Below are 257,136 nucleotides of genomic sequence, written 5' to 3' on the forward strand. Positions count from 1 at the left end.
CTTGCTTGATGATTCTGTGTCCACCCTGAGTTCCTTCAGGGCTCACCTTTGGGGGTGGGAGTACATGTGGCAGCTGTGGTGACTGGGGGCTTGATGGAGCAACAACCTTTGTTGACCGATATGGCAAGTGGCATTCTTCGTCCATAGTTAACAAAAATCATAAAACCAGGTAAGCTACAACCTGCAGAGATGACCAATGAAAGTGAGTGAAAGTTAGAGGAAGTAGTGGAGCAGAGAGAAGATAAGTACCAGTTGTAAACCAGAAATCAGCTCCATGAATGGGGCTGTAGTTGTCAGATAAGCTCCCTCTGTTTCCCCTCAGAAAGAGAGGCCTGAAGGAGCCATGCAGGAGCTGCCCCCTGGACCTCTGGGAAAGCATATTTGTGCAGTGCAAGGAGGTAGACTGAAGCAGCAAGGAGACAGTGCCTCTCAGGTCTCCACCTGCAGGAGTATGTTTGACCATAATGACTTCCCTCAGGCTGTCACAATCAGTGACTAAGCACAACAGGGACCTCCAGGCAGGGCTGTACCCTGGAGACAGGGGACTCTTCTGACGGGCAACTTTGGCTCAAGGACTCCTCAGCAGCAGAGCTAAAACTTTTTTAGAAGTGCACTGCAGTCTAAGACTTCCTGTCTACCCTTCCCTCCCCTTCCCCTCTCCTCCTCAAGGCCTGAGGCTTTCTCAACCTCCTCTGGCTTCCTCACCATTTCCCTCTCAGGTCTTTTCCTGGCAAATCTCTTGGGATCTAACCTCATCTTAGCCTCTACTTGGAAGACCTGAACTAACACAAATGCAATCAGCATTGTGTGTAAAACATTGTTCTGAAAATTCTCTGCAACCAAAGGAAAAAGCCTGTGTTATTGTGCGATAGTCACTAGTGTTTTTCATCAAATAATGTTTTTCATCCACTTCCCCTACCTCAGGGCACATTGGTAAGATTGCTTCCTTGAACTAAGCTGCTCCAAGTCAATAAGGTTCAAGGAATCCTTTTTAGAACCCTAACAATTTCCTGACTAATACACTTTGATTCTTTTACCTAATTCAGTGTTTGCCAATAGCCACACTGTTGCCACTGTGGATCAGATCACTGTCTGCTGTGAGAGACAGAACTTTGCTTACAGGAAGTTTAGCAAGATCACTGGTCTTCACGTATTGGATGTCACAGTTGTAATGACCAAAAATGTTGCCAGCCACTGTCAGAGGTCACCTAGGGAGCAAACTCACCGTCAATTGAGAATCACTAATGGAACTAATAGCAGCAAAGCTTTTCTTCAAAAAGGGATAAAATTTAAAATGGAATTATATAAAATGCTCAGTTAAAACCAGACAGCAGAGACTTCCCTGGTGGTCCGGTGGTTAAGACTCTGACCTGCTACCTGCAGGGGGCATGGGTTTGATCCCTGGTTGGGTACCTAAGATCCCAGATGCCACATGGCAGTTAAGCCCCCATGCTGCAGCTACAAAGCCCGAGTGCCTAAAGCCTGTGCTCTGTAACAAGAGAAGTCACCGCAATGAGAAGCCCTCAGACTGTAAAATGAAGAGTAGCCCCCACTTGCTACAACTAGAGAAAGCCCACACACAGCAAAGAAGACCCAGTGCAGTCATAAATAAAATTAACAAAAAGAAAATCCCAGAACAACTTCTGGAGCTACTAAACAGGTATAGCAAGATGTCAGTTCATACTGATATAGATAAATGATTAAATAAATAAACATGGATGGGCCTAGAGATGATCACACTAAATGAATTAAGTCAAACGTAGAAAGACAAATACCGTTCGATGTTACTTATATGTTAAATCTAAAATATGATGCAAATGAACTTATTTACAAAACAGCAACAGACACACAGACTTAGAAAATAAATTTATGGTTACCAAAGGGGAAAGTTGGGAGTTGGGATAAATTAGGAGTTGGGATTAACATATACACACTACCATACATAAAATGGGGCTTTCCTGATGGCTCAGACACTGAGGAATCCATCTGCGATGCAGGAGACCTGGGTTCAATCCCTGGATTGGGAAGATCCCCTGGAGAAGGGAGTGGCTACCCACTCCAGTATTCTCAGCTGGAGAATCCCATGGACAGAGAAGCCAGGTGGGCTACAGTCATGGGGTCACAAAGAGTTGGACATGACTAAGCGACTAACACTTTCACGTACATAAAATTGATAATCAACAAGGACCTACTATATAGCACAAGAAATCCACTCAATATTCTGTAATAACCTATATGTGAAAATAACCGGAAAAAGAATGAATATATGTATAACTGAATCACTTTGATGTACACCAGAAACTAGCACAACATTGTATTTATAGTCAATAAAATTGAATTTATATTCAATAAAAATAAAATAAATACTTAATAATTAGGAAAGAAGTGATAAATCTTCTATGCAGAAGAATTCCAGATAATTTATATATAATAGATATTCCCCTGTCGTTATGAGTTGAATTCTGTCCCTCAAAAAATTATGTTTAAGTCCTAAAGCCCAGTACTTGTGACTGTGACTATTTGGAAACAGTGTTGCGGATGCAGTCCAGCTAAGATGAGGTCATTAGGGTGGGCCCCCATCCAGTAACTGGTGTTCTTGTAAGAAGAGAGGGACACAAAGACAGCGTGGGTGGGGGAGAGCACCGTGTGCCGATGGAAGAGACGCTGGAGCAATGTGTCTACAAGCCCGGCAGCGTCAAGGCTGCCGGCAGCGCCAGACGCAAGGACAGAAGCTTGAGCAAATTCTCCCTTAGAAGCTTCAAAGAGATCATAGTTTGGCTGACAACTTGATATCAAACTTCTAACCTCCAGAACTGTGGGAGAATAAGTTTCTGTCACTTAAAGCCACCCATTTGTGGTACTTTGTTATACAAATCCAGGAAACTAAGGCATTCCTCAAGGAGCTCCAGCATAATTCCCCAGTCCTTAAGTGTGCTTTAGGCACAGTGATTTCCTTCCAAGGAGCACTGGGGAGAGGTGGGAAAAAGAGTAACTTTCCAATGGAGAAACCTGACAGACACAGCCTCATGATCAAGGTCTTGTCGGTAGAGATCACTCAGGTTGGTAGTGCACACACTGTTATGATACATTGAATATAGGACTTTATGTTTGTGGTCTTCTCAAAAACCTGTAACTCCTGTCTAACCTTGAGAAAAAAGACAGACAAATTCCAATAGAGGAACATTGTATGAAGGGAACAAATGCTCCTCAAAACTGTCAAGGTCGTCAAAACCAAGGAGAGTCTGAGAAACTCACAGCCAACGAGAGCCTTAAGGAGATATGACACCACATTACTCAATGTAATGTGGTGTTTTGAATGGGATCCTGAATCAGAAAAAGGACATTAGGTAAAAATTAAGAAAATCCACCATTAACAGAGGAATCGATAAAGAAGATGTGGTACAAATATATGGTGGATTATCACTCAGCCATTAGAAGGGAAAAAATAGTGTCATTTTCAAAGACACAGATAGACCTAGAGATAGTCATATGGAGTGAAGTAAGTGACAAAAACATATATAATAGTGCTTATATGTGAAATCTAATAAAAGGATACAGATGAACTTATTTGCAAAGCAGAAATAGAATTACAGATGTAGAGAACAAACTTATAGTTATCAAGGGGGAAGGGGGATGGGGTGAACTGGGAGACTAGAATTGACATATACACACTGCTGCTGCTGCTAAGTTGCTTCAGTCATGTCTGACTCTGTGCGACCCCATAGACGGCAGCCTACCAGGCTCCCCCGTCCCTGGGATTCTCCAGGCGAGAACACTGGAGTGGTTGCCATTTGCTTCTCCAATGCATGAAAGTGAAGAGTGAAAGAGAAGTCGCTCAGTCGTGTCCGACTCTTCACGACCCCATGGACTACAGCCCACCAGGCTCCTCCGTCCATGGGATTTCCCAGGCAAGAGTACTGGAGTGGGATGCCATTGCCTTCTCCACATATACACACTACTATGTATAAAATAGATAACTAATAAGAACCTATTGTGTCGCACAGGGAACTCTACTCAGTGATCTATGATAACTGGAATGGGAAGGAAATCTAAAAAAGAGGAGATATAAGTATACATATAATTGATTCATTTTGCTGTACAGCAAAAACTAACCCAACATTATAAAGCAACTAGACTCCAATAAAAAATTTTTAAGAAAATATGAATAAAGCATAGTTAATGATTAATGATTATTTATCAATATTGGTTCATTAATTGGCACAAATGTAGCATATTAATACAAAACGTTAATAATAGAGGAAACTGGGGGTTTGGGCTGTATGGGAACTCTCTATACCATCTCCAATTTTTATATAAATCCACAACTGCTATAAAAAAAAATGTCTTTTTTTTTTTAATTTAATGACAAAAAAGTCAATGCTGCAAATATGTCAGTGTTCTCCAAAATTATAAAAGTTGACAGATTTTTTTTTAAAAAGAGATCAAATTTATTCTGGCGCTTACACCCAAAAAGTTTAGCATTGGCTCTTTATGCCAGTGGTGGTGGATGCTGTAAGAGGCCATTTGTTTCCTATGGAAGTTTTGTGATTTTGGGCACAGGATTGTTCCCTGTGTGACTGCCTCTCTTGATGACTGCAGATGAAAGATAAGGGTCAGAAAACCAGTCTGGACTTGTGATCTCTTAGGACTATACAGAAATAATAAGCAATCCTAGCTAATACATAGCACTTGCTATGTAAGCATTTTGAGGCATCCCTGGTGGCTCAGCAGAAAAGAATCCACCTACAATGCAGGAGACACTGGTTTGATCCCTGGGTAGGGAAGATCCCCTGGATGAGGGAATGGCAAGTCACTCCAGTATTCTTGCCTGGAAAATCTCTTGGACAGAGGAACCTTCCAAGCTACAACTCATGGGGTCACAAAGAGACCTGAAACATGACTCAGACATGACTGAGAGTGTAAACATTTTAATTATAATGACTTTATCCTCACAACATACTTATAGAATAAATATCATTAATTTTCCACATTATATTATGAAAATTAGGGCATAGAGAACTTTAATAATGAGCCCAAATCATGCAGCAAGTAAATGACTTAATCCAGCTAGCTCCAGACTCCATCTAAATAAGCTAGCATACTGTGGGAAGTCAAACTGCAATAGCGAATTTCATGATAACTTATGAAATCAGGGGAAGAGGGTATCTGCAGGGATTGTGCAAGTCATAATAAACTATTCCAAGCCTGTTACTTAGTACATTTGCATAGGAAGTATAATACATAGGGATCAAATTAACTATATTTCAGTAAAAAATAAAAAGCAAAACATACAAATTTAAAATGTAGGCCCTGGAATCAGTCTTCCAGAGTCTAAATCCTATCTCTGCTTCTTGCTAACTGTGTGATGAAAGTTACTCACCTTCTAGGGTAGCAAAAATGAGGGCCTGTCCAAAGGTGTCCATGCCCTAATCTCCAGATACTGTGAGTATATTAGGTTATATAGCAAAGGAGAATTAAGGTTGCAAGTGGAGTTAAGGTGACTAACCAACTGGTGTTGAGACAGGGAGGTTTTCTGGGTTATGCAGGTAGGTCCAATGTAATCCCAAGGGTCCTCAACAATGGATGAAGGAGGGACTTCCCTCGTGGTCCAGTGGCTCTGACTCTGCTCCCAATGCAGGGATCCAGGTTCTATCCCTTGTCAGGGAACTAGATCCCACATGCTGCAATTAAGAGTTTGTGTGCCACAGCTAAAAATCCCCCATACTGCAAGTAAAAAGATCCCATATGCTGCAATGAAGATCAAAGAGTCCAGGTGCTGCTATAAATATATATAATGGATGAGGGAAACTGAAGGAGATTCAGTCAAACTCAGAAAAGATGTGATAATAAAAGCAAGCTCAGAGTGCTACTATATGAGAACTCAACCCATCACTGCTGGCTTTGAAGCTGGAAGGGGACCATAGGCCAAGCATTGTAGACCCTTAGAAGAGAGCCTAGTACATAGTAAGTTGCTCAATAAATACTAAATATAAACAGTTGAGGGAAGGCACTACAATGGATGCTGAAAATATTGGGTGAAATGTTATTCAGGAACAGGATGTCAGGATAGTGACCAAGAGTTACTCCACAGTTTACATACTCATTGTGAAAGCGGGAAGTGCCTTTACAGTGGAGACATCTGCAGCCACCATCTGAGCTCAGTCTTCAAACATAGGACCACGGGAGGTGGGAGCCTGGGCGTTGATGTCCCTCTGATTGGATGCAGTATAAAGTATGACATCATGTTTGAAAAACTGCTTACCAAAAAAGTTAACCTGAATGGAACCACGCTACAGACCTGGGTTTCCATTTGCAAAAAACACAAGGAATCGAGGAGGAAGTTAAACAACATGAAGAAACACTGAGACAAATCCTGAATGTGGTGATATTCTACGACTGTCCTGGTCTCTTCAGAACTGCTGTGTCATGAATTTAAAAAGGTTATGAAGAGGTGGTTCTCTATTCTACTTGTCATGCAGGAACCCAGGCCTCTCTCATTCGTGATGCTGCCATGGTTCACACGCCTCCTATAAGGAAGGGAAAGAGGATATGCAGGATCTTGCGGATTGGCTTTTAATCCATGCCTGACATTGGTATACAGCTTCACCTGGCCCCTACCCAATTGCAAGAGAGTTGGGAGATGAGCCTGGAAGCCTGGGAGGAACAAGAAAGGAGTATGGTGAGCATCCAACTAGGCTTGGCACACACATAACACCCCTTACCCCTCTAATAATGCAAGGCTCAGTGTGGCCTCTGCGAGGCAACCCTAAGCCATGAATACCCCCGGTTTCATGCAGTTCCTCGCTTTGAGACAGACCAGCAATCCAGTGTCCTCCCTTCTCCCCTTATCCCCTGTGTGCATGTTCAATCACTCAGTCATGTACGACTCTTTGCGACCCTTTGGACTGTAGCCTGCTAGGCTCCTCTGTCCATAAGATTTCTCAGACAAGAATACAGTCATGTTCGACTATTGGCAACCCCATGAACTCTAGCCCCCCAGATTCCTCTGTCCATGGGATTCTCTAGGCAAGAATACTGGAGTGGGTTGCCATTTCCTTTTCCAGGGGATTTTCCTGACCCAGGGGTCGAACCCATGTCTCCTGCATTGGCAGGTGGATTTTTTACTGCTGAACCACCAGGGAAGCTCCCTCATCCCCTACATCCTCAATCAAAAATACCAATGTCTTCACCTCTACATATCTTGAAATAGTCTTTACCTCTCCGACTGCATGTGTCAGAGCCTAATGCAACAGCCTCTGGTCTGGCATCCCTTCATGCAAGGATCCTGTTCTTCGGTGGGAGAGGTGGGGGCTATATTCTTGTAATAGGCTGCACATGAGCCAACAATGGGCAAAATAACTTAATGTGCTATGAAGTCACCAGAGACTGCAATGGTAAAGAACGACTATTTGGGGTGAGGAGGAGGAGCTAATTTATATAGGACTGTCAGAGAAGGCTGCACTGAGGAGGTAACAGCAGATAGAATCATCCAGAAAAGCGATATTCCTATTGCTGTGTTCTGTTGCAGAACTCTGCCACTCCCTCTTCAAGTAGTAGAGTCTGTTTTCTCCACTTGAACTTGTACAGATGTTTCAGTTTGCATAACTAATAACCAAGTACAATGTTAGTGATGCTGTGTGACTTCTTAGTCTGTCATAAAAAGACAGCACAGCTTCCACCTGACTTCTTTGGGACCCAACCAAGATGCCTTGCCCTCAACCCTGGTTTAACTAACAGGTGACTGCCAGTCCCAGTGGGCCAGCCATGGAAGTGAGCCACTTTAGAAGCAGTTCCTCGGTTGATTTGCCCCCGCTGATGCTGAGTGGAACAAAAATGCATCTTCCTCCTGAAGCCCTGCCTGAATTACAGAGAGATGGTAAATGAAATAGATAGCTGCTCTTCTGAAGCCATTGAGTTCAGAGGTATTTCATTAGGGATCTCTAGTGCTGAGCTAAGTTCTAAATACTAAGGGGCCACTCAAGAAGAAATCTTCACAAAGCATTTTAAGCATTGCCAGCAACGATGGCAATAGATCCCATGGGTCTAAGCACACTGAAGGAGCAGGCAAGGCCACGAGGCTGAGGAAGGGAGCAGTAAGATGGGTGGCTACAGAGGAAGGCTGGAGACTCATCTTGCAGCTCCTCCTGCACCATGGTAAGAAGTTTGAAATGTGTCAAAAGTTCTGTGGGAGCCTCTGGAGGGTTATGAGCAGAATAGTGGGAGTGGCTTGTCCCTGAGAGATGGCTCTTGCTGCTCTGGAGAGGGTGATCTGGAGCAAGACGTGTAGAAGCAGGAAGACTGGTTAGCACATCACTGCAGCTGTTCAACTTGAATGCGAAGGTCACTAAGTGGTGAGGAGAAGAAAGTAGATTCTGGGCATGTTTTGTAGACAATAGGTCTTGTTTTTTGTTTTTTTTGTTTGTTTGTTTTTAATCAATTTTTTAATGGAAGTATAGTTGATTTACAATGTTACGTTAATTACTGCTATTCAGCAAAGTGATTTAGTTATACATATATATATATACGTTTCTTTTTTATATACTTTTTTCTGTTATTGCGTATCATAGGATACTGAAAGTAGTACTCTGTGTTATACAGTTGAACCTTGTTGTTTCTGCATTCTATATATAACCGCTTACATCTGCTGGCCCCAGCCTCCCACTCCACCCCTCCCCCAGCCCCCTTCCCCTGGGCAATCACCAGTCTGTTCTTTACATTCCTGATTCTGTTTGTTTCATAGACAGGTTCTTTTGTGCACATTTTATTTTATTTTTGGCTGTGCTAGGTCTTTGTTGCTGCACGCAGGCTTTCTCTAGTTGCAGTGAGTGAGGGCTACTCTCGTTGCGGAGCATGGGCTCTAGAGCACACGGGCTTCAGTAGTTGCTCCTCAGCATGTGAGATCTTCTCAGACCAGGGATTGAACTCGTGTTCCCTGAATTAGCAGGTGGATTCTTGACCACTAGACCACTAGGGAAGTCCTGGGCCATATTTTATATTCCACATATAAGTGATATCATATGGTGCTTGTATTTTTCTCTCTGACTTACTCACTTAGTGTGATAATCTCTAGTTGCATACACAATAGGCCTGTTGATAGAGAGGATGAGAGGTGAGGAATAAGGAAGAATGAAAGTAAGCTTTTAGGCTTTTCTCTCAGGCGGGTGAATAATAGTGTTACTGGCTGGGAGGGGAAGGCTTGGGGAGGAGCAGGGTTGGGGTGGGAAACTTCCCTTTCCCTCAGGATATCCTACTTCAATGTGGTTGTAGAAAGAATTTCAAGCTGCTTAAATAAGCCTCACCAAGCAGTTATTGGCAGGTGAGTACAAAGCTTCTGGGTCTGGTGGAGTTGGAGATTCTGACAACTACTTGACTTTCCTTAAGAATTCCTTTCTGGGGACTTTGCTGGTAGTCAAATGGCTTAGACTCCATGCTCCTAAGGCAAGGGGGTCGGGTTTGATCCCTGATCAGGGAACTAGATCCCATATGTCATAATTAAAGATCTCCCATGCCACAACTAAGACCTGATACAGCCAAATAAATAAATATTAAAAAAAAAAAAAAGGATCCCTTTATGTTCGTTTGCCTACATAGCTTTAAGATCCTCTATGCAGAGTGTGGTTGTTATAATTACTATGGCAAAGATCCCAGTTGGAAACTAAAACGCACCCAAGGGAGGAAATGGAACTCACATGTAGGGGACCAAGCCAAGCACTTTCCCTGAAGCATAATCCATTAGCCATTAGTCTGGAGACGAGTCTCTGAGTGACCAAGAGGACAGGACCACACCTTAGCTGCCTACTGGAAGAATGACTAAGAAGAGTTAAGGGAAAGAAGGATGAACTTCTGGAAGGACTCAACATAGGCAGAAGACCTAGACTGCTGGAAGCAGCTGCTGGATCTCCTACAGGAACGGGGAGAAGAAAGGGTCATAGGGCTCCCCAGGAGGAGAGGAAGCAATCCCAGGTGAAGCCATACCAAGATGTCTCCCTTACCTTTCTCTCCAGCCCCAGTTTTGAGATCTTGCTTGATTCACTCAATTCCCTCCCTCTAGAGAATGCGTCTCTGAAGCTCAGACGGAAACTCGCTCTTCACCTGATCTTCAGTGAGAGTCATTCACTTGTCCAGGCTTCATGGAGATCACCTCACAGACCCCAGGTTGGATGGGTCAGCAGGCAGAAACCAGTATCCAGTCAGGCTCTCTATACATGCAAAGAATAGGCAATCACAACAGCAGGGACAGGGACACTCAGTGACCTGGATTGTCTTTGCTGGTTCCCACTCAGACTCCCAATTCCACTGACTCCTCTCTCCTGTATTTTTTTTAATAAATTTATTCATTTTAATTGGATGCTATTTACTTTACAATATTGTAGTGGTTTTGCCATACATTGCCATGAATCAGTCTCCTGTATTTTTCATGCTTGCTTCAACTGTCCTCCCTGTTGTCTCCTCCATGGGCCCACAGTACTCACTGCCCAAATATACTTCTTCCTGTTCTCTCTCCAAAATATGGCAAAGGGTCTCAAAAGTAACCGTGAGCCATCAAACCACCAAAGATAACTCATACCTAGGAATTGTTTCACTTATTCATTTAACAATTATTTGCTCAGGTCCTACCATGGGTGATTGTTAGGGAGGTTATTGCAGTAATCCAAGTAAGGCATGATGGAGGGTTTCCCTGGTGGCTCAGTGGTAAAGCATCTGCCTACCAAGCAGGAGACATGGGTACGAGCCCACTCCAGGAAGACCCCACATGCCTCGGAGCAAGTAAGCCTGTGTGCCACGGCTGTTGAGCCTGTGTTCTAGAGCCCAGGAACTGCAACTGGTGAGCCCACGTGCCCCAAGTACTGAAGCCCATGCACCTAGAGCCCATGCTTCACACCAAGAGAAACCACTGCAGTGAGAAGCCCACACACTGCCACTAGAGAAGAGCCCTTGCTCTCTATAACTAGAGAAGAGCCCTTGCAGCAACCAAGACCCAGCGCAGCCAAAAAAAAAAAAAAAAGACTTGGACGAGTATGATCATAGTGGAGATGATAAGAAGTGGGTGGACTCTGGATGTATTTTGAAAGATAGAGCCAACAGAATTCCCTGAAGCAGTGGACATAAGGTATGAGAGATGAAAGAAGAGAAAACTGCTTCCAAGTTTTGGGCCTCAGTATCTGAAAGGGTGGTGTTGCCATTTTCTGAGAGGAAAAACAGCAAGACAAGCAAGTTGAAAGTGTTAAATCAAGGGCTTGATATTTGGACATATTAAATTTGAGATGCTTCTTTAGACATTCTAATGGAAGTATTCAATTAGCAGTCTGGGGTTTCTGAGAAAAGTCCAAACTGCAGATAAAAAATTTCAAAACCTTATCCTACCTTGCTCTGCTCACAAGCAAAAAGAAATGTTGGAAACATAGGGAATCTGCAAATTTTCAAGCAATACATATCAGATAGTATAGACCAACCAAGATATCTAGAAAGATTGTGGTTGGCATTGTCTGACAGAGTTGGTGAACAACTTCTCTCAGAGATGATCATGTACCTAGAGTTCTAAGCTCCCATAAACAGGCACCATCGTTGTAACTATCTGCAGTGGTCCCCTGCCCCATGGAGGCTGAAGTAGGATGAATTTTACCCCCCTAAATGAAAATAGACCAATGGCCTTTCTGGATCTCTTCTCTCCCAAGGTCAATATCACTATTTAAAACCAAACACCCTTTCCTCCTTGAATAAACTTTCTCCTCTCTTCCTGCACCTTGGCCTATTCCTTCTTCTACTTACAAAATAAAAGCTATCATCCACATTAATGAAGACAAACAGAGGGTAGGAGGAAGGGAATAGGGCATGACCTTACCTAGCAATAACCAATGTTTTTAATGTGTATTAAAATTGTTTTAATTTCTTTTTAATGTGTATTAAAATTTTTTTCACAGCTTTTCAAATTTAGATAATAAACATACTTGCTTCTTCTTTTAATTTATGAAGTAGAGTTGATTTACACTGTTGGGTTAATTTCTGCTTTTCAGCAAAGTGATTCAGTTATACATATATAAATTCTTTTTCTTATTCTTTTCCATTATGGTTTATCACAAGATATTGAATATAGTTCCCTATGCTATACAGTAGGACCTTGTTGTTCATCCATTCCGTATACAATAGTTTGCATCTGCTAGTCCCAAACTCCCAATATATCCCTCTCCCACCCTTCCCCGCCTTGGCAACTTCAAGTCTGTTTATGAGAAAATTTTTTTTTGTCATGTCCTGTACGCAATCTTAGTTCCCCCAGCCAGGGATCAAACATTCGCCCCCTGCAGCAGAAGTGGAAGTGCTGAGTCAACCCCTGGACTTCCAGGGAAGTCTGATAGCTCATTTCTTTGAGCACTAAGTATTTCGTGCACTGATGCACAATGTGCCCATTGTATGATGTGCCGCTGCCCTGTTTACCCGTTTACCTACTGCCCTCGCTAGTTGGTCATTCACCTGGGTAGCTCTCAAGATACTTTCAGTATAGTCTCCCTGACTTCAATATTCTGTAGTTTCCCTATGAGAAGTGTAGATGTAGATTTATTTTGATTCTTGAGATTCATTCTTTTCTAAATCAGAGGATTCATCATCAATTCTGAAAAGTTTCTCAAGCATTTTGTCTTTGAATAATATTTCTTTTTCATTTTCTCTATTCTTTTTGGCTGAAATCCAGTGGTCTATATGTTAGACTTTCTCATTGCATAGTTCATATTCCCTAACATCTGTTCTTCTGTCTTGCATTGGGAATAATTTCAGCAGTTGTATCTTCTAGTTTATTAATTCCTTTTTCAATTACATTTAATTTGCTTTTTGACTTGTTCATTTTGTGTTTTATGTATTTGTTTGGTTTTATTTTGGCCATGCCACATGGCTTGTGGGATCTTAGTTTCCCAGCCGGGGACTGAATCTGGGGCCTTGGCAGTGAAATCATGGAGTCCTAACCACTTGACTGCCAGGGAATTCCGTATATTTCTTAATGGTAAAGAAAAACCACATAATTGAAAATTTACCATCTTATCCATTCTTAAGAGTACATGTCAGTAATGTTAAGCATATTCACATTACTGGTGCAACCAGTCTCCAGAAATTTTTCATTCTGTAAAACTGAAACTCTATACCCATTAAACAACTCCCCATTTTCTTCTTCCCCTGGCAGCCACCTTTCAACTTTCTGAAACTATAAATTTGACTAATTTAAATATCTAATATAGAATCACATATACAGTGTTTGTCTTTTTGTAATTGGTTTATTTCACATAGTATGATGTCCTCAAAGTTCATCCATGTTCTCCTGGGCATATACCTGGAGAAAACCATAATTTGAAAATACACATGCCCTCCAATGTTCATTGCAGCACTATTAACAATAGCCAGGACATGGAAGCAATCTAAATGTCCATCAACAGAGGAATGGATAAAGGTGATGTGGTACCTGTATACAATGGAATAGTCAGTTCAGTTCAGTCGCTCACTCATGTCCAGCTCTTTGCGATCCCATGAATTGCATCATGCCAGGCCTCCCTGTCCATCACCAACTCCCAGAGTTCACTCAAACTCAGGTCCATCGAGTCAGTGATGCAAATCCAGCCATCTCATCCTCTGTCATCCCCTTCTCCTCCTGCCCCCAATCCCTCCCAGCATCAGAGTCTTTTCCAATAAGTCAACTCTTCGAATGAGGTGGCCAAAGTACTGGAGTTTCAGCTTTAGCATCATTCCTTCCAAAGAACACCCAGGACTGATCTCCTTTAGAATGGACTGGTTGGATCTCCTTGCAGTCCAAGGGACTCTCAACAGTCTTCTCCAACACCACACTTCAAAAGCATCAATTCTTCGGCTCTCAGCTTTCTTCACAGTCCAACTCTCGCATCCATACATGACCACTGAAAAAACCATAGCCTTGACTAGACGGACCTTTGTTGGCAAAGTAATGTCTCTGCTTTTTGATATGCTATCTAGGTTGGTCATAACTTTCCTTCCAAGGAGTAAGCGTCTTTTAATTTCATGGCTGCAGCCACCATCTGCAGTGATTTTGGAGCCCCCAAAAATAAAGTCTGACACTTTTCCCACTGTTTCCCCATCTATTTCCCATGAAGTGATGGGACCAGATGCCATGATCTTAGTTTTCTGAACATAAAAAAAGAACAAAATAATGCCATCTGGAGCAACATGAATGGACCTAGAGATCGTCATACTGAGTGAAATAAGTCAGACACAGAAAGACAAACATCATATGCCATCTTTTATGTGTGGAATCTATTTTTTTTTAAAAGGGTACAAATAGCTTATTTACAAAATAAAAGCAGAGCAAAACAAACATTGTTATGGGGGGAGGGGAAGAGGGATAAACTGGGAGATTGGGATTGACATGTACACACTACTATATATAAAATAGGTAATTAATAAGAACCAGCTGTATAGCACAAGGACCTCCACTCAATACTTTGTAATAGCCTATATGGAAAAAGAGTCTAAAAATTAAAAGTGGATTAATATATATGTATAACTGACTCACTTTGCTGTACACCTGAAGCTAACACCACATAGTATATCAACTATACTCCAATAAAATTTTATAAAGAAAAAAATTCACCCATGTTGTAGCATGTGACAGGATTTCTTCCTTTTTAAAGCTGAATAATCTTCCATTGTATGTATATACCACACTTTGTTTATTCATTCATCCATTGGTGGACGCTTGGGTTACTTCCACATTTATCTATTGTGAATAATGCTGCTGTAAACATGGGTATGAAAATATCTCTTTGATACCTTGCTTTCAATTCTTCCAAGTATATACCCAGAATTTTTTTTTTTTCTAGTTTTATTTTTTGAGGAACTATCATACTGTTTTCCACAGAGGCTGGAACATTTTACATTCTTAGCAATAATGCACAAAGCCTCCAATTTCTCCACATCCTCATCAGCACTTGTTATTTGCTGCGTTTGGAGTTATATGAATGAAGTTTGTTTGAGGAAGAATAAAGCACAATTGTCCTGGATCAATAAACAGGACAATTTTGAGATTCCTCGTTTTTTAGGAAAGTCTCCAACTACCTCATTCTGCTTAAGTTTTCATTGGCCAATCTGAGCTCTTGGCTCCTAAAGTGGAGGTTTCCCAGATGTGCGAGAATAACTAGTGGGAGAGTATTTCCCCACAGCTTCTGGAGATCAGTCTCCAGAGAAACTTGAAAGCTTGAAAACTTTTCTCTGGAGAAAAGTTGGGGGAAGAAGGAATTTCTGAGCAGCTAAGGAATATTCAGCCCTGTGAAATACACAACTACTTCCTCGGGATTGAATAACTTTCTGTATTCCCTTCCCTTCAAAAGACAAGAATTCCTCTACCCTTGTCAGAAAAGTGATACCTTCTGTGTTCATCTGGAGGAGGATCCTAATCAGAGAATATTCAGTCTGTAGGAAATGGAGACTTCCTTTGGTGGAAAGAAAGCTGCACTGAGAATCTGCAGCTCAGAACCCTGGATTTCAGTTCTGATGCTTTAGCTCAGAGGTTTGTGATGTGAAGTTCCTCCAGGAATTTCCTTGTTCATGGAATGCGGCTCACTCACCTGCTTTGGATCCAAGGCAGAGACAACAGCTCTCAGAATGCTTTGAATGGCTGTTCTGGTTCAATGATGCCTTCTTGCTCTTTTATCGTTCTTATACGGCACTGAAATGTCCACCTGTATGAAAACTGCCTATTATCGTATGGTTCTTTCCACCACAGCAAGCCAGGCTGTGTGTGATCCCCACTCAGGGAAGTACATAGAAATAAAATGACTTGTGCTAAGGTAGTGAGACCTTTAAAGGTATGCATGGCAGGAGAGTTCCTTTTAAAAAGCTAGTTTAACATCCTTGTTAGATTTTATATTTAATGGTAATATTTAAACACAAAGTAAAAATTATTCAAGTCTTATAAATAAATTATCCCAGTTTAAGTAAGAGAGCAAAATGTGAAAAAAAAAAAAAAAAACCCACCTACCCTCCACCACTCAATAATGTTTTGCCCATTGTTGTAGGCTGAGCATCCCAAGATATAGACTCTCAAGGAAACTTGTGGGCAAGTTATTGGGAAGTACTCTCAGAAACATCTGGGAGGGAAACAGAGGAACCAGATGAAGCCAAGAGAAAACTTAGGTTGCCAAGTAGTTGCAGGTGGCAACAGAGGTTGCAGCAATCTCTGGGGGGAGCTCTGAAGCTAGGATTGCCCTTCATCACTGTGCCAAACTGAAGCAAAGGGCACATGCATTCATACTACATAAGAGCCAGTCATTGGATGCAGTCTGTCCCCAGGGAGGAACTTCGGCTCGGCAAGGTAGCTACGTGCAGCTGAGGGCAGTGTCTGGAGAGGCACTCTGTATGAGCCAGCAGTAGGCAACATTTCTCGCAACTGGGTGAAGTGTGCTGGTCCTAAGAAAGGGCATCCGCAGAACACCATCCCTACCCTCCTAATCTCTCCCCAGAAACAAAAGCCATGACATTTAAACATGTATCCCTCCAGACCTGTGTTTTGGAATTCATATATATTTTCATACACAGGCATATATGTACGTAACTTTTCTTTAATTCAAGAGATTAATAAGATGCATTGTTTTATTGCTTTCTTCACTTGTATTAGAGTTCTTTCTGTTAAGGTACAAAGAGCTCTTTTTCTTGCTCTGTGTCTCTCTTTATCTTAGACAACTGCATATTTCATATTGTAGATTTTCAATTTTATCAAATGCTATTTTGACATCTATTGGAATGACCATAAGGTCATCCTCAAGCTTTGAGTCTCAAAGGTTGTTCAGATTGAAAATCAAGAGTACAGAAAAGAACATTAAAAAAAAAAGATCAATAATGAGGAGAGCTGCCTTATCAAATAGCAAATCGCAGTAAAAAACTGATGTTGGAGGGGCTTCCTTGGTGGTTAAGAATCTCCCTTGCAACACCAGGGACACTGGTTCAATCCCTCGTCCTGGAAGATCCCAGGTGCCATGGAGCAACTAAACCTGTCTGACGCAACTGCTGAGCCCACGCATTGCAATTTCTGAAGCCCATGCGCTTAGAGCCTGTGCTTCTCAACAGAAGAATCCACCACAATGAGAAGCCCGCACACCACAACAAAGAGTAGCCCCCATTTGCCATAACTAGACACAACTAGAAAAAGTCTACTTGAAGCAATGAAGACCCACCACAGCCAATAAATAAATAAATCTTAAAAAAAAAAAACTGGTGTTAGAAAATGGAATATTTAGAAATTATGTTCTACCTCACACTACATGTCAATAAAAATTCTAGACAGATTTAAAAAAGTGCAATATAAAAACCCCAGAAAGTATTAAAGGGACTTCCCTGCCAGTCTGGTAATTGAGACTCCATGCTTCCACTTGAGGGGTGCAGGTTTCATCCCTCCTTGAGAAACTGAGATCCCATATGCCTTGTGGCCAAAATATCAAAACTTAAAACAGAAGGAAGGACTTCCCAGGTGGTGCAGGGCATAAGAATTGTGCCAATGGAGAGGATATTGGTTTGATTCCTGGTCTAGGAAGATTCCACATGCCACAGAGCAACTGAGCCTATGTGCTACAACTTTTTAGTCAGCCCTCTAGAGTGTGGGACTTCCCTAGTAGCTCAGCTGGTAAAGAATCCACCTGCAATTCAGAAAAGCCCAGTTTGATACCTGGGTCAGGAAGATCCCCTGGAGAAGGGATAGATTACCCACTCCAATATTCTTGGGTTTCCCTGGTGGCTCAGAAGGTAAAGAATCCACCTGTCAAGGCTATATATTGTTATCCTGCTTATTTAAGTTACATGCAGAGTACATCATATGAAATGTCAGGCTGGATGAATCACAAGCTGCAATAAGGATTGCCGGGAGAAATATCAACATCTCTGATATGTATATGAAACCACTCTAATGGAAGAAAGTGAAGAGGAACCAAAGAGCCTCTTGATGAAGGTGAAAGAGAAGAGTGAAAAAGCTGGCTTAAAACTCAAGAAACTAAGATCATGGCATCCAGTCCCATCACTTCATGGCAAATAGATGGGGAAATGTGGAAACAGTGGCAGATCTTATGTTCTTGGGCTCTAAAATCACTGTGAAAAGTGAATGACTGCAGCCATAAAATTAAAAGATGCTTGCTCCTTGGAAGGGAAGTTATGACAAACCTAAATGGCAGAGACATCATTTTGCCAACAAAAGTCCATATAGTCAAAATTATGGTTTTTTTCCAGTAGTCATGTGTAGATCTGAGAACTGGACTATAAAGAAGACCCGAGAATTGATGCTTTCAAATTGTGGTGCTGGAGAAGATTCTTGAGAGTCCCTTGGACAGCAAGGAAATCAAATCAGTCAATCCTAAAGGAAATCAGCCCTGAATATTCATTGGAAGGACTGATGCTGAAGCTGAAGCTCCACTACTTTGGCCACCTGACGTGAAGAGCTGATTAATTGGAAAAGATCCTGATGCTGGGAAAGATTGAGGGCAGGAGGAGAATGAGCAGCAGAGGATGAGATGATTATATAGCATCACCAACTCAGTGGACAGGAATCTGAACTCCTGGAGATAGTGGAGGACAGAGAAGCCTGATGTGCTGCAGTCCATGGGGTTGCAGAGTTGGACACAACTTAGCAACTGAATAACAACAACACAATCTGTAGGAGAGATATAAACATCCAATAAAGATATGAAAATTTACTCAACCTTCTTAGGAATCAGAGAAATGTGAATTAAAACAGTGTAAAATGATTTGGGGGGAGGAGGACAGAATTAGCAACAATTTAAAAATCCAATAATGTCCATTATTGGCAAAGCTACGGAAAAATGGGTGCTCTGTTTTATTGTTGAGCAGAAAATATATTGTTAAGTCTTTTGGAAGGCAGTTTAGCAAGTTCTATCCAGAATTTAAGTGGATAGATCTTTAGCCCATAAGTTCTTTGTCCCTAAATTGATCTTAAAGATACCTAGATGTACACAGGTTCAGTTCAGTTCAGTTCAGTCGCTCAGTCGTGTCCGACTCTTTGAGACCCCATGAATTGCAGCACACCAGGCCTCCCTGTCCATCACCATCTCCGGGAGTTCACTCAAACTCACGTCCATCGAGTTGGTGATGCCATCCAGCCATCTCATCCTCTGTCGTCCCCTTCTCCTCCTGCCCCCAATCCCTCCCAACATCAGAGTCTTTTCCAATGAGTCAACTCTTTGCATGAGGTGGCCAAAGTACTGGAGTTTCAGCTTTAGCATCATTCCTTCCAAAGAAATCCCAGGACTGATCTCCTTCAGAATGGACTGGTTGGATCTCCTTGCAGTTCAAGGGTTAATCTGTTCACAGGTTAGTACATGCAATAATATTGAATGCAATAGAATTTGTAATTGAAAAATATTTTTGAAATAAACTAAATGAGAATATTTAGTCAAATTACAATATTCATTTACAAAATAACTTTACAGCAATTTAAAAGTGATAGACCTAACATTGAGAAGTCTTCAATACTCACTGTTAAGAGAAAAAACTTTGAACATACATTTAAAAATATATGCCTATGAGTGAGTGCCAAGTAGCTTCAGTCGTGTCCAACTCTTTGCGACTCTATGGACTTTAGCGCACCAGGGTCCTTTGTCTGTGGAATTCTCCAGGCAAGAATACTGGAGTCGGTTGCCATTACTCCAGGGGATCTTCCCGACCCAGAGAGCAAACCTGCGTCTAGTACAACTCCTGCATTTTGCAGGCGGGTTCTTTACCATTAGCACCGACTGGGAAAGGCCCAGATATACCCATGCATGTATACAGTTACAATAAAATTTTATCAGTGGTTATAAATTTTGAGGGGGGGGGACTGGTATTGATTGGGTGAAGTGATCCTTTCCTTTTTTATATGCAGTTATCTGTGTGATCTGAACACTCTACAATGATCCTCCAATACTTTCGTGATTTAAAAAACAACTTAAGGGAATTTCCTGGAGGTCCGGTGGTTAGAAATCGGTGCTCTCACGGTCAATCCCTAGTCATGAACTAAAACGCCATAAACAGAGCAACAGAATAAAAAAACTTTATAAAAGGAAAAGCTAACACCTACTGATAGAAAGGATATAAAGAAAAAAGTGAATCACTGCTGTACAGCAGAAATTAGCATAACATTCTAAATCAAGGACATTTCAATAAAAATAATTAAAAAAAAGAAAAATTAGCTGTAATCGCATTTTAAAAGATCAATCTGTTAACATGCTAATGTTAATCTTTTCAGCTCCTTCTCTTTATAACTAATTTTTTAACCTAGAAGACTGAGTGGTATTTAAATTTTGTTTACCATTCTTGCTTTAACTTTCTCTAGAGTTTATCTCTAGTGTGGAATTCTCCCTCTTCCTTTGAAGTCACTATCTTTATTCAGGCTCTCCCAGGACTCTGTCCTGCTGACAGCTTGAAACTCCAGATCCAGCCCCAGGGCACAGGAATGGCCCAGCAGGAGCCACAGTCTTCATACTCTTCTGAGGCCCCTGGGAAGTAAAGGCATTCCAAGGTGCAGGACGGTTTAGGGATCAGAATACAGAACTGAGGACACCATGGGTGTGGCTAACTTTGATTACTGAAAAGAACTACTCAAAAGACAACAACTGGTAAAAGAAATATCCCCAAGAGAGACTGGGCACCGCTTCTGCCAGGATCAGGACCCCACACAAACTGAACTTTGCTTCCTCTATTCAGGTTGCAAGGCGATGAGAACCAGGATAAAGGTGTTGACTGCATCACATGCTCTGGCAGTCAATGATTGCTTAACGCTGAGCTTAATTCGGGGGGCGGGGGGCGGGGGGAGTGTTTATTTAGACCACAAGGGCAAATCTATATTTCTGATTTAAAAAAGACCCTTGGAAAACACCCTGTTAGACTTAACTACAGGAAGCAGACCAAGCGTGGCCAGTCTTAGCCAGAAGGTTAGTCCTTCAGGGTCCCAGCTGCACCTGCCCAGGATCGTATCAGTTAGAGATGAGCAAAATCTGTGTCCGTGTGAGCCTGTCCCGGCATCCAGGGAAGGAGTTATGTTAGTATCTGAACTTTATCTAATTGTGATCCTGTACACTGTGGGATAAGAATCCACAGACAGGCCATCCCTCGCGGTCCACTGGGTAGGACTTCGTGCTTCTATGCAGCGTGCCCGGGTTTCAACCCTGGTCAGGGAACTAGATGCCAATGCCAAAATGAAGATCGAAGATCCCTCCTGCCTCAACTAAGACCTGGCATAGCCAAATAAATAAATATTAAAATAGAAAAAAATAGAAAAGACAGAGTTTGGAGCTCTTAAAAAGAAATCCATGGATAAAGTTATAATCAGAGAAAATTTAGTGTACAAGAGTCAATAAGGAGATGAAAATCAATTACAGATCCAAAAATGAAAGTTATCCAGATTAGGTGTTTCAAATCCACTTAACAGTAATCATTTTGCAATAGCTACATATATCAAATCATTATGTTGTACACCTTAATGTAATATAATGTCAGTTATAGCACAAGACTGGGGGAAAAGTAAAAAATAAAATCTCTTTAGGAATTCCCTGATGGTTCACTGGTTAGGACTCAGCACTTTCACTGCTGAGGGTGCAGGTCCAATCTCTGGTCAGCCTGCAAGCTGCCTGGTGTGGCCAAAAAAAAAAAAAAATCTAATCTTCTGCTGTCTCAATCTAGACCCTAGAAGATTTTAGATGTTCCTTTAGCAAACATACTTCCTGATTTACAAATGAACACTACTGCAGAAATATTGTCTTTGGAATGGGCAAGGTCTTCATGATTAAACTTTGGACCTGCCACCTCTTTACATCCCCTGCTCTTCTACCACAGTGAGAAGCTTCATATTAATAAATGTTTTTGGCTGATGGCAAAGCTGTTGACTTTCTGTATTCAAATCTGATTATTCTCTTAGAGGAATGGGGAAAAGGCACAAATAATTGACTCTGTGAATATATTTGATTTGGTAGTGTGATAATTTTATGGTAAGTTCACCCTGGTATTCTGAGCATGAATTAATTAGCAGGAAGTGGCAAGTGTCTGGAGGAGATACTTTCAATAGGGAATTCCCCTCACTGTCCCCTTGGGGCATGTGACAGAAGCTCTGCCAATCAAATGCTCTCTCACAGGGCATTGCTATTTGAACAAACAGGAGAGAAGGGGTATAACCTTTTGTCTCAGTGAACTAAGAGAGGGGTAGAGCTCTAAAGACCAAAAGGAATTTACTGTCCATATAGTAAACTCAAAAGGGGACACTAGGATTCAATTCCCTCGTTAAAATTATTCATTTCACAAACATTTACTGAGCATGTGATTGCCACCAGGCAGGGATCTGTGAGGCTCCTGGGCACAAGGCTTTTCTGTTCTCCCTCCTCCGATTTTACTACCTTCCCCAAGTTGAGACACATGGTTTAAAGGTCATAAGCCTGCTGTCTCCCTCTTTGCCTGGCAAAGCACGGTAAAGCGTCTGCCTGCAGTATGGGAGACCTGGGTTCAATCCCTGGGTCGGGAAGATCCCCTGGAGAAGGGAATGGCAACCTACTCCAGTACCCTTGCTTGGAAAATCCCATGGATGGAGGAGCCTGGTATGCTACAGTCCATGGGGCCCCAAAGAGTCGGACACGACTGAGAGACTTCATTTGCCTTTCTTTCCTTTTCCTACAGAGAAGCTGAACTTTCATCATCACAGTGTGCACCAGGCTCTGTACTAGATGTTTGCACATACTCATTTCATTTCACAGATGGGGACAGATTCAAAAACCTTTAAGACTGTTGTTCAAGATCACATAGGGGGACTTCCCTGGTTGTCCAGTGGCTAAGACTCCAGGCGCCCAATGCAGGGGGCCTGGGTTTGATCCCCGTTCAGGGAACTAGATCCCCTGTGCTGCAACTGAAGATCCCATACGCCTCAACTAACACCTGGCACAACCAAATAAATAAATAAATATTAAAAAATATATATATATATATCACAGGGTTCTGGCCCCGAGTTCTGACTCTAGTGCTTTATCTACTATACCACACAGTTTAGGCCAAGGCTTGCCCACACCCAGTTGTAGGGATAAAATGAAAGAAAAACACCAACAGATTATTTTTAAATAGATGAGGCTGACTCAAAAAGTAGAATCAATTTTATTTCAAGTAAATGAGTATTAAAGCTTATGTATAGTCCCTGAAAACACATTGCTGGAAGGGGAAGAGCCTAGAAGGGAGATTTCCCAAGAGAGAACAGTAGGGCCTCATGAACACACACACAGAACAGAATTCTCCCCCATCAGAGAGGATGAACCTCAAACAGTCAATAGAAAGCTGATGGCTGAGGTGTTTGGAATGAAAAAGTAAATAGCCTCTTGGCTGCAAGTGAAAGAAACCCAGTTCTACTAGCTTAGATAACCACAGAAAGAGCCTCAAGGGCAATGATAACTAAGACTGACTCTCTCTCTCTTTCTCCCCTTCCTTTTCTTGTCTGTGCATCTCTCTGTCTGTCAACCATTCTCTCGCAGACAAGTTACTACAAGTGAATGTATAATAGCTGTTGGCAGTTTTCAGACTACACCTTCCAGCTACCCCACCCAAGAACATTACTCCTTCCCCTAGTGCCAATTCAAACATCCTGGTGTAGAACTAGAGTGAGTGGGGCAGGTGAGGTTGGCGGGGGGGAGCTAGTTTAGTTCAGTTCATTTCAGTCACTCAGTCGTTTCCGACCCTTTGCGACTCCATGGACTGTAGCACGCCAGGCCCCCCTGTCCATTACCAAGTCCCGGAGTTTACTCAAACTCATGTCCATTGAATTGGTGATGCCATCCAACCATTTCATCCCTTGTCCTCTTCCCTCCCGCCTTCAATCTCTCCCAGAATCAGGGTCTTTTCAAATAGGGGGTGAGTTAGCAGAGGGCAAGAGGAGGCAACCAGTGGCAATGATAATACAAAAGAAATGGGGACATATGATTCTGTGATGAAAACATTTAGTGTCCTCAGCATGGAGTTATAGTTCTAATCTGCCTCATTTCTTTCTGGTTATAAATGGCTCATTGACCCTACAAATTCAGAAAAGATTTGGCTGAAACAAGAGGTAAATGGGCTCAAATGTTATCCCTCATCTACATTAGCAGCATCATTATTTTTATTTATGGGTATATTCTTTTGATTGCTTTTATGGCTATTGGCTTTGATGGACTGTGACATTTGGAAATTTGAGTGTGTTGATCATCTTTAATAACTATTCTAGACTTTTCTGTAGATTTTCTTGACTCTTAACTTCTATTTTAGTATTTGGCCCATTAATAAGAATAATTCCAAAGACTTAAATATACATTTCAGAATTAAGCATTTTTAAGTAGGTAGATTCAAACCAATATTTACTTGCAAAAGAATTCATTAGACTGTATAGCCCAGGGTAGTATATCCAATCTCCTGGGATGAACCATAATGGAAAAGAATATTTTAAGATATATATGTGTGTGTATGGGCTTCCCTTGTGGCTCAGCTGGTAAATAATCCACCTGCAATGCGGGAGACCTGAGTTGGGAAGATCCCCTGGAGAAGGGAAAGGCTAGCCACTCCAGTATTCTGGCCTAGAGAATTCCATGAACTGTATATATATATAGTCCATGGGGTTGGAAATAGTCAGATACAACTGAGCAACTTTCACTTTCACTTTCATGGATTCCCAGGTGGTGCTAATGGTAAAGAACCCGCCTACTAATACTGGAGGAGACACTGGTTTGATCCCTGGTTCGGGAAGATCCCCCGGAGGAGGGCATGGCAACCCATTCCAGTATTCTTGCCTGGAGAATCCCATGGATAGAGAAGCCTGGTGGACGCAATCCATAAGGTCACAAAGAGTTAGACACAAGTGAAGCAACGCAGCAGCAGCAGGTGTGTGTATAACTGAGTCTATATGGCAGAAATTAGCATGACATTGTAAATCAACCATACTTTAATTAAAAAATACATTAGAGGACTTCCCTGGTTAAAACTCCACACTTCCTCTGCAGGGGGTGTGGGTTAGATTCCTGGTCAGGGAACTAATATCCCACATACTGCACATTGCTGCCAGAAAGAAAAAAAAAAATTAGAGCCCTATGTTTGCATTTTCCATCTCATTTAATATAGAAAAAAAATGGGGGGAGCAAATTGGAGTGGGGGTGTGGGCTGGATTCCCTCCCTGCCTTTTCATGCACCCAGTGACCTAGTTAGGTCCTTTAGTCATTTAAAATTCTATTTCATTCTCTCTGAAATAGTTAACATCACCTACTTAAGGATTAGAAGCAGAAGTAGAGATAACAGATGCTTAATACAGGGTATGGGAAGCTTAATAAGTGGTGCTTATCAATTTTAACTGAAGCCATTCCCCCTCAACACCCTGAGAGATCTTTATCCCAGGCTGGGAGGACTCAGCAGTGCTCCACTACATACTCACCTGCCCAAGGTACAGAGAAAGCCATCAATCACCAGTTTACTGGGATCCTCTCTCTCTGAGCCCAAATTGCCCTGCATGGCTTATAGTCTCTTTGATCTTTCTATTGCACTGCTGTGCATCTCTTGCATTGTTAACTCAGACTATTAGCTCTCACATTGTTCAGTGTTTCACTACCAGTTGCCAAACTGACCTCATTTCCTGCCAAGTTAACCTCATTTCCGTTTTTGATAAGGTTACTAAATGAATAGATTCTAAGAATACTGCCAGCATAGTATTATCTGGGTTCTGCAAGGGGGACGATAAGTTCCTGTGGTGTCTCTGTGGCCAAGATGGCCAAAAAATGAAACAGAGTGTAGATAGCAAGAATCATAAATAGCTAGACAAATACCTCCAACAGCCCTTTGATCAAACCGAGGAGAGGTTGGTTGTGGGAAGTAGATGGATACAGAGGGGTCAACCTGGGAATAAGAACTAATGTGGTCATAAAAAATATCCTCCAAGATCTAGAGTAGGAAGCCCACTCCCTCATTCCTATACCAAATATTTATTGAGTGCATGGGCAGGGCACTGAGTATGACCCTGGCGATAGAAGAGAACAAAACAGATCTGACTTCTGCCTTTTTGGAACTTACATTCTAGTGGTAGGGAGAAAGACAACAAACACACATATCATCTGAGAGTTTCTAAAACAGATGTGATACCAAGAAAGCAGCATGACTTGGGGCAGGAGAGGGGTGGTCCTTTAGGCAAGATCATCAAGTGAGCTAGAGAATGAGTAGCCAGCTGTGTGAACTTCTGGGGCCACAGCTAGCTAGGCAGAGGGAAGAGCAAATGCAAAGGTCCTAAAAAGAGAATATGGGACCTCCCTGGTTGTCCAGTGGTTAAAAATCTGCCTGCTAATGCAGGGGACAAGTGTTTGATCCCTGGTCAGGGAAGATCCCACATGGGGAGGGGCAACTAAGCCTGTGGGCCACAGCTCCTGAGCCCACAAGCCCTAGAGCTGGTGCACTGAAACCAGAGAGTAGACCCCACTTGCTGCAATAAGAGAAAGCCTGCTCACAGCAACAAAGACCCAGCTCAGCCACACACAAAAAAGAAAGAAAGAAAGAGAATGTGCTTGGTATATTTAGGTCTAGAAAGAAAAGCAAATCTGGGGAGCAGAAATGAAGTGAGAAGTGGAGAGAGAAAAGGAGTGGACCTTCTAGTGAAGAGCTTCCCAGATAATGTGCCCCAGTGGGGGTTCACTGTGTCCCAGCTGTGGCTCCCTCAGCCCCATATCAGAAGTAGGGCCTGGAGTAGCCTGATTTGCTCCCTACCACCGTCATCACCTTGGACTGAAAAAGCTTCATCTACTTACCCAGTGTTCCATTCACATATTATGAATTCCTTTTGATGCTGAAAGCTTAGCTTCTCTGTTGGAGTTCAGTGGGCCAGTTGTGTCCGACTCTTGGTGACCTCATGGCCTGTAGCATGCCAGGACTCCCTGTCCCTCCCCATCTCCTGGAGTTTGCCCAAGTCCATGTTCACTATATTGGTGATACCATCTAGCCATCTCTTCCTCTGATGCCCTCTTCTCCTTCTACCCTCACTATCTTTCCCAGCATCAGGGACTTTTCCAATGAGTTTGCTGTTCTCATCAGGTGACCAAAATACTGGAGCTTCAACTTTATCATCAGTCCTTCCAATGAGTATTCAGGGTTGATTTCCTTTAAGATTGACTGGTTTGGTCTCTAAGGAGTCTCAGGAGTCTTCTCTGACACCACAGTTAGAAGACATCAATACTTTGGCGCTCTGTCTTCTTTAAGGTCCAGCTCTCACAACCATCTGTGACCACTTGGAAGACCATAGCCTTGACTAGCTGGACCTTTGTCAGCAGAGTGATGCCTCTGCTTTTCAACACACTGTCTAGGTTTGTCATAACTTTCCTGCCAAGAAGCAATCGTTTTCTGATTTTGTGGCTGCAGTCACTATTCACAGTGATTTTAGAGCCCAAGAAGAGGAAATCTGTCACCACTTCCACCTTTCTCCTTCTATTTGCCATAAAGTAATGGGGCCGGATGCCATGATCTTAGTGTTCTTAATATTTAGTTTTATGCTGACTTTTCCACTCTCCTCCTTCACCCTCATCAAGAGATTCTTCAGTTCCTCTTTGCTTTCTCCCATTAGAGTTGTATATCCACGTATCTGAGGTTGATGTTTCTCCCACCTATCTTGATTCCAACTTATAATTCATCCAGCCCAGCATTTCTCATGATGTGCTTGGCATATAAATTACATCTATGTCAAATAAAATCTCGGAGACAGACTTTTGGGGAGAGTAGAAAAAGATAGCTTCGTTGCTATGCCAGGCAAAGGGGGACACAGCAGGCTAATGCCTTTAAAACCATGTGTCCCAATTTGGGGAAGATAGTGACAAGTTTTATAGTGAAAGAGGGCATGATCAGCTAGTGGACATTCTTCTGATGGGTTGGTGGTGAGGTTAGTAGGAATCAACATTGTCAACCTTCAGGTTTAACTGGTCTAGGGTCTACATGCTTGTGGGCAGCATGCCATAACTTCTCTCACCTGGAGGCAATTTCAGTATCCACAAAATAGCTCAAAACTATTGTGCTAAAAAATAGCTCAAAGCTATTGTGCTAAAAAAAATAGCACAAAGTCCACAAAATTGCTGGGTAAAAAAGATGACCATATCTTCTCGGAATTAAACATGTTAAGTGTAGAATAACAAAAACAGTATGGTAAGTGACATGAGGAAAGTTAAAAGAAAAATCATAGTCCTAAAAATGGCATCACTGCTCTTAAAAGTCCATGATACAAAGCCTAGATTTAATACCTGATTTGATGTTCCTGCTAGTCAGGGCCTGACAAAATGTGGTCCAATAGAGAAGGGAATGGCAAATCACTTCCATATTCTTGCCTTAAGAACCCTATGAACACAAAGAAAAGAAAAAGATATGACACTGGAAGATGAGCCGACCATGTCGGTACGTGTCCAATATGCTACTGAGGAAGAATGGAGAAACAGCTCCATGAAGAATAAAGGGGCTAGGCTAAAGAGGAAACCTTGCTGAGCTCTGGATGTGTCTGGTGCCCAGGTGGCAACAGTGGTAAAGAACCCACCTGCCAATGCAGGAGACTGTGAGAGATGTCAGTTCAATCCCTAGGTTGGGAAGATACCTGGAGGAGGGCATGACAACCCACTCCAGTATTCTTACCAAGAGAGCCTGGCAGGCTGCAGTCCATGGGGTCACAAAGAGTCAGACACCACTGAAGCGACTTAGCATGAACGCTAATGGTGAAAGTAGAGTCCGGTGCTGTACAATATTGCATAGGAACCGGGAATGTTAGGTCTATGAGTCAAGGTAAATTAGATATGGTCAAGCAGGAGATGGCAAGAGTGAACACGGACAGTTTAGGAATCAGTGAACTAAAATGAACAGGAATGGGCAAATTTAATTCAAATGACCAATATATCTACTACTGTGGGCAAGAATTAGAAATGGAGTAGCCCTCATAGTCAACAAAAGAGTCCAAAATGCGGTATTTGCATGCAATCTCAAAAACGATATAATGATCTTGGTTCATTTCCAAGGCAAACCATTCAGCATCACAGTAATGCAAATCTATCCTCCAACCATTAATGCCAAAGAAGCTGAAGATGAACAGTTCTATGAAGACCTACAAGACCTAGAACTAAAACCAAAAACAGATGTCATTTTCATCATAGGGTATTAGAATGAAAAAATAGGATGCGAAGAGATACATGGAATAACAGGCAAATTTAGCTTTGGGCTACAAAATGAAACAGGGCAAAGGCTAACTTTTGTCAAGAGAACATGCTGGTCATAGCAAACAGCCTCTTCCAACAACACATGAGAGAACTCTACACATGGACATCACCCAATGGTCAATACTGAAATCAGATTGATTATATTCTTTGTAGCTGAAGATCGAGAAGCACTAAACATTCGGCAAAAAGAAGACCAGGAGCTGATTGTGGCTCATGATGAGCTCCTTATTGCCTAATTCAGCCTTAAATTGAAGAAAGTAGGGAAAACCACTAAACCATTCAGGAAGTGAAGTCGCTCAGTCATGTCCAACCCTCAGCGACTCCATGGACTGCAGCCCACCAGGCTCCTCTGTCCATGGGATTCTCCAGGCAAGAGTACTGGAGTGGGGTGCCATGGCCTTCTCCAAATGAAACCAGGAAGGGGCTAAACCAAATCCTTTGTGATTATACAGTGGAAGTGACAAATAGATTCAAAGGATTAGATCTGTTAGACAGGCTGCTTGAAGAACTATGGACAGAGGTTCATGACATTGTATAGGAGGTGGTGACCAAAACCATCCCAAAGGAAAAAAAAATGCAAGAAGGCAAAGTGGTTGTCTGAGGAGGCCTTACAAATAGCTGAGAAAAGACAAAGGAGAAAGGGAAAGATATACCAACTGAAGGCAGAGTTCCAGAGAATAGCAAAAAGAGATTAAAAAAAAAACTTTCTTAAGTGAACAATGCAAAGAAACAGAGGAAAACAATAGAATAAGAAACACTAGAGATCTCTTTAAGAAAACTAGAGATACCAAGGGAACATTATGTGCAAAGATGGGCATAGTAAAGGACAGAAACAGCAAGGACCTAACAGAAGCAGAAGAGATTAAGAAGAGGTAGCAAGAATACACAGAAGAACTATACAAAAAACGATCTTAATGACCTGGATAATCACTGTGGTGTGGTCACTCGCCTAGAGCCAGATATCCTCCAGTGTGAAGTCAAGCGGACCTTAGGAAGTATTACTAGAAACAAAGCTAGTGGAGGTGATGGAATTCCAGCTGAGCTATTTCAAATCCTAAAAGATGATGCTGTGAAAGTGCTGCACGCAATATACCAGCAAATTTGAAAGACTCTGCAGTGGCCACAGGACTGGAAATGGTCAGTTTTCATTCCAATCCCAAAGAAAGGCAATACCAAAGAATGTTCAAATTACCATACGATTGGACTTATTTCAAATACTAGAAAGATTATACTCAAAATCCTTCAACCTAAGCTTCAACAGTATGTGAACTGAGAACTTCCAGATATACAAGCTGGGTTTAGAAAAGGCAGAGAAACCAGAGATCAAATTGCCAACATCCATTGGATCATAGAGAAAGCAAGGGAATTCCAGAAAAGCATCTACTTTTGCTTCATTAACTACACTAAAGCCTTTGACTGTGTTGATGACAACAAACTGTGGAAAATTCTTAAAAAGAGATGGAAATACCAGACTACCTTACTTGTCTCCTGAGAAACCTGTATGTAGGACAAGAATTAACAGTTATAACCTTATATGGAACAACAGATTGGTTCAAAATTGGGAAAGGAGTACATCAAGTCTATATATTATCACCCCGTTTATTTAACTTTTATGAAGAGCACATCATGTGAAATGTCGGGCTGAATGACTCACAAGCTAGAATCAAGATTATCAGGAGAAATATCAATAACCACAGATAAGCAGATAATATACCACTTTAATGGCAGAAAGGGAAGAGGAACTAGAGAGCCTTTTGATGAGGGTGAAAGAAGAGAGTGAAAAAGATGGCTTAAAAGTCAAAACACTAAGGTCATGGCATCTGGTCTCGTCACTTCATGCAAATAGGTGGGGGAAAAGTGAAAACAGTGACAGACTTTATTTTTTGGGGCTCCAAAATCACTGCAGATGGTGACTGCAGTCATGAAATTAAAAGACGCTTGCTCCTTGGAAGAAAAGCTATGACAAACCTAGACAGTGTATTAAAAAGCAGAGACATCACTTTGCCTACAAAGTTCTGTCTACTTAAAGCTGTGGATTTTTCAGTAGTCATGCGAAGATGTGAGAGTTAGACCATAAAGAAGGCTGTGCGCTAAAGATTTGATGCTTTCAAATTGTGGTGCTGGAAACTCTTGAGAGTCCCTTGGACAGCAAGGAAATCAAACCAGTCAATCCTAAAGGAAATTAATTCTGAATATTCTTTGGAAGGACTGATGCTGAAGCTGAAGCTCCAATGCTTTGGCACCTGATGTGAAGAACCGACTTACTGGATAAAGATCCTGACACTAGCAATGACTGAGAGCAAAAGGAGAAGAGGTCGACAGAGGATGAGATGGTTGTATAGCATCACTGACTCAGTGGACATGAATTTGAGCAAACTCTAGGTGATAGTGAAGGACAGGGAAGCCTGGCTTGATGCAGTTCATTGGGTTGCAAAGAGTTGGATATGTCTTAGTGACTGGACAACAAAAACAAAACTGCAGTTTCACCCTCTTCCAGAAATGTAATCTGAACCAACCAGCCTGGAATTTTCAGATCCAGCACCACTAAAGTAATCTGTCACATTGGCCCTCTCCCTTTCCACCCCTCTTCCTCCATTCAAGAAGTGCCAGTCTGCGTGATAAAACCTTTGCCATTCATTTTCTTCTAAAATAGATGCCCTGGCCTAAAAATAATCCTTTCTTTTCTTTTGCTAATAGCTCTCTTTCCCCAGCATGGGGCTTCCAGGTGGTGCTAGAGATAGAGAACCTGCCTACCAAAGCAGGAGACTTAAGAGCACAGGGTCTAATCCCTGGGTTGAGAAGTACCCCTGGAGTAGGAAATGGCAACCCACTCCAGTATTCTTGCCTTGAGAATCCATCCCATGGACAGAGGAGTCTGGTGGACTACAGTCCATGGGGTCTCAAAGAGTCGGACACCACTGAAGTGACTTAGCACTTAACCCTTTTCCCACCCTTCTTTCTATAAAAACCTTCCATTTTGTACAAATCCTTGGAGGTTCTTTTAGTTGCTAGATGAGGTTCTACCAAAATCATGAAGTGCCCAATGAAGCCAATTGTAATTCTTCAAATTCACTTGGTTGAATTTTGCTTTTAAACACTAGGCAGATAGATTAACGAAACAAAATTAGGAGCCCAGAAACTTATATATGTGAAAATTTATATATAATATATATATATATATTTATAGTTTATTATTGAGATGGTATTCTAAAAATGGATTATTCAGGGAATTCCCTGTAGGTCCAGTGATTACCACTTGGCACTTCTAAAACAGGAGGGAAGGGGGCAGGGCACAACCTTTAAAAGAATAACATAGCCTGAGGACATGACATAAACTGATTAGAACAAAGCAAGTCCTGTTGAGGTCCTTTAATAGACAGGAACCTGGTGGTCTGGAGTCAATGATAAGAAAGTAAAGGAGAGAGAAAGAGGCTGATATTCCTTGGTTAACGCAGAAAACCAGTTAAGTCCCTGACTCTGGGTTTGCTCTGTTCACGAAGGCCTCGGGTGCCCTCTCAATGGGGTGAAGGCGCAGAGCACCTTCTCAAGAGGGTCTTAAAAGCCCGGGCAGGAAAGTGAACCCAGAGGGCCTCTGCGCTCCAAAGACATAGCCTGAGAGAGAGAGAAAGTAAGACAAGGGGACCAAAGCTCTGATGGATCAAAGGTGTTTTAATCAACATGGTGTGGGCATATATACTGTAGTTATTCTCAGCAAAGATAAAGATTAAAATTCCAGACTTACAAAACATAGGCGATCCATATTAAAGAGAGAGAGAGTTGTAAACAATCACTTTTACCATATGGTTCACAAAAAAGGAAGAGGGTACTTATCACTGTATTGAAAAACTAAGGAAGCAAATGCCTGGATCCCTCAGCCCCAGGAGAGGCTTGCCTCTCCTCTTAATTCCTGAATATTCAGGAATTAATAAGGAACAGAGGATTCCTGACAGATCCAAAACAGCACACAGGAAGCCTTCTGTTACATGCTTCCTGACAAAATCCAAGATGGCAGATAAGTGGACTTCCACTAGACCTTGAGCCTCAGCTTATCCTTATTGTAACACATCAACAAGCTAAATGACACACCTGCATGTGTCAAGACAATTCAAAGGTCAATCAAAAAGTTCAGAAAGTAGGCAGTGGTCCAATTCCTGGGCACCTCCCCCAGTTAGCTGGAATACTTTCCCCACTCATTAGCCTATGAAATTACCCACTCCAGGAGGAAAAGGGGAAGACAGAGGATGAGATGGCTGGATGGCATCACTGACTCGATGGACGTGAGTCTCAGTGAACTCCAGGAGTTGGTGATGGACAGGGAGGCCTGGCGTGCTGCGATTCATGGGGTCGCAGAGTCAGACACGACTGAGCGACTGATCTGATCTGATCTGATCTGATGAAAACTGACAGGCTTCCCAGGTGGCGAAGTGGTAAAGATTCTGCCTGCCAATGTAGGACACACAAGAGATGTGGGTTTGATCCCGGAGTCAGGAAGATCCTCTGGAGAAGGAAATGGCAATCCACTCCAGTATTTTTGCCTAGAGAATCCCATGGACAGATTCTGGGGACTACAATTCATGGGGTTGCCAATAGTCAAACATGACTGAGCACGTCCACACACATAAAAAAGACAACCTCATACCTTGGTGCTGTTCTCACATTCTGACATGGCCCACACTTTGAAGTGTGTTTTTCTATAAATAAATCTACCTATTGCTTTGTCTCTCACTGAATGCCTTTGGTGATGAGACATCAAGAACCTAAGCCTTGGGCTTCCCTGATGGCTCAGTGGTAAAGAATCTCCTGACAATGCTGGAGATACAGGTTCGAGCCCTGGTCTGGGAAGATCCCGCATGCTACAGGGCAACTAAGCCTGTGTGCCACAGCTACTGAGCCTGTGCTCTAGAGCTCATGCTCTGTAACAAAAGTCATAGCAATGAGAAGCCCAAGAACCTCAACTAGAGAGTAGCTTCTGCTCAAAGCAATAAAGGACCAGCACACCCAAAAATAAATAAATAAAAGTATTTTTTAAAAAAGAGAGAGAGAACCTGAGCTTTTTTTTTTTTCACTTTGTTTATTTTTTTTAATTGAAGGATAATTGCCTTACAGAATTTTGTGGTTTTCTGTCATATATCAAGAATCAGTCATAGGTTCACTGATGTCCCCACCCTCCCAAACCTCTCTCCCATCTCCTGCCCTATCCCATCCTTCTAGATTGTCACAGAGCCCTTGTTTGAGTTCCCTAAGTCATATAGCAAATTCCCATTGGCTATCTACTTTAGGGGACTGGAATGCAAAAGTAGGAGGTCAAGAGAAACCTGGAGTAACAGGCAAGTTTGGCCTTGGAGTACAAAATGAAGCAGGGCAAAGGCTAACAGAGTTTTGCCAAGAAAACACACTGGTCAGGGCAAATATTCTCTTCCAACAACATATGAGAGAACTCTACACATGGACATCACCAGATGGTCAATACCAAAATCAGATTCTTTGCAGCTAGAGATGGAAAAGCTCTATATAGTTAGCAAAAATAAGACCAGGAGCTGACTGTAGCTCAGATCATGAACTCATTATTGCAAAATTCAGACTTAAATTGAAGAAAGTAGGAAAAACCACTAGACCATTCAGGTATGACCTAAATCAAATCCCTTATGATTATACAGTTAAAGTGACAAATAGATTCAAGGGATTAGATCTGATAGAGTACCTGAAGAACTATGGATGGACGTTTGTGACATTGTACAGGAGACAGTGATCAAGACCACCCCAAGAAAAAGAAATGCAAAAAGGCAAAATGGTTGTCTGAGGAGGCCTTACAAATAGCTGAGAAAAGAAGAGAAGCAAAAGGCAAAGGAGAAAAGGAAAGACATACCCATCTGAATGCAGAGTTCCAAAGAACACCAAGGAGAGATAAGAATGCCTTCCTAAGAGATTAATGGTAAAAAAATAGAGAAAAATAACATAATGGGAAAAACTAGAGATTTCTTCAAGAAAATTAGAGATACCAAGGAAACACTTCATGCAAAGATGGGCTCAATAAAGGACAGAAAGAGCAAGGACCTAACAGAAGCAGATGTTAAGAAGAGGTGGCAAGAATACACAAAAGAACTATACAAAAAAGATCTTAATGACCCAAATAAACATGAGGGTGTGATCACTCATGTAGAGCCAGACATCCTGGAATGTGAAGTCAAGGGGGCCTTAGGAAGCATGACTACGAACAAAGCGAGTGGAGGTGATGGCATTCCAGCTGAGCTATTTCAAACACTGTGAAAGTGCTGCACTCAATATGCCAGCAAATATGGAAAACTCAGCAGTGGCCACAGGACTGGAAAAGGTCAGTTTTCATTCCAATCCTAAAGAAAGGCAATGCCTAAGAATGTTCAAACTACCGTACAATTGTACTCATCTCACAATCTAGCAAAGTAATAATTAAAATTCTCCAAGCCAGGCTTCAACAGTACATGAACTGAGAACAACTTCCAGATGTTCAAGCTGGATTTAGAAAAGGCAGAGGAACCAGAGATCAAATTGCCAACATCTGTTGGATCATAGAAAGAGCAAGAGGGTTTCCAAAAAACATCTGCTTTATTGACTATGCCAAAGCCTTTGACTATGTGGATCATGACAAACTGTGGAAAATTCTGAAAGAGATGGGAATACCAGACCACCTTACCTACCTCCTGAGAAGTCTGTATGCAGGTCAAGAAGCAATAGTTAGAACTGGACATGGAACAATGGACTGGTTTCAAAATGGAAAAGGAGTATGTCAAGGCTGTATATTGTCATCCCGTTCATTTAACTTACATGCAGAGTACACCATGCAAAATGCTGGGCTGGATGATATACAAACTGGAATCAAGATTGCCAGGAGAAATATCAATAACCTCTTTTGTGCAGATGATACCCTTATGATACCACCCTTACAGCAGAAAGCGAAAAAGAACTAAAGAGCCTCTTGATGACAGTGAAAGAGGAGAGTGAAACTCAACATTCAAAAGACTAAGATCATGGCATCCAGTCCCATCGCTTCATGGCAAATAGATGGGGGGAAAGTGAAAACAGTGACATACTTTATTTTCTTGGGCTCCAAAATCACTGCAGATGGTGACTGCAGCCATGAAATTAAAAGACAGTTGCTCCTTGGAAGAAAAGCTATGACCAACCTGCTGCTGCTGCTAAGTCACTTCAGTCATGTCTGACTCTGTGCGACCCCATAGACAGCAGCCTACCAGGCTCCCCCATCCCTAGGATTCTCCAGGCAAGAACACTGGAGTAGGTTGCCATTTCCTTCTCCAATGCATGAAAGTGAAAAGTGAAAGTGAAGTCGCTCAGTCGTGTCCGACTTTTAGCGACCCCATGGACTGCAGCCCACCAGGCTCCTCCGTCCATGGGATTTTCCAGACCAACCAAGACAGTATATTAAAAAAACAGAGACATTACTTTGATGACGAAGGTCAGTCTAGTCAAAGCTATGGTTTTTCCAGTAGTCATATATGGATGTGAGAGTTGGAGCATAAAGAAAGCTGAGCGCCAAAGAATTTATGCTTTTGAACTGTGGTGTTGGAGAAGACTCTTGAGAGTCCCTTGGTTGCAAGGAGATCAACCCAGTCAATCTGAAGGGAAATCAGTCCTGAATATTCATTGGAAAGACTGATACTGAAGCTGAAGCTCCAATACTTTGGCCACCTGATTGGAAGAACTGACTCATTGGAAAGGACCCTGAGGCAAGGAAAGATTGAAGGCAGGAGGAGAAGGGAACCACAGAGGATGAGATGGTTAGATGGCGTCACTGACTCGATGGACATGAGTTTGAGCAAGCTTTGGGAGTTGGTGATGGACTGGGAGGCCTGGTGTGCTGTAGTCCATGGGGTCACAAAGAGTCGGACATGACTGAGGAACTGAACTAACTGACCCCCTTCCTATCTCAGTACTAGAAGAGAATATGGTAGGATTTTTGTATTTTGCTGTGGACAAGCCTTACTCAATATGGTGAAACAAATGCAAAAATAAATAGATAAAAGCAAAACACTATAAAAGAAAATGATAAGAAATTCCAGAGGAGCCTGGCAGGCTAGAGTCCATAGGGTCTCAAGGAACCCGACACGATTGAGGGCAGGAGGAATGGGGCAAAAGAGGATTAGATAGTTGGATGGCATTACTGACTCAATGGACATGAGTTTGAGCAAACTCCAAGAGATAATGAAAGACAGGAAGGTACGGCATGCTGCAGTCCATGGGGTGGCAAAGAGTTGGACACAACTTAGCACCTAAAAAACAATACAAAACGGTACATCTATTGAGAGGAACTGGCAATGTCTATCAAAACAACAAGTACATCTGCCCTTTGATCCAGCAATTCTGCTTTTAAATATTTATACAGCAACCTTGCATGAAAAAAAAAATGTAATGCAGCCAAAGTTATTCATTGCAGCCTTGTTTCTAACAGCAAAAGGGCAGGAACACCAAAATATTCATAATAAATTGATTTGTTAAATTATGACTTATCTTTAAAATGAAATGCTATGTACCTGTTAGAAGGAATGAAGGAGCTCACTCCAAGTTATAATATGGAATTATTTCTAAGATATGTTATTAAGGGGAAAATAATGTATTTAAGCTGCTAACATTTGTGCCTTTTTTTTTTAAAAAAAAGAATAACATATATGTTTGGAAAGTACACAGACTATTTCTGGAAGGATGTATGTAAAGATAGTAAGAGTGGCTGCCTCTGTGGATCAGAACTGAGGTGCTAGAGGGAAAGGGATAGAAGAGATTTTGTTTTCACTGTATATTCTTTTTCTGTTTGATTGTTTTTGTCTTTTTCTTTTTCAGTTTTTCTTGTTTTTTTTTTCTTTTCCTGTTTTCCTTTTTCTAAAATTTTTTTTCATTTTTTTCCTTTGAAAATTTTCTTTTTTTTCTTTTTACTGTATTCTTTTATACTCTTTCAGTTTTTATATTGTACATGTTATTTTAAAAATAGATTATAATTGAAAGCATGGGATGGAATTTTTATATATATGCTTGTGCAAGTATAGAAAATAGCCATTCTCACCATCTGGTAACAAATGGTGGGGGAGGGGATTTGAGCTGAGGCTTTACTTTTTACTGTGATACTCTGCCATATTGTTTCAATGTGCTACATTAAGCATATACAGTTTTTCTAATTAAAAAAATTAATAATAGTTTCCTCACAGAAAAATGTTGGTACAAAGCTGAAAAGACTATCTGCGGAATCCAGAGTAATTTGTCAAGGGAGTTCCACCTTGGTAGGGAATTTCAGACCAGATGGGTCTTTAGACAGCTTTCAACATAACGCATTCCTTAGATCTATGATCTGTAACTCTTGGTCAGATCAGTCGCTCAGTCGTGTCCGACTCTTTGCGACCCCATGAATCGCAGCACGCCAGGCCTCCCTGTCCATCACCAACTCCCGGAGTTCACTCAGACTCACGTCCATTGAGTCAGTGATGCCATCCAGCCATCTCATCCTCTGTCATCCCTTTCTCCTCCTGCCCCCAATCCCTCCCAGCATCAGAGTCTTTTCCAATGAGTCAACTCTTCGCATGAGGTGGCCAAAGTACTGGAGTTTCAGCTTTAGCATCATTCCTTCCAAAGAAATCCCAGGGCTGATCTTCAGAATGGACTGGTTGGATCTCCTTGCAGTCCAAGGGACTCTCAAGAGTCTTCTCCAACACCACACTTCAAAAGCATCAATTCTTCGGCGCTCAGACTGGCCTTAATTTCTCACCTGGATTATAAGCTCCTTAAGGTCAGAGAGTCTCAGTTTTGCTTTAAAACAAACAAACATTTTCCTCATCTTTTAATACAAAGTTACATAAACTTGCCAAATAGTCTCACTTGAATGTTGGGATGTCTATTTTTTCACAGCTGACACAGTGCAGATTCAGTGCCGGGAGCTGTTAAGGTCACATACTGTTGTTCTAACCTTTGCTATTACGAAGAGAAGTATAATACAATTATCCTGGTAAAGAAGGCTTAGTCAGCACATCTTGCTTTGGGTGTGGTAAAACAAGAATTTATTTGTTCAAAGTCAGTGGACCAAGAAGGGTTGGCCAGCACATTGTCATGATCTCAATTTACACAACACCAACAATGGGACTGTAGGTCTGGAGCCTGGGGCTTTTCCCTGGGCACCCATTTGGGTCCCTAATTATCATTGATTCTTCTGGTACCAAAGTAAAAAGTTGTAACTTTTTTGGGGCTGTGCTACGTGGCACTCAGGACCTTAGTTCCCAGTTATTATTGTTGGTCAGTCACTAAGTCGTGTCCAACTCTTTGTCACTCCATGGACTGCAGCATGCCAGGCTTCCCTGTCCTCCACTGTCTCCTGAAGTTTGTTCAAACTCATGTCCATTGAGTCAGTGATGCTATCTAACCTCTGCTACCCCCTTCTCGTTTTGCCTTCAATCATTACCCAGCATCAGGCTCTTTTCCAATGAGTTGGCTCTTCACATCAAGTGGCCAAAGTATTGGAGCTTCAGCTTCAGCATCAGTCCTTCCAATGAATATTCAAGGTTGATTTCCTTTAAGATTGACTGGTTTGATCTCCTTGCTGTCCAAGAGACTCTCAAGAATCTTTTCTAGCACCGCAATTTGAAGGCATCAGTTCTTCAGCACTCAACCTTTTTTATGGTCCAACTCTCACATCGGTAGTTCCCAGACTAAGGATCAAACTCACACTAACTGCAGTGGAAGTGCAGAATTAACCCACTGGACTGCCAGGGAATTCCCACAGAACTTACACTTAATATGTACTGAATGAATGACTGCAGTAGTGTATGAATACATGCTCAAATGAATAGATGGGTAAATAAATGCATAAATACATGCATTAATTAATGAAACACCTTCTCATGGGAGCAGACAGACATACTATGTATGGGTCATGGACACGGACAGACTGAGAAAGTAGAGAGAGGATGTATCAAGTGACAGGCATTCAGAGCAGTTCTAATGATTGTCCACAACCTGCACCTATTTGACCAGAATGGAGTGTGTCTGCATTACAGCAAGTGGACTGAAGAAGCAAGCGGGGATCCCCAAGAAGGCGGCCTACAAGCTGACGTGTGGGATGCTCTTCTTTACCTACTCCTTTGTTTGCAAGATGTCCCCGCCAGACATGAAGGACAGCTTTCTGGACTTCCAAACTAGTCGTTACAAGTTCCACTACTACAAGACACTCACTGGGATCGAGGGTGGTCATGAATACTGATTGGGTGTGGGGCCCAGCTGAGAGGTGCCTCACTGCACCCACAGTGTGCTGTAAGTTCAGCTGGTGGTGAAGAATCCCCTGTGCCCTCTGGGCCAAACTGTGCCAGGTGATCGCTTCCTCTTCTGACTGGTCTCCCACGTCCATCCGTTCTGTGCCCTTCTTCTCTGCCTGGTTGGGTGAAGGCAGCACTCTATATCACCCTTCAGAAGAATTCCTGTCCATTCCCAGCCCTTTCTAACCTGTTTTGTCTAGGGCCCCCTACTGAAAGCCTGCCCCACCTCAGACCCCTCTAGCCGTCCAGGAAAACAGCCTTAGGCCCTCCATGGTACCCTCCGGCACAGAAAGGAAGCCTACTGGGGTCCCTATACCTCCAAACCAGGCTCTCTCTCCAGATTTATTCCCTACCTGATGCTGCGCAAAGCACCAAATAAAGTTTTCATCACCCTAAAAAAAAAAAAAAGCAGAGGTAGACACAATGAGCACAATGAGCCCAAAACTGGGGCGCTTCCTGTTAGGACCAAAAATGGCCCCACCTCCTGGTCCCCACATAGCACAGGGTCACAGCCTTAAGTGGGTGCTTACCACATATGGGTCCCTACAAAAGAAGCTTTTATCCTTCCTAAGGGCTACTACTTCAAAAAATACCTACCTAAGCCTCCTGATTCTCAAAGAGATAAAAATTGATGCTGAAAGTTCAGCTTCTCTGTACACCAGTACCAAATCAAATCTCAGAGACAGAGTTTGAGGGGAAGTAGAAAAGAGTCGCTTTATTGCTTTGCCAGGCAAAAGTGGAGATAGCAGCCTAACGCCCTCAAAACAATGTGTCTTAACTTGGGGAAGATAGTGACAGGTTTTATAGTAAAAGAGGGAGTAATCGGCTTGTGGACATTCTTCTGATGGATTTGTGGTGAGGTAAGTAGGAGTCAACAATGTCAGCCTTCAGGTTTAAATGACCTGGGGTCTTCCTGCTTGCAGGCAGCATACCGTAACTTTTCCCACCTGGAGGGGGTTTCAGTATCCACAAAATAGCTCAAAGGTGTTGTTGTGGGTTTCGTTGATGGGGAAATGATACCTTGTCCCAAGGCTGCTCATGACTGTTTCTTTCTCCCTGGTCTCACGTCCCCTCCAGTCCCTAAATGACAACTGCTTAAATCTGCCCATTGAAACTCAGGGAAGGTCCTGGAGGCTGAATGAAGGTTGTTTCCTATTATCAAAAAAATGGGTGAAATGAAAAGGCTTTGTGCTCAGGAGCCCCACAGGGCCCTGCAGGGTATGAAATATATTTGCATAACAGTGCAAACAAGTAAAACGTTGCATTAAACGGTTGCTTCATTTGTTCAACCAATATTAACTGTGAAACTCTTAGGAACTCCAGGGAAACAAAAATAAATTACACATTCTTTGCCATCTAGGAACTCTACATTTCATTTTCTGGACAGTTTCCCAATTTTAGCATAAAATGATATATTTTAGACCTGTGGTAATCTTTTTATCTTCATATATTTCCCTTTACCAAATGTATGTAAATTTGGGGATGTTAAGGAATTATTTCAGGGCTTCCCTGGATACTCACATAGGAAAGAACTTGCCTGCAATGCGGGAGACCAGGGTTCAATTCCTGGGTTGGGAAAATCCCCTGGAAAAGGGAATGGCTACCCACTGCAGTATTTTTGCTGGAAAATCCCATGGACAGAGGAGCCTAGTGGGCTACAGTCCATGGGGTCACAAAGAGTACAACACGACTGAGTGACTGACACTTTCTTTAAGGAATTATTTAATTCCAAGGTCTGAATTGACAATAAATTGCCTAATTCTACAGAAAAAAAAAAATTGTTTTCTCCATATTTGACTCTTTATGATTCAATATTCTATCCCCAATTTTTTTTTCTCCACAGCAGGAAACATGTCCAAGTGTCATCATATCCAAAAAAAATTTTAATCTCTGTTTCATTCTCTCCTTCTCTTTCTCTTCCTCTCATACAAATGTATACACTCACACACATACACACCATACCAACAGCAAATGGCAATTACAGTCCAAAAGCTTACAAAGTCCAAAATGTGGTCAAGATAAATAATTATATGAAATGCTCCTTTGGGCTTCCCTAGTGGTCCAGTGTTAAGAATCCCCCTTGCAATGCGGGGTACGCTGGTTTGATCCCTGGTCTGGGAGATCCCTCATGCCATGGAGCAACTAAGTCTGTGTGCCACTACTACTGAGCCCAGGAACTGCAGCCACTGAAGTCCTTGTGGCTAGAGCCCAGGCTCCACGACAAGAGAAGCCACCACAATGAGAAGCTTGTGTCCCACAAGGAAGAGCAGCCTCCACTCACGGCAACCAGAGAAAGCCCAAGTGCAGCAGCAAAGACCCACTACAGCCAAAAAATAAAAACTAAAATCTTTTTTAAAAAAGAAAGAAAAGTTAAACTAAAAAAAAAATGCCACTTTGACAAAAGGTATCCAGAATCACCTATTAAATTGGCAAAGTTTTCTTTTTTTAATATGAATGCTCAGTGTTACTGTTGTCCAAGATGCTCATTTGGCAAATTCCTACTGGTGGCAATATAAATTGGGAAAACTCTTGGAAGAGTACTGGGCCATCCATCTTGAAAGCCTTAGCAATATTCCCGCCCTATGTCCTTGTGATCTCACTTCTCACAACAAGGAGGTGAATCAAAAGAAATTATCCTTTATTCCTAGACTATAATCCCAAAACATTTAAAAAAATATTTTAAAACAGCAAACCCATCCCTTCTCCACATCCTGTAGGCTTTAATCTCTTTTCTTGCTTTTCTCCATATTGCATATTATATACTCATGTGTTTGTCTGTGTTTCCTCCCCACTGCTCACAAAGAATCAAAGCAAATGGTGTCCTTAATGCCCTTGAATAATTCCTTACACATAGTAGGTACTCATATATATCCTTTTAACTAATAAATTATTTATAATAGTGAAAATTAAAACAAATGCAAAAACTAGAGTAATAATGATTAAGTACATTTTGGCAGTCCTTTGGTTATTTTAAAGTTATTACAAATGTAATTATAAGAACTATATCCTTCCTATCCCCTCAACCTCTTCAGAGCAGTTCTTCAGAGCTGTCTAAAACATTGTCTCCCAGGCTATAGTCCTCGTTTTGCCCCAAATAAAACTTGACTCACAGCACTAAAAAAAAAAAAAAGAATTGTATAACTTGGAAAATAGATATATTACTTTTTTTCTTTTTAAAAGTTTTTTACTGGAGTATAGTTGATTTACAATGTTGTGTTAGTTTCAGGTATACAGCAAAGTGATTCTATTATACATATATCTACTCTTTTTTAGATTGTTTTCCTATATAGGCCTTTATAGAGTATTGAGTTCCCTGTGCTATACAGCAGGTCCTTATTAGTTATCTATTTTATATATAGTAATATGTATATGTCAAACCCAATCTTCCAATTTATCCCTGCCTCCTTACACCCTGGTAACCATAAGTTTGTTTTCCACATCTGTAACTCTTGAAAATAGATATACTGTTAAGGAGGAAATGAAAATGCATAATAGTATGTAGGTGTGGTAGATTGTTACAGTAATGATCCCAATGAGCCATACCTGCCTATATCTGGATTTTCATTAAATCCCCTCTCACACTGACTCTGGGTTTTCCCATATGACTTGTTTTGTATGATGGGACATCAGCTAAGATGATCCAACAGCAGCTTAAAAACTGTTTGTGCACTGGGTCTTGACCTCTCTCTCTTGTTGCTTCTGGAACCCTGCTACCTAGGTAGCATGCTGGAAATAAACGACCCAGCCCATAGCCAGTGCCAGACACTGAATGTCTTATTCATAAAATAAGGTCATATTATATAGCATCCAGCTCCAGTTGGGCCACCAGAAGATTTCAGTGGCATGTATGATCCTAGTTGATAATACCAGAAGAAATGCCCAGTTGAGCTCTGCTCAAACTGATGACTCACAGTATTGTGAGCCAGTGAAAGGGTTGTAGTATTAAGCACTAAGTTTTGAGGTAGTGTAATCAAATACGTGCTTTGTTGAAATAGGTGTGCATATGTAGGACAAAAGTATCAGTACTGTTTACACAGAAAGAACTCATGGCAATCCTGTGATGAAATAAACTCAGGTGAGGAGAACGTAGGTGTGACTGACCAGGCAAGACTCTGCCAGTACAGGGATCACCATATTCTAGAGAAAAAAACAGCCACAGAAACAAGCACACAAAGGAGTACAAAGGTTCTGTTTAGAGTGGTGGAAAAGTTTTGGAGCGACTTTTGGTGGTCCAGTGGTTAAGTATCCACCTCGCATTGCAGGGGACATGGATATAAGGTCCCACATGCCCTGTTGCAACCGAGTCCTTGGCTGCAACTACTGAACCCTTGAATTTTGGAGCCTGCACACCACAACTGGAGAACTAGAGAGTTCACAACTAAAGAGTCTGTGTGCCACAGAGAAATATCTCTCATGCTGCAACTACCACCTAACATAGCCAAATTAAAAAAAAAGTTTTGGAGTTAGTAGTGACAGTTCTACAGCATTGTGAATGTAATTAATTATTGTATAATTTAAAAATGGTTAGTTAAAATGGCACATTTAGAGGAGTTCCCTGGCAGTCCAGTGGTTAGGATCCCATGATCCCACTGAAGGGGGCACTGGTTCAATCCCTGGTCATTAAACTAAGATCCCACAAGACCCCAGGTTCGGTCAGAAAACCCCACAAAATAGCAAAATAAAAAAAAGTGAAGTGAAAGTCACTCAGTTGTGCCCAACTGTTTGCAGCCCCATGGAATTCTCCAAACCAGAATACTGGAGTGGGTAGTCTTTCTGTTTTCCAGGGGATCTCCCCAACCCAGAGATCAAACCCAGGTCTCCTGCACTGCAGGCAGATTCTTTACCAGGTGAGGCACTAGGGAAGCCCAAGAATACTGGAGTGGATCCCCTTCTCCAGGGGATCCTCCCAACTGTAACAGGAGGGAAAGGGGCAGGGCACAACTTTTGAAAGAATGACATAGCCCAAGGACACAGCATAAAGCGATTAGACCTAGATTCTCAATCAGCAAATGAAACGACACACCCAAAGGTGCCAAGACAATTTCAAGGCACTGTTAAAAGACGAAGGCATGGGCAGTGGCCTAAATCCTGGAAATCTCTGCCCCTTCCCAAAAATAGTTGGAATAATCCTTCCACTCATTAGCATATGAAATTATCCAGCCTATAAAAACTAACCACACCAAATTTCAGGGTTGCACTTCCCTCTGCAACAGCGCACACTCTGTCTGTGGAGTGTGCTTCTCTCTGACTCTGAAAGAATCCATTTACCTATCACTTTGTCTCTCACTGAATTCTTTCTGCAATGAAACTTCAAGAACCTGAGCTTCATTAGGTCCTGAAACCAGGTACCATGGGTTTGACTGGGTTTGAGTCCCAGCCACATGGGTTCAAGTCCCAAGCAGGGTTTTGGCTGGGTTCGAGTCCCTGCACATAGGTTCAAGTCCCAATCTGTGGTAAATGGTTTCACAACCCAGGGATTGAACCCAGGTCTCCCACATTGCAGGCAGATTCTTTACCAGCTGAACTATCAGGGAAGCCCAAGAATACTGGAGTGGGTAGCCTATTCCTTCTCCAGTGGATCTTCCCAACCCAGGAATCAAACCAGGTCTCCTGCATTGCAGGTGGATTCTTTGCCAGCCGAGTTACCAGGGAAGTCCCTAAAAAAAAAAAAAAAAAAAAAAAAAACCCACAAAACCATATAAGCAAAGTCACCTATCTCAAACTTCCTCCAAAGATGGCAATCTTTCCTTTACACACAATATAATCATCGGTTCCTTAGCCACTGTGAACCGCTCTCACAGGCTAAGTGCTGAGCTCTCAGGCTGAGTGATGCAACCGGTCCTGCCATCCTTTCAACAATCCTGAATGCTGTGATGGGGTGGTGGAACTTACCTTCTTCAAAGGAACCACATGCCAGTTGGCCAGATCGCCACACCATTAATCAGTCTCCTCCATGAGGCACCCAGGCACTCTGTGCACTTATAGCCACGCCCGAGACCAAGAATATTCTTGTTTCCAGGTTTCCTTGCCTCCTGCAGCAAGGTGTGACAGTCACAGCCATCAGCTAGTACTCACCCCTTTGCCCTTTGTGCTATGCCAACCTTGGCTTTAGATAGCTTTATGAAATCAATGGGCAACATGTCTGGCTGAAACCTTCTGCAGAGGAAAGAAGGTAATTACCCAGGCACTTCACTCTCATTCTCTTAAAGAAGGAGCTCTTCTGCAGGGTCCAGGGACCCCCTAGTTTCCTGCATAGGGCCAGGGTTTGGGTGATAAGAGAGCCCTCTCACGGGAAATGTGTTTGCCCAGTGGCTTTTATCCTAAAGTCGGATCTGTTGGCACTGACTCATCCTTCCCTTGAGGCACCGATACTGAGTATTAGGCCAAGGCAGCCGCCGAGAAATCCTGGCGGGGCTTGGAGCTTTCTCTCTTCCTCTGGGGATCCTGCCCCAGCCCAGACCTGCCTGCCAATCTCAGCTTTCCTCAGTGCCTGTGCAGCTCAGCTCTGGGTTTTTGACCTTTTTGCTTCTGGACACAAGTGAATATCTTACTGATTTCCCCACTCCTCATCTTTGTGTGCTGTCTTCAGCCCTTCTTTCTGGGAGCTGCTTCACCTCTGCTCCAGGGTCTGGGTAATTCCCCTTCTAATTCAATTAGATGACCTGATTCTTTCCCACTTCCTCTTTCCTTCCATTGTTATGCAGGCATGGAGAGCTGGATTAGGTAGCAGGGTGACTCCACAGCTCTCTTCCGGGTTCTGCCTCTGCCCTTGAGGTCTCACTTCCAACAAGCCCCACACCCCCTCCACACTAACTTCCCACCTGCAAAATCTGGAACAAAGGAGCTGAGAGTGGGAGGACATGAACAAGGAGGCTTTGGCTGAGGCAGGGGAGAGGAGGAAAAAGTTGCCCTCTTAGGACCCCTGGCTGGGTATGAAAATGAAACTGGCAAAGACAGGTTAACAAGAAAACTGCATACAACTTTTAATACATTTTTATTTAATTCATCAAGTGAAAGAAGACGTGATCAGAGCAGGAAGCTTTTCCATCTTTTAGGCAAATAATGAATGTGTGAAGAATTGACAAGACAGAGGGTTTGGGCTAGGAGTAGTAAATGGCCAAGAAGTAACTAGGAAGATACGGGGTTAGCTTAACACAGTTTGTTTATATAGCCTCTGCCCCAAATTCACTGTTCATGGCAACAAGAAAGTTCTCCTTCCTCCTGGTTTAGGGAGGGTACTTTCACAAGGGAGTTTTATGACCTGTTTCAGGGAAGAAGGGCAGGGAGGTTAGAATGACCATCCTGCTTCTGCCACTTTTTAGTATTATTTTATTTTTAAAAATTTTATTGTCTTTTAAAATTATTATTATTTTTTTTAAACTTTTGGCTGCATCAAGGAGTATGAGGGCTTTTAGTTCTCTAACCAGGGATCAAACCCAAGCCCCCTACAGTGGAAGCACAGAGTCTTAACCACTGGACGGTCAGGGAAGTTCCGCTGCCGCTTTTTAAAATTCCTCCCGATTAAGGTATTTAATATGCCAAGGTGTCATATTTTGGGGTAGCATGTCTTGAACCTCATTGGCATCTCGTTATCATTTCCTCAGATGAACGGGAGATTCTGACATTACAAAGTAACACACCCCAAGAGATTATATATAGGAAGAAAATAGTAGTGTTGGGAAGAAAAAATAGTTCGGTTCAGGAAAATGAATTGGAAGACAATTTATATAAAACATCCATCTTGGACTATGTTCTTAAGTGATTATCCTTCTGGGGGACACACACCCTTTTGAAAATCCAATGAATGATTCAGAATCCTATCCTTAGGAAAACACATATAAACACGGAAACCAAACCTTTAGGGGCTCATTGCCTTCTTGAATCCTGGAGGCACAGGATAAGTGGGTAATCAGGCCTTTCCTTTGTAAATCCCATCCAGAGTTCAGTGTAGTTTGGAGAAAGCATTCATTTGTTCATTCATTCAACAAGTAACTCTTTGAGAAACTTCCAAGTGTCAGGCCCCATGCTGGGCCACATTGTGAGGCAGAAAGAGGTGAATCGGACACAGTGCCTGCTCCTGGGACGTTCATGGTCTGGCGGGGGAGACCTACAGAGAGCAGACAATGAGGGTACAGTGGTGGAAGAGGCAGCCCAGTTTACGGTGGGAGCAGAGAGGGAGGGGGCAGAACTGCTTCCCACACTTCCCTCTTTCCACAGCAGTCAGTTCCTACACCTCTGACTACAAAGCAAAGCGGTTTTAGAAAGCCCAAGTGTAGCCTGAGGGGTTAACTGAGCTTTTACCCCCACCCCCACCCCTCACCCCAGCCAGCATTCACACCTCCACTGCAATGGACCCCTTTTCCTCTCTCCTCACAGACCCCCTGGGTGCTGTCCATTCACAGCCACCCCACCCCCACCTACCCCATCTGGGGATGTTCTCAGCTCCCCAGGCCGGTTTTTAAGTAAGTAGCCAGCCCCACATTGCACTTCCTCCTTTCTTTGCTTAAAGCCTATTCATTTTACTAGTTGAGCTGCAGGGAAACGAGGAATAACAAAAATAACCTACTTTAAGGAAGTTACAGATTTGCAAGAAACCTGGGGAGTCCTGGTATGAGCTGGTCTTTATTCATATGACTGAGGGCTGGGCAGGGCTGGGCTGGACCTAGCCCGGCTTCCTCTCACGTCTTCCCTTAAGTCTCCATTCTTGGAATCCTAGGGAAAAGCCACTTGCTACAACTTTGGGTGTCAACCATCCTACCTGTCTCGGTTGGATGCTAGGCTGCTCTGCTTATTCCGGTTGCTTCCCTATCACACCTCTGGCTACTGTCCCCCAAGCACCCCTTGAAAGGCTCTGGTTGCCCCTCTTCCCTTCCTGCTTTCAGCTCTTGACTCTGGAAGGAGAAGGTCCCCTTCCTCTTTGGTATCTGAAGAGCCTTTGCCAGGGCTTCAGGCCCTCTTGGCTGGAGTAGTTTTTACCACTTGTGGAAGCTCCTCCAACTTGGAGACCTGGAAGTCTTACTGTATTGTGCATTTGTTTCTAGAATATTTGAGTCTATTTTAGAAAAAGAACAAGTTTATAGTTTTGTAAGATGAAGGCAAAACGCTATATAGATTTGTGAAGTAAAGATAGTAAGTACAGGGACTTCCCTGGTAGTCCAGTAGTTAAGACTCTGTACCTCCAATGCAGGGGACACAGGTTTATACCTAGTGGGGAACAAAGATCCCACATGCTGAGTGGCACGACCTAAAAAACAAAACAAACCGCATGACAAGCCTACACCAATTTTTAAAAAAAGATAGTAAGTACAGGGTATGTGAGTTTAAACACAGAGAGGAAAGATGGAGGGACCAAGCGATACTTAGTGTTCTATGCATGTGTGCTAAGTTGTTTCCGTCGTGTCTGACTCTCTGCAACCCCTATGGACTGTAGCCTGCCAGGCTCCTCTGACCATGGGATTCTCCAGGCAAGAATACTGGAGTAGGTTGCCATGTCCTCCTCCAGGGGATCTTCTTGATTCAGGGATCGAACCTGCGTCTCTTACGTCTCCTGCATTGGCAAGGGGATTCTTTACCACTAGCCACCTGGGAAGCCTACCTAATATTTTTGAGGTACTAAATATATGTAAGGTACGGGAATTCTAAGTATTCATGATACCCTAAATACACTAAATATTCATGCATGAAATCTTAATGAAGAAGATAGCAACCACTGTGGCTCCATTCTCTCCAAAATATATAAATAAAACTCATAACCGCTCAGCTGACTAATTGGTGAGCAAAATCCGTGGCCAAGTGTATTGTTGTGGGCATTTCTTTGGCATTTGTTTATTGATGAGGAAATTTCCATCCATAAGCATAACTTTGCTCAAACCTCAAAACTCTGGTCTGTAACTCACCATTAGCAGGGAAGGCTGATGCAACCAAGGGACAATATACAAGCCCTGTGTTCCCCCAAGATTCAAATTCTCCCATGTTTCTACCTCTGCTTCCTATCTTAAATGTGACAACTGACTCTCTTTCCTCTTGCTTTTCCCTATGTATTTTTCCTTGGTTCAATAAAGCATGCAATCCAAGCATTTAGTCACATGGCCTCTGAGATAACTGGCCTGATACTGTCCTTAGAGGTTCCCGTTCAATCATCATGAAGCAGCTACCCTCATACCCCTTGTTTCTCCAAATCCTATGTAGCTGGAAACTCAGCAATTCCACCCTGCACACAGTTTTGCCCCCTCTCTTTCTTCCTTCCCCTCAAACACTGTCCTCTCAATGCCATTCCAAGTCCTTCCGCTGACCCCTACAACAGCCTGAGGAATCTGTAGACCAGGTTACACACCAACACAAGTCCTGTCTTCCAAAGGCAAGGCTAAGGCCCCACATCTGGGACCACAAAGCTCATTCTCTCAACTCCAGGTGAGCCCTTCACTACTCCTGGTTTGGTTTGTTGTTTTTGTTCATTTTTTGTTTCTTTTCTGAATGTTAAGGGCTCCTCTTTTGTAAAATCCTTGAAGGCAAGGACTGCTTTCATCTCTGCTGTCCTAGCTCCTACTACAGGGTCTAAGACATTTCAGCTACTCTGTGACTGTTTAACTTAGCATTTGTTAATTAGCCATTTTATCCATTCATCTGGACAGTTCAGTCCCTTGTATCTAATCCATGACCAAGTCCTAGCAACTCGACCAAAGTCGTTCTTAAATTTGCTTCTCTTGATCTCTATTGTTGGCACCACACCTTCATTTAAGCCACATTATCTAGTTATTTTTTCTAGCTGGGAATATATTGTAGCTTCCCAGCTTTCTCTAAAAACTCCCCTAACATTTCTACACTCAGCTGATACAATAATGAGAGAGAAAGAAGGAAGGAAGGAAGGAAGGAAGGGAGAAAATGACCAATCTCATAAATCTGGAAATCTTGAAACTTGGCATATTCCAAGCAAATTTCCCATTCATGGAAGAAGTGTGACTGTGACCCCACAAACATATTTCTTATTTTAAAAAAGACATTAATTGGCTTTCTACCCTTCCTTTCACACTTGCAGTCATTTGCAAATAGCTGAGAGCCAACTAAAACCAGTAATAGGGAAAAATAGAGCTATTTAGCTCAAACAATTATGAAGTATTGCTGGTCCTGGCTTGAGGTCAATCTGGACCCACAGGGATTTTGTTGTTTTTGTTTCTGTTTTTTTCTCTTTTGTTGGCCTCATGGCATATAGAACCTTTGTTCCTAGACCAGGGATTGAACCCATGCCCCCTGCAGTGGAAGTGTGGTGTCTTAACCACTGGACCACCAGGGAAGTCCTGGACCCAGAGTTTCAACCGATGTTCTTTCTCCTTCTATTCCTCCTGCTCTTAGCACTCTTTTCCTCTGCATTTGGTTGCATTTTCTAACCTACTCCTTCACACAATGGAAGAGAGCTCTGGCTTTACTTATTTTATAGAGTTCCAGAGGAAAAAAGACCCTTTCCACATACAAATTATAAAGGTGACGTCGGTCCAGTTAAAGTCACCTGCTCTTCCCTGAATGAATCACATTTATCACTGTGGTCAGGGAGGTGCAGAGCTCTGATTGGCTGGGCCCCAACTCATGCCTGTGAGATAAGAGCAAAGCTCCCCCAAAGCGGTCCCACTAGGCCCTTGTAGAATAAGGGGCCGGGGCTTCTAAAAGAAAAGTGGGGACAGATCCAGTAGAGGTCCAGGCTTCTTTCTGCAGACTCTGTGTGGGGAGAGATTTCATGTGTGCCAATCTCCTTCTTGCCTCTGTTTGCTGAAATGGGTGCTCTTTCCTCTGCCTTGAATGCTTTCCCACCTCTTTGCCACTCACATCCTATATGACTAACTTCCTTTTTTTTTTTTTTTACTTGAAGTATAGTTGATTTACAATGTTATGCCAATCTCTGCTGTATAGCAAAGGGACTCAATTATACACATGTAGACATTCTTTTTTAAATATTCTTTTTCATAATGGTCTATCACAGGGTATTGAATATAGTTCCCTGTGCTATACATTAGGACCTTTTGTTTATTTGTTTTGTTTTCTGCACTGAAAGGTATGTGGAACTTCCCCAACCAGGGATCAAACTCCTGCCCCTGCAGTGGAAGCAGGGAGTCTCAACCATTGAACCACCAGGGAAGTCCCAGGACCTTGTTGTTTATCTGTTCTAAAGGTGATAGTTTGCATCTACCAGCTCTAAACTGGAAGGCCATTGCTCCCCCTGCCTCCACCCTTGGCAACCTCAAGTATGTTCTGTATGTCTATGAGTCCGTTTTGTGGATAGGTTCATTTGCTAGACTATACATGTAAGTGATATCATATGGTATTTGTCTTTCTCTTTCTGACTTGCTTCACTTAGTATGATAATCTCTAGCTGCATCCCATGAGGTTAACTTCTATTTGGATGTTAGGTCTCAGCTTAAACGTCTCTCTGAGAGATGCCACCCCCGACCCCACACGTTGTTACATATATCTGCTGACATTCTCATAGCAATTTTGTAATTCAAAAATAGTTTTTTATTTAATTTCGTACTGGTTGAAAGTCTGTCTCCCTCAGTAGGCTGTAAACTCCACCAGGGCAAGGATTCCCTCAGCTTTAGCTCTTAGTTTTGCTCTTGGTTGCATACTTAGCTCCTAGTTTGGTTGCCTATGGTAGGTATTCACTCCCTTATTTATCCAGAAAAATAAATAAATAAAAGGAGGTGATAGGTGCTAAAGATTCAGGTAAATATGATATGTATCCCTGGATTCAGGGCTTCCCAGATGGCTCAGTGGTAAAGAATCTGCCTGACAATGCAGGAGGCACAGGAGACTTGGATTCGATCCATGGTTTGGGAAGATTCCCTGGAGGAGGAAATGGCAACCTACTCCAGTACTCTTGCCTGGGAAATCCTGTGCACAGAGGAGCCTGTCTGGCAGTCCACGGGGTCACAAACAGTGAGATACAACTTAGCGACTGAACACACACATATTCCTGCATTCAAGGAGTGTTGCTTGTTGTTTAGTCACCCAGTCGTGTTTGACTCTTTGCAACGCCATGGACTGCAGCACACCAGGCCTCCCTGTTCCTCATCATCACTTCTATATTTGCATTAGACCAGTAATTTTCAAACTGCAAGACTCAATGGATAGTAAAATTAACTCGGTGGATTGCAACTACAATTCTTAAAACATGAACTAGTATAACATAGAAAATAGAAACAGCCTAGAAAACACCAGACATGATGTTGCCTCTCACATGATGTGTGTTATTCCATCACGTTCTTAGTTCATTATATAATATTATAAATACACATATACACACATCCCTCTTAATGTACTGACTGGGTTGGAGTAAAATGCATCTTTTACTGTAGGTTGGGTCAAAAAGTTTTGGAAGTTCTGAATGAAGCTGCTTGGACTAAAGTATGATAAGATACTATCTTTCCAGTTCAGAGCAATCCAGACCTCCAGATATTAAGTTATGTCATCTTTGGAAAATAACACCTGCGAAGCTCATTCTCATTCAAAAATCCAGAGTGGAAGTAGAGACACAATTTCAGGATGCTCTTGCAGGGTGAACTCTGGGTTTCTGTGCTTTGATTGGCTTGTGTTACATCCTCAAGCCATTTAATCATATGTACAATTAAGTGTTTTCTCTATTCTTTCTTTTTCAAATAACAGATGACTTAATGTTTTTCAAAGCTGAATACAAAATTAAAAAAAAAACTTTTTCCCATTGCCATGTATGGTTGAGTCATAAATTGCATATTCCTAGAATTCACCAAATTAATTAAGAACCTGGAGGAATAGAACTCAGGGAGGCTAGAGTGGTGTGAGTATGGTGTGGAAGGAACTGGGGCTATTGTCCTGAACAGATGGGGTTTGAATCCCTGTTTCATGACTTGCTATGTGGATTCAGGTGAAGGGATCTAATACATATTTGCTGAAGACTCACTGAGAGGGAGGCCCTGTGTCAACTGTGGGGAGTATAGAAATAAACACCACGGGCTTTCTAGGTAGCTCAGTGGTAAAGAATCCACCTGCCAATGCAGGAGACACAGGTTTGATCCCTGATCTGGGAAGATCCCACGTACCACAGGGCAACCAAGCCTGTGGGCCACAATTATTGAACCTGTGCTCTATAGCCCGGGAGCCACAGCTACTGAGCCCATGTACTGCAATTACTGAAACACGTGTGACCTAGAGCTAGTGCTCCGCAATAAGAGAAGCCACTGTAAGAAGAAGCCTGCACACGGCAACAAAGGGTAGCTCCCATTCACCGCAACTAGAGAAAGCCTGCATGCATCAACAAAGATCCAGTGCAACCAAAAATAAATAACTCTTAAACAAATAAAACAAAACACTTATGCTGAAGCTGAAGTTCCAATACTTTGGCCACCTGATATGAAGAGCTGACTCACTGGAAGACTCTGATGCTGGGAAAGATTGAGGGTAGGAGAAGAAGGGGGCAACAGAAGATGAGATGGTTGGATGGCATCACTGACTCAGTGGATGTGAGTTTGAGCAAAGTCCAGGAGATAGTGAAAGACAGGGAAGCTTGGTGTGCTGCAGTCCACGGGATCACAAAGAGTCAGACATGACTTAGCGACTGAACAATAATACCATATCCTGTCTCCAAGGAATTTACAATCTGGTAGGAGATACAAGTAGAGCCTCAGTTTCCTCATCTGGAAAATGTACACAATAATAGGCCTTCATTTCCTCTGTTAGGAACATTAAATGAGTGAATTCAGATACTTAGTTTGGTGCTAATAGAGTGGCACTTGATAAATGTTTTCTATTCAATTTATAAAATGAAAAAAAAAGACACTCTTCTTCAGTGTTTAAGACTGAAAATCAGAAGCTGCAAGTCAGATGCAGTTCTGAAAAGCTAGATATGGAAATTTATAACTGAATAAAGGTCTGTGAATGTGGATGAGATATAGATATAGTTGTAGATGAAAGAAAGTCTGTGTAAATTCTGAATTATTTTAGTGTTTTTCCTTTGGGTTATATGTTTCTTCTGAGGAGTTTTTCAAATCTGGGATTGTATCAGTAAGGTATAGGTTTGCTAGGTTTTCTGCAATTACAAACAACTTCTAAATCACAGTGTCGAACATGGCGAAGGTTCACACCCAGTCTGCTCCTGTCAGCTTTGCAGGGTAGTCATCCTTCAAGTGTTAGCTCCAAGATCCACAGCACTGATCCTTTCTTGTGGTACCTTTACATCTGCATGTGGAAAGGAGAGGATCTGGAGAAAAACACACTCTGTGTCTTAAATGCTTCTACTGAGAGGCAGCAGATGCCACTTCTCATATTTCATTGGCCAAAGCAAGCCTCATGTCTCCATTCAGCTGTAAGGATTCCATCTAACTTCAAGGGAGAGAGGAAGTATAGTCCTCTCAAGGGCTCTGCAGGAGAAGAGAACTGGAAATATTAGCAAGTGGTGGTAATCTCTACCAAGGGTCTCATATTGTTACCAAGGCTGTTGCCCCAGAATCATACACTTGCCCCTCTCTCAAACGGAAACCAATTGTTCTTATTAAGCTTCAGGGAAAGAAAAAAACAAAACAGCCAAGGCAAGGGTCTTGTGGGAGGAGGGAGCATGGCTATTTGAAAAATCAAAAGGATTGGCAGGAGTGCAGGAAGCATGATATTGTTACCAAATTGGTGGACTAGACCAGTGCCAAGTTCCTAGCCCCTGCTGAGACCCCTTGTCTCAGATAGGGAAGTTCTTTTTCTGATCAGATTCACACATCCAACAAGGAAACCTATGTTGAGAAAGGATATGTGCTGTGGATCTTGGAGACCAGCATCCAGGCCTCCTCCTTCAGAGTCTGGGGATGATAAGTAACTTGTTTTAGGGCTTTGTGTAAGGCTTTTCACCTTTAAGGGCTCAGATTTCTTCCTGTGTAAGATGAGTGGGGTACATAATGTAAGTCTCCAGGCTCCAAGCTCTAATAAAATTCTAAGAGCCGCAGAGAGAAAAAAATAACTGTTTAAGCCTAATATGGCGGAAGAATTGACTTGCAATATATCTTGAGGCTCATTATATGCTCACTAGAATGCATTAGCATGCTCAGTGAAATAGCCATCATGCCTTGACAGTTGACAATCACCATGACAACCACCAGAAAAGGCTCTAGCAGGACTGAAAATGAGGGTTGCATCAATGCTAGGTCCCAACCACACCCCTGTTCTCCAATAACTCATGAATATTCCTCCCACTCTTCCCAAATCCCTCCCTTTTACTTTGACTGTTCAGTATGCATGGTGTCTCCATCAGAATTGGGTTGAGAAGTTGATTTGCCAACTAGAATCCTGCTTCTCCACTCTCCATTGAGAGTAAAGATCCTGCTGTTCTAGTCTCACCATAGGTTTCCTCATTGGATAAATGAATCTGATTGGAAAAAGAACTGCCCTAAGACATGGGGTCTTGGCTGGGGCTAGAACCCTGGAGCTCGCCTAGTCAACCAATTCAATAACAATATCAGGCTTCCAGCACTCCAGCCCATCTTTTTGATTTTTTAAATAGCCATGCTCCCTCCTGCCACAGGACCCTTGCCTTGGCTGTTTTTTTCCTTTCCCTAATTGTGACCTTTTGACTTTGCCAGGTCTTAGTTGTGGCACTCAGGATCTTCAGCTGCGGCATCTGGGCATCTAGTTCCCTGACCAGGGATTGAACCCAGCCCCTGACATCGGGAACATGAAGTTTTAGCCACTGGACCACCAGGGAAGTCCCTGATTATGACAATTTTTACTCCCACTCTTTGCTTAGTCTAATTTTCCTTCAGACTGAAGCAAGTTTGCCTTTCCTTAGGGAAAGTTTTGCTTTCTCTTCTCAGTCAATTCCTCTGGTATTGCTTTCAAAGCGTCAGGTGCCCCTACCTTACGGCATTTTGCTGTAATGTGCAGTTAATCATGTGATGATTTCATTAAAGACTGTTTCTTTCTCTGCTGCAGATGCTATAGGAATCATGTTGTTTTGTCCACCCCCATATCTCCATCATTTATCCAGTGCCTGGGGCTATTGCTGGTGAATGAAGAATATTCTCAAGAATCAGAGATTTTATTTACTATTTTCCCCTCCAAAGAGTTGTGTATTATTGGAATTTGACATGACAAATACTTGCCGATCTCATTCTGGAAGTTCTATCCAGATGGAACATCCCTGAACCCTCTGAATGTGTAAGTCTTGATTCTTGTACATTTATCCACCTCTTGACCAATCTGGGGGATTGAGGACTCAAGGAGCCATTTCACATTCTGCTTTGGTCCCCACCCTTTCAGATTGAGCAATCCAGGTTTCTGTTTTCCAGACCCATCCTGTACCTGCTAGCTTCCCCATTCATTTGCATAAGTATTTCCAGACTACTCTAGACCTGTGAGCTGGGCTTGACTGAAGTATCGAAAGTTGCTGCAAAAAGTCAAACCATCTCCTCTACCTACATTTTGAAATAAAGACTTGATTAAGAAGCAGAAAGTAAAGTCAACTCTTTGGTTTGGAGTTTACTTGAAAAAAAGTCTCTGATGAAGCTCATTTTTTAGCTAAAGTAATTCCCTTTGAAATTTGGGCTTTGTTGTGCAGATACTAGGCCCTGAGTGCTGTTAATGGACCTTAATATAGGTTCTTCAATAAAATTTCAGTAATGGATTTATCAGGGTGAAAATGTAAGCAGGCCCCTAGCCTGTTTGAGGCATTTCTGCTTCTGACTCCTCTTTAATGGGCCAGAAAATTCTGGATTCCAGTTGTTTAAGTTAGCAGATTATTTAAAACATTAATTACATTACATCCTTATTTATAAAAACAGGTTAAACTGCAGTTTCAAGTGGCTTGTCCACAACAAAAAACAGGGTAGAGCCTTTGTTGATAAATAACTCACATTCCACAAGGCAGAGTCACACCCAAACCTCTTGGGAATCAGGGCTACAATCTTTGATCTAGTTAACTCTGCATACCAGAGCTAATTGGTTTTAGAAGTACCTGATTTATTTTTTTTCAACATTCAACTTATGCTTCTTTAGTGAATGGCACCATTCTAGACTTGCAAGTTAATAGATGATGAAAGTCGCTCTGTCCGACTCTTTGCGACACCCTGGGTTTTACAGTCCATGGAATTCTCCAGGCCACAATATTGGAGTGGGTAGCCTTTTCCTCCTCCAGGGGATCTTTCCAACCCAGGGATTGAACCCAGGTCTCCTGCATTGCAGGCAGATTCTTTACCAGCTGAGCACAAGGGAAGCAAGTTAATAGAGTTGAAGACAAATTGCACTTAAAATACACTGTGATCAGACTTCTCGATTTGTGAGGCTGGTCCCTGAGTCTACTTCCTGTCCTTCTAGTGCCCTCATTGCCTCACAGGCTCCCTTGCTAGGGTCCACCCCTTCCTTTCTTGTTTTTTTGTCTGTTCTTCCTCAGTGATAATCATATCCCTGGCTAAATTATATCCCTTTTACATGATTTCTTTATCTATATATTTATATGTCTATTTCTAACTATATAATAGGTTATATATGAGCATGATAAAAATTTCAAAGAGCATAAAAGACAATAACCATAAAAACTAATTCTCCCTTCCACTCTGGTTTCCCAATCTCTAGTTCTCCTTTTCCAAGGCAACCACTGTTAGTCTCTTGTGTCTTTCTGATAATAATCTATGCATATACAAATAGTTGCAGACTTTACTGTTCTGCATCTTGCCTACTTCATAAAATAGTATTTTAGAGATTGTTCTTGATCAGTTCATATAGAAATGCTTCATTATTTTTGCAGTTGTATACTATCACATAATTCAGTTATGACCTGTGTATGTGTATGAATGTGCTCACAGGTGTAACTGTTTTATTGAATTTCTGTTCAAAGGCTTATTTAGCTCTTACTTTGCTTTCTGGAAGCATGTGGGGTCTGGTTCCCCCTGAGTCCTCTCTGTCTTCCACTGTCACTTTCTGTCCCCTTCCTCCCATGGCTGGTGGCCCTGGTGAGTGTGTGTGTATTTGTGGGGGGAGATTAGGTCTTTTTGAAGTGGTCTTTGAAGGCAGTTGGGGAAGAGGAGGGGAGAGAGAGGCAGCATGCCAGGCGCTGTGGGCAGGACAGGATGCTTGCGGCTTTGCCGGCTCTCTCTGATATGCGAGACCAGCATCCATGCCTCCTCCTTCAGAATTTGGGGATGATAAGTAACTTATTATAGGGCTTTGTGTAAGTCTTTTCACCTCTAAGGGCTTAGATTTCTCTCTGTGTAAGATGAGTATGGTATACAATGTAATTTCTGAGTCTCCCAAGCTCCAAACTCTAAAATTCTAAGAAAATTAACTCTCAAATATTCTGCTGGTGGGAGTGTAAAGGGTACATTTCACAGAGAGGGTAATTTAGCAATATCCTTCAAAATTACAAATACCGATACCTATGGACCCAATATTTCTATTTCTAGGGATTTATTCTGTAGTTACACTTGCATATGCTCAAAATAATATAGATTCAAGGTTGTTCATTACAGCATTATTTGTACATCAAAAGACTGGAAGTAGTCTAAAAATATCTATCAATAAGGGGCCAGATAAATATAGAGTATATCCTTACAATGGAACATTATATAACAAGAAAATAGAATGCAGATACAATGAAATATTGTATTACAACGAGAATGAGCGAAATACAGTTACATGCAGTAGTGTGTGAATATCAAAACAATGTAGAGGAAATGTAGAGCAGAAGAAGCCAAATTTAAAAGAAGCACACACTGTGTGAGTCTATTTAATTAAAGTTCAAAAACAGGAAATAGGAATCTCTAGTGATAGAAACTGGGACTGTAGTTAGCCCGAGAGAAGCGCAGTGACTGAAAAGGATCACAAGTGTGTTCTGAGATATTTTGTCATGTTCTCTATTGATTTGAGAAATTGTTACACAGGTCTGTTCTTTTTTTTTTTTCAGGTGTGTTCTCTTTGTGAAAATTTTATGATGTGGGCAGTTTGTTTTGTATTTTATGTAGCAGTAAAATTGTAAAAGAATACATAAACTCTATAAGCACTGATATGAAACAACCTGCTAGATATTACATGAAAAAAAAAAAAAAAAGCATGAATCAAACACTTCCATAGGTGTGAAAAAATGGGGAATTATACCTGTACTTGGTTATATATTCATACAATATTTTCAGAAAGATGCTCAAGAAACCGACAACTTTGGTTGTGTGTGAAGAGAGATTCATAGCCGAAAGAGACTTCTGTGTGTTCTGTTGTACATTATAAAATGTATAAAGTTCCGTTGTATTATAAAATGAAAAGCACTCAAATTCTAAAAAGAAAAATAAATTTTTGTGAGCCTAAGAAATACTCAGAAGGCAGGCAGTACTCATAAGCAAGAAGAAGGAAAATACGGGTGAAATACGTCCCAAAACACCAGAAGATCATATACTGAACATATAACTCAATACTCAGGAGTGGGGGAGTGGGGGGTCATGTAGAACATTTGAATCTTCCAAAATCTGGAGAGAACCTTTTCTTTAGATTCACAACTTTAATCATGATTTAAAAACTAGTCACAAGTTGCTTTTTTCCTTTAAAGCTCTACTTATTAAAGGAATAAGATAAAACATACAATGGTTTTAACAGTAAGATATCAAATATCTTTAAAGGAAAAGATAACTCCCTCCCACCTAACCCCTCTTCTTCAGTCCTCTGAACTATCCAGTGATCAGCTTAGTCTAAAGTTTTCCACCCCTTTCTCTATGGCCACAGGAATATATCTATAAATGGTCAGCAATATACTAATAGGATCATAGCATTCTTTATCACTCTTCAGTTTGCATTTTCCACTTTAGCAATGTATCATGGGCATCCCTCTGGGTCAATACAGATAGGTGTAACCCATTTTCAATGCTGTAAAATATTGCATAGAAGGGAGACAGTACAATTGGTACTGTGTATTCCACTACCTATGGACAATCACATTGTTCCTAGTTTGTGTTTCTTTTGCACTTCAAGTAACACAATAAGCATCTGTATTAATTTCCTTTGGCAACTTTAACAATTACCACAAACTGGGTGGCTTAAAACAACAGAAATTTATTCTCTCCAGTTTCTGGAGTTCCAAAGTCTGAAGTCAAGGTGTTAGCTCTGAGGATCTGTTCTGTGGTCTTCGCCTAGCTTATGGAAACTGCCAGCAATACTTGGCATTCTTTAGCTTCTATGTGCATTACTCCAATTCTGCCTCATTCTTTACATCCCCTTTATCTCCCTGTCTCTATCTCAAATCTTTCTCTTTCTCCTGAAAGGATGACTGTCATTGAATTTAGGACCCACCCCCAAATGTGGATGATCTCATTTCGAGAACCTTAACTCCTTAATTGGAGAAGGCAGTGGCACCCCACTCCAGTACTCTTGCCTGGAAAATCCCATGGATGGAGGAGCCTGGAAGGCTGCAGTCTATGGGGTCGCTGAGGGTCAGACATGACTGAGCGACTTCACTTTCACTTTTCACTTTCATGCATTGGAGAAGGAAATGGCAACCCACTCCAGTGTTCTTGCCTGGAGAATCCCAGGGACGGGGGAGCCTGGTGGGCTGCCGTCTATGGGGTCGCACAGAGTCAGACACGACTGAAGTGACTTAGCAGCAGCAGCAGCAGCAACTCCTTAATTACATCTGTAAAGACCCTTTCTCCAGAAAGGCTATGTTCCCAGGTTCCTGCAGACAAATCTTTTAGAGGGCCAACATTTAACCTGCCACAGCATCCTTGGATCCATCCTTGCAACTAGTATTTTCTTTAATTTTTCAATAGTGAAGTTGCTCAGTTGTGTCCGACTCTTTGCGACCCCACGGACTGTAGCCTACCAGGCTCCTCGGTCCACGGGATTTTCCAGGCCATAGTACTGGAGTGGATTGCCATTTCCTTCTCCAGGGGATCGTCCCAACCAATAGGGTGGAGTTAATGTATTTCTTGGTTCTTGAATAAGTATATGTATTTAAATTTCAATAGATTACTCCTAGAAAGTTTGTGGCAATTTACACTCCCATCAGAGCTTGTTTCCCCAAGTAGTATTGATTGGTCTTGTTAATGTTGGCCAATCTAATGAGTGAAAAATGGATTACTGTTTTGTTTTACCATGAAAATTAGTGAAACAAGCATCTTTTTAATGAATCATTTGGATCTTCTCATTCATTAATTGCCTGCTTATACCTGTTGCCTGTATTATAAAAACATTTCCCTGATAGCTCAGTTGGTAAAGAATCTGCCTAAGATACAGGAGACCCTGGTTTGATCCCTTGGTTGGGAAGATCCCCTGGAGAAGCGAAAGGCTACCCACTCCAGTATTCTGGCCTAGAGAATTCCATGGGCTGTATAGCAGATGGGGTCGCAAAGAGTCCCAAAGACAGGACTGAGCAACTTTCACTTCACTTCAAGTGGACTTTTAAAAAGCCAAATTTTCTTTTATTAAAGTCACTCAGTCGTGTCCAACTCTTTGTGACTCCATGGACTATACAGCCCATGGAATTCTCTAGGCCAGAATACTGGAGTGGGTAGCTTTTCCCTCCTCCAGGGGATCTTCCCAATCAAGGGATCGAACCCAGGTCTCCAGCATTGCAGGCAGATTCTTGACCAGCAGAGCCACAAAAGAAGTCCAAGAACACTGGAATGGGTAGCCTATCCACTTAGAGTGACTCACCTGTGTTAGAGATGAAGTGTGTTTGCCATGTTTGGTGCAGTTCTACTCCATCTGTTTATTTCTTTTATAAAGAACTTGTCTTAGTGTGATGTCATGCAAAACTTGCAAAGTATTTAGGTATTTTTTTGGGGGGGGGGATGAGTCTGGGCTTCCTGTCTTAATGTTTCACCTCACTAAAGTTATATTAGTATTCTTTAAAAAAATTTCTTGTCTGTTTTGTATATTTTTATGTCTGTCTTTTCTGGAACCTAATTTTTGAATATGGCATGGCTCTAGATTTGACTACTTATGAAGGAATTAAATCAGGATCACTGATCAAATAAACTATTCTTTTATCACTGGCTTGTATGTCACCTTTGCTTTAATTACTAGATTTACTAGAGATTTCATCCCAGACTACTGGACTGTTTACCTGAGCTATTACACAACTTTACAACAGAGTACCTTTACAGTAAGTTAAAATTTTGGTTTTCAGTAAGAGAAATTCAAGTGAACCACTAAGAAAGAGAACCATGAAATTTCCCAGTTGAGGTCAAAAGATAACAGGAGATAAGGTATGCGAACAGAGCTGGGTAAACTGTAAGGCTTTGCAGATAAATGCTGGTTGTTATCGCAAAAAATGAGCACACAGAAAAAGAATCTTGGGCTTGAAAGGCTGAACTTTTGCTTTGATGGCCAATGCAGGGATTGAAGGGTCAGCGGCTGGGAGGCCGACCTAACTAACATCCCCACCCATAGAACAGGACTGACAGAGCCGGAGAGGGAAAAGCAAAGTGCGTACCCAGGAACCTAGCAATCGGTTCAAAGTCGCAGAACTGAGGCCAGCGATTGACAAGAGAAAGCCGGCAAGTAAACGTAGGAACAGAGGAATCTCTCGGAGATGGCTTCGAAGGTTGAGGCAGGTGCTGGGTCTCTCCTGAAAGTAGCTTGCTGGGAATTCCCGATCCCAAGTCCTCCCAGAGCCGCAAAGAGAACTGCCTCAGAGCACCACCGGCACAGGGCAGGCAGCCGTGGAGAAAGAGGCGAGGGTTCCGCCTAACTCTCCTCCCAGCTGGGACCGGCGCGGCCCGGCCCGGCCCGCAGATCGGGGATTGGCCGGAGCGGCGCACGGGGCGGGGCGTGGGCTGCTGGGAGGTGGGGCGGGAAGGCGAGCGCGCGCGCGCGCGGGCACGGCGGCGGCGCGCGCGTGCTCCGTCGGTCGGTACGGCGGCGGCGGAGCTTGCCATGGCAGTGGGCGGTGGGCTGGTGTAGCGCCGCGCGGGGCAGGCGGTCGGCGATTGAGAGAGACGGGAATGGGGGCGCCGTAGCTGGAAGGTTGCGGCGGCCTGGTCTGCTGAACGCGCACCAGGAGCTGAGAGCGGGCGGCCGCGGCGGCGGCGGAGCGCTGAGCAGGTGAGTGCAGCGGCGCGGGACCCGGATGCGGCACGGCTGAGGCGCGGCGCGGTCGCGGCGGGCCTCTGAGGTGCCCCGGCGCGGGCCGCGGGCGCGCTCTTACCCGCCACAGCCTGCAGCGCCGGCGACTGGGGTGCCCGCGCCACGCTTCCTGCTGGCGCCGAGGACACCCGCCCGCCGGCCCGTGGGGGCGTTTGGCTCGCCTGCGGCCTCCCGGGCTCTCCAAGGTGAGCGGCGCTCCCCGGCCTCCGGGCGGCAGGGATGGGGCCGGGCGCCCTGGTCTGCCGGCGGTTTGAGTCGCTTTGATGAGGGGCGTCTGCGGAGAGGCGGCGTCCTCTTTTCCTGAGTCTCAGCGGCCACCAGCGAGCTGCCGACTCTCAGATACCTTTTTGCGCAGTGTATTTTAGGGCCGGGGATCCTGGACTGTTGGGATAGGGTCGTGTTTTCAGATCCCAGAGCCTCTGGTGACCAGTCCTGGGGCCTTGAATCTGAGTATCCGGATTTGTTAGTGGGAACAATTACACGTACTTCACCCGGGTTGTTGTGAAGCTAGCACAGGGTGATGTGCGTGACCGAACAGCGAGTGCTGGATCAGGTGGCTATCAGGAGTAACTCTGCTGAAGCATCTTACCTTGTTAACTGTCCCTGATACCTGGTTGCTGGTGTACTTTTGGGGGGCACGCTTATTTCCGAAGTGCTTTGATGTTGCAGTAACCTCTACTGAAGTTGCTTAATATTAGAGCCTGTTATCTTAACAGTATCCAAGATCGTGGAGTCGCTCTCTTTTATTTTTTTGCGAAGGCTTTCTTGGAATACCTGTCTCGGGTACTGAATGGGAATTGCTGCTGAAATAAAACTGAGCGAATTTACCATTCTCTTCGGATGCAAGACGGTGGGACGCATTAAACTTGAAGTGCTTTGCTGTTTAAAATCTTAAGTGCCACTTAAACTCTGTCACTTGTTACAGAGTATAAACAGAAGAATATGGAAACAGACTCCTTTTTCTGCATTGCTACATGCACGAAGGGAGTGACAAGTGGTTTTGTAAACATCATTGTGGGCAGTGTTACTGTCTGGTGAAGTCATCATAATTAAATTAGATGAGTACTTATTTTGAAGCCCTGAATGGATGTTTGAAAATATGAGTCCTAATAAAATCATCGCCAACGAGTCAGAATTCTCAGCAGTTCATTAATCATTTGGGGATTTTTAGGTTACACTGTTAAGATTTTTATGGTAAAAGCAGAACTGCTTAAGTCATGATAATGTAGAATCGGAGAGGGTGGTCAGGATAAAGATCTTAACTTAGTTTCAGAAGGCAAGTGTGGAGCAAAGTTAAAATCTTAAACTTTAGAACTGAAATTGTATTCACCAAAGCAAAAACGGTTGAAACCGAAAACTTTGTTGTACAATCTCTGATTCCCATCCTGAGGGTCTTCTGCCTTCAGAGAGTTTTTTAGAGGTGGGGAAAATTGAGTTGGGTTTTGATTTATTTCCATTTTGCCCCTCTTGTCTGTATTTCCTACTTTTCTTAGAGACTGTCCGGAAAGGTTTTTGATCCAACTTGCTTTGTGACTGTAAACAAAATATATAGAAAAAATTAAAATTAACCTTGTAATCTAAATTATGTACTTCCTTGTAATCTAATTGTTGTTCTTCCTAAGTTAAGACCTTCCCTATTTCACTGGTGAAACGAACAGTAAAAGCGCTACTAGTCACTGCGAAAAGGTCGAAAGTCACATCTTGGTTCTTAGAGCTGATTATTGTTTAGTCGCTAAGTTGACTTTTTGTGACCCCTTGGACTGTAGCCCGCCAGACTCCTCTATCCCTGGGATTTTCCGGGTAAAAATACTAGAGTAGGTTGCCATTTCTTTCTCCGGGGTATCTTCCCAACCCAGGGATTGAACCGGCGTCTCCTGCATTGGCAGAGGTTGACAGGAGAATTCTTTACCACTGAGCCACCAGGGAAGACTGGTTTTGGGTTCCACATAGCTGGGACTTTGGGAAGCCACCTGTCTTCTTGGGCCTCAGTTTTTGTTTACAGAATTTGAGAGTCTCTGTGGCCAGGAGTTGGGAGGTTGTGGTTCATTAGAGAATTATTATATAAAGTGTCCTTCCAGGACACTACATTTTTATGGTTTTCTTTCTCTTTATCTCTTCTGTTGACTTTTTCTTCTCTTACTGAATTCTGAACATCCTAATGCCTCAGGGCATCCAAGCCCGTCTCTCTCCTTTTTTTCCACCTGTATTCTTTCTGCGTGATCTCATCCTGTCTGGTGGTTTAAATACTACCACTGTGCTGTGGACTCTTCAGATTTTTATCTCCAGCCCTGACCTTCAGATTTCTTCTACCTGCCTATATATCTTCACTCCATTTGTGTTCAAAGTGGAGCTCTTGATTTTCATTCTTCAATCTATTCCTTCTCCAGCAGTCTGGATTTCATAAGAGCACCCATCTGCCCCCTCTTCCTTCTACTTAAGTGAAAAATCTGGTGGTCATTCTTTCTTTTCTTTCTTAAATTTTGGCTGCCCTGAGTCTTTGTTGTGGCTCAAAGCCTTCTCTAATTGCAGCTCTCTAGTTGCCGCATGCTGATTTAGTTGCCCTGAAACATGTGGAATCTTTGTTCCCTGACCAGGGATTGAACCTGCATCCCCTGAATTGGAAAGCGGATTCTTAACCACTGGACCACCCTGGTGATCATCCTTTTTTGTGTTTTTAAATTAAAAAAAAAAAAATTTTTTTTAAATTGAATTGTGATCATCCTTAATTCATCACTTTGCCTTACTGCTCCTCCACCACCCAGAGCAGACCCTGTTGATTTTGCCTCCAAGATATATTTATTTTATTTTTATTTATTTTTAAAAAATGAAGCCAACTCTGTTTATTTTTATTAATTTATTTTTGGCTGCACTGGATCTTCATTGCTTTGCTTGGGCTTGCTCTAGTTGTGGTGAGCAGGGGCTTGTCTTTGTTGTGGTGCTTGGCCTTATTACGGTGGCTTCTCTCGTTGTGGAGCATGGGCTCTAGGTACATGGGCTTAAGTAGTTGCTGCACGCAGACTCCAGAGCTTGGGCTCAGTAGTTGTAGCTCAGACCCAGTTGCTCCATGGCATGTGGAATCCTCCCAGACCAGAAATCGAACCCATGTCCTCTGTATTGGCAGGCAGACTGTCATCCACTGGGCCACCAGGGAAGTCCATGTTTGTTTTTATTGCCACCACTCCAGTTCTTCCTGGTTAGTAGCTTCCTAACGGGTCTCCTTGCCCCTGACCTTGTTCTCCTACAGTCCATTTGCAGACAGCAGTCAGAGTGAACTTTACTTACTTTCCTGCTCCAGTGACTTACTACACTAAAAAGTAAACCCAAACTCTTTTCCTGCGTTATCAACTAATTATCTTGTTTATTTCTTTGTTCATTTGTTTGTGGCCTTTTCTCTCCAACATATTATACGCTCTCTGATGGAAGGAACTTTTTCTTCCCTGAGGTTTTCTCAGTGAGCAGAACAGTATCTGGAAAAGTTAACTATTATTGAATGGATGAATGCATGAATGAAATACATTATAAAATCTTCTAATTCCAAGTATAACATGTATTGAACACATGATCTTTTTTTTTTTTTTGTCCCAGGTTTGTGCAAATGAGGAAGTAATCACAGGGCCTGGAATTATTCTATTAGGTATCCTTCCTCTCTCAGTCTTCATTAAGATACTGCACCTCCTGAAAAGACTAAGCATTTAGACGTTAAGCCATTGACAGCAAGAACAAATGTGGATTTTGTCCATTGTATACTGGATCATTAGTATTTTTGTGAATAAGAAACCAAGCAAGCTTTTCAGCCTTGTTTTGTTCTTTAGAAGCATTAAATTTTGGTCCTGACTGGAGGGAACTGGTTCTGTAGAATGTGGTACTTTAATCCAGTATTGCATACCAAATTGTATAGGGTAGCAGTTGAAATTTTTAGAGAACAGGCATTTTTGTTTCAGTTGCATTATATATATATATTTTTTGAATGTGAGACTCCCCCTACCCTGCCTATGTGCATTTATGTGTTTCCTCTGAACCATTTGATTCAGTTGTATCCTAGCATATCTTGGAGATAAATCTCTATCATTTGTCTTCTGTTAACTGCTCACTTGCAAGCTTTGTCATGTTGTAGAAAGAGGCAAATATTAATAATTCAGGATTTTCCCCCTGCCTGAGACTGAAGCCCTTAAAACTGTCTAGCAGGTTTGTGAAGAAAGAAGGGTATGGAAAAATCAAAGTGTAGAATTCCATTGTCAGAGTAGATAATAGGAAAAAGATACGTTGGATAAGGAAATCCTAGACAAGAGGAATAATACTGAACGTTTAGTAGAAGAGAAAAAGAAAAGGAAGATAGAGGAGAGCATTATAGATATTCAGGCTTGGGTGGGACAAATTCTCTTCTTACTTCTTTTACCTTCTCACCTACATCTCCAAACTTTGACACTTTGGATTATTTTTCCCTCTGCCTTCTCTGCATTCCCTGATTTGTATGGGCTATTCTTCTAAGGAATGTCTATGTATCTTTGGTAGTCTGGGACACTTTTTGTGAGAGGATACTAATTCTTTCTTGAAGAGGTCTTTCTACTTCTCATAATCAAGGTCTGACTCTCTTGATTTTCCAGCCACTTGGTCCAGCTTTACCTTTTGGAGTGACTCTAAACTGGTGTACTTCCTTTTTTTATTTTTTTTTTCCTTTTTTAAAAAAAATTAATTATATTTTTATTTGGCTGTGCTGGTTCTTAGTTGTGACATGTGGGACCTTTAACTGAAGCATGCAAACTTAGTTGAGGCATGTGGGATCTAATTCCCTGACCAGGGATTGAACCCGGGCCCCCTGCGTTGGGAGCACGGAATGTTAGCCACTGGACCAACAGGGAAGTGCCTGTACTTCCTTTTAAAGTTGTTCTCTCATGTATCATGGTAACCTTTCTGTTATCATCCCCAGGTTAAATAATCCTGAGTCACAAGCTTCTAGTTGAGAGAGGAAAAATGAAAGGAATTAGATGTATGGTCGGGTGTGTATAGTGTGTTACCTACCAGTTACTCTGATACTGCAGATTGCATATGTCTAATTTAGACCTTTCTTTTTCTGAGTTACTAGATTTTTTTAAAGTAAGAGGACATTTTTAAAAGGAGAGTGACATTGAACTTTAAAAATTTTGCAAAAACATTTTCATGTACAGTCCTATGAGTTTTAACACGTACCTAGATTGTTTTTACTTTCTTTACTTTTTTTCAATCTTCTTTTTTTAAAATCTTTTTCTGCCTAGATTTCTGTAACAGTATACAGAATAATTTCAACACCCCAAAGAATTCTGTCATGTTACCCCTGTGCAGTCAACTCCCCTTCATTAAAAAAAAATTAATTTATTTTTTGGCTGTGCTGGGTCTTCATTGCTGCACAGGCTTTTCTCTAGTTGCAAGGGAGGGCTGCTTTCTAGTTGTGGGCTTCTCATTGCTGTGATTGTCTTGTTGTGGAGCACAGGCTTGAGGGCATGTAGTTGCAGCATGTGGGCTCAGTGGTCTCAGCTCCTGGGCTCTAGAGCACAGGCTTAACAGTTGTGGCACATGGGCTCAGCTGCACCATGGCATATGAGATCTCCCTCAATTAGGGATCGAATCAGTCTCTCCTGCATCAGCAGGTAGATTCTTTACCTTTGAACCACCAGGGAAGCCCACTGTTTTCCTTTTTAACACTTGGACTTACTGTTCTTTTTTTCTAAACAGAATATTCCTCATAGCAAGAAATATTTCTCAAGCAAAAAAAAAAACTTGGAATAAGTGGATAATTGATCAATGTAATTGTTGGTATTCTTTTAGAAAAAAGTACTATGTAGATGGAGGAATGTTGTATTGTTGTTCAGTCTGTAAGTCATGTGTGACTCTTTGCGACTTCATGAACTGTAGCACGCCAGGCTTCCTTGACTTTCACTGTGTCGCTGAGTTTGCTCAAACTCACGTCCATTAAGTCTGTGATGCCAGCCAACCATCTCATCCTCTGTCATCCCCTTCTCTTCTTGCCCTCAATCTTTCTTAGCATCAGGGTCTTCTCCAATTAGCTGGCTCTTTGCATCAGATGGCCAAAGTATTGGAGCTTCAGCTCTAACATCAGTCCTTCCAATGAATATTCAGGACTGATTTCCTTTAGGATTGACTGGTTTGAACTCCTTGTAGTCCAAAGGGACTCTCAAGAGGCTTCTCCAGCACTACAGTTTGGAAGCATCAATTCTTCGGCTCTCAGCTTTCTTTATGGTCCAACTCTCACATCCCTACGTGACTACTGAAAAAACTGTAGCTTTGACTATACGGACTTTTGTTGGTAAAGTGATGTCTCCACTTTTTAATATGCTGTCTAGGTTGGTCAGAGCTTTTCTTCCAAGGAGCAAGCATCTTTTCATTTCTGCAGTGATTTTGGAGCCCACGAAAATAAAATGTGTCACTGTTGCCACTTTTTCACATCTATTTGTCATGAAGCTGTGGGACCGGATACCATGATCTTAGTTTTTTGAATGTTTTAAGCCAGTTTTTTCACTCTTTCACCTTCATCAAGAGGCTGTTTAGTTTGTCTTCTCTTCTATCCAAGGTTGTCTATACTTCTGGCAATCTTGATTCCAGCTTGTGCTTCACCCAGCCTGTCATTTCGCACGGTGTACTCTGCATATAAATTAAAGAAGCAGAGGGGCAACATACAGCCTTGATGTACTCCTTTCCCAAAAGGCTTTAAATTTTAAAAAAATTATTGTAAAACTTCTGGAACCTGTCAAATGAGGCAAATCCCATAATGTCAAGTTACAATAGGGAACATCTAACAAAGAAATTTGGCGGCTAAGTCTGTGATAATATCATAATGGATGACATCACATATCTTTTCATCTCCCTTCGATAAATCCAGAATTCCCACTTACTGCAATTGCAGGGTAGGCTAGGGTAAACTAGAGATTAATTTTGCGAAGGGTTATGTTATGAAGTCCCAGCTTTTCTCCCTTTTCTCTAACATTGTCACTTTTTGCTAGCTTATCTATTTTATTCTGCATTTAGTTATTTTAGGTATTCCACTTTTCTAGGATTGGAGGGAAAAGTGTGCTATCTTTATAGCTTTAGTGTTTTGCAAAGGTAGCTTTCTTGTTTCCAGCCTAAAATAGTCAGTAATCTAGAAATTCCCTCATTTCCTCAAAAAAATTTACAAATCCTTCCCCTAAGTCCTGCCTCTAGATCTTTCCCGGACTTCTTCATCAAGAATGTATAGTTCCTCATTTTCTTAAGTATTTAAAGTAGGTCACCTGAGGTTATTAGCAGTTGCCTCTTTAATTGGGAGTATCTATTGCCAAAACAAAGGATGTTAATCTGGCAGTCCCCTGTGTTGTGGTATTGTTAAAGCCCAGGCCAGCAGTTCACAAGGCCCTGCTGCAAACCCAGGAGGACTGGCGCATCCTGGACCCTGTAGCTTGTCTTCTGCTGCTCTGGCTGCTTGGGAGACCACCAGACAAATGCTCATTTGCCTTCAGTGGAAATGCGATCCTGATTATCCATGCCTTCAGGAGGAGGATTATGTGGATTAAAAGAAATCCATGGATAATCCAGAAGCTTTATTTAAACTGCAGTTTAACCACATTCCTGACCATAGTTTTTCCTTGCATTTCTAATAACTAATTTATAATATTTACCAATTTCATGTTTATCTTCTTGTACCATTTAGAAGTAATGGTAGTTACAAAGTAAAGAAGATATGGGAGGGGACAAAGGAGTTGGATAATCTATAGGCTTTGCCCCACATGACTCCGTGTTGACTGGATGGTTTAACCACAGTGCTTACTAGACCTTGAAGACCAGAATTCCATGAATTCCTCACCTGCTGAGCCACTGGAAGAAATTTGAGGTGATTGTCAATAAGAGGCCAAACTCCATTTTGAGACATTTGTACTTTACTAGCTTAAATGATTGAGCTTTTGTGATTTAAATGAGTACTGGAGATTGTCAGAATTATAAATTTACTGCAATTTGAAGTTCTCCTTAATGTTTATTTAATCGCTTAAACTGCTAACCATTTTCATAGGAACTAAACTGAAGATTTGCTATTTGAAATATAAGTGTTTGTCGCCAGGCAGCTATCCTACTGCCTCTGACATGTTACTTACATGTAGTTACACAGTAGTTAATTTCTATTAAATAGTTGAAATACAGTTATTTAAAAGTGCTTATCCCTGATGCTGGAAAAGATTGAAGGCAGGAGGAGAAGGGGACGATAGAGGTTGAGATAGTTGGATGGCGTCAACTAGATGGACATGAGTTTGAGTAAGCTCTCGGAGTTGGTGATGGACAGGGAAGCCTGGTGTGCTGCAATTCATGGAGTCGCAAAGAGTCAGACACAGCTGAGCGACTGGTCTGAACTGAACTGATTCTTGAGGTACTGATTTAGTGTGGGTCTTGTATTTAGATATTATGCTGTTAAAATGGGTGTTTTCCTCTGGCTTTATAAATCATTACAAATTTCTGCCTTTATGTTAACTGAACAAAAATTTATTTAAAACTTATTTCTGTACTTGTAATATATTTTCAAAAGTTGTTGTTCAGTCTCTAAGTCGTGTCCGACTCTTTGTGACCCCATGAACTGCAGCACATCAGGCTTCCCTGTCCTTTACTGTCTCTCAGAGTTTGCTTAAACTCATGCCCCTTGAGTCGCTGATGCTATGCCTTCTCTTGCCCTCAGTCTTTCCCAGTATCCGTCTTTTCCAGTGAGTCAGCTCTTTGCATCAGGTGGCCAAAGTATTAGAGCTTTAGCGTCAGTCCTTCTAATGAATATTCAGGGTTGATTTCCTTTAGGATTGACTGGTTTGATCTCCTTGCTATGGAGGGGATTCTCAAGAGTCTTCTCCAGCACCACAGTTTGAAAGCATCAGTTCTTCTGTGCTCAGCCTTCTTTACAGTTCCATATTCATTAGCTATGTGGATATCATTCCTGCAATTGAGATTCATTGTAGTTAATCACTGGAGGCATGTCCGGGGGGAATACCAACTGGAGTTCTCTTAATGTGCTTGTTTTTTGCTCTATGAGCCTAGGGAAACATCCACAGAAGAAGGTAGTTGGTTTTGGACAACGTTGTGATCAATTATAATTCTTTAATTTTTGTTCTCTTGATAGCAGTGGAAATTTCACATTTTCATTGGAAATCATTAGTTGTCTGAAAATGATGTACTTCACCTACCATTCCATTATTAAATTATATTATTAAAATATCCCCTAACTAACTGAGAGGCTTCTGAGTTTAGATTCTTATTCTACCTACAAGAAAGGAATATGTCTGTGTGTGTGTGTGTGTATGTGTGTTACGAGAACTGTATATACCATACCAACCAGCATCAATTATTTTATCTTTAATTTGTGAAGAGGTCACTATCTTCTCATTGAGGTATAGGCAGTTACTTTTTAGTCAGTGATTTCTGTAAATCCATGTAGTCTGTCTATTTTTACTTGTTTTCTTTTATGTTCTTTTGCCATTCAAAACTGTGGCTGTCAATGTAGTATATTAGAGAAACTGATTTACTATATAGAATTAAACTATAACCATAGTTAACGTTGTAAAATGTGCACCTGTGTGTCAGATTATGCTAAGTGCTCTTTGTGTATTATTCAGTTTATCTTCATAACAAACTTGTAGAGAAGGTACTAATAATATTCTTATTTAAGAGATGAGGAAACTGAAGCTTTGGGAAATTAACATGCCAGGTGGCACACAGATTTTAAGTGGGAAACTCAGGTTTCAAATCTGAATCTGTATGACTCTGGAATTTATGTTCTTGTTTATTTTAAAGTTTATTTTTTTATTGAGGAATAGTTGATTTATAATGTTATATAAGTTTCAGGTATACAACATAGTGATGAAAATTTTTTGAAGATTATATGGCATTTATAGTTATTACAAAATATTCCGTCTTGTACAATATACCCTTCTAGATTATTTATCTTATGTGTAGTAGTTTGTACCTCTTAATCCCCTCCCCACCTTGCTTCTCCCCATTTCCCACTCCCTACTGGTAACCACTAGTTTGTTCTCTATATCTGTCAGTCTTTTTTCTTTTTTATATTCATTAGTTTAATTTTTATATTCCACGTGTAAGTATTATCATACAGTATTTTTCTTTCTCTGTCTGACTTATTTCACTTAGCACAATACCCCCTGAATCCATCCATGTTGTTACAAATGGTAAAACTTCATTCTTGTTTTTAACGGCAGAGCAGTCATCCATTGTATGTATACCATTCTTCTTTATCCATTCATCTGTTGATGGACACTTAGGTTGTGTCCATATCTTAGCTATTGTAAACAGTGCTGCAGTGAAAACTGGGATAGAATTTATGCTTATAACTGATCACCTTAATAATTTTTTTATTTTTTGTTTTTTTCAGCGGAAGGTTGAAAGAGACTAAAAGTTTGAAGTATTGTTTTTTAGCATGATAATCACCACTTTGATCTGACAGTACCTGTGTATTTGGAAACAGGAATCAGTTTTTTAGTTTTAGCCACTAACTTTCTTTCATTCAGTACTCTTTTTTTTCCTCCTTTGTCTGCTCTGAATGGCATATAGGATCTTAGTTCCTCAGACCAGGGATTGAACCTGTGCCCCCTGCATTGGAAGCATGGAGCCTTATCCACTGGCCACCCAGAGTTCTTCACTCACTACTCTTAAACAAGTTTTTATGTGTATAGTCCTTTTTTATGGATAAGAGTTAAACAATAAATTAGTTATGTGATATGGTATACTTTTGTTTTGAATGTAAGATAAGCTTTCCTTTTCCCTTGGCTTTACAATTGGAGTGTGGTTTTGTGGTTTGTCATACATATGTAGGTAATGAACATACTTAATGTATAACCTCATGTAGTTAGAGGTCCTAGTCTTCTTGTGTAGATAATCTTTACAGAGTTTTAAAATAAGAAAATACAGGGACTTCCCTGGTGGTCCAGTGGTTGGGACTTCGCCTTCCAATGCAGAGGGTGTGGGTTCGATCCCTGATCCAGGAACTAGGATCCCACATACCTCATGGTCAAAAACCAAAACATAAAATGAAAATAATATTATAACAAATTCAGTAAAGAGTTTAAAAATGATCTACATTTAAAAAAAAAGATATAAAGTATTTTTTTCCCTCTCTTCTTTTTAGGTTATTTGTTTCGGTGGTTCATTAAAACATATTACTAAGCTTGATCCTAAATTAATGGGAATAGAGGAAGGTAGACATAAATTTATTTTAAAATAAATGAACCAGTAGACAATTTTTAATCCCTTAACATTAAAAAAAAATGGTTTGAGAAGAATTAGTACTATTTGGCCTTTTTTTTCCTCTTCATATTCACATGAGAAAGGAATGTAAGCATTAACATTACATTTGCCATTAGCAGTACCTGGACACATGGAAGGAGATGCATAGAACAGAATGGATTTTCTGTCTAACCCTGGAGTCCAGGTAACTTGCTTCAGCCAAGGTTCTGGTTGTGATTCCATTACAAGCCATTATGACAGCATATCCGATCTGCAAATGGGAGATTTGTGGGTGATTTTCTTTTTATTTCTTTACTTCTTTTTGGCTACGCTGAGTTGCTGCATGGTCTTTCTCTAGTTGCAGTGAGCAGGGCTACTCTAGCTGTGGACACAGGCTTCTCATTGTGCTGCCTTTTTTTGTTGCTGAACACAGGCTCTAGGGCTCAGTGGCTTCAGTAGTTTCCATGCATGGACTTAGTTGCCATGTGGCATGCAGAATCCTCCGGGACCCGGGATCAAACCCGTGTCCCCTTCATTAGCAGACAAACTGTCATCCACTGTGCCACCAGGGAAATCTGTGTGATTATTTTCTTTACTACTGAAGAGTTGAGATCTTACTGAATATGCTTCTTCCTATAGACAAGCTCTGCTGCTGCTGCTGCTAAGTCGCTTCAGTCGTGTCCAACTCTGTGCGACCCCATAGACGGCAGCCCACCAGGCTCCCTGTCCCTGGGATTCTCCAGGCGAGAATACTGGAGTGGGTTGCCATTTCCTTCTCCAATGCATGAAAGTGAAAAGTGAAAGTGAAGTCGGTCACTCGTGTCCGACTCTTAGTGAACTCATGGACTGCAGCCCACCAGGCTGCTCCGTCCATGGGATTTTCCAGGCAAGAGTACTGGAGCGGGGTGCCATTGCCTTCTCTGTTGTTTTCTCTATGACCCAACAAATGTTGGCAATTTGATCTCTGGTTCCTCAGCCGTTTCTATACCCAGCTTGTACACCTGTAAGTTCTTGGTTCACGTACTGTTGAAGCCTAGTTTGAAGGATTTTGAGCATTATTTTGCTAGCCTGTGAGATGAGCACAATTGTCCGGTAGTTGGAACATTCTGTGGCATTGTCCTTCTTTGGGATTGGAATGAAAACTGACCTTTTCCAGTCCTGTGGCCACTGCTGAGCTTTCCAAATTTGATGACATATAGAGTGCAGCACTTGAAAGCATCATTTTTTCCGATTTGAAATAGCTCACCTGGAATTCCATCATCTCTACTAACTTCATTCGTACTAATGCTTCCTGAGGCCCATTTGACTTCACACTGCAGGACGTCTGGCTCTTGGTGAATGACCGCAGCATTGTGGATGATTCAGATCATTAAGACTTTTCTCGTATAGTTCTTCTCTGTACTCTTGCTACCTTCTCTAAATCTCTTCTACTTCTGTTAGGTCCTTACCATTTCTGTCCATTTTTGTGTTCAATGCTATTATGAAATGTTCTCTTGACATCTCCAGTTTTCTTGACGAGATCCCTAGTCATTCCCATTTTATTGTTTTCCTCTATTTCTTTGCATAGTTCATTTAAGAAGGGCTTCTTATTTCTCCTTGTTACTCTTTGGAACTCTGCATACAGTTGGGTGTATCTTTCCCTTTCTCCTTTGCCTTTTGCTTCTCTTCTTTCCTCAGCTATTTGTGAAGTCTCCTCTTAAAACCACTGTGCCTTCTTGTGTTTCTTTTTGTTTTGGATGGTTTTGGTCATTGCTTCTTGTACAGTGTTATGAACCTCTATCCATAGTTCTTCGAGTACTCTGTCTACAAGATCTAATCTCTTGAATCTCTTCTTCACCTCCCTTGTCTAATCATAAGGAATTTGATTTAGGTCATACCTGAATGGCCTGGTGGTCTTCCCTAGTTGCTTCAATTGAAATCTGAATTTTACAATAAGAAGCTTATGATTTCAGCTACCATCAGCTTCAGGTGTTGTATAGAGCTTGTGTAGAGTCTCCAGCTGACTGTATAGAGCTTCTCCATCTTTGGCTGCCAAGAATATAATCAGTCTGATTTTAATATTGACCCTGGTGATGTCCACGTGTAGAGTCTTTGTCTCTTGTGTTGTTGGAAAAGGATGTTTGCTGTGAGCATCGTGTTCTCTTAAGAAAACTCTGTTAGCCTTTGCCCTGCTTCATTTTGTACTCCAAGGTCAAATTCACCTGTTATTCTGAGTATCTCTTCACTTCCTATTTCTGCATTCCAATCTTCTGTGATGAAAAGGACATCTCTTTTTGGTGTTAGTTCTAGAACATTTTGTAAGTCTTCCTAGAACTGGTCAATTTCAACTTCTTCAGCACCAGTGGTTTGGGTATAGATTTGGATTACTGTGATGTTTGCCTTGGAGATGAACCGAGATTATTCTGTCATTTTTGAGGTTGCACCCAAGTACTGCATTTCAGACTCTTTTGTTGACTATTAGGGCTACTTCATTTCTTCTAAGGGATTCTTACTCATGGTGGTAGATAGAATAGTCATCTGAGTTAAATTTGCCCGTTCTTGTCCATTTTAGTTCACTGATTTCTAAATTAGCAGTATTCACTCTTGCCATCTCCTGCTTGACCATATCCAGTTGACCTTGATTCATGGGCCTAAGTTCCAGATTCCTATGTAATACTGTTCTTTATAACACTGGACATTACTTTCACTATCAGACACATCCATAACTGAGCATCATTTCTGCTTTTGCCAAGCAGCTACATTCTTTCTGGAGCTATTCATAATTGCACTCTGCTCTTCCCCAGTAGCATAATGAACATCTACCAACCTACAAGGGGCTCATTTTCTGGTGTCTTATCTTTTTGCTTTTTTTATACGGTCCATGGGGTTCTACAGGCAAGAATACTGGAGTGGGTTGCCATCTCCTCCTCCAGTTCACCACATTTTCTCACAACTCTCCACTATGACCTGTCCATCTTGAGTGGCCCTTCAAGGCATGGCTCATAGGTTCATTGAGCTACACAAGTCCCTTTGCCGGGACAAGGCTGTGAGCCATGATTTTATCCTCTGGTTAAATAGAATCACTGAATACAAGTTATGATCTTAACTTATGCTCAGTTAATTAGTCGTTTTTTGTGTTAGCATGTTTATCTACCCTATTGATAGACAGTATGCCTTTTACTTTTTACTTCCTGTACATGCGGGCTTAACACTTTATCTATTTTATTTTTTGGCTGTGCTAGTCTTTGTTGCTCCAAGCAGACTTTCTCTAGTGGTGGTGATTGGGGGCTGTTCTTCATTGCGGTGCACAGTCTTCTCATTGGAGTGGCTTTCCTTGTTGTGGAGTACCTGCTCTTGGTGCGCAGGTTTCTGTAGTTGTGGCGTGTGGCCTCAGTTGTTGAGTCATGCAGGCCCTTGAGCACATGGGCTGCAGTAGTTGTGGTGCATGGACTTAGTTGTTCTGCACCATGTGGTATCTTGCCAGACCAAGGATTGTACCCATGTCTCCTGCATTGGCAGGTGGATTCCTTACCACTGAGCCACCAGGAAGCCCCCTGCATTGACCTTTTACCTGGGTGTCTATTTTGGTTAAGTAGACTAATGGTTGCCTGCAGAGATTTGTTTATACTCTCTGTAGCAAAGGTCTTCTCCACCAAGGATACTTTACAATAATACTGAAAATCAGGAAATAGTAACTCTGTGTGGTTGAGATCTTGTTCAGAGGATTATTTTTACTTATTTATATACTTACTTACTTATTTGGCTTCATCATACAGCACATCTTTTGAGATCTTAGTTCTCTGACAAGGGGTTGAACCCAGCCCCTTGGCAGTGAAAGCTTAGAGTCTTAACCACTGGGCCACCAGGGATTTCCCCAGAAGATTAATTTTGTAGAGAACTTTATGTGTACTTAATTCTCTATAGTAATAACCATGTTTTGGTTGTATACTGGTACATTATCTACTCAGTTCAATTCAGTCCAGTCGCTCAGTCGTATCTGACTCTGCGACCCCATGGACTGCAGCAAGTCAGGCCTACCTATCCATAATCAACTCCCGGAGTTTACTCAAACTCATGTCAGGTAGGGTGAATAAGCTCAGGAATGCTTGGTACTGTTTCATGACTCAGTGAAGAAAGGCCCATTGTTACTAAGGAAGTAAATAGTAATCTCCAAGGAGACTACCGCCTTCTGGTTTTTAACATTTATTTAATTTTTAAAAAATGAAATATTTTTCTTGAAGGATAGTTGTACAACATTTTAGGTATACAACATAGTGACTCATAAGTTTTAAAGATTATACTCCATTGATAGTTATTATAAAGTATTGATATATTCCCTGTGTTGTACAATACTTTTTTTTTCTAGTTTTTTTTTTTTTTTTTTTTATTGAAGGGTAATTGCTTTACAGAACCCTGTTGTTTTCTGTCAAACCTCAACATGAATCAGCCATAGGTATACTTATATCCCATCCCTTTCTAACCTTCCTCCCGTCTCCCTCCCCATCCCACCCTTCTTGGTTGATACAGAGCTCCTGTTTCAGTTTCCTGAGCCATACAGCAAATTCCCGTTGGCTATCTATTTTACATATGGTAATGTAAGTTTCCGTGTTACTCTTTCCATACATCTCACCCTCTCCTCTCTTCTCCCCACGTCCATAAGTCTATTTTCTATGTTTGTTCCTCCATTGCTGCTCTGTAAATCAATTCTTCAGAAGCATTTTTCTAGATTCTGTATATATGTGTTAGAATACGATATTTCTCTTTCTGACTCACTTCACACTGTATCATAGATTCTAGATTCATCCACCTCATCAGAACTGACTCAAATGTGTTCCTTTTCATGGCTGAAACCTATATGCAGGTCAGGAAGCAACAGTTAGAACTGGACATGAAACAACAGACTGGTTCCAAATAGGAAAAGGAGTACGTCAAGGCTGTATATTGTCACCCTGCTTATTTAACTTCTATGCAGAGTACATCATGAGAAACGCTGGGGTGGAAGAAGCACAAGCTGGAATCAAGATTGCCGGGAGAAATATCAATAACCTCAGATACGCAGATGACACCACTCTAATGGCAGAAAGCGAAAAGGGACTAAAAAGCCTCTTGATGAAAGCAAGAGAGGAGAGTGAAAAGGCTGGCTTAAAACTCAACATTCAGAAAACTAAGATCATGGCATCTGGTCCCATCACTTCATGGGAAATAGACGGGGAAACAGTGGAAACAGTGTCAGACTTTATTTTTTGGGGCTCCAAAATCACTGCAGATGGTGACTGCAGCCATGAAATTAAAAGAGCTTACTCCTTGGAAGGAAAGTTATGACCAACCTAGATAGCATATTGAAAAGCAGAGACGTTACTTTGCCAACAAAAGTCCGTCTAGTCAAGGCTATGGTTTTTCCAGTGGTCATGTATGGATGTGAGAGTTGGACTGTGAAGAAAGCTGAGCACCAAAGAATTGATACTTTTGACCTGTGGGTGTTGGAGAAGACTGTTGAGAGTCCCTTGGACTGCAAGGAGATCCAACCAGTCCATCTTAAAGGAGATCAGTCCTGGGTGTTCATTGGAAGGACTGATGCTAAAGCTGAAATTCCAGTACTTTGGCCACGTTATGCGAAGAGTTGACTCATTGGAAAAGACCGTGATGCTGGGAGCGATTGGGGGCAGGAGAAGGGGACGACAGAGGATGAGATGGCTGGATGGCATCACCGACTTGATGGACATAAGTTTGAGTAAACTCCAGGAGTTAGTGATGGACAGGGAGGCCTGGCGTGCTGCGATTCATGGGGTCGCAGAGAGTCGGACATGACTGAGAGACTGAACTGAACTGAATATTCCATTGTGTATATGTACCACAACTTCTTTATCCATTCATCTGTTGATGGGCATCTAAGCTGCTTCCATGTTCTAGCTATTATAAATTGTGCTGCAGTGAACAATGGGATACATGTGTCTTTTTCAATTTTGGTTTCCTCAGGGTATATGCCTAGAAGTGGGATTGCTGGATCATATGGCGGTTTTATTCCTAGTTTTTAAAGGAATCTTCATACTGTCTTCAATAGTGGCTGTATCAATTTGCATTCCCATCAACAGTCCAAGAGCGTTCCCTTTTCTCCACACCCTCTCCTCTATTATTTGTAGACTTTTTTATGATGCCCATTCTGACCGGTGTGTGGTGATATATCTCATTGTGGTTTTGATTTGCATTTCTCTAATAATAAGCAATGTCGAGCATCTTTTCATGTGTTTGTTAGCTATCTGTATGTCTTCTTTGGAGAAATGTCTGTTTAGGTCTTTTTCCCACTTTTTGATTGGGTTGTTTGTTTTCCTAGTATTGAGTTGTATGAGCTGCTTGTATATTTTGGAAACTAATCCTTTGTCAGTTGTTTCATTTGCTATTATTTTCTCCCATTCTGAGGGTCTTTTCACCTTGCTTAGAGTTTCCTTTGCTGTGCAAAAGCCTTTAAGTTTAATCAGGTCCCACTTGTATACTTTGTTTTTATTTACATTACTGTAGGAGGTGGGTCACGGAGAAGGCAATGGCACCCCACTCCAGTACTCTTGCCTGGAAAATCCCATGGATGGAGGAGCCTGGTAGGCTGTAGTCCATGGGGTCGCTAAGAGTTGGACACGACTGAGCAACTTCACTTTCACTTTTCGCTTTCATGCATTGGAGAAGGAAATGGCAACCCACTCCAGTATTCTTGCCTGGAGAATCCCAGGGACGGGGGAGCCTGGTGGGCTGCTGTCTATGGGGTCGCACAGAGTCGGACACGACTGAAGTGACTTAGCAGCAGCAGCAGGAGGAGGTGGGTCATAGAGAATCTTGCTTTAATGTATGTCATCTAGTGTGCTGCCTGTGTTTTCCTCTAATAGTTTCTGGTCTTACATTCAGGTCTTTAATCCATTTTGAGTTGATCTTTGTGTATGGTGTTTGGAAGTGTTCTAATTTCATTGTTTTGCTTATAGCTGTCCAGTTTTCCTGGCACCATTTACTGAAGAGGCTGTTTTTACCCCGTTGTATGTTCTTTGCTCCTTTGTCAAAAATAAGGTACCCATAGGTGCATGGATTTATTTCTGGGCTTTCTATCTTGTTCCATTCGTCTATATTTCTGTTTTTGTGCCCGTACCATACTGTCTTGATGACTGTAGCTTTGTAGTATAATCTGAAGTCAGGAAGCTTGATTCCTCCAGCTCCATTGTTCTTTCTCAAGACTGCTTTGGCTTTTCGGGGCCTTTTGTGTTTCCATATGAATTGTGAAATTTTTTGATAGTTCTGTAAAAGATGCCATTGGTAATTTTATAGGGATCACATTGAATCTGTAGATTGCATTTGGTAGTATAGTCATTTTCACGATGTTGATTCTTCCTACTTAGGAACATGGGCTGTCTCTTCATCTGTTTATGTCATCTTTGATTTCTTTCATCAGTGTCTTATAATTTTCTGTGGACAGTTCTTTTGTCTCCTTAAGTAAGTTTATTCCTATATACTTAATCTTTTTGTTGCAATGGTGAATGGGATCGATTCCTTAATTGCTCTTTCTGATTTTTCATTGTTAGTTTATAGAAATGCAAGTGATTTCTGTGTATGGATTTTATATCCTGCAACTTTGCTAAATTCACTGATTAGCTCTAGTAATTTTCTGATACTATCTTTAGGGTTTTCTATGTACAGTATCATGTCATCTGCAAACAGAGAGAACTTAAATTTTCTGATCTGGATTCCTTCTATTTCTTTTTCTTCTCTGATTGCTGTAGCTAGGACTTCCAGAAGTTTGTTGAATAATGGTGGTGAAAGTGGACACCCTTGTCTTGTTCCTAATCTTAGGGGAAATGCTTTCAGTTTCCCACCATTGAGAATAATGTTTACTGTAGGCTTATCATATATGGCCTTTCCTATGTTGAGGTAGGTTCCTTCTATGCCCATATTTTGAAGAGTTTTAATCATAAATGGTTGCTGAATTTTGTCAAAGGCTTTTTCTGCATCTATTGAGATGATCATATGGTTTTTATCTTTGTTAATATGGTGTATCATATTGATTGATTTGCTTATATTAGAGAATTCTTGCATTCTTGGAATAAACCCAACTTGATCATGGTGTATGAGGTTTTTGATGTGTTGCTGAATTCTGTTTGCTAAAATTTTGTTGAGGATTTTTGCATCTGTGTTCATCAATGATATTGTCCTGTAGTTTTGTTTTTTTGTGTTGTCTTTCTCTGGTTTTGGTATCAGGGTGACAGTGGCCTCGTAGAATGAGTTTGGAAGTGTTCCTTCCTCTGTAATTTTTTGAAAGCATTTTAGAAGGATAGGCATTAGCTCTTCTCTAAATATTTGATAGAATTCTCCTGTGAAGCCATCTGGTCCTGGGCTTTTGAATTTTTGGGAGATTTTTGACCACAGCTTCAATTTCAGTGCTTGTAATTGGATTGTGCATAATTTCTATTTCTTCCTGGTTCAGTCTTGAAAGATTGAACTTTTCTAAGAATCTGTCCATTCCTTCCAGGTTTTCCATTTTGTTGCCATATAGTTCATAATAGTCTTTTATAATCCTTTGTATTTCTGCATTGTCTGTTGTGACCTCTTTTTCATTTCTAATTTTGTTGATTTGATTCTACAATATACTCTTGTAGCTTATTTTTTACATGGTAGTTTGTACTTCTTAATGCCTTACCCCTGTTTGCCCCTTCCCTTCCCCTCTCACTGGTAACCAGTAGTTTTTTCTCTGTATCTGAATTGTTTCTTTAATTTTGTTTTGGCTGCACTAGATCTTTGTTTCTTTGAATGGGCTTTCTCTAGTTGTGGAAAGGGGGCTTATTCTCTGGTTGTGGTGCTTGGGTTTCTCATTGTAGTGGCTTCTCTTGTAGCACACAGGCTCTAAAGGGTGGGCTTCAGTCATTTGGTACATTGCTTTAGTTGCCCCAAGGCATGTGAAATCTTCCTGGACTTGGAATGGAACCTGTGTCCCCTGCTGTGGCAGATGGATTCTTAATCACTCGACCACCAGGGTAGTTCTTAGGTATATTTATTTCCAATAGTAGGTACATGCCTATCATTTAAAATTTAAAAAGAATACAGTGAAATGTAAGTCTTGTGCCTCTCCTAATTCTCTGTGAGGAGATAATTATTCTCTTAAGTTTTTTTTTGTTCTTAGATAACCCATGTATTTATTTATTTTATTTATTTTTTTGGCTGTGCCACTCGGCCTGTGCGGTCTTAGTTCCCCTACTAGGAATTGAACCTGGGCCCTTGGCAGTGAAAGCATGTAGTCCTAACCACTGGACTACCTGGGAATTCCCAACCTGTGTATTAATGAATATGTTGTTGTTTAGTAGGTGAGTTGTGCCTGACTTTTTTGTGACCCCATGGACTGTAGCCTGCCAGACTTCTCTGTCCATGGGATTTCCCTTGCAAGAATACGGTAGTTGGCTGCCATTTCTTCTCCAGGGGATCTTATGTCTTCTGCATTGGGAGGTGGGTTGTTTACCACTGAACTGCCTGGGAAGCCACTTTTAATGAATATACACACAGGTAAAAGCCCACCCTCAGAAATGGTAGCTGGCATGCACATTTTTCTTTGTGTCTTTTCTTATTACTTAGCAAGATATTTGATATTATGTATCTATCATCACAGAACTGCTTTATTCTTTTTCATGGTTTCTAAGTATTCTGTTGTGTCAATGTAACATAAATTTTCTCTATTTGTATATGAATTAACATTTAAATTGTTTCTAATCTTTTGCTATAGTTTTGATGTGGCCAGGTTTGAATTCAAGATTTGCAGGCTATGTGTGGAGACTGAGAAAGAGGAAAAGGCCATTCTGATGTTTGAGACAAGGGAGGAGGATAGCAGGAGAAAATCTGGAAAGGTAGGAGAATGAAGGGAGAGAACAAACAATTGAAGGAGGCAGGATTAAAGGATAGGGGTGAAATAGGCCGGATGTGTCCAAGGCAGGTACTAAAACTGCTGTCTTGGTACCAGACTGTTGGAAGTTATTAACCATATAATCTTGGGCAAGTTGCCTGTTCTCTCTATGCCTTCATTTCCTCATCTGCGAAATGGGATAATAACACCTCATTGTATGTTGCTGTAGAGCTGTTGGTACAGCATTCCTCCACATTGAGAAAGCTTTCTGTTCCCTGACCCCGCCCCCCCACTTTGCTATTTTTCAGCCTTTACAGCTCAAGTGTATTTCTCCCCCAAACCATCTTGATTGCACCAAGAGCCCCACTTCTGTATCCTATACCTTTGTCTTAGATGTCACCTCATTCCTTTGAAATTCTCATATCTAATTATTTACCCCATCTGATGGTGGAGGACCATCTTTTGTATTGTTTTGTGTAATTTAGTTTTACCTGCAACCACCACTAAAATACTTGTTAGCACAGTGTCTAGCATATAGTATGGAGAAGGAAGTGGCAGCCCACTCCAGTCTTTCCTGGAGAATTCCATAGACAGAGGAGCCTGCTAGGCTACAGTCCATGGGGTCTCAAAAAGTCAGACACAACTGAGTGACCATTACTCACCCACTCACTAGCATATAGTAGGCACTTCATAATATTTGTCTTAAGCTGAAGAAAGCCATGGGCCTTAGGAACATTGAACCTAGAAAAATGCTAATCTTTCCACCCTTTCCCCAGTCACCCAGTTTTCAATCCTGAAGCAACTAGTGGTTGAAGATGTGTTTTTCTTCAGTTTATATAAACAAATACATATATATGTACATACTTATATATCTCTCCCTCTTTAAAACTAAAACAATATCATACTCTAAACATTGTTATGCACATTGTAGTCATCCCCAAAAAGAATGATGTTCGATTCTGTGCACACTTGACCCATATAAAATTGTAAGCATTGTTAGGTTTTCACTTAAGACTCATGCTGTAGTATCAGTAGCTGTGACTGGTGAGTCAACTGTCTAATTACAGTGAGATTATAAGAGCATGTTTTTCTGTCCAACAAAGAAGCTTTGTAAATAAAATTTTAACATCTTGAAAAAAATGAGAGGCACCATTTTTTTTTTAATTTTGATAATTGTAGATTCACATGTAGCTATAAGAATAATACAGAAGAATCCTGGCTACCCTTTACTCATATTTCCCTAGTAGTAACACCTTGCATAACTATAGAAAAAATATCCGAACCAGGAAATTGATACAATCCATCTACCTTATTCAAAAGCCACCAGTTTTTCGTGTAATTTTTGTATTTATTTCTGTACATTTTCATCACATGTATAGATTTGTGTGATTACTACAGTCAAGATAACAACAGTTACATCACAATCTTGCATGCTACCTCTTTCCCTCCCATCCTTTTAACCTCTGACAACTACTCTGTGTTCTCCTTCTCAATGATTTTTGTCACTTTAAGAGTTTTGTTTTTTTTTTAAATGGATGACTTTAATTTTAATAAGGGATTACTTTCACTGCATTAAATTCTCAAAGCCTTTAAGGTGAGAACCGTGTTTATATCGTGTGCTCAGTCATTCAGTGGTGTCTGACTTTGCGACCCCATGGATTGTAGCCCATCAGGCTCGTCTGACTGGAGTTTTCCAGGCAGGGATACTGGAGTGGGTTGCCATTTCCCACTCCAGGAATGCTGCTTCTTAAAGTGACTTCTGTGGACTTAGGGGACAGGGATTTGAACCCTGGTTGGAGAAGATTCCACATGCCTTGGGGCAACCAAGCCCCTGTGTCACAACTACTGATTCCAAGCTCTATAGCCCATGCTCTGCAAACAAGAGAAGCCACCACAGTGAGAAGCCTGAGCACTACAACTAGAGAGTAAACCTCTGTTTGCCACAACTAGAGAAAGCCTGAGAGCAGCAGCAGAGACCCAGTGCAGCCAAAAATTAAAAATAAGTAAATGTTAAAAAAAGAATGCTGTATAGGGAAGTCCCTGGCATCCAGTGGTTAGGACATAGCACTGTCACTGCTGGGAGCCCAATTTAGATTCCTAGTCAGGGAACTAGGATCCCACAAGCTGTGTGACATGCCCCTCCCCGCCTCAAACACACAAAAGAATGCTGTGTAAATTCTCTAGTTTGTAACCCTTGAGTTTGGTTTTTTTCATTTAGCATAATTCCTTGAAGATCCATCCAAGGTATTGCACATATCAGTAGACATTCTCTTGCATAGCCGTAGTATAGTTATCAGAGTTAGGAATTTAACATTGGTAAAATATTATTATCTATAATCCATATTCCAGTTACACCAGTTGTATTAAGTATATTTTTTCCCTAGTGGCTCAGACGGTAAAGAATCTGCCTGCAATGAGTGAGACCTGGGTTTGGTCCCTGGGTTAGGAAGATCCCCTGGAGAAGGGAATGACTGACTACCTACTCCCAGTATTGTTGCCTAGAGAATTCCGTCGACAGAGGAGCCTGGCAAGCTACTGTCCATGGGGTTGCAAAGATCAGATAGGACTAACTGACTGACATGTTCACTTCTTTCACTTTATATTGTCTCTTCCGTTGCCAAAGCCACTGTCACATTATGGTTGTCAGGTCTCAGTAGTTCCCTCAAATATGGAGCTTTTTTTTTTCTCCTTTAATAACTGATATATTTGGAAAGTATAGGTCAGTTTATATTGTAGAATGTTGCTCATTTGGGTTGGTTGTTCATCATGATTAGATCCATATTATGGATTATGGGTTTTTGGCAGGAGCACCATGTTTGATTACTTGATTAAAGTGATGTTGGCCTGATTTCTCCATATAAAGTTGTTAATTTTTGCTTTGGTTGTTAATAAATATTTTTGTGGGAGTCTAAGTAACGATTGTGTTTCTTATCAAACTGTCACCAATTTTAGCATCCCTTGAGGGTTTTTTTTCCCCCTGAATTATTATTATCAAGGTTACAAAATGGTGATAAACTTAAAGGTCAGCAAAAAGGCAAAGCTGACTTATACTTCAGCATCCAGTTAAGAAGTAGAAAAAACAATTCTTATATATATGTTAATAATATAAAGGCAAGCCTAAAAAGGCAAGGGTTAAATTGTATAGAAAAGGATAATAAATTTAGGCCCTCTCCAAAAGTGTAATTTATAAGAGAAAAATGTTGCAGTAAGGAATAATTCTTGAGAAGTTAAGATTTGATGGTGAATTACAAAATTATAAAAGCTTGTTTGAATATCTGAAGGTAGAGGTGGTTTAATAAAATTTCTTAGGACAGTGTTGCTGCTGCTGCTAAGTCGCTTCAGTCATGTCCGACTCTGTGCGACCCCATAGACGGCAGCTCACCAGGCCCCGCCGTCCCTGGGATTCTCCAGGCAAGAACACTGGAGTGGGTTGCCATTTCCTCCTCCAATACATGAAAGTGAAAAGTGAAAGTGAAGTCGCTCAGTCGTGTCAGACTCTTAGCGACCCCATGGACTGCAGCCTACCAGGCTCCTCCGTCCATGGGATTTTCCAGGCAAGAGTACTGAGTGGGGTGCCATTGCCTTCTCCAAGACAGTGTTAGATTTCCAAAAATTTACAAAGATTGCCCAGAGTTCCTATATACTCTGCATCCAGTTTCTCTTATTAACATTACCGTGGTACATTTGTTACATTGATAAACCAGTGTTGATAAATTGTTATTAATTGAAGTCCATGTTTTATTTGGATTTCTTTGGACTTTAATGTAGTTTTTCTGTTTTTGAATTCCACCCAAAATACCACATTGCATTTAGTTGCTGTATTTCCTGAAAGGTCCTTTTGCTTCCCTGGTGGCTCAGACAGTAAAGCGTCTGCCTGTAATGTGGGAGACCTGGGTTCGATCCATGGGTCAGGAAGATCCCCTGGAGAAGGAAATGGCACCCCACTCCAGTGCTCTTGCCTAGAAAATCCCATGGACAGAGGAGCCTGGTAGGCTACAGTCCATGGGGGTCGCAAAGAGTCAGACATGACTGAATGACTTAACTTTCCTTTTCCTTTCCTTTCTTTTAGCTGACAGTTTCTCAGATGTTCTTTATATTTGAAAACGTTGATAGTTCTGAGGAATACGGATCAGGTATTTTTGCCATGGTATCCTTTAATTGGATTTCTCTGATTTTTTTATGATTAGACTAGTGTTATGAAATTTTGGGAGGAAGACTTCAGAGATACAGTGCCATTTTCATCACATACTGTCAACATGCATTGTTTGGATTTTTTTTTTTTTTGATTGGGCGAAGTGGCTTTATTAGAGAAAGCCAAGATTACAGAGGACTTAAGAGTTGGCACTGGGGCTCTTCTTGCCAAAGGTGGGCACAACTTTGACAAAGCATGGGTTGTAGTAAGTACCCCTCTTGGCCTGGCCCCATCTTCTTTTTCTCTCATTTGTCCACCTTGGGAGTCTGACCTCTTACTTTGCCAGCACAGTCCAAGGAACCATGGACTTTACCTCCAAGCATGCGGCCAACTACTTCCAGAGTGCTCAGAGCCTCCACCTCACACTGGCCCAGGGTAACCTCATCCTCTAGGGGTGTGCCTGCCAGGAGCAGGACTTGATCTTCTGGAGGGAGCAATGCCCTCCAACGAGGCTACATGAGCCTTGATCTGAGCGACCATCTCCTGGCCGGTCACCTTGAGAGTGTGTAGCTCCTGGCTCTGAGCATGTTGGTGACTAGATTGTGGACAGCACTGCCAGTACCCCGAAGATGGAGTCAAGAAAGGAAAGAGAGAGGGCGCGCACGTGCTCTCCGCCTGCTATGTGCTGTGTCACTCAACATGACTTGTTGATGTGGCTGGTGATCACCTGGCTGAGAAGGTGCTTGTCAGGTTTCTCCCTTGTAAAGTTGTTTTCTTCCTCTTTTCATGTTATACTCTTTGAATGAACGAGTATACGCTTTGAATGAAAGATTATACGCTTTGAATGAAAGAACTGGGTGTGGCCCACTCTTAAGGAGAGGGGAGCTGTGCTCCATGTCTTTGAGGAGTGGGCTGATTGTACATAAATTCTTCCTCATGGTATATATGTCTCCTTCCCCACCCCCATTTATTAGCTTATTTGGTCATTTATATTATTATGGATTTGTGGATATTTATTTTATAGTTTAGGTTATAATCCAGTACTACTTGCTTTATTGTGTTGTTCAAAATGTTCCAGCTTGGCTACTGGGAATTTTTTGGTTGACTCCTATTTCCTTTTGACATTGTTGTTGTTTTAGCACTTTCTTACTTTCTTGTACCACAAGATGCTCAGGGCTTATCGTGTTTATTTTCTGCTACACTCCTAGGACCAGTCCTTTCTCCAAGGGACCTTGGTTCCTTTTTTTGGAGGCTGGTATTTAGAAACTAAGATGTGTCTCAAACTACTGCACAATTGCACTCATCTCACACGCTAGTAAAGTAATGCTCAAAATTCTCCAAGCCAGGCTTCAGCAATATGTGAACCGTGAACTGACTGATGTTCAAGCTGGTTTTAGAAAAGGCAGAGGAACCAGAGATCAAATTGCCAACATCCGCTGGATCATGGAAAAAGCAAGAGAGTTCCAGAAAAGCATTTATTTCTGCTTTATTGACTATGCCAAAGCCTTTGACTGTGTGCATCACAATAAACTGGAAAATTCTGAAAGAGCTGGGAATACCAGAACACCTGATCTGCCTCTTGAGAAATTTGTATGCAGGTCAGGAAGCAACAGTTAGAACTGGACATGGAACAACAGACTGGTTCCAAATAGGAAAAGGAGTTCGTCAAGGCTGTATATTGTCACCCTGTTTATTTAACTTATATGCAGAGTACATCATGAGAAACGCTGGACTGGAAGAAACACAAGTTGGAATCAAGATTGCCGGTAGAAATATCAATAACCTCAGATATGCAGATGACACCACCCTTATGGCAGAAAGTGAAGAGGAACTAAAAAGTCTCTTGATGAAAGTGAAAGTGGAGAGTGAAAAAGTTGGCTTAAAGCTCAACATTCAGAAAACGAAGATCATGGCATCTGGTCCCACCACTTCATGGGAAATAGAGGGGGAAACAGTGTCAGGCTTTATTTTTGGGGGCTCCAAAATCACTGCAGATGGTGACTGCAGCCATGAAATTAAAAGAGCTTACTCCTTGGAAGGAAAGTTATGACCAACCTAGATAGCATATTGAAAAGCAGAGACGTTACTTTGCCAACAAAAGTCCGTCTAGTCAAGGCTATGGTTTTTCCTGTGGTCATGTATGGATGTGAGAGTTGGACTGTGAAGAAGGCTGAGCGCCGAAGAATTGATGCTTTTGAAGTGTGGTGTTGGAGAAGACTGTTGAGAGTCCCTTGGACTGCAAGGAGATCCAACCAGTCCATTCTGAAGGAGATCAGTCCTGGGATTTCTTTGGAAGGAATGATGCTAAAGCTGAAACTCCAGTACTTGGCCACCTCATGCGAAGAGTTGACTCATTGGAAAAGACCCTGATGCTGGGAGGGATTGGGGGCAAGAGGAGAAGGGGATGACGGAGGATGAGATGGCTGGATGGCATCACTGACTCGATGGACATGAGTCTGAGTGAACTCCGGGAGTTGGTGATGGACAGGGAGGCCTGGCGTGCTGCGATTCATGGGGTCGCAAAGAGTCAGACATGACTGAGCGACTGATCTGATCTGATCTGATTAAGTGTACTTATTATTACTGGTTATCACTGCCCCTAGGCCTTCTTGGCTGACAAAGCAAGAAAATACTCAAGTATATGAACCTGTGAATAAATAATTTCTAAATAGATATTTCTGTTATTTTGTTCTTGAGTTTTAAAATTTTTTGGTTGTGCTGTGAAGCATGCAGGATATTTATTAGTTTCCCAACTAGGGATCAAACCCTTGCCTCCTGCATTGGAAGTGTGGAGTCTTAACCACTGCACCACCAGGGAAGTCCTGTATTTTTTATTTATTTCTTTATTTAAAAATTAAAAAATTTAATAAGGGTTTCTTATTTTAACCATCTCAACCCATTATTAAATTAAACATGAGTTTTTACTGATGTTTCCAACTCTAAATCATTCTAGCGTCTTGTTGCTTAGCTGCCCCACTGCGATGGTTAGAAATCTGGCTTTTGGTTTTCTTAGCAGTCTTTCAGTATCATATCTTTTTGCCTTTTTATGCTGTTCATGGATTTCTCACGGCAAGAATACCGAAGTGGTTTGCCATTCCCTTCTCCAGTGGAGTGCATTTCATCAGAGCTCCACTGTGACCTGTCCGTCTTGGGTGGCCCTGCATGGCATGGCACACTGTTTCATTGAGTTAGACAAGGAGGTGATCCATGTGATCAGTTTGGAGAGTTTTCTGTGATTGTGGTTTTCATTCTGTCTGTCCTCTGATAGATAAGGATAAGAGGCTTCCGGAAGCTCCTAATGGGAGGGACTGGCTGTGAGGGAATCTGGGTCTTGCTTTGATGGTCAGGGTTCAGTAATCTTTAATCCAATTTTCTGTTGATGGGTGGGGCTGTGTTCCCTCCTTGTAGTTTGGCCTGGCCAAACTATGATAGGGTAATGGTGACAATGGCTGCCTCCTTCAAAAGGGCTTATGTCACATACCACACCTCCCAGGTCTGCTGTAGCCAGAGCCCCTGTCCGTGCATCCGCAGGAGACACTCAGACACTCAAAGGCAGATCTGCCTCAGTGTCTTGTGGGGTCCCTTGGTCCTCGTGCAGACAAGGCTTTGTTTGAACCCTCCGAGTGTCTGGTGGGTTTGGGGTTTGATTGTAAACGTGATTTCACCTCTCCTGCCATCTTGTTGGGGCTTCTCTTTTGCCCTTGGACCTGGGGCATCTTTTTTTGATGGGAATCCAATGTTTTCCTGTATATGGTTGTTCAGTGGTTAGTTGCAATTTTGGAGTTCTTGCAGGAGAAGATGAGTGCACATCCTTCTACTCCACCATTCAGTACCTAAATTATGATGGTGATTAGACAGTGTAAAGGACAAACAGGTTCAAGGGATTAGATTTGATAGAGAGAGTGCCTGAAGAACTATGTAACACTGTACAGGAGGCAGTGATCAAAACCATCCCCAATAAAAAGAAATGCAAAAAGGCAAAATGGTTGTCTGAGGAGGCCTTGCAAATAGCTGAGAAAAGAAGAGAAGCGAAAGGCAAAGGGAAATATATCCATAAGAAAAGGAGAAATATATCCATCTGAATGCAAAGTTCCAAAGAATAGCAAGGAGAGATAAGAAAGCCTTCTTAAGTGCTCAATGCAAAAAAATAGAGGAAAGCAATAGAAAGGGAAAGACTAGAGATCTCTTCAAGAAAATTAGAGATACCAAGGGAACATTTCATGCAAAAATGGGCACAATAAAGGACAGAAATGGTATGGACCTAACAGAAGCAGAAGATACGAGGAAGAGGTGGCAGGAATACAGAGAAGAACTTACAAAAAAGATCTTAATGACCCAGATAACCACCCATCACACTAGATGGTGTGATCACTCTCCTAGAGCCAGGCATCCTGGAGTGTGAACTCAAGGGGGCCTTAGGAAGGATGACTATGAACAAAGCTGGTGGAGGTGATGGAATTCCAGCTGAGCTATTTCAAGTCCTAAAAGATGATGCCATTAAAGGGCTACACTCAATATGCCAGCAATGTACAGTGTAATGTATGTAATTGTGTTTTAAAAAACCCTAAAATTCTAAGGAGTCAGAAGTCAGTGTGAGCTGGACTAGTAAGGGACTGCGTCCTGGAAGTCAGACTTGAATTAAGTCTTGAAGGATTTGGTGATTAAATTTTCTTAATTGAGGGATGGGACAAAATCTAGATTGTTAGGCAGAAAGGGAGCTAGTGCCAGAGACAAGTGGAGATAATCTTATCTGATAAGGGAAGGAGGAAAAGGATTTAAGGAATGCCACCCCCCTCTGCCCCCCCCAACCCCTGCCAGTGTACCTCTACTTAATGTAATATGTCAACTCAGTCATTCCTGGGATGCTTCATTCTGGTGACCACATAACATAAGGTATCATGTGACTGACTTAGTGAATGTGATAGTGATGTTTCTTCTGAATGTTTTTTTTCAAGTCTCAAAAATAACTGAAGATTTTATAAGCAAACCATTGATGTGCTTATAATTGTGTTTTAACATACCTGTCTGTTAGTCTATATAGAAACTATTGCCCTGCCTATGTTAAGGAAATTCTGGTTCTGTTTATAAGGGGAAGAATCCTTTTGAAATGGAAAGTTGACTTCATAATGCTGATTTTAATACTTACTGAGTTTTCTAAAGGCTGATGCTTAAAGTATGCTGGGAAAGAAATTACAGAACTTAAGAATTCTTAAGGAATTGTATATCATGCATTCAATGACCAGACTTTAGCTGATTTTATAGAGATGTTCTTAAAAGTTCGTGAGAGTAATAAACACTTAAAGACCATATAAGGCTTTTTGAATAGTTGACATAAAAAACAAAAGTGAGAATGTAGTAAAATTTTAGTGAACATTATGGATAATTTTTGTGAACATCTCTACCCTTTAGAAGAAAAGCCTGTTTTTTTTTTTTTTTAAATCACAACCCATGGCTTTCAGGATCCTGGTTCCCAGACCAGGGATTGAACTTTGGCCCTGGGAGTGAATATGCTGAGTCCTAACCACTGGACGGCCAGGGAATTCCCAGAAAAGCCTGTTTTTTAAACTATGCCATTAATATAGTTCTGTGAACCTTGTTCTAAGGGTATGCCAAAGTGAATGTCTTTGTGTGGTGGCCATATTTACAGGTTGTGGTGCCAATGAAAAATATGTTGTGATTTTAACTACTGAAAGTTTAAGTAATCTACTTTTATAAAACATAATAGGAACTGGGAAATTATTTTAATGGCTGTTTTCTAAAATATTCACAGGGCTTTTTCTTTTCAAGAGGTCAAATAATTTGTCAGGTTATTTCTGTTATTTCTTTATCTAGAAAATGATAACAGTGTTAACCCATTTGTTGTTAAGTGATCTAACAGTAATTGAATGCTTTGCTAATACGATGTGGAATACTAATGAGCTGACTCTGGTTAAAATTCAGACCTTGGGAATGCCAGATTGTTCTTCAGAGAGGTTCGGGATTTCCTAGGCACACAAGTTAGAGATTTCATGAAAACTGTGGCAGGGAACCTCTGCATTTTAGAGCTTTATTTTAGTTGAGTAATAGGGACCTAGAGAAGGAGGCTACCAGCTCTAGGGTGTGCAGGCTGCAATGGATTCCCTAGGGCACATAGGGAAGCTCTTCATTGAATTTACCCTTCTCACGCCTGAGAATTGTTGCAAGAGCTTTTCTAATTACTTGGTTAGCCTGACATCCACCCTAACCCTGTTCCAGGCTTTACTGCAAAAGAATTTCTCTCTGGCACAGGTACTTCTTCAGATATCAGATATTGGAAGCTATTTTACTGTAGATATATTTTTAAATCTAAGGAGGTTAGAAAGATTGTGTTTTTGATTTTGTGTTGTTCAGTTCAGTTCACTCACTTAGTCGTGTCTGACTCTTTGCGACCCCATGAATCGCAGCACGCCAGGCCTCCCTGTCCATCACCATCTCCTGGAGTTTACCCAAACTCATGTCCATCGAGTTGGTGATGCCATCCAGCCATCTCATCTTCTCTCGTCCCCTTCTTTTCCTGCCCTCAATCCCTCCCAGCATCAGGGTCTTTTCCAATGAGTCAGCTCTTAGCATGAGGTGGCCAAAGTATTGGAGTTTCAGCTTTAGCATCAGTCCTTCCAATGAACACTCAGGACTGATCTCCTTTTGGATGTACTGGTTGGATCTCCTTGCAGTCCAAGGGACTCTCAAGAGTCTTCTCCAACACCACAGGTCAAAAGCATCAATTCTTCGGCGCTCAGCTTTCTTTACAGTCCAACTCTCACATCCATACATGACCACAGGAAAAACCATAGCCTTGACTAGACGGACCTTTGTTGGCAAAGTAATGTCTCTGCTTTTGAATATGCTGTCTAGGTTGGTCATAACTTTCCTTCCAAGGAGTAAGCGTCTTTTAATTTCATGGCTGCAGTCACCATCTGCAGTGATTTTGGAGCCCCCCAAAATAAAGTCTGATACTGTTTCCACTGTTTCCCCATCTATTTCCCATGAAGTGATGGGACCAGATGCCGTGATCTTCGTTTTCTGAATGTTGAGCTTTAAGCCAACTTTTTCACTCTCCTCTTTCACTTTCATCAAGAGGCTTTTTAGTTCCTCTTCACTTTCTGCCAGAAGGGTGGTGTCATCTGCGTATCTGAGGTTATTGATGTATCTCTAAGCAATCTTGATTCCAGCTTGTGCTTCTTCCAGCCCAGCGTTTCTCATGATGTACTCTGCATAGAAGTTAAATAAATGAAAATATGTAGCCTTGACATACTCCTTTTCCTATTTGGAACCAGTATGTTGTTCCATGTCCAGTTTTAACTCTTGCTTTCTGACCTGCATATAGGTTTCCCAAGAGGCAGGTCAGGTGGTCTGGTATTCCCATCTCTTTCAGAATTTTCCACTGTTCGTTGTGATCCACACAGTCAAGGGCTTTGGCATAGTCAATAAAGCAGAAATAGATGTTTTTCTGGAACTCTCTTGCTTTTTCCATGATCCAGTGGATTTTGCCAATTTGATCTCTGGTTCCTCTGCCTTTTCTAAAACCAACTTGAACATCTGGAAGTTCACGGTTCACATATTGCTGAAGCCTGGCTTGAAGAATTTTGAGCATTACTTTACTAGCATATGAGTGAGTGCAATTGTGCGGTAATTTGAGCTTTCTTTGGCATTGCCTTTCTTTGGTATTGGAATGGAAACTGACCTTTTCCAGTCCTGTGGCCACTGCTGAGTTTTCCAAATTTGCTGGCATATTGAGTGCAGCACTTTCACAGCATCATCTTTCAGGATTTGAAATAGCTCCACTGGAATTCCATCACCTCCACTAGCTTTGTTCATAGTGATGCTTTCTAAGGCCCACTTGACTTCACATTCCAGGATGTCTGGCTCTAGGTCAGTGATCACACCATTGTGATCATCTGGGTTGTGGAGATCTTTTTTGTACAGTTCTTCTGTGTATTTTTGCCACCTCTTCTTAATATCTTCTGCTTCTGTTAGGTCCATACCATTTCTGTCCATTATCGAGCCCGTTTTTGCATGAAATGTTCCCTTGGTATCTCTGATTTTCTTGAAGAGCTCTCTAGTCTTTCCCATTCTGTTGTTTTCCTCTATTTCCTTGCATTGATCGCTGAGGAAGGCTTTCTTATCTCTTCTTGCTATTCTTTGGAACTCTGCATTCAGATGTTGATATCTTTCCTTTTCTCCTTTGCTTTTCACTTCTCTTCTTTTCACAGCTATTTGTAAGGCCTCCCCAGACAGCCATTTTGCTTTTTTGAATTTCTTTTCCATTGGGATGGTCTTGATCCTTGTCTCCTGTAGGATGTCATGAACCTCCGTCCATAGTTCATCTGGCACTCTGTCTATCAGATCTAGTCCCTTAAATCTATTTCTCACTTCCAGTGTATAGTCATAAGGGATTTGATTTAGGTCATACCTGAATGGTCTAGTGGTTTTCCCTAACTTTCTTCAATTTAAGTCTGAATTGGGCAATAAGGAGTTCCTGATCTGAGCCATAGTCAGCTCCCGGTTTTGTTTTTGCTGACTGTATAGAGCTTCTCCATCTTTGGCTGCAAAGAATTATAATAATCAGTCTGATTTTGGTGTCGACCATCTGGTGATGTCCATGTGTAGAGTCTTCTCTTGTGTTGTTGGAAGAGGGTTTTTGCTATGACCAGTGTGTTCTCTTGGCAGAACTCTATTAGCCTTTGCTGTTCTTCATTCTGTACTCCAAGGCCAAATTTGCCTGTTACTCCAGGTGTTTCTTGACTTCCTACTTTTGCATTCCAGTCCCCTGTAATGAAAAGGACATCTTTTTTGGGTGTTAGTTCTAGAAGGTCTTGTAGGTCTTCATAGAACTGTTCAACTTCAGCTTCTTCAGCATTACTGGTCGGGACATAGACTTGGATTACTGTGATATTGAATGGTTTGCCTTGGAAACAAACAGAGATCATTGTGTTGTTTTTGAGATTGCATCCAAGTACTGCATTTTGGACTCTCTTGTCGACTATGATGGCTACTCCATTTCTTTTAAGAGATTCCTGATCACAGTAGTAGATATAATGATCATCTGAATTAAATTCACCAATTCTCATCCATCTTAGTTTGCTGATTCCTTGAATGTCGATGTTCACTCTTGTCATTTCCTGTTTGACCACTTCCAATTTGCCTTGATTCATGGACCTGACATTCCAGGTTCCTATGCAATATTGCTCTTTACAGCATCGGACCTTGCTTCTATCACCAGTCCCATCCACAACTGGGTGGTGTTTTTGCTTTGACTCCATCCCTTCATTCTTTCTGTAGTTATTTCTCCACTGATCTCCAGTAGCATATTGGGTACCTACTGACCTGGGGAGTTCCTCTTTCAGTATCCTATCTTTTTGCCTTTTCATACTGTTCATGGGGTTCTCAAGGCAAGAATACTGAAATGATTTGCCATTCCCTTCTCCAGTGGACCACATTCTGTCAGACCTCTCCACCATGACCCATCTGTCTTGGGTGGCCCCCTACCCCATGATTTAGCTTCACTGAGTTAGACAAGGCTGTGGTCCGTGTGATCAGATTGGCCTGTTGTCTGTTATTGTAGTTTCAGTCTGTCTGCCCTCTGATGCCCTCTCTCAGTGCCTGCCGTCTTACTTGGGTTTCTCTTACCTTGGATGTGGGGTATCTCTTCATGGCTGCTCCAGCAAAGCAGAATAGCCCATAAATGCTGATAATGGCTTAGACTGAGGCTGGGCCAGGGACAGTGGGAGTGTTGGTTGAATTTGGTATGTTTTGAGCTCAAAGCCCCTTTTTTTTGTTGTCCTTTCCTCTGAGATGTTGTTTGACAGGGGAGCAGACAGGAGGATATCAGTAGTTTACATTGTAAAAATATTGGAAACAATCTGTTGTTGTTTAGTGGCTAAGTCATGTCCAACTGTTTTGTGACCCCATAGACTGAAGCCCACCAGGCTCCCCTGCCCATGGAATTCTCCAGGCAAGAATACTCGAGTGGATTGCCATTCCTACACCAGGAGATCTCCCGACCCATGGATTAATCCCGTGTCTACTCCATTGGTAGGCAGATTCTTTACCACTGAGCCGCCTAACAGTGGTATATCCACAGAATGTTTATACCATTGGTATATCCAGATGTTGAAAAAAAGAATGAGGAATATGCCCATGAACTGATATAATGTGATTTACAGGATCTATTGCTAAAGGAAAAAAAGCCTAAAATCCAAGTACAGAGAAATGACTATTTTTATGTTAATTTGGTTAACTAAGATATATTTAAAAGGCATCTTTCAAGTTTGCATTTCTCCTTGTTTCCCAGTTTTTACCAGTGTTTGATAAAATTTGAAATCTCATCTTGAATTGTAAACACTTGTCACACAGTTCTTTGGTGTATGTGAGTAGTTAATTGTTCTCTTCTCTGTCCTTTTCCTTGGGTCACATGGAATAGCCCATGTGGGAATGCTTGTATAAGTTAGTGTTTGAGACTCTGGGAGAAATGCTTGGTTCCTATAACCCTCTCTACCTTCTTGCAAAATGTTGTATGTACTTATTTTTTGTTATCATTATATATTATAATTTCTTTAAAATAAGAGAAGAACAAAAGGTTGTGAAAATTTAGCACTGTACCATCAGCTATTTTTTACTTCATTATATTTTTTTGCCACTCTGCAGAGCATTTGGGATACTAATAATGATAATAATTACTTTTATTATTTTGGCCATGGGGCAAGCAGGATCTTAGTTCTCTGACCAGGAATCAAATGAACACACTCTCCCCTGCCCCCCAGTAATGGAAGCTCAGATTATTAACCACTGGACTGCTGGGGAAGTCACTTTATTTTATTACTGTTTAATAGACATACTTAATTTTTACATAGTTTTATGTAACACTTCTGAAGTGAGTGACATGTTTTCTAAATATTTTCATCAGCTTTATGTCTATAGAAGCCTTATATCTAAGATACTGATGATATTTCAGTAAGAAAAAGTGTTATTGGAGTTGTTGTTTTCTTCAAAACAGGGATGGAATGAAGTAAAATGCCTTTGGAGTGAAGCAGAACATTAAATGGGAGTTTAGCTACATGTGCAGTTTAATTCACTAAGTGAACATTTTTTTATTACCTGATGTAATTAGTCATTTTGCAGGTACTTGGATTGTAAATTTGAATGTTACTCTCTACTTGTCCTGCAAGGGATATAAGCAAAGTAGTTATTTGTAATGCACTGTGATAAATGAAATAGAAGCCACAGCAGGATCCCATGGGAGTGAGCCTTGGGGGCTCAGAAAGGGCTCTAGAGAGAATGTCACTGACCTGGGGCGGGTGTATAGGATCTGGCCTGCTGGACAGGGTGATGGAATGGGCACCATCTGCACCAGCACCAGAGGTTTATACTCCAAACTCTCATACTTAATCTTGTTGTTACCAGAATTTAGTCAAATTATGTCTTGTATTTTAGGTAAATGAGAGATGCACTGTGGAGGACAGTTCAAAATAGGGGTTATCTCATTGTTTTAGTTTAAGGAGGAGATACTATTCGTGTCCCTTAGTTCTGAGATAAGAATACTTACAGCTCAAACAGGCAGGATTTTATTAAGCAGGCAGTTTTTGTAACGACAGACTAGTTACAGCTCTGTTACAGCTCAAGCAGGGTGCAGGCAGTGAACCCTAGAAATGTGAGCGCAGGCAGACCTCTGAAGGAGTGCCCCAATCCCTCCTGGCTTTCCTTTCTATACTGTCTCCTCCCCCTGGAGCCTGATTGCTCAGCCCTATGCAAAATAAGGCTTGTACTTGCCAACAAAATGGGCATACACTCAAGGCCAATCAGGGAAGGGGGCATGTTTTCCTGCCAGAGGTTCTCATTCTGGTCCTCAGCCTCCTCTTTCCTGGGCTTTTTTTTTTTTTTTTCTTTTCTTTTGCGTGCCCTCTCAGTGGTTCTTCTAGCCATGCCCATCTTGGACTTCTTTTTATATTCCAGCTACCTAACATTGGTGTGTTTGTGTGTGTGTGTGTGTTCAGTCATGTTTGACTCTGCAACCCCAGGAACTGTAGCCCACCAGGCTTCTCTCTCCATGGAATTTTCCAAGCAAGAATACCCAAGGAGTGGGTTGCCATTTCTGACTCCAGTGAATCTTCCTGACTCGGGGATTGAACCTGAGTCTCTTGAGTTGACTGCATGGGCAGGTGGATTGTTAACCACTCTACCATCTGGGAAATAGAACTCTAAATGCTCCCTTTTGTATGTCCCTTTATTTATTAGACCATAATTTAGTTGTTAGGGTGAATTAATGGTGAGTAGAAATGACTAGCCCTTGGGCCTATAAGTGGGAGTGCAAGACCGTTTCAGTGAGTCTTTTGTTCAGAAGAGTCTTGAGGTTTTATGTAACTAGAGGAGAGGAGGTTGACCCGACTCCGAGAGAAGCAAAGTGGAATTTTGGGAGAAAATGTACTTTCTTAAGGAGGCTAGTGTTAGAGATGATGACAAGCCAGGTAGATGTGCTCACACTACAAGACTTCAGTGAGATGGATACTGCTGTTGCCTCAGTTACAGATACTGTAAAAGAATAGTTTCTGTCATCATATGTGTATGGTGGTAGTATTTGGACCCTAATTTGGTTTATTAATTTACTAATCTGCAGTCTATGGGATCGCGAAGAGTCGGACAGGACAGAGCGACTTCACTTTCACTTTTCACTTTCATGCATTGGAGAAGGAAATGGCAACCCACTCCAGTGCTCTTACATGGAGAATCCCAGGGACGGGGGAGCCTGGTGGGCTGCCATCTATGGGGTTGCACAGAGTTGGACACGACTGAAGCGACTTAGTATATATAGTATGTATAATCTATGTATAGACTGGGCCCCCAGGCGAAGAATTGCCTGCCAGTGCAGGAGATACATGAGACTCAGTTTCTATCACTGAGTCACGAAGATGCCCTGGAGAAGGAAATAGAAACCCACCCCAGTATTCTTGCCTGGAAATTCGCATGGACAGAGGAGCCTGGCGGGCTGTGGTCCATGGGGTCACAGAGTTGGACATAGCTTATTGACCACACCACCACCACCACCAATCTATATATATTGGTTTTCCCATGATCTTAAAAAACATTTCCAATATACAAACTATTCCGCCGCTAGCCCTCAGCCACCCTGTTCCTATTTATGACATTCCTCCAAAACTCCCTCTTTCCAGGAAAACTTGTTTATTAGCCTTTAATGTGGTCTTCTTGGAGAAGGCAATGGCACCCCACTCCAGTACTCTTGCCTGGAAAATCCCATGGATGGAGGAGCCTGGTAGGCTGCAGTCCATGGGGTCGCTAAGAGTCAGACACGACTGAGCAACTTCCCTTTCACTTTTCACTTTCATGCATTGGAGAAGGAAATGGCAACCCACTCCAGTGTTCTTGCCTGGAGAATCCCAGGGCGGGGGAGCCTGGTGGGCTGCCGTCTGTGGGGTCGCACAGAGTCGGATACGACTGAAGTGACTTAATCAGTTAGCAGTGTAGTCTTCTAGAATTTCTATATATAAATAAAGGCAATAAAAATAGAGACACTTTTTCCTGTCTACCCAAAAAGGTCACCGATTCCAAAAGTACGGTGTTACACCTATTGATCTGCAGATTGGTCTTCTTACCCTTCCCTTTGTATGTTGTGTTTTTTACTTAACAATGGAGATCTTTACAGAAGATCTTCCTGTAGAGTAGTTTTGTTTCATTTTCCAGTATATAGTTTTTGTTTTGTATGATTTCCCTTTGATAATTTATTTAACCAGTTCTCTGTTGACTTGTTTCTGTTTTTTCATTTTTGTAACAGTGTTACAATGAAGTACCTTGTACATCTGGCATTTTGCCTGTATGCAAGTAAATAATTATGGAATGAATTCAGATGTGGTATTACTAATAAACGGCCATATACCTTTGTAATTTTTATAGATATTGCTAGGTTGCCCTTATGTTTGCACCCTGACTCTCCCACCAGTGAAAAGGGATAATTTGTGTTTCTTTCCTCCTTCCCCAGCTTTATTGAGATTTAATTGACATAAAACATGTTTGAATTCAAGGTGTGCAGTGTGATAATTTGATATAGGTATATATTGCAAAAGATTTACCACAATAAGGTTCTTTAAAATATCCATCACATAATTTACATACTTACTGTTCTGTTCTTAAGGTGGGTGATGTGTATTTACTCACAGCCTTGCCATCAATGTACCATGACAAAGAGGTTGAAAATTGGGTCTAAGTATAGTCTTAATTTGCATTTTTCTAATGAGTGAGGTTAAGAGTCTGTCCATAGTTTCAAGACTCCTCCCCTTTCCCCCTGCTTTTTTCTGTGACTTTAACTATTTTACGGGTTTTGAAGCAGAAATTGTTTTATACATTTATACATTTTTTTTCCTCATTCAAGTTTAACAGGTACAGCAGAGTGTATAAATCTTAAGCATGTAGTAAGGTTTGATTTTTATAAGCCTCTGACACTCAATCTGGATTTTTTTTGGTGATTTTTTTACCAGAAGATGTCAACAAAAGTTTCAGACAACAGCCAAGATGGTTTTTTTTCCTTTTCGGATGGTCTTTCCGTGATTTGTGCACTGAAATGTTAAACGGTTGTAGTTGTCTCATTGGGCTATCAGGAAGAAGAACCAGGTTCACAGGAGGCATTCCTGCTACCTGGTAGTGACTGTAAGATGCATTCTGTGTCAGAGGTGTTCAAATGCAGAAAACACTTCATCTTAAAAATGATGAAATACATTAGATAATGTCAGATTGTTTTCCTTAGAGTTCATACTAATTTACACTGTCAACAGGAAGGTAAAATGTTTTGGTTGTTTCACATAATCTCAAATAAGTTGATACTGTCAGATCTTTTTTCTGTCTAACATGTAATATAGTGGTTCACTGTTTTTTTCCTCCTTTTAATTTTTTTTTCAGTGAAGTCTAACTCATACAGTAAATGGCAAAAAATCATCAATGTATAATATCATGATTTTATCTCAAAGTAAATAGATCCATGTAACCACCACCAAGAAGTAGAACATTGCCAAGAGCCTACTTGTGTGCCACCTCCCAGCCCACTTACTTCTGCTTGTTTCTTTCCCAAAGAAGTCACTATTCTGAAAGCTAACACCCTAGAATCAGTTTTGCCCATTTTTTCAATGTTTTGTACATGAATCATGCAGTAGGGGTACCTTTGTATCTGATGTCTTTTATTTAACAATATGCTGGTGACACCCGAAACTAATACTGTAAACAAACAAAACAAACCAATATGTCAGTGCCACCAGGGAAGGGAAAACGGAAATACTTTACATTTGAGAATGGCATTATTTTCAAAAGGAACCACTTTTTTCATGATCGAGGCCATAATGATGGGGAGGGGAATGGTCAGAAACCAGGAGCCCAAATTAGGATTCTCATACTGCCTTGCCCCAGCTGGATGACTTTGAGATCACATGAACTCAGTGACTATAATGATCCCTACTCCAGTTACATGAGAGGCTTTCTATGAGGATTCTCTGAAATAGTACATGTGAAAATGCTCAGCATTGAAACAATGGTGATGTTGTTACTTTAATTCCGATTGTGATGGTATTAAAAGGTGGGGGCCTTTAGAAGATAATCAGATCATAAGTTAAGAGCTCTCATTATGGCATTAAAAGTGTGTGTTAGTCTGTCAATCAGATCTGACTCTCTATGGACCCCATGGACTATATAGCCTGCGAGGCTCCTCTGTCCATGGAATTCTCCAGGCAAGAATACTAGAGTGGGTTGCCATTTCCATCTCCAGGGGATCTTCCTGATGCAGGGATTGAACCCGGGTCTCCCGTGTTGCAGGCAGATTCGTGACCATCTGAGCTACCGGGAAGCTCCATTACGGCATTAGTGTCCTTATAAAAAGAGTTGAGAGAGCTTGCCGCTTCTCTTCTGTTGTGGGCCATATGAAGATACAATGAGAAGATGGTGATCTGTAAACCATGAATAGGTCCCTCAGCTAGAACCTGACCATGATGGCAGCCTAATTTCAGACTTCCAGCTTCTGGAACTGATATTTTTTGTTTAAGTTGATCTCCCTCTTCTAAAAAAGAGAAAACTCCAATATATTTGTAACATTTATCCTTGTTAAGTGTCATTGTGAGTTGTTCCATGTGGCTTAGTAAAATGAACAAAAATATGTTCTCATTCCTACAGTGTCTAAGAGTGATTCCCACTATTTGTGTATGTTTGAATCACTTATGATTTTTATTTTATTGAGGAGTTTGCAAATCATTTTTATTGCTGAAATATCTTTTTGTAATTCAGATACTCATATCTGAATAGATTTAAAACATATACATCTGTGGTCTTTGAATCCTTTTTCTGAATTATTTATATTTGTAATATGTAATAGATTCCTGTGGTTCAAAGATTAAAAGTATAAAAAAAGTAAAGTCTCCCACTTCTACATGAACTGTCCAGTTCATGTCTACCCCAATTGCCTAACATCTGACTCTACCTAGGAAACTAATATTACTAGTTTCTGTATAATCTTCCATTGTCTTTTACTGTGGTGGTAGTGGTAATTGCTCAGTCGTGACACTCAGTCATGTCTAACTCTTTGGAGTTCCATGGAGTTTGGGCTGCCAGGCTCCTCTGTACTGGAGTGGGTTGTCATTCCCTTCTCTAGGGGGTCTTCCTGACCCAGGGATTGAACGCAGGTCTTCTGCACTGCAGGCAGATTCTTCACCATCTGAGCCACCAGGGAAGCCCAAAGAGAATATGAATATAGATTACATCTTTATCCCTCTGCCCAAAACACATTACAGCAACTATCTGTACATTTTTTTTTGCTTAGCATCTTGCATATTTTTCATGTGTCAGACCATATTTAATTATCTCTAAGGTACTTAATTCATTTTCATTGCAACATAGTATTATACTATGCTAATATATCATTTATCCATTCTGTTTTACATTTGTACTTTTTGGGTAGTCTGAAATAATGCTGCAGTGAGCATTCTAGTAAATATCTTTTGATGAAATGTATACACATTTCTTTTGGATTTATATCTAGGGTGGAATTTCTATGTCATAAAGTAATGTAGATTTCCGTTGCTGTACACTTTCAACAAGCCTGGGTATTATTATTTTCTTTAATTTTTACCCATTCTGATGGGTACACACATGGTATCTTATTGTGGTTTTAATTTTTATTTTCCAGAGTACTAATAAAATTGCCAATTTCCCCCTTTATATTTACTGACTGTATTGGTCCATTCAGAAACTGTATTTTTTAAAAAGCCAGAATATATAATCTCCATCTGTAAAAAGAAAGACTAACAAACTCATACACTAATAGTCTTAATCTGATTATTTCTTGGATAATCAAGAAGTATTCGATTTCATGGGTATCAAAGAAACTTTTTTTGGGAGGAGAGCTGGACCACTCAGCATGTGGGATACCAGCTCCCACGTGATCTCTCACTAGAATTGATTCTGTGCCTTCTGCAGTGGAAATGCAGAGTCCTAAGTTCTTGCCTGGAGAATCCCAGGGATGGGGGAGCCTCGTGGGCTGCTGTCTATGGGGTCGCACAGAGTCGGACACGACTGAAGTAACTTAGCAGCAGCAGCAACCACTGGACCACCAGGGAATTCCCTCAAAGAATATTCTGAGTGTTCTAATTGCATTTTATAAAAATAAGTGTTAGAATAGAGATTACATTCCTTTGATGTAGGGCTAGGACTTTTTGGTAGTATGTGAGGAATGCTCTTGGTCCAGTAGGGAAAGGAGAGAGATGAGCACCTCCACCATGAAGTGATTTTTAGAATTTAATTTTTAATTTTATCATTTTTATGGACTTCCCTGGTGATCTTGTGGTTAAGAATCCCCCTGCTAATGTGGGGGACATAGGTTTGATCACGGGTCCAGGAAGATTACCCATGTCAAAAAGCAACTAAGCCAAACTACTGAAGCCTGAGTGCCTAGAGCCTCTGCTCCTCAACAAGAGAAGCCAATGCAATGAGGAGCCTGTGCATTGCAGCAAAGAGTAGTCCCAGCTCTCCACAACTAGAGAAAGCCTGCACACAGCAATGAAGATCCAACGCAGCCAAAAATAAGTATTTTAAGAATTGTTATTTTTATTTTTTTCCAAAGTTAATAACTAACTTTATTTATTTTTTAAAATTTATTTATTTATTTTTTTACTTTACAATATTGTATTGGTTTTGCCATACATCAACATGCATCTGCCACGGGTGTACACGTGTTCCCCATCCTGAACCCCCCTACCAGCTCCCTCCCCATACCATCCCTCTGGGTCATCCCAGTGTACCAGCCCCAAGCTTCCTGTATCCTGCATCGAACCTGGACTGGTGATTCATTTCTTATATGATATTATACATGTTTTAATGCCATTCTCTCAAATCATCCCCCCCTCCCTCTCCCACAGAGTTATTTTTAAAATATCAACATTGTTTATTGGTTTATTTTATTGAGATAGTCAGTCTAAAATATTAGTTTGTATTAGTTTGCAGGTATATGTACAACATAATGATTCAAATATTTTATCATTTATACTCCATTTATAGTTCTTGTAAAATATTGACTAAACTCCCTGTGCTGTACAGTATATCCTTGTAGCTTATTTATTTTATGTATAATAGCAACGGTGAAGATCGCTCAGTCGTGTCCGACTCTTTGTGACCCCATGGACTGTAGCCTACCAGGCTCCTCTGTCCATGGGATTTTCCAGGCAATAGTACTGGAGTGGATTGCGATGTCCTTCTCCAGGGAACTTCCGACCCAGGGATTGAACCCAGGTCTCCCATATTGTAGACAGACGCTTAGTCTGAGCAACAGGTCAGTTTATTTCTCTCCCTGAGTTTTTGTGTCGTCATAACAAAGATTTTGCATCAAAGACTAATTATAATTACTATAGCTCAAGCAAGCAGGATTTCTCAGCTCTTGTCTTATTGTAGCAAGAATTTGAAACAACAGACTGGTTACAGCTCAGGCAGACAGAATTTTATTAAGGAGACAGTGGATAGTAAACACCGGAGACTTGGGAGACCTGAAACCCTGAAGGAGAAGCAGCAATCCCTCTTGGCTTTCTTTTTGTACTTCTTCTTGGTTCTACCCTGTGCAAAATAGGGCTTGTACCCGCCACCAGTCAGGAAAGGGAATGCAAATTGGGTGTACGTTCAAGGCCAGTCAGGGAAGGGGTTATGTCTGGGACCCAGCCAAATTGGGCTGTTACATGTTCATCTAGTTGGGCGTGGACTGTTTTGATTGACAGTTGCATGTGACATAACAACAAGCTCTACTATGTCTTTCCGATAATTCAGTCTGTTATAATCAGTTGTATGTATGTGTAGAATATTTATGAACCCATAATGGGTTCCTGGCTGCGTAAGGTTACTTGAGGACACAGCTTTGCATCAGTGGCTCTTGTGTCGGAGTTGGAGAAGCCCCTTTGGCTAGTTTGTATCCACATTGTGCCTGGGGCGCATGGGCGGACTTGGAATGATCTCTGTGGTTATTTTTTGTAGCATATCTGTGAGCTCTCCTGGGCGTGTCTTAGGTGGGGTTTAGAGATCAGCTTGCATCCTTTTCAATAGGCTACTTCTCTGTTGTTCATGCCTAACTTCCTGTGTGTGTTCAGTTCAGTTCAGTCTCTCAGTCGTGTCGGACTCTGCGACCCATGAATCGCAGCACGCCAGGCCTCCCTGTCCATTACCATCTCCCGGAGTTCACTCAAACTCACGTCCATCGAGTCGGTGATGCCATCTCATCCTCTGTCGTCCCCTTTTCCTCCTGCCCCCAATCCCTCCCAGCATCAGAGTCTTTTCCAGTGAGTTACCTCTTCGCATGAGGTGGCCAAAGTACTGGAGTTTCAGCTTTAGCATCATTCCTTCCAAAGAAATCCCAGGGCTGATCTCCTTCAGAATGGACTGGTGGGATCTCCTTGCAGTCCAAGGGACTCTCAAGAGTCTTCTCCAACACCACAGTTCAGAAGCATCAATTCTTCGGCACTCAGCCTTCTTCACAGTCCAACTCTCGCATCCATACATGACCACTGGAAAAACCACAGCCTTGACGAAACTCCGAAATCAGATTGATTATATTCTTTGCAGCCATCCATAGTTCATCAGGCACTCGATCTATTAGATCTAGTCCCTTAAATCTATTTCTCATTTCCACTGTATAATCATAAGGGATTTGATTTAGGTCATACCTGAATGGTCTCGTGGTTTTCCCTACTTTCTTCAATTTAAGTCTGAATTTGGCAATAAGGAGTTCATGATCTGAGCCACAGTCAGCTCCTGGTCTTGTTTTTGCTGACTGTATAGAGCTTCTCCATCTTTGGCTGCAAAGAATATAATCAATCTGATTTCGGTGTTGACCATCTGGTGATGTCCATGTATAGAGTCTTCTCTTGTGTTGTTGGAAGAGAGTGTTTGCTATGACCAGTGCATTCTCTTGGGAAAATTCTATTAGCCTTTGCCCTGCTTCATTCTTTATTCCAAGGCCAAATTTGCCTGTTATTCCAGGTGTTTCTTGACTTCCTACTTTTGCATTCCAGTCCCCTGTAATGAAAAGGACATCTTTTTTGGGTGTTAGTTCTAGAAGGTCTTGTAGGTCTTCATAGAACTGTTCAACTTCAGCTTCTTCAGCATTACTGGTTGGGAAATAGACTTGGATTACTGTGATATTGAATGGTTTGCCTTGGAAACAGAGATCATTCTGTCGTTTTTGAGATTGCATCCAAGTACTACATTTTGGACTCTCTTGTTGACCATGATGGCTACTCCATTTCTTCTGAGGGATTCCTGCCCGCAGTAGTAGATAATAATGGTCATCTGAGTTAAATTCACCCGTTCCAGTCCATTTTAGTTCTCTGATTCCTAGAATGTCGATGTTCACTCTTGCCATCTCCTGTTTGACCACTTCCAATTTGCCTTGATTCATGGACTTAACATTCCAGGTTCCTATGCATCAAACCTTGCTTCTATCACCAGTCACATCCACAACTGGGTATTGTTTTTGTTTTGGCTCCATCCTTTCGTTCTTTCTGGAGTTATTTCTCCACTGATCTCCAGTTGCATATTGGGCACTCACTGACCTGAGGAGTTCCTCTTTCAGTATCCTATCATTTTGCCTTTTCATATGTTCATGGGGTTCTCAAGGCAAGAATACGGAAGTGGTTTGCCATTCCCTTCTCCAGTGGACCACATTCTGTCAGACCTCTCCACCATGACCCGCCCATCTTGGGTGGCTCCACGGGCATGGCTTAGTTTCATTGAGTTAGACAAGGCTGTGGTCCTAGTGTTATTAGATTGACTAGTTTTCTGTGAGTATGGTTTCAGTGTGTCTGCCCTCTGATGCCCTCTTGCAACACCTACCATCTTACTTGAGTTTCTCTTACCTTGGACGTGGAGTATCTCTTCATGGCTGCTCCAGCAAAGCGCAGCTGCTGCTCCTTACCTTGGACGAGGGGTATCTCCTCACTGCCGTCCCTCCTGACCTTGAACGTAGAGTAGCTCCTATTGGTGTGTATTAGATGTTTCCAACTCTTTGCGTGTGTGTGTGTGTGTGTGTGTGTGTGTGTTACTCAATTGTGTCCGATTCTTTGCAACCCTATGGACTAGAGATCTCCATGCTCCTCTGTTCATGGAATTCTCCAGGCAAGAATATGGGGGAGTGGGTTGCCATTACCTTCTCTTGGGGATCTTCCCCCTTCTGGGGGCCTTCCACATAACAATAGTTTGTATTTCTTTATCCCTTGCGGCAGTCACCACCCCCCCATCGTTAGTTTGTATATGTGAGTTTGTTTCTTTTTTATGTTGGAATGTAGATTTTTTTTTTTTTTTTTTTAATTTTGACTGTGCTGGGTGTCATTGGGTCTTGCAGGCTTCTCTAGTTGTGGTGCTCTGTGTGGGGGTTTTGGTATCATCATGTGCCGTTCTCAGTGCTTTTGGATGAGCTTTTGAAATTCTCCCCCCCACCCCCACCCCTTTAAAATTTAGGGTTAGGGTTATAGTTAGGGTTAAAGGTTAGAAGTTCTCTTAGTAAGTTCTGTTTTGACAATAAAGTTTTGAGTGGATCTTCATGTGTTAGGTTATTAATAACATTGTTTAAATCTAAAGGATACTAGGAACTTTAAGAATAAATTGTATTTAATTCTGTGTTTGAGTAAGTCAGAGTAATTGACTGTTGAACAAGAGTAAGCAGTATACTTACATTCATTTATAGCCTGTATTAAATTATTTATTACTTTTTGCTTTCCTTTTCTCTTTTCCCTTTTAAATAGACTTTTTTTTTTTTTTTGGTTTGTGTTAAAGAGCAGTTTTAGTTTTACAGTAAAATTGAATGGGAAGTGCATAGTTCCCATATATGCAACCTTCCCCCACCCCCCTCCCCCTCACCCGGCCACATAGCCTCCCTCACTGTCAACATCCTGCACCAGCATGTTGGTAATTTTTGAGTTGACTAATTCCCTTACTTTTGGGAAAGTAAGCAGTTTGATATATGTTGACATTACTCTAAAATTATAACATTCCTTTCCTTTTAGAAAGCATATCATTGACCTTATTTCAAAAGCAAAGAAACCAAGACTGGAATTAAATTATTTGCTTCCTAGCCAAATTTTGTTTTGAAGTTTTCAAATGAAGATTTTCAAGTTTAATAGCAACAGTTATGCTCTCCTTTGATTCCTGCTAACATTCAGAAAACGAAGATCATGGCCTCTGGTCCCATCACTTCATGGCAGATAGATGGGGAAACAGTGGAAACAATGGCTGACTTTATTTTTCTGGGCTCCAAAATTACTGTAGATGGTGATTGTAGCCATGAAATTAAAAGACGATTGCTCCTTGGAAGGAGAGTTATTTATGACCAACCTAGACAGCATATTAAAAAGCAGAGACATTACTTTGTCAACAAAGGTCCGTCTAGTCAAGGCTATAGTTTTTCCAGTGGTCATGCATGGATGCGAGAGTTGGACTGTGAAGAAAGCTGAGTGCCAAAGAATTGATGCTTTTGAACTGTGGTGTTGGAGAAGACTCTTGAGAGTCCCTTGGACTGCAAGGAGATCCAACGAGTCCATCCTAACGGAGATCAGTCCTGCATGTTCATTGGAAGGACTGATGTTGAAGGTGAAACTCCAATACTTTGGCCACCTGATTCGAAGAGCTGACACATTCGAAAAGACCCTGATGCTGGGAAAGATTGAGGGCAGGAGGATAAGGGGACAACAGAGGATGAGACTGTTGGATTGTATCACTGACCTGATGGACATGGGTTTGGGTGGACTCTGGGAGTTGGTGATGGACAAGAAGGCGTGGCGTGCTGCGGTTTATGGGGTGCAAAGAGTTGGACATGACTGAGCAACTGAACTGACTGACTGGACTGACTGCTACAAATTATAAAATTTGATTTTACCTAGTATTGGAGAGGACATCTTCATATGCTGCTGGTGAATTGGTAAGGTGATCCAGTTGAAGGCACTTGGGCATTTTTGATAGATGAGAATTTGGATGCCCTGTGACCCACCAGTTTCCCACTTTGCATATCCCAAAGACAGTCTTGTAAAAATATACCTGGCGACTTGAATAGTAATGTTGATAAAAGCAAAAAAGTAAGGCATACATATATTTGTCAACAGAATACATAAATAGATTGTGGCATATTTATATTATGGAATACCATATAAGGCAGTGAAAATGTAACATGGATAAAACATAGAAAAATATTACGTGAAAAAATTCACATCCCCAAATATTTCATTCAGCATACCAGTTTATCAAGCTGAAAAAATGATGATGGGTTGGGGGAGGACACATACCTAAACAAAATACTATTTAAGGACATATGCATATGTGACAGTGTTATATTTTAAAAAATGATGGGATAATACATAATTAGGATGAAGGTTAGGAGGACAGAAGCACTTAGATTATGTTATTGGTGTTCTTATGTGACGTGGTGATTTACAATTTACTGTGTTCATTTTATGCTTGCTTACATTCATCTTTCCATATATTTTGTGTGTGTCAAAGATTACATTAAAGAAGTAAGGGGAAAGCTACTCGTGGTTAGCCACTTATGACGTAGATGGAGGGGTGGCTTGGGAAGTAGAAAGATAACTAGTATATTACAGAAAAGAGGTTTCAAGAAGTAGGAGGTGATCTACATAAGAGATCAGATAGGTGAATAGGATATGAACTTAATTCCCTTTCAGCTCTAACATTTTGTTAAATATTGTGGTTTATGTGTTTTCTTTGTTTTTCCCATATTTAAAATTACGGAGTTATAAGCAATTACGGAGTTATAAGCAATTATGTTATATAAGTGATATTATTATTTTTAATTTAGTCCATTTAGGTATTAATATTTTTTATCTTTACCCTTTTTTCTGTAGTGTATCTTCTAATCTGAAAAAGTCTTCCATGAAAACTTCACTTTCAAAAAAACAAGTAATACCGTCTATTTTTCTAAAACACTGAAATGGGAGCTCTTATTTCAAGGTAAGTATGAGTTTTACATCTTTATCAATTATTTTTTCAGTAGTTAAATATAGAAGGAAGATCTGAATATTGGTTACATTTTAAAATCATTTAGTTCTTCTAGGGTGGACATAGGAAGGAAATTGTAAGCTTTGTTTTAAGATTGATACTTAGGATTATGTTTACCACATATTTTAACACAGCTTCATGAAGGAGAGAGGAGGGGTCAGTGGTATTTAAAGATTTTTAGAGAGGTTAATTAAAAACTGAGAGCTTTTCGAATTTAGCAGTTAAGAGGTCATTGCTGGATGGTTAGAGGCCATTTTCCGTCTATGATTGTTGCTAAAAGTAAGTTTGCAGTAAATAGTGAAGAGAAGTTGAAAAAGTGAACATTTTACCTCTTAAGTGATTTATTAAACCAATATATGGTATGTACTTAGTATGTAGCAATCATTTCTCTAAGCACTGTAGTTATAGTGTATAACTATTAACATACATATATTATATATATGTATGTATAAACCAATATATATCTTGGTTCAAGCTTCTTATAAAGAATTTAATGCCCAAATATTTCCCTCCAGCTTTATTTAGATATAATTGACAGACAACATTGTGTATTTGCTGAACTATTTTTATGCCTTTTTTTTTTACTGTTTTGTGTGTTGATTTACATGGTCTACCCTAGTTATACCATTAACAGGGTCCAGATATTCCGTGCCTGGGTATAACTTGTTTGTTATACGGGGCTCGTAGTCTAGCAGGCAAGTTAGGTGTTTAACAGCACTCATCACTGTGATAAGTGCTGCTAAGTCACTTCAGTCGTGTCCGACTCTGTGCGACCCCATAGACAGCAGCCCACCAGGCTCCCCCGTCCCCGGGATTCTCCAGGCAAGAGCACTGGAGTGGGTTGCCATTGCCTTCTCTGTGATAAGTGCTACAAAAGTGAAATAATGATTACCTGAGTTGGGGGTGGGAGTGGATGTTGGTGGTTTGTGAGTTCATTGAGCAGTATAGATTTAAAAGGCAAGTTTGACAGGGCATATGGAAGAGAGAAATCATGTATATGAATGTAGGATTTTGAGTAGCATAAGAAAAGTAAGGAAACCAGAAAGAAAGACTGGTTATTATGGGGCAAGCAGATGGGACTGTAACATGAATTCTGTTAGACCTATTTTGATTTTGGAAGTACAGGTAGAACTTTCAGTGTTTCTCCCTAAATGTGGAAATACGAGACTAAAATTTAGAAAAATGATAATTTAGGGCCCAAAGATACAAACTTTGGAGTAATTCACATGGAGCTTAAGCTGTGGAAGTAGATAACATTTCTAGTATCCTAGCAGAGAGAAAAAGGTAAAGCACAGAACTTTTAGAAATGCTTATTGTAAATATTGGTGTTAAAAAGAATCAATAAAGGAAGAATAAGAAAAGTATGAAGAAGGATGAGATACTTAGAAAGATTATGGATTTTAATACCCTAGAAGGGCATTAAGATTAATTAAATTCAATAACCTATCTAAGGTATAAACATAACCTAATAATTAATAATTATTAGGTTAATTATATAATAAAGTAACATAGTAATTAGTATGAGATTCTTGATCTGCGAGAACAGATTGAATAGACCAAGATGAGTTATAAGAGGTTAAGCAAATGGTTTTACAAAATACAAAGAAGCATGAAGAATAAAATAGAATGTTTTTCAAGAAGTTTGTGCAGGAAATAAGACAGCAATCATTGGGAAAGTTAGCCACGTGGAAGATATTTTAGCATTTTGTGTGTGTGTGTGCACGCGCATGTTCAGTCATGTCCAACTCTCTGACCCCATGGACTGTACAGGCTCCTCTGTCCATTTTCCAGGTAGAATTTTCCAGGTAGAAACACTGGAGTGAGTTGCTATTTTCTACTCCAGGAGATAAGTTTAATACAATAACACAGATTTTTTTAATACCACAGGAAAGAAGGAAGTATAGAAAAAGGTGAATTGGATACATGGAGGGCTTGTAATTCCTGATGGATAAATTTATTTGGATTTTATTTTATTTTAAAAATATTTATTTATTTGGCTATGTTGAGTCCTAGGTGTGGCACACAAGGCCTTTCGTTGTGGCACACAGACATTCTCTACTTGGGGAGCGTGGGCCCCAGAGCATGGGGGTTTCAGTAGAGGCGCACACGGTTCTCAAGTTGTGGTATGGGCTCTGGAGTGTATAGACACAGTAGTTGTGGCTCACAGATTCAGCTGCTCCCTGAACAGGAATTGAACCTGTGTCCCTTGCATTGCAAGATAGATTCTTAACCACCGGACCACCAGGGAAGTCTCTGTTTAAATTGTAAAATGTGCATAACAAAATTGATCATTTGACTATTATTATTTTCATTTGGTATGGTAAGTTAAAATTTGCTATATATGAATTAGGTATGCTTCTTCATGTGTACAAAGCATCTGAATGTTCAGTTTCATCTGTACAGTCATTGCTCGCTTTTCTTTACTTAGAGCAGATACAGAGACTGAGAAATATTGAAAGAATTAATTGTTTCATTTCATATTGTCAAGGGTCCCTTCTCTTGCTGTTGCTTCTATCTATAAATTGAGAAAGAGTACTCCCTTTTTAAAAACTTTAATAAAAAGGAGATTTCCAAACCACATTGTGATTGACTAAGAGATGGTGTCAGAGTACAGAAGTAACAAAAAGGTCTTAAAGACCTTTTCCTGGGAATTTCCTGGCAGTCCAGCGGTTAGGACTCTGAGCTTTCATTTCTACGGGCCCATTTCTAGTTGGAAGTCCTAGTCATAGTAATTGGTCTTTCACTCAGGTATGTCTAGCTGTTTGTGACTCCGTGGACTATAGCCTGTCAGGCTCCTTTGTCCATGGGATTTTCCAGGCAAGAATACTGGAGTGGGTTGCCATTCCTTCTCCAGGGGAACTTCCTGACACAGGGATCGAACCTGGGCCTCCCACATTATAGGCAGATGCTTTACTGTCTGAGCCACAAGGGAAGCCCATTCCTATTTTTACCTTTTTACACTGTTCATGGGGTCCTCAAGGCAGGAATGTTGTAGTGGTTTGCCATTCCCTTCTCCAGTGGGGCAAGTTTTCAGATAAATGAGCTTAAATAAATGTTAAGCCATCCACAGCTCTATATGACTTTATTGTTCTTACTTTATCATCATATTTCATCCTATCAACACCTTCTCTCTAAAATGGAAGTTATCCACATTTTATAGATGAAGGGATCCTTAAACTTGGGATATGTACAAATATGGGCATTTGGAAAGAGCTCAACATGTTCTTCCTAAACATTGGCCATTTTAACTGTTTTTAAGTGTACAATTTCATGACATAAATATAGTCATGGTATTGTGCACCCATCAGCACTATCCATCTCCACAACTTATTGTATCACCCCCAAACCCAGATAACTCTTATTCTGTGAAGTTGTCTGTCTCTGAGAATTTGCCTGTTCTGTTTAGGGCTTGTAAGTGCAATCATACAGTGTTTGTCCTTTCATGGTTGGTTTATTTCACTTAGCATAGGTGTCCTCAAGGTTCTTCTGTTTAGCATGTATCACAATGTCTCTTTTAAGGCTGAATAAATATTCCATTGTATGTATTAATATGTACCACATTTTGTTTTTCCACCCATCTATTGAGTCAAATTTGACTTGTTTCCACCTTTGGCTATTGTTAATAATACTGCTGTAAACAATGGTAGGAGGCCGTCTATGGGGTTGCACAGAGTCGGACACGACTGAAGTGACTTAGCAGCAGCAAATATGAGTATACAGATATCCATGTGACTGCTTGCATTTCATTCTTTTGGGTTATATACCAAGAAAAGTAGAATTGCTGGATTATATGGTGAAGTGAGGAGAAGGCAATGGCACCCCACTCCAGTACTCTTGGCCGGAAAATCCCATGGACGGAGGAGCCTGGTGGGCTGCAGTCCATGGGGTTGCTAGGAGTCGGACACGACTGAGCGACTTCACTTTCATTTTTCACTTTCATGCATTGGAGAAGGAAATGGCAACCCACTCCAGTGTTCTTGCCTGGAGAATCCTAGGAACGGGGGAGCCTGGTGGGCTGCCGTCTATAGGGTCGCGCAGAGTCGGACACGACTGAAGCGACTTAGCAGCAGCAGCGTGGTGAAGTGAAGTGAAAGTTGCTCAGTTGTGTTCGACTCTTTGTGACCCCATGGACTATACAGTCCATGGAATTGTCCAGGCCAGAATACTAAGAGTGGGTAGTCTTTCCTTTCTCCAGGTGATTTTCCCAACCCAGGAATCGAGCCTAGGTCTCTTGCATTGGGGTCAAATTCTTTACCAGCTAAGCCACAAGGGAAGCCCTGGATCATATGGTAATTCTATTTAAATATTTTAGGAACTACCATATTCTTTCAGTGTTTGTACCATTTTTCATTCCCACCTGAAATATACAAGGGTTTACAGTTTCTTCACATCTTTGTCTGGTTTATAGTGTGTTTTTGATTTTGAGCAGTAGAACATTTTAAGTATATTTCCTTAAAAGAAGGTTTATCATAGATTGTTTTCTAGTAGTCTTAGAAGGAACACAAATCTTCATGCTCTGTTGCCAGGTCAGAACTGGTAAAGAAAGTTGTCACCTGCTGCTGCTGCTGCTGCTGAGTCGCTTCAGTCGTGTCAGACTCTCTGCGACCTCATAGATGGCAGCCCACCAGGCTCCCCTGTCCCTGGGATTCTCCAGGCAAGAACACCTAGTTATTAATAAATTTTAGTGAGAGATCCTCACAAAAATGAAAATTATGGGGCTTTGAAAAGAATGCATTGCCCAAAACTTATTCTGTGTAATCTGACTGTGATGTTTACTGTACTAAGGACCTTTACTTGGCTTAAGAGAAAGCTATGTGTTTTAATTTCTGAGTAGGAATAACTATGATCTCCAAGGATTGGACAGGATGATTAAATGAGTTAGAATGCTTCCCCTCCCCCAACAGATGTATTTGGAAATTGGAAATTTTATAAGGAGGTGGAGAGATTTTCATTGTGTTGTTGACTGACACATTGTCTGTTTAATAGTTGGGAAAGACATTCTTTGTTTAGATGGATAGAAGACCAATCAAAGTTATTAATAAGCAAAAAAAAGTGCTGATGGGATTATAGTTTCTGCAGAGAGGTTTTCAAAACTTTGTACCTTGTTTGCGGTTGTCATTAAGATTTGGAAATATTGAAATAGATCATATTCATTGGCTTCAATATTGTTATAATTTTGCATTTCCTAGGTAAATCTTATGTTTTAACTGCATCATATGGTAATAATAAACTTCAAAAAGTTTATTTTAGAAACTGCTTATCATGTTTTGTGAACATTATGAATAAACTGAATGGTTTAAACTTGTATTCTACTTTTTACTAGTTCCTCTTCTCCCAGTTCATTGCCTCAGGATTCTTTTTGTTTAACATGCACTGGATGTTTATGCATTAGAAAAATGTTCATAAAGATTATATTGTTGAGTGTCTACTGTTTCTGGTTCTTTGATAACATGCTTTTTGCTTTAACTCAGAAAATAACTGTGGTTAGATTGTCATATAGTCTGCCACAGACAGTAAGGATATTGTGATAGAAATTCTGCTCTCTGCGTAGCATGACCTTTCAAAACTGTTTTCTTTGCTGCAAGCATCTCACTTAGCCTTTTGACTGCCACATGACAGAGGAAGTAGTATATATAAAGCGATATAAATGACTGCCTTGTTCTTGTTTATGTTGAGGATGAACTAGTTTTATGCATTATACATAGAGTACATTTTAAGTGTAAGTTTAAAAAAAAATTCTTATTAGAGTATACTTGATTTGCAATACAGTGTTGTGTTAGTTTCAGGTGTACAATAAAATGAATCAATTATACATATATCCACTCTTGTTGTTGTTTTTTTTTTAAACATTCTTTTCCCATATGGGCCATCACATACTACTGAGTAGATAGGTTTTTATTAGTTACCTATTTTACGTAAAATATTTTATATAGGTATACAGGTAACTAATGAAGTAGTATGTATATGTCAATCTTAATCTCCCAATTTATCCCTCCCTCTTAAGTGTAAGTTTTAAAAGAAAATAATAGTAAATTATAATAGTAAAAATTGAAATGGGAAATCATTTATGTTACTTTGAAGAAAGGGTCTAACTTTTGTTTTCAGAGTTTTAAGAATTATTAATTAATGGAGGTTATAATATACAGGTGATGACTACAGATCTACTCTTTTTTGTGGCAAAGATTTTAAAGCAGCTTTGGAATTGTCTTTCTCTTGTTCTTGAAGATTCTGTTTTAGAATGTGAAAGGGTCTAGGGAACCTGAGAAAGCACCAAATTGATTTTAAACTTTAATCTTATTTTCCACTAGTAGCTTAGCTCTGTAATATAAGTATTTATTTATTCATCATTTAGGAAATAGTTACTGAGGTCCTGTATCAGACATGGTGGACAAAGAACTGCAAAGATGACAGAACATGTCTCTGTCATTCAGGAATTCACTGTTTAGATTTCAGCAAAAGAGTAGAGCTGAGCAGGATCACAACTCCTTGCTGCAGATGCTAATGTCACTTCCCTCCTGGAATCTAGAGATAAAGACAAAGCTGGTGAGGAGTAGTAGTTAGGGCCATGATGATAGTTAGGATTCTTAGGTAGGAATAATGCTGGAAAGGAAGCAACTGCTGGAGATAGAAAAAATCTAGAGCTTGGGTTTGATTATCATTAACCCTGAGGTCATAGGCACAGTAAAATGGGGAATGGGTTCCCATCAAATGGATTCTTCAGGGTAGGTGCTGCTGAGGAGCTTTACATCTGTTATTGCTGTTAATCCGTAAAAAGAGTGTGAAATTTAGCATCTATGCGGAATAGCACATGAGAACCTAAATTTATAATTTAAAGAATGATGAAAAGTGAACAACTCTGCATAACAGCCAGATGAATCATAGGTGTTTTCTTCTATCAGTCTCCCTTCCTCTCCCCAAGCTCTTCTTTACTGAATTTTTGTTATTTTCTTTCTTTTCTTTATAACCTTACTACCTCTGTTCATCTCTATCTCTGAATGATATAAGGCTTTGAGTAAATGGAATCATATTGTATATATTCTTTTTTATTTCTCTGAATATTATTTATACGATTCATTTATGGTACTATGTATAGCTTTAGTAATTTCCTATATTTTAAAATGTATAATTTATTGAACCATTCTGTTCTTTGAAATTTTAGTTGGTTTGGTTGCTCTAGGTGTTTATTGTTGCGCGTGGGCTTTCTCTAGCTGCAGTGAGTAGGGGCAGCTCTTCACTGCAGCATGAAGGCTTCTCATTGGGGCAGCTTCTCTAGTTGAGGACCACAGGCTGTAGGTGTGCAGGCTTTAGTAGTTGTGGCCTACGGGCTCTAGAGCACATGTTCAGTAGTTGTGGCAAACAGGCTTGGGTACTACGCAGCATGTGGAATCTTCCTGGGGCAAGGATCAAACCTGTGTCCCCTGCATTGGCAGGTGGACCCTCATCCACTGTGCCACCAGGGAAGTCCTGATCCATTCTATCAATGCACATTTAGTTTGTGTCTGCTGCTGCCGCTAAGTCACTTCAGTCGTGTCCGACTCTGTGTGACCCCAGAGACGGCAGCCCACCAGGCTCCCCCATACCTGGGATTCTCCAGGCAAGAACACTGGAGTGGGTTGCCATTTCCTTCTCCAGTGCAGGAAAGTGCAAAGTGAAAGTGAAGTCACTCAGTTGTGTTCGACTCTAGTTTTTGGATATTATGAAAAATTTTGCATTCCACACCCGTGTACATGTGACAACTTGGATAAGAGGTTTCCTGGCATGGATGCCTAGTAAAGGAATTTTTGATGCCAAAATTCTTGGAAGAGGTTGAATCAGTTTACTGTCCCTCCAGATCTATGAAATGGTATCTCATTGTGGTTTAATTCACTTTCCTTGGTGACTAATGATATTTATGGTACATACTCCTGATATGCTAATGGGACTTTTGGCTCCTGTGAAAATTTCTGTTTAATTATTTTGCCCATTTTTCTATTGGGTTTGTGTTATTTGTATATTCATTTTCTCACTGTGATGTATAAAAATTGTTTATTTGATCAATTTTTATTCACTTGCTTAACATTCATCATTGAGTCTCCTGTTGTTTTTTGCATAAAAATAGTACCTTAATGTGGCCTATCGGAACGTGGATTTGGCCAGCCGCTCCACTACCATTCTGAGTTTCCCTGGTGGCTCAGATGGTAAAGCGTCTGCCTGCAATGCAGGAGACCGGGGTTCGATCCCTGGGTTGGGAAGATCTCCTGGAGAAGGACATGGCAACCCACTCCAGTATTGTTGCCTGGAGAATCCCAGGGATGGGGGAGCCTGGTGGGCTGCCATCTATGGGGTCGCACACAGTCGGACACGACTGATGTGACTTAGCAGTAGCAGCAGGCCTTTACATATGTTCTTTTTCATTTTGGCTAGCCAATTTCCTCTCTTCAAGACTGTTCAAATATGCCTTTCTCTTGGAAACTACTCTTGGCTCTACCTGCCTCAAATTCATGTACTTTGTGTCTGTATACTTAGGAAAAATATGGTCATTTTAATCAGATGATTAGTCAAGAGGAGAAAGAAAGCTGTCAACATGTCCATTTTTACCAGGGGATTAAAAAGTGTATGTGCAGAGTGATAAACAAGGATGAAAGCTAAATGATGAATGATTTTGGAACATCACAATGGTAGCCTCATCGGTGTCCCCCACTCCTCTTCATAGTTCTGTTTTCTATTTGAATGAAGAAGGGTGATTCAAAAAACACAGTGGTAGAGTACACAGCATTGGACTGAATGTAACTGAGAGAGCACATGTGGGTTTTTTTTTTTTTTTAATAAATTGAAACAGTTGATGTACAATATTATGTTAGTTTCAGGTGGACTGCATATGATTTGATACATGCATACATTAGGAAAAGGGCTTCCCTGGTGGCTTAGATGGTAAGGAATCCACCTGCTATACAGGAGACTAGGTTTGACCCGTGGCTTGGGAAAGATCCCTCAGAGAAGGGAATGGCTACCCATTCCACTATTCTTGCTTGGAGAATCACATGAACAGAGGAACCTGGCAGGCTACAGTGTATAGGGTTGGACAGAGTTGGACATGCCTGAAGTGACTTAGCACACACACATATATTATGAAATGATCACCACGATTGGTCTAGTGCCCATCTATCCCTATACAAAGCTATTACAACTTATTATTGACCCTATTCCTTATGCTGTGTATTAGATACTTGTGGCTATTTTTTTAAAAATTATATAACTGGAGCTTTGCATGTTTTACTTCCCTTCACCTGTTTTGCTCACTCCTCACCCCTCTGTCTTGTGGCAAGAGCCTGTTTGTTCTCTACCTGTGAATCTGTTTTCATTTTGTTTATTTAATTTTTACACTCCACATGTGAGTGAGATGATGCATTTGTCTTTTTCTGTCTGACTTATTTTATTTAGCATAATACCCTCTAGATCCATCTGTGTTGTAAAAAATGGCAAGATCGCCTTCCCCCTTTATGGCTAAGTAATATTCCATTATAGATACAGATATTACATCTTTATCCAGTTGTCTATTGATGGACGCTTAGGTTGTTTCCATATCTTGACTGTTGTAAGTAATGCTGCAGTGGACATTGGAGTGCATATATGTTTCTGAATTCGAGTTTTGGTTTGTTCTAGGCAAATGCCCAGAAGTGAAATTGCTGGAAGTTCTATTTTTAACTTTTTGAGGAACCTCTGTACTGTTTTTCAATAATGGCTGCTCCAGTATAGTCCCACCAACAGTGCACAAGGGTTTCCTTTTTTCCACGTCCTTGCAACACTTGTTACTTGGTTTTTTGACAGCAGCCATTCTGACAGGTGGAGGTGGTATCTCATTGTTGTTTTGGTGTACATTTCTCTGATGGTTAGTGATGTTGAGCATCTTTTCAGTGTATCTGTTGGCCATCAGAATGTCTTTGGAAAAATGTCTATTCAGGTTCTCTGCCCATTTTGTAATTGGGCTGTTTGTTTTTTGATGTTAAGTTGTATGAGTTTATGGTTTGGATGTTAACCCCTTAATGGATATTGTTTTCAGATATTTTTTCTGACTCAGTGGGTTGCCTTTTCATTTTGTTGATACTTTGCTTTGCTGTGCAGGAAAAGTTTGATGTAATCCCACTTGTTTATTTTTGGTTTTGCTCCCTTTGTTTGAGGAGACATACCCCGCAAATATTGCTAAGGCCAATGTCAAAGAGTGTGCATCCTGTGTTTTCTTGTACAAGTTTTATGGTTTCAGACATTTAAGTCTTTAATCAACATTATGAATTAATTTTTGTATTCTGTGTGAGAAAGTAATTCAGTTTGATTCTTTTTCATGTAGCTGTCCAGTTTTTTGAACACCATCTATTGAAGAGGCTGTCTTTTCTTCATTGTTTGTTCTTACCTCCGCCTCCTTTGTCATAGATAAGTTGACATATAAGTGTGAATTCATTTCTGAGTTCTCTATTAGGTTCCTTTGATCTGTGTGTCTATTTTTGTGCTAGTACCATACTGTTTTGTTCTGTGTTTTGGCCACGTGGCATGGCTAGTGGGATCTTAATTCCCTGACTAGGGTTTGAATCTGGAACCTTGGCAGTAAAAGCACAGAGTCCTAACCACTTTTTCAAAAATATGTGTTTATTTGGCTGCACTGGGTCTTAGTTGCAGCATCCAAGATCTTTAGTTGTAGCATGAAGGGGCTATGAAAACTATACACAGAAGCATTTTGTTATTCATTGTTGGATAGGTTATGAGGAAAATTGGTTGACAGGGAAGTTTTATTTATTTTTGTTTGTTTTAATTAAGAACTTCTTTTGGTAGTTTAATTAATTCGTTTTTGACTTTCCTGGCTCTTTGTTGCTGTGTGGGCTTTTCTCTAGTTGTGATGAGCAGGGGCATCTCTAGTTGCAGTGTGTGGGCTTCTTAATTTGGTGGCTTCCCTTGTTGGAGAGCACAGGCTCTGGGGTGCGCGGGCTTCAGTAGTTGGGGCTCTTGGGCTCTAGAGCACAGGCTTAATAGTTGTGGTGCATAGGCTTAGTTCCTCTGCAGCATGTGCTATCTTCCCGGACCAGGGATCAAACCCATATCTCTTGCACTGGCAGGTGGATTCTTTACCACTGAGCCACCAGGGAAGCCCAAGGAAAAGTTTTAAAACAGACAAATTCTTGCATAGACCAAACTTAGACCAGTGTGGAGAAGGGTAATCCTGAAATGGTTTGGGAGAAATGCTAGCTTTTTAGGATTCTCATTTAATTTTTACATCCTACAATTTAATGTTGAAAATGACAGCAGATGGAAATAACTAAAAGGTTTGGCGCCTGTAACAGCGCTTTTTTCTACAGCTGTAAGCTATTTAAAATTCTTCTCGTGTTACTGTTTGCCATTCAGATGGCTTTCTGGCACTGAATCAGTTCCTAGATGCGAGGGCTGTTGGGTAGTTACTCACCGGCCTCCCTACACACTTGTACACTCTGGTTCATGACTCACCCTCACAGCACTTATATGTGGGTACCCTTTGCTATACAGTAATTTTTAATTGTTTGATGTCACTTGTTATAAACAAGTACTGTACTTGATTATGATTTCTCAAATCAAGATTTGTTGTCATGTAAAAGAAAAGAAAACCCACCCTAGTTAATCTGTTGGTTCCATTGCTACAGGACTGAAAAACAGAAGCAGTAGTTGTCCAGACTGTGAAACTTTTGTCTGAAGTATGTATCCCATAATAGGTACAAAGTATATCCACTAAGCCAGGATTATAATATTTGCTTCACTTTGCAGTTTGTACTATTATGTAAACTGAGTAAAATGCAAAGAAAGGGTTACCACAGAGTTGTGCTGAGAGATGAGGGAGGCAGTTGCTATTTGGACGGAATATCTATGGAGTCTCTGGGATGCTGGCAGTGTTCTAATTCTTGATATAGATGGTGTTTTTTAAATAGTTATTTGTAAAGTACTTTTCTGTTTATGTATTATTTTAAGCAAAAAAATATTTTGAAATAGAAAGTACTTGTACATCATGTTGGAGAATTCCATTAGCTGTATCTTTAATGGTTGGAGAAGATCCCCATATATTAGCAATTGGTAATGAGTCTTTGTCCGATTGATTTGATATATTTAGAAAAATAATCATATGTACTCTGAATCATGGTAATGGTCCACCAGTGACTGAAGCAAGGTTAATGGTTAGTTCTTGTGCCACTGGGCTTCCCTGGTGGCTCAGACGGTAAAGCGTCTGCCTGCAGTGCAGGAGACCTGGGTTCAATCCCTGGGTCACGAAGATCCCCTGGAGAAGGAAATGGCAACCCACTCCAGTATTCTTGCCGGGAGAATCCCATGGACAAAGGAGCCTGGTGGGCTACAGTCCACCGGGTCACAAAGAGTCGGACACAACTGAGCGACTTCACTTTCTTTCACTTTCTTGTGCCCCTAATACTATTCATTGGAAGTAGAAGAGAAGGGACAGGGTGAAGGGAGAACACTGTGAGGATGAAATACATCTTCTTGGTAATAAATATCCAATTAAAATAATTTTTTTCTTATTGGTAAGTATAATTGAACATTTAGATTAAAAGCCAGGAGAGCAGACTGAAATTAGGAACACTGGAAAAAATAAATAGCATTATTTAATAAAAAATGGAAATATTTCAGGACATCTCCTGCCTGGCAATTTCGGGGAATGCAGGTTTGATTCTTGTTCCAGGAACTGGGATCTTGCATGAGCCCTCGAGCTCTCCACAGCTGAAAAATCTGTGTACCACCAGTAAAGATCCCCAGTGCTGTGACTAACACCCAACACAGCCAAAATAAATTTAAAAGTATTTAAAACAAAACAAAAAATTAAATATTTGAATGAAAAATGTTTAAATAATTTTAAATTGAGTATCCTAAGAAGCTAACAGTTTGCAATGTTTTGGAAGAATGGAATGATGTGATTTTTATTTTTTTAAATTTTTGTAAGAAGATTAACATACTTTAGACCTGGTAATGTGCTGAACTAAATTTTTCATTAGCCCATTGAGTGTGAAGAAATAATACCAATAATGTACTGTCCCCACTCCCCATGGGAGTACCATTGTATTGGATTAGGTTTCTAAATTTCTGTTGATACTTTTATCTGACAGAGTTGTTGGGAATGTGGGAGTTATTTAAAATTTTCTACTGCTGTTTAAATAAAGAGTGCTAATTTATATGGCTTGTTTCAAACCTTATTCAAATGTTCAGAGAATGTCAGTGGAAGGAGCAAATAAAAGTTAAGGTGAAAGTATGAATTGTGGAGCTACCCTGTGGTTTGATGATCCCCAGGCTTTTGAGATGCTTTGCATTGCTGTATGTGTATGCTTGGTCTTTGCAACCCATGGACTGTAGCCTGCCAGGCTCCTCTGTCCATGGAGTTTTCCAGGCAAGAATACTGGAGTGGGTTGCCATTTCTTTCTTCAGGGGGATCGTCCCAACCTAGGGATCTAAACTGTGTCTCTTGCATCTCTGACACTGGCAGGTGAATTCTATACCACTATGCTATACCCTGTGTCCTAAAGCATAGAATACTGCTTAGATTCTGCTGCTCTATGTGATCTTCAAGATTGTACTTCTCAGACCTTAGGCCTCTGGGATTAGCTTTGACTATTTCTGATTTTGGAGAGGCCCAAATTCTTACCACATAAAAATTCTCAATAGAGAAAGATACCATACTAGTTAGAAATGAAGAACACTGACACTCCAAAATGGGCAGTGGATGACAACAGTTGGTTTAATTTGATTTATTTTAAAAACAGAACATCTTTTATTTGAATGCTGAATATATTATATTAGTACACAGAGTATGCTGAAAATAGAATTTTTTAAAAAAACTTAATTTTGGTTGCGTTGGGTCTTAGTCACGGCACATAAGCTCAACTCAATAGTTGCATTGCACAGGTTTATCTCTAGTTGAGGCGCACAAACTCAGTAGCTCTGTACCACGTGGGATCTTAGTTCTCAGACCAGGGATTGAACCCACGTCTCCTCTTCTGTAAGACAGATTCTTAATTACTGGACCACCAAGGAAGTCCCAAGAATGGAATTTTTTAAAGAAAAATTAACTTCAGTGATTCAATTAAAACAGACAAATATAATTCCTAATAATTTTTAATATAACATGAATGATAAGTAGATATGTCAGTATTTTGTGAAGTTCGCTTAGAGTGTTACAGTATTCGATAAATTGTTGTTGTTCAGCCGTTCTTTGAGACCCCGTAGACTGCAGCATGCCAGATTTCCCTGTGCACCACCATCTCCTAGAGTTTGCTCAAACTCATGTTCAGTGAGTTGGTGATGCCATCCCACCATTTCATCCTCTGGGTCTTAGTTGTGGCCTGCGAGATCTTTATCTTTATCGTCACATGTGGCATCTAGTTCCAGGACAGGGGATCGAATCCTGGTCCATTGTATTGGCAGTGTGAAGTCTTTGCCTCTAGACTACCGTGGAAGTCCCAAATCCTTTCTTGAAAGTACCTTTCTAGTTTGTTTTGCAATATATATAAAGAATCTTAAAGAAGTTTATAATAAAGATTCTAAACCCTGTCAGAGCCAACCCCCCTTTTGGTAGCATGTTTTATTTATTAAAAAAAAAAATGTATTTGGCTGCATCAGGTCTTGATTGCATCATGTGAGATCTTTCATTGAAGTCCGTGGGCTTAGCAGTTGTGGCACTCGGGCCTTCTAGTCATGGCACATGGGCTTATGCTCTGAGGCATGTGGGATCTTAGTTCCTCAACAGGGGATCAAAACTGTGTCCCCTGCATTGCAAGGTGAATTCTTAACCATTGAACCATCAGGGAAGGCACTGTGGTATGTTTTATAATACTTATTTTCCTATATTAAAAAAGAAATTTATAGGTAATATCTGCTTACATACATTAAGAAAAATGTGATTTAATTAAAAGAAAGGTCATTTGTGATAAAAAATATTGTGCTATTTATGTGCTAAAAAACAGTGTGCTATTTACATGCTAAAGACACTCAGGTACAATTGTAGTAGACCACAGTGTTAGTTGCTCATCTTATACCCCCTTCCTCTCTCTTCCCCTCCCAGACTCTGGTTTTCCAGCCTAAATTTCTGTGCATTAGGTTGTACTCATGATTTTTTCCTTTTTGCAGTTAAACAGAATTCTAATTGTACTTACTGTACTCCTTTATATTTTACTCTATATATATCCATAAAGATTTCTAATATACACATTTGACAAATAGCTGCTTAATATACCATCAGATAGGGGTATAACCATTGGTTTATTTGCAAGTTTGTCACTTGTGTATTTTGCTTTGTGTATGAAAATTCTTCTGAATTCAGGTTTTAAAACATAATTAATGAGTTAGTAGGTTTAAAAAATTTTCAAGACTCAATGCATATTTGCACATATTTCCTAAAAACTCTTTAGAATGCCTTTTTTTTTTTTTTTCTTCCCCAACCAAATGGAATTCAGGAGCTTGGTTTCCGACCAGGGTGGAACCTACGTCCTCTGCAGTGGAAGCTCAGATTCTTAGCTGCTGGACCTCCAGGGAAGCCCCCCAGCTTCTGTTTTTAGATGATAAATTTGAATATTTTATTTCAATACAAATGATAAGATTCAGTTCAGTTCAGTTCAGTCACTCAGTCGTGTCCGACTCTTTGCCACCCCATGAATCGCAGCACGCCAGGCCTCCCTGTCCATCACCAACTCCCAGAGTTCACTCAGACTCTCACGTCCATTGAGTCAGTGATGCCATCCAGCCATCTCATCCTCTGTCGTCCCCTTCTCCTCCTGCCCCCAATCCCTCCCAGCATCAGAGTCTTTTCCAATGAATCAACTCTTTGCATGAGGTGGCCAAAGTACTGGAGTTTTAGCTTTAGCATCATTTATTGAAATAACTGCTAAATGATTTAGCAATTATTCTTTAGTACTTTTTAGAACTACTTTAGAGAGATCTTTTACATGAAATGATAATGATTCAGATAAAATAACCGTCTTTAACAAATGGAGTGCTATACTGTTCAGTTTTTCAGTGTTCAGTATAATGGATACTTTATTGTAAGTCAGTCAATAAATAAGGCTGATAGACATGGGGGTACAGAAACCCAGATAAATCAAAATCCCGTCACTTGTCTGTGATTAGAACCTGCAGGTTTAGATAGTAAATGTGGTGTTATGGTAAGTGCACTGCCACTTCCAGTTTTTTTTTTTTAATGATCATTAAATAAACTTGTCTTCTAGCTATATCCTATAATAGTAAAGAAATAAATATTAAGTAAATGCTATTCCATTTAATATTTTTTAAAATTCCCTTTCAGTCACTACCAAATTTTTTCCCCATGATTTTCTAAGAAGTTTTTGTCTGAACTTCTTGTTCATCTGTATGAGGTCTTGTTCATCTGTATGTTGGTTTCTGCTTATCACTTTATTGAAAGAAGTAAAATCCAGTAGTTTTGCTGGCACATTGCTAGGGAAACTGAGAATGTTTAAACCCCTTCCTCTCTTTCTGCCAGTGAACAATTGACAGGATATGGGTTTGTAATTATAGTCTTAAGGGCTTCAGTTCAGTTCAGTCACTCAGTTGTGTCTGACTCTTTGCGACCTCATGGATTGCAGCACGCCAGGCCTCCCTGTCCATCACCAACTCCCGGAGTTCACTCAGACTCACGTCCATTGAGTCAGTGATGCCATCCAGCCATCTCATCCTCTGTCATCCCCTTTTCCTCCTGCCCCCAATCCCTCCCAGCATCAGAGTCTTTTCCAATGAATCAACTCTTCGCATGAGGTGGCCAAAGTACTGGAGTTTCAGCTTTAGCATCATTCCTTCCAAAGAAATCCCAGGGCTGATCATAAAGGACATACTATTTTTAATTTCAGCTCAGCACATTTTGAGAGTATACCCCCTCTCTCAGTACTTAGCTTAAAAGTATTGTGAAAGAAGCTCCTAAGTGCTGCAAGTTACCCTGTGATTTTAGGTAGACTACCCCATCAGTATGTTTACTAAGCGTCTTGAAAACTAAGAGCCACTTATACTCACCTTATATTCTTCTCATCAGATAAGGGGCTAAAGTCTTCTTGACTTAAGAGCTTCTTTTGCCTTCAAGAATTAGCTGAAAACAAAATAGAGAAGTATAAGATACACTATTGATTGACAAGTAGAAATGTATGAGAAATTTTATTCATTACTGTTCATTCAGTTCAGTTCAGTTCAGTTCAATCACTCAGTTGTGTCCGACTCTTTGTGACCCCATGGACCACAGCACGCCAGGCCTCCTTGTCCATCACCAACTCCTGGAGTTTACCCAAACTCATGTCCATCGGGTTGGTGATGCCATCCAACCATCTCATCCTCTGTTGTCCCCTTTTTCTCCTGCCCTCAATCTTTCCCAGCATCAGAGGTGTTTTAAATGAGTCAGGTCTTCGCATCAGGTGGCCACAGTATTGGAGTTTCAGCTTCAGCATCAGTCCTTCCAATGAGCACCTGGGACTGATCTCCTTTAGGATGGACTGGTTGGATCTCCTTGCAGTCCAAGGGACTCTCAAGAGTCTTCTCCAGTACCACACTTCAAAAGCATCAATTCTTTGGCATTCAGCTTTCTTTATAGTTCAACTCTCACATCCATACATGACTACTGGAAAAACCATATCCTTGACTAGATGAAGCTTTGCTGATAAAGTAATGTCTCTGCTTTTGAATATGCTATCTAGGTTGGTCATAACTTTCCTTCCAAAGGGTAAGCGTCTTTTAATTTCATTGCTGCAGTCACCACCTGCAGTGATTTTGGAGCCCGAAAAAGTAAAGTCAGCCTCGGTTTCCACTGTTTCCCCATCTATTTGCCATGAAGTGATGGGACCAGATGCCATGATCTTAGTTTTCTTTTTTTTTTTTTAATATTTATTTACGTGGCTGCACTGGGTCTTAGCGGCAGCATATGGGATCTAGTTTCCTGACCAGGAAATGAACCTGGACCCCCTGCACTGAGAGCACAGAGTCCTAGCCACTGGACCACCAGGGAAGTCCCTGATCTTAGTTTTCTGAATGTTGAGCTTTAAGCCAACTTTTTCACTCTCCTCTTTCACTTTCATCAAGAGGCTTTTTAGTTCCTCTTCACTTTCTGCCATAAGGGTGGTGTCATCTGCATTTCTGGGGTTATTGATATTTCTCCCGGCAGACTTGATTCCAGCTTTTGCTTCTTCCAGCCCAGTGTTTCTCATGATGTACTCTGCATAGAAGTTAAATAAGCAGGGTGACAATATACAGCCTTGACGTACTCCTTTTCTTATTTGGAACCAGTCTGTTGTTCCATGTCCAATTCTAACTGTTGCTTCATGACCTGAATACAGGTTTCTCAAGAGGCAGGTCAGGTGGTCTGGTATTCCCATCTCTTTCAGAAGTTTCCACAGTTTATTGTGATGCACACAGTCAAAGGCTTTGGCATATTCAATAAAGTAGAAATAGATGGTTTTCTGGAACTCTATTGCTTTTTCGACCATCCAGCGGATGTTGGCAATTTGACCTCTGGTTCCTCTGGCTTTTTAAAAACCAGCTTGAACATCTGGAAGTTCACGGTTCATGTATTGCTGAAGGCTGGCTTGGAGAATTTTGAGCATTACTTTACTAGCGTGTGAGATGAGTGCAATTGTGCAGTAGTTTGAGCATTCTTTGGCATTGCCTTTCTTTGGTATTGGAATGAAAACTGACCTTCTCCAGTCCTGTGGCCAGTTTTGAGTTTTCCAAATTTGCTGACATTTTGAGTGCAGCACTTCACAGCATTTTCTTTTAGGATTTGAAATAGCTCAACTGGGATTCCATCACCTCCACTAGCTTTGTTTGTAGTGATGCTTCCTAAAGCTCACTTGGCTTCACATTCCAGGATGTCTGGCTCTAGGTGAGTGATCAGAGCATCGTGATTTACTGGGTTGTGAAGATCTTTTTTGTATAGTTCTTTTGTACAGACTAGATAAATTGTGGAGATCCCATTAATCCTTTGAGAAATAGTAGGAATTATTGTAGAGCAGTGATTCTCAAACTGGGCAGTGTGAAATGCCCCCTATAAGATGCTTCTGAAATTTGTGGACATTGATTTTGTTGTTTTAGTGATTGGGGGAGGTACTACTATTATGTAATGGTTAAAAGTCTTATTATTATCTGATCCTAGATCTGAACTTTATTTACATAAAGAAATAATACAAAGTATTTTTGCATGATTTTAGTACATTAATTTTGGAAAATAGAGATTTTAAAAATCTCTGGCATCATTGGCTTTTGTGGCATTTAATTAGTCTGCATTTGTAGTTGTCACATCCATGGTGATTGTATGTAGAGATTCAAACCTCTGACTACTCTATTGTGCACATAATGGTTATATCCAGTTTTCACATACTGAAATATAGATTTTTATTTTGTTTTATTTATTCTTTGTATTATAATTAGAAGATTAAATGAGTTTATTTTGAAATCAAGTATATATGCAGCCATGAAATTAAAAGACACTTACTCCTTGGAAGGAAAGTTATGACCAACCTAGATAGCATATTCAAAAGCAGAGACATTACTTTGCCAACAAAGGTCCGTCTAGTCAGGGCTGTGGTTTTCCTGTGGTCATGTATGGATGTGAGAGTTGGACTGTGAAGAAGGCTGAGCGCCGAGGAATTGATGCTTTTGAAGTGTGGTGTTGGAGAAGACTCTTGAGAGTCCCTTGGACTGCAAGGAGATCCAACCAGTCCATTCTGAAGGAGATCAGCCCTGGGATTTCTTTGGAAGGAATGATGCTGAAGCTGAAACTCCAGTACTTTGGCCACCTCATGCTAAGGGTTGAATCATTGGAAAAGACTCTGATGCTGGGAGGGATTGGGGGCAGGAGGAGAAGGGGACGACAGAGGATGAGATGGCTGGATGGCATCACTGACTCAATGGACGTGAGAGTCTGAGTGAACTCTGGGAGTTGGTGATGGACAGGGAGGCCTGGTGTGCTGCGATTCCTGGGGTTGCAAAGAGTCGCACACGACTGAGCAACTGAACTGACCTGAACTGAAATTATATTAATAATTTCATTTCAGGTTTTTAAAATATTTGTAAATTATTTAAAAAGTTCTGAACATGAGGACCGAAAACCATTCTCTTAGGTAGTATTCAGCTTGAAGTACTTTGAAAACCTTGAGAACTGGTTTAATAAAAGTACTTTTATTAAAATGACACACAAGTACAGTGTTAGGCTGTAATTACATAGTGTCTTTATCTGGAATATTTACAAAGCGTGACAAGCATTCTAGCTCAGTTATTAGTAAATGATTAATATGAAAATATCAAGGTAGGAATTTATATACCTGAACGTAACTTTTCACTAGGGTTCACCTTCAGTGTCTGCAGAGGTTTGATTCCAGGAGCCTCACAAGTACCAAAATCTGCCAATGTTCAAGGCCCTCATACTATATTCAATATTGTATGGTAAACCATAAAGGCAAAGCATATGTAAAAGAATGTGTGTGTATATATATATTTATATGTATAACTGAATCATTTTGTTGAATGGTAGAATTTTGCACAACACTATAAATCAACTATACTTCAATAAGATATATTTTTAGAATAAGAAATTGAAGGTAGGGGAATTGATTTTGGAGACTGGTGTGATGTTGCTTTAGTAAGCAAGGACCATGGTGAACTGTAAAGCTAAAGGATTAAACTTTATAATGCATTTTGAGATGGCAGGAAAAAATATTTCATCATTGCAATTTATAATATTTTGCCAGTTTTTAAATATTTAAGGCATTATGATTGTTAAATATAGCATATTCTGAAGTAAAATTCTACTTTCTTTTCCTTTATATTAAAAATAGTGGTTGTCAGTTGACACCAGTTTGGGAGTTCCCCAATCTAAATTTAATAGAAGATGCCATTTTATGGAATAAACAGTTCTATAGTCAAACATTAGTTGAAAATACATCATTTTTGGTAATGGCTGTAACATTATTGGAAGTGCGGCACAGAGGGAATACAGTATTTGGTAAGACCTATTTCATGTTTCTCTTCACACGACAGGCATTTATGGACTGGAGACAAGATGGTATTAAGCAATCGGAATTCTGTATGTTGGGACTTCCCAGATGGTCTGGTGGTTGAGAATCTACCTTGTAATGCATGACACCCAGGTTTGATTCCTGGTTGGGGAACTAAGATCTCACATGTGGTAGAGCAAATAAGCCCACAGGCCACAAGTTACTGAGCCCATGTGCTCTAGAGCCTGTGCTTCACAACAAGATAAGCCTGTGTGCCTCAACAAAGAGCATATGTACTGCATGAAAGACCCAGGAAATACCTGCCCCCCCCCCCCCCCCCCCCCGGCCTGGTGAAAAAAGTTATATCTATTTGGAAACTGTTTTTGATATTCATTATACTAGGCACTGAAAGACCACACTGATGGCCACATAGTTCCTTTTTTCCTGTCAAGTATGATATAAATCACATTTTTAACGGGACTTCCCTGGCAGTTCACTGAGTAAGAGTCAGTGCTTCCACTGCAGGGGGAGCAGGTTCCATCCCTGCTCAGGGAACTAAGTTTCTGTATGCTGTGCTTTGGGGCAAAGAAAAACCAAAAAATATCACATTTTTAATGATAAAATATAATTGGTCTAGTAGTGATTTCCATAGAATTTGAATTCATTAATTCATTCAGCCAAAAGTAAGTGTTTATTGAACTGGAAATAGCAAGAGACTGGGAAACTATCCCATAGCAATGAATTTTAGTATAGTGTACTCCTTCGTTGACATGTATATGCCCTGGTACTTGGGTGCACAGAGGAGTATTAGGGACAGATTCTAATTCACAGCCTAGAAGTGTGAGAGTTGGTCAGGATGACATGCTAGGGAGAGGAATGACAGATTTAAGGTAGAAGGCAGGAAAGAGTATGAGACATGGTGATAAGTGTCAGCAGGATTAAGGATAGTACGTGTGGGAGTGTTGAATGACAGATCTAGAAGGAAGGGAAGGCAGGGGCCCATGAATTCATTCCTGTAATTCATTTTAGATATGACTTCATCATCAAGAAATTCTTAAATCTACCATGGTGATTTTCCCTTTAATACCTGAGAAGTTTAGAATTTTGAATCTGGGGAGTTGATGCTGTTGGGTAGTGAGGTACGGTTTCTTTGAAAAGATTACTACTCTAGACTCCAGAGGCTCAGAAATCCTCATCATTTCTAGTTGCTGGTAAGGGTGAGGTTTCAGAGTTTTTATTTTTATAGTTTTTTGCTCTTATATTACTGTTGATATTTATCAGGTGATTTGGTTTCAATTGTGAGAATCTTGCCAAAAATCTATGCTAAAGCAACCAGGGGACTGTACAGGTTTATCTTGATTATAATTCTGATGTTTCATAAACCCATCTCAATTTTAAATGCTAACTTGAGTTTGTCCTCTCAGTTTTTGTTGACAGCTCCTGACTCTCATATGTCTCCTGACTTTTGGTGTTCAGGAGACAGCTTTTTCCTGTTTGTCTTTGCATGGTGTTATTTGAATATAAGCAAAGCATGGTCTTTAAAATTTGATGTAGAATGTTTTTATTATGCAGATGTTTCTTGAATATCTAATACTTGCAAAGTTGAGAAGCTCCTCTACTGAAAATAGTTTCTAAGGCTGTTCTGCAGTGATTTGCGTAAAGCATTTCCAGGATCAGTGTCTGTTAATGACATCTTGTAGTAACTTTGTGTGGTTTTGTTCTTGTCTATGAAAGTTATCAGTTTAAAATTACTAAATATAGTGATTTCACTATATGCTGTGGTGAGAGACAAGTCTTTTAAAAAGCTTGGCACAAGATTTCAAGGAGCTTACAGTCAGGTAATGTGGTTTAATATGGTGAAATGTCTCACACTTCCTGGTGCTTTAGCAGTTATTATGGTATATTATAGTATCGTAGCTCAGTCGGTGAAGAATCTGCCTGCAATGCAGGAGACCCAGGTTCGATTCCTGAGTCAGGAAGATCTCCTGGAGAAGGAAACGACAACCCACTCAGTATTCTTACCTGGGGAATCCCTTGGACAGAGGAGCTTGGCAGGCCTGGAGAATCCCATAGACAGAGGAGCCTGGCAGGCTGCAGTCATTCCTTGGGGTCACTAAGGGTCGGACACGACTGAGCGACTTCACTTTCACTTTCATGCATTGGAGAAGGAAATGGCAACCCACTCCAGTGTTCTTGCTTGGAGAATCCCAGGGACGGAGGAGCCCGGTGGGCTGCCCTCTGTGGGGTCGCACAGAATCAGACAGGACTGAAATGACTTAGCAGCAGCAGCAGTTATTATGTAGAGTGTAGAGTTGGGCTCACTCTCCAGAGTTAGACCCAAGTTGATATCCCAAGACTGCTACTTTTTATCCATGAATGAGATCTCAAAGTATCTAAGTCTTAGGTACTTCCTTAAGGAGTAGTAATATTACCACAGGGTAGTAGTCAGGATAAGATATAGTAATGCATGTAAAGATTTTAGTAGATTCCTGATACATAGTAAGTACTTATCTTTAGTGTTATAAATTCCATTATCCCTTGAGCTTTTTAAAAAATTATTGTAGGAGTAGCAGCGTTTGGTCTTGAGTTCATTAAACAATTGCAAATGGCTACTATGTGTAATCACTTTTGGAGAAACAAAGTAGTTGAATATATATAACTCACAGCTCAAAAGAACTTTTGGTTTTTGAATAAAAATAAAAAATTGTAAGTAGCAGCAAACCTTGGGCCTATTATGGTTGGGCATTCTTTACTCAGTTTTCATAACCATGATATGATGTAGTTACTGTTGTTTTCATCATTTCATAGGTAAGGGAACTTAATTAGGAGGAAGATAATGTGATTTGCCCAAGACATCTTCATTAGTGAGTGATGGAGCCAGGTTTACAACTCAGGTGTTAGACTCTGAGAACACAATCTTTAATCATTGTCTGTTCTGTCTACAGAAATAAGGCTGGCATGTCTGAAAGATTCAAAACCTTTATCACAGTGGCAGTGTGCTGGACCTAGGCTATGAGGTGTAAGAGTTAAGGAGGGGTCAGTAATGACCAGGATGTTGAGGGGAGGCAGAAAGCTGTCATTGCAGTGTGTTAGCCACTCCATTTTAGCTCCTTCATTGTTACAGTGTTCCCAGGAGAAATACTTTAGTATGATTTTTTTTTAAAGCTATTGAAGTCTCAAGAAGTTTCATATCACATAACTGATAAATGGCGTAGGTGGAATTTAACAAAACCTTTTTGTTGTGAAAAATAGCAAACATACACAAAATCAGAGAAGTAGTGCAGTGTACTCCTCATGTCCCAACCTCAGTCAGTAACAATGTTTTGCCTCTCATTTTATCTATTTCTCTCATTTTTAAAAACGTGTTTATTGAGGTATGGGCTTCTCTGATGGCTCAGATGATAAAGAATCTGCCTGCACAATTCAGGAGACCCGGGTTCAATCCATGTGTCAGGAAGATCCTTTAGAGGAGGAAATTTGAACCCACTCCAGTATTCTTGCCTGGAGAATTCCATGGACAGAGGAGCCTGGTGAACTACAGTCCACGAGAGCACAGAGTTGGACATAGGACTAACACTTACTGAGGGATAATTGACTTAAACTACACATATTGAAAATGTGTAATTTGATATATTTTGACATATGTACATATCCCTGAAACCATCATCTGACAAGATAATGAACATATCCGTTACTCCCAAGAGTTTCCTTGTGTTCCTTGGTAATCCTCTTCTTTTACCTCTTCCTGCTTCCTGCCACCTCGTGCAAATAGTTGACTCATTGGAAAAGACTCTGATGCTGGGAGGGATTGGGGGCAGGAGGAGAAGGGGACGACAGAGGATGAGATGGCTGGATGGCATCACTGACTCAATGGACATGAGTCTCAGTGAACTCCGGGAGTTGGTGATGGCCAGGGAGGCCTGGCGTGCTGCAATTCATGGGGTTGCAATGAATCGGACACGGCTGAGCCACTGAACTGAACTGAACTGATACCTTCATATCATTTAGGTGCATATTTAGAAGTGGGATGACTGGATCATATGGTAAATATATGTTAAGAAACTGCCAAACTATTTTCCAAAGTAGCTCTGTTGTTTAACATTCCCATCAGCAGTGTAGAAAGTTCCAGCTCCTCTCCCTGTCTGCACTTGGTATGGTTGGTGTTTTTAATTTTACCCTGTAAGAGGTGTGTATCGCATTGTAATTTTAGTTTATGTAACTAATGTTATTAAGCCTTTTTGCCATCTCCTTTGATAGTTTCTGTTCAAATCTTTTGCCAATTCAAGTAAGCTGAGTTTTTTTCTTATGATTGTATATGGAGAGTTCTTTATGTATTCTGGATACCAGATCTTTATATGGTTTGCAAGCATTGTCTCCCTTCTGTGGCTCATCTTTTTATATTATAAACAGTATACTTACGGGCAGAAGGTTTTAGTTTTGGTGGTGTGCATTTTATCAGTTTTTTATTTTGTGAATTGCCTATGGTGTCATATTTAAGAACTGTTTGCCTAATCCAAGAGCACAATATTTTCTCTATGTTTTCTTCTAGAGGTTTTACCGTTTCAGTTTTTACATAACTATAATCCATTATTAGTGGTATGAGGTATGAATTGAGCTTCATTTTCTTAGCTTATGGATGTCTAAGTATTCCAAACTAGAATAACTAGTTGAAGCACCATTTGTTCAAGTGACTGTCCTTTTTCTCATGAAATTACCTTTATGTCTTTGTTGAAATCAGCTACCCTTTCACTTTTTAAAAAATGGACTAACCTAAAGCACATGCCAAGGATAATTTCATTTTATCCCGATGTATATTTATTATGCATCTGACTGATAAAGACTGATTTTTAGAAACATAACAAACATTCTATTATTATACCTCACACAATGAAGTTTCTTTAAAATCCTCTAATACTTAATTCATATTTTAATTTCCCAGACTGTTTCAAAGCAGGCTTTAAAGTTGACCAGTAAAGGGCCTTTCTCTATTATTATTGTCTCATATTTGATGTGTTTCAATCCGCGGATGTCATTATTGTTTTTGATGCCCCAAATGCTTTAAATTGGCTCTTGTCTCTTTTGACACAAGATTTAGATTTTTTGAATAAATGAGATTTGAGACTTTTTTTTTTCTTTTTTAACTTTATTGCCCATGTTCTTCTTAGGATTATTGTTGTGCTTTCTTGAAGAAAGCGCTTAAAACAGATGAGACTTAAATGGCCCACTTGGAGGGTGCATTTGTTGGAAAACTGGTTTGGTAAGGGGAGTGTCAACATATCTGTGAACACAAGTCTAGCAGCATGAGGCAAAACTTGTGGCATAAGAGCCTGGACTGTGAAATTGTTGGAGAAGCAAAGGAAAACAGGCCAGAGTCATAGGGCAAAAGGCCTTGCCAGCTGGTTTGTGGGATTTGATTTTTTTAATACTTTGATGATGGGTCATGGATCGAAGTTCATGACATTTCTTTCTCACATTGATTGATAGAAAATTATTTTTGAAAGAAAGCTCTCTTGATTCCCACTTTTCATGGAGTTTGCCAGGAAAAACTTGGCTGAAGAATCCAATATCAATCCTCTAGGATTCTCTGGAGAGAATCCTGTGTTGAGTGGTCATTAACTGAATTTCTCAGAACCCTGTGCTTCTTAAACCTTTCATCTTTTACATGTCATATAGTTATGTTGAATTTGAGTCAGTATGGTGTATATACATAATTCATGTAGTGATATCCAAAAGTATTTTAAGTAATGTGGCTGAGTCTTGCTTAATTTAATTGGCCTCCTGTTACAATGTTGGCTGTTTTGAAATCCAAGGACTAATTATGGATTGGTGGGCTTCATCACGTTTTAGTATAAAATCTGGCTTATTAATTCACTGAGTTTTACCTACTGATTTCTAGAGCCCCGTGGTTATGAATGTGCTTCTACTTCATGATGCCTCCTGCTATGGCAGACGTCCTTGACATCTGGGCAGTGGACTCACAGATAGCGTCTGATGGCTCCATACCCGTGGATTTTCTTTTGCCCACTGGGATTTATATCCAGTTGGAGGTGCCTCGTGAAGCTACCATTTCCTGTATTAAGCAGGTATGTTACTAGGTGAGCTTTCTATAAACCTAGCTTACTTACTTTATTACTTGGAGGATATATTCCTCCATTTTAGAATGGTATTAATGTAAATCATATGGCGAATTTATGAGAAGTTTATAAGTTACTATATTTTACAGATTTCAATTCATATTTTGTCTTGGATCTTCTTTTTGGTTTGTATGTATTTAGACACACACACACACACGTATGTGTATAGACACACACACACACACACACACACACACACATACACGGCTTCCCTGATAGCTCAGTTGGTAAAAAATCCAATGTAGGAGACCCTGGTTTGATTCCTGGGTTGGGAACATCCACTGGAGAAGGGATAGGCTACCCACTCCAGTATTCTTGGGCTTTCTTTGTGGCTTAGTGAGTAAAGAATCCACCTGCAATGCGGAAGGGTTCAATCCCTAGGTTGGAAAGATTGCTTGGAGAAGGGAAAGGCTTCACACTCCAGTATTCTGGCCTAGAGAATTCCATGGACAGTATAGTCCATGGGGTCTCAAAGAGTCGGACACAGCTGAGCCACTTTCAATTTCGTGTGTGTATGTGTGTATGTGTATGTATGTATATATATATACATACATACTCATTCTCACTCCTACTCACTTTTAATTAAAAAAAAATTCATGTGTGATACCTGAATTAAGACACACTAACTTATGTCAGCTAGTTTGAAAGATTTGTTCAGGTTATCAAAAGGAATTTGACATTGTCAGAGAAAGTTTTAAGGTAAGGTCTTTGTACTTACTGTCTTTGAATTTGTCACTTTTTTTTTTTTTTTTTAAATAAATATGACATGGTTCATCGTTTCTTTTCTCCTTTTCCTTCCCTTTCTGTTCCCCTTCTTCTGTCCCCATCCTCACTAGTTTTCATGGTCACTCTGGGGGAAGAAAAGGTTTTCTGCTGTTTACTAGATTCTGCCTCCCCACCCCCATAATGAATGGTATGTCCTCACTTGAAAGCAAATTCTTTCATATAACAAGGCTTGCCTGTTTGTTGGCTGATTTTTTTCAAGTGAACTGATGAGTGCTGTTTGATTTGTAAAGACTGTGACTTATAAATGAAATTATTTTTCTAGAACCCAATATGGAACCCCAGTATAGGATTGTGATCTTTTTAAGAAAAAAATATTTATGACAGAGTGCTAGAGTTGGAACAGCCTCTCAACTGTTTTCCAAGCTTCTTCACTGGGGAGCCATAAAAATTCTAGAACTGTATGATCCCTGAAGTGAAAAAAAAAATTAAAAATTGTTTTAGGCACCTTACAGGTGCAGAGAGTACATTTATTTTTCTAGTCACCAGTGACAGGTACGGATGACTGTGGCTATAGCTGAAGCTTAATTAACTATTGAAACCCATTTTAAAAAATTTAAAAAATGTATTGTTGTAAAATAAAATTCATCAGAGTCATTTTTAGGCACATAATTTCTTGGTATTAAGTATATTCACAGTGTTGTCCAATCCATTACCACTGTCCATTTCTAACACTTCTCATCATCCTAAACACAGACTGTGTACTTACTAAATAATAAACTTCTGCTTCCCTAACCCCTGGTAATCTCCATTGTAGTATTTATTCTAGCTACCTTGTGTAAGTAGAATCACACAACAGTCAGCCTGTGTCTTGCTTTTTTCACTTAGCCATAGTATTTTTCATTTCATTCATGTTGTCATATGTATTCAAATTTCTTTCCTTTTTAAGACTGAATATCATTGTTTTGTATGGATGTACCACATTTTGTTTATTCATTCATCTTTTGTTGGACATTTTTGGTTATAATCAACTTTTAGCTGTTGAGAATAATGCTGTTCTGAACATTGATGTTTAAGTTTCAACGTGAATCCTTGTTCTCCATGTGTTGGATCATATGGTAATTCTGTTTTAACTTTTTAAGAAACTGCCAAACTTATTTTTATAGTGGCTGTACCATTTTACATTCCCATCAGCAATGCTCAAGGGTTCCAGTTTCTCAAAATGCTGGCCAGAACTTGTTATTTTCCTTTTTTACAAAATAATAACCATTCTTCTGGTTGTGAAGTGGTACCTCATTTTTATTTTTATTTGCATTTCCCTGATGGCTAATAATGTCACGTTCTCTTCATGTTCTTGTGGACTTTTGTTTAGAATTTTTTGTTCAAGACCATTGCCCATTTTCCAATTCAGTTGTTTTTTTTGTTGTTGTCATAAGAGTTCTTTATGTATTCTGGATGGTAATCTCTTATGAAATATATATTTGAAAATATTTTCTCTATTCTGTGGGTTGCCTTTCTACTCTCAAAATAGTGTCCTTTGATACAGAAAAGTTTTAAATTTTGATGAAATCCAATTTACCTATTTTTTCTTTCTTTCTTTTTTGCCTAGCATTGATTTTTTCTGTTTTATGTAACTGAATTTGAGGTTTGGCCATGATTTTCATTTTTCAGCTGTAGGCTTTTGTCCTGGTTGCAGTTAAAATATGTAATCCACCTTGTATTTGTATAGTGACCTTTTTTATAGGATCTCATTTAGGAGAATTCAGGGGAGATGATGAGAGATTGATTGTGCTTGTCCTGACAGGGCAATCCTAGTTAATGGAGATAACTCTGGTGAATAGAAAAGAATTCAGGACAGAAACAATGTAAATTTTGTGTGAAGGTGATAGATGATACATACTTTAAATGTTCTTTTTTTATTAGAAGTTACTTATGTTTACAAGAATGCTAAATATGAAAGTCTTCATTGATTCTTGCTCTTCATAGATACTTACTTTTAATACCTTTGTTTTTATAAATGTATTTTTAAAATTATACCATTCTGTTATTTTACAAGAGGGGGTTAATACTATTCGTATTCTCTTCCAATTTGCTGTTTTAAAAGAAGCCAACTGTGATATACCTTGTACACTTTATGCATTACCATGTTTGTCTATCTTATTTTCATAGTTCTGTAATATTCTGTAATTCATTTAACCAAACCCGTATTGCTAAACATTTGGCTTGTCCTCAATTTCTGAGTTTTCCAACAAGTGCTACAGTGAGCATCTTTGTAGACATGTCTTTGTACATTTGAGCAAGTATTTCCATTTCATAAAATGTCTTATTGTTTTTTTCTGCAGATGTTATGGAAACAAGTTACCAATTACCCAATGTTTAACCTCCTTATGGAAATCGACTCCTATATGTTTGCATGTGTGAATCAAACTGCTGTATATGAGGAACTCGAAGATGAAACAAGAAGACTCTGTGATGTCAGACCTTTTCTTCCAGTTCTCAAATTAGTGACAAGAAGTTGTGACCCAGGGGAAAAATTAGACTCAAAAATTGGAGTCCTTATAGGAAGAGGTAATTTAAACAATTCTTAGTATGAATTTAACGTTTGTTGCCAGATATATCTATAAACATGTAGTAAGTGCGCTCTATAACATTGCTTTGCAAGGAGTGGTCTATAGTGTCTATGTTACCAGTTTTAGATAAAGTAAAAACAGAAATCAAAAATAAATCTTTAGAAACTTCTCTAACAATGTGATATTGCCATAACAAGGGCTTATAAATTTTTTATCTTTTTCTTTTCCAGTGACGTATTTTTTTAATTTATTTTATTGAAGTATAGTTGATTTACAATGTTGCATTAATTTCTGCTATACAAAGAATGACTCAGTTTTATATACACACATATATAATACATACATTCATTTGCATATTCTTTTCCATTATGATTTATCATAGGATATTTTATATAGTTCCCTGTGCTACACAGTAAGTAGGCTTTGTTGTGTATTCATTCTATATATAATAGTTTGCATTTGCTAACCCCAACCTTCCAATTCACCTGTCCTCCACCCCCATCCTCCTTGGCAACCATAAGTGTCTTCTCTATGAATCTATTTCTTTTTTGTATATAAGTTCATTTGTGTAAAATTTTAGATTCCACATATAAATGATAACATATGGTACTTGTCTTTTTCTTTCTACTTCACTTAGTATGATAGCCTTTAGGTCCATCCATGTTCTTGCAAATGGCATTATTCTTTTTTATGGCTGAGTGTTCCACTGTGTATATATACCTAATTTTCTTTATCCATTTATTGTTGATGGGCATTTAGGCTGTTTCTGTGTGAATAGTGCTGCTCTGAATACATAGGAAACCATCTATACTTTTGAATTACAGCTTTGTCTGGGTACATGCCCAGGTGTGGGATTGCTGCATCATGTGGCAACTCTGTTTTTATTGTTCTGAGGAACGTCTATACTATTTTTTTCATGGTAGCTACACCAGTTTACATTGCCACCAACAATGTAGGAGGGGTCCATTTTCTCCACATCTTCTCCAGCATTTATTATTTGTAGACTTCTTAATGAAGCCCATTCTGACTGATGTGAGGTGATACCTCATTGTACTTTTCATTTGTTTTTCTCTAATAATTAGAGATGTTGAGCATCTTTTCATGTGCCTTTGGCCATCTATATGTCTTTGACTTCTTTTTATTTTATAAAAGTATTGGTTTTTGTCAGATTGGAAATCAAAAAGTTGTTCCTTTGCCTCAGTTAGTTTGAGAAGCCCTTTTCTAAGAGATGCATCCTCAGTTTCTTGTGAACTACCCCTGAAGTATGAACATAATTTATACACAACTCTCTGTGATAATCGAGACTTTAAGGTAATTGATAAGTTTCCATAAATTTGACTTCATAAGTAAAATTCTCTTTTAAGTAGAAGTTATTTTTATAGCAAGTCAGGTCCATATTCTTTGCATATTAATTCCAGGGAAAATTGTGAATAACACAATTAATGTGGCGCAGTCACTCTTGCTTTAGTAATCTTAGGTGTTTACTGGACCAGTGGTATTCTGCCTTAGACAAGATATTAACTTGAATTACATACTACCAGGGATTACTGAGGTAATTTTGTTGGATAATCCAATTTGTTGGGTCTGGATTGGCTACCTATATTGATCAAATTCAGGGTTAGTTCAATTTAGTTGCTCAGTCGTGTCCAATTCTTTGCAACTTCATGGACTGCAGCACGCCAGGCCTCCCTGTCCATCACTAACTCCCGGAGTTCACCCAAACTCATGTGCATCGAGTCGGTAATGCCATCCAGCCATCTCATCCTTTGTCGTCCCCTTCTCCTCCTGCCCCCAATCCCTCCCAGCATCAGGGTCTTTTCCAGTGAGTCAGCTGTTCGCATGAGGTGGCCAAAGTGTTGGAGTTTCAGCTTTAGCATCAGTCCTTCCAGTGAACACCCAGGACTGGTCTCCTTTAGGATGGGTTGGTTGGATCTCCTTGCAGTCCAAGGGACTCTCAAGAGTCTTCTCCAACACCACACTTGAAAAGCATCAATTCTTCAGCGCTCAGCATTCTTCACAGTCCAACTCTCACATCCATACATGACCACTGGAAAAACCATAACCTTGACTAGACAGACCTTTGTTGGCAAAGTAATGTCTCTGCTTTTGAATATGCTATCTAGGTTGGTCATAACTTTTCTTCCAAGGAGTAAGCGTCTTTTAATTTCATGGCTGCAGTCACCATCTGCAGTGATTTTGGAGCCCCCCAAAATAAAGTCTGACACTGTTCCCACTGTTTCCCTATCTATTTCCCATGAAGTGATGGGACCAGATGCCATGATCTTAGTCCAAATTCAGGATACTATAGTACAATTCTCTGTAAGATACTTTTCTTTGATCTCACCCTGTAGTTAAAATTCTAATGATTACATTGGGGGACTAAATTCTCTGAGTGCTTAGAACAGAAGCTTATTGATTTATATGTGACACTCTGGTATTTAAAAACATTTGATTATTTCAGATGATAACTAGTTTGCTTTGGCAGTAACTTTTCCCCCCATTAAGTAGCTTTGTAATTGTATACCTTACAGATCTTTTAAAAATATATTAATAGCTTCAGTAGAAAGCATTCCTATTTTCTAGAGCTTCAAAGATTTTTTAAAAACTGCAGTCTCCATTAGTAGAAGTTTTTCCTTTGTTTGAGTTGAAGAGTATGTATAAAAGTAGAAAGAATAAAAAATCACTTACCAGAATAGGAATATCCCCTGATAATATTTTGATACAGTTATTTTTAAGGGTTTTATAGTTTATGAAAATACTGTTTTTCTGTATTTTTCTGCTGATTTTTAGACAAGCTGAAATATTTGATAATTCAAAAGGTTCACGTCACAGATAGACTTAACATTTATCAGTTAACGTATAGGTGTCTTTTTGAGACTAACCATCTTTTCAAAACTTAGATCATTGTGTTCTCTTTGGATTTTGATCTCCAAAGCATATGGATTCATGAGCCACCATTATGTTGATCTATGCTTGTCAGATTTACTGTATAAAAATACAGGAGATTCATGTTTTACTCTTACTGCTAAAAAGTCATTCACTATCTAAAATTCAAATCGAATGGACATAGTTTTTTTTTTTTTAATTTGAAAATTCTAACTTTAGCACAGGGATCTAATATATATTAGAATTGAATTTTTCTTTCTTTAAACAATGCACCATATTTTATCTGGTATAAAGCGTATTGTACAAAGGTTTTATTCAGTGTGTTCTGCAACTTGAATGACAAAGAAAATGTCAGGAGTGTTTTATTGCAATTAGTAGTTTATAAGCTTTTAAAATTTATAAATTTTATATACTTTAGATCCTCAGTAGTTTAGGATAGCTAGCATTATGATCGTATACACAAATTCAAATATTAACGTTCATTTATGAAGTTGAGTAAGTCTGTTTTGATGTTTTAGAGTGAATTTCCACATTAAATACCCAATAAGTCAAGTTTTGCAGTTGCTGATTTGTATGTGATGACTACAACCAGGACTTGGTGAGGTCATGCCTCCTGGGAAAACAATAAACAATTATTTCAGTTTAACTTGAGGAACAAGAGTTTGCTGCCTTCTCCTCCTCAAAGAAAAGAATAGACCCTTTACAGACATAACTGCCCTGTCGGGTCTAAAAATACCTTTTCCTGAAAAATGATATGACTAATCATTTTATTTTCTCTGTATTCTAAATAATTATTTATAGCATTGCTGCTGGGGCTGCTCTGATTATTCTCTGTAGTGAAGGTACTTGTCACTCTTTCCTTAATTTCTTCAAACACCCAGCAGTAAATCTTGATCAGAGAATTTTGTCAGCATTCTGATAAAAGTATTTGAACACTTCCCTTTTCCCCTTAATATTCCTTAAAATGATGGAAATATATAGTCCAAGGATTTTAAAGGTATCTGTAGTATGTAGAAATTGTTCATTCAGTACTTTTTAATATAAAAAATTCTATTTGATTGTAAACTATACAGTACTCTTAAGATTTAAGCTTTGCTATCAAATTTTCATACACAAGACACATAGGGAATTAACTAGGTTTGAAATTACTCAGCCTAACTTATTTTTGTCAAAGATTCTATTTTTAAGAAATCTTTGTAGGAGTTCCCAAATTCAGGCTTCTACAGTTTCTTCTTTTTTAAAAAAAGTTTATTAGAGCATAGTTGATTTATAATGTTGTGTTAGTTTCAGGTGTACAGTAAAGTGACTCAATTATACATCCACATATAGCCACTCTGTTTTAGATTCTTTTCCCATATAGGCCATTACACATTACTGAGTAGTGTTTCCTGTGTTATATAGCAGGTTCTAGTTACTTATATATTTTATATGTAGCAGTGTGTATATGTCAATCTTAACCTCTCAATTCCTACCCCCCTGCCCATCCCCTGGTGACCATTACCATAAACTTGTTTTCTACATCTCTAATTTTATTCCTTTACATACAGCTGTCTAGTTTTCCCACTTATTAAAGAGTCTGTCTTTTCTCCATTGAATATTCTCATCTCCTTTGTCATAGATTAGGTGACCAGTCATCAATTTCTTAAAATACGAATTCTCAGAGATTGGGATTTAGTGAGTCTGAAAGAAATGTGAACTTTTCAGTTGACTCTCATTATAGTTTTATGAAAACAGTCCCGCATTTGTAATAATGAAAAAAATGACCAAAATGATAGCAGTTGCAATTCAGCAGTTTATTTTCAGTGTTTTTACTTGAGAACCATAGCAGTGAACTTAGGTGATGTGGTCTTTCCTGCTCTGAGTCAAGGAGGGTCACTTCTCTCAGCTAGGTAAGACAGGAAGATCCTCTTAACCTGAGATTTCAGTGCTCATTAGGAGTTGAGCAGATGAATGGGGTTAGAAGAAGGAAAAGCAAATGAGAATGGCATATGTGAAAGATAGTCTATTCAAGGAATAAAAGAAATTGACTATGATTTGTTGACGGGGACAGCCAGGATAAGCAGGAAGTTCGGAAAGGCAACCAGCTTCAGAGTATGCTGGCCTATCCAAGTCATATAAAAAGTAGAGAACTCATAAGAGCAGTTGGGAAGCTATTGAAGGGATTTAAATAGGGGCATAACAGCATTACATTTTCAGTTTAGACACATTGGGGAATGGAAATGGATTGTGAGAAGATCTGACAAAAATCAAATGATCTACCCTTTATCTACTAAAAAAAAAAAAAAAAACCTCATGTCAAATCTACTTTATAAATGTCTCTACCTACTTCTTGTACATCCTGTAGCCATTAACTTAAATTATGGTTCCTTCATATCTGATTTAGAGTAATTTGTTTTATTCCAGATCTAAAGTATCCACAAAATTACATTTTACCCTCAGGATTTTACCTTTGTTGTATTATGCAACTTAAAACATTTTTTATATTTAATATCACAAATCAGTGCTAATATTTTAAAAATGATAACTTTTAATGTAAGTAGACAATGCTGATAAGTCTGCTATCGAGGTAATACTCATTGACATATGTATATTCAAATGATACAATATTTTTTTAAATATAATATTGGTTGTGTCTTGTGGAATCAAAAGTAACAACTTGCTTTACTGTGCTTCCCTCTCCAAAACTATAAAATGCTATTAATATTATCTCAAGTTTCTTTCCAAGGCAAAAATGTATACAAATTCTATATTCTTTCTTTTGAATTTGCATAAAAGGAATCTTGTGAGACCTATTTTGTCCCTGCTTTGTAAATTTAATATATCTGTGACCTTTCCCCCGAATAACAGAGAACATTTTATTCATTTTATCACTTGTACCATTCTGGCATGCTGTATGGGTATCAGTTCAGTTCAGTTCAGTTGCTCATTTCATGTCTGACTCTTTGCGACCCCATGAGTCGCAGCATGCCAGGCCTCCCTGTCCATCACCATCTCCCAGAGTTCATTCAAACTCACGTCCATCGAGTCGGTTATGCCATCCAGCCATCTCATCCTCTGTCATCCCCTTCTCCTCCTGCCCCCAATCCCTCCCAGCATCAGAATCTTTTCCAGTGAGTCAATTCTTCGCATGAGGCGGCCAAAGTACTGGAGTTTCAGCATTAGCATCACTCCTTCCAAAGAACACCCAGGACTGGTCTCCTTTAGGATGGGCTGGTTGGATCACCTTGTAGTCCAAGAGACTCTCAAGAGTCTTCTCCAACACCACAGTTCAAAAGCATCAATTCTTCGGCGCTCAGCTTTTTTCACAGTCCAAGTTTCGCATCCATACATGACCACTGGAAAAACCATAGCCTTGACTAAACGGACCTTTGTTGGCAAAGTAACGTCTCTGCTTTTCAATATGCTATCTAGGTTGGTCATAACTTTTCTTCCAAGGAGTAAGCGTCTTTTAATTTCATGGCTGCAGTCTCCATCTGCAGTGATTTTGGAGCCCCCAAAAATAAAGTCTGACACTGTTTCCCCATCTATTTCCCATGAAGTGAAGGGACTAGATGCCATGATCTTTGTTTTCTGAATGTTAGGTTTAAGCCAACTTTTTCACTCTCCTCTTTTACTTTCACCAAGAGGCTTTTTAGTTCCTCTTCACTTTCTGCTATAAGGGTGGTGTCATCTGAATATCTGAGGTTATTGATATTTCTCCCAGCAATCTTGATTCCAGCTTGTGCTTCTTCCAGCCCAGTGTTTCTCATGATGTACTCTGCATATAAGTTAAATAAGCAGGGTGACAATATACAGCCTTGACACACTCCTTTTCCTATTTGGAACCAATCTGTTGTTCCATGTCCAGTTCTAACTGTTGCTTCCTGACCTGCATACAGGTTTCTCAAGAAGCAGGTCAGGTGGTCTGGTAACTTTTTAAACCACGTCTTAATGATTATCTTTAGGTTATTTCCAATTTTTTATTTATAATAAAGAAAGCAACAGTGAACATTCTTGTACTTCTATCATGTTATTTGTACAATTATTTCCTTCAGTTCAGTTCAGTTGCTCAGTCATGTCCAACTCTTGGCTACCCCGTGGACTGCAGCACACCAGGCTTCCCTGTCCATCACCAAGTTCCAGAGCTTGCTCAAACTCATGTCCATCAAGTTGGTGATGCCATCCAACCATCTCATTCTCTGTCATCCCCTTCTCCTCCCACCTTCAATCTTTCCCAGCATCAGGGTCTTTTCAAGTGAGTCAGCTCTTCACATCAGGTGGCCAGAGTATTGGAGTTTCAACTTCAGCGTCAGTCCTTCCAATGAATATTTAGGATTGATTTCCTTTAGGATGGACGGGTTGGATCTCCTTGCAGTCCAAGTGACTCTCAAGAGTCTTCTCCAACACCACAGTTCAAAAGCATCAATTCTTCGATGCTTAGCTTTCTTTAAAGTCCAACTCTCACATCCATACATGACTACTGGAAAAACCATACATGACTATGGAAAAATTATTTCCATAGGTGTGTGGAAAGTAACCACTCAAATTTGAGAACATAATGTTTAATCACAGTTTGCCAAAATAAAGAAACTTTGTGTTTGGCAGTAACTCAAAGTCAGGCAGTGGAGTCATTAAGTTTCATTCTGGAGAAAGTGGTTGACTTTCTCTTTTGCCTGATTAGAAGTTGTTGGCAGGCGGAAGCTGGAGGTAGGCCCAGAAGAAGCTGGGCATCTTCCGTGATTGGTTTTGGGAGCATATTTGACTTTCAGTGGTTTGTCCTAAGTCTCCTGTTGGAATTCCAGGGTCAAAATGTGTGTTTGTATGTGTGTAATTTTTAATAAATTATTAAATATGCTAATGTCTTTTCTAACCCTTACAGCTCAAGGTTTTATCAAAGTGTTTGCCATTCTGATGTAAAAATTAATGTACATATAAAAATGTGTACATGTTCAATTTATTTTAAATTTCTAGAATTATTTATTAGAATAAGTATAAGCTTATGAAAAAGCTGTTATATGTCACTTCATGGCAGAAGTGAATCATAATTAAGTACAACAAAGAATAATTTCATATTTATGAGATTTTTGACTAATTGATATATACTGTAACCATTGTTGGAAAATCACAGTAAACTAAAAGTTTATAAAATTTAAGTTTACTGAGTTTTCAGTAATAGCTTGACTTTTAGGCTTATTTGTAGCATTTTCAGATTCTTAGCCTTTGTTAGATATTTTAAATGTATTTTGATTTGTAAAGAAAACATGTAGCTCTTTCAGGTGTAGTTTTAAAATGGTAGTGTGAGTTTCAGCGATCATCTTTTTTTCATTGGTAACCAACTATATTTCTTTTGTGGTTTCCAGTTTGTACTCTTTTGAAATCTAATTGTATGTTCATCTTCTATACCTGAAATTCATTATTTTATCTTCAGTATTCTTTTTTATCTTTCATAATATTTTCCTGCCCAGTTTTTTTTTTTTAATTTCATGAAAATCAAGCATCCAAATTAGCTTTCCTTAAGTATATTTTGTATTCTGTTTATTATTAGGTACTCAAAATGACACCTTTAAAATTTTTGTTTAGGTCTGCATGAATTTGATGCCTTGAAGGATCCTGAAGTGAATGAATTCCGAATAAAAATGCGCAGATTCAGTGAGGAAAAGATTCAGTCGCTTGTGGGATTATCTTGGATGGATTGGCTAAAGCATACCTATCCACCTGAGCTTGAACCATCCATCCCTGAAAATTTAGAAGATAAACTTTATGGAGGAAAGCTCATTGTGGCTGTTCATTTTGAAAATTGTCAGGTAGTATTATATTAAGAAATGCTTTATAATAAACTTGTGAATTTTCCCAGAATGCAGCACCAATCTTAGAGGAGGCTGTTGCTCACCTAGTAAACACTGATGAAGATCATTTTAGATTCAAGATGGAAATATATTTTAGGATTAGCTATGACATCTAAAGTGACATATCCTTTGCACACATACAGTTTTTTGATGCATTTTTGTCTATATCAGGTTCCAAAAACTACAGTGTTTTTGAATGGTTTTTGTATTTTTAAGGTTATGTAAAAAACTGAAAACAATTTTGAAGGGATGTTAAAAAGAAAGGAAAGGAAGAATATGCAATAGAGACTCATTTTTTGTCAGTTCTTTAGAGAAAAAGTTTGCCAAACCTGGTTGTAAATAATGTAGATATAATTTATTTTCTCATGTTGTTTATAAAATGAAAGATTTGATCAAAAGAGCTCTTTTTTCTGTTTCTTAATTTTGCATTCTATGAATACGTGATCTAAGTGCTGATATGGAATTGGGCATTATAACAGAGAGTATATACAGTTAATCTGTATCTGAATGTTCATAGCATTTTACAAGCTAAATTCTGCTTCTCCTTTTGTTTCAAGTATACTCATTTTATCATTTAGGCTCTGGCCTTAGAATTAGGGTATGAAAGTAGGGATACTTTGTTTTGTCCTTCAGTTACTATGATAAAAATGACGAAACCTTTATCAGTAACCATTCTATATTGGGGTTTTAAATTTTTTAAATACAATATTTAAATGTGTTCTTGCTCCCAATGTGACTCAGTGGTAAAGAATCGTGCATTGTTGAACGAGCTGAAATAGGAATTTCACTGTTAAAGGTGATTAGAATCCAGCTTTAAAATATTGACTGTGGGCAATTTGTGAAATCTCAGTCAGTCTGAATTTCATCACATATGCGTCAAATCTCTACTAGATATATAAATTTGAATGTGATTGTTATTATGCACGTGTGTGTTAGTCACTCAGTGGTGTCTGAATGCGATGCTGTGAACTAACTGTAGCCTTGCAGGCTCCTCTGTCTGTGGAATTCTTCAGGCAAGATTACTGGAGTGGGTAGCCATTGCATTCTCCAGGGGAATCTTCCTAACCCAGGGATCGAATCTCCTACATTGCAGGCAGATTCTTTACTGTCTGAGGTACCAGGGAAACCCTGTGATCCATCATTGTAACAGATTACATGTGAAAAGAAGTGTTTTAAAGTCAGAAAAATATTGACATTGTGAAATGTTACTGGATTCCAAGCAGTCATAGAATTTAATGGTAAAAGGAGTTTGGAGATCATCTTGGCAGGCTCTTTATATAATATAATAATTCTTTTCACCATTCTTTATAGCCTGTGTCCCTAACCCGATGTATCCATTAGCTATGGGGAGTGTCCAGCTTACTAAAATATTGATAGCATATTTTCATTGGGAGCAAGAACACATTTAAATATTGTATTTAAAAAATTAAAAAAAATTCAAACTGGCTTTCTGTGATTTCTGGTATTTTGGTTATACTTTCTTATTTGAATAAGTATCCATTCAGTCTCCCTTTATTCTACATGCTATATATTCAGCTAATTGAAATATATCTATATCTCTCCTTAGTCTCCTTTTCTTCTGGCTACCTATTTCCCAGAGATTAAACCAAAAGAGTTTTGGATCATATAGAATAGTAAATTTTAAAGTTTTTAAATCAATTTGGCAGGTCACATAGAGTTTATAGCTTTTTATTTAGGCTGTTATTCCTTTAAAAATACCCTATACCATGATTTATTACCAACACTATTTCATAATTGAATAAACATTTCATGTTACCATCAAAAAATAGGAATGGCAAAATTTCAGAGTAAGGTATGTTTGGTAACCATCACGCATGTATTCCCTCCCTGCCCAGTTCTGTAAAATCCTTATTTGGCCATTTCAGCATCACTGCTGATGACCAGCATTGGGAACCAGCATGTGGGGACACTATAGTAAACATGAGATGAATTGTAACAAAGTCTTCATTTAGGTTAAAAAATGATTTTCCAAGATTGGTAGGAGTGAAGAAAATGTACTGAAACACTAAATGTAAAGGATGTATATGTGTAAGCATTGTGTCTTGTTGGATACAATGTGGTATATAAATAATACTACTAATAAGTACAAATGTAAAGAGTGATATTTTCACTGTAAATATAAAATTGCTTTCTTTTTTTTACCCTCCTTTTTAGGATGTGTTTAGTTTTCAGGTATCTCCTAATATGAATCCTATCAAAATAAATGAATTGGCAATCCAAAAACGTCTGACTATTCATGGGAAAGAAGATGAAGTTAGCCCTTATGACTATGTGTTGCAAGTCAGTGGGAGAGTAGAATATGTGTTTGGTGATCACTCACTAATTCAGTTCCAGGTATGTGTTTTAACTGTCAATTTACCATTTATGAATTCTTTGAGTAGATGTCTTATGCAGAGTATTCAAGTGCCTCAGATTATTTTTGGAGTATAGTGGAGTTTAAGATACAATGTAGTGACACATCCCTCCCCCAATCATAAGGTACGCTATTTAAAGAGGAGAATCCTGATTTTGCCTTCAAGGAACTTGAAGATATTTTTGTTGAAATTACATTTGGAGACTGAAAATAGTTGTTACATAAAGAATAATAGACTAAGTGACAAGTTAGAGGTAAATAGTAATTGAATTTTAGAAAAGTATTTGATTACTCTTATTTGTGATTTTTGGTGTTTGTATGAAGAAAGAGGGATAATGGCCTGCTAATTATGAAGTGATGTCTCTTTTGAGAAGGAGCTCTGATTTATTAGCCAGGTACCAGGGGATTTTATATCTCCCTTCTCTTTTTTTCAGATATTTAGTGTAGCCTTTAGTTCTTGGTTTAGTAGGTATAACCTTCATGCACAGCTTTGGGATCTGTGGCATTCTGACAGTTTGAACTCGAACCCTGAGAGGAAGAAGATGAAAAGTGCTTGGTGGTAACATAAAAGTATTGACTTCTTCCCTTCATGTTCTGCCATCTTTAAAGTAGCCTTCTGCTTCTTTAATACTTTTTTTAAAAAACCTTAGCAAGGGGAAAGTATATTGTTTTGCCCAAACTGGAATTTGTTATTACAAAGAAAACTAAAAGCATGTATGCGTTTTGTGTGTGTGTGTGTGTGCGCGCGCAAGTTTGTGTGAGAAATAAAATATAGAATGTAGGTGAAGGACTTTGAAAGAAATGGAATGATACATCTTTCATAGTGAAAAGTTTTTGAATGAATATATTTATCATAGTATCATGTTAACTCCCACTTGTAGGCCATTCTTGACATTTTTTTTTAATATCAGAAATGTATTTTCAGTGGTTCTGAATTGAATGCAGTATACTGTATACCTTATACTATCTAAACTGAATCACACTTTATATCTGTATAGGAAAGTTATTCTGGTGAGGAATGCATTGTATTTTTATTCATTTTGTTAGAATCATTGGTATTGTAAACAATCACCCTTTTCCTTATATGCCTCTGGAGAGTTATTTTGGTTTCATGGAAATAAAACAGAGCATCACACTTGGATAGCCAGTAGGTTTTTGATATAAAGACAGTAATGGTTGACTTGAGGCCTGTGCTAATAAGGTACCATGATCTACCTCAGGACTTTAAAAAAATGGCTACTCATGTACTGCATATTCACCTTTTTTGACTTACTGGACAGAGCTGGCACTGTAGCATCACAGTCTATGATCAAGTTCTACCCCTGGAAAAGTGTGCCAGTTGGTCATCCTGTCAAGTATGGAGTGCAGAAAAGAGGAAAAAAAACAAAACAACATATATACTATGACACATATTTCTCTAAGGTTTAGCAAACAAAAAAATTCAGTCAGGTGGATTTAATTCCACGTCTTAGAGATACTAAATGTGTAACTTAGCCTTTGGGTTTTCAGTTCTTTAATCTATTAAAGGGGGAGAATCTGTCTTTTAGAGTTAAGAAGATTAGCTCTGACCTTGAAGAAGGTGTTCACTTAATGATAGCTATTTTATGTTCTGATTTTATATGTTTTTTTTCCTCCACCTGGGCCTGCCCTATGCAAATTGGGCTTAGCCAGGAGTGCTGTTTGTTCTGCCTGAAGTCTTAACTCTGGCCCTTGGACCTTCCTTGTCTTTTAGCCACTGCCATTTTGGACTCCTTTTCCCTATTCTACCTACCTAACATTCCCCCCTCAAGAGATGGGAGGCCCAATTCTTTGGGAATAGGGGCGTCGAGGTCTTTCTGGCTACTCCCTGCTGAACTGGGGTGGCGAGGGGTATTGGGCCTCCCCCTCTTGCTAGTCTCAAGCCTCAGAGTCCTTATAGCGGTGTCCAAGGGTGTGTGATATTTTTCGTGGTCAGCTGTAGTTTTATATCTTTGTTAAACTGGCACTGCATGTTGTAGCTGGTTGACAGGTGTGTTGAGTGTCCTCTTCTGTTTTCTTCCATGGCTTGACTCGTGAGTAGTGAATCTAGGAGTCATGTCCTGGTACCTTGACTGCCGGCTCTTCTTTTTCCATCCAAGACAAAGCTGCTTCCATCAGTGTACCAGATTTCCTCAGGATTGGTCAGAGTATCTTCTGAAAACCCCTCTCGGGGTTTTGTCCAGTGGTCCAAGGTTTCTTAACCGGAGGTCTTCTGGAATCTGAGACTGGGCCGCGTGAGCTTTCTGTTGAGTTCGTTTTTCGCTGTCCCGGTTTCCAGCACGATGGGCCTTCCCCGGCTCTGGGTTTCTTCGCCTTCCGCTTCTAGCCCGGGAGCTTCGCTGAGTTGGGCTCCTGTTGTGCTTGGCCTCTTCTACGTAGAGGTTGTTTCAGCCAGGTTAAATCCGAGTCACGGCACCATAAATGTCACGCGAGTGTATGTCCCTCGGTTCTTTGTCTCGTCACAACAAAGATTTGGAGCAACGGACATTAAAGCTCTCGGTGCATCACAGCTCTCAGGTCTTGGACAAACCGTGCTACAGCTCTTATGTTCTGATTTTAATTTCTCATATTTTTGACATTGAATTGTTAATATAGACTTTAAATATTGTTTTAATGTTGTTTAGCTTAATTTTATTTTTCTCTTGATTTAAGTTTTGTTTGAAAATCCTTGCCTTACTCTCCCTTGCCACTGTAGTATATCCGGAACTGTGTAATGAACAGAACATTGCCCCATTTTATACTTGTGGAATGTTGCAAGATCAAGAAGCTGTATGAACAGGAGATGGTTGCCATAGAGGCTGCCATAAATCGAAATTCATCTAACCTTCCTCTTCCTTTACCACCAAAGAAAACTCGAATTATTTCTGTAAGTTTCACATAAGAACTTCTGGTGACCTTAAAAGCCATGTGATTTTTTTATTGTTGCTATTGTTAGGTTGTATGTTTGAGCCTCCCACACATATTCTTTGCTCAGTTCTCCTATGGAAGCTAATTCATGTTTTCTAAAGATGCATCACCATTTATTAATAGTAACCTTTTAAGCTACTATTATTTTTCCATACCCAAGCTACATATGATTCTAAATAGGTCATTTATGTTTTTGTTTATCTTTAGGTGCTAAAGAAAAATGCCCTCAAATTGAGTATATTTTGAGACTAGAGCTAAATGTGAGACTTCAGAGAGCAAGTTGAGGTATACCAGTAGAAAAGTTAGGTGTGCTGAGATAGTTGATTTTCTGGTATATCTCATTTGTATTAGCTTATAATAGTGTTTTGGTGTAATTTGTCTGTTTTCTTCTTATTGAACTTTTAGACTTTAAATGTAACAAAGACATTTCTTCTAGCATATACTATTTTTATAAAGCAGACCTTTAGATTTGGGTTCATTTAACTATTTAACAGTTTTTAAATAGTTCTTCCATCTTAAGAAAAACTATGCCTTGATAATTAAGATATTACCTGTATATTAACTTATATAGCCAATTCTTTATTTATCCAAAGCTTTTAATACCATTTGTTTATGGTGTCTAGTGAATTTTGTAGCAGTATTGTTTTGCCTTGAGAACTAAGGGCTAGTGGTTGTGATGCTTAATGTAATATATGTGGTTTTCAGTTGTTAGTTCAGAGTTGTATTTTCATTATTTTACCAATGCACATGCAAACTGATAAGACAGTTTCATTGTTAGCCTCAAATATTCATTTCTTAATTAAATATTAAAAAATGAGTAATTAAATGAATTCTTAATTAAAATTAAACATTAATACCCTCTATTTTTTCATTTTTTACCAGCATGTTTGGGAAAATAACAATCCTTTCCAAATTGTCTTGGTTAAAGGAAATAAACTTAACACAGAAGAAACTGTAAAAGTGAGTACTTGTTTAGATTTGAATTTGTCTTCTGCTCTGTTATTTGAATTCACTAATATGCTCAGTTAATGACAGATTGGAGACTACATTTTATCCATTTTGGTCTGTTATAGGATATAGAATATGGCAGTTATTATAGAACAATTATAAATTTTTGTTTTAAAATATTCTTTGAAAAAAAAAATATTCTTTGCATAGTTGGAGATGTACTGGATAGATTGACATTTCCCCAGTGTATGTTATGGAAAAGAAATTGGTTTAGATCAAGAATTCAGCAAGTGAAATTTAAGCCAAAACTGTAGGTCACATGTTTCTGTGCAGGCTTATTCTTCTTTCTCAGCTTTGGTCAGAGCTTCCCTCAGCCTCTTTTAGGCGCCGCCCCCTCCTTTTTTTTCCCTTTTAAACTTGCTGAACAGACAGAAAATGTAATGCCATTCCTGAAATAAAATAGATGACTACATTGTAGACCACAACTTGTTAACACATGGGGATTTATTGCACCACCCCTACAATTAAGTAAAGACTTAACAAGGCATTTTGCTTCAAAGTGTAAAGCATGCATTTTCCTCTATTTTGCTTGGCAGGAAATGAAGTGAATAGTTTTTTGATCCAAGAAAGAGATTCAGTTAGTTTGAGATGTTTGCTGGCATGAGGATATATTCAGGAGTACCTTGCCAAAGATTACCAATTGCTTGTTTTTCTGTGTGGACATTAAAGATTCTTTGGGTAGCTGTCATTAAAATAAGGGTATTTTCTCTTATATTCTTAGCTAGATTTTAATTTTTAATGAGTATGCTTAAGACCAACTAGCCTTGTTTTCTATTTTAATGGTAATTTAATTTTCCTCTTGAATTTAAACTTTCTTTCTTAATCTTTTCCAGTTGTAAAAGTATAACATGATTGTTGCAGCAGTTAAAAAAAGTCCAAATATGATTTAAGAAAGAAGTTGCTGATCTCTCCTCCTCATCTCTTTACCATCACATGGGATTCAAGGTCAATAAGCCTTGAGTGACCTCCATGTTTATACAAATATATATAAACTTATGGTTGTGTTTATTTTATTGATCGGTTGGTTTGTTAAAGAAAAGGGATGATGTTATATATATTAATCTATGATTTGTTCATTTTATATCTTGGATGATTCTCTGGATTATTAAATATTCAGTAGAGTTCCTTGAATATTATGTTTCTAAAGGCAGAAGTCATATATTGGCAAATATACCCTCAATATACCTACCTATACATATGGAGTGTTTTTTTTAAACATATATGTATCATTTTGCTCAGTGGTTTGTATGAATCCATGGATAATTTGCATTCTAAAAATGGGAATTACTATTCTTCCCATTTGTTAGGTTATTGTTATTAGCTATTGAATTCTTTTTGAATAGTTATTGAATTAGCTATTGTTTCTCTGAAGCCTTTCATCCGTACTCAGTTTCTTCCTAAAGAAGACCAAAGAAGCGTTTACTATATGCCTTTATTTTTCTTGGGCATTATGCTTTATTTTTGTCTTTGACAGATTACTTGTGAGTAACATTTTATTTCTATAGGTTTTACCAACTTCCATCAGATATTCCAAGCTGGATTGATTTTATTGTTTGTGGTCATACATTTTTAGGACTAGTGGGTTTAATATAGTATTTAAAGTACCCTCTCCCTCCCCACTCCATCTGCTTCTCTGATTCTCCCTCCTCTACCCTTTTTCTCTTTTCAGAGAGGTTACATAGATGAATTGAAGTACGTTAATGCAATTATGGCATCACTTTCTTCTACGTACATCTCATTTTTTTTTTTTTTAATTGCTATTCAGATTAGCAGTTCCAGTATAATGTTGAAGAGAAATCTGGAGGGGAAAAAAAAGATTAGGGATAGATGGGGAGCAGGGAACTTTACTTCTTTCCTTCCAAACTTTTCTTGATGTACTGAGTAGGACCTTCGGTGTGGTACTGAATAAAAATGATGAGAGCAAACATATCACTCAGGTTTCTCCCAAGAAAAATAATAATAGGGTGTTTGTGTATGTGTGTGTGTGTATATATATGCATACACACAGAGATTTATTTAATTTTTGTCTGTGCTTGGTCTTTGTTGCTGCATGGGCTTTCTCTAGTTGCTTCGAGCAGGGGCTGTTCTCTAGTTATGCTTTGCAGGCTTAGCAGTGCACAGATTCTAGAGCCTGCGGGCTTCTGTAATAGTGGCACATGTGGAATCTTCCTGGGCCACGGATAGAACCCATGTCCCCTGAATTTTCAGGCAGATTCTTAACCACTGAATCACCAAGAAAGTCCACCACACATAGATTTATTTAAGGAATCAGCTCATATAATTATGGAGTTGTTTAAGTTCCACAGTCTGTGAAGTTTGTTTGCGAACTGGGAAACCAGAAGACCCCATAGTTTAGTTCCAGTCTGAGTCTGTTTGTATGTAGTCGCTCAGTTGTGTCTGACTCTATAGCCTGCCAGGCTCTTCTGTCAATGGGATTTCCCAAGCCACAGTACTGGAGCACATTGCCATTTCCTACTCTAGCGGATCTTCCAGGCCAAGGGATTGAACTGGCATTTCTTGCATCCTCTCATTGGCAGGCTAGTGCCACCTGGAATGCCTGAGAAACAGGAGGCACCTATGGTGTAGTTCCTGTGGAAGTTCTATATGCTCAAGACCCAGGAAGAGCTGATGTTAGTCAGGCAAGAATTCTGTCTCAGGAGGGCCAAGCTTTTTGTTCTGTTCATTTCTTCCACTGAGTGGATTGGAGCCACCTACTCTAAGGAAGGTAATCTGCTTTAGTCAGTCTACCATTTAAATGTTAATCTTATCAAAAAGAAAACACTGTCACAGAAATAACCAGAATATCTGGACACCCCAAGATCCAGTCAATGGATTAATGAAATTAACCATCACAGTAGATGTTTCTGTTTTGTTCTTTATTGTAAAGAAAAGCATTTAGTCTTTCAGCTTTAAGTATAATATTACCTGTAGGTTTTTCACACATGCCCTTTATTCAAGAATTTTTCTTCTCTTTTTACTTAGCTGAGAGTTTTTATACTAAAAGGGATAGAAAAAGTTTCACTTTGTCCAGTGCTTTTTCTGTATTTATTGAGGTGATTTTGTAGCTTTTATATTTTAGTCTGTTAATTGGATTTCCTTTTCTTTTTTTTTAAATTAATCACTTTTTTTGACTGTGTGCAGTCTTCGTTGCTGCATGGGCTTTTCTTTAATTGTGCGTGGGGGCTTCCAATTGCGGTGTGCTGGCTTCTCATTGCCTTGACTTCTCTTGTTGCAGAGCACTGGCTCTAGGGCACGCAGGCTTCTGTAGTAGCGGCATGTGGACTCAGTAGTGGCTCTCCGGCTCTAGAGTACAGGCTGAATAGTTGTGGCACAAGGGCTTTGTTGCTCCCTGGCAAGTGGGATCTTTACAGATCATGGATCAAACCTGCGTCTCCTGCATTGGCAGGCAGATTCTTTACCACTGAGCTACCAGGGAAGCCCCAGTTTGATTGATTTTCAAAAGTTTTATGCGCTACACGTTGAGGATGTACTAGCCTTTTTATATATTGCTGATATTGACTTATTAATATTTTGGTATACATTTTTATGTCTGTGCTCATGGGGAATACTGGTCTGTATTTTCCATATAATATCTTTCTCTGATTTTAGAATTGGGATAGTGTTGACCTTATAAATTGAGGTAAGAAGCCTTTCTGTCCTCAGTTTTCTGAATAAGTTTAAGTAGGATTGGTGTTGTTTCTTCCGTAAATGTTTGGTAGAATTTACTCCAAGCACCTGAAAGTAGGGTTTTTTTAGTGGGAATGTTTTTAATTAGAAATTTAATTTCTTTACTGGATAGATAGATAGTCATAATTTCTATTTCTTTTGTGTCAGCTCTGATTATTTTTGTCTTTTGAAGAATTTAAAATTTATTTAAATCTATTGGCATTAAGTTCATTACAGCCCCTTAAATTAGTTTTTTTCTTGCACAAACCTAGCAGCTTAAAACAACACATATTTGTTAGTTCATATTTCTGTTGTTCAGAAGTCTGGGCATGGTGTGGCTGGGTTTTCTGCTTATAATCTTACAGGGATGAAATCCAGATGTTAATTGGGCTACATTACTTACTGAAGCTCTTGGGAAGAATCTGCTTCCAAGATGATTCAAGTTATTGGCCAAACTCAGTTCCTTGCAGTTATATAGGACTGAAGTTCTCATTTCCTTGATGGCTTTTGCCTGAGAATTGCTCTCAGAATCTTTCAGGTTCTTGTTCTTGGCTCTATTTTCAATTCTTGAAACAGAGTATTTCTCAAGCATTAAATCCTTTTCTGGCTTTGAATCTCCTGCCAGAAGAAGCTGGTCCCTTTAAGGGCTCACCAATGGGTCAGGCCCATGAGGGATAATCTCCCGCCCTTTTGTTTCGTTTGGGCATGCTATGTGGGATGCGCAGCCTTGGTTCCCCAGCCAGGGATTGAATCTGCACTCCCTGCAGTGGAAGCACAGACCTTAACCATACCATTGCCAGAGAAGCTCCTCCCTTTCTTAAGTAACTTTCTTAAGTTTCTTAAGTACTTTCTTAAAGTAACTTTCTTAAGTTTCTTAAGTACTTTCTTAAAGTAACTTTCTTAAGTTTCTTAAGTACTTTCTTAAAGTAACCTGTGTTTTATAGTAAAACCTAATCATGGGAGTGAAATCCATTGTAATCACAGTCCCAGAGATCTTACTGGAGTAAGATCACATGATTCTATGGAGTCTATAATGAAATCCTAGGTGTTCAGTGAAGATTCATTATTCTGCCTGTTTGGCACTTGAATGGCTTTCACTGTGAAAGCACTTAGAATTCTGTATCATAGAGCTTTCTGGTGGATCTTTTACCAGCCTTGTGGCATTTCCCTTTTCATGTCCATCTTAATATTCAGCAGAATCCTGAAATCAATGCTGCTTAAAATCTAGAAGATGGTATTTGTGTAGACAGAGAGCTCAGATTGCCCTCTAGTTATACCACTATTTGAAATGGTTTCTTCTGACTCTTGGAAAAGACAGTAGGGATCTCCCCATTTTTGGCCTCTCTAATTTGTTTTCTATTCTCATTTGCCCCAGTCTCCCTAGAAGTCCTGAGGCAGCAGTAGCAGAGCGCTAGTGGTAGCAGAACAGCAGTGGTTGCTAAAAATGCAGAGTTGAACATCCCTGTTTGATTAGAGGAGTTGTCGTTCGTCCTAAGGGAAATGTGAATATCCTGATACCCACTCGCCCACCCCCCCCACACCCCGCCCCCAACCGCCTTCTCTGTTCAGCATTGTTTTAGGAAATATGGGTGAATGAAGCCTTAGTTTTCTCTCTGGGTGACAATAAAACAGGGGCCCTAGGCAGCCACAAAATATACTTGGATGATTTCAGAGTGGGATGAGCTCAGAAAACTTCTAGGTTTATTCCTGAGCTGTACGTATATGGATCAGAATCACAACTGCGTATATACTTTGAGAACTGTGGCATAAACCATCACCAGCATCTCAGACTAGTCACTGTATTTTGTTGCACACACTGGACAGTTCCAAATAGCCCTACAAAGAATTTGAAAACTGAACTGGTATTGGAACCACACCTCACAGAAGTTTTGTTGAAACTTGCAGTTTGAAACTAACTATTATCTCCTAAAACAAATCATCAGCAGTCTCTATAGAATATAAATAAAACCCAGAGACTTATAATAGTCAAAATGTATAGGATAGGACTTCCTATGTGGTGCAATGGATAAGAATTTGCCTGCCAAAGCAGGGACATGGGTTCATTCCCTGGTCTGGGAAAATTCCACAGACAGCTAAGCCGGTGCACCACAACTACTGAGCCCAGCCCCCTAGAGCCTGTGCGCCACAACGAGAGAAGCCACCATAATGAGAAGCTCCTGCGCCACAACTACAGAAAGTCCCTGAGCAGCAACGAAGACCCAGTGCTGCCAAAAATAAATAAATATAAAAAATGTGCAGGGTACGATTCAGAATTACTTGGCATAAAAAGAACGAGGAAAATCTTAAGCCCTATGGACTATGAGAATTAACAGACAGCAATGCTGAGATGACATGAATGTTGGAAGTCTTCACAAAGATGTTAAAGAAATTGTTATAAAAATGCTCCAGCAACTAAGGGCAAAACAAACACAGTGGAAAATAATGGGAAAAAATGAGAAAGTCTTAGCCACAATATACAGTTGTACTTTAGTATCTGCAGGGGTTTGCTTCCAGGATTCTCAGAGGAAGTTCAAATTACTATATAAAATGATATGGTAGTTTTATAAAACCTATGCACAACCTATACTTTAAACCATGCTTTAATTACTTATTGCAACCCCATGGACTGTAGCCTAATAGGCTCCTCCGTCCATGGAATTTTCCAGGCAAGAATACTGGAGTGGGTTGCCATGTCCTTCTCCAGGAGATCTTCCCAACCCAGGGATTGAACCCAGGTCTCCCTCATTGTAGGCAGACGCTTTACCATCTGAGCCACCAGGGAACTCTTGATTACTTATAATACCTAATAAAATGTAAATGCTATATAAATTGTTACTGGAATGCAGCAAATTCAAATATGCTTATTATAACTTTTTGGAATTTTTTTCCAAAACAGTTTTCATATTTGATAGGTTTAATCTGAGGATGTGTTACCTGTGAATATGGAGGGAGAATAAAGGACGAACTAAGTGAAAAACAAATAATGAATTAAAAAACTCTGAATGGCCTCAATAATGGAAATAGTGTGAAAAGAAAGAGTGAACTTGAAGATTAATCAATAAAATTTTCCATTTTGAACAATAGTTTGAAAGAAAATGGAGAAAAAACTCTACAGAGCCTCAGATACCTGAGTAACAATATCAGAAGCTCTAACACTTGTCTAATCTGAGTCTCTGAAAGAAAAGAGAAAGAGTGTGGCTGAGAAAAACTAAAGTAAATATTACTGGAAACTTTCCAAAGTTGGCAAAAGACATAAATATAACAGATTTAAGAAACTCAGTGAACCCTAAACATGATAAACTCAGACAATTCCAAGCCCAGATACTTTCTCTTTCAAAATCATAATTTGATTCTTATTAGTCAAAAATCTTAACACCTTATAAGCCTAATTTTGTGGCTGTTAGCACTCCTATCATGTTAAAATAGATAGAAGCTCAGGAAAGAAAAAACTATCTTAATCCTTTTATCTTCTTATTTCAGTACCTGTAACACTAGATAAATATTTGTGCAATGAATTAATACATCTTAATGTAACTGCCTCTGACATCTGTAAATCCTTAGTTAAGTGTAAGACAGGGCTTCTCCCACTAAGTCAGAGCAAACATGCCTTTTTATTAAGTGGTTCTCCAGTGGCTGAGTGGTAAAGAATCCTCTGCATTGTAGGAGATGAGGGTTTGATCCTTAAGTTGGGATGATCCCTTGGAGGAGGAAATGGCCACCCACTCCAGAATTCTTGCCTGGAAAATTCCATGGACAGAGGAGCCTGGCAGTCTACAAGTCCGTGGGGTCACAAAGAGTTGGACATGACTAAAGTGACTGAACACACACCCATACTTCTCGAAGATTTCCCAGCTGCGTTAGTGGTAAAAAATCCACCAGACAATGCAAGAGACACAGGAGACGTGGGTTTGACTCCTGGGTCAGAAAGATACACTGGAGAAGGAAATGGCAACCCATTCCAGTATTCTTGCCTAGAAAATTCCATGGACACAGGAACCTGGTGGGCAGCAGTCCCTGGGGTCGCAAAGAGTCAGACACAACTGCGCATGCATGCGCACACTCGTATTTCATGATACTGTGGGAATTTCAGCCTGTTTGGACTCAGTTCAGTTCAGTTCACTTCAGTCGCTCAGTCGTGTCTGACTCTCTGCGACCCCATGGACCGCAGCGCGCCAGGCCTCCCTGTCCATCACCAACTCCCGGAGTCCACCCAAACCCATGTTCATCCAGTAGGTGATGCCATCCAACCATCTCATCCTCCATCGTCCCCTTCTCCTCTTGCCCTCAATCTTTCCCAGCATTAGGGTCTTTTCAAATGAGTCAGCTCTTCACATCAGGTGGCCTAAGTATTGGGGTTTCAGCTTCAACATCAGTCCTTCCAACGAACACCCAGGACTGATCTGCTTTAGGATGGACTCGTTGGATCTCCTTGCAGTCCAAGAGACTCTCAAGAGTCTGCTCCAACACCACAGTTCAAAAGCATCAATTCTTCTCCGCTCAGCTTTCTTTATAGTCCAACTTTCACATCCATACATGACCACGGGAAGAACCATAGCCTTGACTAGTTCTTTGTTGGCAAAGTAATGTCTCTGCTTTTTAATATGCTGTCTAGGTTGGTCATAACTTTCTTCTAAGGAGTAAGTGTCTTTTAATTTCATGGCTGCAATCACCATCTGCAGTGATTTTGGAGCCCCCAAAAATCACTGCAGATGGTGATTCCCCATCTATTGATTCCCCAGCTATTTGCATAAAGTGATGGGACCAGATGCCATGATACTAGTTTTCTGAATGTTGAGCTTTAAGCCAACTTTTTCACTCTCCTCTTTCAATTTCATCAAGAGGCTCTTTAGTTCTTCTTCACTTTCTGCCATAAGGGTGGTGTCATCTGCATATCTGAGGTTATTGATATTTATCCTGGCAATCTTGATGGCAGCTTGTGGTTCTTCCAGCCCAGCGTTTCCTCATGATGTACTCTGTATATAAGTTAAATAAGCAGAGTGACAATATACAGCCTTGACATACTCCTTTTCCTATTTGGAACCAGTCTGTTGTTCCATGTCCAGTTTTAACTCTTGCTTCCTGACCTGCATACAGGTTTCTCAAGAGGCAGGTCAGGTGGTCTGTATTCCCATCTCTCAGAATTTTCCACAGTTAATTGTGATCCACACAGTCAAACGCTTTGGCTCTGTTCGGACTACTGATCATTTTTCAGTTGTCTTAAATAAAAAGGGAACATATAGTGGAACAAAAACGAAGTTAGGTGTTGATATTGGGAAAAAGTTTGATTTCTTCCCCAACACAGTATTCTTAATTGGTGAGTTCAGAAATGTAGGCTATGTGTAGGCTTGACGCATCCTGGCTGTACCACAGTGGAAAGTCATTTCCATGACCAAGCCTGCCTTCTCTTGATCTCCAGATATTCTGCGATTTGTGAAAATGTGTCTAGAAGTTTACTGAGTTGGCCAATAAAATGTGTGATTGTAATTAAACAAGATGGTGCTTTAAAATCCTCAACTTTTCAGAGCCTGATGGTGATTCAGACAAAGCATCAGGAAATGTGGCGATTTTGACAAAATTTCACATGATGTAAACTTAGAGAATAATTTTTAACTGCTTTTTCTGAAAACAAAAACCATCAGGAGATTCTAAGTTCAGAAAGCACAAAGTTTTTCATTTCAAATGTAGATAAGTTTTTCTCCTCTTGTTTATTTTTAACCATGTATGAACTTCAGTTATATTAGTGGATTACTAGGAGATTTCTCAGTCAGACTTAGTTCTAATGATTTGGTCTTAAATGATCACAGTTTGACTATTAGACAGTGATTGGTATTTCAGCAGTTTTCTTCAGAATGTGCTGGGTCTCTTTTTGTTTATTGTTACCACACCCAAGTTAGAGTCATTCTTTATAGTTACTCTTTTACACACAGCAGACTTGGCTGTTGCTGTTTACAGCTAGGGTAACTGAATGAACTTTTCTAGTTCATTCTACTTGAGTTCTTTTTTGAGTTTTTATATTCACCTGACCTAGGCATTCCTCTCCAGTATTCTATCCTGTATTCTGTCTGAAGTCCATGGACAGAGGAGCCCATGGAGCTACAGTCCACAGGGTGGCAAAGAGTTGGACTCTACTGAGAGAGTAACACTTTCACTTTTTCCATATATCTGCATTTTGCCAATAGTTGGTTGATTCAGTGATAGCCACATTTTTTTTTTTGTTTTTGTTTTTAAAGTATTAAATAACATTTATTGAGTACTTTTTATATAGTGGGCTCATTTATTTTTATTTCTCAAAAATTGTCAAAAACCAAGAGATGCAAATGTTTTTAAGCATAGCAGTTTATTTTTAGTATCTTGTCTTTATCAAAAAAACATTGAAGAATATTTATTTTTAAACTTATGATTTTTCTGAATAAACTATATATTCTGTATACAAAAGGTGATAGTTTCATAAGCCTTTAATGTCACTGAGAGTAAGAACTGAATATCATTTTTTTCCTGAAATTCCTATCTTCCATTCTATCATACAAAGGATGCAAAATATGGTTTATTTATATTTTGTTTTATTTATAATTTCCCTAATCTCATTTCACAAATGGTTTGAGGTAAGCATGCCTCGCCCTACCCACACATGCCCTTGTACTCACACACAGTCTCATATATACACAAAGAATATATAAAATATGACTTCTTAAAAAATAATTGAGATGTTTAATAGTTTAAAAAGCCAGGAGCAAGATTTGCAGTAGATATTTATATAGTAAAATCCTATGTAACTACTTGATGTGTACTACAGGATTTACTCTCTCCTTGCAATATGGACAGCATCCAAAGCAAGGCAAACATGCTCAGTTATAATACCCAGAATCTCTTAAGGTAAAAACAGTCTAGTTAGTCGTGTGTTTGTAGTTCATCCTTTTATTTTAATGGAGAGATGTTTAGCAGTTTCTTCTGAAGGAGACACCGTGGGTGATGCACACCAAAACCCCTGCCACCATCACTGTAGTAGGTAGAATAATGTTACACATATATATTCTTTATCATGTCTTTCATTGGATAGATTTACAGTGTTGACAGTGCAATTCAGAAAAAGTCATTCTGTATATTTCAGTCTGTACTATACTTGGCCATGTGAGTATTTAATTGAATAGTAATATTTGGACTTTCCAAAGTCAAAGACTTTCTGAAAGTTCCATATGTGTGTTTTTACTCAAAGCTGAGTTTTGTATAAATTCTTCTTTTGGCTGTGCTGTGTGACATGTTGGACCTTAGTTCCCCAACCAGGAATTGAACCCTTATTCCCTACAGTAGAGGTAAAGAATGCTAATCACTAGACCATCAGGAAAGTCCTAGGCTCTGTGTTTTAGTACTCATTCTACTTTTACCACTCACTTTTAAATTGGAGATAATCATGTCATGTTGTTTTATAAAACAATGTAAATGACTAAGTAAAATTTCCTGGGACATGTTGCACATGTCCTACATCACTCTGAACCCGAGTCTTTCACAAATGAAAGACAGTGGTGTGTAGGATAATCGTAAATATGGATAGAATATCTTTAAGTTGACTTTTATAATGACTGATTCATAAATTATTTGTAAGTAGAGATTTTGGAGACATTTTATCCACCCTTTCCTTCCCAGCTGTACAGAAGACTAAGACAAGGCCCTTAGTAAATGAATTCATTGGAAATAAGCATATAGTAGTAGTTGGCACCCCACTCCAGTACTCTTGCCTGGAAAATCCCATGGATGGAGGAGCCTGGTAGGCTGCAGTCCATGGGGTCGCTAAGAGTCAGACACGACTGAGCAACTTCACTTTCCCTTTTCACTTTCATGCATTGGAGAAGGAAATGGCAACCCACTCCAGTGTTCTTGCCTGGAGAATCCCAGGGACGGCGGGGCCTGTTGGGCTGCCATCTATGGGGTCGCATAGAGTCAGACATGACTGAAGCGACTTAGCAGCAGCAGCAGTAGGTTTTATACTTATGGTCTTGGTTTCTTTAGATCCATTTACACCATTGAGACATGTTTTAGCTAGTCTGCTTAGTACGTGAAAAATAGGTTTTAGCTAACAGTTTTGTGAATTACATGTGGTTCTGTGGACTAATAGACTTTCCTAGAGTTTGTCTGCTTCTTCTGCCAGTATGTGTTTCTCCATTCTTCAAATATGTTTTACTGGTGCAGTATTCATGACTCTCTGTTTGTTTTTGTCTCCGTCATTACAGGTTCATGTCAGGGCCGGCCTTTTTCATGGTACCGAACTCCTGTGTAAAACTGTCGTAAGCTCAGAGATATCAGGGAAGAATGATCATATTTGGAATGAACCACTGGAATTTGATATCAACACTTGTGACCTGCCACGAATGACTCGATTATGTTTTGCTGTTTATGCAGTTTTGGATAAAGTGAAAACTAAGAAATCAACTAAAACCATGAATCCCTCTAAGTATCAGACCATCAGGAAATCTGGAAAAGTGGTAGTTATATACTCATTTCTGAAAAAGTTTTATAATGGAATAATAATAACATAATGGGATAATTTTAAACTTTAAAATAATGGATTAATATAAATGAAATTATATCATATAATTTTTGTCCCTAAGAATTGATTTTTGAAAAGACAGTAAGTCTCCCTTATGTCGTTTTCATTTTTGTTTTGGCAAATTTAGTAAATATCATAAATATAAGTGTTCTATTATAAATGTTTGCTTTTTAGAAAATATAGTTAAGAATGAAGAGAGTTAAAATATTACAGGTTAACTAAAACTTCAGATGTCAAATATATTTAAGAATTCAAACTTTTATGTATTTTAGAAAGATAGTAGATCACTCAACACCCCATGTAGGGTCTGGGACAACTCAGTAATCAAACACATCAGTTCTAGAAGTGAAATATATGAATATTCACACTAAATGAGACAAATGAAGGCTGTCAGTTAGCTTCATGTCATTTCTGGTCATGTTTTATTGTCAAATGAGTTATAAATGAACCTTTGCTTTTTAAGAGTTTCTTAGACTTTGAAATTGTGGATAAAGGATGGTGAACCTGATCTCATCTTCCATTTCACATTTTCAAGTCTTTTTTGTTTTCTTCTTACTTTATGGAAAGGGTTTTTTTTTTTTTTGAAGATGGGTATATGAATTTTATATATTAAAAAATGTGGTTACTATATTTATCTATAAGAATTTGTATCCTTTTATTCTTAACATGAAAATGTAAGCATTTCCTGTAGTTATTATCATGTAGTTTTTTTTGTTTGATTCTTTTGTTTTTTTTTTTTCCAAGTTTTTTGTTGATATTCTTTTTTTTTTTTTTAATTTTATTTTGTTTCTTAACTTTACAATATTGTATTGGTTTTGCCATATATCAACATGAATCCGCCACAGGTATACATGTGTTCCCCATCCTAAACCCTCCTCCCTCCTGCCTTATCATATAGTTTTTAAAAATGAATATTATTGTTTAAAAGTCAGATAAGAGTTATTTCCTTAGTATTTTTTTCCTCCACAGATACATATTTTTTGTCAAAGTGTTCAAGCTTTTATAGCCTTTCTGTTCTGTACTGTGCTGCACTGTATGTGCTTAGTCGTGTCCGACTCTTGCGACCCCATAGACTGTGGCCCTCCAGGCTTCTCTGTCCATGGGATTCTCCAGGCAAGAGTACTGCAGTGGGTATCCATTTCCTGGGACTAGGTTAATTAGTCTAATTGTCTACATAAAAGTTCTGTTAGCTTGATGTTTCCTTTTTAGAAATGTAAATAAATTCTACAATACCTAGAGACATTGCCTTTTGCCAAATTAAGATTTATGTAGACTGAAAGCTCTTAAGACACATAATCTGACATTATATCAGACATATTTTCTTGAATTATTAAAAATTCCTCATCACTTGCAACAGATGCAGAATAAATGTTCTATTTTTTGCATATTCTATTGTGAGAGACATTAATTAGCTTTTAGAATTTTCGTAAACCATTATAAAGATGTTGAGCATCTTTCCATGTACATCTTGTTTTTATATTGGGTGATTTGTGGGGAAATCATCTAGAACTCTAGAAACAATATTGAAGCAAAAGGCATGTGCCTGTTCATACATTAAAGTTCATTCTTAGCATATTTATGCAATGGTATCTTTCTCAACAGCATTATCCTGTAGCCTGGGTAAATACGATGGTTTTTGACTTTAAAGGACAGTTGAGATCTGGAGATATAATATTACACAGCTGGTCTTCATTTCCTGGTAAGATTTACATTCTAATCCTTAGTGTTAAAGAGTAATTTTTGGCATGTGGGGACTAGTTAACATGTTTTTATCACTCACTCTCTTTTCAGTCCAGTAAAGAAACCATCTTTTCATATTTTTATTATTTATTCTAAAATAGATTTTCCCAAAGATTATATTGGGAAATATTATATATTATATAAATATAAATATATTTACAAGTGGTTTGTATCTGAATATATTTACTTTGATGAGTATACTCACATTAACTATTTTATTTTTTATAGGTTTCTGAGAAATTCTTAAAAACAATGTCTTTTTATAACAACCTCTGTTGTTGCTAGTTGTTCTAAACTTCTAGACTAGAAGAAACATTAACTAACATTGGAAGGATAGTAAAAACACTTATTCCTTAGTTAGCTTTAGCCTGAAACTTGAGCTAGGAGAGGAGCATCTTCCATACGCCTGTATTTCTTAAATAGTACTCCTGTGAGATGGCTTAAATAGTACTCCTAAAATTATGTGTCAGTGGAGGAAAAAAATACTAAGGAAATAACTCTTATCTGACTTTTAAACAATAATATTCATTTTTAAAAACTGCATGATAATAACTAGAGGAAATGCTTACATTCTCATGTTAAGAGATGAGATGGCTTTTTATGGATGAAAAAGGGAAGTCAGTCTTAACATAATTGGTTCAAACCTAGGATTTGTGCAAAAGATTACTTGACTCTTTCCATTCTTCTTATATCTTTTCCAAATGTTGGAGATTTTATTTTGTGTTAAAATACTGGCTTTTTCCCCCCGTCTTCATCATTGGTTAATCTGTTTCATAAAATTGTGAACCTTCTTGCTTTTAAAAATTATTTTGTGGGTGACAAACATTTTTAAATGTTCTATCTTAGTAGTTGCTACCCTTGAAACTGTATTTGAATAATCAGTTATCCACAGACATATTTATAAACTGCTCACATTCTAGTATTTTATTTGTGTATGTTCTTTTATTCCTACCCTTTCCTGCATACACCTCCATTAATTTTCACTTACCACGTTATTCCCTAAATATAGGCGAGTGGTATGCATTTACACATTTCTTAAGAGGTGCTGTAGTTTCAGAGTAAATATTATTCCATTCAGTGGTATACTTTTCTGAAAATTTTAATTTAGACTCACACACATTCTCCAAAATCAGTAAGTAACTTGACTGATATTTTTAGAAAAATTGACAAGTTTTGCAATTAACTTGTCATCCCATGGACCTGAATTTATCTCTAACAAAATGTTGGAGATATTTGTTCTGCTTGTTGTGTTTCTAGAATTCACATTTATGCCAGTAGGTACAAGCTAGAAACACAGGATCTATAAATACTCTAATATCTAGAGTTCATAGTTTCTCATTAGAAGGTTTATAATCACGTTAACTCCTTATGCATATAGCAGGAAATACAAACACCAATTTCTAGTTTTCTCCCTATTTTAAGGCAAAATAGCATATTTTGTGCAGTGTTCTCTTCATATGTTTGGGGCTGATAATACTAAATTGCTACACTGGACTTTAGATAGGTTGCAATTGATAGGACAAAATAACACTATTATGTAGATAACACAAATAGAGGATATTATTAATTTGCTGAGAAGTCAGTTTTAGAAGTATGGAAATTATGAGAATTCCTTCAATCTAGGTCAAAATGGAATCTGTGAGATTTGAGAGTATTAAACTTGATAAGCAAAGGACTGATTAAAGAGCTGAAACTTTTAAGTATTTTGGAAAGATTTTCTAGCTTTGAGAGACAATTCTGGGTTTGCATACTACCTGGACATCAGGACTGGACAGAATATAGTTTTATCTTTTATTTCCTTACTAAAGTACAAAAGAATGTGCGAAAAATCTGTTATGAGAGAAATAGTTTGGAGAGGGGAGACTTTAGTTTGTACTGCTAACTCTGTTTCCTCAGAGTTTAATGTCTCTTCAACAGTTTACTTCTCTGTGAAGTGAGAAAGTTATATGATCTCCAGAGTTTAAGATAATGTTGACTTTTGATTACCATGCATTATCTGTGAATGGACTATACTTAGAGTGATAGAGAACATGAAGGAGTGTCTTGAAGAAGAACCACTTGGATGGAATGTTTCAGAAGCTACCAAAGAAGGTGTTTATATCAGCAGCTTTGAGATTACAGAGAAATATTACCAACATTAGGTTTGTTAAAAGGAATGTCATTGATGACACTCAAATTACCAGTTTGGGTACTGTGATGACTATGAAAATCAGAGCATATGTGACTAAGAAATTAATTTTGTTGAAATAATAAAAATTCCTATGGACCACCTAATTTTGAGCAAGTGAAAGTAGTTCCACCTTTTTTTATTTGTTGATTGAGAATGCTTGAACAAATTTGAAGAAAGTTGTGAGGTAGCTATTAATTTTTATTAATTTTTTTCATTTTAAAGATGTTTTTAAATAAACATTCAAATTTTGTGCCAAGTATGAAGAAGATTAGAGGCTTAGTGATATCATCTATCAAACTTCCATAGGTGACACAGTTGTTGTCCTCCAGCCCCCACCCCTCTAACCCCTCCAAATATTTATTTATTTGACTGTGCTGGGTCTTAATTGTGGCGTGAAGGATCTTTAGTTGCAGCATGCGGCATCTAGTTCCCTGACCAGGGATCAGACTGGGGCCCTCTGCATTGGTAGCAGGGAGTCTTAGCCACTGGACCACCAGAGTGGTCTTGATGACACACTTTTAAGGTAATTTTCATGATAGGAATCCATTAAGGTTTTGTTTTAGTTTTCAAAACATTTTCCTAAGAATCAAAATTATTTGCATATTTTAGATGAACTTGAAGAAATGTTGAATCCAATGGGAACTGTTCAAACAAATCCATATACAGAAAATGCAACAGCTTTGCACATAAAATTCCCAGAGAATAAAAAACAACCTTATTACTATCCTCCCTTCGATAAGGTAAGCTAATTATTTAACGTGGCACTGTGTATGAAATAATTCAGTTATTAGTTCTTGGCTCTGTATCTTTATCACTTAAGCTAGATATGTTTGCTTCTCTTTGAAGATGTTATATACATTTATAACTTGGTTCAGTGGAAAGACCACTGAGCCGGATGCCAGCTCTGTTTAGTACTGGCTTTATCAGTGAGCAAGTGAGACATGGCATCTCTGGAGTTCAGATTGCTTATTTATAAAATGAGGAAATCATAATTGTTCTCTGAGGTTCTTTCCAATTTAAAAGGGCTATAAGTGCATTCATGTATAGCTCTACACATGTGAAATATTCAGTGAAACATGCCGGTGTGTCAGTTCAGTTTAAAGATAATCACTAGCATGATTAGAGTTGGTATGCAAAGAACAGATTATTTATGTTGAATATGGTGTTAGTAGGACTTATTTTGTAAAAGCTACAGCAAGGGCTTCTGTTTCTTAACATAACTTTTTAGTGTAAAAGCTGCATGTCTTCGGGATATGGAGAGTGTCTGGTGGAGGTTGAAAATTAGGCTGTGAGCATTTACATGCTAAGAGAGTTAAGCTGTCATAGGTTTTATCTTCAGGTTTGGCATCTTTGTTTCAGGTATGATTGATGCTGATCTTTGTGAGGAAATCTTTGAGCAAATTCTCAGATAATAAATAAGAAGTTTATTGTATTTACTTAAGTCATTTGAGTCCAAGCTGTCTTTAAACATTTATGCTATAGTACAGTTTCAATTAATATATTATACACTTAATTGTATTTTAACATTCTGTACCAACAAATATTTCTTCCTTTACTTTCATTTTAATTGAATTTTATCCACATAGACATAATTTTTCATTTTCTTCTTGAATCTTTTTCTGTTCAGTAATATACAACCAAATTAAAATTTGTGATTATTACAGTAGAAATCTCAAATATGTCAAGAACCATATACTTTAGTGTACACTGGGTAGAAGGTATGTTTTGATGCATTTATTTTGTGGCTTTATTCTTTAGATTAGGAATTTATACATAAGCTATAGCTACTTGTGATACAGTTAATAGTCCAAGCTCAGACTTTTTTTGTCTTCAGTTATTGTATGTGTTCAGCAGTCACTTATAATTTCTTTTGGATCAAAAGAAATGCTTTTTGAAGTGGTTTTACAAATCTAACATCTTGTGTAATTTTAAGTATTTTTAATCTAATATTTTAAGAGAAGTCCAGTTTTTTTAAATGTTCTATTTCAGCATTGTTGTCAACAGAATTGTCTGCACCTGGTTATTAAACTGTACTTTTGCCTTTTTGATCCCTTTGAGAGTCTGTCTTTGAAGATCTACGTAGGATGGAAAGTTTAGTCTTTAAATGTGTATAATATATTTATATTTTTTAGTTTTCTTTTAATTGTACAATTGCATATATGATCATTTAAAAAACATAATGCAGATATAAAAAGTGAAAATTTCTTACGTTTTTATTTAATGTTTTCTGCTTTACCCACTTGTATACATTTTATGTTTCAACTTACTTTTATGATTATTGCTTAATATTAATAACTGATATAACTTTATCACATAACAACCTTATGAAATAGGATGGAAATTACCAGTGTACTTTATACATATGGATGCAATTAAATTATTTGCAGAGAATTAGTTAACTCAGTAACTAGATATGGGTTTTCAGGTTTTTTTTACCTGCTGAGCCTTTCCAGTAGAACAGTGGGTTCCCCATCTTTTCAAGAATCAGAGCCTCTTTTGAACTTACTAAATTCAGAAAATATTTTTATGTTTTCTCTTGACATTACTTCTGCTTTTGTTATCTGCTAATTCAGAAGAAAACGAGAGAAATGATAAAAACTTATTCTGTGTTTGGTAAATATTACATCATTTAGTTGCTAAATCGTTCCCAACTCTTTGAGACACCATGGACTGTAGCCCACCAGGGTCCTGCATTCATGGAAATCTCCAGGCAAGAATACTGGAGTGGGTTGCCATTTCCCAACTATTACATACTTTTGCATTTTCTTAACCAGAAAATATTTACTTATATTAAAAATTTGTTCGTATATGCTAGGCACTGCTTATTTTATCTATAGAGAATCCTAGTATACTCTGGGAGTCAATAGTCCTTTATAGTAAAGAGTTTGTCAAGTGTTTCAAGATAATACCACTTTGCATTTAAAATTCATGCTTAGGTTATAAACCATAGAAATTCCATATCATATGTAGCCTCTGTACATGTGGATGTATAAGTCTATGTACAAGTCTAGATATTTACACTTATAATTTTACAAATACAAGAGCCAAATTTTAATTTTTTCAATTTTTTTTGACAGATTATTGAAAAAGCAGCTGAGATTGCAAGCAGTGATAGTGCTAATGTATCAGTAAGTATCAAGGTTTTAAAGTAGCCTATGTTACAAAGTTGTGCTTATTATTATTCACTTTCATGTCATTTATGGTAATGTGCTTATGGAAGACCATACTCATATGGAAGAATAGTCTGAGTGTACATGAGTATGTACATGCTAATATTTTGTTAAATGGCTGCTGTTTCAGGTTGGTCTGTGTTTCGTTAGTAAGCACTTTGCTGGTTCAAGCACAGGTTCAGCAGCTGGTCTGTGATGGATGCTCTGACACTTCATAAATTAACAATACCATCTTTTGAATGTTATTCAGTTGAATGAGGAGGTTATATTTTCTTAACTTCTCTGACATAATAGAGCAGATATATTTAAGGCAGGTTTTGCACTGCTGGAGACCCAGGTTTCTTGCATTTTGGTGATCTTTTATGTTAATATGTAGTTTTATCTCGTTTATTATTGGTGCTTCAACTTTCTACATTACTACCTTCCGGACCGCAGGAACAGGAAAAGTTAGACTAGAGGCCGTACCTAACGATAAGTGAGACTGAGAAATGTAGTCTTTGGCAGACAGTCATGTACTTGGCTAAGAATAAGAGATTATAGTTAATAAAGCTAGAAGGGGACAGTGCATATTGACAGATAAATAGCAGTCTCTGCTACGCACAACATTCCCATTGTTTCTGCCCAAAGACTTCAAAATAGATTATTTTGTTTACAATATGTGTAATATTTCTACCATCTATATTTTTTAATAATAATTTTTTCTGCTTTAACCTTAAGACTTTTCTGAGTTTTAATCTGATATTTTCTTTTCATGTCATCAGTTTATAGTTTTCAAGTGACTATAGTAATGCCACTTTATATAGAATGGTCATTAGTTAGAAGCCAGGAGGCAAATGGAGATAATGTATATGCTTTTATTATTTGTACAGAATGAATGCAATATTTAATGTTGTAGTTAGAGAAACGTCTGGCCCAGGGTGTCTTCTTCATTTCTCTTTCTTCTTCTTTTTTTCTTTAATTAAAAAATTTTTTTTAATTGTTTTTAAAATTTTGGTTGCCTTGGTCTTCCTTGCTGTGCACTGCCTTTCTCTAGTTGCAATGAGCAGGGTCTACTCTGTACTTGCAGCGCATGGGTTTCTCATTGTTGCAGAACAGGGGCTATAGGGCGTATGGGTTTCAACAGTTCTACTTGTGGGCTCTAGAGCCTAGGCTCAGTAGTGGTGATGTATGGGCTTAGTTGCTCTGTGCCATGTGGAATCTACCTAGACCAGGGATTGGAACACGTATTGCCTGTATGGGCAGGCATATTCTTAACCACTGGACTACCAAGGAAGCCCTTTTTAAATTGAGGTACAATTGCTTTACAGTGTTTCAGATGTCAGCAGAGTGATTCAGTTTATATATATGTTTCAGATTCTTTTCCATTATTGATTATTATAAGATACTGCATATAGTTCCCTTTGCTATACAATAGATCTTTATTATGTTTTATATATAGTTGTGTGTATCTGTTAATTCCAAACTCCCAATTTATTCCCCTTAACTTTCTTCTGTGGTAACTGTAAAGTTTGTTTTTTGGTGTTTGTATCTATTTCTGTTTTGTAGATAAAACTTCACTTAGTGTGATAATCTAAGTGAATTATACTTCAGTTAGTGTGATAAGCTCTAGGTCCATTCCTTTTCCTGTAAGTGGCAATGTTTCATTCTGTTTTTAAATGTTATTTTATTGAAGTATAGTTATAATTTTGTGGTAATTTCTACTGTATAGCATAGTGATTCAGTTACACATATATGTACATATTCTTTTGCATTATGTTTTATCACAGGATATTGAATAGTTCCATGTGCTATACAGTAGGAAATACTTCATTCTTTTATGACTAATATTCCATTGTAAGATGTGTATATATGTGTGTATACATACCACATCTTCTTTATCCATTCATCAGTCAGTGAACATTTACATTGCTTCCATGTCTTGGCTATTGTAAATAGTGCTGCTGTGAACATTGGTGTGCAGGGATCTTTTTAAGTTAGAGTTTTCATCTTGTCTGGATATATGTCCAGGGCTGGAATAGTAGGATCATATAGCCACTCTATTTTTAGGTCTTTTAAGGAACCTCCATACTGTCTTTTATAGTGGTTGCAGCAGTTTACATTCCCACCAACAGTGTAGTAGGGTTGTTTTTTCCTTACACCCTTTCCAGCATTTATGAATTATAGGCTTTTTGATGATTACCATTTTGACTGGTGTGAAGTGCTACCTCATTTTTGTCTTGATTTGTATTTCTCTAATAATTAGAAATGTTGAGAATCTTTTCTTGTGCCTGTTGGCTATCTGTATGTCTTCTTTGGAGAAACAGCTATTAATATTTAGGTGTTCTGCACATTTAAAATTTTTTTGTTTGTATTTTTTTTATTGAGCTGTATAAGCTGTTTGTATATTTTGGAAATTAATCTCTTGTTGGTTGCATTGTTTGTAAATATTTTCTCCCATTCTGTAAATTCTTTTCATTTTGTTTATGATTTCCTTTACTGTGCATAAGCTGTTAAGTTTAACTGGCTCCCATTTGTTTACTTTTGCTTTTGTTTCCATTACTGTAGGAGACAGATTAAAAAATGTTGCTGCAATTTATGTTAGAGTATTTTGCTTATGTTTCCCTCTAGGAGTTTTATAGTACCATTTTGAGTTTATTTTTGTACGTAGTGTTAGAGAATGTTCTGATTTCATTCTTTTACATATAGCTGTCCATGTTTTCTCAAGGCTACTTACTGAAGAGACTGTCTTTTCTCTGTTGTATATTCTTGCCTCCTTTCTTGTAGATTAGTTGACAATAAGTGTATGGATATATTCCTGGGCTTTCTGTTCATTTCCATTGATCTGTGTGTCTTGTTTTTGTGCCAGTACCATACTGTTTGATTACTGTAGCTTTGTAATATAGTCTGAAGTCAGGGAGTGTGATTGCTCCAGTTTTGTTCTTCTTTCTTAAGATTGTTTTGGATATTTCCCAGGCTGTCTTATGCTTTTTATAGAGTTCTCCAAAATGTCCATAGCTCTGCAGTGCAAGTAACTCCTACTACAAATACTTTCAAAGTACAGTTGACCCTTGAAGAACACGGTTACTGCATAGGTCCTTTTACACACAGATTTCTCATTAAATACATACTACAGTACCGCGTGACCTTCAAGTTGATTGAATTTGTGGATACAGAACCTCAGATGCAGAGTATCAACTGTAAAATTATACATGGTTTTTGACTGTGCTGAGAGTCTGCATCCCTAATCCTCATGTTGTTTAATGGTCAATTGTAGTTCTCTTCAATGAAATAAAATAATTTTATTACAAGTATACACTTTTCAGCTTGTCTGGAAATTATGGAAGCATACAATTGCAGTCTAAGAGATAACATGTATATACACCTGTCTTCATTCTCATGCCTGTTTTTAGTTACCCTTTATTAGTCTTAATATTGCTCTTTGAATATCAGAAGCCTAAATTAATTTGTGTTTTTTCTCCTATGATCTGCTGCTATCTTACATAAATCAGAGGTTCTTTGCTTAATGATGATGCAATATTCTTGTCCAGGTTTGCTGTATTTTTTTGTTTTTAGTGGGAACATAGTTGTTGTTTGTCACTCAGTCACGTTGACTCTTTGCGACCTCATGGACTGTAGCACGACAGGCTTCCCTGTCCTTCACCATCTCTTGGAGTTTGCTCAAAACTCATGTCCATCGAGTCAGTGATGCCATCCAACCATCTCATCCTCTGTCGTCCCCTTCTCCTCCTGCCTTCAGTTGTTCCCAGCATTAGGGTCTTTTCCAGTGAGTCAGCTCTTCACATCAGGTGGCCAAAGTACTGGAACTTCAGCTTCAGCATCAGTCCTTCCAATAAATATTCAGGGTCAATTTCCTTTAGGATTGACTGGTTTGATCACCTTGGTGTCCAAGAGACGTTCGAAAGTCTTCTCCAGCACCACAGTTCAAAGGCATCAATTCTTTAGCACTCAGCCCTTTTTATTGTTTAGCTCTCACATCCATAATATGACTATTGGAAAAACCAGAGCTTTGACTGTACGTACCATTGTAGGCAAAGTAATGTCTCTGCTTTTTAATACACTGTCTAGGTTTGTCATAGTACAATGAATAAACTATATGGAACCAAAATGTAAGTTTTTTTACTAACTGCTACTTACCTTTCTCTCCTAGAGATAAGTGTATAAACAGTTTAGCTTTGTGTGTACATATCTGTATATTTTTTTAAAAGTTCGAGATCTTTTTATTTTCTTCCTTTTCATGCAATGCATTTTATGGATCTTGTAATGTTTGTAGGAAGAGTTCCACTTCTCTCTTTATGAAAGCCTTGTTAATATTTCATGACATTAATTACTGATACAATTAGTTATTAAATATTCATACCTCCACTGATGTATGTTTGCTCATTTCCATTTATTCTCTACTAAAGCTTTGTTGCAGTAAATGTTTCATATGTCTTTATACATGTTTGTGTTTTGTAGGATAAATTTATACAAATAAAATTATAGGTTGAAAGGTTTGTCTCCTTTTAGTAAGAATTCTATCAAGTTGCATAACCTAAAAGAGTTAAAATACACTGTGGGAGAGTTTCTATCCTTTTGCATTTCTGCCAGCCCTTTTAATTTATTGATTCAGTGAACATAAACTGATGTCACATTATTTTAACTTGCAGTTTCTTATGATTAGTCAGGTAGGAGTTTGTTTCTTTATCTTTTAAAAGATTTTTATCTTTTAAAAGATTTCTGTTTATTCCTTTTTCATGGTTATTCTGTCACATTAATTCTCTCTGAGGAATAAAACAATCTTTAACTTTAAAGTGGTCTTGCTTCTTCTTTTGGCATCTGTCTTTTCTTCTTATTTTGGCTTTTCTCAGTGTTTGGTGATTCTTAGTTTAGCTCTTTTGTAGTTGTGGCTCCCTGGTTGTTTGCTTATTCACAGTAACCTGCATTCAGTGTCTGTAGGATTTGGGGTAGGCTGTGCTGAAAATGAGTTTCCTGTATGTGAAGATTTCCTCCCTTCTGAGATCAAGTGTCTCCCAAGTACTCTGTACCCTGCTCCTCACCTCAGTTTTGGGCTGATCCCATTGCTGTTTCAGCTCAGCACAAACAGAGCAAGGGGCATATGTGACCATAGCAGCTGCTCCACCTGCAGATCGGTTACAACTAACTTCCCTGATGATTCCCCCTGGCCACCTCTCATTCCTTGAATCCTCTGATTCTAACCTGGAACTGTGTTTCTCACTACCGCTTCAATCTTAGCAGATCTGATCCCTGGTCCTATCTGCTTTCTCTCAGTAAAGGATTCCTATGTTAGGCACTTTCTTTTATATCCCAGAACTGTTACTGCTGAGTATTTTAAAATACATAAAATACTTCATCTTTTTGAATGAAAGGAATAGAGAGAACTATGTTCTCGTTCCACTGTTTTAATCCTCTCTTCGTGTATATGTCAAGAGCATGTTACATTCTTTAATAAGATCATGGTAAGTTCACTTGTTGAATTGTGTGTGTGTGTATATATGTGTGTGTGTATATTCAGTCACTCCATCATGTCAGACTCTAAGTGACCCCATGGATTGCAGCCCGCCAGGCTCCTCTGCCCGTGGAATTTTCCAGGCAAGAGCACTGGAGTAGGGTGCCATTTCCTCCTCCACGGGATCTTCCCATCCAGGGATCCAGCCCACGTCTCTTGCATTGGCAAGCAGATTCTTTACCACTAGTGCCACTAATACCCAGTTTATTTAGTACATTTTGTTTATCCACTTGTTTGCTTCCACATTTTAGCTATTGTGAATAACACTGCTATGAACATGAGTGTGCAAATATATTTTTGAGATGTTGCTGTCAGTTCTTTTGGCTATGTACCCATAAGTAGAATTACTAGATCACATGGTAATTTTGTTTTTTATCTTTTGAGGAACTACCATTGTTTTCTAAAATAACTGTTTCATATTACATTCCCACCTGCAAAATCCAACTGCAAAAGGATTCTTGATTTTTCATATCCTTCTCAACAGCACTTCTGTTCTTTTGAAAGTGTTAAGCCTAATAGCTATTTGCATTTTTAAAAACATATAGTTGCCAAAGATTGTGGGATATCTGTAGAACAGAAAAAAATGGGATCTTTGTGAATTATGATTCTTGAATTGGCAGCTTTTGATCTTCCTAGCCAGTAGTTCCCAACCTGCGGCTTTTTTTTTTGCCTCAAGTGGGGCATTTAGTACTTCTAGAAGTTTTCTTATTTGTCTCAGCTCACTGGAGGTTGTTTCTGACAGGTAGTGAATGGAGTTCAGGTGCTACTCAACTTCCTACAAGGCACAGGACCATCCTCCTATGAGACAGCATGGGGGTTAGAAACCCTGCTCTAATCTAAAACATGTGTGTTAAAAAGTTTTCTTATTGCTGAATCTCAGGCACAAAATCTTAACGACTGGCTTCTGTGAATGCAGATAGTGACTCAGCCTTTAGTTCAGAGGTTCTGGGGATCTACCTAGAATGTTTTCTTAATAGAATGATTTGGAATCTTTAATGCCCTCCATTTGATGGAAGAAAGGAGCAAACATTAAAAAAAAAATCTCAGACTTTCTGAAAACCTGAGATAAGAATATGAAGAATTCCCGTACAGCTTTCTCCAACTTCCCCAACTATTAACACTTTGCCATATTTGTTCTATCATTCCATGTGTATGTGTGCCTTTCTTTCAGAATCATTTGAGATGAAGTGGCATGCATTATGCCATTTATCCTTTAATTCTTCAGTGTATATTTCCTAAAAATGAGGACATTCTCATAGTTAACCAGAATCAATTCATGAAAATCAAGAAAATAATGTTGATACAGTTCTATTGTCTGTTCCCCACATTCCATTCCGTGTTTAGCCAGTTGTCTCAGTAGTGTTCTTTGGGCCCAGGATTCAACCCAGGATTACTTGTTGTATTTCTTTGACGTGTGTCTTTAGTTTCCTTCATTCTAGAACAGTTCCTCAGTCTTTCCTTATCTTTAATGACTGATTTTTTTTTAAGGATACAGATCAGTTACTTTGTAGAATGTCACTCAGTTTGGATTTGCCTAATGTTTTGTCATGATTGGATTCTAGCGATGCATTTTTAGCATGAATACATTGAAGTGGTGGGGGCTTCCCTGATAACTCAGTGGTAAAGAATCTGCTGCCAATGCAGGATACACACAAGAGGACGGTTTGATCCCTGGGTTGGGAAGGTCCTCTGGAGGAGGAAATGGCAACCCGATCCAGTATTCTTGTCGGGATAATCCTACGGACAGAGGAGCCTGGCGGGCTACAGTCCATGGGGTTGCAAAGAGTCAGACACAACTGAGCAAATTTAAGTGGTGATGTGTCCTTACTGTGTTTTACTCACAGGCAAACAATGTCAGTTTGTCATTTTGGCTCTTTTTGTTGTTGTTGTTGTTGTTGTTTTTCTGTTGCGGTTGATATTAATTATTATTGCTTGGTTAGGATAGTGTCCACTAGGTTTTTCTACTACGAAGTTAATAAAGTGAGTAATTTGTGGACTTATTTTGCAACTTCGGAAACATACTGTTTCACAGCTAACTTTCACCCACTTGTTTTAGTATTTATTAATACAGATTGTCTGAACCAGTATTAATTACAATGGTATCCAAAGTGTGATTTTCAAATTTATTTTCCTTTTGGGTTTGTTAGTTCACGTATACTGTAAGGTAGATGTTTTTCTCACACCCCCACCCCCCATTTATTTACTTAAAAAAATTATAGTAGTTTGAATTTGTGATTTCTTTTTCATTTAATGACATAGTTAATTTTAATGTGCAGATTTGACCCAGATTTTGCCTGTGGCAACTCAAGTTCTATCTTGTGTCTGTTTGATCTGTCGACATCATTCTTTGAGCATCTACTTCTTTCTGGCACAAGAAAGTGTTCCAGCCTCATCTGGTGGTTTCTTTATCCCACTTTGGTTTTCTGACAGAATGTGGTCCACTGGAGAAGGGAATGGCAAACCACTTCAGTATTCTTGCCTTGAGAACCCCATGAACAGTATGAAAAGGCAAAATGATAGGATATTGAAAGAGGAACTCCCCAGGTTAGTAGGTGCCCAATATGCTACTGGAGATCAGTGGAGAAATAATTCCAGAAAGAATGAAGGGATGGAGCCAAAGCAAAAACAATACCCAGTTGTGGATGTGACGGGTGATAGAAGCATCTGATGCTGTAAAGAGCAATATTGAAGAGGAACCTGGAGTGTTAGGTCCATGAATCAAGGCAAATTGGAAGTGGTCAAACAGGAGATGGCAAGAGTGAACATTGACATTCTAGGAATCAGCGAACTAAAATGGACTGGAACGGGTGAATTTAACTCAGATGACCATTACATCTACTACTGTGGGCAGGAATCCCTTAGAAGAAATGGAGTAGCCATCATGGTCAACAGAAGAGTCCGAAAAGCAGTGCTTGGATACAATCTCAAAAACGACCAAATGATCTCTGTTTGTTTCCAAGGCAAACCATTCAATATCACAGTAATCCAAGTCTGTTCCCCAACCAGTAACGCTGAAGAAGCTGAAGTTGAACAGTTCTATGAAGACCTATAAGACCTTTTAGAACTAACACCCAAAAAAGATGTCCTTTTCATTATAGGGGACTGGAATGCAAAAGTAGGAAGTCAAGAAACACCTGGAGTAACAGGCAAATTTGGCCTTGGAATATAGAATGCAGCAGGGCAAAGGCGAATAGAGTTTTGCCAAGAGAACACACTGGTCATAGCAAACACTCTCTTCCAACAACACAAAAGAAGACTCTACTCATGGACATCACCAGATGGTCAACACCAAAATCAGATTGATTATATTCTTTGCAGCCAAAGACAGAGAAGCTCTATACAGTCAGCAAAAACAAGACCAGGAGCTGACTGTGGCTCAGATCATGAACTCGCTATTGCCAAATTCAGACTTAAATTGAAGAAAGTTAGGGAAAACCACTAGACCATTCAGATATGACCTAAATCAAATCCCTTATGATTATACAGTGGAAGTAAGAAATAGATTAAGGAACTAGATCTGATAGAGTGCCTGATGAACTATGGAATGAGGTTCATGACATCCTACAGGAGACAGGGATCAAGACCATCCCCATGGAAAAGAAATGCAGAAAAGCAAAATGGCTGTCTGGGGAGGGCTTACAAATAGCTGTGAAAAGAAGAGAAGCAAAAAGCAAAGGAGCAAAGGAAAGATATCAACATCTGAATGCAGAGTTCCAAAGAATAGCAAGGAGAGATAAGAAAGCCTTCCTCAGCGATCAATGCAAAGAAATAGAGGCAAACAACAGAATGGGAAAGACTAGAGATCTCTTCAAGAGAATTAGAGATACCAAGGGAACATTTCATGCAAAGATGGGCTCGATAAAGGACAGAAATGGTATGGACCTAACAGAAGAAGAAGATATTAAGAAGAGGTGGCAAGAATACACAGAAGAACTGTATAAAAAAGATCTTCAGAACCAAGATAGTCACAATGGTGTGATCACTGACCTAGAGCCAGACATCCTAGAATGTGAAGTCCAGTGGGCCTTAGAAAGCATCACTATGAACAAAGCTAGTGGAGGTGATGGAATTCCAGTGGAGCCATTTCCAATCCTGGAAGAATATGCTATGAAAGTGCTGCACTCAATATGCCAGCAAATTTGGAAAACTCAGCAGTGGCCACAGGACTGGAAAAGGTCAGTTTTCATTCCAATCCCAAAGAAAGGCAATGCCAGAGAATGCTCAAACTACCACACAATTGCACTCATCTCACACGCTAGTAAAGTAATGCTCAAAATTCTCCAAGCCAGGCTTCAGCAGTAAGTGAACCGTGAACTTCCAGATGTTCAAGCTGGTTTTAGAAAAGGCAGAGGAACCAGAGATCAAATTGCCAACATCCGCTGGATCATCAAAAAAGCAAGAGTTCCAGAAAAACATCTATTTCTGCTTTCTTGACTATGCCAAAGCCTTTGATTGTGTGGATCACAATCAACTGTGGAAAATTCTGAAAGAGATGGGAATACCAGACCACCAGACTTGTCTCTTGAGAAACCTATATGCAGGTCAGGAAGCAACAGTTAGAACTGGACATGAGCAACAGACTGGTTCCAAATAGGAAAAGGAGTACATCAAGGCTGTATATTGTCACCTTGCTTAGTTAACTTATATGCACAGTACATCATGAGAAATGCTGAGCTGGAAGAAACACAAGCTGGAATCAAGATTGCCGGGAGAAATATCAATAACCTCAGAGATGCAGATGATACCACCCTTATGGCAGTAAGTGAAGAGGAACTAAAAAGCCTCTTGATGAAAGTGAAAGTGGAGAGTGAAAAAGTTGGCCTAAAGCTCAACATTCAGAAAACGAAGATCATGGCATCTGGTCCCATTACTTCATGGGAAATAGATGGGGAAACAGTGGCAGTGTCACACTTTATTTTTGGGGGTTCCAAAATCACTACAGATGGTGATTGCAACCATGAAATTAAAAGATGCTTCCTCCTTGGAAGGAAAGTTATGACCAACCTAGATAGCATATTAAAAAACAGAGACATTACTTTGCCAAAAAAGGGTCCATCTAGTCAAGGCTATGGTTTTTCCTGTGGTCATGTATGGATGTGAGAGTTGGACTGTGAAGAAAGCTGAGCGCCGAAGAATTGATGCTTTTGAAGTGTGGTGTTGGAGAAGACTCCTGAGAGTCCCATGGACTGCAAGGAGATCCGACCAGTCCATTCTAAAGGAGATCAGTCCTGGGTGTTCTTTGGAAGGAATGATGCTAAAGCTGAAACTCCAGTCCTTTGGCCACCTCATGCGAAGAGTTGACTCACTGGGAAAGACTCTGATGCTAGGAGGGATTGGGGGCAGGAGGAAAAGGGGACGACAGAGGATGAGATGGCTGGATGGTATCGCAGACTCGATGGACGTGAGTTTGAGTGAACTCCGGGGGTTGGTGATGGACAGGGAGCCTGGCGTGCTGTGATTCATGAGGTCACATAGAGTCGGACATGACTGAGCGACTGCACTGAACTGAACTGATCTGAACTGAAATTTGATTTCAGTCATTCCTCCTAGAAATCCTGATTCCTTTTGTTTGTCAAAAGTATTTAGATTCCAAATTCTGGGCACTCAGTATTCTCATTGTCCTTGCCATGCAATTGCATTAGGTCGTTTCATGAAACAAAGCTAGGTAGTATGTGTTCGGCTGCATATTTGAGCGTCCCTGGTGACTCAGTGGTGAAGAACTCACTTGCCAATATAGGAGATGGAAGTTTGATTCCTGGGTCAGGAAGATACCCTGGGGAACTAAATGACAGTCCACTCTAGTATTCTTGCCTGGGAAATCCAGTGGACAAAGAAGCCTGATTGGCTACACTCCATTTGGTCGCAGAAGAATCAGACATGACTTAGTGACTAAGCGACAACAAAAAGCACCGAGACATGGTTTTTTTGCTTTATCTATCTACTGAAAACCGAGAGTTCTTATCACTGCCTCTTATTTGGATTCACTACCACAGGATTTCTTTTTAGTCTGTGCCTTAATATATTTTAATTTACCTTTTCTGACAGTGAGTAATCTTGATTCCTATCAACCTTAACATACTTATTTGCTCAATCTCTGTTTGTAATTAATCTCCCAGTCATTTAACTGTCTTGTCACTCTCTATCCCACCAGCCATGACTGCATGGGCTGTCTCATCCTCAGCTGTGTGTTTGTCAGGTCCCCAGTCTGGCCATTGCATAGTTAATTCTGTCCTTTAATAGCATATTGCTAACATGTTTTGAGTTTCTAGCCTCTCTGAATATGACAGATGAATTTTCCAGGCCCCTGACCCCTTAGCTCCAGTGAGCAAGGGGAAAGAGCCATAGTCTTTTTTTATATGCTCATGGCAGGATACATATGATGTGTTTTATTTTGGTCAATAATTCATAATATGTATATGAGTTGAAAAATATAAACATAAAAACTAAGAGAATATGGTTGTTAATTTTCATTTTTTTCCCATCATAACTTAAATTCAAGCATCTTAACATGAGTATAAGTTCTTCAATTGCACTGCAATATAATTTTTCATTGCTGATTGTTTTGTAAAAGAATGTAATGTTCTTAGTTTTTTTGCTTACTGCAACATTTCTGGTAGTTGTTTGTTTTTACCTTGGGCTTATTCAGTACTGTGCTTTTCATTCACAGTGAATTTACACAGCTAAACATTCACAGTGAAATTACACAGCTAACTCATTGCTCTTCCTTCTTCCTTTACTACTGTGTCTTCAGGATATTTACTTGTAGCAGGTCTGTAAAGTCTTATTTTGATCCATGAGATTATAGTAGGTCTGCTAGCTTTTTTCACTATTTAATTCAACAGCAGTCTGCCTTTCTCTCACATGAACAATTTATATTCTTCGTTGTTTGCAATATCAGCTTTCACTTTTATATGTAAGTGTAGGAGTTTCATTTTCAAATTCTGATTATTTATCATGATCATTTTTCAAAGAAACTCAGTCACTTTCATGAAATAAAGCATACCTTTTTTAGATTGAGGCTCTGAATATAACCCACTGTAATTCATACATGGGAGGAGATAGAGAGTTTGTGTATGTATGGATACATGTGTATAAAAAGAGGTTATTTTTGCTAAGAGCAGTTTTAGACTAGAAACAGATTTAGGAGGACTGAACAGAGATTTTCCATATATCTCTGCCCCTTCACATATCACATATATAGGCCTCCTCTTTATCAGCATCACTCATCAGAATGGTACATTATTACTAGGGAAGAATCTACGTTAATATATCATTATCACTCAACAGCCATAGTTTGCCTTAGATTTCCTTCCTGCTGTTGTGTATTCTGTGGGTTTGGACAAATGTATAATGACATATAGGAGTTCCAAGGTAGTGCAGTCATAAACAAAACACCTGCCAATGCAAGAGACGCAGGAGACGTGGGTTGCATCCCTGGGACAGGAAGATTCCCTGGAGGAGGAATTGGCAACCCAATCCAGTATTCTTGCCTAGAAAATTCCGTGGACAGAGCCTGGTGGCTACAATCTATGTGGTATCAGAGTCAGACACACTGAGCATGCATGCACACATGCATAATGACATATCTATCCCTGGCAACCACTGATCTTTTTAATGTCTCCATAGTTTTGCTTTTTTTCAGAATGTTGTAGTTGGAGCCATTTCACATATAGCCTTTTCCGATTGTCTTCTGTTAGTCATATGCATTTAAGGTTTCTCTGTGTCTTTTTTGTGACATGATAGCTAAATTCTTTCAGTGCTAAATAGTTTTCCTTTCTGTGTATTCCAGTTTATCCATTCAGTTACCCATTCACCTATTGAAAAACATCTTGGTTGCTTCCAAAGTTTTGGCAACTTTAAATAAAGCTGCTATAAACATCCATGTGCAGGTTTTTGTGTGGACATAAGCTTTTGATTCCTTTTGGTAAATATAAATAACCAAGGAGCGTGATACTGGATTGCTAAGAGTGTTTAGTTTTGTAGGAAATTGCCAAACTGTCTTCCTAAGTGATTGTAGTATTTTGCATTCCCATCAGCATTGAATAAGAGTAGCTCCACATCCTTAGCAGCTTTTGATATGGTCAGTGTTTTGGATTTGGGCCATTCTAATAGGAGAAGGCGAAGGCAACCCACTCCAATACTCTTGCCTGGAAAATCGCATGGACGGAGGAGCCTGGTAGGCTGCAGTCCATGAGGTCACTAAGAGTCGGACACGACTGAGCGACTTCACTTTCAATTTTCACTTTCATGCATTGGAGAAGGAAATGGCAGCCCACTCCAGTGTTCTTGCCTGAAGAATCTCAGGGATGGGGGAGCCTGGTGGGCTGCCATCTATGGGGTCCCACAGAGTCAGACACGACTGAAGTGACTTAGCAGTAGCAGTAGCAATAGGTATGTAGTCATATTTCATTTTTGCTTTAATTTTCATTTCCATGTTGACATGTGATGTTAAACATCTTTTCATATATCAGTTCAGTTCAGTCTCTCAGTTGTGTCTGACTCTTCGTGACCCCATGGACTGCAGCACACCGGGCTTCCTGGTCCATCTTCAACACCTGGAGCTTGCTCAAACTGATATCTATAGAGTCGTTGATGCCATCCAACCATTCTCTGTCGTCCCCTTCTCCTCCTGCCTTCAATCTTTCCTAGCATCAGGGTCTTTGCCAGTTCGTCAGTTCTTTGCATCAGGTGGCCAAAGTACTGGAGTTTCAGCTTCAGCATCAGTCCTTCCAATAAATATTCAGAACTGATTTCCTTATATATATGTATATATTTTACCATCTGCATTTATTATTTGATGAGGTATCTGTTCAGGTCTTTGATCTGTATTCTTGTCTATTGTTTGTTTTCTTGCTGTTGAGTTTTAAGAGTTCTTTGTATACTTTGGATACCAGTCCTTTATTTTAAGATATGTGCACATATTTTCCCCCAGTCTGTGGATTGTGTTTTCATTCCATTGACAGCTTCTTTTGGAGAGCAGATAATTTAAAATTTCATGGAAATTTAGCTTATCAATTCTTTTGAGTGATGGATCATGCATTTGGTGTTATATGTTTAAAGTTATCACCAAACCCAAGGTCATTTAGATTTTCTCCTGTTTTCTTCTAGGAGTTTTATAGTTTTGCATTTCACATTTATTTTTACCTAAGTCATGTTGACCCTAAGGGTCATGTTGACCTTAACCTTGTTCTTTCTTCTTTGATAACGTGTTGACTCTTCTGAGTCTTTTGCCTTTCCATATAAACTTTAGAATCAGTTTTTTGATAGCCACATAATAGCTTACTGAGATTTTAATTGGGTTTGAATTGAATCTATTGATATTAAGTTGAGGAAAACTGACAGTATTGAGTCTTCTTATCCATGAACATAGAATATAACTCCATTTATTTAATTCTTTGATAGCTTTCATCAGAGTTCTGTAGTTTTCTGTATATAGATCTTGTATTTAATTTGTTGACTTTATACCTGTTGACTTATTTTGGGGTAATAATGTAAATGGTATTGTGTTGTTTAATTTCAAATTCCACTTGTGTATTGCTAATACATAAGAAGATGATTTACTTTTATGTATTAACCTTGTATCCCACACTTGGTGTAATTGCTTATTGGTTCCAATGGTGGTTTGGTTGACTGTTTCAGATTTTCTGTATGGGCAATTATGTTATCCTAATTCTTTTTAACATATACATATACTATTTTGAATCTCAGTACTTTAGAAAGTTAGTAGTTTGATTTATTCAGTTTAATGTTGATATGAAATCCCAGCTAAAGTAATTTCGAGTACCAAATAGCATAGTAATAGAATATATTAATAACTCCTTACACAGTTTTATCAGATAGTTCTGTAGATTTTTTGAGGGGGTGGGGTAACGGAGATACATTTTTGCCTAAATTTTATAGTTTTTCTTTATATTTGGGAAATTTTGTATCTCTTTCTTTCATGTTAGTCTTAATTCAGAGTCTGGATTGAATAAACAGTGTGGTCCATTTTCTTTATTTTAATATATTCTTAAAAGGATTAGGAAAGAAAATGGGATAACTGATTTTTTTTTAATGTTTGATTTTAGCCAAGATTCAATTCTTAATCTAAATGGTTTAGTGCCTCAGAGCTAAGAAGGCACCCATTACTTTTTTCTAAAAAAACTTCATATATTTGGTTCATCTTTGATTTTGTTTTTTTTTTTTATAGCAATTAAAAATTTCAAAAGATGAGAAACTCAGTTCAAATATGACTTCTTTTTAATCCAAATTGCAATTCTGCCACCTAGTGTTTGTACATGGACTTTAAAAGAGGATTCTTTTTAATTCTTTCTTTTAAAAAACTAAAAATAATTTTTCCTTCATCTTTAGTTTACAAATTTAATACTCAGCTTAATAAAACTTTTAAAGGAAGCTCCAAGTTTTTAATGAATTAGATTGTTAGTATCTCACATTTTAAAGTTCATTAATTATTTAAAAAATTCCTGGTATAATTAACCCTTGAACATCACGGGTTTGAGCTGTGCACATCAAGTGAATTTTTTTTAATATACACATTCTACAGTACCACATTATTCGTGGTTTGGTTAAATGCACGGATTTAGGGATTTTCTACTGCTTGGGAGTTGGTGCCCCTAACCCCTGTGTTCAAGGTTTCAGTTCAGTTCAGTCGCTCAGTCGTGTCCGACTCTTTGCGATGTTTACACGATTTAGTTTTCTAACGAGTAATTTTGCTCTCTTAGAGTCGAGGTGGAAAGAAGTTTCTTGCTGTACTGAAAGAAATCTTGGACAGGGATCCTTTGTCTCAACTGTGTGAGAATGAAATGGATCTTATTTGGACTTTGCGACAAGACTGCAGAGAGAATTTCCCACACGCGTTGCCGAAATTGCTGCTGTCGATCAAGTGGAATAAACTTGAGGATGTTGCTCAGGTAACAAGAGATCATTTTTGTAACTCCATTTGGTGGTTATATTACTTTATTGATTTCATGTAAATTGTCCTTTCCTACAAAGGTATGTTTCTATAGGTTGTATAATTTTCTGTAGAAGTTTACAGGTTTTAAACTCTTAGACCTTCTGATCTAAATGGTAGTCCAGAAAGTTTTAAGATTTCAAAATCCCAAATTCTGAATAGGTTTTCTATGTCCTTTACTAAAGATAATTAAAACTTAGGTCTTGGAATAATCATCCATAATTTCTACCAGCATATGGTAGATCCTGGGTTACTTTTACCAGCTTTATCAATGAACTTGTAGGTTTTCATCTTAAGACCCTTTGCAATGAATGTCTAAAATGCATATGTATTGTTTGAAATTAACCTCTATTTTTAGAAGTTAACATTTTATATCATAAATGATATAAAACATCACTTTTATTATTTATTTAAAGTTGGGCAGTGTTGATGACATTTGCCTTTATGCAGTATAGAGAAAAGGGGAAAAAAATTCGGGTACAGAAGAAGCCACCAAATTTTAGCTACTTGATTTTGTTTTTAAGAACGTATGAAAAAACAGTGGCATTACGAAATTCATTTGGTTATCAATGTTCTCCAGAAAATTTCTTGAAATGATTTTTTAATCAGAATGAATACATTTGGTATATTAAGAGAACTGCATTTATTCACCTTACTTACTTAAATTCAGTTGGTCTTTAAAATTTTTTCTTGTTTTGTTAAATCTATAATGAGTTAAATTTAGTTGAGAAATACATATTTCTTTTAATCTTGTATTTTTAAAATCTTTACTTTATTGTTTTATTTCTCAAATTAAGTTTAGAAAGGATTTCTTTTGAGTTTATTCCTAGTGTCTAACAGTTTTTTTTGGAATCATGTTACAAAATTATATGATGTGCCTTATTTGAACTGTTTATACAGTTAGGCCACATGACCATTACTTACTTTGAAAAGGGGCTATTTTTGTCAGGATATCTTTTTTTTAAAGCTAGATTTTAATTATTCCGATATAGTTGTCATCTAACCAGTTATTTCTTTAAATTCAAGGTTAGTTTTCTGTGAACGCCCATAATGGTTGAATGTAAGATATAAGAATTTTTTAGTTGGCACATTTGCCTACTTCTCATGAATGGCATTCATTTCTAAGTGCCTAGCCAAGAAATGCATCATTTTATTATTTTGTATAGATTAGAATAGAAAAAAAATTCTTACTATACTCTAAGTTATCTGAAAAAGAGGTTTTGTATTTTATCTGTAAGAAAATAGAGTAAGAGAGTCCAAGCTTAGTATTTTTTTATTTGAAACCCAGGGACACAGATTTTTATACTGAAGAGTTTAGTATACTTGTCTCATTTCCATGAGTGAATCTGAAATTTGTTGTTTTCAGATACAAGTTAATTTCCTCCATTGTGTAGAAAAAGTCAGTAGTGTAACTGGATACTCTAATAGAAAAACCTAAACATGTATAAGCAAGTACAGGAAGACATGAATTTCATGATCCTAAGCCACCCTTTTAGTAGTCTAGAAAGGAAGAGCAACAGAATAAAAAATAGTGTGTTTTGGCACCTCCCCAGTCCTATACCATTGCCAGTTACACTGAACTGGTAGAAGAGAATATAAACCATATTTTCAATAAATTGATTACTAAACTTCCCTAGTGTTCAAGTGGTTAAGAATCCACCTGATGATGTAGGGGACATGGGTTTGATACCTGGGCCGGCAAGATTCGACATGCCATGGGTCAGCTGAGCCCATTCATAGCTACTGAGCCTGTGCTCTCTAGTGCCTGCGAGTCGTTAAGTACTGAAGCTCACATGCCCTAGAGCCCATGCCCTACAACTAGAGAGTAGCCCCTGCTCGCCGAAACTAGAGAAAGTACTTGTGCAGCAACTAAGACCCAGTGCAGTCAAAAATAAATAAGTGAATAAATAAAAATTTTTTAAAAATTGACTGCCTAAGACAAGTAGAGAGTCAGAACCTGGTGCAAATTTGTACTGTGATTCTGAAGGTATAAGCCATGGGTGAAAATTCTATAAAAGATTAGCCTCCCATTAATCCACAGGAAAGTATTCTTTTAGCATACTGCAGAAGGGATTTCAATAGCCATATAAATAGTGAAATTAATTCAGTTGTCTCTGCAGGAGATGAGCAATTAATTACATGTTAATTGCACTATTTATAGTGAAAAACAGTGAAAATAGTGACACTAATTTCACTATTTATTTGGCTAAGTCAGATTTGCCTTCCCTATTTGCTTCCATAGCTTTCATTAAACTGAAGTGATGAGTGTTTGTAATTTAATGTTTATATTTCAATTTAATAATTATAAATAACATACTAAAAGAATTACTTTTTAGTAGTAGGGCTATTTTCAATACCAGTTGAACCTCTGTTATTATATAACATTATCTATCCCAGTATTGTGTTTGTGGAGCAGTGTATTCCATGTGTTAACTGGGAATGCTAGGAGTTTTTTTAAACTATTGTGTCAGTTCCTTAGAAAACGATCCCCCTTACCTATATAAGGAGTACTGGTCCATTAGAGTTTTGGAGGACTTGTGTGATAAAACCTGGGATTAGGTAGGCGTTTCATATCATTAAACCAGTATTCCTCAATCTTTTTTCATTATTACACTCCTGAGGAGCATTTTTACATAATTTTCCCATAATAGCCCTATCCCCATGGGATTTCGATACCACAGGTAAGTGTATGTAAGTCTGCCTATGTACTGTATGCATGCACGTACTGTATACATTAAAAGAACAAGTATAAGAGGTAATCATTTTCTTCAGTAGTTTAAGAATAATTGAATCAAGATTTAAGGTAAAAGTTAAAATGTAAAAATTAACATTTCACTCTATTTGTTGAATAAGTTTGATATAATTTATTATGTAAATTGCAGAATATCACATTTCATATCCAAGTTAGTAATTTATGTAAATGTATATTAATAATAGTAATGTAATCAACCTCTAAAATTTACTCAAAAGGGTTATTTTTTCTAATGCAAAGCAATTTAAAGTTAATTTTTTATAAATTATCATTCAGTTGAGTTCATTTCAGTTGCTCAGTCGTGTCTGACTCTTTGCGACCCTATGAATCGCAACACACCAGGCCTCCCTTTCCATCACCAACTCCTAGAGTTCACTCAAACTCACGTCCATCGAGTCAGTGATGCCATCCAGCCATCTCATCCTCTGTCGTCCCCTTCTCCTCCTGCCCCCAATCCCTCCCAGCATCAGAGTCTTTTCCAGTGAGTCAACTCTTCGCTTGAGGTGGCCAAAGTACTGGAGTTTCAGCTTTAGCATCATTCCTTCCAAAGAAATCCCAGGGCTGATCTCCTTCAGAATGGACTGGTTGGATCTCCTTGCAGTCCAAGGGACTCTCAAGAGTCTTCTCCAACACCACACTTCAAAAGCATCAGTTCTTCGACACTCAGCCTTCTTCACAGTCCAACTCTCACATCCATACATGACCACAGGAAAAACCATAGCCTTGACTAGACGAACCTTTGTTGGCAAAGTAATGTCTCTGCTTTTCAATATGCTGTCTAGGTCGGTCATAACTTTCCTTCCAAGGAGTAAGCGTCTTTTAATTTCATGGCTGCAGTCACCATCTGCAGTGATTTTGGAGCCCAAAAAAATAAAGTCTGCCACTGTTTCCACTGTTTCCCCATCTATTTCCCATGAAGTGATGGGACCAGATGCCATGATCTTCGTTTTCTGAATGTTGAGCTTTAAGCCAACTTTTTCACTCTCCACTTTCACTATCATCAAGAGGCTTTTTAGTTCCTCTTCATTTTCTGCCATAAGGGTGGTGTCCTCTGCATATCTGAGGTTATTGATATTTCTCCCGGCAATCTTGATTCCAGCTTGTGTTTCTTCCAGCTCAGCGTTTCTCATGATGTACTCTGTATATAAGTTAAATAAGCAGGGTGACAGTATACACCCTTGACATAGCCCTTTTCCTATTTGGAACCAGTCTGTTGTTCCATGTCCAGTTCTAACTGTTGCTTCCTGCCCTGCATACAAATTTCTCAAGAGGCAGATCAGGTGGTCTGGTATTCCCATCCTTTCAGAATTTTCCACAGTTGATTGTGATCCACAGAGTCAAAGACTTTGGCATCGTCAAGAAAGCAGAAATCGATGTTTTTCTGGAGCTCTCCCACTTTTTCCATGATCCAGCGGATGTTGGCAATTTGATCTCTGGTTCCTCTGCCTTTTCTAAAACCAGCTTGAACATCTGGAAGTTGACAGTTCACGTATTGCTGAAGCCTGGCTTGGAGAATTTTGAGCATCACTTTACTAGCGTGTGAGATGAGTACAATTATGTGGTAGTTTGAGCATTCTCTGGCATTGCCTTTCTTTGGGATTGGAATGAAAACTGACCTTTTCCAGTCCTGTGGCTACTGCTGAGTTTTCCAAATTTGCTGGCATATTGAGTGCAGCACTTTCACAGCATCATCTTTCAGGATTTGAAAGACCTCAACTGGAATTCCATCACTTCCACTAGCTTTGTTTGTAGTGATGCTTTCTAAGACCCACTTGACTTGACATTCCAGGATGTCTGGCTCTAGGTCAGTGATCACACCATCGTGGTTATCTGGGTCGTGAAGATCTTTTTTGTACAGTTCTTCTGTGTATTCCTGCCATCTCTTCTTAATATCTTCTGCTTCTGTTAGGTCCATACCATTTCTGTCCTTTATCGAGCCCATCTTTGCATGAAATATTCCCTTAGTATCTCTGATTTTCTTGAAGAGATCTCTAGTCTTTCCCATTCTGTTGTTTTCCTCTGTTTCTTTGCATTGATCACTGAGGAAGGCTTTCTTATCTCTTCTTGCTATTCTTTGAAACTCTGCATTCAGATGCTTATATCTTTCCTTTGGTCCTTTGCTTTAACTTAAATTTTAAATTTGTTTTGTATGAGAAAATACCTTAACTACTAGTTACTCATTTAGATGTTGACTTTTTTTGGGCACTTGAGAAATTAATGAGAAGTTTTGTAATTTTCATAATTAAAACAATAAATTTAAATTATTTTTAGGTAATTGTCAAAGCCCAAGTTTCTCACAAATGCTCAAATGACAAATGACAAGGAAGACAGCAGGTTCCACAGGCCACCTCCTGCAACACGACTTTGAGGTTGAACATGCAATTGAGAGAAGCCTTCAGCCATTGCCATCTATTTGCCGTATTCTTGTATCTCTGGTCTTGCATACATTTTGTGCTTCTTCCTTGATCTTGATGTCAGTGCTGTTTAAGTAATACCTAAGAAAACCCAGCGACATAAATTAGAAATTAAGGAATAAGACTTTGTCAGATAGGGTTGAGCTGTGGACAGCCACAACTCATAATTGTCAAAAAAGTGTTTCATTCTCCTCCATAACCACTTTTCTTCCCACTTCCCTTCTGCAATAAGAATGTAAGCTATAAAGATACCAAAATCATGAAGAGGAAGGGACTGTTTCCAATATCAGCCCTTCATAAAAGGAAGTCAACTCTGATGAGTCTCACTCATTCTGTTGGGAGGCAAATGAAATCCTTTCTAGAAATTTGGGTTTTCTGGAACTTAGGTTTCCATGTCCATCTGAACCCAACCTTCATGGGTAATCCCAAGTCATCCCCCCATGGGATGCTTTCTTATCCTATGTCTTGATAATTTCTAAGTGGCATCTGTAAGTGGAAAACTGGCTGTATTTAATAAACTAGGTACTGTTTATTTCCTGTGGGTAACTTACTATGATTTAAAGGATTTAAATGTATTCTAGTCAATAAAGTTTTATAAAGTGATACATATAAACTCTGTTAAACTCTCTCAAGATAATTTTATGTTGATATATTAATGTACTTTTTCAGCTTATATTTGTAATTTGAATTTTAAGTATTTCTTTTTATTTTTTATTTTATTTTTTTAAGTATTTCTTTTAAAAAAATTTATTTTTAATTGGAGGATATTTGCTTTACAGTGTTGTGTTGATTTCTGTACAACAAGGTGAATCAGCTATAGGTATACATACATCCCTCCCTCTTTAGTCTCCCTCAAAGGCCTTTAAGTATTTCTTAGTCATTTCTCTCTCCTCCCCTTCCTCTCACCTTCTCCTCTCCTCTTGCCCTGCCTTTATTTCCTTTTTTAAAAAAAAATTTAATGGTTAATGATTGTAGAATTCATATATTCAGTGTATCATTCTACTTCTAGCTAAGTATATAATCGCTTTTTTGCCTGCTTACCTATAGAATACCTCAGCAGAGACCATCTTTTGTTAACCTATATTAGCAATAATAGATTTTTGAGGCCTTAGTAATTGCACGTATACTTCTCCTTTCTTTTGACCATCTCTTTTCCTGTGTACCGAGAAAAAACGGATAAGTGGTTCAGAAGTTATAGGAGAGAAAAGTAATCTTTTTTTTCCTTTCAACTTTTAAACAGCTTCAAGCACTGCTTCAGATTTGGCCTAAACTGCCCCCCCGGGAGGCCCTTGAGCTTCTAGATTTCAACTATCCAGATCAGTATGTGCGAGAATATGCTGTGGGCTGCCTGCAACAGATGAGGTATCTCCTGCAGGAGGCTTTTTGGGGTCAAGGAATACTTGTGGGTGAGAAGAGAAGTTGAGATCTGCTTGAATGTTCTGTAAGAAAGGAACAGGCTAGGAATGATTCCGTTCAAAGCATTTGTTCTCTTCCTCCCTATTATTCTCTCATACTCTCAAGTCTCTCCTATCCAACACACACACATACACACATACACACACGATACAGATGTTTTTCTTTTTGGCCATACCACATGGCGTATAGTATCTTAGATCCCTGACCAAGGATTAAACCCACACCCCTGCAGTGGAAACATGGTATCTTAACCACTGAACCATTAGGGAAGTCCCCTCTCTATAACAAAAAAACAATCAAAAACTGCTTCTGGTGGTCCCCAAGATCACTCTCCAGTTCCATGACTCTTGGCTAAGATTTATTATAGCAAAAGAATACAGAGCAGAATTGGCAAAGGAAAAATTCATGGGGCAGAATCCAGAGGAAACCAGAGAGATGCTTCTAAGAGTTCTTTCCAAAAGGAGTCACACTGACTACACTTAATTCCCCCAGCAACAATTCGTGACAGCATGCCTGAATACTATCTACCAGAAAGCTTGTTAGAGACTTGGTTGTAGTTTGTTTGTTCATTAGTTTGATTTTTATTAAGACCTAGTCATTTAAGTACCTCTGTTTAGCATATTCCCACATCCTAGACTCCCAGAATGAAAATGGGTGTTGGGCATAAGCAGTACTGTTTGCAGAACAGTTTAAGCAGTGACCTAGTCTTATTTGTTAGGGTGGTGAGAAGCCTTCCCTGTCTACATTCCCAGATGCCAGCCAAGGGCTAACCTTGTATGCTTACTTTTTCAAAGGATAGCAATCTCGCTTGCTATTCTATTAACTCTTTTCTGTCCACTACCCAGAACTAAGAAATATTAATTTCTTAATTTGTATTTTTAAAGTTTTTACTTTTAAGTATTTTTTAAGCAATTAACATTACAGTTAGAGTCTTCATAGTTTGCTTATTTAGTCCTGATTACTTTCACTTCTCAGAGACAACTGTTAACACAAATTTGGTGTGTATTTTCTATACATCATTTTTCTGTTTTTATCAGTTTTATATATCTATACAGTATAGGTATGAGGTAATATTGTACATTTAAAAATTACATAAATGTGTCTTGTCACATATATATTGTTTTACATAGTTTTTTTTTCCTTTATCAAACATTATGTTTTTGAGGGTAGTCTTCTCCTGTTATGTATAAATGTAGTTTATTCCTTCCACTAGTGTGTAATATTCTGTCATAGATATTTATTACATTTCTCCATTTCTCTATTGAAGAACATTTTAGATTTCTCAAAATTTCCCATTATTAACAATGCAGTGAACATGTTTGTATAGTCCCTTTAGGGTAATACATGTGTGAGAATCTGTGGGATTTATTTGATAAAATATCATTTCTGAGACAATCTCAGACAATGAGCATTTAAAATTTTTTCCATTTTCCTTCTAGCCTCAAAAGGAGGGGTTATACTGTATGGTTTGCTTTTTTTTTTTTCTTTTGGCTGTGACGCACAGCATGTGGGATCTTAGTTCTCAGACCAAGGGTCAGACCTGCACCTCCTGCATTGGCAGTCCAGAATCTTAACCATTGGACCACCAGGGAAGTCTCTGTATGATTATTTAAAAAGCAAAACTTCTCAGAAAATTAAGGATATAGTGATTTTTTTTTTCTTTTTAAAATAAATCATTTATGTTTTAAATTGTGTGATATTCAAAGCAAATTATACAAAATATTTTTTCAGGTATGTCTTTGAGACGTCTTTTTAAGTATTAGGAAAGAGGAAGCCCCTTCTATACTTCTGTCACACTATTTATAGGTTTTATAATGGGCATGGATTTTACAGTAAGCTTAAAATTGTTGTATAGATAGTTTTTAAAAATGAGGCTCCCCATTGTTCCTCAGCCTCCCTAAGTTTGCATTGGATACCTGAGGGGCAGGCTACCTGCCGCCACCTTGGAATGAGCCAATTGTTGTTTTCAAATATATTGACCCCTAGGCAGAGATTGCTGTGATCTCATGTTCCATATAGGTAATTCTAATGTGTCTTCCTCTGTTAAATTTTCTGCTTGTGAGTTTTTTTTTTTTTTTTCAGATGAATAATGTTCTAGATTTAGGTTCCACATCTGATTTAGACTACATTCTTAACCGTTTATTGTCCAAGACTAGTCACCAAGTAGAGGACTTGAGATAACATATCTTAGCCTGACTACAGGAATTGCCTCTAATGAGACTGTTTACATGTGAATGGTTTGGAGATAGATACAAAATAGAGAGCCACAATCTTAATTAATTCAGCTCATTTAATTATAGTGTTTTGTTAATTCCTTGAGTCCTTCCAACTTATAAATGTACTCTTTATTCTTCAAAGTATTTGAAAATTTTAATTGTTCGTTCATTATCTGGGATCAAAAATTACTTAACCCTTTGATAGGAAAGGAAAATTAAGTTGCTGAAGTACTGATGGAATTTGTATTTAAAAAAACTGATTGAGTGAGTATGTAAACTTCTTCAGCATGATCAGAAAACTATTTTTATTATAACTCTGGGCTGATTGTAAATACAGTCATCATTTGTGTCAACCTCGTTAACTTACTGAAAGTGCCCCATATAGCTGTTCTTTGCTCCTTTTCATATACTCTTCTGTCCACCGAAATCCTCAGCTTATTTTGTGTTATTATAGTCATGAAAGTGAATATAAGCATGCAACAGGCTTGACCCAAAAGAACCACTGTTTCAAAGTTAGTATTTGAAGTTTTATAAGTAAGAGGGGTCTTTTTCCAGCTCTGATTGTTGAGTGACTTACTCTGTGTTTTGTTTCTTTCAGTGATGAAGAACTCTCTCAATATCTTTTACAGTTGGTGCAAGTTTTAAAATATGAGCCTTTTCTTGATTGTGCCTTGTCTAGGTTCTTACTAGAAAGAGCACTTGCTAATCGGAGGATAGGGCAGTTTTTATTTTGGCACCTCAGGTAAGTCTTTTATATTTCAAATTGAGTCCACTATATGCTTTTGTGAGTATTAATCAACATAATATAGGACGTTTAGCAGAACAGTCCAGCTGCTTTGTTTCTGAGTCATCCATAACATTTATGCTTTCCTGGTGTCTTCTCCTATTTCTCAATACCCAGATTCTCAATTTTCATGATTTGGCAATGTAACTCAGATAAATAAGTGTCCCTCTATGCCTCCTTGATTTTTAACTATAATTAATAACTTTTCATCATAGTAATTTTTATTACTACTACTGATGGTTATAAGTATTGCTGTTTTCCAGTAAAGTATACTTACTGTGTTGACATATTTGGATTAAGAAATAGACTTACTTATTCCTACAAAAGGTTGTGGATAGTTGTATCATCATTGCTACTATTGCGTAAGTAAAGATTTTAGGAATTCCCTGGTGGCTCAGAGGTAAAGAATCCACCTGCCAACGAAAGAGACACAGGTTCAGTCCCTGATAGAAGAAGATCCGACACACCGTGGAGCAACTAAACCCGTACACTATAGTTATTGAGCCTGTGCTGTAGAGCCTGGGAGTAGCAGCTACTGAAGTGCGTGTGCCCTAGAACTTGAGGTCTGAAACAAAGGAAGCCACCACAATGAGAAACCAATGCACCACAACTGGAGAAAAGCCCATCCAGCAACATAGACCCAAGGCAGCCAAAAAATAAATAAAATTATGTATGTATACACACACACACACACACACACACACACACACACAAAAGATTTTAGGTTTTCCTATATCAGCAACTTTATTTTTAGCTTCTTTATTGACAAGGTCATTTTCAGAAATATATCAGTGTTAGTAAACCAGTTTATATGGGAGTAAAATTGAGAAAGAGAGCTAAAGATCTTTTGTTTCCTAGGAAAATTGTCAGTTCTTTGTTTCTGACTCTACTCAGACATTTGTGATTTTTTTCCACCTGGGCTTCGTGTTTTTGAAGCTAATCAGTAACAGAAAGATAACTTTTCTCCTCTTTGGCTTAGCTTCTTAAAGAAAATAAGCTGTATAGTATTTTGATGTAATTTTAGGGATTATAGTTATGAATCTTGATTTCTTTATTATTAACATTTTAACTTACCTTCTTTCTCATCTAGTTCAATCTTCTTATTTTTAAATCCTCAAATGAATAACAGAGTAAGCTATTCCTTCCTTTCAAATGTGTTTACCATTCTTTAAATGAGAAAAAATATCAAATAGAAGTCAATTGAGAGATTTGTTAATTGTGTGATATGAGTCAGATCTATTTCATCTTCAGTTCAGTTCAGTTCAATCGCTCAGTTGTGTCCGACTCTTTGCAACCCCATGTATCGCAGCACGCCAGGCCTCCCTGTCCATCACCAACTCCCAGAGTTCACTCGGACTCACGTCCATCGAGTCGGTGATGCCATCCAGCCATCTCATCCTCTGTCGTCCCCTTTTCCTTCTGCCCCCAATCCCTCCCAGCATCAGAGTCTTTTCCAATGAGTCAACTCTTCGCATGAGGTGGCCAAAGTACTGAGTTTCAGCTTCAGCATCATTCCTTCCAAAGAAATCCCAGGACTGATCTCCTTTAGAATGGACTGGTTGGATCTCCTTGCAGTCCATGGGACTCCTTGCAGTCCATGAGACTCTTAGGAGTCTTCTCCAACACCACACTTCGAAAGCATCAATTCTTCAGCGCTCAGCTTTCTTCACCATCCAACTCTCACATCCATACATGACTACTGGAAAAACCATAGCCTTGACTAGATGGACCTTTTTTGGCAAAGTTATGTCTCTGCTTTTTAATATGCTATGTAGGCGGGTCATAGCTTTCCTTCCAAGGACTAAGTGTCTTTTAATTTCATGGCTGCAATCACCATCATCTTAATTGTCTATAAATTGGTAATATTATCATTTCACTCCAAAAAACAAGATGTAAAAACTTCAGATTTCATGGAATAAACCATTAACTAATGTTAATATCACATTTCTTTTCAAACTACAGTGTTTAAAGAATTAAAAGTTTAGCATCCAACCAGTGACTGTATATGTGATATGATCTTCCTTTCTTTGATAAGCATCATCAGTTAATTTCATTAAAAAGTATTTTCATTTGGGGACCTGAAGTATTTGATAAATCTTTACTGTTACCTTTTTGCAGATCTGAAGTACACATTCCTGCTGTTTCAGTACAATTTGGTGTTATCCTTGAAGCGTACTGCCGGGGAAGCGTAGGTCACATGAAGGCGCTTTCTAAGCAGGTATCAGCTTGCTTTAATCTTCATGTTCACTTTGCCACATGATATATGATAAATTGTGTCATATGCTATTTCTCCCATCACATTGTTTCATAAGAGATTTCCATATCTAAATTCAATTAATACATTTTTTAATAAACAATGTAAGCTTAGAAATTAAGTTTTGGCAAATTTAGCAGAATGTTATAGAATGCTATTTGAAAAATTAGGATTCCTCATAGTATTAGTACCATGACTTAACTTTTAGTAGCAAATACCTATTTAGACATGCTTAACAATGGGTTTGATGGTAACTGTTGTGAAATCTTTAGACTCTGTTTTTTCATACCACTGAGATACTCTTTCCAATAAGAATAGTGTATATGATTCATATGCTCTGTCATTTGTTTTAGATTGACATATTTTGACACCTTAGTTCGTAGGTGTTATAACTTCTAGAATTCAATATACTCAAGCTGCTTTTTCAAACTGTGTATACATGCCTGAAACTGTGATATTTCAGGCATGAAATATCTCTCATATTCTGTCATTTTCTTCCTAGGTCTTCATTTTCTAATCATTGCAGATAATGAGGTATTAGTCATTTTTAATAGATCAGATATTAAATGCTTACTATATGCCAGGAACCAAAATAAGTGTTTTAAGTATGCTATTTTACTCTCCTAATAATGTGCCACAGTAGTCACTGATACTGCCTGGATTTGACAAGGTGAAAAACAAGGTTTTAAGAGATTAAATAAGTTGCCTAAAAATTCACAGTTATTAAGTAAAAGAATAAGTTTCAGACTTAGTTCTGTCCAACTATAAAACTAAATCTCTTTTTTTTTATTATTATACTGGGAGTTTTCACACTTTTTAGCAATAGTCCTCTTTTTTAAATCAAAATAAAATAGACAACAATTTCATTTTTTCAGTATAAATGTATCTTTGAAGCTAAAGTAAAACATAAGCCAATAAACAGATGCTGTTTTACTGAATACAGAATTCCATCAAGGGTTATTGTTGACAGTTGTCTCAGTATCCAGTTATTTGTGTATTTTTGTTTTGGAGATAGTCTTGACTCATACAGCTAAGTAATTGCAAATAGCAATGGTTTTTCAAGAGCTTTCGTCCAAATGAGATGCATAACCATGGCCCAGGCTTGATTGTTGGTGGCTTCTTGGTGCCCTGAAGGATGAAATGAGAGCATTTCTGCCATCAAGGGAAGCAGCCCTGTATTAGCTTCTTCATGCTGAAATTGTTCATTGACAGATAGCAATGACATGCTCTTGTTCTTTAGCAATAATTTTTCATGAATTGAATGTTATCTAGCCTACCACTAGAAGTTTTTTTTTTTTTTTTCACTTTAGAAATCCATTTATTCACAAATGATTTGTGCTGTTACAAGGGTAACAAATCTGAGTGTTACATACAGTCTTAACCAGTTAGTGGCCTTATTAACACATGGGGTTCAGAATCAGACTTCTCAAACAGAAAATAATAATCAGGATGCGACTAAGTGGTGAAGGAAAGACAGAGGCCACGGAGGGAGGAAAGCTGTAGGGGGGCAGGGATGAGAGGTGACAGTGAGGCTGGGGCTCCCTAGCAGAGAAAGTGGCAGGGCTGACGGGTGGGGCTGAGCAGAAGAGCCCCCACCCTCTGCCGGTCTGCAGCAAAGGAGTGCCTTCTGTTGCTGACATTCTCCTGGGAAACTGCACAGTCCTGCTGATATCACCATTTCAATTGCTGCTGCCCTGGGAAGTAAACAGAAAAGAGCCAAATACTGCAGCTCCGTCAGTGGTATGGGAAGGCAAGGGCTGGGGTAGGGTGAAGAGACAGGAACTGAGAGAGCACAAAAGGGACCAACTTCAGAAGAAAAAGGACAGATCAAAGTAGAGGTTGAAACCTTTACCAGTTATTTTGCTTAAGTTAAAGTTCTAAGTAGTAAAGGAACTGAAAGCAGGGTCTCAGATATTGGTACACCGACGTTCATAGGGCATTATTCACAACAGCCAAAAGGTGGAAGGAACCCAAGTGTCCATCGATGAAAGACTGGATAAACAAAATGCGGTACAATCAGCCCTCAACACATCCATGGATCCCACATCTGTGGAGTCAGTCAACTGTGGACCAAAAATATTCAGAAAGTTACAGAAAGGAAAACTTGAACTTACTGTGTGCTGGCAACTATTTACATGGCATTGTATTTGGTCATTATAAGTAATTTAGAAATGATTTAAAGTATCCAGGATGGTATGTATAAGTTATATGCAAATACTATACCATTTTATATAAGGGACTTGAGAATCCACAGATACAGAGGGAGGTCCTGGAACCAAAGAAACTGAGGGATGACTGTATCATCCAGTGGAATATTACTCATTCTTACCAAGGAAGGAAGTCCTGTAACATGCTACACATTGATAAACCCTGAGGGCATTATGTTAAGGAGAATAAGCCAGTCACAAAAAGATGAACAGTGTATGATTCCACTTATACAAGGTAGTCAAATGCATAGGAGTAGAAAGTAAAATGGTGGTTGCTGGGGGGCAGGGGGAAAAGAAGAGTTTTTTAATGAGTCCAGAGTTTCAGATTTGCAAGACGAAAAGGTTCTGGAGATATTTCACAAGATGAATATAATTAACATCACTGAACTGTACACTTTTAAGTGGTTTAAGACTAAAGTTTATGTTCTGTGTTTTTTTACCACAATGAAAAAGAAATTCTGGGTACTGATTAAAAATTAGAGTGTAAGAGGAAGGGAAAAATACAAACCTTCTAGAATTTGTTGATATTTTATCTAGATGGAGAGATTAATAAGATCACACATCTGTAATTCTCTTAAAGTATTAATATTAATACAAAAAAGTTTAAAGGCTGGGGCAAAATCAGTAGGTATGTAAGAAATACTATGAGTCTGAGCTCCAATGGGCTTCAGAGGTACATTTCCAGAGAAGAGCTTTGGAAAGAGAGGTAGATTATGAGAAAGATGAAGAGGCATATGTTACAGGCACATGTTCTCCCCACGCCCAAAACCATCCCGGCTGACTGCGGTGACTGTGGACAACCACGAGGCACTGTGGCATCCTCGGGGAGCCGCCCAGGGAAGTTATCCCCAGTTTCCCACATCCCTCCTTGGCGCTTAAAGTGATGAGACTTCTCCCTCAGCACCTTGTGAGGATTTTAACTTCAGTGCTTCCCAAGATCCACCTCAGGAGAAGTCAATCTGTCCACAGGAGGCATAGTTTCCAAAGCTGTCCACTGTGAACCTCTGAGAGATGTGAATTGAATTGAGCTTTAGGGTACCAAAGTAGAAGTTTTCAAATAGCATTGGGGTCTTTCCTGAACAGAGTATTCATGACTGTAGCATGGAGTTTCACACTATTCCACTCTTTCACTATTAGTCCAGATGCCTAAAAACGTTCCAGCACTCGATCAACCAATTCCTGCAGCCTGTTGGAGCCATCTTTCATATGGACTTTGGCATAAAGAACATCCACCATGCCAGGATCATCATTCATGTATTCTATCCCTGACATCTCTACTTCCAGGGGTTTGCCCCCTGAAATGTCATCAATGAATTCCTCTTTACACTGCTGTAGCATCTCACATGTCTGCTGGATCTCTTGCTCACTCAAAAGCACCAACATCCCAATAGTTAGGTGAAGCTTTTTAGGATTCTGGAAAATGCTGCTATCAACCCCATGATCCATGGAGCACTTCTCCAGTACTTCCTCCTGGAATTTCAGAAATCGTTCCTGAACTTCAGCTTCATTGAGGAAAAAGGCAAAGAAGTGAGTGAAGGGCTGCTTTCTTCTAAAAGTGAGCAGAAGAACATCAATCCGAGTTCAGGCTGAAATTACACCACTTCGATGCTGACCAGTGATTACAATTTCTCCTTCTTGTCCAGGCTTAGGAATGCTAATAGAAGTTTTGGTCTCCACTTCTAGTTTCTTTTTAGTGTCCCCTCTCTTTCCAACAATATGCTTGTAGAGTAGGCTGGGGGCCTTCACGGTACATCGGAAACCTTGTGGGGTCTGCACCACCTCGTAGGTTTCACAGGGCTCTTCTGCACACTCCACGAGGCCTTGGTAATAGTCATCATCTTCTTTTTCATGTTGATAAGTCTGTTCTTGGATGGGATTCTTCCTATAAACCCGTCCACCAATTTTTATAAGCTGTGGACACAGAACTTCCATGATTATGTGGATCTTTATACAGGCCTGAAGGGACTAGTGAAGTGGAGAAAGGAGGAGGAGGAACTGGAGCCTGCCGCAGAGGGCGTGTAAGAGGCAGAAGTTTTTTAAAAAATGACTTTATATATTAAGAACCTTATTCAGAACCTGCTATATGCCAGGGTTTGTGTTAGGTATTGGTGATCTGAAGCCACATTAGCTATGTTGCTGCCATCAAGTATTTTATATTCAATAGAATAGGTAGGAAGCATCACTATGAACAAAGCTAATGCATGTGATGGAATTCCAGCTGAGCTATTTCAAATGATAAAAGATGATGCTGTGAAAGTGCTGCACTCAATATGCCAGCAAATTTGGAAATTTGGTCACAGCTCATGAATTGCACACATGGCCATTTCACCTTCAAAATAAAATGAACAGCCAGGTACACTTTTCAAAGTTCTGCACACTGGGAGTATTTCCCTTCACTGCTGTCCTTTAGATATATTCCTGAAAGTGGCTGTCGTACCACAGTTGTATCCTGCCTACGTATTGTAATCCAGTCATCTGTAAACCATGATTAAGTCTTCTCTCTCTGTATCTATTCGTCATAAAGAACTTCCCATGAGGCCATGTTGTAGGCTAGGAGAAGGAAGATAGTGTAACAGGAGTGGGAAATCATGGATATGTCGGCTACTCCTTCATGTAACTTGAGCCTTCAGGGCCAGATTGGGCTCAGATCAGATCAGTCGCTCAGTCGTGTCCGACTCTTTGCCACCCCATGAATCGCAGCACGCCAGGCCTCCCTGTCCAACACCAACTCCCGGACTTCACTCAGACTCACGTCCATCGACTCAGTGATGCCATCCAGCCATCTCATCCTCTGCCGTCCCCTTCTCCTCCTGCCCCTAATTCCTCCCAGCATCAGTCTTTTCCGATGAGTCAACTCTTCGCATGAGGTGACCAAAGTACTGGAGTTTCAGCTTTAGCATCATTCCTTCCAAAGAAATCCCAGGGCTGATCTCCTTGCAGTCCAAGGGACTCTCAAGAGTCTTCTCCAACACCACAGTTCAAAAGCATCAATTCTTCGGCGCTCAGACTTCTTCACAGTCCAACTCTCACATCCATACATGACCACAGTCTTACATATAACCACTTTCACTGGATCATGAAGTGCCACTGTGCTCGCCCATCTTTATGTGTGCTGGGTTAGATAAAACCTGGTTCTTGACAGGCAGCTCAGGTTGCGTGATTACATTCACTCTCCTCTCAAACCTAGAAGCAAACTCGAAGAGCTATTTCTCAAAAAGAGAGTAGCTGTCAGAAGGGGATGGTAGGTTTTTGTTTCTCTGCCAAATCCTAAGGACTTGTGCTATGGTTCAGCTCTATGAGCCTGCCAAAGGCCGTTCAAGCTCCATTAGGTCTGTTGGATCATGTGGCCACAACGTGTGTGGCAGTTTGGGCTTGCTGCAGAGCCTTCTCTTGTTCTGGACTTCATTCAAAACCTGCACCTTTTCAGGTGCTGGATCACTCAATACATAGGCCAAGGTACAAGAGGAATATGTTGTCTCCAAAATCCAAAGAGGTTCACTAGGTTGTGCCTTATTTTGCTTGTAAAGAGGGTCCTGAGCACCAGATTATTTTTTACCTTAGAAGGGACATCTTGACATGCTCTACACTCTTTGAGCTCTAGAAATTTCACTGAGTTTGAAGGCCTCAAATTTTTTGCTGAATTTATTTCCCACTTTCTGAAATACAAATTTAAGTCCAGAGAAGTTGCTGCATGTTACTCACTGGGTTCAGTCAGCATAATGTTATCACTGTAATGGACCAGCATGATATCTTATTGAAGGGAAAGTCGATCAGGATTCCTTCAAATGAACTATGACATAGAGCTGGAGAGTTAATATACTCCTGAGTTAGGACAATGGAAGTGTGTTGTTGGCATTGCTAACTTAAGCAGATTGCTTATGGTGGTCCTTATTGACACGTGTGGAAAATAAAGCATTTGTCTAATCAGTAGTTGCATACCAGATACCAGGAGATAAGTTACTTTATTTATGCAGTGAAACTGCCTCTGGTATATACCACCTGGTTAAGGCGGTAACAATCCCCTGTAATTCTCTAAGAGTCATCTATCTTTTGCATTGGCCAAGTAGGCAGGATGAATGAGGATGTGATGGGAATCACCACCTTGCATCTTTCAAGTCCTTGATGATAACACTAACCTATACAGTTATTCCAGGAATGTATTTACTGTTTTCTTAGGTAGAAATGGGTTTCCCTTGTAGCTCAGTCGGTAAAGAATCTGCCTGCAGTGCAGGAGACCCAGGTTCATTCCCTGGGTAGGGACGATCCCCTGGAGAAGGAAATAGCAAGCCATTCGAGTATCCTTGCCTGGAAAATCTCATGGACAGAGGAGCCTGGTGGGCTGCAGTCCATGGGCTCGCAAAGAGTCGGGCATGACTGAGCGACTAACACTAGGTAGAAACAGTTGTAATAACTTCCACCCAGCCTTTCCGACCATAGTAGCCCTCACTCCAGAGATCAGGGAACCAACATGGGAATTCTGCCAGCTTCTGAGTATTATCTGTTTCAGTTATACATTCTGGAACTACAGAAATAACCACAAGATGTATTTGGAACTAACTGTGCCCTTTGCAAGAAAGATCTATGCTAAAACTCTTTTGTTAACTTGACCTCCATAAGCCCCCCCTTCGTTTGGTGAACGTCAGTGACGTTTTGAGTCACTTTGCATTAGTGCCATTTTAAAGACAAGTGTCCAAAAATCCCTGAAAAGCCTGATTATTTCCTTTCTCCCAGTGTGTAGTTACTGTGGCAAAAGGCCACAGTCTCTTTGGGTAAAGTCAGTTTCAGCTTGGTTGATACTGTAGAGTTCACAGGCGTCATTTGATGTTGATGAAAGTATCGGGGGATTTATCAACTTTTCAGTTTTTCTATGTATATGAGTCCATGTTAGAAAAATGAGTCCTGAAGGTTTACTACTTAATGCTGTTGTATAAATTTAGACCATAAGCAGTATGTGATTGTAATTATTACAGTATGTAAGCTGTAAATATTAGCAGGGTAGTTTCATCTCAGTTCAGTTCAGTCACTCAGTTGTGTCCTACTCTTTGCGACCCCATGAACCGCAGCATTCCAGTACAGCATGCCTCCCTGTACATCACCAGCTCCCAGAGTTTACTCAAACTCATGTCCATTGAGTTGGTGATGCCATCCAACCATTTCATCCTCTGTCGTCCCCTTCTCCTCCTGCCCTCAATCTTTCCCAGCATCAGGGTCTTTTCAAATGAGTCAGCTCTTCGCATCAGGTGGCCAAAGTATTGGAGTTTCAGCTTCAACATCAGTCCTTCCAATGAACACTCAAGACTGTCCAATGAACACTCAAGACCTGTCCATCCTAAAGGATGGACAGGTTGGATCTCCTTGCAGTCCAAGTTTCATCTAGGTAATGTAAACTGAAAGTAGTATATTCACCTCACGTAACTGACATTTTATGTAGTATTAAATATGCTCTCCCAGACTATGTTTTTTGATACTACATTGTATTTTCCTTGTGACAAAGACTCCTCTCCCTTTTTACCTTTTCTAAAATCTCTCACTTGAACGCCATTTGTTTCCCAACTCCTAACCTTCTGTTCAGGGTTTCCCTGCTGGCTCAGAGGTATAGAATCCATGTATCAGTACAAGAGATATGGGTTCAATCCCTGGGTGCAGAAGATCCCCTGGAGAAGGAAATGGCAACCCATTCCCGTATTGTTGCCTGGGATATCCCATGGACAGAGGAGTCCGGCACGCTATACTCCATGGGGTTACTAAAGAGTTGAACACAACTTAGCGACTAAACAACAATAATTCCCTTTTCAAAATCCCTGCAGTAATTTTCATTGCATGAATAATAAAATTCAGCTTTTCACAAAGTCAATTAAGACACCACCATTCCCCCGCACCTTGATAAAGTCCCTACTTCTTTGGACTCATTCATATGATCAAACTACACTGGGCATTTTCTTGTTTCTCTGAGAACCCCAGTTTGATTTTTACAACACCAAAAATATGGCATATGTCGGATCACATTATTCTTACTCTTTCTTACTAATGAACAGTCAGGGGAAGATTGTACCCTTTACATGGCAATTCTTGTTATCACTGTAAACTTACAGTGTGACAAGGTGTTGAAACACTTAAAAGTATTTGGTTAATGGCCATGTGGCTATTCAGAACACTGTTCCAGGAAATGTGTATCAACATAATTATCTATAGGCCCTGAACATTTGCAACTGTACAAATGTGGAAGAAATTAAAATTTGAAATACTACAAAAAGTTCTTATTTGCATAGTCCACTTTTCAGCTAGTTCCCTTCTCAGAAGTGTTTGTACAGCTCCTGAAATTGTTGAGAAATGGGCTGTCTGTGGTTTTGACAGATGGCTAACTTGGCAAGCTTCAGCAATCTTGATTTTATCTTCCAACTACATAGAACCTTTCCAGTTTCCTGTGAGCAAGCCCTCAGCCTGTCTGTAGAAACAACATGCTGAATTCACTTCCCTGTAGAGTCTTAGTGGTTTCTTTGTATAGAAGCAAAATTCAGAAATGAAAACATGGTGTAAAATAAATCTGTTCATGGAAATGCAAACCATAGTGTTCATGTTTGTTGCATACATATTCTATATGCTTGTTATATGCAGTTTACATGTTGATGTATGTATTTAATATTTGTCAGTTGTTTCCAGTTTTAATGACATAATAATAGAATGAAATATTCCTTTCTATGTTTTATGGCTGGCCAAGGCTAGGTCTTAAAGAATTTGACTAATATGACCTGGACAGTTCTTAAGTTGGTAAAAATAAGATTGACTTTTAAACACATGATTTTGATTCAGTTGGCCCTTGTTGATTCCCCTTGTACTACTTGCGTAAGTTTTCTTTTATTTGCTTAAGTTTTGATAGAGGCTTCTCTGGTACCTCAGCTAGCAAAGAATTCACCTGCAATGTAAGAAATTTGACCCAGTTCAATTCCTGGGTCAGGAAGATCTGCTGGAGAAAGGATAGGCTACCCACTCCAGTATTGTTGGGCTTCCCTTATGGCTCAGCCGGTAAAGAATCAACCTGCAATGCGGGAGACCTGGGTTCGATCCCTGGGTTGTGAAGATCTCCTGGAGAAGGGAAAGGCTACCCACTCCAGTATTCTGGCCTGGAGAATTCCAGGACTGTATAGTCCATCACGTTGCAAAAAGAGTTGGACACATCTGAGCAACTTTCACTTTCAAGTTTTGATAGCTAGAGTTTACCTCATTATAAAAACCAGTAATTTAGACTTGAACAACAGCTATTGTTGTCTGTATTCATATTTATTTTATTGAACAGTTATTTATGTTATACCCTTAGTGGAAAGAGAATATACTGAGAAGATGTTAAACAAGAGTGTTAAAGAAAATGTTAAACGAAGATAGTAATGTCAATCCCAGGGTTACTTGTAAATACAGATTTTCCTTTCATACTATAGAGTTGCCCAGTTAGAGTGTGGTTCAGATTCGTTGTGTTTCAAATTCTATTTGAACTCAGTTAGTTACAGAGTTCTGAGTAAAGTTTCATACTTACTGTCTCACCTGCAATCTAGGTCTTTTTACTTTTCTCTAATTTATAAGATTTTATTTAAGAAAAGGATTTGTGAACATTTGAAAAATGATGCTTTAAGTGACAAGTGTTCACAATAAATTTATTTCCTTGTATGTAATATATTTGTCATAAAGCGAGTACTATTTTTACTTTAGCTGATTACCCTGCCTGTATGTTGTAGCGAGGAGAGTTAATAGGGAATGGTTATTGATTAATAGTACCACGTGATATTATTTTTAACAGAAATGAATTTTGGTGCTGTGGAAACTTATTTTTCAGGTTGAAGCACTCAATAAACTAAAAACTTTAAATAGTTTAATCAAACTGAATGCAATGAAGCTAAATAGAGCCAAAGGGAAAGAAGCAATGCACACTTGTTTAAAACAGAATGCTTACCGTGAAGCCCTCTCTGACCTGCAGTCACCTCTCAACCCATGTGTTATCCTCTCAGAACTCTAGTAAGTGACCTTCTGTACTCTGCTTGGTGAACTTCCCTTTAAATAACATTGTAGGAGGGATTTCCGAGTGACTGCTTTAGGGGAGCAGTGAAGACAGCTGTTGGTAATTGGAATAAAATTAAAGAAGGAAAATATTAAAGTTCTCAAAAGTTATTCTTATGTTAATAGGATGTTTGCCTTCTAGCTAAATTTACCAGTGGGGTAAGTGGAAGTTAATTTCCTTTCAATTATATGCAATTAAATTTGTTTTCTGTATTACTGGTTTCTTACGTAGAGTTGAAAGTCTTATGTAAGCAAAATGTTTGCAGCCATCATAGATTATTTACTAATTAAACTTTCCTTCAAAATGAAATTTTTGAATAAACTTAGAAAATGATTTCTTATTTTTACTTTTCCTGTAAAAGTAACAATGGGAAAGTAATTATTATGTTCAGTATATCAGGATTCAGAGTTGATCCCTCTTTAGGAAATCACGAATGAACTCACAATCCAGTGTTATATTCTGATTGTTATTGTCCATGTATGATAACAAAAGTTAAAGAAGAATAAGGAAAGAAAAGGAGGAGTTTTAAATATAGCGGTGAGAAGGGTGAGAAGGGCAAATCTGGATTTTCAATTCAGTTCATCTGTCATCACTGCATGCTGACCAAGGCTAGTGTCACAGTTGCTTTTCTGCCAAGAAGAAATGTTATGGTTTTGACTTCTGTAGACCTGAATGGAACAGGTGAGGGATTTTCCCAGGCCTAGTATATCATAGCAACATTACAGTCTTGCCATATGTTTTGACTGAAGTGGGCTAATTTTTCCCTTTCTTCCTTTCAGTGTTGAGAAGTGTAAATACATGGATTCCAAAATGAAGCCTTTGTGGCTTGTGTACAACAACAAGGTGTTTGGTGAGGATTCAGTTGGAGTGATTTTTAAAAATGGTGATGGTATGTATTGAGTTCTTCACAGTGCCAAATTCCTTAGTATTTTTCATTTATTGTCTCTTTGCTTTCTCTGAAAGGTGATGTGAAAATGTAGAACAAACAGATGGCAGCCAGTAGGTAGCTGTTAATGGTCATTAAGTTGAATTTGACCTATCATAAACCCTCTTTTTTTCTCCTTTTGGAAAGTGATTTGTATAGCGTACTTAACATGCATTGTTCTAATAAGCCTTCCCTTTTCCCTACAAAATACAATGCTGTGTATTCCTTTGGTTAAAAGCTTATAAAGTATAAGAGTATTTTCAATATGTTCATAACATTGTTTCAATGACAGCAATTTTTATATTGCTGCCATAGTTTTATATTTTAATTAAAACATTTTACCCATATTTTATAAAAGAAATGCCTCTGAAGTAATCACACCAACCAGAAGGTAGTCATGATTGCTACCATTCATTACTTATGTGATTGCAGGCAAATCATGTAAAATTCATAGAGCTTCAGGTTCTTCTGTACATGAAGATTATATCATCTCTGTGTTGGGTCTGTTAAATGGAATTAAGCGAACCTAAGTGTATGTGCTTACAACTATTTTTAAAAGAAATTTAAAATTCCGGGAAAAAAATTAACAGAGGAGTTATTTTTCAGTGTTTATTTTCCAGCCAGTTAATTCTGGCTGAATTAGTTAATCTTAAATTAATGTTATTAAGCATAAAGTATAGAGCACTTACATACGGGCTTTTCCCGCTTAGATTTACGGCAGGATATGTTGACACTCCAAATGCTGCGCTTGATGGATTTACTCTGGAAAGAAGCTGGTCTGGACCTTCGGTAAAATTTCTAGTGAATTTCTTTTTATCTCATGTTGTATTCCTTCCACAATAGAGTTTTAAAAACTTCTTGTTGATTTCTTCCTGATATTATTATTGGTTGTTGTTCATAATCATATCCATATAATACTTTATAGTTTACAACAATCTCTCAATACATTATCTTACTGAGACCTCATCAAGTGTAAAACTACACTTGTGACAGCAAGAGTCACATCCCAATCTGCGGTTTTGGAGCTGGTCTCAGGAAAGATGCACTGGTGGTTGTGAGAGTGATAAGCCAGAGAAGGGCCTGCGCCTCTTCTTTTTCAGCCTAGTAACCATGATTCTTTTAACCTTCCTGAAAGGGAAGTCTTTAGGTGGACTTCCAGGGTTTTTTGCTTGCCACCATTGTTAGGGGTAGACAGTGAGAAGAACAGGTGTATGGTAACAAAGAAAAAGGAAACATAATGGATTTTTAAAGTTTAATTATTATAAATCTTTTAAGATAAAGAGCAATAATTGGAAACACTGTTGATATATTTAATTATATAAAAATATAAGGTTCAAGTGTCAACAAACCAAAGTCGAGCCTCACCCCAGGTGTTATATTCATAATGAACAGGACAAGGGGATAAAAATTCTAAATATTAAGAGTTCATAGAAATATATAGGGAGAAGATGTGAAAAGGCCATTCAAGTTATAAAATAAATAAGCTAATAATTATGCAAATACCATTTGTTCTAAGGTAGAAGTTCAAATTAAAAGAACAATTAGATACCATTGATTTCTTACCAAAAATTTTGTTAAATGAAATACAGTCTGGAGCACTGTTGCAGTAACAGAAACACAGATATTGTCGTATACCATTATAAATTAGTATAAACCTCTGTATCATTTATTTATACTCTATATCCAATATTTCCATAATTTAATTTAAAATTAAAAATGTGAAGAGATATATGCACAAAGGTGCTCATTCTTGCTTTATTTACAGTAAAAAGGAAAAATTGGGCCATGCTTTTCAACGTTTGCTCAGTAGTATAATGGTTAAAAAATTATGAGCTTTCACATATGATGAAACATCTCAGGTATTTAAAAGTATTGTTTATAGAGAATTGCTATCAGTTTGGAGATGCAAACCAGTGAGATGCAAAAAATATTTTGATAGAATGCTTTCAACCATTTAAAAAACTTGCTGAAAAATGACACACATTTTAAAATGTTTACAGAAACTAAAATGGTATAATAGACATTACTTATGGGTGGTAGGATTAAAGATGATACAATCCCCTCTGCCCTTGGTATACCTGGTTCTCTAGTTTTCTACAGTTTACTCCTTTTAAGGAGAGAAAAACATTAAACATATTTCATGATATAGGGCCATACAGTTAAAAACATTTCTCCATGCTAGTTATTAATAACTTCATCTTTTACTTTATTCTTTGTTTTTTTAAACTGTGAAATATTTTAAACATGAAATATAGATGATAATTTACAATATTTTTGTGCTCTTAAACCCAGATTTGTGTAGATATTTAATAGTTTAATGACAGATGTTAACATGTTTTCAAAGAGGAATTAAATATGCAGATAAAATTAATGCAATCGTACGATCTCCTTTCTCACAACTCAGGATTTACCATCATTCTAAACTGTAATATGTGTATGTTTGTGCTTAAACTATATGTTATATATCCATTGAATGTTTTGAACTTCCAATAAATAACTGTCGTATCACATGTAATTTTTTGAAGTTTACTTTTATTACATGTTTCGAGATTTATCAAGATGAATATGTGAAGTTCTAATTTGTTATTTTCACTTCTGTATTAATGTTTTGAGTAAATGCACAAGTTTATCCATTCCCCTATTAGTAGCTATTTGTGTTTATTTGTTTGTACACTTCTCTTTACTTATATTTGGAAGAGTTCTTTACTTTATATAGCCAGAAGTGGAATTGCTGGGTCATAAAGCATGTATACTTTCAACCTTACCACTGTTGCCCAAGTGGCTTCCAGAATGTTTATACCAGTGTTATGTTTCTCCCCAGAAATATCTCCTTGCCAATCAGACTTGTTAGTTTTTTGCAAATCTAGTGGATATAACATGGTATCTCATAGAGTTTTAATTGGCATTTCTTTGGTTGAATAATTTTTCAGTGTTTATAATTAGTGTGTCTTCTTTCTGCTGTGAATTACCTAGGTTTCTTTGAGGTTTATGCTTTTTGTATTATTTTTTAAAAATCCTTCACTGTACAATTATCTTAAAGATGCTGTCTTTTATTTTCCGAATTTTAAAATTGACTTCTTTTCTATCTCTGTGAAAGTTTAGTCCTAGTATTGACTCTTTTGGGATTTAGGTTTTTTTTGATTACTCTTCTTGAGTCCCTTTTGAGGCTAAAAATTGTCTATTTCTTCATTGCTTTTTAATTTATTACCATACTATTTATAATGTCTTCTTGTAATTTTACAACTTCTGCTATGTTTAATTTTTTTCTCCTTTTACATTTGTAAAATTATTTTGTATGCAGTATGTTTTCCATATTAGTCTTCTCTAGATTAGTCTTAGAGGTTTGCATCTTAGTATTTTAAAAGAATGGGCTTCTAATTTTTCTGTTTTTATCATTGATTTCATCTTTATAGTTTCCTTCCTTTTACTTGTGTTAATTCTGTTTCTGATTTTTTGAAACAGAACATTGTATGTGTATGTGTGTTAGTCGCTCAGTCATGTCTGACTCTTTGTGACCTCATGGACTTCAGCACGCCAGGCTTCTCTGTCCATGGAATTCTCCAGGCAAGAATACTGGAGTGGATTGCCATTCCTTTCTCCAGAGGATCTTCCCGACCAAAGGATCGAACCCTGGTCTCCTGCATCACCAGCGATTCTTTACCATTTGAGCTATAGGGACATTAATTTCCATTTTTTAAAACCATACATATATTTCTTCTAGCTACATTAACTGCTTCCCATAAATTTTTTTCCCTTAAGTTTTAAAATGTACTTGTTTGTCCTTTTTTATAATACATCACACTATATAGAATTTACTTCTAAATGTTTTATTATTTCCATTATTATTTCTTCAAGTCCTGAGCTAGTTTAGATTATTTTGACTCCCAAATTACATTGAACTTTTTTGTTGGTGGTGTCTCTATGATGTCTTAATTTTATTGTATCTGACTACTGTCAGATTTTGTGGTCTGTGTAAGATCAATGTCATGTTTATTAAGATTTTTTATGCATTACCATATGCCCAGTTTTTCTATCACATTGATTGTGATGTTCATTGATTTAAAATATTTCAGATGCTGTAGTTAATAACTGTAAGGTCATAAACTGGTCTGTTATATCAAATTTGTTGATTATTCCCAGATCTTTCTTCTCATTAAAGTTTTACTTGTCACTTCAGAGTTATGTTAAAACCTCCTATTATAATTGGTATTTTTCAGTTTCTAGCTTGCAATTTTGTTAATCTTGTCATTGTGATTTTAATTTGCATTTTCTTAATGAGTAATAATGTCAGCCAGATTTTCATGTGCTTGATAGTCATTTGTATATCTTATTTGGAGAAATACCTATTCAAGTTTTTTGCTCATTTTTGAATTGGGTTATTATATTTGTCTTTTGAGTTATGAGTTCCTTACATATTTTGGATACTAGACTCCTAGTGAATACATTATTGGCAAATATTTTCTCCCATTCTGTGGGTTTGTTCACTTTCATGATAGTGTCCTTAGATGCACAAAATATTTCCTTTGATGAAGTTCAGTTTATCTATTTTTTCCTCTAGCTTCTTGTGTTTTTGGTGTAAGGTCTGAGAAACCATTATCTAATCCACTATCATTAAGATTTACACCTATGCTTTCTTCTGAAAATTTTAGTTTAGCCCTTATTTAGGAGGTCATTAATGCACTTTTAGTTAATATTTTTGTATGGTACGTGGTAGGAGTCCACAGTTTCGTTTTTTTAGTGTGTTGGTATCCAGTTGTCACAGCACCATTGTTGAAAAGATTGTTCTTTCTTCATTGAATTATCTTGGTACTTGTGTCAAACATGAAATGACTATAAATGTGAGGGAATTTTCCTAGAGTCTAAATTCTGTTTCATTGACCTATATATTTTATTTCTATGCATAGTCTTGATTAATTTGTAGTAAGTTTTGAATTTGGGAATTGTCTGCCTCTATTGCCTTGTAGGAGTTCTGTGGTTTCAGGTCTTACATTTAGATCTTTAATCCATTTTGAGTTTTTTTTGTATATGGTGTTAGAAGATACTGTTTACATTCTTTATATGTAGCCGTCCAGTTTTCCCAGTGACACTTATTGACGGGACTGTCCTTTCTCAATTGTATAGCTTTGCTTCCCTTGTCGTAGACTCATTGATCCATTGAATGAGTTTACTTTTGGACTCTGTTCTGTTTTGGACATTGATTTTTGTGCTGGTTACATGTTGTTTTGATTATTGTAGCGCATTCTGAAATCTTGGTATGTGATAAGATTTAGGATTATTCTTGTTCTTTGAAAAATGTCATGGTATTTGGTTCATTTAAATAATTTCTATTTAAATATAGTCTCTGGTGATTCATCATATTTTCCCCCTAACTTTTAAAATTTATTTTTGGCTATGCTAAGTCTCAGTTGCTTCATGTGGGCTTTCTCCAGTTGTGGCGAGTGTGAGCCACTCTCCAGTTGTGATGCATGGGCTTCTCGTTGTGGTGGTTTCTCGCTGTGGAGAATGGGCTCCAGGGTACACAGCCTTCAGTAGGGATCTAAAGCCAAGGTACATGGGCTTAGTTGGCCTGCAGCATGTAGAATCTTCCCAGACCAGGGATTGAACCCATGTCCTTTGCATTGGCAGGTGGATTCTTAACCACTGGACCACTAACAAAATCTGATTTGTCATTCTTATACTTCTCTTTTGTTCTTTAGACATGGCTCCTTTTATTTCTTTGAACATGCTTAATATAGGGTTTTAATCTTGTGAACCTTGAAAATCAGGTTCTCTCCCTTGTTCAGGATTTTTTTTGTTAATTGCTGTTTGTTGTTTATTTCATGACTTCTCAACTAATTTTGTAAAGTTTGTGTTCTTTGTCATGCATGGTCACTGATTTCTCTGCTTGGTTAGTTTATTGGTCAGCTAATGATTAACCACAGATTCCTTAAATGCCTGGAATTCTTAAGTCTTCCAATCTTTACTGAGGTTTCTTTGTGCATGTTAGGACATATCTTGAGGAGTCAGCCAGGTAATTTAGAGTTGTGACCCCTAATTTGTGTAAGCCTCAAAGTTAGTAAGAAGTGAGTGCTAGGGCCTTCTCAACTCTTTTCTATCCCTTTGCACAACCCCAGAAATGTATACAACCATGCAGCTTCTAGATTCCTTTGAATGTGTTGCAGTCTTTCATATCCTTTATGAACATCTCATTCCACAGGTTTTCCTTTAAGTTTTTTGTTAAAGTTTTTCTTTATTGTTTGACCCAACTCTTATTTACCCTTAAGACAGCCTCAGTGTTAAACACCTTATTCCTGGTTATTTTTGAGAAACACCCTTAGCTAAAAGGCAGTTCACAGTAGGCAAGGTTTCAGTCAGGTCAAAGAAACACAGAATTGTTAGTGGGATCTTCCTAGAAATTGCAAGAGTTCAAAGAATGACAGTTATGTAGAAATGAGGCTTTGAAGGTGCTCCAACCCCTTTTTTGTCCCCTTTAGAGGCTACCAGATTTCTGTAATCACAGTGATTATGGGACATTTGTTGCCATGTCTACTGAAGAACTGGAAAGTAGATGGGATTAGAATAAGTAACAGTAAAACACAACTGAGATTGAGCCAAAAAATACTCCCCAGATCAGTGCAAACCATTTTTATATTTCCGTATTACTGAAATAGTTGATTCTTGACAGTTTTTTTGCCAGTGTTCTTGTTGTTCTAGAAGGGGGGATTTTCAAAGGTCCTTAACTTCCTGGTTTTGCTTATATTACCTGGTTATAGAATTTGGAAATACAGATTGACAGCTGCTTTCCTTAGAAATCTTGAAGATTTTATTCCATAGTATCCTGACCTCTGTTGTCATTTTCTAAAGTCTTCTGTCAATCTAAATAAGCTTTTTTAATTCCCATTGCAGCAAAAAAGTTTTATTTGCCTTTTGTTTCTACAGTTTTACTATAATTTGTCTGTGTTTGGATTTCTTTTGATTTATTTTTACTTGCACGTTTTCTTTTTATCTTTTTAAGAAAATCACATCTTTTATTTTCTGCAGAATGAATCCGTATTTTTTGTCATTGCAGTTTTCTTCATTTTCTTTTGAAACTTTAGTAGATGTATTTTGGTCTTTCCTGTTTTGTCCTACATGTCTTCTTAATATCTTTGCTATTTCTCTCCTTTTAATCTTTATTGTAGTTTCTTTCATTCTGTCTCCCAGTTCATTAATTATCTCTTCAGTATCATCTAATCTCTTGTGTATCAACATAGTGTGTTTGTTTTGGTAATTGTTTATTTAGCTCTTGTATTTGATTTGATTTTTGTATACCTCTTCTCCCATTAATACTGTACTTTTCTCTTTTTATACTTGGTATTCCTTTTCATATCTTTATCATCTTAGCATCTCTTTCATACTGTTCTCTCTTAGGGTATCACCTTTTCAATTATATGCTTAATATTATTCATTTCCTTGTGTAGTTACTAATATTTAGTTTGAATTCATTATTGGTGAATATTGTGTTTTCTGTGATGGTCCTTTGCCCCCTAGGGTGTGAAAGTTCCTCCCAAAATGAGTTTTGGTTTAGTTTGTGCGTTTGCCCAAGATCTTTATGCATGAGCAACCAGTTTTTATGTTAACTCTTTGCCTTCAGCCTCTCATATTTCAGATTATATTTGAGGCTCATAAGCATATGGGAAGTCTTCAGTTTTTTGCACTTTCACGAATCTCTCCTTTTTTTATTGCCCACCCCAGGCCCAGGTTAGATCTAAGGCAAACTCTCATGGTATATCCTGTTATTAACGAGCAGACGTTTTCTAGTTCTCTTCATACACTTGATAGCCCTTTTGTAGCCCCAGCTTTGTGTAGGATTTCAAGTCCAGATCCTGGTTCTCGTGGGCTGGATACCATGTCTCTTTGCTCATGCAGATTAAAATGTCAGCCAAGTCAGTAACTTCCTGAGCCACTACTATGAATAATCTATATATCTGGAATATAGACATCTCCTTTTCTTTCTTACTAATTGTAACTTTTAAAAGCTTTTTTCCTTTATTATTTTTTATGTGTTTTAGTATGTGTAGCAACTTTGTCCGCAAGGTAGCTAGCAACAGTTACACTTGTGCTTTATCCCTGCAAGATTAGGAGTATTTCTTTATTTCTTTTTAACTTTAATTTATTAAAAACTTAAAACAGTTGATATTTATTGATTGAACAAGGTATTGTATTAGGTTCTTCACATGTATAATGTCATGTAATTTACAAGAAAATGAGAAAATTCCTTTTCAGCAGATGAGAAAATTAAAGTTTAAGGGATTATAAACAGTTTGTCAAAAATTACAGAAATAGTGAGTGGTGGAGCTAGATCCAAATTGAGGTCTGTCAGACTCTAAATTTGATTTCAGTTGTTTTGTTATTTGGCAGTTAGGAAAAATTATGGTAAGACTTACCTAGTAACTCTTTGTTTATAAAAGTATTCTGGTGGCCCAAGTATGTAATTGTCCATTGTTTTGTTTTTTTTTTTTTTTAAGAGTTCTCTGGTCTTTGAATTTTTCCATTGGAAACTTTTCCAGTACTGTTGAGGTAGAGTGAACAATTTGCCATAGGTTTTGATCCATAAATATGCCTTGTAGGTGTGATTGGAATACAGAAGTAAGATTATAGTACATCTAAAAAGGACCTTTGAGTACTGTCATATTAAAAGATGTTTGCTTTTCAATTAGCAGAAATGTCTAATACATATGTGTAAAAATAGAACAGGTAGTTTTGAATAGGTAGCAAACTTTTGGTCAATAACTTAGTCATAAGAAATAATATGTAGATAAGAGGGGAATGGTTGACTGTAAGAAATTGTTCCTGAGGAACACAAACTCAGAGGGGTCTGACCTACCTTTTTTTTTTTTCCCTTCTTTTTTTTTTATGACCACTTTTGTGCTGTAGGTACAAAATGATTTAATTACCTACAGCACCTAAAATATTTACTATCTGGTTCAGTTCAGTAAAAGTTTATTAATTATTCTTATAAAGTAAACCCCAATGAAAATGATTTTATTTTATTTGTCCATAAAAAATGGGGAAAACTTTTCAAGCTTTGGCTGGTAACTTGTCACTTGTTTCCATGGTCAGCACATAAAGCTCCACAGTGGGCTGCTATACTAAAGTAGAGAAGATTCTAGCCATATAATGAGCCTTTTTAATTGCAAAAGGCTGAGCTAAAGACTATCCTGAGTTTAATCAGACTAATTGAAAGCCCCAACTAAATTCTTTTCTCCTAGTTTTTTGTTTTTTGGCCATTCTGTTTAGCTGTAAAGCACAGTTAGCATCAAATGAAGTTCATTGTGACCTCAGGCAAAGGGAGGCAGCCACAGGTGGAAGTGCTAGAAATAAACTTGGTGTCAGTCTCAGGGGAAACTGTGTGTCTAACAAGAAGAGGAACTTGTCTGTTCAGTTGAGTACTTTGCTGACTTTTTGTACTCTGATCCCATGTTTTAAAAAATATGCAGGATTTTAATTCTTTTGAGTTCATTTTCAAACCAATAGCTGTTTTTTTCAGCAAACATTTTTTTTTGACTGTTTCTATAAATATACATGCCCCAGTGTTGGTGTTATGTTTGTTTTTCTTTTGGCCAGCTGTTGAGGTTAAATTGGTTCATGTAGCACACACTAATTTTTTTAATACTTTTATTTATTAATTAATTTTGGCTCTGTTGGGTCTTTATGCTGTGCTGGCTTTTCTTTTCTTTTTTTTCTGGCTTTTCTTTAGTTGCGATGAAAGGTGGCTACTCTCTGGTTGTGGTAGAATGAACTTCTCATTCCAGTGCCTTCTCTTGTTGTGGAGCATGGTCTCTAGGGTGCACGGACTTCAGTAGTTACAGCACATGGGCTCGGTAGTTTCGGCTCCCAGGCTCTCTAGAGCAAGGGCTCGATAGCTGTGGCCCACGGGCTTAGTTGCTCCATGGTATATGGGATCTTCCCAGAACATGGATAGAACCCGTGTTTCCTGCATTGGCAGGCAGATTCTTTACCACTGAGCCTCTAGTGAAGTTACAGGCATTCAAGTTTAATGTCAGATCTTCAGATACCTTCTACACATTACTATTTTGATCAGAATATTTTAGCTCCTGAAAAGTGCTACAAAAGCATGAATTAAAGTACATATTTTTCTCTGATGTCTCAAAATACTCTTGATAGCTTTCCTGCCAAATTAGAACTTTTGAAAGCCGTCAGTATTAGAACACTCTGACCACTGGGTGTCAAATAGGTACTGAATTTTGGAGAGTTGTCTTCATTGTGACTTTATATCTGAGTTGTACTAATGGGGGTTTACTTCCCTTTGAGAGAGCTACACGGCAGTTCTAATGACACTGGTATCAGTGGTTAGAAGGATGAAGGAAGAAGATGGAAGCAATGCAAGCCTTAGGTAAAAGAATTATACTTGCCTCCTTTTGAGGCAATGGGCTAAAGTACCACCAAGACTTGGGTCCGTGTGTCAGAGTCAAGGCCAGAGAAAACTTTCTACATACCCATTCAGAGTAGGGTGATGGGGCTGCCATCCCTGCTGCTTTAGAATTTATCTCATTTTACAATTCTTGCTTTAATGGAAAGATAACAAATTGCGCCTTGAGTCAGAGAGTCTGAGAAAGGAAGATAAACTTTACTAAGTATTGTCATAGCCTGAATGAGAAGTTGAGTGCTAAGGGGGCCCCTGTAAGGTGGTCAGGGCTCCAAGAGTTTGTCCCCAGCTTGACTTCTGTCAAACTGTCTTTATGACAAGGATGTTTTTTCCTACCCATTGTGAGCGTTTTATCCTCAAGACACTAAATGCTTTCATCAGTGTCTGCTTGTGAAGAGGAAGTTGTTGGAGTTTTGCCCAGTTTGGCTACAAGTAGGGTAGGAAGAGATGTCGGAAAGTGAGCCAAAGCGCACTTGACCGGACCGTGTTTACCTCACATGTGCTGTGTCATGATAAGGATGGGGGGATTGGTAAAAACTGTCATGCTCCGTAGGTGCCTTTTCTGGTGAAGGGTAAACTGTAGAAAAGGGAAATTGATCAATAATGCAGATGTAAAGGCAGGCTATTTGTTTATCATCAGGCTGTCAGCATGTAGTTTCACAATTTTGCTCCCAACCATATTTTGTTGGAAATAGGAAATAGCTTAAAGAACCATAAAATTGAATTGTTGGTTAGAAGGAAATTTAAAAACTTTAAAATGAAACTCTCTTTTATCTGATTATTATTCACACTAACACATTCATTCATTCCCCCAACACACACACACATATATTTTTCTCTTTGGTAAAGCCCTTACATGACAGATAAAGCTCCACCTGGTCTTTCAACACTGACCATTTCCTCTCCTGATCCGGCATTTATTCTCTACCTTGTACTTGCCTCTGTCCCTTGTGTCCTTCCTCCGCACAGAGCTCTTTCTTAGTCCTTGACAGGTTCTAGTGGCACTTCTCATTCATCCAACAGTCACATTCATCCAACATACATATAGCTGCACTTGTATGTATTGAATCAGTGAATTCTATATACTTTGCATTTTCTGTAGACACCAGCCTTATATTTGAAATTTACAAGGTATCTTATTCCATTTTGTATTTGTTCTAGTGATAATACAGTTTTTAGAAAACCAAAGAAAACGTTAACAACCAAAATGAGAGGATAATACTAATATATAAAGAATTCACATAAATCTCTAAGAACAATGTTTAAAACTGTAATAAATAGACCAAATATCTGATTAACTAATTCACAAAAGAAACTCTACTTGAAATGTCTAAAAGAGACCTGAGAAAGTGTTGATTTTTATTAGGGATCATATAAATGCAAATTTAAGCAAAATGCTACGTATGAATTTAGCTAAAATTTTTTTGTACAGGAAGCAGCCTGAGAGATCTTTTATATAGTCAGTGACTCTAGACTGTATCAGTTAAAAAGATTGCTTTAGAGCCACTCAGACCTAGTTTTAAGTCTTGGATCTTCTACTTAAATGGATGACTTTTTTGCAAATTGAAGGTTACATTGTGCTTGTAAAATTGTTAAGTAAGGAACTCACCTTACTTGTAGGAATTTTGTTGTTAACTTTGTTTAATTCATTCAGAAATACTTACTGAGTGCCTGTTTTGTACACCCTCTCAGGTACTGAAGATACACAGTGAACAAATTATCCCTGTCTGATGAAATTTACATCCTAATGGTAGAGACAGACAGTAAACAAACACATAAAAAAATGTACAGGATTTTGGAGTGTTGAGGGCTATCGAGGAAAATAAAGCAGGGAAGAGACCACAGGTAGTTTGTTGGCATATAAGATGATTCGGTAATTCTTTACTGAGACGGGGCCATTTCAGGAAAGATTTCAAAGTGGTAAGGGAATAAGCCATGTAGATGTCTTGGGGAAGAATGGTCCAGGCAGAGAAAATAACACAGATAAAGGAATGAAAGACTGTTGTACCTAATATGTATGAGGAGTTGCAAGTGAGTCAGTGTAGTAAAAACAAGTGAGCAAGGGAAAGATACTAAGAGAGGGGAAGCAGGACTAGATTTAAGGTCTTGGGAGTTCCAAGAAGCATGTTGGCTTACACTCAGGTGGGAAGCGATTGCCGAAAATTGCAGTCAGGGGAATGACATGAATGGCTGTTTGTTTTTTAAAATCTTTTGGCCACAAAGTGCAGCATGTGGGATCTTGGTTCCCCAACCAGGGATCAAACCCACACCCCCTGCATTAGCAGCGTGGAGTCTTAACCACTGGACTGCCAGAGAAGTCCTATGAATGTATTTTAAATGGAGGCACAGTGGTAAAGAATTTCTCCTGCCAGTGCAGAGAGATGCAGGAGACGTGGGTTCAATTCCTTGGTCAGGAAGATCCCCTGTGGAAGGCAATAGCAACCCACTCCAGTATTCTTGCCTTGATAGAGGAGACTGGTGGGCTCCAGTCCATGGGGTTGCAAAGAGTTGGACACGACTGAGCATACAGCATATATTGCTCTTGCGTTTAGAACAGACTATACTATGGGAGCAGGGAGACTAGTTAGGAAATTTGAGTAATTGAATAGGGGTGGTGGTGACATGAACTAGGGTGGTAGGTTAAGGAAGGGTGGAGACAAAGAACTTCTTAGCCTGTATGCATTTTCAAGATAGGTAAATATTGGGAATGGGAGGAAGAATCATAGATTACCTTAAGTTTGTGGGCTTGAACAGTGGAACGATAGGTTGCTGTTAACCAAGGTAATGTATAAAGTGCTTATTAGCTTGCAGTGTGGCACCTAGATGCTCTGTAAAGGGTGATTCTCTTCTCCAAAATTTAGGGTAAAAATGAAAGACTTTTCTTTTCTCTAATATGCTTCTACCTGCATAAGTGAGTAGAATATTGCACCAAATAATCAGGTAATAAATTACACATTTAGCTGGCACTTTGGAGTTCTATAAAGTACTCTATTTGTTGGCCGAGATATTTATCCTCTAACTGGAGGTGGAACTAATACTTTTTTATATGACCGATACAATAGTGACAAGAGTATCAATGGTAATAAAACTTTTTTTAAAATTCAAAGAAAAAATAATTCTGTCAATCTTTCATTTAATGGATGCATAGATCTGTGACTCTATATCCCTTTTCTTCTTTTCAGGATGCTACCTTACGGCTGCTTAGCAACAGGAGACCGCTCTGGCCTCATTGAAGTTGTGAGCACCTCTGAAACAATTGCTGACATTCAGCTGAACAGTAGCAATGTTGCTGCAGCAGCAGCCTTCAACAAAGATGCCCTTCTGAACTGGCTTAAAGAATACAATTCTGGGTTCGTGTGTTTTTGTTTGTCTTCTGAACAAACTGTCAAACAAATAACTATTCTCTCAGCTAGACTCATCAGTGTCCTAGAGGAAATATTAATATTATCTATTGCTTCATTTCTGGTTAGATCAAAATGATAAACAGGCCTTCCTCGAGTCTAACAGATTAGCATTGAATTGTACTTCATCGAGATAAAATTTCAGAGCCGAGCAGTAGTTTAACAAACCTAAGAGTTTAAGTGTTTAACAAGTAACATATAACTTTTTAAGTGCATGAACTTCTGTAATTATGGGAATGTATGAACTTAAGTAAATTTTCAGTAGATTTTTACAGTAGAAATAAATGAGTTTGTCAAGTGGTCTCTCCAAACTGAAAAATACAGTGCTAGAAATTCTGTTGTGCTGTGTGTGCTTAGTCATTCAGTCGTGTCCAACTCTTTGTAACTCCAGAGAACTGCCAGGCTCCTCTGTTCATGAGATTCTCCAGGCAAGAATACTGGAGTGAGTTGCCATTCCCTCCTCCAGGGGATCTTCCCAGCCCACGGATCGAACCCAGGTCTCCCACATTGCAGGCATATGCTTTTTACCACCCGCGCCACCAGGGAAGCCGAGGAATTGTGTTATTTGTGTTATTGTGTTGTACAATCCCTAATACATAGGAAATTAACGAATTTTCAATGAGAAGGAAACACTAAAAGTATTACTGGCTTAAGACTTTGAAGTCAGACTTAAATGTTTATCATTGGCAAAATCCAGGAACTTGTATATGAGAATCAATGTTCAAATTCTGATTTAGGGCCTTGTCCCTAAAGGGTCTATATTAGTTGTTTCTGATTTAAATCAGTGACTTAAATGATTGGAACCTCAATACTTAACTCTTAAATATGGATTTTAGTCTTTGTTCAAAACTACAAAAGTGTTCCAAAGCCCAGTATCACCCAGCAAAGCTGATGGTCTCCTCTCATTACTATTCATATGAAACTACCCCCCATCCCCACTGAAACATGAGCCCTAGGACACAGCAGTTTGAACAGTTGATTTCTAGTTATCTGGTATCTGAGCCAGCCTGCTGACTCCTCTCTGCCCTGCTCCTCTGAAAGGAAACAGAAATGTGGATTGGCTCCATCCCATACCTTTGGAGACTAAAATCTTTTCTTCTGTTTTTTTCTCTCATTCAGGGATGACCTGGACCGAGCCATTGAGGAGTTTACCCTATCCTGTGCCGGCTACTGTGTAGCTTCTTATGTCCTTGGGATTGGTGACAGACATAGTGATAACATCATGGTCAAAAAAACTGGCCAGGTAAGCAGCCAGAGTCTGCAAGGACCTCAGTGATGCTGTTATATGCAGCACGGTCTCTTAATGAAACTCAGATTCTTTATGATTCTCTGAGTCATGTCTTTGGCTTTTCTTTTATTTCCCACCCCTTGTTTCATATACCATCTGCTTCATTTATATTGGTTTGTTTGCTTAAAGTTAGGTGATAACATTTATTTAAATGCTTACAAATTATTGAGGTTATTTATAAGTGACCTCGTCCTTCAATATAAGAAATTGTATTTGGGGGACACATGTACCTGCAGATAGAGGAAGCAGGTATTATGTAGGGTGTAAAGAAAGAAAAGATTAGGAAAAGAAACAGTTGAGACAAATCCCACTTTATTTTTTCTTTTAGAATATCACATATAATCATCTGTGGGAGTAATGAGAAAGGGAGTGTGAGTAATATCATTTTGGCGTAGCTTAGTAACTATACCAGGTTATTTATTATAAAGAAACTTAGTTTTGAAATAAAAGATTTCTAAATGTTCAGAGTGACTTTTATTTGTAAATCTTATATTTTAAGCAAAGAGGGATAAAATAATTTGAGATATTTTTCAGTTTAGCCATAATTCCCTGACACTAGAGGAATTCCAGAATAAAAATCTCTGGGTCACTATGTGAACTCTGACTCTCAGAGGGACCCAGAATTTTATACCTCCTTGGAGATCTGAGTAGATGTGGTTTTGGCTTTGAGAGATGAACCTTGTGTTCACACTTAAAAAAAATCCCCTCAGACTTCTGGTTAATCAGATTGAAACACAGGTTTTTCTCCATTCTTTCTTGACTCCCTTCTAATAAGATATTGAAGAATAAGAAATATGTTAGGGTCACAAATCAAACCTCAGTAAATTTCAGAAAATTGAAATTGTATCGAGCATCTTCTCCAACCACAACGCTATGAGACTATGAGACTAGATATCAATTACAAGAAAAAACCTGTAAGAAACACAAACACATAGAGATTAAACAACACATTTCTAAATTAACAACAGTTTACTGAAGAGGTCAAAAGGGAAATAAGAAAATTTCTAGAAACAAATGACAAAGAAACCATGACAACTCAAAGCAGCAAAAGGAATTCTAAGAGGGAAGTTTATAGCAATATGATCCTACCTCAAGAAACAAGGAAAACATCGAAGAGAGTAAACCTAAATTTACACCTAAAACAACTGGGAAAAGAAAAAGAAAAAAACTCCAAAATTAGTAGAAAGAAAGAAATCATAAAGATCCGAGCAGAAATAAATGAAATTGAAATGAAAAAAATAATAGTAAAGATTAATAAAACTAAAAGCAGGTTCTTTGAGAAGATAAACAATATTGACAAACCCTTAGCCAGACTCATCAATAAAAAAGAATAAAATAAAAAATAAAAAAGAGAAGAATCAAATCAACAAACTTAGAAATGAAAAAGGAGAGGTTGCAACAGACTGCAGAAATACAAAGGATTATAAGAGATTATTATGAATAACTATAGGCAATAAAGTACATAACCTGGAAGAAATGGACAGGTTCTGAGAAAGTTCAGTTTTCCATGACCGAACCAGGAAGCAATAGAAATTATGAACAACCAAGTTACAAGCCCTGAAATTAAAGCTGTGATAAAAAAAATCTCCCAGAACAGAAAAGCCAAGGACACGATGGCTTCACAGGAGAATTCTATCAAACATTTAGAGAAGAGCTAATGCCTGTCCTTCTAGAACTCTCTCAAAAAAATTGCAGAGGAAGGAACACTTCCAGACTCATTCTAGGAGGACACCATAACCCTGATACCAAAAGCAGACAAAGACAAAACAGAAAAAGAAAACTACAGGCCAATATCACTGATGAACACAGATGCAAAAATCCTCAATAAAAGTTTAGCAAACAGAATTCAGCAACACATCAAAAAGCTCATACACCATGATCAAGTTGGGTTTACTCCAGGGATGCAAGGATTCTTCAACATATGCAAATCAATCAATATGATACACCATGTTAACAAATTGAGAGATAAAAACCATATGATCATCTCAGTAGATGCAGGAAAAGCCTTTGACAAAATTCAGCACCCATTTATGATTAAAACTCTTCAAAAAATGGGCATAGAAGGAACCTGCCTCAACATAGTAAAAGGCCATATATGATAAGCCTACAGCAAACATTATTCTTAGTGGTGAAAAACTGAAAGCCTTCCCCCATGATCAGGAACAGGACAAGGTGTCCACTTTCACCACTATTATTCAACATAGTTCTGGAAGTCCTAGCTACAGCAATCAGAGAAGAGAAAGAAATAAAAGGAATCCAGATTGGAAAAGAAAATGCAAAGCTCTCACTGTTTACTGATGACATGATACTGTACATAGAACCCTAAAGATAGTATAAGAAAATTACTAGAGCTGATCAGTGAATTTAGCAAAATTGCAGGATACAAAATCAATACACAGAAGTCACTTGCATTTCTATATATTAATGATGAAAAATCCGAAAGAGAAATTAAGGATTCATTCCCGTTCACCATTACAACAAAAAGAATGAAATATCTAGGAATAAACTAGTTACCTAAGGAGATGGAAGAACTGTATACAGAAATGACAATTAATTTCCAAAATATACAAGCAGTTCAAACAACTCAATACCAGAAAAACAAACAACCCAATCAAAAAGTAGGAAAAAGACCTAAACAGACATTTCTCCAAAGAAGACATAGAGATGGCAAACAAACACATGAAAAGATGCTCAACATAGCTCATTATTAGAGAAATGCAAATCAAAACTACAATGAGATATCTCCTAACACCAGTCAGAATGGCCCTCATCCAGAAGTCTACAAACAATAAATACTAGAGAGGCTGTGGAGAAAAGGGAACACTCTTGCACTGTTGGTGGGAATGTAAATTGATACAGCCATTATTTGGAAGTTGGTATGGAGATTCCTTAAAAGGACTAGGAATAAAACCACCATATAACCTAGCAATCCCACTCCTATGCATATACACTGAGGAAACCAAAATTGAAAGAGACACATGTATACCATTGTTCATTGCAGCACTATTTACAACAGCTAGAACATGGAAACAACCTAGATGTCCATCGACAGATGAATGGATAAAGTTGTGGTACATATACACAATGGAATGTTACTCAGCCATAAAAAGGTACACATTTGAGTCAGTTCTAATGAGGTGGATGAACCTAGAACCTATTATGGAGGGTGAAGTGAGTCAGAAAGAGAAAGATAAATACCATATTCTAACACATATATACAGAATTTAGAAAAATGGTACTGAAGAATTTATTTACAGGGCAGCGGTGCAGAAGCAGACACAGAGAATAAACTTCTGGACATGGGGAGGGGGTAGAGGGTGAGATGTGTGGAAAGAATAACATGGAAACTTACATTGCCATATGTGAAATAGATAGCCAATGGGAATTTGCTGTTTGGCTCAGGAAAGGGCTCTGTATCAACCTAGAGGGGTAGGATGGGGAGGGAGTTTCAATATGGAGGGGATATAGGTATACCTATGGCTGATTCATGTTGAGGATTGACAGAAAACAGCAAAATTTATAAAGCAATTATCCTTCAATAAAAAATAAATTAAAAAATATGTAAATCCAAGATATCAAAGATAATAGAGGCCACAAAGGGTGAAAGACATCAGCAGATTTGGGGATGAGCAACAGCAAAATGGAGAAATAGCAGTGACTTAGCATAGCTGAGAAAATGGCTACTTGTAGGTGGATGTGTCACCCTCAGGAATTAGAGGCAGTGGGTGCTGCTAGAGATGGGGAGAGGAGAAGAAGCTAAAAACAGGATTGACTGGTAGCGTATATATGGAGCAGTTAGGTACTCACATCTCCTTCCTAACTCTAAGAAGGGCTAGACGGTTCTCCGAAGAAACCAATTCCTCTGACTCAAGGACACACAGGTTCTACAGAAGCTTAAGAGTAAGTTGCCATATTAAAAATGGGGATGAAGTGATTGTTGTCATGAAAAACAGTATGACTCCCAGCCACTTCTGCTTGCTTTGCTCCAGGAACATAGCAACCAGGTGTATATTCCCACTCTCCCGAGAGACTAGATGGTTCATCTCAAGAGAATCTCTTCTGTTCCAGTGAAGCTCACAGGTCCTGACTGTTGAGGTCTTTCCCCAGTCATTCTGCAAGGAAGCCCAGTGATCAGGAATCCTACCACATCCTTAGATTTTTCATTCATCTTTTTAGTGACTCATTCTTAAACATGAATGGTCAGCCAAAGATTATTAGACATTTGTAGAAACAGATGGAGATAGAGACCAAAAAGAAGCAAAATGGGGGGAAAAGAACTCTGGGAAAACAGAGTAACTACAGTAAACAGAAGATGATTTAAAAAGTGAAAAAAGAAAAGACACTGTATCTATGAAGTAATAAGATTCTATTTTTAAAAATCAGAAAATGGAATTTTTGGAAGTTAAGAAGAACAAATAAAATTAGAATAATATAGGTTAAAGATGAACTAAGATTTTTTGAAGTCTTGTAGAAAGCATAGTTCTTTAAATTCTTTATATGTTAACTCCTTGAATCATCATTATGACAACTTTACAGATTAAGTAGTATTATCCTCATTTACAGATGAGAAGATGGATAAACAGAGAATGACTACCAGGATTTAAATCCTGGCAGTTTGGCCCCGATTCTGTTTTTGAGGCACCGTGGTATATATTGTCCTTTAATGTCCCGAAAAGGAACAAAATGCCTAATATGTAGAATAAAGATTTTGATGACAGAGAATTAGTCCAGGGAGGTTTACTGTCTATCCTAACGTTACAGAAGAATGTAGCTCATAAGAGGAAGGGAAGGAACTTAGCCAGAAAATAAAGATGGTTCCTAAAGCTGATGTTCATGAATATTCAGCCAAATGGCCACAAAAGATCCTTTATAGTGGATGAAAAGACCCTTAGTGAGGCCATCCACCCTCATATTGCAGTGCATCAGGCATAAAGTGAAGGTCTTAAAACCTTCCCAGAGACACACCAGGCCGCATACTAGGGTTCATAAGTCAGAAAGATTTGACTTCTCAATAGCAACGTTGGAAAGTATAAAACAGTGGAAATTATCCTTCATAATTTTGAGTGAAAATGATTTCTAACCTAGAATTAATTCTATACCAGACTTTCAGTATAAAAGTAGAAAAATGGTTCTAAAAGTTGTATCACCTCTGTGCCTTTTTTTCAGGAGGATGTCAGAACGAAGGTCTAAACCAGTAGTTCTCAACTGGGGGTGCTTTTGCCTCTAGGGAACATTTGTCAGTGCCTGAAGACGTTTCTGGTTGTCGTGATGGAAATAGGGGTATTCTTCAGGCATCTCTCAGTAGAGGCTAGAGATGCTGCCAGATATAGTGTATATGATAAACACTCATATACAAGAATTACAGGGCCCAGATGTCAGTGGTGCCAATATTGAGAAAGTCTGGTGTATACCAAAAGAGACAGTGATGTGGGGCCTGGGAATCAGGGACTCCAAATAGGAGAAGAGTGAAGGGTGAGCACAGGGTGACAGTTCTGTGGCAGGCGTGGAGAACAGCCAAGCAGAGACAGGAACTGACAGACTACCTGACCCGGTGGACAACTGTTTTATAATGATTTTTAGAATTTTAAGATTTTGTGAAAAATTAATGACCAGATCGTAGAACACTAAGAAAACAACAAAACAAAAGTTTTGTCAAGGAAAAAGATGAGCAGAAAAGGAAATGTACAGCTTCCCTGGTGGCTCAGTGGTAAAGAATCTGCCTGCCAGTGCAGGAGAGACGGGCTTGACCTGGGAAGATCACATGTGCTGTGGAGCAGCGAAGCCCATGAGCGACAACTGTTGAGCCCGTACTCTAGAGCTCAGAAGCTGCAGCTACTGAGCCCACATGCTATAACCACTGAAGCCGGCATGCCCCAGAGCCCGTTCTCCGCAACAAGAGAATCCACTGCAGTGAGAAAGAAGCCCACCACTGCAACTAGAGAAAAGCCTGTGCATCAAAGACCCGGCACAGCCAAAAATAAATAAAATTGAAAAAAAAAAAGGAAATGTAATCATAGTATATACCATTACCACATGACTTAACTTTGAAATATATTTACACAGTTTGAACAATATAAAGACTAGATAATGGAGCACAGAGGAGCTTGGCGTGCAACAGTCCATGGGGTCAAAAAGAGTCACACACGACTTAGCAATGGAACATCAACATTGATTTAACCATAAATTATTCTATAGTTGTGCTGCATTATGAGGCATCACATCATCACAAGACTACTAAATCTTTACCTTTCACAGTAATCTAAAATTAGGAAGTAAAAATAACTATAAACATATTAATACTATCACATCATCACAACAAACATCATCACAAGACCACTAAATCTTTACCTTTCACAGTAATCTAAAATTAGGAAGTAAAAAATAAGAATAAACATATTTAGGAAACTATTTCCTAAATAAACTATTTAGGAAAATGGAGGCACATATCAGGAAAGACATGTGAAAGTGTGGGAAGAAGTTACCTCTAAGTAGTAGCACTTAAGGTAGTGAAGGAACCGGTGGGGCAAGGATATACTGTCTTTTGGTTTGGTTCTGTATATAAAACTATTTGACTTTTTAAAATCAGACATGTTTATGATTTGCATATATTTTTCTTTTTAAAGATTGATCTTTCCCAGTGGGTATATGCAGTTTAATATCAGGGTCATTGTTAAATATAAAAGACCTATGAATATCAGAAGCACTGTTTTCTCAAATGATCCAAGAGTCTATGAAAAGTGAGAAAGGGGTCTGATGACTTTGGATGTAGTACTTCAGGGTCTAAGACTGCTGAGACCTTGCCTTTTTATTCAGAACCCACCCGAAAAAAACGGGGGTGGAAATTAAATCCCATTTGTTTTCTAGCTCTTCCACATTGACTTTGGACATATTCTTGGAAATTTCAAGTCTAAATTTGGCATTAAAAGGGAGCGAGTGCCTTTTATTCTTACTTATGATTTCATTCATGTGATTCAACAAGGAAAAACAGGAAACACAGAAAAATTTGGCCGGTGAGTATCGCCCTTGTGTCAAAGTAAACACATCTACTGTTTTCTCAGTTAGGCTAGCATTTCTTAGCTGAGAGAGATTTAATTGGGGAGATAGTCAGTCTGCCAACAGGAGGTTTCGGGGAATTTGGCTGTGAGATCCATGTTCTGATTCAGAGAATGAAAAATAATGCTAGGAATTTGAGATAAATTGCTGTTTTATTCCAATAGAATGCTGCCTTTTACCTGCATTGGAAAATTCTCTGAAACTGTTAAGACATTTGATAGACATTTGAAATGCTGAAAGGGACTGGCATTTTGCTGTCATTCAATGTGAAGTATGATAAAAGAGAGTCAGGGTTCACAGAATGACTTTGTAATCTCATATCTATTCTTTGGTGTTTGATGTTTCCAAACACATTACTTATCATCTCAGATTTGTTTCTTCATTTTCAATGGTGACAAAAATAACTAAGCTTCAGGGGTATTTTGATAATAAACGATATGTTATATGATGTGACCAACTCATATGATAGGCTTAACAAATGATTTCTAGTATTATTTCCAGATCTTTCTGGGCTTCTGCAGAATATATTCGGGGGACATTAAAGAAATTAAGTCTCTGGAGTCAGACCACAAATCTAAAGTCTAGAAATGTGGTTACAAATCCTTATGGAGTATAATTGCCACTTTTTTACAATTAATTGTTTATGTCTCACAGAATTAAAAAGTGTAGTTTAAGTATGACTTTGCGTTTTATATATTTCTGTTTAGTTTTGTTTCTGGAAAAGATATATGTGGTTTTCGAGAGCTTGATTTATTTTATGTAAATTTTCATCCTCAGACAATTTTCAAAGAAGTAAAAATTTCAGCTTTAGGGAAAGTTTCACTATATGTCTCATTTTCATTTATGAAATATCTTGTTTTCGTTCTGATATAATATTCCTGTGATTTGCTTGAATCAACTGAAGGTTCCGCCAGTGTTGTGAGGATGCATATCTGATTTTACGCCGGCATGGGAATCTCTTCATCACGCTCTTTGCACTGATGTTGACTGCAGGGCTTCCTGAGCTCACCTCAGTCAAGGATATACAGTATCTTAAGGTATAAACCTCTTTCCTTTGTAATTTGGGCCTTGTAAACATAGAGCTCAGTTGTATCTACCTGTTTTATCTAGACGTTCAAAGGAAATGGAATAAAATCATTTAACCTTGAGTGGTGGCAGCAAGAACCTAAATAGTTGTCTTGCAGTAATTGTAAATTCATTTCATCTACAAAAACCCTTTGGCAGAGGTCATATTGTCACCATACCTTGGTGTTCATTCTCTCTCCTGTAAATGGTATTTGAATAAGAACATGGAGTGTGCACTGTATGGCCGAGCCAGCCTTCTACAGACTTTGAGGTTTGCGCCTCACTATGGAGAATATATAAAATCACATTTTTCTCTTTCATTGCCAGGACTCTCTTGCCTTAGGGAAGACTGAAGAAGAAGCACTCAAGCAATTCAAGCAAAAATTTGATGAGGCACTCAGGGAAAGTTGGACTACTAAAGTCAATTGGATGGCCCACACAGTTCGCAAAGACTACAGATCTTAACAATCAGCCTTTGCTCCTAATGTGTTTGTTGGTTTCGTTTAGTTTTCATTTTGCACTTGCACTAAATTGAACATGACCCTGCCAGAGATGTTATAAAGGGAATGAAATCCTGGAACTGAGAGATAAATTAAGAATGGGACATCCCACAGTAACGTAATCTGAATAATCCCTGACAACACCCTCTGCTTTTTGAATGCTTCCAAGATTCATCATGAAAACTCAACATTATGGATAATCATTTCCTGCTGACTTTGCACGCCAAGGAATGCTACTAGAGATTATTTTTTGTCTTTTTTTTTTTTTAAGTATTTGGTACTTTTCTGGAAAGATGTAAATACTTCTTTTTCATATTGTGACCAAGTGTTATCACTCAGCCAACTTATCCATACCTGGGGACTAGTAGCTGTTCTTACTTTCCAAATGAGGCTTAAAAGAAAGCTTTCTTTCCTCCCTTTTTAAATTGTGTGAACTACAAATTATAATATAATTTGAAATTATGATTGTTTTTCAAGAGAAATCTTTTAAACCTGTGGAAACATTAATTCTTTTGTTGATATTTATCTACCATGATAGCATCATCCCAGCCAGAATTGCTGAAAATCTGCTTGGTGAGGCAAATATAATTTATGCTGCATATATATTTATAAAATTTCTAGTGGGAGTTCTATATAAAAAGATATTATTTTGATTTTCTTCAGCCTGTGTTTTAAAGTTTTACAAAAGCAGAGCTTTTTCCTAAGTTACTTTTTACTTAATATGTGATCCAGTTCTTCCAGCTGCTTCTATAATGAGGCACATATTAATACAGTTTTTACATGGTATCTATGAAAGAGTTCACTTCATAGAGCATAATACTTGAGCAAATGTATCCCAGACAGAAAGCAAATGAACAGGAAACTATTTATGGAATAAACTCCAGACCTAAAATTCAGTGTTTTAGTCAAATGCCAGCTGTTCTTACTGTATTTATTAAAACTTGTAATAATGTGATTTTTCAGAAATATTAGTTCAAATTGAAATGTTTCATGCTACATGGAACTCTTTAATTTATTTGTTGAGGTACCATATATTTAGGGTGCTAGATTGCAGATAATGTTAATATGTGCAATAGGAACTACTGGTTTGAATGTGTAAATGGAGGCTCTTTCTGAGTACTGGCAACATCCAGCAAAACTACTGCTTATTCTCCAAAGACTCTTGGGAGCTCTCAGTCCTCAATGACATGGAAAAGAGAACTGAATGTTTGCCCTGAGACTGAGTTTTCTATAGGAATTTTATTAAAAATTGTTTAATTTTGTTGTCTTCCTTAATGTTCTCAGTCAAATAAATGGGTGAGCTGGTTTTGGTTGCTCTTGGGATGTGTGGACCTCTTCTTTATGGGCAGCACAGGCCTTTGAACTTTGGTGCTGAGACTGTCAGAAATGGTCAAATCAGCAGACAAAGCAGCCTCAGGAGTAAGCTGAGGATCATGGTCTCTTCGGTGACTGCTCTCCTTGTTTCCCAGCCCATCAGGCAGTATGGGAGGCCTCTTGGACTTTGGGAGCCTGAGACATGAGGGTGTCCTCACAGAGTTTCCATGCCTTTGGGAAGGTTCCTGAGGTCTGGAAAAATGTCCTTTCAGTTAAACTTGGTACCCAAGGCCAGGCTAGTCACTCTATAGCTCTCTTCCATTAGGCAGATGATCAGAGCACAGTTTCTTGGAAGTAACTCAGCTGATGGTGGGGGTGGAGCTCTGAACTGACTGACCATTCAGTTCAGTGCTCGATGAACAAGGACTGTTCTAGCTCAATGAGAGTGCCAGGAGTAGAACTGAAGAAGGACAGGTTTGTTTGAGGAGTCTCTGTCCTATAGCAGTCCACCGTTACATACACCAGGATACGGGTCAGGGATTTAGAAAGTGGTGAGCATTGCCATGCAGAAGTGGGTACCACTGTTTCCAAACACATCTCAGTGCATGGGTTCCTTGGTAAACATATGTTTAATCAGTGAATGTCTTCATGAGTAAGAAATGGAAATGAAGTTGCCCAGCCAGTGCTGGACCTGAGGCTGGCATGGCTCTTGACTGTCCTGCCCGCTGCCATAGGCCCCCATAGATAGCAATGGTAGCATTCCGTAGCTGCTCAGCACTCCGAGCAGCTACTCTGTACACACTTGCTGACTTGCATGTCTGATTCTTAGGGGCTTCTCCTGAGTCAGAAAGATGAATGATAGCCACTGTCCACGGTGCGCTAGGGGACTGGGTTGCAGGAACAGTTCCCTGCCTGGGGGCTGAATACTCATTGCCTTGGCTCCCTGCCTTTGGTTCTTTCCCAAAACAAGGTTTGGAAACCCTATACATTTCCATACTTGAGGACAGCATCTGTATCTACCCAGGTCTGGGATGACAAAAGATGACTTTGTTATTTCCTGTGTATTCTCCTCATGTCTATAGTCAGACTGTGAGCTACAGGGCTAGGATTTGCAATCCAGCTATGCCTCTCTGACCTTGGAATAAGGTGTTTATTTTCTTTCTCAGGGTCTGAGCTTCCTGTTTGTAGTGTGGGGTTGGTAATAACTGATGTACTCAATTCTGTGGAACAGGCTAGTTTAAGACTGAATGGAAACATGTGCTGAGTCCCAACTCAAAGGCAATCTCATTTATTTCTCTGCTTCCCCCTCCTGAAGGCCACTGAAGGGAGGAATCTCATGGAAGGGTCCAGAGCACTGTGTCCGTCTTCAGTCTTACAGTGTTTTCTCAGTTCTGCCTTGTCCAGCCTATAGCCCTGACCGTCAGCACCAGATCTTGGCCTGAAATGCAGGGATCACTTGCCTGTAGAGGTGAAAGATTGGTCTACAAGGTGAAGAGCAGAGAGGTACTGTGCCATGTGACCCTGACTGTTGGGGGCAAGCAGCTTTTAGGAGGGAGGGACCAGGGGCTGCAGTTTCCTGGAGAAGTGGGCCTCTAAGCTGAGTTCTTCAGGGACAGATAGAAGCTAGGTGAAGGGGTAGTGGGGAGAGCATAGTAGGCAGGGAGGTACAGTATATCTAAAGCATGATTCATGGTCAATAACCGGATCAACAATTGCTTATTTCTACCTCCCTGTTCCCCTTTCTGCACACCAGAATGCTGCATCTCTTCCGTAGGATCATGTCATCCCAGAGCTTTGTTCTCTTTCAGTATCAGTAATGGTTTTATTCCCTGCCAGGGTCCAGCCCTGGTGGATCCAGGGAAATCTGAAGGAGAGACGGTGTCGGTGAATACACTGGCTTTAATTAAATATTAATTAGAGATATAAAGAGTAATATAATGAGGATAGCTCAGCAGGAAAATTCAGTGGAGAAAAGAGGCTGAGTTAGCTTGGTTTACGTGGAAAACCAATAAAACGTCAAGCCAAGAAGTTTGTGCCACTTACGTAGGCCACAGGCGTCCTTCTGTTCTCCCATGGAAGAGGAGACACTGAGGCCTCCCCGGTCGGATCTTAGAAGCCCAGGCAAAATTAGTAAGCTTGGCAGGCCTCTGCCCTCCAGATGGAAACTCAGCCAGAGGTTGAGAGAGAGAGTGACGTGAGGAGACCAGTATTTCGAGGAGCTGATCCCATTTTTTATTTTTCCAGGGTCTGTTTTTATACACTGAGATGTTATACAAAAGTCACACGGGGTCAGCAGTCCTGACTTTTATTAAAGTCAGGTGCTTCATACAAATGTATACAGAGGTCTTAGGGGTGTTACATCATCTTCTGGCCAGGGGGCCTGCTGACAATTTATGACCCTCTCCTTGTGACAGCGGTCAGTCAACCAGGGCACTTATTTCTCCAGGGGTGATTATTCTTAAAACAGACACCACCTTTCGAAGGTACCAGATAAAGTTACATTCCTATAGGGTGAGGGTGTAGTGGGTTTTAATTAAGGAAAGAATTTGTTTAGCCTAAGGTCTAATGTGATTAATATCAAGGTTAATACTTATTTTTTGTATATATTCATCAATGTGTATAAGGGCAGGGGATGTGGAGACTTAGCAGTAAACATTGGCTCAACAAATAAAAAACCCTTCACCAATACAATTTCTAATCAGCCCACTATACTATACTAATAGTTTTATAACTTCTCTAAAGAACCTGTTTTTAGAAGGTTTAAAGCATCTCGTGCCTCTCACGGTTGGGAGGCTGTGAACAATCACATGTGGCCGGACAAGCCTGTCAGGCAGGCTAGAGAACCTTCAGAGGAGTCTGTAGGTTGAAACACTGCTATCATGCCCAGAAATTATTATTAACGAGCTCTAAGTTAACTCCTTCTCCGAAAGAGGTGGTGGGGGATAGCCCCCCATAAAGTCAGAGGTGTAGGTGAGAGCACAAAGTAGTAAAGTAGGCAGACTCTGGTTTTTAGGATAGATGCTCGAGAATTTCCAGGGGGACTCCTGAGGCTCGATCCCGCCTTTGCGTATGTCCAGCCTCCTTCCTCATGACCTTTGCCACGGATGGATTTCCTCATGCTGGCTCCCGGCAATTCCCTTTTCCAATGAAGAAGAAAATGTGTGACATCACTTTCTGGGTTATTACTATATGAAAATATATAATGGATTTTTGGAACTTCTGATTCCCCTTTACTTTTTTTTTAAATTTTATTTTATTTTTAAACTTTACAATATTGTATTAGTTTTGCCAAATATCGAAATGAATCTGCCACAGGTATACCTGTGTTCCCCATCCTGAACCCTCCTCCCTCCTCCCACCCAGGTTTAATACTTACAAGTCTGGCCTTTCAGATATTCTCCACCTTCTCTTCTACCATTTTTATTGTGGAAAAGGCACCTACTGAAAAGAACATAAAACAATAATACATATAAATACTATTACCATATAGAGCAAATATCCAGGTCACCACCACTCAGATCAAGAAACAACATTGTCAAAATCTGAGAAAACGTTCAAGTTTCCCTTCCTTGTAAAGGTTCTGCCAAGGTAATCACCATATCTTCTTTTATGGCAATCATCAGGATTCTTTCCGTCAGCACTGTTTAAGATTCAGCCATTTAATTGCATGTATCTCCATCCTTTATCATCATTGTATAGTATTCCATGTTATGGATACCCTATAATTTATATATCCTGTCTACTCTTGGGCACATACAGGTTGTTTTTAGTTTGAGGCTATTACAAATGATGCTGCTGTGATTATCAGAATTTATCTCCTATTTCACATGTGTATGTATTTCTTTGGATGTATATACTTAAGGTTAAAATTGATGGGTCACAGAATTATATACATCTTTATTTTTACCAAGTAATGCTAAAATGAGTGCTTATAACAATTTATTAAACAATTTATTAAACTATCTGGCTTCCCTGTTGGCTCAGACGGTAAAGTGCCTGTCTACAATGTGGGAGACCCGGGTTTGATCCCTGGGTTGGGAAGATCCCCTGGAGAAGGAAATGGCAATTCACTCCAGTACTATTGCCTGGAAAATCCCATGGACAGAGGAGCCTAGTCCATGGGGTCGCAAAGAGTTGGACACGACTGAGCGACTTCACTTTCACTTTCATTTGGAAATATAATCCTCTTTCCCCACTGTTCTATATCACCCTTGGTCATAAACTTATCTGTCCACATATGCATGAGTCTGCATCTGAACTCTAGAAGATATCCAGTAGATTTCATTTTCCTATTTTTTTATTTTATTTTACTTAATCATTAAACTCATGCATAGTACTTAATGTGTGCTGGGCATACATCTAAACTATATATATTTAATCTTTTTAACAATCATGTGATAGTTCTTTCCTGTTTTACAAGTGACAGAACGCACAGTCACTAAGTAGGAGGCAGTATTCAAATTCAGGGAGTCTGTCTTAAGCACCCATGCCCTTTACTCACAGTTATCTGTGATGCCTCAGTATACATTTCAGAATCTACTTGCTGAGATGCCCCAAATATGAAAATTTTAAATGATGTTGCACTACCTTAGGTTGAGGTAAATAGATACCTTCAGAATGTTGACTCTTATAATCCATGACAATGGAGTATCTATCCACAGTGATTTGACTAGAGGTAATATCATCACCTTGGAACTGAGCAGAATGCAAATTCTTGACCCCCACCCCAAAACTTAATCAGAAATTTGAGAGTTGGAATCCAGCAACCTGTGTTTTAATAGTTTTAACTAAAGTTTCAGAGCAATCAGTAGATATTGATGTTTCTATTTAGCAGACATAAACATTCTTATTAACCATTTATAGAAATCATTTTGATTTTGCATATGTCATGTGCAATGATTAGTCCCTTTATTTCTTCTTTTCCATTCCCTTCAGCATTTTATTTCTTTTTCTTGCCCTTCTGCACTGGTTAGGAATTCCAACAAAAGATGAATAGAAGCAGTATTTAACCTTTTGCTGATCTCAAAGGGAAAATCTTCAATAGGTATGGTGTTTACTTTGGAATCTGGATCTTTTATCAGGTTAAGGAAGCATGTTTCAGTTCCCACAGGACTTGTTTCAAAAATCATGAAGAATGCTGAATACTATCAAGTTATTTTTCTACATTTTACAAAAATGATCAAATAATTGTTCTCATTTGGTGAGTTACATCACTGTGTGCCAGCTAGTTGCTCAGTTGTGTCCAACTCTTTGAAACCCCAAGAACTGTAGCCTGCCAGGTTCTTCTGTCCATGAGATTTCCCAGACACGAATAACGGAGTGAGTTGCCATTTCCTCCTCCAGAGGATTTTCCCAACAGAGATCAAACCCATATCTCCTACTTTTTACAACTGAGCCACTTGAGAAACACTCAGTTATATTGACTGATGTTCATATATTTAACCAAATACTTACATTTCTGGAATGAGCCCGAATTGATTGTGATGTAATATTTTTTAAATTATATTCCTGGATTTTATTTGCTAATAATTCATTTGAGATTTCTGTATCTATTTTCATCAGTTGGATTGGTCCATAAATTTTTTTTAAGGTCTGTTTCAGCTTTTGTCATTAACTTTTTGGTGACCTTACAACACAGGTAAGGTTTGCGTTATTTCTTAAATGTTTAATAGAACCTTGGTAGTGACCTTATGTCTGATGTTTCTTTGAGGTATGGATTTAGTTTCCTTAATAGCTACAGGAATATTCAGATTATAAAAATATGCTTTGAAGAGTTGTGATTTTCTAGGTATGTGTCCATTTCACCTACCATTTCAAACTTATTTTTATAAAATAATCCATATGTTAAGAGTGTATTAATGTTGCAGGATTGATAGTGATATCCTCTTTTCATTCTTGATTTTGGTTAGTGCCTTCTCTGTATTCTCAGTTACTGTCACTAGAAGTTTTTCAGTTGTCTTACAAAAATCAGTTTTTGGCTTTTTTTGATCCTCTGTTGTACATTTGTTTTCTACTGTCCTTTTATCCTTATTATTTCCTTCTTTGTACTTTATTTAGGTTTATTTTGCTATTATTCCTCTCCTACATCTTTATAAGAAGGTTGCTTAGCTGATCAGTTTTAGCTTTTATGATAACAATCTTTATCTGCATCCTATAAATTTTGATAATGAAGACTTTTCGTCACAATTCAATAGAAAATATTTCCAAAATTATCATTTTGTTGTCTTTGTGACCTGCAGGTTACTTTGAAGTATATTTATTTCCAAATACACATGGATTTTATTATTATTATTTTGTTACTGATATCTAGATTGTATGGAATTCATAGAACATGAGTTTAAATTCTTTCAAAATTATGGAACCTACTTTTTATGATACAATATTGTCATTATGACATTTCAAGTTTCATAAATGTTCAGTGTGCACATGAAAAAAATCCCTATTTAAGTTATTAGATCAACATTTTTACATATGTTCATTAGATTAAGTTATTAGATCAACGTTTTACATATGTTCATTAGAACTATTCTGCTATTAAATTATTTAAATTTATTTATTATTACTGAATTTTTGCCTGGCATTTATAAAAGTGGTAAGTTAAAATATCCTACTATAATTTTGAATTTGCCTATACTGGTTACAATAAACTGTAACCAGAGATGGGAATACCAGACCACCTGACCTGCCTCTTGAGAAATTTGTATGCAGGGCAGGAAGCAACAGTTAGAACTGGACATGGAAAAACAGACTGGTTCCAGATAGGAAAAGGAGTACCTCAAGGCTGTATATTGTCACCCTGCTTATTTAACTTATATGCAGAGTACATCATGAGAAACGCTGGATTGGAAGAAATACAAGCTGGAATCAAGATTGCCGAGAGAAATATCTATAACCTCAGATATGCAGATGACACCACCCTTATGGCAGAAAGTGAAGAGGAACTGAAGAGCCTCTTGATGAAAGTGAAAGTGGAGAGTGAAAAAGTTGGCTTAAAGCTCAACATTCAGAAAACGAAGATCATGGCATCCAGTCCCATCACTTCATGGGAAATAGATGGGGAACCAGTGGGAACAGTGTCAGACTTTATTTTTCTGGTCTCCAAAATCACTGCAGATGGTGACTGCAGCCATGAAATTAAAAGATGCTTACTCCTTGGAAGGAAAGTTATGACCAAGCTAGATAGCATATTCAAAAGCAGAGACGTTACTTTGCCAACAAAGGTCCGTCTAGTCAAGGCTATGGTTTTTCCAGTAGTCATGTATGGATGTGAGAGTTGGACTGTGAAGAAAGCTGAGCGCCGAAGAATTGATGCTTTTGAAGTGTGGTGTTGGAGAAGACTCTTGAGAGTCCCTTGGACTGCAAGGAGATCAGCCCTGGGATTTCTTTGGAAGGAATGATGCTAAAGCTGAAACTCCAGTGCTTTGGGCACCTCATGCGAAGAGTTGACTCACTGGAAAAGACTTTCATGCTGGGAGGGATTGGGGGCAGGAGGAGAAGGGGACAACAGAGGATGAGATGGATGGATGGCATCACTGATTCGATGGACGTGAGTCTGAGTGAACTCCGGGAGTTTGATGATGGACAGGGAGGCCTAGCGTGCTGCGATTCATGGGGTCGCAAAGAGTCGGACATGACTGAGCAACTGATCTGATCTGATCTAATCTGAGACAACACAAGAACCTAGAACTCTTTAAATCTGTTTAAGTTTCTACCAACCTATATGCTGTTATTATTGGATTTTAAACATATATCAGTCTTAAATCCCACAAGAAAGTATTATTTTATACAGCCATTGTTCATTAAATAAACAATTAACCCTTGAACAACATGGAGGCTGTGGGGGCTAATATCCCACACAATCAGAAATCTGAATGTAACTTTAGACACCCCTCCCTCTATGTGGTTCTATATCCACAGATTCAGTTAACTGTGGATCATTTAGTATACTTCAGTCCAAGGGCAGAATGGCGCAACTGGTAAAGAATCTGTCTGCAATATAAGAGACCTGGGTTCAGTCTGTGAGTCAGGAAGATCCTCTGGAGAAGGGAATGGCAACCCACTCCAGTATTCTTGCCTGGAGAATTCCATGGACAGAGGAGCCTTGCAGGCTATAGTCCATGGGCTCGCCAAGAATTGGACATGATTGAGTGACTAACACTTTCACTTTCCCTATATATGGTTCTATATCCACAGATTCAGTCAACTGTGGATCATTAGTATACTTTAGTATGTATTTACTGGGGAAAAGAAAGTTTATTGTAAGTGGACCTGTGTAAGTCCAACCCATTTTGTTCAAGGGTCAACTGTATATTTTTACTATTGCTTTTTATTTTTTTTTCCCCTGTATTTTCAAGTTTTCATCTGGGATGATTTTTTTCTTAGACCAAAGAAGACCCTTTCATAATTCCTAAATTTTTCTACTTTTTTAAAAATTTATTTTACTTTCTGCTGCACTGGGTCTTCATTGCTTTGCATGGACTTTCTCCAGTTGTGGTGAGTAGGCACTGCTCTTCCTTGTGGTATGAGGGCTTCTCATTGTGGCGGCTTCTCTTTTTTGAGGAGCACAGGCTCTAGGCACTTGGGCTTCAGTAGTTGCAGCAAGTGGGTTCAGTAGTTGTGACTAGCAGGCTTTAGGGTGTGGGCTCAGCAGCCGCAGCACATGGACCTAGTTGCTCTGTGACATGGGAAATCTTCCTGGACCAGGGATCAAACCTGTGTGCCCTGCATTGGCAGTAGGATTCTTATTCACTGCACTACCAGGGAAATGCTAAGTTGTTCTCCACTTGGTTAATTTGTTCAGCTTTTATTTGCCTTATTAGTAAATGGTACTTTTTCTGGGTACAGAAATTTAGCTTGGTGTTACTTATTTCAGCACTTTGGAGGATTATTTCCAGTGTTCTCTTATTTCTATCATTTCTGTTAAGAAATTAACTATATTTTAATATGCATTTTTTTCCCACTAGGCAATGGCACCCCACTCCAGTACTCTTGCCTGGAAAATCCCATGGACAGAGGAGCCTGGTGGGCTGCAGTCCATGGGGTCACTGGAGTCGGACACGACTGGGCGTCTTCACTTTCACTTTTCGCTTTCATGTATTGGAGAAGGAAATGGCAACCCACTCCAGTGTTCTTGCCTGGAGAGTCCCGGGGATGGGGGGAGCCTAGTGGGCTGCTGTCTATGAGGTCACACAGAGTCTGACACGACTGAAGCAACTTAGCAGCAGCAGCAGACACTTTAAAATTTTTTTATGTTTTTCTTTGATTCTTAGCAATTTTCCTATAATATACCGAGGGCTGGTTTTCTTCCTACTTGGTGTCTGCAGATCTTCCTCAGTCTATTGCTTGCTACCTTTTTTCATTTGGAAAATTCTCTTCAAATCTACTTTTTCATAATTCTCTGTCTTTTTAGAACTCTGTTTACATGTATTTGACCTTTAACTGTATAGTCTATATTTTAATTACTCTTCTCTATAATCTCTTTGTATTTTTCTCCTAGATATTTTCTTCTCACCTGTTTCCCAATTTATTATTTTTCTGATTCTGAGTTATTAATGTCATACTTTTCAGTTCTACAGTTTCCATATGGTTCTTTTCAAATTTTCCTCTGCCTTTTAATATTTTTTTGTTCTCTGTGAAATTTTCAGAGTTGTCTTTTTATTACCTTGAACATTTTAAACATAATCATTTTGAGCTTTATAGCTAATGAATTCTTAATCTACAAATCATATGGGTCTCTTTCTATTGTTGGTTATTTCTGTTGATGCCCATTCATATATTTTGAACAATTTTTCAGTTATTAGCAAGAGATTTGTCAGCATTACCCTTTCCACTTTTATTCCATCCTCTGCTAATTATTTCTCCATTTTCATGTAGCTTCTGCCTCATTTCATTGAGGCTTATTTTATTAATTTTGTCACCAAAGTGTGAGGGGGTACCCTTTCTTCCACATTTCAGTCATTGTTCTTTTCAAATATCTTTTCCTGTTTTCATTTTTAAAATAATACTCCTAAACATAAATTAATTTGAGCATTAAAAAATATATTTATTTGCTATTTGGATTTCCTTTTCTGTGAATAGGCTATTAATATCCTTTATCCAATTTACAGTTAACCCGACTTTTCTTATAAGTTTTTAAGAGCTTTTACATATATCTTGACTCTTGTCATCTCCATTATAAGTTTCTTCCCCTTGTCTATTGTTTGTATGTTGGATTTGCTTATGGTATCCTTTACTATGCAACATTTAGATTTCTAGATAATCAAAGTTTGTCTTTTGCTTGATAGCTTTAGAATTTCCTTCCTCATTGAAGATCTCCCTTGCCTAAATGCTATAGCCCTTCAGGATTTAATCTTCCTTTTTCATTTCTCTACAACCTTCCTAGTTGATGTTACTCGTTTCCATTGCATTAAATCTCTTCTATATGCTAATGATGCTCATTATATATCTCCATTCCAGATCTCTCCTCTGAGCTGGCTACTTTAATACAAATCTCACTGCCCTTCATCTGTGAGGGGGTGTGCTAGATCCCAGGGGTTACAGCAGTACATGATCCCTGCCCTCAGAGCTCTTTAGAGGATATAAATAGTGCGTGAAGTGGAAAGCATGACTGCGCTGCACAAAATGTGCTGATCTATTGCACATTTTGTACTGCTATCAGGGAAAGACTACAGTCATGGGATTATATATCAACAGAAAAATAGTCAAAAGAAATGAAAAAGGTAATTCTTGAGAAAGGACACCTGAATGGCCAATAAACATGTAAGACACCCAATTAGTGACCAGAGAAAATAAAATGACATAGAATTTTTTTAAAATATTGGCATAATACTGAGATCCTGATTGTATCAAATTTTGAGGATTTGAGGTAGAAAACTCTGCTGGTCAAAGTTTATAGTGGCACAACCACCTGTAAGAGCATTTTGATAAGTCTCTGATAAGATCTGAACTCCTCTTTAATTCAGCAATTCTACTTTGTGGCATACCTACAGCAGTGCCTCTCAATCCTTGATGTACAAACAGATCACCACAGGATCTAGTTAAAACCCGATTATGATTTGTTAGGCTGGAAAGGTCTGAGAGTCTGTTGTGTTTTTTTTTCTTTTCCTTATTAATTGGAATATAGTTGCTTTACTTTGCTGGGTCAGTTTCTGCTGTACAGCCAGCCAAGTGAATCAGCCATAATATATCCCCACTGTTTTTTGATTTCTTTCCCATTTAGGTCACCACAGAGCATCGAGTAGAGTTCCATGCACTATGCAGTAGGGGTTCATTCAGATCAGTTCAGTGGCTCAGTCATGTCCGACTCTTTGCGACCCTATGAATCGCAGCACGCCAGGCCTCCCCGTCCATCCCCAACTCCCAGAGTTCACTCAGTCTCACATCCATCGAGTTGGTGATGCCATCCAGCCATCTCGTCCTCTGTCGTCCCCTTCTCCTCCTGCCCCCAGTCCCTCCCAGCATCAGCGTCTTCTCCAATGAGTCAACTCTTCGCATGAGGTGCCCAAAGTACTGGAGTTTCAGCTTTCGCATCATTCCTTCCAAAGAAATCCCAGGGCTGATCTCCTTCAGAATGGACAGGTTGGATCTCCTTGCAGTCCAAGGGACTCTCAAGAGTCTTCTCCAACACCACAGTTCAAAAGCATCAATTCTTCGGCGCTCAGCTTTCCTCAGAGTCCAACTCTCATATCCATACATGACCACAGGAAAAACCATAGCCTTGACTAGAGGGACCTTTGTTGGCAAAGTAATGTCGCAAAGTAATGTCTCTGCTTTTCAATATACTATCTAGGTTAGTCATAACTTTCCTTCCAAGGAATAAGCGTCTTTTAATTTCATGGCTGCAGTCACCATCTGCAGTGATTTTGGAGCCCCCCAAAACAAAGTCTGACAGTGTTTCCACTGCTCTCCCATCTATTTCCCATGAAGTGATGGGACCAGATGCCATGAACTTCATTTTCTGAATGTTGAGCTTTAAGCCAACTTTTTCACTCTCCTCTTTCACTTTCATCAAGAGGCTTTTTAGTTCCTCTTCATTTTCTGCCGTAAGGGTGGTGTCATCTGCATATCTGAGGTTATTGATATTTCTCCTGGCAATCTTGATTCCAGCTTGTGCTTCTTCCAGCCCAGCGTTTCTCATGATGTACTCTGCATAGAAGTTAAATAAGTAAGGTAACAATATACAGCCTTGACGTACTCCTTTTCCTATATGGAACCAGTCTGTTGTTCCATGTCCAGTTCTAACTGTTGCTTCCTGACCTGCATATAGGTTTCTCAAGAGGCAGTTTCAGGTGGTCTGGTATTCCCACCTCTTTCAGAATTTTCCACAGTTGTGATCCACACAGTCAAAGGCTTTGGCATAGTCAATAAAGCAGAAATAGATGTTTTTCTGGAACTCTCTTGCTTTTTCCATAATCCAGCAGATGTTGGCAATTTGATCTCTGGTTCCTCTGCCTTTTCTAAAACCAGCTTGAACATCTGGAAGTTCACGGTTCACGTATTGCTGAAGCCTGGCTTGGAGAATTTTGAGCATTACTGTACTAGCGTGTGAGATGAGTGCAATTGTGTGGTAGTTTGAGCATTCTCTGGCATTGCCTTTCTTTGGGATTGGAATGAAAACCGATCATTTCCAGTCCTGTGGCCACTGCTGAGTTTTCCAAATTTGCTGGCATATGAGTGCAGGACTTTCACAGCATCATCTTTTAGGATTTGCAAGAGCTCAACTGAAATTTCATCACCTCCACTAGCTTTGTTCGTAGTGATGCTTTCTAAGGCCCACTTGACTTCACATTCCAGGATATTTGGCTGTAGGTGAGTGATCATACCATCGTGATTATCTTGGTCGTGAAGATCTTTTTTGTACAGTTCTTCTGTGTATTCTTGCCACCTCTTCTTAATATCTACTGCTTCTGTTAGGTCCATACCATTCTGTCCTTTATCACGCCCATCTTTGCATGAAATGTTCCCTTGGTATCTCTAATTTTCTTGAAGAGATCTCTGGTCTTTCCCATTCTGTTGTTTTCCTCTATTTCTTTGCATTGATTGCTGAGGAAGGCTTTCTTATGTCTCCTTGCTATTCTTTGGAACTCTGCATTCAGATGCTTGTATCTTTCCTTTTCTCCTTTGCTTTTCACTTCTCTTCTTTTCACAGCTATTTGTAAGACCTCCCCAGACAGCCATTTTTTATAAATAGTAGTGTATATATGTCAGTCCCAATCTCCCAATTCATGAGATTCTTAATTTCAGCAAGTTCCTAGGTGATGTAATTGTCACTGGTCCAGGGACACAGTTTAAATAGCTAAGCCCAAGAGAAACTCTAGCATATCCTCAAGGGACATACACAGAGACACAAAGATGTTTGTTAGAGCTCTGATGGTATAGTGACTATTTGAAAACTGCTGAGGCAAGTGGATGGCAAATTCATATGGCTGAATGCAGGGGTTAAAAGGAACTGAAGTTACATGTACCACCCCAGATCTGTCTTAAAATCAGTACTGAATGGGAAACAAGCAAGTTGTAGGAAGAAGGTATAGAATCTAACATTTAAAATTGTAAGTAATACTGAATATTTTTAGGGCTGTACACCTATACAGATAAAGAATACAGACTTGCATGGTAATAATAATTATCAAGTTCATGATAG

General features: G+C 39.0%; 1 protein-coding gene and 3 pseudogenes across 1 annotated transcript; 2 read left to right on the top strand and 2 right to left on the bottom strand.

Annotated features, from left to right (window-relative positions):
- Positions 1-40,169: 40,169 nt before the first annotated feature.
- On the top strand, positions 40,170-40,666 carry LOC113898172 (annotated as a pseudogene).
- Positions 40,667-64,266: 23,600 nt separating this feature from the next.
- PIK3CB (phosphatidylinositol-4,5-bisphosphate 3-kinase catalytic subunit beta) lies at positions 64,267-243,498 on the top strand. The gene is made up of 24 exons (XM_027544963.1): positions 64,267-64,501; positions 114,138-114,243; positions 141,160-141,346; positions 144,463-144,688; positions 153,136-153,359; positions 155,577-155,756; positions 158,489-158,659; positions 159,583-159,660; positions 171,600-171,851; positions 173,519-173,615; positions 176,436-176,566; positions 178,904-178,954; positions 195,224-195,412; positions 201,860-201,981; positions 204,850-204,993; positions 207,154-207,253; positions 217,322-217,500; positions 218,323-218,432; positions 219,179-219,257; positions 232,059-232,226; positions 233,397-233,520; positions 240,430-240,575; positions 241,523-241,655; positions 242,011-243,498. The coding sequence occupies exons 3-24, from the start codon at positions 141,176-141,178 to the stop codon at positions 242,146-242,148; spliced, it is 3,213 nt and encodes a 1,070-aa protein (XP_027400764.1). The 5' UTR covers positions 64,267-64,501; positions 114,138-114,243; positions 141,160-141,175; the 3' UTR covers positions 242,149-243,498.
- On the bottom strand, positions 89,893-105,614 carry LOC113898180 (annotated as a pseudogene).
- LOC113894486 lies at positions 209,615-211,539 on the bottom strand (annotated as a pseudogene).
- Positions 243,499-257,136: the final 13,638 nt, after the last annotated feature.

The sequence above is a fragment of the Bos indicus x Bos taurus genome, chromosome 1 (assembly GCF_003369695.1).
Source record: "Bos indicus x Bos taurus breed Angus x Brahman F1 hybrid chromosome 1, Bos_hybrid_MaternalHap_v2.0, whole genome shotgun sequence".
Taxonomy (NCBI): Eukaryota; Metazoa; Chordata; class Mammalia; order Artiodactyla; family Bovidae; genus Bos; species Bos indicus x Bos taurus.

What these genes read in the sequence shown, in the direction of transcription:
- PIK3CB (XM_027544963.1), top strand. Translation starts at nt 141,176, where the DNA reads ATGTGCTTCTACTTCATGATGCCTCCTGCTATGGCAGACGTCCTTGAC. An exon ending in TTCATTTTGAAAATTGTCAG is followed by an intron (nt 153,360 to 155,576) that starts GTAGTATTATAT and finishes CCTCCTTTTTAG; the next exon opens with GATGTGTTTAGTTTTCAGGT. An exon ending in TTTTTATTTTGGCACCTCAG is followed by an intron (nt 204,994 to 207,153) that starts GTAAGTCTTTTA and finishes ACCTTTTTGCAG; the next exon opens with ATCTGAAGTACACATTCCTG.